Raw genomic sequence first — 288,358 nt, 5'->3', positions numbered from 1 at the left:
TCACTTGGAATCTATTCAGTCTTAGCTGTCAGATTGAATTACCACTTACATGGCTCTCCACTTGATTATTACAACTCCAGGTCCCTTCCTGAGGTTTCTTTGCTTCTCTGTTTCCCTGATTGCTTCTAGTTAAATAGTTGAGTAGACTTTCTCCTGGGCGCTGGTCCAGCACAATGCAGTGAAAAGGTCGTAAGACTTATTCCCTGCTCTACTACTTTCAAACCATGTGGTCTTGTGCAAATTATTAAACTTCTCTGAACCTCCGTTTACTTATCTCTCCAAGAGACTGTAATAATAACACAAGAATGATGTTTTCTGAAGTTTAAATGAAACAGAGTACAATAATATTTAGCATGCCACATCAGTAGATGCTCAATAGACATTAAATTTGTTCATTCATCTGTTTAATAAATTAGAATCTATTAGGGTTGGAAGAAATCTCTCATCTAATTCTATCTCATTAAAGGTGGGGGAACCAGACTCTGGAGAATGGTAATGATCTGACCAAGGTTACATAGACAGCAGTCTTTGAAACTCTTTGGGCTCCATACTCTCCGATGAACTCCAGGTCATACTCCTTTCTTCCAGCTTGTTTCTGAAGAATCTCTGACTCCCTGTATTACCACCACTTTATTGGGCTTCCTGTGAAAAGGTAGGAAAAGGAGGGCTGTATTAGCTTTCTTTCACTGCACAACAAATTACCACAAACATAGTGGGTTAAAACAATGCAGATCTGTTATCTTACAATTTCTCCAGGTGAGAGCTCCCACCATGGCTTAGTGAAGTCCTTTGTTCAGAGTTTCACAAGGCTACCATCAAGATGTTGGCCAGGCTGTGTTCTCATCTGGAGGCTCAAGTAGGGAAGGATTCACTTGTAAGCTCACTTGGATTGCTAGCAGAATTCATCTCCTTATTTTTATAGGACTGTGGTGCCCATGCTGTCAGCTGGGGGCCACTTTCAGGAACTAGAGGTCACTCATGGTTGCTGCCATCTGGTCCTCTCACAACATAGTATCTTATTTCTTTAAAGCCATCAGGAAAGAGTCTCTGGATCCCATCCATCACTTTGCTATATTCCATTGCTTAGAAGCAAGTCCAGGTCCTGCTCATGTCTGAGGGGAGGGTATTACACAGGGCAAGATACCAGGGGATGTAGATCATGGGGCCATCTTAGGGGGCCATGCAAATACAATGGTGGGTTTCATTATGAGGGTGTCATAGAGGATAATCTAGTTGGCCCTCAGCATTCTCTAATCACAGCCAACACATGGTACAGTGCTTTCAGCTGCATCCAAGGTGTCCTCAGGAGACCCTGTCAGGCCATAGTGACACCATAGGGTAGGGTGTGCCCGTGCCACTGGGAGGAGAAAATGTGTGTGTGTGTGTGTGTGTGTGTGTGTGTGTGTGTGTGTGTGTGTGTCAGAGGAGAGCCTTCCTGAGAGCACATCAAGAGACTTTGCCTGCCATTCTGGCATTTTCTGAAGTGGCTTTTTCCTGAATTGTTGGTACACTCTGTGACATGAGTCACACTGTCTCTTTATTAAAAATCCATCTTCTCCAGCTGAGGCAAGGCAAATATTTACCCAAATCTAACTCTGGTCTTAGCCATGGCGAATGTCTGCACCTTCTCCATGGAACTGTCCAAACCCACTTGGCATGGCTAAAGGAAGGAGGATACTCTTTTTTCCTCAATCCTTCTGGGGACTGAAAACCTAGAGGATGCCTTCTCTGTCCCTGGGCCCCTGCCTGGAGTGAATCCCACCCAGCACTACCTGACAAGTCATCTTGGAAGTCAGTTTTCACCATGCTATTGTTCTTCCTGCCTGAATCTGTACACCTCATCTTTTTCCTTTAAGATCTACCAAGCTTTGTAACTCCTTCATTCACTACTTCTTTCTCTTAAATCCTGTAATTTCCCACTTGCCACTCAACACTCAGGACATATTACACCTGAATGATACTAGTCAGCATGTCTGCTAGTGTGGTTTTACCATCCCCCTCCCATCGCACCCAAAGCTCCCTCCTTATACTACATGTCTCAGAAGTATGGCAGTCTTCTAAACCCCACCTTAAACCTCACTGCCTCCCTGACCATCCTGTGATCACTAATCGGCAGCAAATTTGACCTCTAGAAGCACTTGCTAACTAACCCAGTGCCTATTTTAGACAGTTTATTGCATTTTGTGTTACAATTATTTCATGAATGTGTGTCTTGTTTGTCTGGTGAGATTACAAATCTCTTGAAGGCAAGATTAACATTTTCCCACTTTTTCTTTTTCTCTCTTTTCTTTTCCTGCTGTTTAGCGTTTAGGGTATGGAGCTAGAAGGACCTTCATTTAAATAACTCCAGCACTTTCTACCTGTGTGAAACCTCTGTGGTATTCATTCTTCTCATATTTAAACGAGGATGATAGCTACCTCATTTGGTTTTTTCAAGAAATCACTGTAATAGCACATGTGAAGAAATTAGTATAGGTATGTGTGCCTGGCACATACTAAGTATTGAGCTAATGAAAGTTATGATAGAGTACTTAATTGCACATTAGTGACCATTTCTGTTCAATCCAGCAGGGAGTATTTGAGCAACTTCTATGAGCCCAGCACTGTGCTTAGGTGATGGAGGGATGTCAGAAAGCCAAACACCCATGCTCTTATATACTGTAGAGGGTCTTATGGCTTCTAGGAGTTTGTGGACTGACCCAAAGCCCTACAAGAAACCAAAGTGGATTGTAATTATTTTTAAAAATTGACGATAAGAAAAACAAAAACAAAACAAAAATTGACGATAATTCCCTCATAATGGTGTCATTTTTTAAAGGCTTTTTCAAGGCGTAGTGTATACTTATTAGCATCAGCCATGAGAGTGGCAAAGGGCTCCGAGGAGTGGTTTCTGCTTCTTCCTGCTCCATGCAGTTCCTGTTAACCCAGTGGAAATGGAAGCTACCCCTGAAGAACAGGTGACCACATAGCACTGGTTTGATGAGTTGTTGAGATGAAAAACCAGTGTTATCCATTCTGCCTGTGAGTGGAGCTGGGGAGGCGATCCCCTTCAAAAGCCCCCAGGAGCCCCCAGATCTCAGGATTGGTCACTGAGGCTGGTAGTGGAGGGTCTCATAACTCTCTCCTGAGTTGAGTATCTCCTTTCAAGCGGTGGATGCCCCATTTGGAGGGGATCAGTCATCCTGATAAGATTCTGCTGCATTAAAAGTTAAAAATGGAACTTGGGGAAATGATCTTAAAGCTGAAGCGTCAGTGTTTATCTGGGTTATTTTGTTTGAATATGAGCTTTTAGAGGAATTCGAGGCTTTCTCCGCTCCCTTTTGTGGGTGGCTCAATAAAATAGGAAACTTTCCACATTAATTCCTGTCAGAGTAAAATTGCAAGTAGTAGAATTTGTTGGTTTTCCCTTTTACAGAATGCAGACTGCCTTGATTATTGAAATAAAATACCGCATTATGAATGTCCCAAAGGAATACGAAGTTTCTTGTCTGAGAGGCACCCACTAAATTAGTTGTGGGGGAGGGGAGAGAGAATGCTTCAGAGGAAGAGGAAGGCATTCCATCAGGGGCCTGACGCTCTAAGTGTCCCATGATGGATATACTGGCATTTCTCCATGGCCTTCCGTGATGTTCTGTTTCACTGCCCTTGTCTTGGCTGACTACTAGGTCTGTTGATGTCAGTTTGAGCCATAAACTACCTGTTAAACTGTATTCCCTGCAGACCTGCTAAGTTCAGGTCATGTCCCCTAGGGGGCTTGGAGGTGGAGAGAGAGCTCTGGGCCCCTTGAGTCCTGTCAACGCTGTGGCCACAAGTGAAGAAGAGCATGAGGAATCTCTATCTCAGAAGACTCCGACCCTGTGGCCTTGACGGGGAGGATGATTTCCATTTTAGCTGCTCTCCCCACCGATCCTTGACTCATCCTTGGGGAATTTTGAACCAATGTTCAACCAACCACTGCTTCTGATGACTTTCCCTCACCTTTGACTTCCTCAAGAAGTCTCCTGTGAATGTTTTGTGGAAAAATATAGGACAAGAAAATGGCTCCTTAGCTCAGTGCAGGATTTATCAATAGTAGCAACCTCTGTCTAGCACGCTCTTACTGTGTGTCTGGCACTATGCTAAGCATTTTTCACACACTGATTTGCCCAGAAACCCTACTAGGGAAGTGCCCTTATTATTGGTGGTTACTGTTGAAGAAGGAGGGTCCAGCGATGTTAAATTAGATACTTCAGGGCAGAGTCAGACAATGAGAGCTGGAATGTCCTGATTTCAGAACCTAAACTCTCAAGACCCATGATAGATCACTCTACAAGTTTAAAGAAAAAGTTTCCCCAAATTTATATTTTTATTTCATCGTCTCTTCACCTCTTCATTCTGCATGAAATTTCTACTCCTTTGTGTTCTCTTTGCTGCTTGCTGCCCTCCATCCTTCTTTCAAACCAAAGAGCAGCTGATATTAAGTTAGTTTATTCTCAAATATAACTGTGTCTTGGCACCCGAGGTGCTGAAAGTCTATGAATACTTATAACTATCACTTACTGCTGCCAATCATGTGGGCTTATTTCTGGTAAAGCACAGGAAGGCTTGCTGGTGGGCAGTACGTTCAGCAGGTTTGGGTGTTAAGAAGTGGTGTTTTGCAAAAACTGTGTAGCTCAGATTACCACACCTTAACCTAGCGATCCATCTTTGCATCACAAAACATAGGACAACACGTGGATCCTACTGCATTTAACTCTGAAACATGTGGCAGCATCAATGAAGTCCTTGCACCAAAAATGTCTGAAAAGGTGTTTATCTACCTTCCAGCATATGGAAACAGAGGGGTTAGGAACAAAGGAATATGACTCAAGGAGCTTAGACAAATTCAGAAGAGGGGCATTCCACAGGCCACCTGCTCCCCTCTTCTACTACCTGCTTCAATAACATGAAAATAAAACTGCAGAGGTGGGAAATGTGGAGGAGGCCCGCAAGAGTCAGAGAACAAAAAGAAATGTATCGACCAAATGCAATTTGTTGATCAGATCCTGCTTTGAATAAATGAGTCATAAAACATATTTGGGGGACAATGCGGGAAATTTGAATATAGTACAAGGACTGTCTGGTCTCCAGGTACTAGGGTTGATTTTGGTAGATGCCATAGGGGGTGGCAGTTATATAGGGAAATATCCTTAGTTTTTAGAGAGGCTGCTAAGATCTTCAGGAGGAAACTGTCATGAAACTTACTTTAAAGACTACATCAAAAAATAATAAAACAAATGTGGCAAAATGTTAATAATTGTTCATTCTTGGTAATGGGTATATGGTGTTCATTATACTATGTTAAGGTGACTGATAAATCTAATGAAATGGAAAATTACCACCTTGATTTAGCGGTGTAAAAGCAATGTAGTGATTTATAAGACCTATTTATGGAAAAAAAAGGCCTATTTACAGGATAATTGCCACGTATACAATGGCTATTAGGCCTATTGTGAATATGTCAGATTCATTTTGGTGAGTCTTTTTGATTCCCAAACCACTATGTTCAAGTGTACTGGGTTGGCTGTTGTAAGTGGAATAGAAAGAACCTTCTTGAGCGGCTTGGCTGGTGTGCTCCAGCTTTAGAAGCACATAGAAGGAAGCTTGTCGGAGACTCTGAAGACCCCAGAGCCAGAGGGATCATGGGCTTCCACTGGGCAGATGTGGGAGGCTGTCCAGCCCATGAAACACCCAGGGTCAGCCCTTTCAGTGCAAGGAGTGGCAGCCCTGAAACTGGGAGGGCAGAGGCTGTCCTCCTGCCCCTCTTTCATCCACTCCTCTGGCCCCTCACCTTCTGTTTTTGCTTGTGGCTATTACCTACATCCAGGCTGGAACCTTCTCTTGCTCCTCTTACCCTTACCCAGTGTCTGTTGCTTAGCACGTTTCCAGCTAAATTTTTCCAACTCAGCACCACTTTCCTGACATCTTCCATCACTTCACCTGTCTTTTCTTTTTAAAAAAAATTATTTTTTATTTTTATTTATAATTTTATAAATATATTTATAATTTATTACATACAGTGTAATACCCAGTGCTCATCACATCATATGCCCTCCTTAATGCCCATCACTCAATTACCCTTCCTGCCCACCATCCTTCCCTTCTGCAACCCTTTGTTGTTTCCCAGAGTTAGGAGTCTCTCATGGTTTGTCTCCCTCTCTAATTTTTCCCCACTCAGTCCATCCCCCATTATGGTCCCTTTCACTATTTCTTATACTCCACATATGAGTGAAACCATATGAGTGATAATTGTCTTTCTCCAATTGACATATTTCATTCAGCATAATATCCTCCAGTTCCATCCATGTTGATGTAAATGGTAGGTATCCATCCCTTCTGATGGCTGAGAAATATTCCATTGTGTATGTGATATATATATGTATGTGTGTGTGTGTGTGTGAGTGTGTATAATATCACATCTTCTTTATCCATTCATCTGTCGAAGGACATCTCTGCTCCTTCCACAGTTTGGCTATTGTGGACGTTGCTGCTATGAACATTGCAAAGGAAATAGTCAACAAAACTAAAAGACAACCTACAGAATGGGAGAAGATATTTGCAAATGACATATCAGATAAAGGGCTAGTATCCAAGATCAATAAAGAATTACCAAACTCAACACCCCCAAAACAAACAATCCAGTCAAGAAATGGGCAGAAGATATGAAGAGATATTTCTCCAAAGAAGACTTACACATGGCCAAAAAGCACATGAAGAAGTGCTTCATCTATCCTTTCTTGAAGCTTTTCTTGTTGAACTTTTATGACTCCTTCCGGTTTTACTCTGCTTAAGGATTGTATCATAACTTTGTTTTTCACAGTCTCGTCTGCCTCTCTGTAAGAGGCCTGGTGATGCAGAGTCCTCCTAAACATGTACACATACCTTTAGTGAATGTCAAATTTGAATTTTTCATGTGCTAAGCGGCACTTAGGAAAATACTTAGAATTATTCATCAAAATCAGACTATATGCTTAGTGTTTGGAGCGTGGTGCTGAGTTTCATTTTTGTTGGCTGTCAGAGTATTTTCCTCCCAGTGGTAAGAGCAGCTCGAGCTCACCTTCCCCTATTGCTGAATTCTCTAGTTGCTTCCCTTATGTTGCATCCTGGTTTGTTTGGGGTAATTTAGGTTTTGAGCATTCTTCTCTTGTTAGTCTATAATGCCTTTTCTAAATTGAAATTCTTCCTTCAGGGAGCCAAGAGCTCTGATGCTTCTAAATTTACATCTGGGTAACAGATTTGCTACAGAGTTGGAATACTGGAGAACAAATTCAGTGTTTCAGAAATTTTACAAAGAGTTACATTCCTCAAGGTCTCATCCAGTGAGTTTCGTCATCAGGGACAGATGGTCCACTTTAAGGATGATCAGGAAGTTTCAGAAACATGACATAATGTTTATCTCTCTTAACATTTTTCTTTTTGGTTTGGCTTCTGAGAAACTCTCTGTGCCCCCGTCTCATTCTTTTTCTCTCTTTGGCAGATTCTGGTAGAGATAACGTCCAGAAAAGCTTTTGCATTGTCTTTTGTAAAGACAATATATTTGCTTCCGATATTATATTGGATATACTCTTCCATCTTTAGATCATAAAAACTCTGTTTTTATCTCTTATAAAAAATAATATGCTTTATTTAGGAATAAGCAGATAAGCCATAAGCTCTTTGGGAGAGACTTACAGGGAAAGAACCCTTTTTAATCATTTTGACCCTAAGTTGTGATCAAAATCATTCTTTATACCTGTTCTGCATCTGACATTTAGACACAGCTCTAGCAGCAGTCTCATGAGCTTGCTCCTAGGATGGCATTTCATAGGATGGGTCTGATGACATGATGTATGTTCAGTGTTTAAAAAAAAATCTGAAATGCAAATCAATTTTCAACCATCTTCATAAGAGTAGGAAAATGCTTAAACCCAACCGTGTCAGTTCCTTTCAGAAAGTAGTATTTATTTAGAGGCAGTAATCCATGTTAGAATTCTTTAAATTGTTGTGTATGCTGAATATTCTTTATTTAAAAGTAGCACACGTGTTTTTTTTTTCCTCCTGTCCTGAAATGTAAATATATTATGCCTACAATTTGTTTGAAGCATCTGTGCCCACTACAATTTACACACACTGTCACTCCTCCCTTGCATTCTATAGATCCTTTAATGTAGTTCAAAGTCCTCAAAGCTTGGGGGGTGGGGTAGGGAAAGAGTGTGAACTCCTCGGAGTACAGAATGACTCATATTCTCTGTGTCATGAGTCACTCCCGTGCAGAGCTGGAGTTGTTAGCTACTACATGGCCTGTGGCTCTTTGTTTGTTCTGGAGGCAGATGGAGAGCAGGCTTCTACAGAAGAGGGAGAGCTGTGACCCAGGAATGATGGAGCATTCCCTCTAACAGAGATAGCCAGAGCCAGGTCACCTTTTCTCCTTGGGTTTTACAGCTCTGTGTATTTGGTTCCCTAAAATAAGGCCCTGCCAACATTGGTCCCTTAAGGAACTAAGCCAAAGAGAAGTTGATTTGCAAAACAAAAAAGAAAAAATTAAGCAACAATTCTATGTAGAGGGTGTAAGAAGGAAGCAAAACAAAAAAGGTGGAAGCAATGCTAGCATTCTTATTTAATGAGAATTAATGATTGTGATTGCTATACGATTTATTATTAATTATATACAAAATGGTAGAAAGTGGTTGCCTTAAAAAGAATCTTTAATAAAAATAATATATTAATAATTCTGCGTTTTTCATGTATTAATCAATAGTACTTGATTTCCTCAAAGAATGGAACTTGACTTGTCTTATTGAAGTAATATGTTCATCTCTGGCTTCTCAGTTGTAAATAAAATCATGAAATACTGAATGCAGGGGCCTTGTCTCTAGCCCTATATTTTTATTTATTTATTTTTAGAATGCAGCTTTCAACTAGCATCTTCTTAAAATTTTTTGATTAATATATATGTTATTATTAATTCAGAGGTAGAATTTAGTGACTCCTCAGTTGCACATAACACCCAGCACTCATTATTTCACGTGCCCTCTTTAATGCCCATCACCCTTTCCCCCGCCTCCCTCCCCTCAAGCAATCCTCAGTTTGTTCCCTAGAGTTAAAAGTCTCTCATGGTTTGTCTCCCTCTCTGCTTTCATCTTATTTCATTTTTCCTTGAAAAATAATTCCCATCCCAGCTGTGTATTGGAAGGTGTTTGTAAATAGCAGGAAAACTCAAACATCTCAGGTCTCAGTTCTTCAAAACCTGTAGTTGAACAAGCCAGACACATCTCCCTACACACCACCCATGAACAAATAGCCTTGGGGTTTCTCAGCCTGGGTCATGCGTGCCCCGGCATCCAACATCACTCTGTACCCTCCACTCTCCTGTGAGCATCTTCTCCCAGCCTGACCTCCACATCAGCTTCATATCCTCCATCTTGGAACCAAAATTTGAAGGGACACTCCCCAGGGAATTGAAACATATTTACCTCCCCTAGGGGGAAATCTGGGTTATATCTCTTGGCTGAAACATACAGCTTTGGAAAATTTAGTTTTGCTTCTGTCACAAAATTTTCTAGTTGACCTTAAGAAAAATCAGAGTTGTTCCTTGAGGAAAAATGAGAAGGTGATAAATCTTGGTTTTGGTCCTAGTTTCCCAAGAATTACCAACTATCTCCTCTTAATACCAATAACTCTTCACTTCCCACATACCACCTGGTCCAGATTTATGGTATTAAGTAACCCTGCAATACCATGGTAGTTGATGATGGTTTTAAAAAATTAATATTGTGCCTCCCAGGTACATTTTTTATTGGTTTTTCTGAAAACTAAAAACAAACAAACAAACAAACAAAAAAACCACCTTAGTTCTCAAAGGAATAATTGTCTAGTTGTAAAATTGTGTCAATGTAGTGAACATTGGGGGAGACATTTGAATTTTCTCATAGAAGCAGCCATTTACATGTAACCACTCCCAACAGCAGCCCAATTTGTTTCTGATTATACCATGTAGCCCTTAGCGGACCTGAACCATGCCACTCCAGGTAACACAAAAAAGTTTCTGAAGCCTCTTCCTTCTCCATGCAATGAATGCTACCCAGGAAAGAGGTCTAAGATGCAAAACTACACATGATGTTCAGCAAGTTAGGGAATAGGAACTCGCAGAGTTGACATATTGGCTTCTTGTTTACTGGTCCCCAGTGCTATTTGACTAAAGCAGATGAAGTTAATAACACTTATATTCAAATAAAATGTACTTGCTTTTCTTCAACTCTTGAGTACTGTTTTATTGATAGGTAAGGTTTGGCTTTATCTCAGAGATTTCCTTATAATTTTATAATGCATCTATTTCCTTGGATTCATTATGTCTATAATTGTTACTACATAACTGCCTTTATATTTTTGCTTTGTGCCTTTACTGTGTATTTATAAAGTATAGTGGAAATGATTGTGCTCGGACTTATCTTAGGGCAGTTAAATGACAGTTATGGAGAAAAAGTTTAAATGATTATTAATGTGAAGTGGTGTAGCACAGGAAGAGGGAAAATGAGCTCCACACGAGCCTCAGGCAGCATAGCTTTAGCACAAACAGTGGAAGCGACCAGTGTCTGTCAGGACCGTACCTTTCAGTGAGGGAGGGGCTCAAACCAGGGCCTGACGCGGCCTTCTCTTCTGCCTCGAGGACTATCATCATGTTACACCAGGAATTATGCATAAAACCATGATGCTTCCCTCTCTACATGTTAAGTGATACTTGTTATGATTATCCTTGGTGTTGCCACCACACGATGGGCTGAGGAAGAGGAGGGAATCAGGAAGGACCGCAGCCGAAGACAAGGGACAGGCTTGGAGGGAAAGAAAATTAGAAGCTGAGGAGTGGGAGGAATCTGGAATAGATCTGCAGAGTTTACGTAATGAGTGTGGTACTCCTTGGGGGCATTTTCATATGTTTGGACTTTCTAACCTCACAGGCATATGATAGAATACAGTTCACCCACCAGCTTGAAGTATGGCTCTGTAACTTGCTTTGGCAAAAAAATAAGAGGCAGATGATATGTCTTTCATGTCTCGGTGGAAGAGACAATGCATGCTTCCCCTCATTCTTTTTGTTCTAGCAGCCTTTGAGAAAACGGCTGTTCCATCAGCCTGAATCCCCTGATGACTACAGTGAGCAGAGCTCCCAGCAGAACTGAGATGGACATGTAGAATGTTTGAGAAATCAACTTTGTTGCTTTAAGCACCTGAGATTTGGAGGATGTTTGTTAGTACCACATAGCCTAGCCTGACCAATTCTGAAGCAGTAGGCAGAAGCTGAGAAAAGGCCAGAAGCAAACATAATAAGAAAGTAAAAGAGTTAAAGATGAAGAAAAAGAGAAAAGGAAAAGAGATCATGGAAGATATGGAGCAAAGGAGGGAGCAAAAAAAAAAAAAAAAGGTATGTAAGAGAGAAGGGAAGGAGCAGAAGATGGCAAAAAGAGAAAGGGAAAAGTGGCAAAGAGTGAGGGACCAAGATGATGGAAGACATGGCTGCTCAGCATATCTGGGCTGATAACCCGCCATGTGTATAGAGGTCTCGATATTACTGTGTATTTTGCTAAGTGGTTGCTAGCTAGTATCTTTGTAGTTTTTGCCTCTAATCTGTATATTTAAGACTGACTGGCATTATTTTTATATGGAAACCAACTAAAATGTATGGTCATGAGATGGTGTTTGAGACCAGACAGTGTAGCTACATTATCAAATAACAGTTTGTTGAAGGAAGAAGCCTGACAAAAACATCTGATTCCAGGTTCTTCAACCATTTTCTTAAGCCTTGGGGCTTCCCAAGGTAAGGCTTCCGTGTGGCTCAGGAGTTACTTGGACAAACAATTGATCTACCTTGGTTTCCCCCAGAGCAGTTGAACTTTTATCTGATGTGTATAGCAGGCTTCCAGGTAAGATTTTATTTGAGGAAAGGATTTCTCATTTTAAAAGGGAAAAAAAGTTTTCTAACTATAGATCCAGTCCACCATGAACAAGATACCAAAACACTTCTCTAAGGGTGCCTGAGTGGCTCAGTTGGTTAGGCGTCCAACCTCTTGATTTTTTGGCTCACGTCATGCTCTCAGGGTTGTGAGCTAGAGGCCTGTGTCAGGCTCTGTGCTGGGTGTGGAGCCTGCTTTAAGATTCTCTCTCTCCCTCTTCCTCTGCCCCTCCCTGCTTTCTCTCTCTCTCTCTCTCTCTCTCTCTCTCTAAAACAAAACAAAACAAACCACAAAAAACACTTCTCTGTTATTCCCTCCAAGCATGATGTATAAAATTAACTCTTCATTCAGAATGAAATGACATTTGCAGTTTTAAAATATGACTTATTTAAAATATGACTTTAAAATAAGGGAAGTTTGCTATCAGCCGGGGATCTTCCTTGATCGGGAGCCTTCAGAATGGTCAGTGGGGAATGAAAGATCTGTAGTGGAGCTTTCCTGGAGGGATGTCCCTTTAGGTTGCAGGAATGACTTGAACAGGAAAATTGCCTGGAGCTCTCACTTTACAGAAAGCCTTTTCCCTGTTCAAAGTCCAAAGCTGTCTTCTAGCATTTTCATTAGAATGCACGGCTGATTTCCCCTCCTTCTCAAAGCCAGGGGGCAGCTGCCAGGGACACCTGGGATGGGTCTGTTCTCCGGGGACCATGACCAGTCTCCCAACAATAATAATGGTTATTGGCTCCTGAGGATGATGTGGGGAAGACTAAAATGCAGCCTTACAGGTTACTTCTGGTGTGGATCAATCTTTTTCTCAGTAAAAGCCACACTGGCCATCTCAAGGTGGGAAAGGCAACCCTTGGGTCTGCAGGCCTGGGGAGGCTCCTGCTGTACTGTGGACCACAACAGACCCCTATTTGTTTTGGATAATTCGGTAGGTACAAGGTAAGAGCAGCAGCATCCAGAGAGGAGTGTTGTACACCAGGTTTTATTGGAAAGGAAACGTAATGGCAGTTATCCAAACAGGAGCAGAGACAAGAAGCATCTGGAATTTGAAAAGTTAAATGAACTACTGCGATGGGCTCTCCTGTTCCTTTGGTTGCTTGTGAAGCAGGCAAGTTGCACAAAGCATGAGAAACTCCTAACAGTGCTCCAGCGCTGAATGCACTGTCCGTTCACTTTATATTATCCCAGACTTAGATAGATACTTGGGGGAATGTTTTTCATCTGTGGATTGGTGAGATTTCTAAATTCAGAATGTATGGAGGTAATTTGAGCTGTGTTTATATAATACATGCTCATTTTGGCATTTGTCCCTAACTCTGTTTCTATAATCATGCCTCCCCACCCGGCACTGTAACTTTGGCTGAGTGTAAAGCAATAGCCCACCAGTGGCTAGGAATGGTCCTACATGGATGATCTAGAATGATTTTTTTCCTAAACTAAATAAAGAAATGCTCATATTTACCTGATTCCTCAGCTTGCAAATGAAGTAGTCCATTTCTCACGTTGGTTATAGTTTAGGAAATATTTGGCACTATAATAACGTCATGGAGCCAATGAAAACCAGAGCTTTCTCTGCCTTTAATACCTGGAGAGGAAAGAAACAGCATTAAAACCAGCGTCCATTTAGGTACCCAAGGAAAGAAGGCAGAGGTTGCTTTGTCTCACGTCCAGGGCATGAGAGTGAGGAAAGCAAACAGGCTCCAGATATAAGGGGCAGTAAATAATCAAAGACATATAATGCAAGGAGTAGGAGGGGAGAGGGATGAGAAATGCCAAGGACTCCCCGGCTCTGGGCAATGACAGAAGGAGCTAGAAAAGAAGAAGAAATAACCACAGAATCAGGCATGGGTCAGGGCTCCATTCAGCCTAGCCTTCCAGTGTGCAAGCTTGGCTGTGGGAAGAAATGAAGTCAATGCTTGAGGATAGATGGTTGAGAAACAAGAAAGCTGAACGACTGGGCATGGGTCAAAAAATAACAACACGACTCAGTCCCGGAAAACATACTCATTCACTGACAGTGTTCATTTGAGACTTCCGTGAAGACTTTTTTTTTTTTTTTTTAAGTTGGAGCCTTGTTATATCATTAGCAAATGCTCTGAGTAGAAGGGTAGCTCTGTGTTTCTAGCTTAGGCAGTTGTGCCTGTGGAGCCTGAGGAGAAAAACCTGTATTAGTGTCCTATTCTTTCAATTCAGTGAGTCCCAAGAACCATTAACATAATCGATGGACACATGTCATTATACATTTGTCAAAACCTATAGAATGTGCAAGAATGAGCCCAAGGTAAACTATGACCTTCGGTGATGGTGATGTGTCCTTGTAAGTTCATCAGTTGTGGCATACGTCCCACTCGTGGGGGATGTGGAGAGTGAGGGAAGCTATGCGCGTGTGGGGGCAGGGGGTAGATGGGAGATCTCTGTACCTCCAGCTCAATTTTGCTGTAGACCTAAAATAGCCCTAAAAGTAAAGTCTATTTTAAAAAGAAAAAAAAAATCCATGATCATATAGATGAAAAAGTGAAGAGGCAGCATCAAATAAGATATGGATCAGGACTACTTAATTATTTACTATCATCCATGGAAAATTTCAAGATTTTATATGCCTTATACCTGATATTTTCAGAGTTAGTGAATGTTCTGCAAAGGATGTAATGGAATCCAAAGAGATGTTTGGGGGTAATAATGACTAGTCTTACTCTGACACCAAACAAAATAATAAATAAATAAAAATAAAACAAAATTTAAAAGGAGAAATGGGGTAATTAGGTCCATGAGTATAAATCCGTATGCACTTATATGCACTAGCACACATATACTTTTACACATACACACGTGTGCGCGTGTGAAATTTCACCATTCAAAACATATTTAAAATGCCTAAAGAGGAGCAAAGACTCACACCCAGCTTTGAACTTGGGAACTTGCCACACAATATGTTTGCTATGTGTGTGGATTTGATGAAACGTGCCTGTGCTCAAGCCAAAATACACTGTCATTGCGGCTGTGTGTCTTAGAGATGCAGGGCTTTGCCAGTGAACTGTGTGGGTGTAAAATGGGAGAGAAAGTGATAGGGCAAGATTCAGCTCTGGCAGGCATTAAAGAATGTAATATTATGCTTCCTAAGGTACCTTCTCATTAGTGATTCAATGAGGACATGTTCAAGCTTCAGATGGATGTTTAATGCCTTGTCTTAAGTTAAGTGAAATGTTCCTGGAGATAAATCCATCTGCTTTCTCATGTGCCCTGGTTGCTTAGTAAATATTTAATGTCAGCTCTGCATCTTCCTCAGGTTCACTAAGTCATCCTCTGCTTTCTCAGGGAGCAGTCCTGGCAATTTCTCAGACAGTAGACCCTATTCCTTGATCTATCCCTTCCAAAGAAGCCACCTTGACATAACTCTGAGCTGACTGGGGGCAGATGTCACCCACAGTAACCACAATAGCAAATTCTTAGTGGGCTGCCTGATTTTCACTACTCCCAGCATCTTCTCCAGGTAATTCTTATGATTACTTCCATTTTATCAAAGAGAGTGAAGTTTAGAGAGAGTTGCCCAAAGACAAATGGCTAGGAACTGGTGAATAGAGGCTGGGACCTGGATGCATCTAACTGCAAGCACACATGTTTATATAGTGGACATCTTACTCTTCTATCCCTGAGGGGCACCATTTTTATCCTAGAGTCATTTATCTCTTGGGTTCCCACACTTAAAAGATGCTTCTTAAGGAGATAGAAGCCTTTCCCTCCGGTCTCAACAAGTGAGTTGTCCTACCAGAAGTGAAGTAGGTGCTCCACCATGTCATACACCAGCCCACAGAGAACAAGGTCTCCTGAGAGTCTGGGCCAATAATTTAGAGCATGTTTTCCAATTGTACATTGGCACTGCATGGTTGCCTGCAGTGCCAAGAGTGTTTTTTTTTTGTCTGAGAAATTATTGCCAATCTTGTAACCGAAAGTGGAAAAGTTTTTCAGTCCTCAGTAATCAGCCATCCTACACTCACCACTGGTAGGTCCGTAAGGCACAGAATGAAAGGAATCAGCATGGCTTTTTCCTTGCCCAGCACACGTTTTTGTTAAGTGATCAGTCCAGAAATGCCATTTGTTCTTCAGAGTTATTCATGCTGAGATGCCTTCTTACCTCTTGGAGCTGAAAAACTGAATTTAACAAGATGAATGGTGTGAACCTTGAGGCTGCATGGAACAGGAGCAAGATTAGTTATTTCTCAATTGCCAAATAAATTCTAACCAATTTATAGACCAACAGGTAATGGCTCAAATCCACAGGATCTCTTCAGGTTGCCCTGGTACTTGGAAACTTTTCCAAGAGGAAATATGTATGTATTTTACAAAGGCCAAAAAGAAGGAGTATCAAGAAGTCAAAGTTACCAAGTTTGTAGCAATTGGCCAAGCTCTGAATAGCATCAGGCAAATACTTAGCAAATATGCACGGTAACTCCATCCTTACTTAATGTGCTTCTACTCCTGCCCCCAGGGGCAGTGCTGACCTGCATACTATTAACTGGAGCACTGGAAAGGCCACCTTGGCTGTGGGGCCTCCCAGAGTCTTGAGAGGTACTTCTGGGTGGGCCCATGATATGAGGAATGTTTCTGCACCAAATACACTTCAGTTGGATTTTCATGTAAAAAAGACAGAAAAATAGAAGTACCATACAACCTAGTAATTCCACTTCTTGGTATTTTATTTATCTGAAGAAAAGGAAAACACTAATACAAAAAGACTTATGTACCCCTATGTGTATTGTAGCATTATTTACAGTAGCCAAGATATGGTGCAACCCAAGTGTCCGTCCACGGATGAATGGATAACAAAAGATGTATATGTTTTGCACACACACACACACACGCACACACAGAGGAATATTACTAATCCATAGAAAAGGAGTGAAATCTTGTCGTTTGTGATATCGTGGATGAAACTAGAGGGTATTATGCTAAGTGAAGTAAGTCAGACTAAGACAAATACCATGATTTCACATATATGTGAAAACTAAAAAGCAAAACAAGCAGAACAACAATGACAACAAAAGAAACAGACTCATAAATACAAAGAACAAATTAGTGGTTGGCAGAGGGGAGGAAAATAGGGGCAAAGGGAGGAACCAGTGGAAGAGATTAAAAGTACAAACTTCCAGTTGTAAAATAAGTCATGAGGGTGAGAAGTACAGGATAGGAAATATAGTCAGTAATACTGTAATAATGTTGAATGGTGACAAAGGGTAACCAAACTTTCCATGGTGAGCATAATATATATAATTGTCACATCCCTATGTCATACACCTGAAACTAATAGAATATTACATGTCAACTATACTTTAATTAAAAATAAAAAAATTAAAAGGCAGATTGAGCCCCTCCCTCAAACCACTAAAAGGAGTGTAAAGGGTTTAACAAAGGTATACACTCTCAACAAAAAGGAGACCACAGAAACCTAATTTTGCATATTATGAAACAGATGGATGAATGGCCACTGACTTGGCAGATCCTGGGAAGCTGGAACCTAAGCCAGCAGCAGGTAGAGACAAGAAGCAACCTGATTGTTGCTTCAGAAAACCAGGAGTGGTGGTGCCAGGTGCTTTTCAAAGTAGGGGTGAAGAGAGAGTTGGAGGTAGGAGAGTGGGTTGAAAGTCTTGAGAGGCAGTTAAATGCTATGTTCCCTCTCCCCTTCCCATTCTGCATAACACCATGAGCATGTTCCCTTCCCCCAACCCAGGCAGAAACTAAAAGTGTGTTTTTGGAGGGGTGAGCCAGAGAGTTCTGGCATGGGGAAAACTCAGACACAGCTCGGGGCAGGCAGAGTGTGCTCCACTGAGCACTAGTTCTGTTAACAATCAGCTTGGGCTGGGGAAGGGGGGCATAGTTTGTAGTCGCTGCCAATTCAGAGGGATAAATACTCCCACCAAAGCTAATTTTAAGCTAACAACATAAAGTCTCTGATCATGGAGTTGGAAAGAGATGCACATAATTAGCTTTTTTGAACTGGGCATGCTGGCTCCAAGACCACCAAAAATGCTGCATATAGAGGTATTAAATGCAATTTTACACACCGAAATGCGAGATAACCCCCACTGTCATTTTCTTTTTTAATGTCCAGATTCAGACTTACTGGATAATACCTTATAGGGAGTAGATTGGATATTTTTTCTTTTTCCTTGGAGAATATGACTGGTTGGTAAAAGATAATGGGATCTGGAAATGCTTATAGTCATGAGTGCCCTCATGAAATGGCCAATCAGGTTGCTTTATAATGAAGTCCATCTGATAACAAGCCCTCCCTACAAAGAGCTTTCAATGGCACTTTATCAACCTACTCATATATATGCAGACATCCAATGATGACCACTTATTTTAGGAAATATGCACACTTTGAAAGTCAGAGGTGAGAAAAAGAGAGAGCAAAAAGGAATTTGGGATAAAAAGAGAAAACAATGTCATAGAAAAACACTTCAAGAAGACTGGGATGGATTATTACGTTCATGAAACAAGAAAAGGAAGACTTTGTAAAGGAGCATTCAGAAAGCAGAAAGGAATCCTAAATTTTTTTTAAAAAAAGCATAACAGGAAAGCACGAAAATCCCAAGAAATAAGTTGAAAGATAAAGTTCAGGAAACTTTCTAGAAAGGAGAAAAGGCAAATAAATGAACAATGACAGGAAAATATTTTTAAATAGATTATTAACCCAGGAGACCCAAAATCAAATGATAGGAGTTCCATAAAGAAAGAAAGGGGAAGCAAGGAGAGGAAAGGTATCCAAGAAATGTTACAAATAAAGTGTCTACAATGGAACTCCATGAGTTTCCATAGTAAAGGGACTACCAAATATGAGCAAAAGGGACAGAAAAGGCCCAAGTCCATGCATATCAATGTTAAATTTCAGAACACTAGAGGCAAAAGTTCCATGAAGCTTTCAGAAAGTAAAAACATATGATCAAGATTCAGAATAGCATTGAACTTCTCAATACCATGCTGGAAAGTAGAGAAATGGTCAATACATGCCTTCAAAATGTGGAGGGGGATATGATTTGCAATATAGTACTCTGTTTTCAGGCACATCATCAACTGAAAGGATAAAGACATGGTCCTATATTCAAAGCTTTCAAATATTCCTTCTTTTAAAAAAAATTAGAGGGCAGCCTGGGTGGCTTAGTGGTTTAGCACCGCCTTCAGCTCAGGGCCTGATCCTGGAGACTTGGGATCAAGTCCCACATCGGGTTCCCTGCATGGAACCTGCTTCTCCCTCTGCCTGTGTCTCTGTCTCTGTCTCTCTCTGTGTCTCTCATGATAAATAAATAAAATCTTTAAAATTAAAAATTAAAAATTTTAAAAATTAAAAAATTAAAAAAAAATCAAAAACCAGAATTTTCTTCCTTTGGACCTTTTTATAGGGAGCAACTGGAGGAGGAAATATTTTTATTTTTGTATTTTATTTTATTTTTTCTTAGGGAGAGAGAGCATTGAGTGGAGGTGGGGAATGGGGGAAGGGCAGAGGAAGAAGGAGAGAGAGCATCTTAAGCAGATTCCATGCCCAGTGTGGAGCCTGACATGGTGCCTGATCTCACACCCCCAAGATCATGACCTGAGCTGAAACCAAGAGTCAGACTCTTAACCAACTAAGCCACCCAGGTGCCCATGAAAGAAGACAAATTTTTAAAACAAGGGAGTATATAAATTTTAAAGACATTGAATCCACGAAACAATCAAACCCAGAGTAGTCAAGGGAATCCCCAAGGGCAATGGCGAGAGATCTTGGAGGGACATCTAAGCAGTAAATCCAGAGAACACAAATGCCTAGCAAGAAAGGAAGCCCAGGGCTTTGAAAGTGTGTCTCAAAACAGAAGAATCAATAGCATACTGAATGCGCGTCTGTTAAGAGGATGTTTACATATATAGTAAAGCATTTGGGGATTAATTAGTAATAGGCACATAGAAAACTAAGCAAACTCTTCCACAAAAAAAAAAAAAAAAAAAAAGGGAAAACAAAAACAAGCACACACTGACACCAGGGACTCAAAAATGAGTGTAAGAAAGGAAATGTAACAGTAGTTCACTACATGGCTCAGCTGGAAATAGCATTCTCTAGCCTCATAGCAACATAACAGGCCATATATTGATCTAAACCGACATTGTAATATAATTGTATAGAAGAATATGGGGAGGGAAGTGTGTGTGTGTGTGTGTGTGTGTGTGTGTGTGTGTGTGTGTGTCTGCAGGGAGAAGGGCTAAAAAATGAAATTCTGTTCTGTGGAGAACTAAAATCAGTAACTGGAATGTTATGAGCACATTATTTATATAAATGTAAGTATAATCAAGACATAATCAATAGCAGTCATCAAATAGAAGTAGTTAATAGTTAAAGTAGTTGGGAGACAGGTAAGAAGGGGCTACGGGGATTTTTTTAATGACACTTGCAGAAAAAAATTTCATTTTAATGTCATGAACACATGCAATTTTGATTAAACAATACACATAAAACAAGAAAGAAATAACTGCATTTAGAGAAAATGGAAAACTTTTAATAAGGCTAGAACTATCTGTGAACACTTGAATATTCTTTAAATGATTGGAACAAAGGATAGTGTACCCTGCTGGCAGAAACAAGCAATAAGTGTCACAGTCAACCCAGAGGTCTGGTGCCCATTCACAAAGGGGCAGCAACAAAGTGGCCAACAATTTAACCATATCCACCTTATCATGAGATTTTCCAATATTTGCAAAACTTGCTAATATGCTTATTTCCAGATAAAATATGCCTATACATTTCTCCCTATGCTACCATTACCCTTTGACATACTCCTTTTTTATTTAAATTCAACTAATTAACATATAGTGTATTATTAGCTTCAGCAGTAGAGTTCAGTGATATACCTAGTGCTCATTACATCATGTGCCCTCCTTAACGCCCATCACCCTGTTACCTCACCACCCCCCACCTCCCTTCCAGCAACCCTCAGTATTTTTCCTGTGGTTAAATGTCTCTTATGGTTTGTCTCCCTCTCTGATTACATCTTGTTTTATTTTTCCTTCCCTTCTCTTATGCTCCTCTATTTTGTTTCTTAAATTCCACATGTGAATGAAATCATATAATTGTCTTTCTCTGATTGCCTTATTTCGCTAAACATATTTACTTCTGTATAGAAGGAACTTAACCAAACTCTAATGACCACATTCTAAGTCTGTCTTGTTCATTAGATGTTGACTCTGTAAATTCAGTTTCACGTAGTAAATATTTCTAGAGGACAACTACTCTGTGCCAGACTGTGCAATGTGTTTAGGAACCAAAGCCCAGCTGGCCAGTGGGCCTGCCACCCTCCCTCCTGCCCCTCCTTCCCTTCCTTCCTTCCCCTCCTTCCTTCTTTTCCTTTCCTTCCTTCCTTCCTTCCTCCTTCCTTCCTTCCTTCCTTCCTCCCTCCCTCCCTCCCTCCCTTCCTTCCTTCCTTCCTTCCTTCCTTCCTTCCTTCCTTCCTTCCCTATTTGCATCTAATATGTATAGAAGCTGGAGAAACTTGGTAAGTAAAGCAGGCAAAATTTCTTCCTCTTGGAACCCATAGTCATAAAAGTGAACAAGATGTGTACAAAAATTCCACTGGAGTTGGATCAATCTTCTAATTCGCATAAGAATCTTGGATAAGGCTTTTAGTGTTCACAAGAGGATGTTAACCCTGTTTTTCACCCGGTTGAGTTTTGAAGCGTATGGATTCACATCAGCAGTACAGAGAGGGAGTGATTAAATCTGTCTAGAAGCAGCAGGGAAGGCAACATAGGAGAGAAGCACATCATGTTCTGTTGCTATCCCTAATGCCTAGCAGAGTCCTTGGCACAAGGTTGATAGACTTAAATGTTTCTTGAATGAATAAATGGTGGAAATATGGATGGATGGATGGATGGATGGATGGATGGATGGACGGATGGATGGATGGGTGGATGGATGAATGGATGAATAGATGGATGAGCTAGTTTATCTGAAATTCATCTTGGCTTACTAAGAAGTTGATTCTAAGAGTAGAGGGACCATACATTGAAGATTGTCAATAATTTGCATTGATCCCAAAAAAGAAATCTTTGGATGGATCTGTAAAGTCAGAACATGAATATTCCAGTGTCTTCACCTTCCATAAGTACAATTTTGAGTTGGGCCTAGACTCCCAAGGGCCACACATTTTTAGAAGTGTTCATTTTGGAGCTCTTTGTTTCCTTGGCTTAGATTTCAGGGAACCACCAGACTGGTTACACACATAGACTTTGGGAAATTTTTTTAGGTATTTTTATTTGAGTTAGAAATACATTTTCCATGCACACATGCCAGGTTGTTCTCATTACTGAGGTTAATATATATTATATATATCACATGTATAAATATATTATATATATTTATAATGTATAAATTATATATATTATAATATTATAAATTTTATATAATATATTATATATAATATGTAATATAAATTACATAAAATAATGTATTTTGTGATTTTATATATATCATAATGTAAAAATAGTTAATACATATTAATTACTTTTTTAAATACAGGTTTTAGGGGTGCCTGGGTGGCAGAGTCGGTCAAGTATCTACCTTCAGCATAGTTCATGATCTTGGAGTCCTGGTGCAATGGGCTCCCTGCTCAGCAAGGGGTCTGCTTCTCCCTCTCTCTCTGCCCCTTCCCCCATTCATGCTCCCTCTCTCAAATAAATAAAATCTATAAATAAATACAGATTTAAAATAACTTTTCTATTCCAAAATAAGATTCTGTTCTACTCATTCTCACCCTTGTCTAAATCCAAAGTCATTATATGTATTGGGAAGGAAGTTATTTTCTTCTGTTTAAAAGACAGTAATAGCTGTTAGGAGACAGACCTCTATTATAATGTTAACTCTGCAGTGAAAGAGCCTTCTGGAATCAAACAATTGTCTCTCAAGGCAGCTGAGTGATTTCAGTTGAGTTGTAAGGAAATTCCAGACTGCATTTAGCTCACCTTGCTGAGCTGGATGCTCCCCTGCTCATTGCAAAAGACAAGAAGAAACTCCCCTAATAAATCCCAGATTGCTTTCATTAAAAAGAATCATTGCTTCAAGGAAGGAATAAATGTAGGGCCACCAAAACAGGATGACTTCTGCTTACTAGAAATAAAGAGCAGACATTTCTTTGTCTCTATCTAATTGCATTTAGTTTGCACTTAACTCTTTGAAAACAGTGTGGAAAAATGAGGTGGCTATACCTTCAGTAGCTTGGTTGTGAGGTGTGAAAACACACACACACATACACATATACCCACAGAAAGAGTTAGACAGGTGAGCCCATAAATATGCTTAAAAGGTATATGACCAACTATAAAGGCATCTTTTGAAAATTAAAAATATTGGATCCACTAATTCTCTTTTAGATCTCAGCACTAAACTCTCTTGGCTTTGTAGGTGAGTAACTCAAGTCAGTGTTTGGACTATTGTATTTAGGGAACACAATTTATGAGGCTATCACAAACCATTTAAGCCAGTTCTCAGTCCCCACTTATTCTCTGAGCGTGGATATACTTTCTTCCTTGCTCTCAGGGCATCAGATGGGTGTTGCTAAGACGTGAAGCCCTGGCTGGCCAATGTCCATCTGCTTGCAGTGTTCACACTCCTGCCACACCTGGGTGGCTGCCTCTCTGCTTCATTAGAACCAAGCTAACCATATTTATTGGCATTGGCTTTTAATTCTCAAAGATAGACACCTTAGAATAAAAATCAGGAATCTCAGCTTCCCAAACTTGCTCTTATAGTAACAGCCAGAGGTTGGCCTGCTGAAGAGGGGTTTATTTTATTTCACCCAACAATTGTTTACTTTTTAAAGCGAAAAGAGGCAAGGCAGTTCACACTTCATTTTTCCATGGAGATGGAGAATGTCATGCAGAGTCATGTTGTGATATTGAAGATGGGATTTTTGGCGTTTGGGTGGAAGATGTCTGTTGGTGCCTGCTACGCAAATTGCAGTCAGTGGTCAACAGCATGAGCATCACCTGGCAGATATTGGAAATTAGGAATCTCAGGCTCTCCATCTTCTCTTTTAACAAAATGCCAAGTGATTCATATGCATGATGAAATATGAGAAACACTGGGTAGGATGTTGTCTTTCACTGATACCAATGCGGATTAATTCCAGTGGCATTTGGCATTGAAAGGAAAATTAATCGAATTGGACATCAAATTCTGGTTTTAAGAATTCAGTATCTTCTTTTGCCCATGCACCTCTAGAGGCTTTCAAGTATTTGGCTTGATTCTCATTGCTTGTTTGCTTGTTCATTAAAATCATTATCTCTCTCCTTTTGCAGCTAAATTGTACCTCATGATAGTTGGTAAAGGTAGCCTTTAAATGGGTTTCATGCAAGTGTTTGGACTTTAAGGTCTGAAATTTCCAGAACATGTTGGAACTTTCAGTTATTCTAAGAACTTTTACTACTTTTATTGGATTCTAATAGTTTGGGGGAAAACTTGTATTACTATGAGCTTTCATTATAATTAATATAACTCTAATATTTTTGTGAATGAACAAGTTAAGCATTACTTTGAAAATATCTAAAATACGCATGTATAATGGAATAGCATACTCTAGATGACTGTGAATTCTGTAGTTAAACCAATAATAAACCTTCCTGATAGAACTGGGGACTTAAGAGCAGTTGAAAAGCTTGCCAGGGCTTCAGCTACCCCAAGCTTTGAAATTTACTTGGAATTGGTAGACACACTTACATGGTGTTTGGGATCCATTTGTAAATACAATGAGTGATTTTTTTAAGAAAGACAAAATCCCTATATTTTAACACAGAAACATAGGGTTTGAGGAGTACAGTCAGCTGAGATCTACATCAAACCAACCCTAAGAATGAAAAGTCTAAGGCAGGGGGGCAGGAAATGGATTGGTCACTAGACTCTAACCTTGGATAAGTGAAAACATTCAATTTGTAAGCAGTGACTCAGACATGAATTCTTGCAGAGGGGGTGCCCATGTGGAAGGATGAGTCTATTTTCTATATAACACCTGTTACTTTTAATACACACATCCACACACATAGATTTCTTTGTGTTATGACTGCAGTTCCTGCTTCCTGTGACTTAGGGAAATTATGAAACTATGAAGCATAGGTTCTAAAACTCTGGAAAAGAGGCATCTTGTGCTCCTCACTGTTTTTTCATGGTCCTCAGGAGGAAGTCAGGATAGTTACTAAGGAAGGAGAAGGACATTGGTCAATTCAGTCTCTCCCCACTGACTCACACTGGTTGGAGTCAATTTACTTGTCTTTGCATTTTGCTCCCAAGAGTGCAAACCTGTGCAAAATTGTATTTCTTAGTCATTTACTTTTAAGATCTAACATAAAACAAGTTTATTCTTAATATCTAGCTGAGATCTAGGTGACTAGAGAAGACTATAGATTGAGTGGGGGAGATTGGAAAAAAATGGCAAGAAACAAAGGTCTTAAGAAGCTTGGGCCTCCTAAATGGGGGATTTGGACACTTGGAGGAAGGAGAAGGGACACCACAGAAGATCATTTCCATGCCAGCCTGAGCATAGGTCCACCTTCAGCCACAGATTGATCAGGTTTGTGAACTAGCACCACTACCCCCACACAATGACAACAAAATCACAACAAAAAGAATGTGCTCTGTACTTCTGGATCAAAGGAGGGGAACAGAGCAATAAACAGAAAGAGTTATCTCATGAGGAGTGCAAGTGCCATTGTATAGCTTTTAGGAGCTGGCCCTACCTCCCATATTCCCCTCTGGGTTATAATATCTGTGCCCTGAGACCTGAGGACTAATGGAGATTTGATACCATTTTTTTAATTTATTTAAATCCATAAATTATAAAACCCAATCTGGTGGCTAACAGAGCCGTGTCTCTCCCAGGGTAGTCTTGCCATGAGGGAGCTTGACCGGAACCTAGAACACATCTGCTGGTGTCAGATGAGGGCTGGGGGATAGATGGTGGGGGGAAGCTGGTCAAGGCACAGGAAATATACAGGAGGGGACTGCCCTGCACAGCTCTACGAGGTGCCAGGCCAAACAGGCGTCCCCTCTCTACGCTGCATGTTTCTAACTCAGGATTCCAAATCAGGAAGTTCCTCCTCCTCCTCCTCCTCCTCCTCCTCTTCCTTCTTCTTCTTCTTCTTCTTCTTCTTCTTCTTCTTCTTCTTCTTCTTCTTCTTCTTCTTCTTCTTCTTCTTCTTCTTCTTTTCTTCTTCTTTTTCTTAAAGACTATTTGAGAGAGAGAGATAGTGAGAGAGATCACAAGCAGTGGGGATAGGGAGAAGTGGTCCCCACTGAGCAGGGAGCTTGATGCGGGTCTTGATTCCAGTACCCTGGGATCATGACCTGAGCTGAAGGCAGACACTTAACCGACTGAGCCTCCAAGGCACCCCTCAAATCAGGCAGTCCTAAGCACCTCTCAGAACTTTGCCAACCTGAGCAGTTGGAAAGAGGGCTCCAGCTGTAAGAGGAGCCCAGTTTGCCTAAACATTGCCTGAGTGACTGGTATGGCCAACTTTAGACAAAAGCTCCCACATTCCTTGGTTTCCACGGGCAGAAGCTGGGATTATCTCCTCCCTCTGCACACACTTGCATACTCTCAGCAATTGTGGTCCTATCCTCGGGCCTGAGTGCTCAGTTTGCTTCCTGCATCCTCCCCAAGTCATTCCTATTTGCTCAACTGGTCAATAACTTGCAGACAATTTCTTTTACACCAAAGGGAAAATGCTTTGTGTTGTGTTGTCAGATACGTGGGGACACTGAAGTGTGGGATCCAGTGCTGCATGGTCTGGTCCATGACCAGGTTTCAGGTGGCACTTTATTTGGTCTGGTGCCACTGCCAACAACAAATTCCTGTTTGCTAATGTTGCTGCCCTTGCCTGGAATGCCTACCACCACTACCACACTAATAGACACACACATACACACACACACACACCTTGCATTTCTTCCTTTTTGGCAATTCCTGTTCATCAGTCAGGACCCAGATCAGTTTTTACCCTCTTTGTTAAGGAAGTAACTATTGAGACCCCAAACTCCTCTAAATATACCTTTATTTGGAAACTGAGTCATTGTGGATGTAGTTAAGTAAGATGGGGTTATTTTGGAGCAGAGTGGACCCCTAATCCAATGTGACTGTTGTCCATATAAGAGGACAGAAATGCAAACAGACACGGCAAGGAGAATCCTTATGAAGTCAGAGACATGCAGAGGAAGGCAGCCTTGTGACCAAGGAGGCAGAAATTGGAGTGACGCATCTACACCCCAGGGAATGCCAAAGACTGCTGGTAACACCAGATGCCAAGAGAAAGACATGGAACATACTCTCTCATGTCTCATGGAGCCTTCAGAGACAGCATGACCCTATCAGTGCCTTGATCTTGGGCTTCTAGCCTCCAGAACTGCTGGAGAATACATTGCTGTTGTTCTAAGCCACCCAGTTTGTTGTGCTGGTTATGACAACCCTAAGAAACTCATACAGTGACCATTCCCCAAAATCCCAAGCACAGTTTGTTAATACTCTCTCAATGTGGACATACTTTATTAAGACACTATCCCATTGGGATCATTAGGATTTACATGCATCTCTGTACAACTAATTAACTTATGATTTCGTTAAGTGTTGCTACCTTGCCATATTAACTGGTATCTCCTAGCACAGTGCCTGGCATACAGACATACTTAATAATATAAAATGAGTCAATGAATGAGCAATTGAGAAGGTTCATGCAAAGGGAAAAACAAAATGAAATACTTAATGATGAGTTTGGATGAAGTAGCAGCCATAGCACAAAGGGAGGAGTAGAAATAGCACTCTGCAAAATATTCTTACTGTGCTATAGCCTAGCAGAAACTTTTTCAAAGTATTGCATTGATCTCTATGTTCTTCTTTTAGAGGGATCCAAATTTAGACAGATTTTTACAATTAAAAAGCAAGTGATTAATTTTCCCAGTTCCTAATAATGCCAACAGGAAGAATGGCTCTAAGTTATAAGGAACCCCAGTTCTGATTTTGCACTGATGTGATCCTATCAATGACCAGGTCTCCCTGACCCCATAAAGGTCTGGTGGAGGCCTCCTGGGGGTATAATAGATAGTTCTCCTTACTTCCGACACTTAGAAAAAGAAAACAAGCTCTATTTCCAAAACAAACTGTAAGGAGCAATGCAAAAACATAGCCTGAGGGAAATGAAGGTTTTTAAAATAATCCCCTTAAAGGGGGAAATGTCACCTTAATTTAATTGGGGCTTTGCTATTACATTTCTTCTCAATCTGTGACACAGTTAAAGTCTATTATCTAAAGCACTGACCCAAGATGAGCTACTTTTTCTAAAAAAAAAAAAAAAAAAAAAATTTCCTGACATCATTTCCCAGTGTCTTTTGTGAGTCCTTCGGTTCTGAATTAATTATTCAGAGGAAAAGATAGTAAATCAGGATTTCAGTTGGAAGACTTGGGGCATGAGTTTGAAAGGCATATTCAACATTATGATACAGATTTATTCTTAGAAAAAATTGTTTAAATGTTTTGATAATACAAACTATGGAATGTAAAGAGTGAAAAATCCTCAACAGTATGGACAAAGACATCTGAAGTATGAGCAAATCACCTGCAGTAGGTTTACTCCCCAAGGATGCAATTTATCAGTTTTGAACTTGAATACCATGTATATATTTATGCTTATTGAAAAAGAGGCATGTGCTTTAAAAAAGTTACCACCATGCCTAATACTCTCATTTTCTCTTCGTAAAAATCACACTATCCATGACATATATATCTGCCTTTGGATATCAGGAGCCTTGAAATCTGTTCCCGTACTTGAGAGCTGTAACCTTTTACTTTGGATAGACTTCCTCCATCATTGAAATTGTGGGTGACCCCTGTATGATTACTGTTTATCAATGTTTTAAAACAAGTAACTAGAAACCCTTTCTAATCACAAGGGATAATTGCTATGTAAACACAGAGTAACATTTTGTTAGAGACCTAAGAGGAGAGGAGAAAAAATTGCATGAGTCTCTTTGGAATATGAAAATGGTATTTCATGTTCATTGAAGATAATATTAGGTGCAGACATGGTGATTTTTAACTTAGGAGATGTATTGTTCAGAACATTTTCTCCCAAATTAAATCAATTATCAGGGAGCACATGAATCAGATGAATTCCAAAAGTCTTTTTAGAGTCTTTCGGCATATTCATGTTCTTACAAAAAGGAATGGCTTTCACCATCTTAGATTCAAGCCTGGATGAGACAGGTAGATAAGGCATGAAACATCTTTCCTCTTTTGGATTAACCTGACTGCAGCATGCAGGAGTGGGAGAGCCCCCAACAACTTGAAGGATGGACCAGCCTGAAGGTCTCTTGTACCCCAGTTCTCCTCATTTACTTCCTCATTTGGTTCTGCTGCCTGTTACAAAATTAAGACAACGCCTTGTATATTACCCAACATAGAGTAAGTGACCAATGTTTCTTAAATTAATGAGTAAATGAATATTAACATAGTAGGCAGATACCTGCCTATATTAAGAATAATAATTAATAGAACAAAGCAGCAAGGAATCATTCAATTTTAAATCTCAGGAATTGCAGCCAATATCTAAAAATAACAAAATAAATCAAACAGACCATATATAGGAGCGTACCTTTTGTTTAAAGAGGTAACTAAATCGAATCTCTGCCAGAATGGCCCCTCCATTGTAGCATTCACCTACATGCTCCATGATGGTGTTATTGTCGTCCAAACATGGGACGATCAATTAATCATTTAAAAAAATATATGTCTGAAAAATAGGAACCAGAAAGTAGAAATTCTTATAGGAGAGTCTAGAAGGTAAAGAGGATAAAGCATTAAAAACAAACAAAAATTATAGGAAATTGTTTATAAATCTATATTTCATTTTTTACAAAAAATAAAATTAATCTCAAATTGGACTCCCATATTATATTTTATATTTTTATAAACTAGTTTATTTGGCATATTTAAAACAGGTTATGGCTGAATTTTATTTGAATCATAAAGCTGGGTTGGGTATTCAAGTAAAGGACTTCATTCTATATGGATCATAGACATGGTCTTAGAAGTCATGCATTTCCCATCCTTCCAGGGTTCTTTGTGTCCCAATGAGTAGAGATCATTTTGAAAACAGAAAATGAGGTCTGTGGAATGAGTGCATTCTACTATGTCTCAAAAAGTATCTATATTATTTGTCACTTAACCTATATATTTATCAAGTTTTAAATTGATGAATTTCGTGCCATATTAACACACACTGTGGCAAGGGGAAAAAGAGGAAGCTTTACAATTTTTGCTGGTGTATGCTTTAAAAAAAATTGGTCTAGAAGTTTAAAAAGATCACCTTTGAAACACACTGAACACAACTAGTTACCAAATTAACTTCTATTTACCTTGTGGCTTCTCAGAACTGTCAACAATACAGTTGTGAAGCAGTGAAGAAAGAACAGATACCACGTAGACAAAAGAGATGAGAAATATACAAATACTGCACACCCCATCCCTACCTCCTTTTCCTACTTTGTTTTTTCCCTGTAGAACTTTGTGTCTACTAACATTGCATATATAATATTAAATGTTTATTGTCCTGTCCCCTGCTGGAAAGTAAGCTTTGTGAGGATGTGGATTTCTTTGTATGTTTTATTTTCTGGTGCATCCTTAGTGCTCACGCAGTTCTGGCACATACTAAGCACATAGTAAGTATTAATTAATAAAAACCTTCTGATATCCTGCAAACACGTAACAGCTCAGAGCCCAATTTTCTATCAGTATTTAGTTAGAACAGTACAGCGTTTTCTCAAGGACGATTAGGTTATGCTTTACAGAAACAATAAACTGAATAACATTTCTATAGCACTTAAGCAATTTACAAAGTGCTTTCTCATGCATTGTCTCATTTGGTTTCCCAGCAGCCTCTTAGGGAGCTTTTTCTATTCTCACCTTGTCACAAAGGAGGTTATTGAATCTCAGGTTAAAGGATTTGTCCCAAAACATCAGAGACAGAAAGTGCTAGAGCCCAGAGGGGAAGCTGTGCCCTTTGAGGGCAAAGATTATCTACCTTTCCCTCGGCCGGATGTCTTCTCATTTCTGGATTCCTCTCAAACTTATGCAGGCTGCACTCAAACTTCCCTCTATGCAGCATTCGTGTAAATGGCCATTTCAGTGACCAATGACTTTTTATCATAAATGTATTAGGGTCAGATTGTTTAATGCTTCATAACTTCAAGTAACTCTTACTTGACAACCATGTTCCTATAGTTCTTACTGGACACGACTTTACCAAATCAAATAGAGGACGTAATTATCCCAGGTGGTTTCATTTTCTTTCATTCATGTCTCATAATGGTTGATCAAAAACAAAACGTATTACAAAGTGTCAGACTTTCTGCTATACACTAAGAACAGTGATGAACAAGAAAGCCTTCTTAAAAATGATGCTTTCGGGGATTCCTGGGTGGCTCAGCGGTTTGGCACCTGCCTTCAGCCCAGGGTGTGATCCTGGAGTCTCGGGATCGAGTCCCACATCAGGTTCCCTGCATGGAGCCTGCTTCTCCCTCTGCCTATGTCTCCACCTCTCTCTCTCTCTCTCTCTCTCTCTGTGTGTGTGTGTGCGTGTATGTGTGTGTCTCTCATGAATAAGTAAATAAAATCTTTAATAAAAATTTAAAAAATAAATAAAAAATAAAAACGATAGTTTCCATGAAAAAAAACAAACAAACAACCCTCTCAGTATAACGAGGAATAGAGAGAAGTCTCCTCAACTTGAGAAGGAATATCTACAAAAAAACCTGCAGCTAATATCCTACTTAATGATGAGAAACTAGAAGCTTCCCCACTAAAATAAGGTACAAGGCAAAGATGTCTCACCCTCCTTTCCCACGTTGTGCAGGAAGTTCTAGCTAATACAATAATAACAGGAAATAAAAGGTATGCTGATTGGGAAGGGAGAAATAGAACTACCTCTGTTCACAGATGACATGATTATTTCTGTAGAAAATATGAAAGAATCAGCCAAAAAAACTCCAGGAACTAATAAGGGAGAAATAGAACTACCTCTGTTCACAGATGACATGATTATCTCTGTAGAAAATATGAAAGAATCAGCCAAAAAAACTCCAGGAACTAATAGCAACGTTGCAGGACACACAGTTAATATACAAAAATTAATCACTTTCTTATATACCAGCAATGAACAAGCAAGTTTGAAGTTAAAAACAACATCATTTACATTAACATCCCCCCAAATAAAATACTTTGGTATAAATCTAATAAAATATTTTCAAGATCTATGTGAAAAATCAAAATTCTGATGAATGAAAGGAAAAAATGAAAATAAAAATGGTATTGTCAAGATGCCACTTCTTCTCTACTTGGTCTGTTGATTCAAAGCAATCCCATGTAAATGTCAGCAAGTTATGTTTGAGTATCAACAAACTGACTCTAAAGTGTATATGGAGATGCAAAAGACCCAGAGCAGCCAATACAATATTGAGGGAAGAACAAAGTTGGAGGACTGACCCTATGACTTTAAGATTTACTATAAAGCTATGGTAATCAAGACAGCATGTTATGAGCAAAAGAGCAAATAAATACTTGAATGGAACAGCATAGAGAGCCCAGAAACAGATCTCCATGAATATAGTCAACTGATCTTTGACAAAGAAATGAAAGCAGTACAATGGAGAAAAGAGAGTTTTCAACAAATGGTGCTGAAATAACTAGATATGCACATAGAAAAAAAAAAGAATCTAGGCACAGACTTTCACAAAATTTAACCTTTCACAAAAATTAACTCTAAGTGGATCATAGACCTAAATGGAAAAATGCAAAACTATAAAACTCCCAAATAATAACATAGTAGAACACCATATGGCCTTGGGAATGGTAATGCCTTTTTTAGATACAACACCAAAGATACAATGCAAGAAAGAAATAATTTATAAGACTTCATCAAAATTAAAAACTTCTGCTCTAAGAAAGACAATGTCAAGAGAATTAGAAAATAAAAAAGAAAGAAAGAGAATTAGAATATAAGCCACAGACTGGGAGAAAGTATTTTAAAAATACATATCTGATAAAATACATACTATCATCCAAAATATACCCAAAAAACCCCACTTAAACTGAAAAATAAAACAACCCAATTAAAAAATGGACCAAAGACCTTACCAGACATAGAGATGGAAAATCAATATACAAAAATATGCTTCACATGATATGTCATCAGGGAAATGTAGTTTAAAACAACAATGAGATACTAGTGTACACTTATTAGAATGTCCACAATCCAGAACACTGACAACACCAAATGCTAATGAGGATATGGAGCAACAGGAACTCTCATATATCAGTTCTGGGAATGCAAAATGGTACAGCCACTTTGGAAGACAGTTGGCGCTTTCTTACAAAATGAAACCAACTCCTACCATGTGATCCAGCAGTCATGCTCCTTGGTATTTCCCCAGAGGAGCTGAAAACTCACATCCATGCAAAAACTGCACAGAGATATTTACAGCCACTTAATTCATAATAGCCAAAACTTGTAAGCAACCAGATATCCTTCAACGGGTGAATGAATACATAAACAATGGCCTATTCAGACAATGGAATATCGTTCACCTCTAAAAAGAAATGAGCTATAAAGTCACAAAAGATATGAAGTAACCTTCAATGCATCTTATTAAGGAAGCCAGTTTGAAAGAACTACATTTTGTATGATTCCAATTATATGACATTCTGGAAAGGTAACACCTACAGGAACGGTAAAGATCAGTAATTGCCAAGGGTTAATGGAGAGAGGAAAGGATAAATAGACTGAGTGCAGAGACCTTTTTAGGGCAGCAAAATTACTCTGGATGATACTATAATGCTGGATACATGTTATTATCCAAACCTATAGAATGTACAACACTAACAGTAAACCATAATGTAAACTATGGGAATAATAATGGGTTGATATAAGTTCATCAATTAAAACAAACATTCATCCCTAGTAGAGTATACTGATAATGGGAAAGGCTATAAATGTGTGTGGGTAGGAAGTTTATGGAAAACTTCTGTGCCTGCTCTTCGGTTTTGCTGTAGGCCTAAAACTGCTATAAAAAAAAATAAAGTCTTAATAAATACATGCATATGCACACGCACCCATACACACACACACACACACACACACACACACACTATGATGGTTTCATTTCTACCTAATCTTTGGGCATTCACCCAAATGTCCTCAGCCAGAGCTAAATTAGGTTAGAAATTTTGCAAAACCAAGATTTCTCTGCTTTCATTGTTTTCTGGTAAAACTCAAACTGGATGAAGCCAAACATATTACTGTAGTTTCAAAGCTTTTTGTGTCCCTAAATGGCATCATGAATGCAAAATAACCATGTATTGTCTTTTGCATTTAAAATTTCTCCATCTTTCCTGGTGTTTATGGCTCAAATGTGAAAAGATCAAGTTAGAAAGTTTAGTAACAGGACCAACAGTCTTCCTTTATACCGTTCCTACAGCCTGCCCTCCCATTTATGACTGGGATCACCCTTCCCAAACCTCGTCTGGTGCATGTGCATAACAGGAGCTCCTCTATTTTACTGGGCTGCTGACAGGATGGTGTTCTGGGAGGTTGTTTCCCTAAAATGCTGCCATATTGTTTGATGTGGCCTTTCAGCATGGAACTCATGTAGTGCATTCAATGATTCAATGATTTACAACTTAGATCACAATGAGATGGCTTCCATTTAGTACATTTTGGAAAAGAAATGCAATTGCTAATAAAGAAGCTTCTGGTCATATTTACTCACATTGCTACCACATCCTCATGACACCTACCTATATCATTAGAACTCCAAAGCTGAAGTTCTCACCATTTTAATAGTGGCTGTTTTGGTCATTCTGACACTACACATCATAGGGTTATCGTGACTCCTTTCATTTGGGACACTATTCTGTAGTAGGACATCAATTTCTTATTTGCCCAGGTTCATCCTAAATTCTAAATGCTGAGACAATTAAGAGTTACATATAGGTTTGTGATGTAATTTAAATGTGTGTGTGTGTCTGTGTGTGTGTGTGTGTGAGCATGTATGTGTGAATGCTACTAGTGATTATCACTCCCATTTATTGGTACCAACAATGAATCAGCCATTATGGTTGGTGCTTTACATGTGCTATCTCATTTAAAATTCCCAGTAATAATTATGGGACATAATTATCCCCAGAAGAAGTAAGTTGGCCCCGAGGTTGCAAGTGGAAGTGCTAGAATCCAAATGTTGATTTGTCTGATCTCAAGCCCTACATAGGATGGCCTCTCTACTCCAACACCAGGATTTTTTCCAGAGTTCAACCATGTCCACTTAATTATAATAATAGTTAATACATAGCACTTAGCACTCATTGTGAACCAGGCATTATTAGTGCTTGTATTTTATGTCATTTAATACTCATAAATAAGGTAAATGCCATTATTGTAATTGAGGAAATTGAAATATAGGGTGATTAAGGATCTTGCCAAAAGTCACACAGCTTATAAGTTATAGAATTGGAATTTGCAATCAGAAAACCTATTGCCAGAGGCTTACTGATAACCATTACGTTATATTGGCTTTTCAGTATAACAAATACCTTTGAAGATAGTTCTGCAAAAGCATTAGAACTGTAAAATTTTTCTTTGAAACTACCTAAATGTAATGTGTACACATAGTACACTACACACGCACGCACACACATACACACACACACACAGATGTTTGCATACTTCACACTCCTTTCTTGAAGTCTTCACCATATGACTCATTGAAGGTTTGAAACTGACTAAGTTGGATGTATCCCATCTGTCTACAGAGAATACGTCTAGAATTCTCCCCTCTTTCCCACGAGACGAGTCTACACAGATTCCTGTGTGCACCAAACCAAACAGGATTAAAAGGGGAATCAACCTGTGTGCAATTCATTTTTAGCCTGCCACCTCATTTTCATTGGTCCATTCCAGGATGAGAGCAGAGATCCAAGGATCCAAGGCACAATGCACTCAGGGTACTGCCGAATAACCATCCTGCTGTTGTTCCAATGTCCTCTTCCACCTACCCCTGGGCACATTTCTCTCCTCTGTTTTGTTCTCCACATAAAATGCTAGAGATCTATTTAGGGCAGAGCTCTGATTTGGATGTCAAATAAAACTGATTGATTTTATGATTCTGTAAAGGTTACCTCAAAAGGTGAAATGGTTTCTGCTGCAGAAGAGCACCCATAAATCCAAGCTATTTGTGACAAGTCTTGTCCCACAGTAGGAAGATGGATTCTTGGATCTGCATCTAATCTAGACATGATAGCAAATTTTCCACTGGAGTTGGCTTGGGGGCTCATGCTTTTTAGATATTAGAGAAGCTTGCATAGATGAAGACAGCATGATTAAGGTGAGAATTCATTGTTAATTATTTCTAGAGTAGTACCATGAGATTGAAAAGTGAAATCACCATGGTATTTCGTTGGCAAAATAAAATGATCACACCTGTTAGTTGGCTTACTGCCATCAGTTAGCCCTAGAACATGATGCCTCCAGGTGATTGAGAAAGCCAGTGCATGGCCAGAAGGCTTCCAACTCTCTCAGCCCTTCCAAAGCTCCAGGAGGGCAAGAAGTTTTCTTGTTTGATGTCATACAGTGGGTGCTCAAAAAAAAATTAAGTCAAATGAATACACAAATTTCATGAAATCTCTGATACATCTTGAATTTCTGGGTATCCTCAAAAGTCTTCAGGATACTTGGCACAAAAGATGGAAGATGGGAGCAATGGACAATGGTGACTATGGTAGAAAAGCAGGGGAGAAAAAGGATGGTTGGATGGTGTGTGTGTGTGTGTGTGTGTGTGTGTGTGTATACTTGTCTATAGACATAAATGGATGAGCTGTGGTGCATACTAATCTAAAGCAAGAAGATCCACTGAGCATATTTACTTACCATTCCCATCATCCTCAAATAACTACTGAAAGTACAACAGTAGGGAAGACTGGAAGTTACTTAAAAACAGGGGGTGAGGAAAGAGAGTGAAATTACTGCTTATGTGCCAAGCATGACGATAGACTCTTCATGGGATTGTCTTCTGTGATGCGCAGAATTAGCTACAGGGCAGAGAGTGTGGATTTGCTCTGCAGGAATGAGGCTGAATGACTTCGTGCATGGATGACTGGCAGCATAATGACTCCAGCCTGGTCTTTTGGCTGTAGTTGCTATACTTTATTCTTCTCAATTCTTGCTTTTACCCACCCAGTTCAGGCCCACATTGCTACTTGCCAGTCTGCCCTGGTCTCTCTTTACTCCTTATGACCAAAGCCAGACCATATCAATATCCAAATCAGACCTTATCTCTCTCCTTTAATTGCCTGAAGTGGCACCAAAGGACCCCTGGATCCAGCCCTTGCACCACATAGTTAAAGGCAAGACTTCCTTCCCCCCAACCTCCCAACTTGTCCTCCCTGCTTTATGGTTCACCACGTACAGCAGGATATTTCTCACCACCACACCCTGGCCATTCTGTCACCCATTTCTGGAATTTGGATCCCTTCTACCTTTGCCTGGCTGACTCAGAATCATCCAAGTCTTAGCTGAGACCTCAGTGCCTCCAGGAATCTTGCCTGATTCCCAGGTTGACCTAGGGACCCTCCACTGTGTTTCCACTTTCTAAATTCCTGTGTCATAAGAATTTACCCATTATGTTAAAATAGTCTTATTATGTCATATATCTCATTGGTTGTAAAATCCTTAAAAGCAAGGGTCACGTGCTACACATTTTTTGTGCACACAGGGCTTTGTATGCAGTGCTTGTGATAAAGTAATTTTTAATTGCTTTCCTATATTCTGTATAAAATAACAGAAAAGGGAAATTTCTTTTAATAGAGTGGAAATTTCATCAGAAGTTGCTTCTGGAAAGATACAACTTTCCAGAAGTGGATAAGTGAGGCAGGGGGAGGATATGAGAGAAGACAGGCTTACAAGAGGAAACAGGAGAGCGTTCAGAAAGGAATGGTTTCAAAGCCCAACTCTGCAGCCACATATTTATTGCTGTCACTGACTATATCCAGCCAATGACTGAACATTTCAGGGATATGAGCCTGCCAGAGGCTTCTTCCAACAGGCAGGCTTTGCTCAGGGACAGCCTGGCCAAGATGTTCCCACAATTGCACTATGATCTGGAGCTCTTCTTATCCACTCCTTCTGTTCTGCTCTTCTCCCATGGGCACCACACCTGCATTGTGGTCTGATGGCTCTTCATGCCTACCCCATGCCTTCCTCCTTCATCCTTCTTGGGTACTTCCCCCAGTACAGTTCTTGCATATCTAACGCTGCCCTGAGGTCTCCTCTCTGAGGATCTGACTGACAAAGGGGTGTTAAGAGTTGTCTTAGAAAACAGGTGCCAATATGGGGTTTGGAGACTCGTTCATTTACCACCTGGCTGACAAGAAGAACCCATTCTGATTGGAATGTGAAGCATACATAGTCCCTGGCATGAGGTGGTAGCCCCTCGGCTGAAGATTTCACTGATGGTGACCTGGAAAAATGTTTCAGTAGAAGTGAATGCACTTTGCTATTGCCATGATTCAAGACAATCACATATTTGAAAGCTAAGAGGGAAACAATGGCCACAACCACAGCAGAGTTGGCTAATAATAATTACTAATTTGTGTTGGCACCACATGGTTAAAGGCTAAGTATGAGCGTTACAGAGACTCTGGTAGCTTACAAAGGGACCCTTGTCTTGTTGCAGTTGAAGAGTGGACACAACTGGGGAGCAAACTCAGGATCTGATAGAGTTGCAAACCTTCAGAGATGCTTATATGCAAGCCAAACCAAGTTGTTTATGCTAAAATCAGAGGTATGGTCAGGAAAACCTGGAACCTTAAAACATGGGATTGGGATATCTGAATGGATGACCCCAAAGATTTTGGCTCTGCAGTTGTCCCTGAACACACAGAACCTTCTGAACCCTCCCATTCTTAGTAAAAGCTATTACTTCTGCAATGCTGAGGATGCTGCAGAGGCTTTTTCCCTGCCAGGCAATGGATGCTTCTCTCCTTTCCTGCTTGCCAGGTGGGTAACTAGAGTTAAATCCCAGCATAACCTGGCTGAGAATATACTGGGTTAATAAGGGACATAAGGTATTATTCACCAAGGAGCTGAAAGAATGAGCTACTCTGTACTGGGAGGAGCTAGGGGAGTATGCCTGGGATTAGAATTTGAGGGTAACTGATCAAAGAGGCTAGAATAAATCTGGCTAAGCAAAACTAAATTGATTTGGGGGGTACTTTCTTGCAACACAGGAATAAATACTCTGCCCAGGATCCCAGGAGTTGGGGTAAACTCACTATTAGGTAAGCCTGAACATGTGTGGTCTGCACTGAGTAAAGTGGAAACGCTTGGGTTTCCCTGGCAGATGGTAGAGAAAGGTATAGAAGGCAGGAGTGTTGGCCTGCTGGAGTAGATAAATTATGAGGCCCCAAATCCCTCTTGAGGTTTATTCTCCTCTAGAGGACTCAGTAGATGCAGCTGTCACCCAGACCATCAGGAATGTACTTTCAAGAGGGTAAATGGCATCATTAAGAAGAGCAGCTTATGATGCATAATAGTTTGCCAATGCTGAGGGGAAAATTTCAGAGGATTCAAGACTTACCTCAAAATGTTTCTCTCAGAGACTTTGGTCCCTCAAGTCCTAGACACCTTAGTAGCCTTCTGATACCTCACAGCAGATGTTTGATGTATATTGTCATATCTTTTTCAGTTATACTAGGTAGAAGGCTAGTCTGCAATGATCTGCTTAGCCTTTATAGAAGTGATTTCCCTCCAAACAGCATTCTTTAGTACCTAAATATGAACACGAGTCAGTAAAGAATGAATATAAAGCAAAAGTCAATAGATAATGAATATGAATCAGTAGTCAGGGCTCCACAGACAATTGAGAAAATTCATTAACTTGAGAGGCAGAGACAAACAATAAAGGAAAAACAAATGGAGAAATGCATATGAAGCAGGGAGCAACAGAATAAAAGCATGGTTATCCTTACCAGAGAAATACAAGAAGCTACCACAGCCATGAAGGAACAATAGAACATCATCAAAATGGAACACCTGAAAAATGAGTAGAGGCTTCTGAAGTTTAGAAATCATTATAGTACAAATCAGTAACTCTGTAGAAGTTTACAGGTTAAACAGAACAAAGGGGCAAAAAAGAAAAGGCAAGTAGAAGAGAAACTAAGAACATAGAGGATCAGCTGATTGGATCCAATATTTCAGAAATAGAGAAAAAGGAGGGAAGAAAATTATCAAAGAAATAACAATAATATTTTTCCAAAATTAAAAGAAATACCTTTTTAGGAAATACCTGAAGACAAATGACTGAAAATACACACAAGACTCATTATCATTAAATTTAAGAATACTAAGGATAAAAAGATAATCTCAAAAACAACCATAAAGTTAAAATGTGTTACATGTGAAGGATCAAGAGTTACTATGGCACCAGAATTCTCAATGACAATATTACAAGCTGGAAGAAACTAGAACAAGGTCTCAAATTCTGGAGGTCAATGATTTTCTACCTAGAATTCTCCAAGATAAACTATTAATTAAGTATGAGTATAGATTCTTTACATTTTTAGACATTTGATATTTCAAAAATTTACCACGTATGTTTGTGTTCTTGGAAAGCTACTGGAGCAGTGGCACTATGAAAATGGTGAAGGAAATCAAAAAGGAAAAAAAAATACATAGAATATAGGCAACAGAGGCTTGAATATACTAACAGTCTGCAGGAATTAATCCACAGGGTTTTGGTAAAGAAAATGAAATGCCAGGATGAGAGCCCTTGGGCATGAGGAAAGAACAGCAAGCAGGATTGGAGCAGGTATGGGGTGGCAGTAAGGAAGGCTTCAATGCCACTAACATCTACAAAACCAGAATTGATTTATCTATGTGTTTGACTATCCTGAGAGGAATATACAATTCTTTTGGAGAGGCTGGGTAAGAATTCATGATTAGCACAGAGAAATATAATGAAAAAAACAAATTGAACAAGAAAGAAGAAACAATAATGGTGTGCTTTGTGGCTCAACGTGAATAATAATTAACATAGTAAATGCTAGATATTTATTTAAATAAAAATTATTATATAACCTTTCTGGGAAAACAGAGGTAAAGAAATGTATATGTGAGTACATGAAGTTTCTCTGAGGTCTTCCATCTTATCTTTCATGAGGAGTCCATGGAAATGTCCAAAAAGAACATTACTTAGCATACAATGGCAAATATCGGAGCAAACAGCTAACAACATTGAGTGTATTTCCCGGGAGTAAGTCTTGGAGGTGGAAGATTGAGACAGGGGAATTATGTTTATTTTTAATGGCATTAAAATAAATAAATTTGTTTTTATTTAGATTTAATAAATCTAGTCATTAGATTTTTAAAAATTTGTACATGTATTTATTTATAAAATGAAAGATCTAGTCATTTCCAGGGTGCCTGGCTGGCTCAGTCAGAGGAGCATGCTACTCTTGATCTCAGGGTCATGAGTTCCAGCCCCATGTTGGGTGTAGAAATTATTTTAATTAACTTTAAAAAACCTACTCACTTCTACAATAAGAAAAAGCAATGACTAATTCACAAACATGTAAGCATTCACCAGTCTCTCCTATCTTAAGACAAAGAACACCACAAACCTTCCTTGACATTTTGACTTCTCCAACCTGCTGCTCTATTTTCTTCTCTTCACACGCCAGCTTCTTCATGGTGATTGTCCTCACTGTCCCTACATTTACTTATCCAGCCATCATGCTTGCGGACCTCTGTACTGGTCAATCCCATGACTTCTCTTTCCTTATTTAACAGTGTCAACAGCATTCTCCTGGGGCTTCCTTACAACAATATCTCCTACTTTCTGTGCTTCTTTGGTCACTCCCTATCTCCTCACTCCCTCCAAAGCTTCTGCTTTCCTATTTGATAAGCAAATGTGCTCAGGAGATATGCACATGTGCTGTATGGACCTGTAACTCAATTCCCAGGTCATTTTCCAGGTTCTCTCTGGACCCTGTTCCAGGGCCGACCCTTCAGCAGAATACTTTCTCTCTGCCTCTTGGACTTAAATTCCAGACATGCTTGACTCCTCACCTGCTCTCATCTAACATGAGGTCACCAGGTTCCCTTGAACTGTAGCCTGAATCTCTGGACCTTTTGCTCATTCTTCTGCCCAGCTCCAACTCCTGAGACTGTTGTCTGAGCCAGAGATTCTCATTTCTATTTGTCCAAGCAAACAAACAGCATGGCCCTAAGAAGGAAGGAACACATGTTAGAGCAATAGAAAAGAATCCAGAGAAGAACTTAAAGTTAGAGAACAGAGCTAGAGATGAGGCTGGAGCAGGGTGCTAGAGCTACATGGGGCAAGGCCTTTTATTCAGCTTGAGGATTTGTGTTCTATTTAAGAGTAGTGCGATAGTTTGGAGCATGAAATAGTTTTGATCATATTTCCATAAAAGATAAGTTTGGATGAAGTGCAGAGAATGTGTAAGATGTAGATGAGAGAAAAACAGTAATAGTGCATATGAATGGTAACAGTAGTTGGATTAGGGTGATAGTGGGGATGGAGAGATGTCATTGAAACAGAGAGGGATTTAGGAGGTAAAATCAACAAGTCTCTGTAATGACTGGTTAGGGGTGAAGAGAGAAAGGCATCTCCCATGTGAGCCCTGCATTTCTGACTTGAACCTTGAGTAGCTCATGGTGGCAATCAAAGATAAAGAGGATGCTGGATAATGACCAAGTTCTGTGGAGAAGATCATAAGTTTTTGAGCTTGACATGTGTTTGAGACAGCTAAGTGATGATTTTTAAGAAGCTGGTTGAATATACAGTTCTGGAGCACAGAAGAATTATCTGAGTTGACAGATAAAAATGGTGTAGTCACAGGTGTACCAACTTCCTATCACTGCAGTAACAAATTGCCACAATCTCTTAGTGGCTTTAAACAGCACAGATCTATTATCTTCTATTTCTAGAGGTCAGAAGTCCAAAATGGCGATCAGAAGTTCAAAATGGATATCTTTTAGCTAAAATCAAGGTGTTGACTCTCAGGATGAACCTGTTCCCTTGCCTTCTCAGCCTCTAGAGGTCACCTACATTCTGCATTCCTTGGGTTATAGCTCCTTCCTCCATCTTTTTAAGGTCAGCAATGGGCTTCAAATCTGTCTATCTCTCCCACTGCCTACTCTTTCTCTCTCTGACTTCTGCTACCATTTTGTCACTTTTCTCTTTATGACTTTCACCTTCTGGTTTCCCTCTCATAAGGACCCTCATGGTTTCATTGAGTGTATCTGGATAATCTAGGATAATCTCCTAACCTCAAGATTCTTACATTAATCATGTCTGGAAAAAAATTTCTTTTGTCATGTAAGGTGACATATTCGTTCTTGAATAGGACATGAATATCTCTGGGGGGTATTCTTCTTTTTGTCACAAAGATACAACCCTGTAAATGTTTATTGAATCGGTGATTTTTTTAAAAAATGAAGTCTTTTAAAGGATACATTTTCTCCTTGACTACGACAGACTCAAACTCAGAAAGATAAAGAAGTACAACAAATGAGCTAAATGGAACTTACAATACTGCTGAAATCCAAGCTGTTTGGATTTTTGGGAACCCAAAAAGTTGCATATGTTTTTAATCCTAAAGAAATTGCTCCTTTTGAACATGTATAGGAAAAATAAATGATACTGAATCCTGGCATCTTGAGAAATTTTCCAGCTTTTCTATGGAGGCATTCTAACCTAGAGTTTGGTGAGTTGTAGTATATGGCATATCAAGTTTTGTTATGACACCATGTGATAAGGGGGCTGCTTTTCCTGGTCTGCTCACTTTAAAGTACTAGCATCTTGACTTTCTTTGCCATTGTCGCAGTACACAGAGTACATAGCCACCATGAAAGTGACCTCTTTCATGATTATATCCAGTGAGGTACTCATGTAAGTGTTGTTTCCTGCCCCTGTAACTCTGAGATGTACTGTTTGAGACAAATAAGTAACAACTTCCTCTTAGTCTGGTTATTTCATCATGCCCCTGGACAAACGAGAAAAAGAAGGGCTAGCATTTAAGCTGGTAACTTTGACCCTGACTGTCAAGGGACAATAGGTGGAAGGAAAATGTGTGGATGAAACCCAAGGAATCCCATGCATGCTGCCTTTCAATACCATGTCCATTGAATGACTCATGCAAAAGACTCCAGCCAAAGGGAAGAAGAAGGGGAGCTGGAAGAAGGAACTCATGAATGCTCAGTTCACACTCAGTGGCAAGTTACAGAAGTAACAATGGCAGCCATTAAATCATTTTTTCTTCCTTGCTGTGCTATGCAGATCAAATCTTTTACCTGAGTCCCCTTCCCTTTCCTCTTCCTGAGCTTCACTATCATATACAGTACTTATTAGTGACATATATGCCACTTAGCTCGTAGGTGGAATGAGGATGATAAAACACAATGGAACCAGGGGAAGAGTGGGTGTCACTTAGATAATCTAAACTTAGAGATGGATAGAGTAGCTGGCAAGACTTTGGGTTCTCTTCCTTTCAGTGCACTTTTGCTATGTCAGGAGAGCTAACTTAGTTAGCTAGTTTGGGCATTTTTAAAACTGTCAAGATGAGAATAAAGATATGGTAGATTTTAGGCAACCGAGTGGACCATATTAAGAGTACATCAGCTTTTTTTTTTTTTTTTTTTTTTTTTGCCCAGAACCATCACCTTTCCAAGGGTACGCTGAATTCCTCCTTCTGTGGAATTATTCCCTTCCATTGTCTATTTCATCTTGGCAAGGAAATGGAGTTAATCTTGGGAAGGGGGTGCATGCTGGCAGCCAACAATAAAACAGAACTAAAAAGGACAAATGTCTATAGCAAGTTTCACCAACTATAGATATGTCTACTATGTCTACTATCATATTTGGAGAATAATTAAACTCAAGGTATTTATAGTGTTAGTAAGAGTGTCAGATTTCACCACTATAGGATATATATGTTGCTGTGTATATGAAGCTTACCAGTTACTATATGAATGCAGGGGTATCAAGATCAAGCATTACAGAGGAGGAGCCTCTCATAAACTGTAATGTAATTTCGACAAGGATTTGAGGAACATTTCATCTAACTCTGGCTGCAGGATGTGTTTCTAATTTGGTTTTCTCTTTTGCTTTGATTGTTCAGTACCAGTGATCTCTCTGTGTGTCTCTGTTTGTCCCAACTATTCCTTCCTTCTATTATGATGGAAATTGTAGCGAATCCTCTCTCTCAGAGTAATTACTCAAAATTCAGCAGCTATATATCTTGAACCCCATCTGCCTCTATTCTTAGGTGTGGGAGAAATTTTTTCTCTTATTAGTAATTTCTGATCCTTGCCTGGATGGATGGTGCTCACCTGCCTTCTGAAATTATTGAGATGGAAAATTTATTGTCTACCTCCTATACCATTACCAATTATTTTTTTCAGTTGATGAGTTGTTTTCATAAAAGTGCTTCTAGGCAAGGAAGCTGGTTGCTTGGCTTGCATAGGAATCAGACAGTTGGATATGAAACCAAATCCCCGGTCTGTCTTCCCCATTATGCTTTGGTCTGATCACTCTGAGAGGGTGAAACTAAGGCCTCCTAAATGGAGCAGGAGTTTTGAGAGATGAGTATAAAATATTATAGCTTAAGTGCTCCTTTGAGACCTTCTGATCTAAACCACACATGTTAAAATGAGGAAACTGAGGCCCATTCAATGGAAGTTAAGGAGAGAAGACTGTTCTCACATCCATTCCCTTACCAGCCACTGCTTCTCTTTCCTGCAGGTTATGGAGAATATCATCTTAGGAAAATTTCAAGTGTACATTCAGTATATATATAGCTCTTGTAACACAGCTCTGCTCAATTCTTTGGTAAGATGTGAGAATCCCTCTCTTCTCTTTAAAACAATGACTTCTGTTTCCTGGACTGGACTGTTTCCTGGCTTCCATGATGTTATGCTCTCATCTTTCTCTCCCTAACCAGTGATCTCTAACTGTTGTCCTGTGGACTCCAACACTATCCTGCACCATCTTACCTACATTCTTACTGCTACCCCACCATCAATAGCCAATGACCATCTCATTCCCAAATCCTATGACTCCTCCATTTCCATTATTTTACCTCCTTTACATTGGCATTAATGACTTACTTGCCTATCTCCTCTTAGTCAGACATGCATGAGTTCTTTGGTATGATACTTTTAAAAAATAGTTTTAGATTATTTTTTAAGTTATAGAATGTTTGAGAGAGAAAATGACCAAAATACGATTATATTCCCACATTTCTAATGATACAACAGTTATTCAATTGATATATTTCCTTCTGGCCTACTTTCCTACTTTGCATAAATAATCTCAATTTTTTTAATGTTTCTATGTGTTTTTAATGCTTTTAATTGTTGCATAGTATTCAGTAGAGTGTTCATACCTTAACTTACAATGACATTTGGTATCCATAATAAAGAACAAAATTCATATCCATGATAGACTGAATTACTTATTCTAAGAAAATTTCCAAAATGGGAGCAAAGTACAAAGTATGTGACCCACAGTTCACATGCAGTATTGTTCACTGAATACATAATCATTTTATAGAAGAAAGATTTCTTGAATCTGGAATGCCTCTGAATGGGAATCAGGTTTTTCTGGACTCTCTCTACATCCTTATAGTAAGCTGAATACTCATTCTCCCAAAGATGTCTGTGTCCTGATCCCTGGAAACCATGAATATGCTATCTTACATGGCAGAAGGGACTTTGCAAATGTGAGTATGTGTAGGATCTTGAGATTAGAGGATTAATTTGACTTATCCATGTGGAGCTCAGTGTCATCACAAGGGTCCTTCTAAGAGGGAGGTAAGAGAGTGAAAGACAGTAATGGCCATGAAAGTAGAGGTTGGGGTGATATACTTTCAAGATGGAAGAAGCCATTGGCCAAGAATGTAAGCAGCCTCCAGAAGCTGGAAAAGGCAAGGAAATGGATTCTTGCCTAGAACCTCCAGAAGAAATGCAGGTTTTCTAACACCTTGATTTTAATGTGTAGAACCCATTTTGGACTTCCAACCTACAGAACTGTAAGATAATAAATTTGTGGTGGTTTTTTTAAGCCACTAAGTATATAGTAATTTGTGACATCAGCCACAGGAACAAAACACAATCCTCTTCCACACTCTGGGCCCAAACTCCAGAAGCTCCATACAAAACATTGCTCTCGTGACTCAGGGTGCTCTTCAGAATTCTACCTCCCACCTGTAATTTCATTGCTCCTCCTCATTTTGCTGCTTTTCCCAGATGCCTTGCCCCCCCCCCCGCCCCGCCCACCCCATACCCACCCTCTTTGAATTTTGATGAATGAACCAGGCTGACTTACCTAATCCTCTTTCTTGAAAACTCCACTTTTGTGTTTTCAATGTCTGGCTTTACCTGGAATCTTGGGCCAGAAACAGCATCTAGTGCAGCATTTGTCCAAAAAGGGAGAGTAGATAAGGGTTTCCAGATCCCTAAGAACATGGGCAGTTTATCACTATCCCCAAACTTCCCTGAGCTCCAGATGCATGTGTCTGGTGACTTACTGGGCATGCTACTTGGATGTGCCCAGAGATACTTAAACTCCATGTTTCTAAAACTGAACTCACAATCTCCCCAAATCCTTCTTCTTTCCTTGCATTCTCAATCCTGGCTATTGGTAATACCCAGTCATCTCCTCCTCAAACCTGTCTTATTTTAGATTCCTATATATTCCTGTAAAGTATATGCCATTCCCATGCTCAGGTATGGACAACTGCTCGCTTGTTTACTTTCGGATATTTATAGTTTATATATCCAGCAAGAACTGTGGTTAAAGGATAGATCTTATTTTAGTATAACTTAGCTATCATCAGCAATTAATAAAAATTACATGTAATTTTCATATATAAATAAATATAACAGTAAAAATAGTTTGTCAATTAATAAAACAGCCCAGAGTGACAATCTAACCATATGCAATGCATGAGTTCTTAAATATACAATGCAATTCTCCCTGCTAACTAGAAAACTTCCCTGGACTTTACCTGTCTAATCACAGACTCTTTTCCCTCCTACTGTGAATGCTTTACAATTCTTCTGGAGGTTACTGTAAATCCTTCTTTTAATATCAGTCTCATATAACAGAAAGAGGTTATTCCTCTATCCAGGTTACCTTGATGAGAGTAGTAAAAATGATCACTATAAATCATGATATAGGCATTAACATTTTGATCATATGCAGCAAAAGAAGGGGTCGCATTCCACACTTGTTACCTCCAGCTCTCAAAAAGTATTACTGGATTGAGATGATGTATTGAAATTGGATCCCAGGGGCTCACCTGGTGATCCCTGAATGACTTTGTTTTATGGAGATCCACTGACTTCCACTGCCTTATTTTGACCCTCAATTAGAGTAGTAAGAAGTCTGTCTCCAAAGGGTTCCCTGTCTTGGGCACTTTGTCCTACTGGGGATGAGATTCTTAAAGATCTTACCTGATTTTTACTAAAAGATGACTCCTTAGAACTTCATATGGGCAATATGGAAATGAACAAGCCATGTACTTTGCTGGAGAATAGACTAGAGACTAAGTAATTTTTATTTTTCCAAATGGGATCCAGCCTTATTGTTTTTCTGTCTGTAAAAAATATATATTCTCATGACAAAGAAATGAAGGTAAGTATAAACTAAGATATAAAATAAATACAATCTTAAATCTACCACTTAGATTTCATCACTGTTTACATTTGGTTCATATTCTTCCAAGATTTTGCCTAAGTAGCAAATAATTCAAAAGCTTTTGTCTGTGCCAGAGGAGAAAAAATGAAACAGAGAAGCTAAAAGGTTCAAAAATAGGAGAAGCAATCTTCTATTTGTGCTGTGGCAGCAAACATAAGGAGTCAGAGCCCAGAGCCACACATAATATTCCCTAATGTAATTAGGAAGCCAAACCTATCTGTTTCCTTCTGCCATTGGGAACCCTCAAACTTTGCAGTATGTAGCTAAAAAGAAAAAAATGAAAATGAAACTGACACAATATCTTTCCTTAAATGCACTGAGGACTGAGATATTAGCCCCTAACCCGTGGAGAATTGATGTAGCCCTTGATTTACTAGAAAAATCTGCTGGGGAATATTGTGTTTCTCATCACCATCCCCGACAGATTCATGCTTGGAGTAAGGCTGCTTTCGACTGCAGAGGGAATATTTTCCCTAAATTCACCCACAGCATAATTGTCCTTAAAATGAAGCTACAAAAGGTGAGAGGGTCCTTAGGAGGCACTTGAGCTGATAGATGGCTCCGTTGCAGCCATTATCAAAAAGACAAGGTAATTCCATCAGCTCTCCAGAGCTTGGCCTCCTTCTCTGCAAAACGGGGCTAGAAATCCCAGTTCAAGTCCCCTCCCAGGATGCTTCCCTTGATCACAAGTGGACACGAGGGCTGGATGACTATAGTCATGCACAAATATCAAGGATTATCATCCCTCCTGGGGCCATAATCATACCTGTCATCTCAGAGCAGTAGATGTTTGTGGGAGACACACACTTGCCTCTCCTCCCGAGTTTCTGTTTGGATAACATAACTCACATCTGCCCCGTACATATTGAAATACACAAGGCCTTTTCCTTCACCTGACCTGCTGCTTCTTCTAGCTTTCTCAATCAATTGGCTGAGGCAATCAAGCATCTGTATGCAGCTGACGCACATATAATTTACCTGAAATACTGAGCCTTGTAAAAACCAAGACAAAAGAAGAAGGAAAGTAAAGATAATACAATTCTCTGAAGCCTTATTTTTCACTAAACCCACCCTGATTTCCTTTGGGCCATAGGCCAGGGCTCCCACAAGCATGCATTCTAATTTCCCTATTGTGATATCCAAAGTTCTCCATTACTCAACTCCTGTTCATCTCTCCTGGATCATCATTCACTGTACCACCCCCAGTTCCCTTCCCCCAACCCAGGTCTCACTCTCACCAATTTCTTCACTCTCTGTCAGCACTACCTAAAACTCCTTGAAGAGCTCTGCCCTCTCAGGCCTCCACACCATCATCTACACATGCTCATCTCCCACTCTGGGACTCTCCTGTTCCCATCTTACTGATACCACCTTATCCTTTTTTTTTAAATTATGTATTTAGGGGATCCCTGGGTGGCGCAGCGGTTTAGCGCCTGCCTTTGGCCCAGGGCGCGATCCTGGAGACCCGGGATCGAATCCCACATCGGGCTCCCGGTGCATGGAGCCTGCTTCTCCCTCTGCCTATGTCTCTGCCTCTCTCTCTCTCTCTCTGTGACTATCATAAATAAATAAAAAAAAAAAATTAAAAAAAAAAATAAAGTTTAGGAATTGGAAAAAAAAAATAAAAGTTTAAAAAAAAAAAAAAAAAAAAAAAAAAAATTATGTATTTAGGGGATCCCTGGGTGGCGCAGCGGTTTAGCGCCTGCCTTTGGCCCAGGGCGCGATCCTGGAGACCCGGGATCGAATCCCACATCAGGCTCCCGGTGCATGGAGCCTGCTTCTCCCTCTGCCTGTGTCTCTGCCTCTCTCTCTCTCTGTGACTATCATAAATAAATAAAAATTAAAAAAAAATAAATTATGTATTTATTCATAAGAGACATACACAGAGGGAGAAGTGGCTCTTTGCGGAGAGCCTGATGCAGAACTTGATCCAGGGCCCTGGGATCACGACCTGAGCCAAAGGCAGACACTCAACCACTGAGCCACCCAGGTTCCCACCACCTTATTATTTAAACAGCTCATACACCCTCTTGACGTAGGAGGCATATCCTATCACTCCAAACTGGGGAATGTGCTCCACAGTGCAATAGTTACCTCATCAGAACACCCATCCACTGAATTCTAAGGGGTCAGTTCAGTTGCCTGGGTCCCTCAGGGTTGGAGTAAGGGACTGTACCTTCCATCTTTGTTCTACAGGGACTTGTCACGTGCTAGTAAATGCCTATTGCAAAAAAAGAAGGAAGGAAGGGAGGAAGGATGGAAGGAAAGAAGGAAGGAAGGAAGGAAGGAAGGAAGGAAGGAAAGAAGTTTAAGATGGAAGCAGTACATTTTGCTTTTTTAAGGTGAAACTAAATGTTTTGATAGGAGAAGAACCAAGATAGTTGTAGTTTCTGTGGGGAAGGAAATATACACATGTGTTTCTGTGTACATATATGCCTATGTATATATATCTGCATATATATGTATGCTTATATGTATATATTGGATCTGTATACGTAAAGATTCTAGTTTTCCTGGATCATCTATCAGCATATCTGCACGACCCACAGTGCACAAAAATGAAATTAATATGATCACAACTATGGGACAGATAAGGACTTTTAAGTGCTCAGAAAATGGCTATTGATGTTTACTTCTGAAACCACATGCATAGCATGTGCAGCTGGTGACACTGCCCGGGCCACCTGCTACCTAGTGCTTATTCAGTAATGCCTGGTTACAAAGATGAGGGAGGAAAATACCAGATAGCCCAACCTCATATATATTTTACCACTTAGTCTGTGTTTGGGCAAAGGCGTTCAAACCATGTATGTCTGTGACGGAGTGTGAGATGGCATGGGGCTCTGGCCACCTGCCACAGCAGATCCCTTGCTTAGTTTCCATGTGCTGTGTTAGCATGACAGAAAGCAAATCCAACTGGCCACAGTAGGTGACAGGAGCTGAGGCTCAGCCCTTCCTGAAACCAACCCATGGCCTCGCTGTTGCTGACCATATTCTGAATAAATTTTCCAGTCCCTCCAGTTCCCTTGTCCTGTGTAAATAAATTTTAAAAAGAAGCAATCATCAACGCAGATAGAAAAATGCTTTATGAAAACCAGAATAATTCCTTTTCCTTTGGATGGCACTCCACAGTTTGTTCAGTGTTTCACATGTATCATTTTGTTTGCTCTCCACAACAATAGAAGAGGGAAGACAGAATGTGTTTTTTTTTTCCACAAAAACAAATGAACAAAATGAGAAGAGAGAGTTAAAGTTGATTTCCCAAAATGACTCAAGATATGCCTGGAAAAGTGATGTTTATCTTGCATGAGATATTTATTCCAAAGCAGAAGTACAATACAGTGGAAAAGCAATGGGCTTAGAGATAGAAGATATTTAAGCTTGTCCACATACATTGACAGAACCTGGTCAAGTCACTGGCTTTCTCTGGGCCTGCTATTCTCATCACTAAAAAAGAAACATCTTCTCTTGGCACGTCCAAGGAAATGGTGTATATGTAAGAACATTGTCAGTTATAGAAGTGCTAGCCTCCTCCAGGGGCTGACTACCATCGTGACAAATGGTTGTCACCCCTGTGATTGTCTGCAGAGGCCAGTATGACAGAGTTTGAAACCAGAGGCTGAATTTGTGGTATCACAAGAATACATCAACTCCTAACACCCTTATGCACAGGAGAACATGTTACACATTCATAAATCACGAACTGGTTTAATGTCTTATTGTAACTTATCATCTGTTGGCTAAAAAAAGCTCCTGTTGCTTTGATTTCAGGTGATAACACAAAGTTTTAATAAGAGGTGGGCACTTTCATTAAAAATTGTCAAAATGAAATGGACTGTTTCTCCATTTACTTGGAAAGTAGTGCCTGTAACAAAGGCTTACCATTGTGTATAAAACAATGGAATGAGTAGCTCTGATAAAATAATTGTCATCTGAACCAGAGGTATGAGCATTTTCAATTTACGTGAAGATTGTGTTCCAAAGTCTCCCTTTTAAGTTGCTTGGTTGAGATTTATAACTCAAGTTACACAGTAAAACATGTTATCCATGTCAGGCCAGACCAACCAATGCCTACATAATCACAGTGTGGGCAGAACAGAGAGTAATAATTCTGCTGTGTTTGGAATTAAAAGGAATTTTGTGGACCAGCATGGTTATCCATTCACAATGGGAAAGTGTCCTCGTGAACGGCAACTCAAGGGGCTATGAGTACGCATTCCCGTTTTCACAAGAGATGGGGAAGACACACACCCCACCACAAAATAACAGGAGTCTCCTGGGGAAGGAGACTCCCTCTGTAGTTGTGCTGGCACGTGGTACAGGATGAGATGGGGTCTCTCACCCTGCTTCTGCCATGGCATCTCAAAAGAAAAAAAAAATGCTCCACGGATGCTTTGGGGCTTAGTACAGGACATTCTTATTTATAGGACATTCATAATTTAGGTGTTTATAGGTCAAGGAGTGACTATGATGCATTTCCTAATTTTTATTCCCTGTTGTAGACATATAAGACAGGCAGTCTTTAACCGTAAGGTCTAAAAAACAGCAATAACCTGGCCCCACGATGGTCAGCCTTGTTACTATGGCAGCTTGGTTGGCCTTTTCAAGTTTAACATTCAACTCCTCAAAAGGTAGAAAGCAATATATGAGACTAACATCTTCAGAAATTGAGGCAGACATGAGATTGAAGTATATTTATTCAGGGAAAAAAAAGGAGCAAAAAAACCTTCTTTGTTCATGCTTTCACAAAAATGAACCAGTTATTCAATTTAGCTTCTATCTGACCTTGCTGCCATCTTTCCAATGTTATTTTGCTGCTAGGATGAGTAGGACCCTGGACTGGACCCAAACTGTCACTGGAAAGATAAGACCAGACCTGATCCATCTGGCAGGTATGAAGTGCAAACACTCAGAGGCAGAAGTGAGGCTGAATAATTTGGAATCGAAGGCTGGGCTAATCCTACAGCTTAAGAAAATCATTAATACTTCAGGGTGTAGGCCATTGGGAAAGCAAAGAAAACTGAGCCCCTCAGTATAGACAAAGGGGCCCGTGAGTTGTTGAATCTAAACAGTCCAGGTGAGCTGCCCTATTTACTCTCAATGGTTTGACAATCAGGAAACCGGGATCCTGAGAAGAGGCCAGGAAGGGCTTTTATTCACTAGAGGTTAGAATTACTCAACCTGCAGAGATTCTGATTCGATCGATTTATGGCAGGCCCAGGAATCTGTGGGCCACACTTTGAAAAACAGTGTACTAAGGGATAGTTTTAGATTTCACCCCCAAACAAGTAGGTCAGCTGTGACACCAACAAGGGAGTAAGTTAAGATCAAGGGCAACTGGAGTCAAAGTGGATACAGATGCCCGGTATCAATCAGCAGCTTCCCATGCAGGTTGAAACACACCAAGGAAATCAGCAGATGAAGAATTAAAACTAGAACCATTCTGAACTTTGGTCTCAAAACAAATAAATCCAGAGAGACATGGTGAGCATTTTGATGTGATAACTCTGCCCCAAGCTGCCCCTATCCCCACTACTCCCAAGTCTGGAGAGCCTGGACATGATTTTAGCTGGGTGATACATAGAAAACAGGAATTCTTTTGAGAGAACCTTGAAGGTAGCAAGGACCTGGTGTGGAGAGCTGGTCCAGGTGTAGATCATCAAAAAGTCAGAAGTTGATAAAGTAACAGCAGCGCCACCGTCCAGAGGATGGGCACATTCCTCTAAATACGATCTTCCTAGACAAGCCAGCCCTGGGGAAAGATTCACTCAATCAGCTGAATTTGGTTCTTCCCAGATGATACTCACACCTTGAGGGTCCTTAGGATGGTTGAAGGCAAGATGTGACCATAATGGAAAGGCAGGACACTGAAAGTTATGAGTGATGGATGTTGAGCTGATGGGGACACACATTGATTGGCTTGTCCTGGGATTAAATGGGAAGAATGGGAAGGAAGTAGAGCATAGGGGTTAAGAGACAGCTCCCACAGCCAAACTGAGTTTGGATCTTGGCAGTATTGCCTCTTGGCTTGAGAAACTAGGGGAAAAATTCTTGAATCTCAACTATTTCATTAGTAAAATGCAGATGATTAGTTTGTACCTCTTGGGTTCCTGTGGGGATTCAAAGAGACCATCGAGGCAATGTGGCTAGAAGTTACTGAATAGGCACTCCCTATGGTGGATGTTGCTGCATTAGGAAGTTCTTCAACTTCTCAAGCCTTTCTCAATTCATCCACCTTCTGTTTCAAGCACTCCCTGACCACTGACACATTCCCTATAGCCTATACTATACACGCTGTCATCTGCCCTGTGGTTTAACACCCCAACCCAACCTTGTTTTAAAGTGAAGCTGCTTGAAAGATTCATCTCTACTAAGTCATTTCCTCACCAACCATCCACCTATGCCTCTACCCCCTGCCACCCCTTCAGCTGTTCTTGCCAAGCCTCTGACCATCTAATTGTCAAATCTGTGGGCCTTCTCAGGAAGTTGCCACCCCTGGTCCTGGCCCACTCCCTTCTTCTTGGGCTTCTCTCCCTTCCTGTCATCCATCCTACCAGGCTCTCCATGAGCAAATTGTACCTTCTCAATGCCATGAAGCCATCTCTCCCCTGCACCACTCTTTCAGTACCCTTGCCAGGCATTCTGCGTTTCTCACCAGGGTCTGTTTCTGTTGTGGTCATTTCTCCAGTGTGTATTGGTAGCCTTCTTACCCTTAGAATATAGAATGTTCCTGTGTCTGGAAGTCTTCCTGCCTCCTACACCCCACAAAGCTTAATAGATCCATCAAACTACAAGCAAGCATCAAACTACAAGCAAGATTTTATTTTTAAAGTATAAATTTATTGTGTTTCCTGTCCTACGCCCACCCGCAGTTATCCACATTTCAGTAAATGGCTTCATGGACATGGTTCCAGGCCATAAAGTTAAGAATCATCTGTGATTAAATGCTTTCTCCATATCCCACAGCAATGTTGACAGAAGACAGAACAGTGCTACCTCCAAAGTATATCCTCATCTTGCCATCTCTCCTGCCACTATCGAAGCCTCCATCACTTCCTTTCTGGACAACTGCCATGTTCTTGGTCTTCCTGTTTCCCTTCTTGCCTATCTGCAATCCATTCTCTACCTAGTAGCCAGGATTGTGTCATGTCAGCTCACTGCTCACTGTCTTAAAACACCTCTTTTTAGCATTTTTAATGGATGGCATAACCTCTTGCCTTGGACTTCACAGCCTCCCCTGGTCTGACTCCTAATGACTTCTCCAGCAGCATCTTGGGTCCTTCTCCTCCCTTTTGCTATGCTCCAGCCTCACTGGTCTTTTAGTTTTTGGAGCAAGTTTAGCTCCTTGCCCGCCTCCAGGCATAATGTTATCTGGAGCATCCTTCCAGAACATTCTGCCTGAAACATTCTTTACCCTGCTCTGTGTATGACTGAGTCTTTCTTAGTTTTCAGGTCTTCCTTTCAGTGACACCTCCTTAAAGAGGCCTTCTATGAATATCTCACCCAAAGTGCATTCCCCTGATCCATCATCTCAGCAGCAGCTCTTTATTTATTTTATAGCATTAATTATAATTCATACTTATTTTACTCATTAAAACTGGTTTTATTTCCGTATGCACCAACCCCCTTTAGAATCTAAGTTTCCTGATGATAGAGACCTTTCCCACTTGGTTCACCTTTATATCCTTAGTGCTTGACACTGTACCTAACCCATGGGTAGGCTCCTGAAATACTTATCCAATGACTAGGTGAATTGAACTGATTAAATTCAGTGGTCTCCAGAGATTACGTAGCATAGATCAAAGCTCTCAGCACACAAGGTCTTGTCTACTCATCCAGGCCCTTCTGCTAACATCTTTGAGCTTGGTGCTGTGGCCACAGCAATCTGTCAGCAGCCTCTAAATGGAATATTCTCTCTCAGGATAGTACTTCTTCCTGAATTATTTTGCCTATGTCCTTGTCCTCCTTGAGAGCTCTAGCATCATCTCCTCTATGATTTCAACCATGCCCCTCCCCAAAGATGCAAGCTGATATTCTCATATCCCTCATAGATCTGCTCTATGGCATGAGTACCTATTTGGAGATATTGGTCTCTTCCCAATCCTGCTCTCTTTTGGACTATGTGTATCTCAAGGACATGTTCGTCACTAGATTACCAGAATCTAACTCCTTACATAGCACCTAATTGGTGCTCAGAAAATTTTGTCTAATAAATATGCCTCTCTGGAAGCTTCTTAGAATAACTTTATTATCCTATTCATGTGTTAGTGTTACCAAAGTCAATACGTTGGTAATTTTAACCTAGAAATTGAGCATGGCATATAGGGTGAATTAGCATGATGTAAGCCATGGTACTAAAATTATATATAATAGCATCATTATACATGGTATCACATAATTAGATGTGATAAGTGACTTTAAAAGGTTCTAGGTGCATTTTCACTAATGGTTGATTTTTTGTAATCTTGGGCATTTTTAATATTGCCAATTGACATGTTACTTGGTGATAATCCATTTTCGTTGTGAGAGCCTCATATTCTACAGCATGGTGTTTTTCTCTCTAAGGGTACAGCAAATGTTGCTTTACACATTCATTACACTGGACAGCATCAGTCAAAGGTAACTGGAGGATAATCTCCAAGGGTTTCCATAGCCTCAGCAAGAAAAATGTGTAAGTTGCTACTTTTGTCTCAGCCTAGAGAACATGAATTTTCAAATAATTTGAACTTTAATCTTGCCTTTGCTGTGTCCTATATTAATTCCATAAAACAATAACAAATATAAACCACCTTTGTGCCTGGCAAGGTTGACTGTCTGCTCCTCCAGCATGCTCCGCGGGCATGATAAAACCTCAAAGATGGAAAAGTGACTGTCTAGAGAGGGAGGTGGATCCAGTTGATATGGGAAGTGAACGGCTTTGTATAGAACCTATAATTAGTGAATGGTTTTTACACAGAAATATCAAGATTGCACTGCATGTGAAGCACCATAGGCAGTGTTCTGGGGATTATAAGACTGAAAAGTTCCTACCCTTTAATTTTTTGTTGCCATTTAAAAATTGCTTAGCTCTCATGTTATTTAGGGAAGCAGAATCCGATTTAAATGGTTCAGAAGACTTTAAAGAAGGTGCTATCTACCAAGGTAAAGGCAGGGTAAAGGGGACCAAGGTGGGATAGGAGGCAAAAGTGGGAAATCATTCTATCCCCTTGCTGGAGGCCTGGCCTGAGGCCCAGCCAGCACTGGAACTATGGTGGGTCACAGTCACTTCCAGAAGTGAGCTTCAACACAAGGAAGGAAAATACCTCCTTCTAGGTGTCTGAGTGACTCTGTTCGTAGAGAATCAACTCCAGGGCACAGGAAGGTAGACTTGAAGGAGAGGCAAAAGGAGAATATCCACCTAAATTCCATAGTTCTAATTACTAGGATCCCCTTGCACACTGTTTTTTGAACCTTCCCCATTTCCAACCTATTCTTTGCCACCATCTGGTTCAGAGAACCAGCAGCCTAGAAACATGCAATTTAAATCGAATGTCTCTCTAATGTCCCTTTTGTGATCTTTGTTATTCAGATTGTTTACATAGACCAAGGGTCACCAATTACTTTGCCCCTCAGGCTAGATTGTGGAATGCCAGGAAATTGCTTTCAATGATACTGCAAATTAAAAAGCAGAGTCACCGAACCTCAAAAGACATGGATTCTCCAGCCTGCCACTTGACTGGGGGGATCAGATAGCTCCCATATTCACTCTCCTACCTGTAAACTCTGCGAAAGGCTTTTTTCTAACTGCAGTAACAACACTCTATTTCCCATGTAGGTAGATTGTCTTGATACCATACTTCTACTTTTATTAAAAAATTTACTGTTCTTGAGAGCACATCCTACCTTCTACCCTACATTTCTACTAAATCACAACGAACTGCAGAGTGAATTCATAATCTCAATTCATATTTTTGTAAGTGAAATTAGCTGTTACACATCCGTGGTTAAAAAAATGATTTCTGCTATTCCTAGTTATTGAGTTCCTACATTTATCCCATTAGTGTGTCAAACTCAGTTTCTGTTTATTCATTTTCCTGGAATAGTATTGATAATCCCTCGAAAGTTTTCTGCTGCAATCTGTTTTCTTTTCTTTTTTTAAGATTTTATTTATTTATTTGATGTAGAGAGTGAGAGAGCACAAGCCAGGGGAACAGCAGAGGGAGAGGGAGAAGCAGGCTCCATGCTGAGCAGGGAGCCTGACATGGGGCTAGATCCAGGACCCTGAGATCATGACCTGAGCAGAAGGCAGACACCCAACCGACTGAGCCACCCAGGTACCTCATGCAATCTGTTTTCTTTTCATTTGCCACTGAGATAGTTTTTCTTTGGTTCAAGCATTTTTGATTAGCCATTTTTTTCCAATCAGTTGTACTCATCCTCTAGACTCTCTTTCTTTTGCTTTTAGCTCTCTTGATAAAAGTCTTATGAACAAAATATTTGTGTTCTTTGGTCTACAAATGCACCATTACTTTATTTGAAGTATTTATAATTCCCCTAATTTTGATTTCACTAATGTAATGTTTCCTTAGAGAATAATATTAATGGGTATTTGGATTATATTAGGATCCAATTAAACTAGTTAAGGTTATTAACTCCTTAAACATTTGCCTTTTGCCCTTAGTTTTTGTGGATTTTTCCCCTCACTGTGGTTATGCTTTGAGTGCCTAGTTCTATGCTGGATGCAAAGGTTAAGCCAGCACAGATCCTGCTGACAGGAGGATTTTATTATAAATAAGAATACCCCAAACTGTATCACCTGCCCAGACCCCTGCACAAACCTCAGACTCACATTCAGCTGCCTTCTATTGAGTGTCACTCTATTGAGTGTCCAGTGGATATCCAGACTGAGCATGTGACCAAAATTTGACTTCCTACCACTAATCTGCTTCTCCCTCAGTTCTCCCATTCTCACTAAATGGCAACTTTGTCCTTCCAAGGACTCAGGCCAAAATCCTTGGAGCTATCCTGGGCTTCTCTTTTTCTATCACATCCCACAACAATCCTTCAGAAAGACCCATTGGTTCTGCCTCCAAATTCTCCATTCCCTTCCAGGGTACCACTGTTTCTTGCCTAATACAATAATCAATAGGCTTCTAATTGGCCTCACTGCTCCCACCATAGCATCCCATTGTCTGCTCTTAATGCATGAGTTAGTGGGTGCCACTCCTCCGCTCAAAATCCTCCGTGGCTTCGTGTGTGACTCAGAGTAAAAGCAAAATGTTACAAATTGCTTTTTTTTTTTTTGAAGATTTTATTTATTTATGAGAGACACACACACACACACACACACACACAGAGGCAGAGACAGAAGCAGGCTTCCCGCAAGGAACCTGATGTGGGACTCGATCCAGGATCCCGGGATCAGGGCCCGAGCTGAAGGCAGACGCTCAACCCGCTAAGCCATCCAGGCATCCCACAAATTGCTTTTATAAGGTCCAAAATGATTTGCCATTGCTACTTCTCTGTTCTGTCGGCTTCCACTTTCCTTCTTCCCATCTATGCTGGTCATACTGATCTCTTTGTTGTTTATAGAATGTGCCAAGCCTTCTTCTACTTCAGTATATATACAGTATATATACAGTTTAAAATTCATTAAATTAAAAATAAAAATGCCATACTTCCACCTATGGGTATTTACCCAAAGGAAATAAAAACACTAATTCAAGAAGATATATGCACCCCAATGTTTATTGCAGCATTATTTATAATAACCAAGGTATGGAAGCAATTAAAGTATCCACATTGATAGATGAATGGATAAAGATGTGGTGTTTTGTGTGTATATGTGTGTGTGTGTGTGTGTGTGTGTGTGTATACTGGAATAGTATTCAGCCATAAAAAAGAATGAGGGGATCCCTGGGTGGCGCAGCGGTTTGGCGCCTGCCTTTGGCCCAGGGCGCGATCCTGGAGACCCGGGATCGAGGTGCATGGAGGCTCCTGGTGCATGGAGCCTGCTTCTCCCTCTGCCTGTGTCTCTGCCTCTCTCTCTCTCTCTGTATGACTATCATAAATAAATAAAAATTAAAAAAAAAAAAAGAATGAGACCTTGCCATTTGCAACAACATAGGTAAACCTATAAGGGATTACACTAAGTAAAACAAGTCAGATAGAGATGAATACCTTATTATTTCACTTATATTTGGCATCTAAAAAGCAAAACAGATGAATAAACAAAACAAAACAGAGATACTTGGATACAGAGAACAAATGGTGCTGTCAGGGGTGCGGTGGGGGTGATGAAATAGGTGGAGGGAATTAGAGGTACAAAATTTCAGGTGTAAAGTAAGTTACAGGATGTAAAGTACAGCATAGGAACTACAGAAAAGAAAAGAAAAATCACCAATGAATGAATGAATAAGCATGTGCACTAGTGACTGTTGTTGAATGTATGATTGCTATACAAGCCATCTGAGACAAGGGCCGTGCGTGTGGACATGAAGATTACTTCTGGCTAAAAGACCAAGGGCAGGTCACACCTGAGGAACCTCTGATCCACTTTTTGATAGAATGGAAGGCTGACAGCACGGTTGTCGAAAGCTCAGGCTTTCCATCAGACATACCTGGATTCAAATACTGACCATGCCCTTTACAAGTTATGTGACCTTTGGCAAGTCACTTCATCTTTCTGCCTCTCCATTTTCTTACCTGGAGATGTGCTACTAATGCCTGTTTGCTAGAGTTCATGTGAAGACTGAAAGGGTCTGTATATGTCACATCTCGCCGGAGCCTGGCATGAAAGGGACATGTCAGTGCATGGTTGAAGACGTCTTGCTAGACAATTTCTCTGGGTGCAGAGATCAGAGAGAGCATAGCCTGTGGCCTATGCCAAGCGGAATGTCTGATCTTTCTGGACATGGGGGACACACACAAGGAACATGGGAGAAAGAAGAAGAGGAGATGGTTGTGACCAGACCACTGAAGACTTGGATGGCAGCCACAAGGTGTCAGCTTTTTGCAAAGGCATGAGGGAGTCATGAAGGGCATTGCACAGGAGCATGTCTGGAATGGCATGATCAGGATCATTTGATTCTAGTTGGCATGGAGGAAGGATATCTGTGTGCAAGTTACTAGTGCAGCATGGAATCTGGAATAAGACAAACCTGGACTCCAGCCCCAGCTCTGCAACATGCCAGCAAGTTACTTAATCTCTCCAAGACCCAGTCGGCTCATCTGTTCCTGGAGACAGTAGTGGTGCCTACATCACAGAATTCATATGAAGATTAAATAGTTATTATTAATACATACAAAAACCATAGATTGTTCTGATATGTGGAAAGCCCTCTGTTATCTCTTTTCTGAGCTTCACTAAGGTAGTGACATTGGGTGAGAAATAAGAGGACAAATTCTGAAGATGTTTTGCAGATGGATGTAGAAGTACCCAGGTCTTTCTACCACTATGAGTTGAAAACCATTCTCGTTGCTCTCAGGTGCCACCAGTCAGTCAGCCAACATTCTTTAAAATTTTTTTAATTTAAATTCAATTTAACTTCCATATTAAATGTATTATTAGTTTCAGAGGTAGAATTTAGTGAATCATCAGTTGCAACCAGACAACAAAAAGAAATAAAAGACGTCTAAGTCGGCAAAGAAGTCAAAGTTTCACTCTTTGCAGATGACATAATATTCTATGTAAAAGACCCAAAAGACTTCAGCAAAAAAATTGCTAGGAATTCAGCAATGTCACCAGATATAAAAATCAATGCACGGAAGTCAGTTACATTTCTATACACTAACAATGAGGAAGAAGAAAATCAGGGAACTGATCCCATTTACAATTGCACCGAAAACCATATATACCTAGAAATAAACCTAACAAAAGATGTAAAGGATCTATATGCTGAAAGCTATAGAACACTTATGAAAAAACTTGAGGAAGACAGAAATAGAAATGGGCTAACATTCCATGCTCATGGGTTAGAAAAACAAATATTGTTAAAATGTGTATGCTACCCAAAGCAATCTACACACTCTACACAATCCCTATCAAAATACTATCAACATTTTTTACAGAGCTGAAACAAGCAATCCTAAAATTTGTATGGAACCAGAAAAGATCCCGAATAGCCAAAGGAATGTTGAAAAAGAAAACCAAAGCTGGAGGCATTACAATTCTAGACTTCAAGCTGTATCAGCCACCAGCATCCTTAATTGCAAGTAAGAGAATCTGCTCTTATTGGATTAAATGTTTAATCCTGCCTATCTAGCTCAGAAAATTTTCAGAACGACCAAAGAATCAGGCCCAGAGACTGTTTAACAGGAACCCTGTACAAAACATCCTGCAAAGACCCTACTGCTGCTACTGGGAACGGACACCACAGTTCACACCTCGGAACTGGGCAAGAGAAGCCAGAATCTCTACCCTTGCTGTCCAAAAGCATCTAACTGCCACCTTTGCCAGAATGTGAATTTTAAACGGTGCCTACTCTGTCCCATAAGTTCCCTCCAAGTGGAAGTCTTGCCTGGCTACTGCTGGTGGTAGTAACATGTATCAGACACCTGCACCAGAGTAGCAAGAAAGGCCAGGAAAGTAGTGTATTTAAAAGAGGCTCAGAGGCCACAACTATGACAAATATCAATTTTTACTGTTAATAGAAATTAGAAACAAGAAGAAAGAGGTTAGAGGTGAAGAGATACTGAGAAGCTGACTTCGGAGTTGAGATTCCAGTGGAGTAATTCAATGGAATACATTTAGTGGATATTTGAATGTGGATTTGGAGTTTAGAATAGCATTATGGGGATGGTCATACAGAGGTGGAAATTGCTGGAGCAAAGCAATTGTGTGAAACCACTTGCTGAACTTTTCATTTATCTTTGATTTTAGAACATTTCTCCTTGATTCTGTTTCTTTAATTTAGAGAATTTAGTTATAGTTGGTAAAGTAAAAAATATGCAATGAAGCCAAAAAAATATATGATGTTGGATTTCTTTAAGCTTTAAATTTATCTTCCTATAAGTCAAATAATTATTTAATTCAAAATTTAAATAATTCATTTAAAATAATGAATTATTTTATTAAGTAACAATTATTTAATTTTTGAATTAGAATTATTCGGTGATTAACATGTCATCTAAAATTATCTAATTTTTAGAATTAATTTCTTTTTATTAAATTAACTGGATAATAATTAAATAATGATTAGAATTACTTAATTTTCAGAATTATTTAATTTTGACCCTGCAAGCTTGAAAGAATATTGATTAGTAAATATCTTGGTAAATCAATAAAGATTAGATACAATTTTATTCACAATATTCATATTGTTTACCAATTTGGGGGTTTCCATGAATTTTGGAGGATTTTTTTTTCCTTCAAGTACTGAATGAATTTTAGTCTCCAAATAGTTTTCCTACCACATAAGGTTGTTGTATCAGCCAATATTGGATCAAGAAGCTGAATTTCTATGTGTGATAAAACATAAGGGATCCATTATAGGGGTTAGACCTATATGCAGATGTGCGAGCTGGTGGCACAGTCTCTGTGGGCTGTGTCTCTGTGTCTATAACTCAAGGTGGAGCCTGAAACGTAGAGCCTTCAATCAGCCAGAAGGATAAATGGGGAAGAAAGCTGGGTGTGGTTGAGAACAAGAACAAACAGCAACTGCAATGAACCGACGCTCCTACATAATTAATTGGAACTTGCAGGACAATTTGGAACCTGCATCTGTCCCTCACCGCCTCCTACCATGATGCTGTGGTGGGGAGAAGCTGGTGTCCTTTAGGACACGGCCCTGCTCCAAGCCTTGGAAAGGCCTGGAGGGCAGATCTTACTGGAACTAGAGGTGCGATGGATTGAATGAGGTGCCACACCAGCCAGCCTAGCAGATCTGACATAGTATCTGGAGCCTGACACTCCTCTTCAGCTTTGGAAGGAAATATGCATGGCTATTGCTTCATTTCCACATTCACATCACGTGTCTCTTGTGGCCACCATTAACCCAGAACCCTTCAAAGAAAGCTATCTGGGAAACAGTTCCAGCTTAGATAAATTGACACAGCATAGTTGTAAGAATTTCTATTCATAATATTTGCATTTTATAAGTTCTCTTGCCCATCTATAGAATGGGCATAAAAGAAAATTAATAGGCATTGGATTATAGCAACAAAAAATCTTTGGGATTACAATTTTCATGATTTTGACTCTAAATAGCTTTAAATAAATTTTGGCCACATCTCAAATGTGCAATTTACTTAATCTCTCTGAAGTTCCTTGTATTTGAGCATCTTAGTGAATATTCTTGCACCTACAGACAGCGGTAAAAGATGAATGAAGTAATTATGGAGTGTCTTAAACTAACTAGACTTACTGAGTTGTATGGTAAGGAAACACACTGCTCTGCCTTCTATGTCTGCAGACAGGTTCCAGATGCTTTAAGGAAGTGAACTAAGTGGCTCCTTACAGAACCTGGCTGCCTGACCGCTTGCCCAGCATCTCATTGTACTATGCTCTTACTTATTTCCTTTTAAACCCTACCTTTGTTTATGAAATTTCATTATTCATTATCCATCTTTGTCCTTTTTCCCTACTTTTGACCTCAGACTCTCTTCTGTTTCTAAGATTATTTCCTCCCTCTTGCTCATTAACCTAATAGACTAGCAACAGAGGGGGAAAAATGTTCTTTGAAAGCCACTTCTTCCTTGAAGCTCTTGAATGATGAGCTTTTAATGATCTATCACTTTCTTCTTGGTAGAACAAGGCTGGGGGTCAGAGTCATCTGCCCATCAGAAGAAAAGCAGGACTTCAAAGACCATCTTATCTTTAGAAACACATCGGCTCTCCTGTCTGATTCTCCTCTGAGTTTGCCATTGTTTCTTTCTTTCTCCATATTACATAACAAAACAATTGTACTTAAAATCATATAATTCACATGCATGACTATGTTTTGGGCTCTGTGAAAAAATAATAGTTTCTTTTCACATATTATTTAAAAACTACTTTTAGACATATGTCTTGCTAGATATGTAGGTAGGCACATAGATTGATGGATGGATAAATGGATTGGTGGATGGATGGATGGTAGGATAGATAAATAATATATTGAGTGTCAGAGAGGAAGGGGCTATTTGAAATCATTTATTTTAACAGTGATCAATTAAGTATTTAATAATTTAACCAATTATTTTAACAATGATCCCACTTTTTCAAGTTAAGGAAGATTTGTCTACTAAGAAATTCTTATTTATGAAATAATATCCTTTTGGGCTCTATATATTTAAAGAAACTATAACCTTCAGAAAGTTCTAGAATTTGAGAGTTCTGAATTACAAACCACTGAAACCTCTCATTTTATATGTAGAAAATTGAGACTCTAAAATGGTAGGTAACAAGCCAAGGAGTCAAAACTTGAACCTAGATTTTCTAAATCCTATTGTTTTCTAGGCTACCACTTAGAGAAATATATGACCTAAGCAACTTGCATGTAAAATAGTCTCATTTGATAAAACATCATTTAAGTGGTAATGCTAGAATACAAATGATGCAATTACAGGGCTCGTAAATCTGCTTTTGCATCTGTACCGAATCATATTACACCTATAAGATTATGGCCTTGTAGTTAAACCACAGCTTGAGACGGGATGTTTTATGTTTTTAATGAATTATTTTAATATTTTTAGATGTGAAAATGGTATTGTGGTTATATTTTTTAATAGTTCTCTTTTAGAAATACATACTGAGATATTTATAGATTGAATGATCTGATATCTTGGATTTGTTTCAAAATAAAATAGTTTTGGGGAAAAAACAGATGAAACAAGACTGGCTGTATTTGGTAATTATTGAAACTGGGTGATGCATACATAGGAGCTTATTACTACACTATTCCCTCATTCCCTCTACTTCTGTTAACATTTGAATTTTTCAGTAACAAAAAGTCAGTTTAAAAAAAAAAAAAAAAAGCACTGCCCTGGAAGGATTAAGGTAACAAACATCATCTCTGTAATCAGAACAGGGGAGATTTCCATTCCAGATCTGCCATTTACTAGCATCATCTTACTCAGTCTATAGAATGGGCATAATGTAGCTTCCTCCTAGGGTCGTAAAACTGAAACAATATCATAATAGAACCCTTAAACAGCTCTTAGCACATTTGTAATCACTCAGATTTCACCTATTATTACGTCATTGCCTCTGTGGCTTCTGTTCCCCCCAACACACCTATTTCAATGGTTAAAAAATAAATTTTAAATAAACAAAACATGTGAATACCATTATCCCAGGATCTGAGATAGAAAGAGGGCTCACTGAAGTGTTCAGATGACATGCAGTAAGGAATACAACAGGTTAGACCACAGGATGCAGAAAGAAATCCTCTTGATTGGAAAGATGAGCCTGTACCAAATCAAAGCAGCTTGATACTCCCCCACTCAGCTAAGAAGTAGGCACCCCTGGGGGCTTTGGCCTGGGGCTGGACCATGTGTTGTCTGTCAGGGCCTGCAGATTTGGTTCACTGCCAAAGGAATTATGTGATTCCCTTCAGCTACTCCTCTCCTTCTCTTCTGTGTTTTGCTTTCTTCCTCAGTCCCTCCTACATCACTGACCTTCTTGTCTTTTCTTTATGGAGAAGTGCCATGGTAGAGGGGTGGGTAGACCAGAAGGATCTTTCCCCAGATGGGAAAGCTATAGGAAAGGATGTCTTTGCCCAGAATTAAGGAACAGCACTTTATTCATAATATAGTCCACTTTTAATAAAAAAATCAAGACCCATTACTTTGAAGAGGGCTTTTGGGGAGGAGGCGGTCATCACTCTCTTGCCGGTGCCCACTGTAAACACTGGTAGTTATATGGAATTAGAAAAAACAAACAAACAAACCCTGCTATTGTTAATTTACATATGCATTGATAAATACAACTCAGATTACTCACCCTATGAATAGGGACCCAAGTCTTTACAATGTTATATGAGTCTGCACACTGTCTGGAGCACCATCCACCACAACTTCCACCCCAGCATGGGAACTGGTCTAGCTTCTGTGCCAACCACTTCCATCACGACCCCAGCAGGACTCCAGATAAGCAAGCCCATGCTTCAAGGTCTTCCTACTTGTTTTGCCTCCACCTCCAAAACAGACCTATCAAGTATCTCCCTGGTATGCTTCCTTAATGTTTGATCAAATACACCCTTCTTGATGTGGCCTCCTTGGTAAACTATAAATACTGTAAATCCCCGCCTGAACCCGCATTTCCTATCCTGTCCATTACATCACTACACTGTACAGCATTTATCATCTTTTACCACACGATGTGATTTACTTATTCACTTGGTTGATTATCAATCTCCTCCACCCCATGCAGGCATGTATTTGTACCCGTTTTCTCCTTTAATAAATCCCCAGTGCCTAGAACCCTACGAGGCAGTATTGAATAAATATCCATTTCATCAAATGACTGGTAATGAATGAATGAATGAACAAGGGAAATAAGCACTGAAATAAATGTAAAACTTGTCATTACAAGGTGTTGTACATTCATTTTGAATTGACAAAGGCCAGTTTCCTCTCCTGCCTACCTAGGGTCTGTCTTCGGAGTTCTAGCTATCCGTCTGAGGATCTGATTTACCTTGGATATTCACAGCAGTGATGGATGTCCCCTTTCTTAGGAGCACTGCCATGTGACCTTCTCATGTAGCCCACAGCATGAGAATATCTCAAGTCAGTAAACAGAGGTTTCATATGAAAGGTACACACAAGGGGTGGAGGCTGCACTGTTTGTTGTAGGGTCCCAGAGCTTGTCTGGGGAGACTTTTTAGATCGGTGCTTCGATTTCATGTCTGGATCCATTATCAGATGTCTTAGGAAAAGGCTTATCTGAAATAATATGACGTCAATTTTAATTTTTTTTAATTTTTATTTATTTATGATAGTCACAGAGAGATAGAGAGAGAGGCAGAGACACAGGCAGAGGGAGAAGCAGGCTCCATGCACCGGGAGCCCGACGTGGGATTCGATCCCGGGTCTCCAGGATCGCGCCCTGGGCCAAAGGCAGGCGCCAAACCGCTGCGCCACCCAGGGATCCCTGACGTCAATTTTAAATATTTTACAAAATATATTCAAAAGTAGACGCTTTTGTTAATATAAGCACACAGAAGCCATTCAAGCTGTTAAGTTACCAGTATGAGGAACTCCTAGCTTTGTTTCCTCAAATACATTTAGTTCATGTACCTTGGAAGCATTTACTTGCATAGACTGTTTAAATTTACTATTTAAGGGTGAAACAAACTATACCTAAGAATGTTGAAAAAAATCTTAAACCATGTAGCAGTTGAATGATGTACCAACTTATTTAGGAAATCTTTTCTTCTGAAGGAGCAGGAAGGGGGTTGCAGCTCCGTCTCCCTTGGCCTGTCTCCCCAGACCTTGAGATGTTGAGTCCTCAAACCAAGACAGTTGTCTATAAAGGATTTGAGTGGTTTCTGCAGAGTGATCTTCTGCATATAAAGTAAGTGACAGAGTACAGTGTTCTTCTTGGATTCTTCCCTTCACCAACATTCTTCCTTAACAATAAGTTGGCATCTTAGAAGTCCTGCATTTTATAACAGAGTATCCTATTAAAAGAGTCTAAATATGACATTTCTTTTGGATTACAATGTATGTCAATTTTCCTCTTGTAAGAAGAAAACTCTCACTCAGAATGAGATTTGTCAGAAGGTGACAGCTGTTTTTTGTTGGACATGGATTTAAGTAAACATTAAAGACAGTGGAGCTTTTACTAAGATGATTTAATAAAGCTCATTAATGTGGTTGATTTACATAGCTGACCTAAATAGAAGACAAAATTCATCTCTGCTGCAGTAATGTGTCATCAAAATATATTGATGTATTGGATGCACTACCAATGTTAAAGTTTAATTTAAATTTAATCAAACTCAAAAAAAAATAAATTTAATCAAACTCATTAAGACAAAAGACAACTTAGACGGAGAAATGTTTAAAAAATAGCAGAAGACAGTTCACATTTATTTTCCTTTGTTTTTAAACCACGTAAAGTGCTAGTCTACCTCATCAGAAAGTATTAACAGCATTTCACTGTTATGGAAAAAAAAACCCAACACTGAGTTATTTTTGAGATTATAGATCAAAGCTATTAGATCAATCAAAGTGAAAGCCAGTGAGTAGTTGGGGCAGGGCTGTAGCTCTCTGTAAACATCCCTTGGTCTCTATCAGCTATATTCGCAGTAATGAATCAGCAAGAAAGCAATTGACCCAGCAGAATTCACCCGTGTGTCTGAATTGTGACTCATACAATTCTGAACCTCGGAGCACAAGGCTCTGAGCGTGTTTTCTGCCTTCTGCTTCCACGCTCAGCCCTCTCACTCCTCCTTTACCACACAGTGACTAAGGTCGTCCTATAGTCCACTTGGTAAGTATGTGATTTTTCACACATGAAGACCTCTCAGCCCTCCCGCAGCTTTATGGGAAAAACAGGGCAGGGGAATTATACCTCCGTTTGGTTCCAGTCGTTCCTGACAATTGAAGATGAGGCCTTGGCTGTGAAGTCTGTGAAATGTGAGAATTCAGCAATGAATAGTAAATAACAGAAGCAATTGGCGCAATTCACATGTTTATTTGAAAATTGTTGGGAATTGTTCGAATTGTTCTGTGAGCACTGACTTCTTTCATTCTCTCAAGGATCCTGTGAGGATGGCCATCCCTGTTGCAGAGGTGAATCCTAGGCACAGGGACCACAGGCATGGTCACGTGCTACTCACTGGGAGAGATGGGACTTGAACTCCGGAATAGGTTAGAACCTGCACTCCCCTACTGCACCACCATGCCTTTCCAATAGTAGCAACATTCATGACAATGTCATATTGTGCAAAATGTAATGAAGTGGAGAGCATGGGATTTGAGGTTAATAATGTGGGTTCCTGTTAAACCTATGTGCTCAACTAGTAGAGTGAACTAGAGTAAGTTATTTAATTTATCTAAGCCTCAGTTTCCCCTTATGTAAGATGGATTTACTAAAACAGGCCCTGTGATAGGGTTCTCTTTGCTCAGTTCCCTTTGTTACCTGCTTGGCTTGTTTTCCTCTACTCACCTGTCTCCCTAGTGCCAGTATCCCTTCTCTTTTCAGCATGCAAATTGCTGCAAAGTTCAACTCATTGTATGGTGAAAACCTGGAAAGTACTCAGGAAAACCCGTAAATGGTCTATGTTGTGCTCTGCACACTATCATTGATGTTAAAAACTAGCTAATTAATGAGGGTGAGATCAGGGAGGAGTCTTAAGTCATATAACAGAGCATCATTTGAAGAACTTGTTTTTCTGCAAATTTGCATTTCCCAAGTGCATCATTGGTATTAGTAGGAGTTACCAAAAATAAATAAGTTTGGGTATAAACAAAATTAAACAGACTTATTTCGTGCAGGACTTCTCAGAGCCTTTAAAATGCTAATAAGCTATATGAATCTCCAAGTAAACAATATAGTATACAGTGTTTCCTAAATGTATCTGTAAGGGAATCCTTTTTGATTTTCTCAGATCATCTTCTAGGACTATTTAGCAGGAAAATATTTGGGAATGTTTTGGATTCCAGTGGCACCAATTAATAAGTGGAAGACTCAGTGCTTGGGATTGTTTTTGCGACTTAGGGAGTAAGGCAATGAGACTAGCACCATGCCTCTGATTCCATTGTAGAGCTGGAACTCGAGCCTTTTGAGGAAGCTGCAGCCTGGCCCAGATTGCACAACAGAACTAGATTGTTCTTAGAACTCAAGAAGTAAAAGCTGATTCATGGATTTATCTTATCGATCTCCTGGGATATGGAAACTCTAGTTACTAGTCCTTAGGCTATTAGGGACAGTGTAGTGAAGTCTTAGTTGTTGATGTATATGGGTCGGGGGCCTGAGAAAGAATTGAGAAAATAATGAGGAGACTTACAAAAGACTAGTAAAGAGTCAGAGGAGAAACACAAAGATTATCTAAAAAGGCAAGTCTGTGACCAGCCCTATTATTATCTACCCACACACACTCTTAGATGTTAACTGGGCAGACATGTATGGTTGAGTAGGTTATATATTGCGCAACTCCAGGGGTACACATAATTCAAGAATGGTGACTCTAGAATATTGACTGTAACCTGAATAGTGGACTAGAGATTTGCCAAACATAACCTCCCTGGTCATACACAGTGGCCCTGGACATTAACCTCAATGATTAAGTAAACTAACTGAAAATGTGTTTTTACAAGGTATCAATTTGGTCTGTCAGTTGGTAAGTGGTTTGTCCATTTAGCAGAGTTCTTAAAGGGGCAAAAAATCAAACAGGCCACCCATGCAGCTAAAAACACACAAGAAGTGAATTCAAAATATTATGAGGATATGATTTGGGTAACTTATGAATTTTTAAATTAAACCTCTGTATTTCCTTTAGAACATTTTGGGCAGTTTTCTATATTTCCATGTTTCCAGGAAAATTTCTTCCCTTCTTATATTCTTCTATGTGAATGCAAGAACCCAACAAAATTTTGCTTGCCAACTCTCTGCCAAAACATGTCAATTGAGTATGAATCTTTGCTCAAATTTTAGGATGAAAGTGTGTCTTGAGTGTTTGTGTCACTGAGGGACCTAAATTTTGCTCAGAATTGGGGTCCATCATCCACCTTGGCCAGTAGATTTTTTAGAAACCTAGGACAAAGTCTTCAACCTTCTGCAGCTCAATGTCTCTGCTTGTGATATGAAGGTAGAGACAGTGACCTCCCAGACTGAATATGAGTATGAAGTGATAAATTATCGTAAAGTGCTTTTCAAAAGAGAGTGTGCAATGAATGCTTAATAATAATCTTTCCAATATTGAAGACATAAAGATAAATTAGGCAGCCTTTTTGTCTCCTCTGAGAACAATGATAGAATCCGTATTTGGGTGTCAGTTAGTCTAATTGGGGCAATAAGTACTTATTAGTTGATTCAGTATGAAAAATGTGTTCTAATTGCTCATTTGGTAAAATTTACATTTTTTGAAAAGTTTGGGAATCTTTTGTTTTGCTATTTTCAGTATTAAAGAGTCCTTTAAAAGGAAGATATTGATTTCTAACCAAAAGGCAATTTCCACATTAGACTTAAATGTGAAATCTTGAGAATAGAGAATTTTTTTAAAGTGTGGTCCAAATTATTATCTCAGCGATGTTATATAACTCAAAGTATATATAAAGCAAAGTTATAAATGCTTAATTATGTTAAAAATAACTTTAAGATTAAAATAGATTAAAAATATCATCTGTGCTTCTTAGTCAGGGATCCAGCAAATTGAGAACTTTTAAAATTACTTCTGGAGCACGACGGTTAATGTGTGATGAAAGCCTATGAAGGAAGTCTTTGTCTTCGTGGCATGGTCTGAGGCTTCCAAAACTGAGAGCCTGATTTTGCCCAAGTTTCATATGTATGTGGATAGTTTTCCATTCATTGACAGCAAATAGTTCCTGTCATATATACAAATGTGTGTTCCCATAAATAAAAATCACTTAAATGACTCCACACAACTGGGAGTTTTCAAATGTTGCTAATTTTGAGGCCAACGCCAATATTTCAACTTCTAAGTGGAGTCTCAGCCCAATTTCTGGTGCAGGAAGGATTCTTGGCGCTGATTCAGTCTGGGGTGTATGAATTTTTGTGTGTGTAGGAGATGGTGGGGGTGAGGGAGTCAGCGATGGTGGAGGGGGCATCTGATGGGGCAAGATGGGGAATGCGGGGTCTGACACTGTGGGAGAATCCTTACTGAAATTTCAAGGAACCACAAACTTCCAGAGAGGTAGAGTCTTTTATGTGTTTAACAAAAGCCAACCATTGTGTTTGTTTCCTTGCTTTCAAAAAAGGGGCGAGAATCTAGATGAATAGTCAGATTTCTCCCAGCCCTAGGATCCATGATTGTACTCACCAATAATCCCTTCAGGACTGGACTGATTTGCAAAATAGAATAATTACATTTGTAAGTGACCAGGCTTGTTGGGGAGGCTGGCAATGCAACAGGTTGGGGGCACAGAGAGGGAGCTTGTGGGCATTAGCTTGGGAGATAGGAGGGTGTGGGCAAAGCAGTGGCAGAAATTGGAGTGAGTTCAAAAAGAACAATTCTCATTTTGTTTTGCTGGAGCAGAGAGACCTGCTGACAGAGTTCAAGATTGTAATGACTCAGTGAATATTTAAATACTGTTATTTCTTCCTTTTTCATTAAGCCTTGTAAATGCAGAAATCTATAAAGCTCCCAGGTTTTTCAGGTTGGAGATGTTAGAGAAAGAAACACGGTGACATGAGACCAAATGATGTAAGGTGATGACATCATCATCAGAATGCTGTTGCTAAGGTGAAGCTGTTTTTCTCTCTAATCCAGATGGAAGGCTCAATAATTGCCCATTTCTGGTAAAGAATATATCCATGACATGATCCCTTTTCTGTAGCAGATAAAACAAAGCCAGATGCTTTCTCTTTGCACAAATTATTTTTAAAATAAAGATTAAAATTTTATTATAAAACACAACACATGTTCTTGGAAGAAAACTCAGAACATTTTATATAAGTTTGAAAATTTTCATTTATCAAGAATATACACTGAGATATAAATGGGTAAAATCAGAGTAAGATCCTTTGATGAATCAACCTGAAAGAAGTAACCGTGTTTTTGAATTTAGAAAGGGAAACATCTAGAAGTGAAAAGAAAGATCTGGCCCCTTAGGATTACTGATAGAGGGAAGGTTGTGGTAAGGAGTGTCCTCGGTGTGCAAAGACAGGAAGACAGAAACCAGACTGATCCAGACTGAAGAGTGGATTGTGCCATTTGTACAGAGAGAATAGGGCATTGCCAAGAAATACTATTAAGAAACAAAGGGTAGAACTTAGTGACGAACTGGCAGCCAGAGTGGTTGAACACAGAAGCCCCTCCCACAAGAGTGTCTTCCAGAGTTGTCCTTGGACTGTGGAGTTTGCATATTCTGCTTGGAACACTCTTTTCCAGAGGGCCCATGACATGCTTCCTTACCTCAGTAAATCTCTCAGGGGATGACTTTCTCAAGGCCGTCTGTCCTGTCTATGCAGTTTATCCCCCCAATTCCTGCTCACGCTGTCTGATTCCCTCTTACCGTGTCCTGCTGTTCCATCTTTTTTTTCCTCCTTAACACTTGACACTTTCTGATGAGTGTGTTACCTGTTCTGTTACATTTAGAGCCAGCACGGTGCTGTGCTAAAGAAGTTACCACTGACTAGCTTTGTGGCCTCAGAAAGGTTGCTTAGATGCTCAGGTAACTCTTCTCATCTGTAAGATTGGGTTAATAACAGCATGTATTTCATAGTGTTGGACTCAACACATAGTAATTGTTACTTAAATGTTTAATAAATAGTCTCTACCCGGCCCCAGCCCCCAAAACTGTCAGAATTCTCAAAAAGCACTTGTCATGAATGGTATTTGGTAGAGAAAAACAATGAGTAACATGTTTTCTCTTGGAAACTGATGTTTCTCTTGGAATACAGGGACTAATATTTGAAAGGGTAGTTATGCCCCTAGGTCACTAAACAGCAAATAGGACCCTCTGCTGGCCACAAATACCTGGGCAAATGAGATTTGACCACGGAAGAAGGCAGTGAAGGTCTGGTCCAGCCAACATATCCTGGAACCACAGTTCTAAAAAATGAATGGAAAACAGCATCGAGTCATGGTAGATGCCTCATGAGTTGTTTACAAAGTTGAGGGGCCTTTATAAAGTAGGAAGACAAAGCAGCAGAAGAAAGATGTTGAGTTGAATGAGGCAAGCATATATGGGTATGGCTCAAAGAACAGGAAACAAAAAAAGATTGATCTGAACTAGTGTTTCCCAAAATGCATCCCTCAGAATATTATACTGGTTAGATGTTTTTCAAATAAAAAGGTCTGTGGTAAAATAAATTCTCAAACGTGGCAAACTAAATATCCCTTTTTCTTTTTTTTGAGATTCAAAAAGCACATTCCCAGAATAAAAGCTCTGCGAACGAAGTCCTTAGGTGAAAGCACATGTTTAATGGCTATTCCAACATTTCCCGAATGTACTTGGCTCTGGATCCTTTTCTTTGGGAACGTTTTGAGATGAGTGTCCATAGATCTTACTTCTAGAATCACTGTGTAATTCTTCAAGCTCCCTGGGGTCATCATGCCTGTGTCTTACTCATCTTTTTAGATCATCCATGTCTCTGTTGGAACCAATATGTAGCAAGTATTTGATAAATCCTAATCAGACAAGTGAAGAAGTGGATCCAGGCAGGGTGGCAATCCTGGGAGGACCCAAATGAGGCAGAGTGGGGACTGTGAGCTCTGGAAAGTTTCATCAATGAATATTATATGGCAGAAATTCAAAACCAGTTGCATTCATTCTTTAAATGCAAGCTGGTAATCAGAGCTGCACTTATTATTTCCCAGAGCTAGTCCATCCTTTCACTCGAGGATGACGGTGTTCTCCTTTAGTCAGTGAGCACACATCCTCCCGCAGTCATAGGAGCTCACTGAGATCACCCTTTTTCCTCAAGCCCACCCACTTCTCAATCTTCTGGAAAAGAGGACATTCCCATTCGATTAAAGACCCTTCTAGGGAGCTGTGCTGCTCATGGAACATTGGTCAACCATAAAATCCCAACTCTGCAATAGCATGCATCGTTGGGTGGCCCTGATGTTGTTCTTGATCAGGGGGTTTGACTCTTCCCTGGTTTTCACACACATGACTCTCATGACCCTGGGAAGCACCTAAGGAGGTGCTTTGATGCTTGGCCTCAAACACAGTTTCTTACTCATCCTGTACCATATTTCATTTCTTGCACATTTTCTTCATTTATTTAACAAACATTTATGATCAGTCCCATGGGTCAGGTTCTATAATAGGCACTTCGAATATACCAATAAACAAAACAGTAAAAGCCTGTACAAGGCGGGGAGGGGGCAGCTTATACTCTAGTGGAGTATAAGTGGGATGGACAACAAACAGTAAACATCAAGTCAGTTATATGTTATGGCAAATGGGAGCAGGTGCTACGGAAAAGGAAGGAAAAGTAGAGCAAGTAGTTCTGCTCCTATCCAGTTGCTGCTGGACCCGTGTCTAGTTTGACCTCTCACTCAGAAGATGGGCAGGAAGTAATGGATGGAAAAATCTTCCAAGTAATCCAACAGGAGGGAGAGCATGCCAGCCACCTATGGCATTTCAGGTTTGGGAGGATTCTCTTCTGTCAGAAATACCACTTTAATACAAGGAGGTGGAGACAGGGCCTAAGAATGCTCATCCTTTAATTTATGTAAAAGATCAAACTCTAGTGAATATGAAGGAAGCATGGCTATTCCCCAACCTGCCTAGGAGAAAAGTAGAGACAGGCAGCAAAAGATACGTGTGGTCTTAATGAAGAGGACTAATCAGGAAAAGATTCACTGTTCCTTCCTCTTTGCACTTATTTCGAGAATTCACCATTTTGAAAGACAGTGGTCACTGGAAAGTTTCTTCTCCATGAATAGCTGACAGCATCAGTATCTTCCTTGTCTCATATTCTCTTGTCTTGACCCCAGAAGCATCTGAAATTCTGGAGAACTGTAAGCCTCAACCATATCTCAAAAGCTTATTTTCAAATGCCCTTAGTTTCAGGGCTGGTGTGTTCAGCAACCTTTGACCCGGCTTTCTTTCTGCAACTTCAAATGCTCCTGGACCTCAGGATAGGAGACCTGATGCAAGTGTGACACCAGAAAAAACAAAACAATGAGACAATTGACATTGGCCAACCTGTGCCTTAGTGCAAGGTTCCTAAACTGTGCTGTGAGTCACCTCGGGAAACTTCAGTGAACTCACACGTGTTCCGTGAGACATTTTCTATTTCCAGGAAAAACACAGCAATGCTCAACATGTGTCAGACAGTGTGCAAATTACTAATTCAAGGTAATTCAGTTTTAGTATGAGTATCATACTATATTCCTTTCAGTGATATCACCTATCTTTGCAAAGTTGGAGTTTCAGCAGTGGGTAATATGAAGAGCAAGTACCACCCAAAAATCAATATGGACTGGGAAATGAAGAGTGGTGGTTCCAGTCTGATTTCAAGCTTTGAGAATTGTATGCAGTACCCAAAGACACACATAATCCATTACTAACTAATTAGGATTATTTAAGAATGAAATAAAAATATTTTTTTCAAAGTATTTATATTAATTTTTCAAACAGCTACAAAGTTGTTAAAACATAAGCATTCAACTAAGTTGTTAGGACCTAATTATTAAATAGAACATTTAGAGGTATTTCTCTTGGCCTAGGAGCATGGTGAAAAAAAACAGAACATCAAAAGTGCTAAAAATCAAGAAAGTATGGAAATCTCTATTTTAGTGATTATTTTTTCACATAATCACTCTTCAGGGAAATATCACTAGAATTCTAGAACCTAGTAGATGATAAAACCAGTACTGGTAATAGTAGTATCTAACATATATTAATAATTAATTATGTGCCCTGTTTTATGTGAAGGTTTTCTCAGATATCATTTTATTTACATGCTTTATACAATTTATTCATTCTATTTTCTTTACCCTGGGAATGTTAGTCCTCATTGTTCCAAGAGGCTTATGCCCCTGGATCTTAAGATAAAATTTAGGAACTAGTTGACCTTCCTTGCGATAAATTTGATTGAAAACACTGAAACTGGGTGATGGGCATTAAGGAGAGCATGTGATGGGATGAGCACTGGGTGTTCTGTGCAGCTGATGAATTATTGAAAACTACATCTGAAACTAATGATGTACTATATGTTGGATAATTGAATTTAAATAAAAACAGTAAGAAGAAACATGCTTTCTACACAGAAACAAAACACTATAACTTTTTCTGACAATTATAAAACCAACTTTTCTATTCCCTGCTACATTTTCAACAACTCGCACATTAAAAAAAAATCAATCAAACAAAAAGCCACTAGTCTTTTCTAAAGTATGCAAATGTTCTCCTGTAGAAATCCATCAACCAAAATTAATTCAGCAGTGCTCCATGCTAGACACCGTGGAGGATACAAAGACTTAAATGCATGGTCTCTGCCCTCAAGGGACTTGGAAGGTTTATTCATAAAATGATAAGAGAAAAAAAACAGTATATACCAAAGGACTAAGTGGACTTGTATAGGTCACTGTAAACAGGATACTGAAAGGTTATACTGAGAGAGAAATGAGCCCTGAGACCAAATTGTCACAGGCCAAGCCCATCTACAGTGGGCCTTCCTGTCTCACTTCTCTCCTGCTGTAAACAAACTTCTCCTCCTTTCTAGCCATCTCTTCTGGCAAGTCAGCACTTCCATCTGTTCTAGGACACCTATCTTTTTCCACTTGAAGCAAGAATCTGTTTCTATGGAAATCACCTCCATTTTAAACATCGTCAGAGATCATTTTCCTCTTGCCTATGAGCTTGCTAACTTTGGTGCATCCAACAAAAGGAGTGATCTCCTAACTGCACTGTACCTTTTAGCTTTTATATCACTTCTCCTTTCCCTTCTCTAGTCTTTTTCTTTAATATGTTTATAGGCTATATCCATTGTCCCTGTGTCTTCACTATCAATTGTTGGGTTTCTTGTTTGTTTGTTGGGCTTTTTTGTTTTTTGGTTTTTTAAGAAAAAGAAAGCAAGAAGGCTGGGAAGAGATAGAAGGAGAGGGCAGAGAGAATCTCACGCTGGCTCCATACCCAGTGCAGAGCCAGACACAGGGCTCAATCTCACCACCCAGAGATCATGACCTGAGCCGAAATCAAGATGAGTTTGCTTAACTGACTGAGCCACCCAAGAGCCTACCCCTTCACTATCAACTTTTTGCTTGAACCCTGCATTTCTCTTTGCCACTTTATTACTAGTGTTATTTTTAAGTTTATCCATTTAACCTTTCAACAATAATTTAGAGTCTGCTATTATATGACCATATGTTCTAGATATTGAGGATAAACCGATGAACAAGACATGGTCACTTCTCTCACAGAGACTAGTGAGGTACATAAATAAGCAGATTATATTTACAATAGACCATGATAGTTGCTATGATGAATACTATGTCAAGGGGCCAAGGAAGTCATGGTGGTCAAGGGAAGGTTTCCTAGAAGAGGTGACATGTACATTGTGTATTGCTGGATGGAGAAATGTGAGATGGGTATGAAAGGAATCAGAGACATTTCATACAGAGGAATCCAGGCTATAAATTAGCAAGAGCATAACACATTCTAAGGATTAAGACTACTTTTAGTAAAACTGGGTATTAAGGGGGAAGTAAATTCAAGAGGAGTGGTGAGAGAGTATACTTGAAATTTAGGCATGGGGTTCATCCTGAAGGTAATGGGAGTCATTGAGTGCCTTTATGTGGATAATGGCATGATAAGATTTGTGTTTCAGTTTGGCTGTGGTATGGCTGTGGTGTGAAAAGTGAGGGCGAGGACTGGAAGAGGATGAGGACTTGAATGAAGGACACAGCAGTGAAGATGGGGAGACACTGATGAATTCAAGAGATAGGAATTTATAGGATGTGGAAATATTTTGATGTTGTAGTGGGACAGAGGTTGGCATCAAAGATGGTGGCTCCATTCACTAAAGTGGGAAACATAAGAGCAGTGTGTTTCAATAGAATAAAAAATAATTTTAGTTAGGGACAAGATGAAAATGAGTTATCTCTTGTCCATTCAAGTGATGAATTGGTCATAGAGATCTAGAGAAAGGGATGGAGTTCTAGATCTTGAATTCATTGACCTGGAGGAGATCATTGACAACTTTTGTTGGACAAATGTTTGTGGGTTTTCATTCCTCTAGCCTCCTTCTTTACTTTGACAGTTCATCATCTTCTTGACACTTGTTCTATTTGGTTTCTCAACCATTCTCCTTTCTATTTAGTATATCATGACTTCGATAAATATTAATTTTCTTTCCAGAGTTTCAGGGCTTCCACTATTGAGTTATAGACTGAAGGAGGAAGAAAAGAGGAAGAAGGGTTGTCGGGGGAGAGGGGGAGGGAGAGGAGAAAAAGAAAAGGAAAGAAAAACCCAGCTTGGATCTGCAATGTGTTGTATTGATCAATTCCTTAATTCAAAACACATTTACCATTGAGCATCTCCTGTCATGTGCCAATCACATACTAGGTTAGATGCTGGAGAAACAATAGTGGCTTTTGATGTTGCCTAGCTGGTTGAGAAGGACAGATCTTAAGTAATTAACCAAATAAATGTGTCCCCTTACCCTATAGAAAGTGCTATACAGTAAACAACATCTATAAAATCTTGCTACTCAAAGAGTAGTCCATGGACCAGAAGCAGCAGCATCACCTGGGAGCTTGTTAGCAAAGCAGAATCTCAGTATCCACCCAAGAACTACTGAGATAGAATTTTAACAAGATCCCTGGGGGATTTGCATCCATATTAAATTTGAGAAGCACTTCTCTGGAGTGCATAGGATGTGAGAGAAAACAACAGGTGGGAACTAAACTCATCATGGGGGTCAAGGAAAGCTTCCCCGAAGAAAAGGCCTCTGATTACGTTAGAGAGGTAGGCCAGAACTGGATAGCACAGGGCCTTGTGGGCCGTGTTGTTGAGAACTTTTATCTGGTTCCTAAGTCCACGCTGCCATAACAAAATGCCATGTAGACTGAGTGGCTTAAACAACAGACATGTACTCTCTCCGGGTTCTGGAAGCTAGAAGTCTGAAATCAGGGTGCAGTGTGGTCAGGTTTTGATGATGACCTGTTTTCAGGCTTGCCGATGACTGCCTTCTTGCCGTGTACTCTCCCTTGGGTGAGAGAAGGAGAAAAGATCTCTCTCACTGATATCTTTTCTTATAAGGGCACTAATTCCATCACGAGGGCTCCACCCTCATGACTTAATTATCTCCCAAAGACCTCATCTCCAAATATGTCCACAATGGGCCTTAGGGCCTTAACACAGGAATTTGGAGAAGACACAGCAACTTCCATAGCAAAGATTTTGAGCAGAGGAATGTAGGATAATCAGACTTCTATTTTCAAATTCTTATTTTCACTGATGTGTAGGAAAGGGCCTGAAGGAGTCAAGAAGATATGCAGGAAGCGAGCTAAAAGTCTGTTTTCATAGTCATGGTGAAAGACACTGATAGCTTGGACCACACTTGCATTGGTGGAAACGGGAGTGAAGTGAAACATTTCTAAATATTTAGGTGCCGAAACTGACAAGCTTGAATGATGGATTTCATGTGGTGTTTGGGGAGAGAGGATCAAGAACGACCATCAGGTTTTTGGCTTGTACAGTTGGATGGATATGATACCAATTCTTGAGACCGGAATCATGAAATCAGCAAGTTTACTCATGGCATGTCGCTAGATACGACAGAAATGTAGAAACAGCAATGAGTAGCCATCATTTAGCACACACTGATCCTGGGCCAGCCACTGTATAGATGTTTTAAGTATATTATCTTAATATACTGTGCAATCCTTGCTTTCTGAGGTGGGGAGATCATCTCATCATTAGGCGTTTAATGGTCTGGCAAAATGAACAGAGCAGTGTGCTTTCAAAAGATATGAACATCAGAGAAGGTGATGTGAAGAGAGAAGGAAGCCCTGACAGAGGAAAGAGGATGCAAGCTAAGGTCTAAAGGTTGAATAAGATTTTGTTAAGTGAAGCTCTTGGGAGTCAGGTCTGGGGATAGACTGCTAGAACCAGGTCTCAGAGAAATAAGCATGACTCCATCAGAAAGTTCACTTAGGAAAACAGTATAGAAGAAGTTGAATAGAAACAGTGGAGCCAGATTATGAAAATCCTTGAAAGTCTGTAATCTGGATTTTATTTTTTTATTTTTATTTTTATTTTTATTTTTATTTTTTTTTTGTAATCTGGATTTTAAAAGAGAAGACCTTGAATATGAAAGAAACATGACTTTACATGACAGGAAAACCTGTCCCGTCACAGGGACATCTTGAACATGGGAAGGCTTGAGTCCCAGAGGCCAACTTCCCAGCATTTGTATTATCCAGGTAATAGGTCGGAGTTCTGAACTAGTCCAGAGGAAAAGTCAGTGAGACCTCGTTTCATTGGCGAAGGTCGGAGAATGAGTCAAAGATGACTAAAATTTCAGGAGTGAAATGAAGGGAATGGTAGTCTTGTAGTCTGAATCAGGGAGACCAGAAAGAGGAGATTCATAACCCTGTGACTGTCCATTTGCATAATGTTATAATATTAGTGTAGTATAGAATAGTATAATATTAAGTATATCGATAGCTAAAAATAATTGTCTGCCTGTTTGACCACAGAGATTATTTAAATTATCAGTAAAAATTATAGTAGTCAAGAGCCTAAAAGTTATATATGATAGATTTACATTGGGATGAAAACTGTTGTAACCATCATTATAAGTATAAAATCCGAGGGGAATAAAGCATGGTAGTCTATTGAAGAAATAGCCTATATGTCATATGATACGTTGTGTTTTTAAACTGCAGTTAGCAAAATCAAAGGAAACCACTACATTCCACTTCAACTCTTACCTCATTGCAAATGCATTGAGCAGTTGCTGATAAACAATAGTGTGTTGGTTCAACCTTTCAGATGAATGGGGCTTTGTTCCTGGTTTGGTATAGTCATGGAGTCATGACACTTCATTTTTTATTTTTTAATTTTTATTTTTATTTTTTTGACACTTCATTTTTTAAATTCAAAACGTGTTTAAGTGTAAGGAAAATGTATGCTTTTTGTGTTTCCCAAATGCCATATGGGTTTTTTCAGAGCATGCAGCAGTACTGTTGACTGGGGAAAAAATAAACAAATAACCCACACTAACCTTTCCATTTCTCTTTTCCTTTTTTATCTCAGGGAACTTTGGCACCTCTAGACAACCTTTGGGGAGTGGCACCTGACGCTTGGTGCCCCTTGGATCCATGTGCCGTGTGCGTTGTGCTGTGAATACCTCCCTGTAGTCACTGCTTCATTAGTGACAGTATGGACCAATGCACAGTATTTATCAAATGGTACCTGAGGTCCCTTAGGATTAGAGGGAAGCACACCTAATCCTCTCAGGGGTGCCTGCCAACAGGACAAAAGGGTAATGTGTGCATTGTTCAGAGTTCCCTAAGTGAAGACCCCAGTGGTGGAAAAACTTAGCTGAAAGCTGTGCGAGCTACAGCAATTAACCACTGCAGTAACAGATGTTCTACAGGGAAACTGTGTGCGAGGGGGTTAAGCATGTTTTGATTTCGAATATGCACTTGGGCTAACACATCCTTCCCCCTAATGGAAATCATCTGGAGGATGCTCTGGAAGGCATTCCTTTCCACGGCCGACGTGGAATTGTTTTTCCTTGAGAAACCAATACATGCTTTGTCAACTGGGAGAATGACTTGGGTTTCCTGTGCAACCTGGCTCTCTCTTGAATCTGCGGAGTTGGTCTTTTCCAAAGTATTTACGGTGCAGCCGCAAGCAAGCTTGGGGCTGGCTGTCTTCAAGGGTGTTTTCTCCAGCTACCCCTCTCTCGGCTCTGCCAATTATGTGCCACTTTGTCTTGGTGCTATGATTGCTTTCTTCTGAGAGGGAAATTCCTCTTTCATCAGTATGGATGCACTGTTTTCACACACTGCAAGCGCCGTGTTGCTGTGTCAGTCATCCTATGAGGACCAGTTTCGGAGGAGCAGGGCTGACGAGCTGGCTGCGGATTGGCCGCCCACCACTGGGAGGGCCCTGTCGGGAGGAAGGGCTGCAGCTTACAGCAACAGAGTTTAGACTGTCTTTGCTTCATCATCTGAAGGCAAAATTTTCCAGATACGGCAGACGGCTCGCAGAGTACAATACACAGGGAATGAGGACTATTTACATGGAAATTTCTTCCTCATGATGCAGCGGAGAAGCCTCGGCCGCCTGATTCTTCCAGATGTTCCCGGGGTTACTGTAAAAGGGAAAAAGAGGGACAGCTAAACAGGGTAAGAGAATCACCCCCCCCCCCCTTTTTGAATGTTTAAAGAGTTTGCTGCAGTATGCTGCATTCCATGTGTGTTGCTTAGGGAAGCCAGGGAAACCGGATTCCACTAATTCAAATGTAATACTTGCAGGGGACTCTGGAGTTTTACGTAACATTCGGATTTGGGAAAAAGAAATGGCAAAGCTTGACTCTATGCCGCCTGTCTGGGGGTGAGGCATAAAACGAGTTTTTATTCGGAGAATAGATCTGTTTATTATTCCAAAGAACCATTTGAATTCTGGGGAGCGTGCTTATTTTCTTGCTATCGAAAATTTTCACACTGCCGTAGTTAACTCCCGAATAAATAAAGTTTACGTGGACCCTGTTCTTTGAGAAGGGGCTTGTAATTAAGAAGAAAAAGAAAACTTCGTGGCCGATAATCATCGGTCGGGTGTTCGGCTGAAAATACGTCTATTTATTAGAAATTAGGGAGCTACCTCGCTCTGTAATGCCACGGCTTTGAGTTTCAAAAGCACATTTTTTAACAAGCTAGCAAGAAGAGGTAGCTTTCTGACAAGTTTTCGATACTGTAGTTCAATGTTTACATTTCTTTTTCTGGCATGTCTGAGCCTTTGTTTCCAGCTTAAAAGTGGAACCATTATATTCAAAAGTAAAGCTGGGTTAATAATGCTTACTGCAATTATCTGATCTTTATGCATTTTTAATGAGAACACACAGCCAGCAGAATAATTTAATGAGGGCAGGCTAGCTTTTAAGGCTGTGTCTTCGCTATGCCGAACCATATCAACTTTCTTGCCGAGAAGCAGCAGGGAGAAATGATGGAGATTTATTTTTAACACACTTGGCCCAAGAGAAGGAAATGATATATTTGTTAAAGAATTCTTTCTGCCCTTTTCCGTTTTAAATTTCTGCCAGGCATGAGGAAACTGTGCTTTTTTGTTAGGCCTCGGAAGCATGTGTTTACAATAAATGTGTAACATTTTTAGAATAGTTAGCAAGCACTGAAGCGAAGAAAAAAAAAATCTGACTTGCCTAACCACTACCACCGCGAATGTTCTTCAGGAAACATCACTGTCCTTTTAAGAGACAAAGGTTAAGTGGGAAGATGTTTGTGGATTTGTTAATACGTGAATCTGGGGGGCTGATAAAGTAAAACAAAAAAAAAAAAAGAGGAGGGCTTGCTTATAATCTGTAAATAAGATGAAGTTTCTCCGGCTATCCTGACTGTTTTGTGAGGGCCAGTTCAAATATTCATTTAAGGAAGGGCAATGCCACGTAGATTCTTCTAGACCTACTGTTTTTACTTTCAAGGAGAAGTGCAGGACACTAGCCCAGAACTTCTGACGTCATCCCCCAACTATTTCTGCTGTGTGTTCTTTTATTCAGGCTTGTGGAGAGGAATATTGCTTTATGTCCTGGCCAGGAACATTCTGACTCTCACTTGGCAAGTCTTGAGTTATGTCTTCATATTTTAGCCTGGCCTTTCTAAACCCTAAAGCAATCTCCAGCATAAATAGGGCATCTTCTCCTACCTGCCTCACGTCGGGCGGGTCTGAGCAGGTTCTCTGCAGGGTTCTGGCTGTGCTGGCAAGAAGCCCTGGGGAGCAGAGCACGGCTTTGCTTCTGGCCCAACTCCCCCTGGCACAGCCCAGTGCGGCCACCTGGGTGGACAGTGCCTGTGGCCTCCTTCCCAGTTCCCCTAGAGCCACTATTTAGGACCAAGGTTAGGCCACCAACTTCGTGGCTGATCGTGGTGGCAGGAACAGCTGCTTTTCCATAAAGAGCACCATGTCCTAGTGCAGATGGGCTGAAGGAAGGAAAGTCCAATACTGCAGGCTGATAATCCATGTCACAGGTGGTAACCTTGGTCATAGAGATCAGGCGAAGGTTAGTTCTTAATACAGGGCCTTTTAAGAGAGAATTTCCATCAGAACAGATTGGAGTTCTGGGGAGTTCCTGGTTCTAGTTGACATTTCCTTTCGTGCTGCCTGTGTAGCCTTAATAAGCCAGCATACACCTCAGTTTTTCTTTCTCTTGATAGAACTGAGTAATACTTGCTACACTTTCTCTCATAATGCTAGCATTTTGAGAGGCCTTGACCTTGTACCAAAAAAAAAAAAAAAAAAGTCGTTTGTCTCTTGCTACAATGAGCTATTTAAAGTACAAAGGGTAAAAACCTCTGTATTAACAAAACTGTTGGCAAATGCCTTAGGGTATTAAGATAGTCGTATTTCCAGAACACTTCACTCTACTTCGTGCTCATGTCAATTTTCTAGGGATATTTATTCTTAGACCAACAAATAAAATTTCCGAGGAAATCAGAGCGTCGGTGCTTGCATTTTCTCCATCGATCTGGTATAGTATACTAGAAGCTGTGCCAACCAGAATATTTCTGACACAGGCCTTGTAGTGCCCAAAGCGTTTCGTGCTATTTTTGCTGTGACTTTGCATTACATTTGTGAAAGTGGAATGAATAAGAGAGAAAATAAGAGGAGGATATGCTTGCAAAATATACCGGTTATGTAGCTTTACTGGTTAACAGCCTGCCTCCTCTCTGCTAGTTGTTTTAATTTGCTGTTGCTATGGTGAAAACAAATCAATATCACATGGCTACCAGCCAGTCCCGCGCTCAGGGAGCGCCATCGAGATTCAAGATCAAGTACTCAAGATTCCGAGCAAGAACCGGGAGACGAGCGTTTAGATTTGAGTTTAAGAGAATTCCTGATGGTAGACTGACTAGGCTCAGTCTTGCAGGCATTCCCGCTCCCTCTCTTCCCGCACTTTCTTACCCATAACAAGAGAAGATGGAGAGGAAGGCATCGTGATCTGTTTACATTTTCCAAAATGACGAAACCTATCCACGCAGAAGTAGGTTGGCAACGTTGCAAGGGGTAAAGGATTCTGAGTAATGAAAGGTGGTAGATCTGTGGGGCATGTTGGTCGTTGAAGACATAGTTTGGGGGCCTTTAACATCTCCAGGTTCAGGGTCAGAGACAATTACTGCTGTCCTGGCAGGCTGAGAAATCTGGCAGCTCCAGGGAGCAGGTGGGCGGTGGGGGCGAGGGCCTCGGCAGGAAGGTGCGGGGTGTAAGCTATCCAGGCCAGCCAGGAGCAAAGTCGGGGAGCCGTAGGTCGAGTCAAGTCAGGCGAGCTCCGGAACCCCAGGGGCAGAGCAGCCAGGGTAAAGGGCCCTCAGCTCCTTGCACAAAGCAGGCCAGCAGGCCTAGCAAGGAAAGAGAGGAAGGGGCTTTGAAGGGAAGCCAAGGGGTCACGCCCCCAGGCAGCCTCTCTGGACCGGTCAACTGCATCTCAGCTGCATCGGATGGGCAGGGATCTCTGGCCGTGGGGAGCTGGGAACTTGGTATTTCACACTTCGGCTTTCTCTCGGAGGAACAAGGCAGGAAGACTTAGCTGGGCTTTGTAAATTAGTTACAATACTGTGTTTTCCTCCTGTCTCTTTTTTTTCTTTCTGTTCTTCCTTTCTTTTCTTTTCTTCTTTTTCTTTTCCTTAGGTCAGTTTTTTCTTATGTTTTGTTTTTTAATGTGCACAAACTGTTAGTTGCAGCTGTGGTAATATTCATTGTAAGGAGTCCAAGGTGGCATCATGGCTGGGTCTGCATCAGGCCTCCAACTGCTCTGCATTGTTTAGCTCGGGCTAGTCCCGCCTCTTGCTGAGAGTGAAAACAGGTGTGAAAGGTAAAGCCCTAGGCTTTCTTTTGTGAACCTGAGCCACAGGCCCGTGGACAAACTTTCAGTAGGCCTGCACCCCTCGACATGGCAGGAACGCCTGCTCATAAAAGTGGACCTACTGACTTACCTTAGGGCTCTGACAAAGAATGCATTGTCTAGGAGATGCTGGGTCAGGATATTCTATCAATCAGTCAACAAGTGTTTATTAAACACCTCTTGGGTTCTCTGGCTTTTGCTATTTGGTTAGAACGAGTCAATGACCTAATACCCGACTTAGTGTATGTGCAAAATAAGGAGGCAGAAAGAAATGATGCAAAGTTGTACGTTGTAAAGACTTTTATAGTAAATTTATTGGCTAACATTAATTTCGCATGAAGTATCAGGCATTCATTGTAGGTTTCAGACCGCTCTTGGTGTTTAGGGGGAGAATGAGGGAAGGATTTTGAGTTTTAAATGTCTCTATGTACTTTCTTCACCTCTGTTATGCTTCTCAGCATAAATGCTGTTTAAATAACATACAGAAATGTAAGAGGAACAACAGACAAATGGGAATGCTCTGAAAAATCCCAAATATGAGACTGCTGAGAGCAATCGCCCAGTCTCAGCCAGCCGAGATTCAGCCCCGAAGTGATTGGGGAACATGGATGCGTCATCTAAAAAGCCTTAAACACCAGTCACCAAAAGGAAATACTAGACCCTCTCCCACACTCCTGAGCCTCGGGTAACTGGGGAGCCCCTGATGCAATTATCTTGCCATTCCCAATCCCAGCAAGGAAACCTGATTCTCGACCCTGGAGGTTTAAACGTCCCCCTACGTAACTCTCCCCCACCCCCAAAATCAGTTACTTAAAAATATATATATACATAAATATATATGTATATATATTTCTCCCTTTAAACATAAACTTTTTGCTTTGTTTTTTAAAACATTTTATTCACTTATTTGAGAGAGAGAGAGAGAGAGAGAGAGAGAGAATGAGAGAACAAGCACACAAACCAGGGGGAGCGGCAGAGGGAGAAGGAGAAACAGACTCCTCAATGAGCAGGGAGCACGATGCAGGGCTCGATCCTAGGACCCCGGATTCATGACTTGAGCCGAAGGCAGACACTGAGCCATCCAGGCTCCCTCCCCCCCACCCCTTGTAAAATTCTAACATCTCTGTGTATTTTCTGAGTGTAAACAAGCTGCAAGGTTAGGGACCCAGTTTGTGGAGCGCTGAGAGGGCAGACCAGGATGTAAATGAGCCTAAGGAAGTCTTTTTAGTTATGAGTCTTGGCAGGCAGATGGGCAGTTCTAAGGTTTATGAGCATCTTTGTGAGCTGGCTGCTGTGAGAGCTTTGGGGGTGGTGAGCCCCCCTCAGAGGACAGAGAGAGGAGCCAGGAAACACCCAGCGTGGCAGGTCCTAGGTCTAAAGTATTTGCAATCCACAATCACTGGGGAACAAGATACTTACAAACAAGATAAGAATAGGTCAGCACACAAATGTCTTCAGAAGGATAATTAACATATGTATAGTTTCTTACACTTGACAAAGGGCTTTCACAGACATTATCTCAATTAACAGTTCAAAAAGAGGGTTTAAAAACCAGGAGCCTAAATTCAGAGCACTAGCTAAAGCTCCTGAAGAGAGGAGTTATACCCTGGATTAAAAACAAAACAAAACAAAACAAACAAACAAACAAACAAACACAAAAAAACCACACAAAAAATAAAAATAAACCCCCCCAAAACAAAAAAACTTTTATTCATTTTTATTTTTACTTATTTAGTTAAAGATTTTATTTATCTATTCATGAGACACAGAGAGAGAGGCAGAGACATAGGCCGATTTAGGACCCCTGGATCACGACCTGTGCCAAAGGCAGATGCTCAACCACTGAGCCATCCAGGTGCCCTATTCATTTTTATTTTGTCTGTGGTTAGATGACTTGAATTTTGAAGAGCAGGAAAAACTTCTAAGTGTCCCTGTTACATGTATGCATGTCACTGTCTCCTGTCCCCACAACCCCTTATAACTAGTACTGTAGGCAGTTTAGTTGCCAGGCAGAGCAAGAAGAGAGGTTGATTGGCTTTGCTTTCTCAGCTTGACTGCTCAGAAGGCATCAGGGGACAAAAGCTATACTGGCTTCCTGCTTCAACCTAGCGACGCAGTAGTAGCAAGGTGAGTTTGGTTATGGATGGCAAGGAGGTGTTTCTAGAACATAAAGTTTATTAATGGTTGCAAATGGCCTGTAGACCTGGGAAAAACCAAAGTCAAGAATGAAACCAAAATTCAAAGTACTGCATTTGCCCATGAGAGCATCTCATTGAGTCTTCCTATGCCTGTAGGAGGTCAATTATTTTTAGAAATCTCAGATATACCTGATATAGTTTACATTATAATGCAAAAATGTCGAGTGTAATAATAATAGTAATGTCTTACGTTAAATCATTCAATATAAATCATTTCCGTTTTTATCATCTCTTTAATAGTCATGAAATCCCCCTTTTGTCCCCATTTTATGAGTTAAACAAAAACTGAACTTGAGTGAGGTTAAGCAGTGTGTTAAAAAAAATTTTCAGTAGCCAAAAAGTAGAAAAGCTAGTCCTCAAAACTATAGGAATCTGTGCACATGACATTCAATGAGATAAAGCAATCTTTAAATGAAATCACCCTGTAGTCTGAGTTGAAGTTTTCTTGTAATGGATGTTGCATAGTGGATAGAGCCCAACCCAAGCAATTTGGGAAAGACACTAATGTTTTTAATTAAGATATTGAATTATTTTAAAAATCTATAAAATTTCTGGCATCCTAGATGTAAGCTTCAATTAATCAACTAAATAGTATTGGTGAAGCGTATATTCTATCAATGATTTACTGCTTGTAAATTTAAATGCTCTGGTAGTTCAGGAAAATAGAACTCTGTTTAGGCTGGGGTAGTAGATAACTTTATAGAGGAAGAGATGCTTCCTGTAGCTCTGAAAGGATATATTTTGTCCAATCAGTGGTTCTAAAGTGGAATGTCTATACCCCAAGCCTAGGTAGGGCAAGATTATTCACTAGGTGAGGAATAGCTGAACTTGCGTCTTATACATTATTTAGCTCATCCTTTTAAAATGTCAATTTTCATATGTGTTTGTATGTATATAGCAAATTAGTAATTGTTATGCAAGTATAACATTTATAAGTAAGTAACAACCTTACAACCGTTGTTCCTGCTCAAAAGTATTTTTCTGATATGGGGATATGTTCAAAAAAGTTGGGAGAGGACAGTAGTCAAAATCAGAGAGGGGAAGGTCATCTCCAGAGGGAGGAACAGCATGAGGTGATGTAGAGGCCATTGTGGAAACTTGTCCTTGGAGGACAAAGATGAAATATTGGGGAGCAGTGGGATATAGGTTTACTGGGGAAATCAGAATATGGAAGGTCTGAAGAGCTATAAGGAAGGGTTTAATTTTGTTACCGATAACATCACATCTAATGCTTTAAAAGTGCACAATTATGACTTGTAAGATAGGGCTAGAGGTTTGAAATTTTGTAACAAGCGATGCCACTGGCAAAAAACAAAAAAGCAAAATCTTTGGTAATATTCTAAGTTTGATGTGGGAAAGAGTTGAATTGGAAGAGCAGTGAGAGGATGGAGGGAGAAAGGGCAAATCCAAAAGGTGTCCTGAAGGGAAAGTAAGAGAAGATACTGAGAGCTTAGAAAACCCAAAAGGACCCTGGAGTTTCTAAAGGAGAAATATCGATGGAACCCTAAGAGAAAATTGGGGTAGATAGAAAAAGGGACCAACCAATAGGAATGCAGTGGAGAAATGGAAGGAGGTGATGAATTTTGGGTTCTGGTCATGGTGCTTTAGCTAATGGTGGGTCATCCAAATGGGCTATCCTGTAGACATTTGACAATGTAGGAATGGACAACAGCTTAGATGCAAGGTTTCAGATGTAAATCGAGGCATACCTGTGTTGAAATCATAATTGAGACCATGGATGCTCGCAACCTCCAGGACAAAGGGACCGTAACTGGAGACAGGCAGATGATCAAGGATGAGCCCTGGGGTAGGACTACCAGAGGCCTAGAAGAGAATAGGAGCTGGCAAAGAATCAAAAATATAAATACCCACAAAGGAGCAAAATTGTTAACCAAAAAATGAATACCAAGTCTCAACACCATGCCGCAGCCTGTGGTTCCATGGGATGACAGTGTAGCCTCCCACAATGCATTATCCTACTGTACATGGTTTACCCTCTCTGGCAGGAGTGCTCAAGCCATGGCCCTTTTGAAGGCAAATATTGGTTCACTATCGTGGTGAGAGTCACAGAATGTTGGGTGGAGGGGGCTGCCTGGGTAGTTCAGTCAATTAAGCATCAGACTCTTAGTTTCGGCTCAGGTCATGATCTCAGGGTCGTGGGACCAAGCCCGCACCCCCCCCCCTGCCCCCCGCTCTGCATTCAGTGCAGTCTGCTTGTCCCTTTTCCTCTGTTCCTCCCCCAACCCCCAATCTCTCTCTCTCTCTCTCTCTCTCTCAAATAAACAAACCTTTTTAAAAAAGGAATATTGGATGGATAAGGAAATCTTTGTAGCTGTATTTATATACAATTGACTTTTTAAAAAGTAGATTTTCAGTGATAACCACAATTTATTGTGTTTTAACACTTCAAACCAGCAGTTATCAAGACTTCAGCATCTGTATCTTGAAATACACATTTTGGGGTGGTGTTACTGGTTAGAATGGGAATTCCAGAGTGGTTGGAGATTTCCCTGGACACCAGTCATCCTAGTCTCACAGCCCCAGAGGTCCATTTATTCTTGAATCTTGCAGGTCTCTACTGAACCAGCCATAAGGACTGCTCAAGAAAATGAGAAAGCCCTCAAAGTGGGCAAATGGTGGTTGTCCTCACACCAGCTACCTACAGCGTGTAAACCACAGAGCCCTTCTCAAATTTCCAGGTGCATAGGGAATCACCTGGGATCTTATTAAAAGTTAGATTCCGATTCTGTAGGTGGGGAGGGGGGCCTGAGATTGTGTATTTCTAACAAGCTCCCTGATGATGAACACCCTGTTCATCCACAAGGCTCTAGAACACGATGGTAGCTTTGCTGGCATAAATGTGGATGGCAGCAGACCACTGGGTCTGGCACAGTTTTAAAGGGGGGCTCCATAGGTCTGGAGGCCAGGACCTACGTCCTTGACACACTAAGACTTTCCAGGCTGCCCAGGCTCAGAATGGGGTGAAATTGAACTGACTTATCCCATGAGCCTTGCCCCAAAGCCTCTGTGGTCCAGGACGAAGGGCGGGGACTTGAGTGGTTTCCTGCGCGTCTGTGGCCACGGGGGCGGCTGGTCCTTGGATGTCTCCCATGCTCATGCTCGCGATGGCGGCCTTCTCTCTGGACAGAGACTCTGTTTCCCTGAGAGGATTGCTCACCGTCTCCAGGGACGGCTAGCGAGTTTATTTACATGTTTGTTCTGGAAATGCTTTTCTCCTATGAAATCTATGTGTTCAAAAGCAACCTTAGACTCTTTTTCCTCTGGACAGTGGCCAGGACAGGGGCCTGGGAGTCTCGCGTGGGCCCCTCCAGTCCTCATGCCCTCAGTGCGTCAGTTCAGGGAACACTGACAAGCTCCTCATTTCCCTCGATGGTGCAGATAATGCCGTTCCCCCCTCATTTTCTTCAAAGAGTTGCAAAGAGTAGAGAGGAAAGGGAATATGCAGTTAAAATCGCATCTGTTTAAAAATCCTAGTTTTGGGCAGCCTGAGTGGCTCAGTGGTTCAGCGCCTGCCTTCGGCCCAGGGCGTGATCCTGAAGCCCCGGGATCGAGTCCCACGTCGGGCTCCCTGCGTGGAGCCTGCTTCTCCCTCTGCCTGTGTCTGCCTCTCTCTGTCTGTGTGTCTCTCATGAATAAATAAATAAAATCTTAAAAAATAAATAAATAAAAAATAAAAATCCTAGTTTTCACGTTTTGTGATACCAATGAAGATAATTTTAGAGGCGATAGCCGTCTAAGGTGGTAAGTTAAGGGAAATGTCCAACGGACTGTGGACAGTTTTATATGTCACTACAAGTTTTCCTCCTTGTTTTGTGTCCATCTGTGTTCCTTCCTCGAGCGTTTCATTTTCCTGTGTGTCCCACATGTGGCCTTTCTCCTGGGCCAGAAGTTTAGCTAAACTGATTGAGAGGAAGTCCTCCCTGTCCAGATGCCCGTTCACTTCACACACAGATGGCCAGTGTTTTTATGCATTTTTAATTTACCAATAACCTTTTAGGAATGAAAGGAAACAAGTGTCTATTGAGTTTATTGAGCGCCTACTATATGCCAAGCTCTCTGCCAAGAGCTTTATGTTCAGGGACTCAGTTAAGGCTCTTTCTGAAGAACAGAAAGTCCTGGGAGGCCGAGGTACTTGCGGAGGTCACACATGAACACGTGGCAGAGCCAGGGGTGAGACCCCACTCAGTGATCTCCAAACACCCAGGCCTTTTCCCATGGTGCTTCCTTAGGGGTTTGGAGAGAAAAGAAACTTCTCTTGCCTTTGCACATACTGCTGGCCAAACTCACTCAACAAACAAGCAGTTCCTGGTGTACTGTGCAGGCATGAGTTCAGTTCCAGCCAGGAGCCCCTCCTCGCAAAGGGACTTGGTAAATCACTGGGGATGGCTAGAGCTTTCTCTCCGTTACTCATTGTCATTAGTCGGCCTTCTTTTGACTCTTGCATCTCCTGTGTGTGTGTGTGTGTGTGCGCGCATGCGTGTGTGTAAGAAGCTTAAAGACCTAAAGATGTCAACTTATAGATACCTTAAATAGATAATACCATATGTAAAAGCCCATTATCGGCTGGAAGGCCTGTACTAACGTGAGAGGCGCTGTTCTGTAGCTCTGTATGCTCTGTGAGGATTCTTAGGAATCCCCCCTCCCATCCACTGCCTTCCCTCGGTGTGTCACCCGTCCTCCGCCGAGGCCTGCAGTGACTGTCACCGGCACCCCTGCGGACCGTCCCCATGTGCCCTGGCACATCCTGCTCCCGAGCTGGCCCACGGGCTCTCCTCTCTGCTGAGGCCCCTGGCATCTCTGGTAAAGGGCCTGCATAGATGCCCACTGTTTCTGGGGTTCCCTTCACACCTGGCTCTTAGAGGTAGAAAGGTCTGTTTATTTGCCCTTTTAGAAAGCCCCTCGCTCCAAGCCCAAAGTATCAGCTTCCTGGCTGCCACCACAAAGACCAGCCCCTCAGGAAACAAAACAAACCCTATCTCTAGTTTCCCTAGCTTTCCTTTAAAGTTGCTGTTGCAATGAGGCTGCAATTAAAAGTCAGGATCAAAGGGACTCACTGCCTCTGGGGCTGGGGACCCATCGAGAGCTTGGGTCTCCTTAACTCCTTACTCCCCATGACCTGATGCTCACCTGCCCTTTGGTTCCTCTGGTGTTTGGGTGTCGGGACAGACAGGGGGCTTGGGGAGACGGTTCAGAGCCCGCGGAGGGCCCCCCTCCACACACACACGCATGTACACACACACACACGAGAGTCTAATAGCCCCTCCTCCAGAGATCCACCCAACTGACAAAATCTATAAACATAAAATGCAAATCAGAGGGAATCCCAAATTGGGAGGAATTGGATGGATCATCTAGCATAATTCATATCGATCCTCTACCACAGCTCCAACAAGTAGGTTCTCAGTGCAGCTTTGCCTCTCTGTTGACTAGACCATCACTAGCTCAGAATGCTTACAGACCAGAACATTTTTTTAAAGATTTTATTTATTTATTCATGAGAGGCACAGAGAGAGAGAGGCAGAGACACAGGCAGAGGGAGAAGCAGGCTCCCTGCAAGGAGCCCGATGCGGGACTCGATCCCAGGACCCCAGGATCACCACCTGAGCCAAAGGCAGATTCTTAACCACTGAGAAACCCAGATGTCCCCAGATCATAACATTTTATTATAAAATTCATCCTTGTCCTGAAATGAAATGTGAACGTCCAGTGACTTTCACTCCCAGCCCTCATTTGGGCTTTTGGAGTGACCCAAATGCCTGCCTCTTCACAAATTCACCGACCACTATCAGGCATCCTCTGATAGGAGCAGTTGACAACTCCCTTAGGCTATAATACTTTTATTTATGCAACTTAAGACACTCTGAGTTTCTCTTGTGGACCATATCACTATCTTACTTGAACTTTGAACCAAGTAATAGAGGTTCAACAGAACTTCCTCACCAAGTGATAGAGGAAGGGGTGGGGTACTTCGTGTCCCTAAGCTCTGTACAGGCCTGAGCACAACGGAGAAGAGCTGCTGGGTGGAGGCAAAGTGAGGAAGGACGGATGTCTTCCTCGGGGATGGGGAATGCTTTCAAAGTGTCTTCAGTCCCAACAATAGGCCGCAGATGCCTTTGGAAACACCTGGCAAGATGCTGGACATTGACTTGCAAAACCCATAGGATGATTGATAGGTAGATAGATTTAGATGGACATCTATGTATACAGATAGGTAGAGATAGAGTTTAATAACTCATATACTACATAGATACAGATTTAGATTAATATGTGTAGATAGAGATTAATATTTATAGATACAAAGATAGCTAGAGATTTAAATTAATATATTATGTAGTTAGATTAATATATACATAAGCTAGATAGTTATATACACAGATATACACTTTAATGTATATCCTTGCAGCAACAGATACAGTCTAGTATATATGCAGATACAGATAGATAATCCACCCCCTTTGAATACCACACTAAAGCAGTTTTCAGAGATCAAGTACGGGTTGTGGGTGTTCTTTGTTGTTTCTGTTTTTTCAGCTCAACAAAACTGTGATCATTGTAGCCGGGGCTCCCAGTCCTCCTGGGTTCCTCTGTGGCTCTCAGCACAGTCCTCGACAGCTTGGAGACCCACTCCGCCATCAGTAGATGCCAAGGTCACTAGAGGAACGAATTAATCCTGGCTCCCATCAGCAGTGGCTGCACTAACCTGCCCTCCTTCCTCCGACAGGGAGCAACCAGGAAGGATTTTCTCCCTGGGTTCCGCAGGGGCGGGGGGTTGGGGTGGGCCCACTCAGGGCCACCCTGAGCAAACAAAGGAAGGGCTGGCCAACGACTTCCCGACTAGCTGGCCAGGTTTCCGTCTAGAGAAAGCCCTGTTCAGAGGCTCTCAGACTTGAGTTAAGAAAGCCTCCCCCCCCTTTTTTTTTTAATAATAAATTTATTTTTTATTGGTGTTCAATTTGCCAACATACAGAATAACACCCAGTGCTCCTGGTTTTGCTTAGGAGAATTCTCAGGTTGAAATTTAACCGAAAGCTCCCCAAGCCCTGTCTCTGCCTTTTTTTTCCCCTCCTTTTTACTACTAGTTTTATTAATGTCCCTAAACCCAGCCAGCACTCTCCTCCAAGCTGAAAATTTGCCTTCTTAATTAAAACTACAAATTTTCTAGCTGACCACGAGGGAGCATACATTTTTCCCCCCTCCGGGTAAAATTTATGTCTCAGAACCAAGACCAATGCTAAATAATTGATCAGAAAAAATAATTGAGAGGAGTGACTATTTTTGGAAACATTGACAGCCAATAACCCAAGATGGGAAGTTGGAGAATGTCGCTGTTTAAAGCATCGTGGAGACCAGAGTTAATATCCGCCTCCTTTGCCAGATACATGTTGGGTCTTGAGTTGATGGTTCTGCGCCTGTGGATTTTTACTTGATAGTCTGGTCTTTTCCTTCCAAGCCCGAACAATTGGTGCAGAGAGCCGAGGAAGCACCCACGTGGGAGCACGGAGTCCCCGTCTTGGATCGGCCAGGGCAGTTCTGTTTCAGCCCTATGGCCCTCCGTGGCTCGCCCGCGGACCCCCAACCCCCAAAGCTGCCAAAGCAGGGGGGCCCTCGGCATGGGGATGGGCTTCCCTGTACAGTTTGGCAGAACCCAGCAAATTCTGGAGTTAGGTTTGTGACACTCTCCATCTTGCTCACTGGCTAAAAACAGAAAAACACACACACACACACACACACACACACACACAACAAAATCAAAACCATATGTTCCACACAATATCAGGCTTCTAGAGAACACTGTGCCATTAAATAATCACCATCAACCTATGCACATACTTGAAGGCTACGGGAATAGGAGCCAAGCAGCCCCCGCCTCGGCTGAGGCAGGTAGAGAGGGACGATTCTGTTCCCTTCCTTTCTCAAAATGACATGTCGTTGGAGCTCTTTCAGCTTTAATGGGGGACGCAGAAAGAGACTGCATTTACTGACTTATTTCCCTTCTTTCCATCTTCCTTCTTCCCCTCACATTTTCAGGATTGAAAATTAGAAACACTTTTCTCCTACACACAAAATTACTCTCTCTCTCTCTCACACACACACACATACACACACTTTTTTTTTTTTTTTTTCCTTCCTGCTTTGAAATGGCAGTTGCTGCCAGAAAAGGCTTCTCAAAGAACACATTGCTGTCCTGGCCAGAACAGTCAAAGGGTTCATTTAAAATGTAGCCAGCTAGTGAGAGGTAGTAGCTAGTTCAAGAGAGGGGTCACCCTTTGGGGGCTCAAGAGAGGGGCTTCCAGGGTCCTGTTCAGCCTGGGTGTGGGTCACGCAGATGTGTTCACTCTGTGAAAATATAGTCAGCTGGACACTTCCTTTCTGTTCCTAATACAATTTAAAAGGTAGCTGGCTACCTGGCACCATCTCTCGTAAGATAAAGGGAAAGCTAGTCAGAAGGGGCCCCCGTATACTTTCACCTTACAGCCTCCTCTCCTTACCTGCCTCTCCTCTCGTACTTTCTGGGCTCCAGCTGGGAGCAGTGGGGCTCCATTCCCACTAATGACAAGGTCTGTGAAGCACCAGAGCATCCTGCCCTCAGGGCCAGTGGGGAGTTAATGCTTCAAATTCAGACTTGAAAAGGAGATCATCACTGTTAAATAAGAAGGATAATAATAATGCCACTTTGGTCATAGTGTGCAAAGCATGTCCTTTTCTGTGTGCTGACATTTTATGTTTTACAAACCCCTCCAAGTTTTGCTTTAAGTGTTTTGGGGTTATTTTTTTTATCCTGTTGAACAAACAAGACTTGAGGTGGGGGAAGGAATCCCACAGGGCCTGCAGATGACGGTACCCTTTGCCCTTTCTTGCTGTGTCACCCTGGATTCGTGGGAGTCCATATAAGTCAAGGGAATGCAGGTCTCAAAAAGTAAGTAAGGGTGACTAAGGATGGCAGGAATGTGAAGCTTGCAGGTCATCAACAGGGATTTGAATCCTGGGTTCCCCTCCTTATGATGAACAAAAGTTGCCAAGTCATGTGGAACTTTGATCTGGTTGGCACAAGTCCAGGTGATGGTGCCATGTGTTAGGATTTTGATAAAGATTCGGGGCAACAAGATACCGGAAGTGCCGCGCACACAGTGAAAGCCCCGTGTCATTGGGAAGGGGCCGATGTCTGTTCATCTTCACCTGTTTTGCTGGGGCAAATGCATTCTACTTAGTGAAGTTTCCTTCCTGCAGCAGAAAACTTTGCAGGAAAAAATAAAGAGTACTGTGTGAAAAGTTGAAAGAGTCTATCTTAAATTTTCCTCATTTCTCTTCCTCTCGTGGAATTTATGCTCTGGTAGGACAGATAAGATGTAAATAAATGGCCACGATGAAGGTAATCCATGCCACAGGGTCAATAGATTCCTGCTGTCCAGGTGAGGCAGGGAAATCTTCCTGGAGGAGACAGCCTCTGACATGCCCTATAGAGGAAAGCAAGACCACACAGTGCCTATACTTAGAAAGTACCCATGCAGGTTTCCCTGGAGCATAGGGCACAGCTAAAATGCCTGGCATGGTTGTGTCTTGATTATGGAGGACCCTGAATGCCAAACTTTGAATTTTGAACTTCATTCCAAGTGCAACAAAGAGCCACCAAATGTTTGTGAACAGGTGTGTGGGGCAGTCAGGCACTGCTTGGGGAGATAATTCTTTTGGGGGGCGGGGAGGGGAGATAATTCTGTGAGCATAGTTTATTATTTTTTTTTAGATTTTATTTATTTATTCATGAGAGACATAGAGAGAGGCAGAGACACAGGCAGAGGGAGAAGCAGTTTCCCTTTGGGGAGCCCGATGGGGGACTCGATCCCAGGACCCCAGGATCACGACCTGAGCCAAAGGCAGTTGCTCAACCATTGAGCACCCAGGCGTCTTGTGAGCACAGTATAGAGCTGAGAACTGAGGGCACCCAGGGAGTCATGAAGAACAGAGTTGGGATAGTGGTGACCAGGATCTGGCAGGAGGCCATGCGCTGGTTCCCAAGGACAGGGCAGGGCTCGGGGAAGCCAAGGAAAAGGGAGGGAGTGCGGGAGAACCTGGAGACCATGGATTTAGGTGACAGAAACATTTACAACACCAAGGATAGATGCACACAGGAGGATGAAGGGGAAGATAGGTGATTGATTCTGATCATTGGAAGTTTGCAGTTGGAATGTTCTCACGGAAGTATAGCTCTAGGCTTTCCGTAGAGTACAGAGCGAGATGTACATTTGGGACTCATCCACAAAGGAGTGGGATTTGAAATCATAAAGGAGTTTGAGGTAGCTAAGGAAGCAAGTGTGATATAGAAAATGGTTGCTGGCACAGCCTTGGGGAATGCTTACATTTAAGGGGATTTCCTAGACACATTCCCAGTGGCATGGAAGCCCAGAGGGAAGAGCCTTGCAGAGACAGCAGGTGTTCCTTGGGACAGGTGTGCAGGCCTTGAGGCATCTTTCAATGCCTTAGGATCTGTGAGAAACGATCGTGCTATTCACCGTGTCCTAGAAAAAACATGGGTCGGTGATGTAATACAGATGCATACTCGGTTTTCCTCAAGCAGGTGATAATGGGAACCAAGTGAAGATGAGGACTGAGCCTGGTACCCTGACCTTTGGGAGACACCTGGAGAGTGGTGGCTGGGAGGTCGAAAGGCAAGGTGCCAGGAGAGAGGAAGCAAAAACATTCAGAGGGTGTGGAATATTTAGAGCAATCAAAGGGGTGATGGAGGGATGTGGAGAGGAATCGAGGCCAAGATGAGACTGTGTGGAATTGAGGAAGGGTTAGCTAGGCTGGCAGAGGGCACCTGGTGCAGCTTTGAGCCTGAAGAGGCTCCCGGGGATGGGATGAAACCACCGGGTTTTTGAAGATTTGTAGGAACAGGTGTGATTCTGCTATAACAGGAAAGGTGAAAATCATCCGATAAATTGGAAGGAAAGTGTAAGTTGAGGGCTAAATGCTTCTCCAGGGAGACTCCCAGAAGCCTTTGCCTTGAAATGAATCCTGCTCTATTCCAAATAACTGTAATAGGGAGGCCAACATACTGCATCACGCCCCAAATATTAATTAGAGATAGGCTTTACATCATCGCAGGCTTCCCCGTAATACAGCATCCGCTGCTTCTTTCTAAAGTGCTGTACCAGTGCTAGTTGCTGGTTAGTTGTCATTTTCCTTAGCTTTTGCCCTCATTTCACTGGAGCCAGCAAAAGGATAATCACAGGCCTAGCACTCTTCCTCTAAATAATAATCTGCCATGCGCTGGCATATAGATGCCACAGTAAGACTTCTTTGTCATAGCAATCCCCCAGCACTTTAAACTTGAACCTGGCAGGTAGTAGATGCTCAGTAAATGTTCCTGGAATGCAATGAAATGATGGGAGTGTCTTATTGCTGAGACAGGCATTTGTATAGATGGTTATTAGTGACGAGTCATACTTGCAGGAGCTCACAGTCCATCATCCACCCAAAGGCACCCAGAAGTTTCTATTTCAGATGAAGAGAGAATGCGTTCTTCCCCCCAGAGATTGTACACATGTCTGTGTAGCTGTACTGTAGTGTGGAAGAGAGGGAGCTAAGCCCTCGCCCCTACTGCCAGGGTTCTTTTTTGCACTTGGACGTGAGAGCAGAAGTTGGCTGCTGAAGGCAATGGGCAGTCAGAGACTAGAATAAAATGCATAAAGTAGGGAGTGATCTGGAGAACCCAACTTTTACAGTAAGCTTTAGTTGTTTAATTGCCGCAGGACAGATACTTCTGGCTGTGTTCAGCTGCACGGCGTGTACAGCACATCTCACAGAATGGAGTGACCTATTTATTTACCCTTGAGGGCCTCTTGAAAACTAAGTAAAAGACAAGTATGCCCACAGTCAAGGCCAGAATGAGCTCTTACAGCCACTGGGACAAGGTCATATTGCTCTGCTACATTCTCTGCCCCACCCAACTCCAGCCCCTGGAGAAGAAAGAAGTTGTGTTTTCCTTCCCAACCCATTTCAAAGCCCTTCACCAGTTACTCCAAATGTTGGTTTCGTTGGCTGCACAAACTCTCGGGAAGCTTCTTAGAAAAGCAGGCGACAGATTCTTAGGCCACGGCCCCTGAGATTCTCACTTGGGATGTGTGGGGCAGGGCCCAGGAACCTACATTTACTGCAGAAACAGAGTGATTTGAATATAAATGATTAACAGGCCTCTGGGAACAGGGGGCAAGAGACAATTTAAAGCCTGCATTCAAATTCTGGCTGCACCACGGACTAGATGGGCCATCTCAGGCAAACTTTAACACGTATTTGCATCCCAGGTTTTAAAAAAAAATGTATTTAATAATACCCAGTTCTCTAGGTGAGATTACATGAGATCATCTATGCCAAGAACTTTCTAGCCTGCACAAAATAAAAACTCAGTGTGTATTATCAGGATATAGATTTCTTTGGGTAAACATGAAGCTACTGTGAAATAAACCCCAAGTAATGCTGTGGACCCTCTGAACGACTCCACAAGGAGTAGAGACTCCACCATGCCCATCTCTGCAGTTCCTTAAAAGCCTTGTTATCATTCAAAAAGGCATCACCCGTTTTACCACAAAATGCAAGAAGGATATTCTACAAAATAATTTTATGCCAGACTTTTGGGAGCACTTATGTTTGGTAGGGGTGACAGTGACCAGAGGAATGCAGAATTCCCCCAGACCAGAGGAATGCAGTTGCTTTTGAAAACAAGAGGACCGGGCCACGCTTGGAAAGCTTCGTACAGTGCATGTGTGAAAATGGAGCACTTGACCCAGCTCCATGACAGTCCATGCCTTGAGCTGTTTTGGCACAGATAAAATTGATTCTGTCCCCACTCGGGCCGTTTTTAGGTCATTCAAGCAGATGGTAACTGGCTCACATTGGGACCAAACTCCTGAACTTAAACTTTTGGAAATGAATGAATAAAGGAACGAATTTCCTGTGGGGCCAAGAAATGCTCCTGACATCTGCCAGTCTGTCCCGACCTTCTGGTCCCTGGGGAAAGGTTGGCCCTTTGTGGCTTAGAGAACAAATAAGCGAGGATTGCTCCAAGGTGTTTCCTGCGACCGTGCACTCCTTCCTTCCTGGATGTAGTGACCCAGTTGCCTGTGTTGGGAGACTCGATATGGCACGTCCCTTTCTTCCCTCCGAGAACCCATCGACAGCAGAGATATTTTCACAAGTTAGGTGGCTACTGGTGCTCCAGGTCGTAAGGATTTGGGTCACACATAAACACAGAGGAAAGAAGTGTGGAGTCCGTTTATGTGATCAGCACACAGGGAGAAATAAGGACAGAAAAGTGAAAAAGAAATACAAAAATAGAGGAGGGAGTACAAAGAGAAATTTATGATACTTTGAGATAGAAACATCTCCGTTTCAGCTTTCAGTTGAGAAAGATTTCTAAATGTTTCCAAATCAAAGTATATCTGCAAATCTGCAAATCCATTGTGAATCATTTTCAAAATGCTCATTCCCTCCATTCAGATAGCACTGATTAAAATCCAACTGTGTGCCTAGTACGCTGATGCTCCGTAAAGCAAGCAAAACAAAGTTGATTGGTAGCCAGCAGTCGCAGCGAGGAGTTAGGACACACGTGTGCGTGCACACAGGTGCGCACTCTGAAGGCCAGTGGGGACCCCGCTGAGACGAACCCTGTTTGGATTGGGGGCCCCAGACACTTAATGCTCAGTCGAAAGCGCGCGAGAGAGGCCGTGGGAGTGCAACCAGTTGGGCCTGACTCCCATTGGAGTGAGTCTTGAATTGAGAAGGATGCCTGGATTTAGATAACTGCCAAGGAGAGCGGAAGACATCCCGTATCAAAGGAAACTGTTCAAACAAAAGCCAATAGGAGGAAATGAGCTCGTATTGTGTGCACACATGGGGTTCCACGGAAAGGAAATTGCCTGATTCAGGACACTTCCGATGCCTCCTGAAGCTAGCTACAAGAAAAGGCTGGGCCTGTGTTCCCACAACCTGGAGAAAGTGTCTTCCTCAACCCAGGGCTGGCTGCAGTGAAAAGGGTAGGATTTTTGCAGAACTACCTACATTCTTAGACTTTCAGAAACTTCAATTATAAGATGAGTCCTTAGGATCCCAAAAGGTGGTTCCTTGTGCTTTATGGTATTTGGATCTAGGTAAATGTGGGGAGCAAGGCACTTGGCTCAAATGTTCTGGTCTCTTTATGGGTAAAGCTCACTCATTCTTCAGGCTCCATCAGCCAGCTGAGGCACAGCCTGTGCCCATCTGGCAGAGTCACGTCTCTTCAGGGGGCCCTTTCTTGGCTTCCTGGGGTGGGCCAGGCCAACTGGAGTGAGGCTTCTTAATGGGCTCAGAGTGATTTTACATGCAGGCTGCTCAGCTAGACAACAGTGGCATCGACAGTCTTGCTACCTGCCATCTTCTGTCCAAAATACAATTCTGACCATGGGCTTTTGGTTCTCTAGGGTGCAGCCTGGTGCTGCCTGGTGCCCTAGGGGGAACACAGAAACAGGCATGACATTCCCAGTCAAAAGGACCTTAGGGTCTAGAAGAGGAGCATTCATTTCAGTAAACATCAGGAGAAATAGGAATTTCCCTGGCTCCGTGAGCCCCTGTCTGGGGTGGGGGAAGGGCACCTGTGAGTGGTTAAAAAAGCATGGAATGAGCAGGACTTGTGGGTTGTTTTCTTCCCTTTTGTGTGGCCTGATTGACAGTTTGAGTACAGTTAAGCTTGGATCTGTGGGGATGCTACTATAAGTGGCATGTATCATGGAGTCCTTTCCACTGACGTCATCCTCTGAAAGTGGTGCCTGCAGAAGGCAAAATGTGGGACCAGATAGGGCTCCATGCTGGTTGTGGGGCCCAGCAATGTGCTTCGGTGCCATCGTGCTCTCTCTCCCTCTGCCTCTGCCTGGACCCCCAGAGCTATGACATGCCTCAGGCGTCCGTCCTCCCCCCCCACCCCAGGTGACTGTCTGCAGCAGTGGCCGGTGGCCAGTGTGCCCAGTGGATGTAGGAGACAAAGTTGATCTGGAAACTGTGCTCCTCATATCAAGTTCCACTGTGGTTTAGGTAGATAGCTTTTCAGTTCACTCAGGAGGATGAAAAATTAGGGTCTTTAAATCATGTTCTAGCCAGACACAACAGCAACAAGGTCAACTCCAAGGACAAGAGGACTAGACAGAGGGGGGCGCAGGGGCTAGGAGGGTGACAGTGGTTCGCCAGAGCAGTGGAGATGCACCAAAGGGCAGCCAGCAAAGAAAGGCGAGAAGAGTGTCACAATCGCCTTTTAATTAGCACGTTCCTTCTAATTAGGGGCTTCTGAAGCTTATCAAGCCTCATCTATAAACTAAAACTAATAGGCAGTTAGGGGTTTTTTTGTTTCCTTTTTTTGTTTTTTTGGGGTTTTTTTTCTTTTTTCCTTCCTACCCTTCAAGGGAAAAACACATGAATTAAGATTTAATTTGCCAGCAAACAGCATAATGTGAATGCACAGACACAAAACTATTTTATTCAGCATGGATAAGGCTGGATATTTAGGGAGATTTTTATCCTCCAGCATAGATCTTGTTTTGTTAACATTCATCAGAAGCAGCAAGAAAAAAAGAGGGTAGAGTAAAAACTTCGCCGAAGATTCCTTCTTGTTCTCCTTACATCTCTGTCTCCCACAGCATCAAAAGGGCAGGAGAGGGAGCCACACCCTTCTCTTGGCCACGGCGTGGACAGTATTTTGCCCTCCCCGCTGGCTAAAAATGACGAAATAAAAACACAATTCATCTCACATGACATGGGATAATGGTGGTTTCAGAATTCCTCATAGTTTAAAGGCTGATTTACAGGATTAGGTCATAGAAATGCCTGTAAAATTCCAATGTGATTATTTAGTTATGTTCGGTTTGTTGCAAATATTTCACTACGCCCCGAGAAAAACCCCACTTGTGAAGATCTTTGTCATGAATTTAAGTTTGCTTGCCTGACTTTTTTTAGCTGTCCTGAATAAACGTGGGCTATAATTTTGAAAGCAACAAATTGAGGGAAACCCAAGGGGAAAGGAGGCCAGTGCCTAATAACGCTGCTGAATAAATCATGATCAGGAAAGCTAAGAAAAATCTGGAAACTAATAGAAATAAGTCAACTTATATTCAGGATGGTCCCACAAACCATTGAAGTTCGCCGAGAACTATGAAACTTTGGCTTTTTCATGTATTAACGGCCCTTTTGTGCCATTGTTTTACAATGTAGACCAGCTGATAATGTGCCTTGTTCCTCATTGACTTTGCAATCTCATTCTTTGCCACAAATATAATGGCCTGTTTGTTTTGCCGCTGATGCACACTGGCCAAAGAATCAGACATTTGTTTCATAGTGCTTGTTTTGAAGAAATCAGTTCTGGGTACATCTTTACACTGCCCATAAAAACAGAGGCTTATCTGGGTGAAAGATACCCCAGGTCTGCACTGGGGTGGGCATCCGTGTTTCCACCACTACAGAAAATGAAAATGAAATATAATAAAACTTCATTTCAATCTAATTACTAAAGAGCCTGAATTATAGACTATTCATGAAGATGTACACTTTTATTAATTATAACAACATACGGCAATTTGAACTGGCCGAGAGTATTTCTCATAATGGCTCTTAAGAAGTTCTTATTAATGAGGAAATAAGAATGATTTATAAGTAGTATTACAGGTATTTATATCTAAATGAATGGTAATGAAATGCCTAAGAAGGTTGGTCTCATAAGTAGGGTAAATAATCCCATTAGAACGATGTGAAGACTCTTAATTTATTCAGCAAGCACACCCCCTCCGTCCCCTTTTTTTCATAAGCAATTCAAAGGTGACCTTTAGCCTAGTCTGGGGGTGGCTTCAACTCACAAGGGAACTCTGATCAGTCGGTGGTGGCCGCCTGCCTGGAAACTTGTTTTGAGAAATTTTCCAGTGCCAAGTCTAGATTCATAGGCAGAAAGTACCGGGATTGATTAGTCATGCCTGCTGTGGACCGGCAAGGTGGGAATAGGAGTAATGAGTGCCCTCCCATTTGCTACCCCTGGCTGGGCAGTTCAGAAGTGCTGCACCGTTGGTGTTGTCACTGAGTCATCTCCAGAACAGCCTGCAAACTGATGGTAACTTTTCGGTGATGCTGGTAACAGTTGGTAGGTAGCTCCAAAATCCAGCAGCTGAAGCTTCTTTCTACCAGAATGGTAACCACTGAACTCCCTTAATTCATTTAAAACCCTGGGTAAGAAAAGTACACTGAATTTACTAAATGTAGCTATGGGAATGCATTTTTAATTTTTCCTAAGTTTGAAGTGCAGAATTATTTTTACAACCCTTCTTTCTACTGCATGTGATATTTGGGGAATGGAGTGCAGGATGCTGTTATGTGGGAATGAGCCCTTGGGAAATAGTATTTTGATATTTTGTTTTAATTTCATGTGTCTTTATTACATTTTTCACAAAGAAAGTGAACAGGGGCTTATTTCCCTTCACTAAAACAAATCTGAAACTCAGGGCCAGGGCTGCAGAGCTTCACAGTTTTCTTTTATTTCTAAGTTAAATAACAAATAACAAACAGGACAGAGGAAGGGAACTAACTCTTTTAAAGCACCTGTTATGTTTTAGGCACCTTGACAATTGCTTTCAAAATGTTACAAAACTTTTTTTCTTCTAAGTTAATGCTCCCAATTTCCCTGACAGATATGGAATATTGTCTCATTTTATAGATAAGAAGAATGAGGTTTAGGAAGGTTAGACCATTAGGTCAATATGAAGCTTAAATTGGAACCAGTTGCTAACACAGGCTGGAATTTCTGTGTGGAGTTCAGAATTTAAACATAAGCTACTTGTGCCAACTTTTTTTTTTAATTTGTGCCAACTTTTGAACAGGACTTTTCAGGGATATTTTATGTATTGACTAATTATTCTAGAACTTTAGCATTTTAGAAGTCCTCAATAAATTTTGGCTACTGCTATTTCCCTCTCTCCCTCTCCCTCTTTCTCTCTCTCTCTTGTGTGCACATATATACCTTTAGGGGTATGTGTGTCTACATAGTGTGAATGCCTATTGAACTTCAAATGTTTATTGCAAACCACCTTACCTTTTTTTTTTTTTTAAGTGAATGCCTACTTCTTATGTTAGAAAACGAAACCTCGAAAGGGTAAATTTTTATAGGAGGATAAAGACTGTAAAGTATACAATAAAATCAGCAGTGTGTGTAAGAAACCAGAATATCATCCTGACATTTTCTACAGTATGTAAATTGCAGTTCTAATCCAGAGGAAGTCTGCTTTTGGTTAAGCACTGTGAATAAACTCCTGTTTCTAAAATTCTCCATCTCTCTTTTGGTGGGAGGGGGCAGTAGGGGGTTGGCGGTAGAGAGAAACTTCTTTTTTTTTTTTTTTCCTGTTTTCTTTTTTTCTCTGAGAAGGCTTTTTATTAATTTCTTTTGCTGAATTTTTGACCCTGTAAAGAAAAAGAGAACTATTGTACCAAACCACACAACAGGGCAGGCTCCCCCAGAAGGGATTTTTTCCTTCCTGCTGAAGGACATAGATACCAGCTTTATGAGCTGGTTACAGCCAGCTTTGTCTCAAAGCCAGTAGATTTTCTTAATATACTTATTGCTGTTCTGTAAATAGCACAGGGGCAATCATGAATCTGAACCACTTACAGGGTCAAAATGAGACCGATACTGGTAATCTTGGGGAGAAAGTGTTGAGTAGACACAATAATGGCACCAGTAATTAGAATTCTCTCTTACTGTGCGCACCAGTAGTCTCCACCACCAATCCCGTTGTCTACCTCTGAAATTTATTGAGATACTGCATGCTAGAAACATTTTTTTCACTGTATAGAAATCTCTGTAAATGCCATGTGATAATATTAATGATAGTAATTGTATTAAAATGTTTAATTAAGACATGAAGAGAGCTCTAAGACTGCCCACCGTGTTTCTTTAAAAAGAGAATTCATTAAAAACTGCAGTATGCTTTGTTTGTTTCTTTATGTTCAAGAATATTTGGAGGAACAGGCATCTTAATCCTGGGTATATATGACTTTCATAAAAGCTGTCAGAGAACAGGCTGAGTTTTTTTTTTCTTCTTTAAAATGGTATGCTACCCTGAATTTTAAAATTCTGAATTGCCTTTTGATTCCCTTTGAAAGAGGGACAAGAGAAGAGATATTTCCTAAGGTCTAGCTAGGATTGCTTTTCATTCTAGGAGAACGTTACTATAGTCCTTCTCAGAGCTCTTAGGGAAGGCATCATTTCTCTCCTATTTCTCTTGCTTATTGACTGAACTTAATGATACAGTCTGGGACACTAATGTGTAGATTAAATGTAAAGTGTTAAAAAGAATAAATGTAAAGTGTTGCGGCGATTGAGGCTGTGGTATTGTTTATATGAAAAATGCTCAACATCACTTGTCATCAGGGAAATACAAATTAAAACCACAATGAGATAGCACTTTACACCAGTGAGAATGGCTAAAATTGACAATACAGGAAACAAATGTTGGCAAGGATGTGGAAAAAGGGGAACCCTCTTGCACTGTTGGTGGGAATGCAAGCTGGTGCAGCCACTCTGGAAAGCAGTATGGAGGTTCCTTAAGTTAAAAATACAGCTACTCTACAACCCAGAAATTGCACTACTGGGTATTTACCCCACAGATACAGATGTAGTGAAATGAAGTGGGGACACCTGCACCCCAATGTTCATAGCAGCAATGTCCACGATAGCCAAACTGTGAAAGAAGTTGAAATGTCCTTTGAGAGATGAATGATAAAGAAGATGTGGTATATATATATATATAATATATGTGTGTGTGTGTGTGTGTGTATGTATGTATGTATGTATGTATGTATGTATATACGGGAATATCACTCAGTCATTAGAAAGGATGAATACCTACTATTTATATCGATGTGAGTAGAACTAAAGGGTATTATGCTAAGTGAAATAAGTTAATTGGAGAAAGACAATTATTATATGGTTTCACTCACATGTGGAATGTAGGAAATAGTACAGAGAATCATAAGGGAAGGGAGGGAAAACTGAATGGGAAGAAAATCAGAGGAAGACAAACCATGAGAGACTCTTAACATGGTTTGGGGAAACAAACTAAGGTTTGCTGGAAGGAGGGGGGTGGGAGGAATGAGGTAGCTGGGTGGTGGGCATTAAGGAGGGCATGTGATGTAATAATGAGCACCGGCTGTTACACACAACTAATGAATTATTGAAAACTACATCTGAAACTGATGATGTACTGTATGTTGGCTAATTGAATTTAAATTAAAAAAGAAAACTGTTTAGAACTCTAGATGTTTTTAGTTCATTCATTAGACAGCTAAAAAACAAAAAGAATGATTGGAAGATTAACAATGTTACCTAGTCTATATTTTAGTCACATCTTGATTGGGTGGTTATTATTTGTACCTTAAACAGTTTATAAGCTGTTAATATTTGAATCTGTAGACCAATTGCTCTACCTGTGATTTTTACCCCAAAACACTGTTGTACTCAATCTTGAAAACATTTAGTCTGCCTCAAAGCCAATAGGGCAAATCCTTCATTATATTTTTTAAACCTAAAATAATTTGTCATCAGACAATCTCATTCTAGTTCAATGTTTTTATGTTGCACTAGAAACAATGTTTCTTGGCAGATATTCCTTCCCATATTTATTAGTAGTCCTGGATTTAACATGTAATTATTTACTCATTGCATAACAATTTACTTTTCATAATATTTCATAGACATGTTTGAGGCTCTTGTACATGGTTGAATAGCTTAGTTGATTAAAGCAAGAGACAATGATTATGGGTTGCTGATACCATGGACTCACGCTTCATCCCAAACCTTAGCCAACCCTTCTAAAAATATGTGCTCTGAGTCCCCAAAGGGATCAAGCCATAGCATAATATCTTTAACCATGTAAAATACAAAAAGGAAACTCCATGCTCACTATTGCTGCTAAGAATAGTAAAACCCAGATAATGCTTTTTTCCCCTTAGAATTTCCCCTTTTATTCTGAAATCCTATATAATAAAAGGAGGTGAAGAGAAGGTGGAGCCTTATCCTAAATGTAATGTTAAAACTGTCTCATTTGGTGCCTTAGTGGTTAATTTTACATTAATTATGTTTTATTATTAGAAGTAATAATAAGGAGTTATAATTTAACATTTTCATGCCAAGTTCTATGAGAAGTGTTATGCAAATTTTACTATATTAGGAAGCTACAATTTGCAAGCCATTGTCACTCTGTTCATTCTTTTATTTAATCTCTTTTCTTAAAAGTTGGCCAGCCCCCTACCACAACCTACTCACTGTGAGTTTGGATTATTCAAATTAACATCAAGTTGTTTAAATATTAAACTGTATTTTACTTGTGACTTATTTTTCAGTCACACTTATTATTATAATTTCTGCCAAGCAACTTGGACAACCGACTATGATACGCAATATGCTTATTGTATCAACTAAGTGGGCAAAGTTCACATCAGTGAAAATGTGTCCAAACTCAGCAAAATAATTTGACTTCCCTAGTTCACTACTTTTCTTGCATTTTAGGATGTTCAGTCTGGAAAGTATATTCACATTCTATACGTGAGCATCCCTAGATCTTCATGACATTTGACCTATTGTTGAGTTTTAAATGAGGAAATGACATGGTTGCAAGCATAAAAGCCCAGGGGGGCATTTTTAGAATTTTATGAATATTTTTTGTTTTATTTTATTTTGTTTTATTTTATTTTCTGATGATAAAATATTTGTTTCCTGAAGAAAAGATACAAAATGTTTAATATTATATGGTAAGCATTTAGATCTGACATTCTACATTGTTCGAATTTAAAAGCTGCCTAGTATCTAATAACATGAATGTACAATAATTTACTTTAGCACTTCCTGTCAGTTAACATTTACATTGGTTCTGATTTTTTATTTTCATAAATTATGCTGTTATTAATATACTGATACATAAATATTTAATCCCATGCTTGATCTTTTTCCTGTAGGATATATCCCTTAAAGTGGGATTCCTAGAAACTATGTATTTTTTACCCCTTGAATATTAAAGAATACTTTTCATTTTCAGGTAGGAAATAAATGGCAGAGTATGTTATCTGGAATAATAATAATCTCCGTCAACATTCTATAGACATCTTTCTATTAGCTTTTAATACTTTATATTGCAAAAGAGAAGCTAATACATTTTTTTAAAGATTTTATCTATTCATGTGTGTGTGTGAGAGAGAGGGAGAGCGGAGGGGAGGGGCAGAGGGAGAGAATCTCAAGCTGAGTGCAGAGCCTGATGCAGGGCTCCATACCAGGACCCCAAGATCATGACCTGAGCCAAGATTATCAGGAGTTGGTTGCTCAACTGACTGAGCCACCCGGGTGCCCCTCTATAGACATTTTCCTTGGCTTTTAATTTTTGTACTGCAAGAAAGAAGCCAATCAATTTGTTTGTAGTTAACTCTTTTTTGGGGCAGAGGGGCTAAATCATTTTAGAAATTTTCCCTTGTCTTAGTGATTACTGGAATATTCTAGGTTCTCAGAGTTTTTCATTGGCTTTCCTACGGCTTGGAAGTCTCTTCTTTTTTGACTCCCTTTGAACCTCCCCCAATTTTCTACTCTGTGTCTTTTAATTCTGCTATTTCGTTTGTTCCTTTATTTTTCTCTCTCTAGAGACATGAATTATTCTTAGTTTCAATTTTGTTTTCTGACCTCTGTATCTGTGAGCAGCTCTTGGGTCATTTAAGCCTCTTTTTCCTTTTTCTCTATGTTGAATAAATATGTCTCAAGTGTATTCTCCACCTCACTGACTCCATTTTGTACACTGACAGTGCTCTCTATTGCGTTAAATTAAGGTTTTAATTCTGCTACTAAAGCGGTGGTTTCCTCACATTCTTTTCTGATGCCATCCAGCCACCATCTTTACCCATTGCTCTTTCAGTCCATTTTCAGTTTGGTCTGTTGTTTCCTCTTACTATCTTAACCTTCTTGTTTCAAGGTTTATGAAGAAAGAATGGGCTTTCCTGAATTTTATTGAAAATGCAAAGCAAGATGCTACCTTAACATTTCTTCATTTTCTTTTATGATAAACTTTGAGCTCTCCATCTTGACCTTCTATTTCTTTTTTCATTTGCAGACTCTTTACACTGGTGTCATATTGGATCTTTATTGCATATCTAAGCGTTTGTTATTGGAAAGAGACCTGTCCAGGCTTGCTTCCTTTTATTCAGGACAGGGCACAGAAATCTTTTTATAGCTCCCCACTTGCCACCTGACCATCAATAGAATTATTTTCCTAGATAGTAGGCAGAGGATTCCTTGGTGTAAGTTTGATTGAGTTCAGTGGTATGGTAGCTTCAATACAGCGAGAAGGGAATTCCAGCCAAGGGGTACCCAGCATGGGTACTTTCTTGCCATAGGGATTACTCCTCTCCACCCAACGTTTCCTCTGCTTAGCCTTCATGCCAAGCATTCAACTCAGCCAAGCCTCCTTGCTGTTGCTCTTCCCACTGCTCAAGGGAGACAAACCACTGACCTGCTGGCTTTCAGGTTAATGTAGCTACTTGGCAAAATGTTGGATTTTCCACTACAACTGGTAGCAGTAGAGACTTCAAAATATGTAACTGATACGATTTCTCTATTTCTAACACTCTTCCAGTTTTCTTTTCCCATATTTTTATCAACCTTTAGCTAGTTCATAGCAAATCCCCCTGCACTGGGGACTCGGGCAGGGGAGTTAGGTAGTTCCTTCTGCTCAGTTGATATTGTACCAAGAAGTCAGAAGTTTTTAGTTAAAATGTATCGAAGCCACTAAAAATGGATTGACCTTTTTGTTGTTTGCATCCTTTTTTATTCTCAGAGACACTTATATGCCTGTTACCAAAGATTCACTGGTATATTCTTTTGCCCTTTTGTGAGTTATCTTTTTAATCAAATCAACACTGCAATTTATTTTGGCAAATAGTACAAGTTGAGTTAATAAATTCAATTAATTTATTCTCCATCCCCCCCCCCAATTTTCCTAAATAATGCTTACTGAATAAGACATCCTTTCTCTATGTGTAGTACTTATTATCTTGGATCCTGAGTTCTTGGGTACACTGACATTCCTTTCAAGATGAGTTTGGTTAATTGCATTGATTTGTCTGTGTATTCTTCAGCAGGAACAAACTTTTGTTTTTGACTGATACAACATATATCTACTAAGGTCTGATCCAATATATTATGATTCTTTTTATGAAATTTATGTTCGGTCTTCATCTATTTCTTCTTCTAGAAAAAATCTCAAAATCATTAAATTCATTCCTATACTCATAACAACTTCTTCCAACAAGAACAAAAAAATCTTTCAAGGCTTTGTTATAACTGTGTTGAATCTATAAATTCATCTGGTGAGAACTAATACTTTTAAATGATAGGAATGTCAATCCAGAAATATCTCTCAGTTTGTTTAAATGACACTTTGTATCTCCAGGTAAAGTTCCTTAATTTTTTATACAAAACATTTTCAGTTAACGTTATTCCCAGTTGTTTTGTGTTTTATGTAGCTATTATGAATGATATATTTTCTATTATATATCCTATGTGATTATTGCTACAAAGCAAGAAACCTATTGGTTTCATTTACTTTATTTAGTTATCTCATTTCTGGCAACTTAACAGAACTCACTTTTTCCTTGTGAAATTTAAATTTAATTCTCTTGAGTTTTCTGGGTATATAATCATATCAAATCGAGATAATGACAACATTTTCTCCTTTTTCTCAACAATTATACCATATATTTCTGTTACCTATTGATGTATTGGCCACACTATTTCTGACTTTTAAAAAATTTTGAATAGCTGATCTTTTGAAAATTCTCAAAAAGAAATGGCTAGTGATAGAGGTTTCTCTATATTTTACATCCTGCTATGAATGTAAGGTTCCCCAGGGAATTTTAAACTAATTATAGCAACCAGCAGTAGATGTTTCATCTTGCTAACTGAAATCCAAGGCACTTAAGTATCTCATAAATATTAGTTTTATGATATTAAAAAATGCAGAGTAGTACATTTAGACTGATGGCACATAAGTTTCTTGCTTCATAGAAAATATAACTGATATATATATTTAAAATAAAGAGAACCAACTTTTTTTTTGCTCTGTGTCAGCCATCCATCCATCCATCCATTTACCTATTCAACAAATAACTTATTAAACCCTATGCTTAAAGCAAAAGAATGAAGAAGTCTAGTCCCAACCCTACAGAATCTAAGGATGCATAGTTCTGCTCACATAACTGCACCCAAAAATGTTCATGGCTTGATTAAATGATATCAAGTGAGTACTTACATACTTATTAAGTTCTTATTACACTAATTATATACTTATGAGCTAAAACTTGATCCTCTGAAAAACAAACACTTGTGACATGTGAGTAAAACCAAATATTGCTTGTAGTTCCTGTTTGTTCATTACTAGAGGGCTTCCCCTTCTGCCTGTCCAGGTCTCTCTTTTTTTTTTTTTTTGGTTGAGGAAAGTCTGCCAGCTATACAGGCGAATGTGGGAGAAGTAAACATGTTTTAAAGTTTACTGGTTTTCACATTCATAAAAAATATCATTCAGTAATCTTCCCTTTGTAAAATGGTGATGCACACAAATTTTTTTATAGTAACGTCATGCTTATTTTTAATACTTATTACAGAAGTCATCATGTAGTGTTCTTCAGAAGCTTAACATTCTCAAAAATGTGCTAGATTTTTCTTAGGGGTTTTCTAATAAAAATTTTTCAAGCATCTAAAATTTTGACTGATAAGTGTTGCTGCATAAGAAGCATTTTAACTACTTAGATGAAAATATTATAACACTGAATCATCTCCAGATTTGTTAGTATTTATGATTTCTCTTTGAAAAATAAACTATGATCCACACCAAAAATAAAATAAAACATATTAGTTCTAATTTTCAAAGCATGATGGAAGATTTTGCTACATTATGATGAAAAGGAAGGCACTTAGCAATATTCCAGGAGTGGCTCATGAAAATTTTGGTTGTAAAAGTTTAAATTAAGACACAAACCAGTGTTATCAATGTACTCTAATGCATTTACTCTAACTTATCTTTGAAATGCCCTCTGCAAAGTATTTGCCTCTATTTTGAAAATATATTTTTCAGTCTAACCATTTGATTTGAACTTGCCTTTTTGACTTCTTTTGACCCTAAATCTAGTCCTCTCCTTTAGTATTTAGTCCTTATACTTGTAGGGATATAAGATGATCTACAATTCCAAATACATATTATCCTCAGTCATGGTGTAGACTCCTAAGAAAAGTAGTTAATTTGATGGATTTCCTAAAGCAAGATTGATTGTGCCAAGTGAGAGCAAACACCATTGAAACCAAATGGATGTGACTTTTTGGTGGCAATAACAGCCCAGGTGCCCTTGGTTGACTCTAATATTGTAGTAAATAAGTTAGTATGTTAGATTTCATAGCCCCAAAGTTGTGACACTAAATCCAGAGTATGCTCCCATGGTCATTTTAGGCATGTGAATAATCTGGAGAAGTACTGTTTTCTCCTCCAAGGATGGTTAGTGATTCAGATGAAATCTTTAGTTTTAACTTTGTGTTTCTGCTGCTGGGTAACAAAGCAAACCCCACTGGATCACAAATATCTCCCTAAAGATCTTTGTCACTGCTAGGCAAGAAACATGACTCCTAGCATGTCCGAGCAGAGGTGGCCCTGGAGACCCTGTTGTTCAGTATTTTCTCAAGTATTTCCACTGAGGCCTCTTTAAAGCAGAGGAGAGAGGTGTTAGTCTCCTGAGTCTTAGAATGACTTACAGAAGAAGGCTTCTTATTTATCTGAAGACTCTAAATAGTACCTTCTACTCCATTATATATGTCTGCACTAATACAAAAAAATTCAAAATTACCTACCCTTGAAGTTATTTGACTTTCTCTTTTATCTCAACCCCCTTTTTTTTTAAAGTAAAACTGATGCTTCTATAAGCTACACACTATGTTTGCCTTTGACTATGTACCCACTCACACCCAAGTCTGACAACCACTGCTTGGTTCAGTGTCTCTTTCTCATGGTTGGGTAAGCTGAATCCTGGAGAGGGACTGTGACTCATCCCAAATCTCCTGCCCTCCCCCTCCCTCCCCACCATGACCCTGCAAAAACTAACTCCACTCTTCTAACTGCCAGCCCTACCCGCTTGTTGACAATTAGGCAATTAAGCTATTCCCCAGAGTAGTCAAGTGTATTTCAGAGAGCCTTTATTTCTTACACTTTTCCACTTTGGAAAAATAAGTGCCTTCTAGAAACTGCCTGCAGCCTAGTGAGCTAAATATATTTTCAGTGGGGGATGAGGTGAGTGAGCTAGTTACCTATGAAGGCTCTGTAATCTATCTGCCCATGGACTTGTGTATTCAAGCGCTGCATCCTTTTCCTAACTCTTGATAACCAAATGCTTCTCCCTCTGAAGGAAACCATCGGAAAAGCCTAAAGTATTGGCCTAAGTCACAGAGGAGTGAACAGGACCTCCATCTTCAGTGGTTCTCTGAAAATAGTGCGACTACCATTTGAGAAGCTGGATGACTCTCAGAACGCCTGTTAGCAGAGCTAACGGGGAGTTAGTGAAAGCAGCTAGAGCTATGAAGAAGTCGTAGTCAGGCTTAATAAATATTTTCTGCTGCTGAGTCATTCTTACAGGAAAAAGTAGTGCAGACAGGATCATCTCTGCCAAGTGCTGCAGAGGTTATCAGCGTGGCCTCAGCCAAAATTTCCACCATCAATGTTGCAATCTTCCTGCCCTGGCTTGATGAAGAACCCAGAGATGAGATGCCTTCTGACTGGGGCTCTGCTTCAAGTCCTCCAGATACCTTCACAGACGGTATAACTCTTGGGTCTTGGCAACAACCGAGTATAGATGAGGCAATGGAAGTTTCAAGTTCAGTGGTTAGCTCAAGGGCAAACTACATCTCTTGACTCTTAGCAGTTGTGGATTTAAGTGAGCCACACATTTCTCATTTAGATACACACTTTTGTTAAATCCTAAGAAAGTCATGTTGATTATATCTCAGTAAACAAAACATCATTTACATCTGCACATAGAGTTCTCTTGTCATTGTAAAAATTATTTCTCATTTCACCCCCAGTTAAAAAGAGACTTCGTTAGCAAAATATTGCTTTAAATGTAAAAGCACTGCTGAGTGGGCAAGTTGCTTTTTCATATGTACCATTAATGACTAAAAATTGGGGGAGTTAGTGGAATATACAGGGTATAAGTAGGTAGCCATGTGATCATCTGCATACCAGAAAAGGCGTTGTTCAAGACTCTTTTTTCCTCTTATTTTATCTTGTCAGATTTGGTTTGACTCAAACTATTGGTTCTCTTAGAGAAGGAGGTCAGACCAGTTTGAGGAATAAGCAGCCTTAGAAGAGCAATTGAAGTATGCACATGGGAACGCAGGTGATAAAATCATTTTGGAAAATAATGAACAAGTAACTTGAGAGCTTGTCGTGAGGGTGGTATCACAGGTTATGCCAGGTTATTAATTTTCCAACTCAGCAGTATGCCTCTTAAAAAACACTTAAAGGAAAATGGATACGTTTTTGAAAGAAATGCAGTTGGTAGAGGAGATTAAGGAACTGAGTGAAGTCCACAGGTCATTAGACCTGGGAAAGCAAAAGTATGTACATTTAAATAAGAATTGTGTATTGGAAAAATATGCAGAACATGTGATTGAGAGAGCAGTGTTTAGTACATTAAAATAGATGTCTGAAGATTTCGTGGTTCATCTACGTAATACCAAAGCACCCCCTCTCTGTTTGTTTCCCTTGCACTGGACGCTTGTGGAAATGGCCATGTCACAAGAGAGCAGAGCCCCAGGTGTAGGCTGTAATCATCAGATTTTGCACTTTACAACTCCTTTCATGGGATTTAGGGAGAGCACTGGCTGCTCAGTTTCCCCTTCCATAAAATGGGAAGCACGTTTGCCCCCTCAGAAGTTACTCGTGACCAAGAGCAATGCAGCCCGTGACTTATTTTTCCTTTCCCCCAGTTTCTCTGTTGCACAAATCAGAGTGGTGGCCCGCTGTTGCCATGGTGACACAGCACAGGGTGCCGTTGCTTAGAAATAACGTCAACTAGTGGCAGTGGGGAGGCAGAGCTGGAGTGGTGATCAGCCTGGGTGGGAGGAGTGCCCTGTCTGCTGTGGGGAGGAGGGGCTGTGGAGGAAGGAACAGGCCGGTGAGCTGGGTTTGACAGATCGTGTGGTGCTACCTGCCTCCAGCGATTAGCATCGTGTTACCTAATGATGCCCACCTGGGTTACATCAGAGTGTGTTACGATGTTAGAATATGCACTTTGTTGCCAGGTTTGTCCTTTTTTAAAAAAATTTATTACTCAGAGCTCCGGGTTTTAACTGCCTTAAATATTTGTTGTTGATTTTGATTCTAGCAGTTAGTTCAATTTCCTGAAAGGTAAGAGGGATCGTTGACTCAGACTCATTTCTGCAGCCTGCTTTATACTTGAGACTTGAGTCATTCCTTGTCCACAGCGATTTTAAAAACTATGGCAGGAAATTGATTTTTTTTTTAACTTCTAGGGTGAGTGAAATGACATTAAAATAAAAAAAAAAAACTTGTTTTAATATAATAGATTGACCTCTCCCTCATCCTGGTTTTCTAGGTTCTGCTTAAGTCAAATGGTGCTTTGTAAAGAAATTTTCATTTTGTTAAATATTCATGAAATAACATCACCTTGGCATGTGTGACCCTCATGGTATCTTTTTCATAGTGTTCAAACAAGCTAGTAGCATTCTGTACCCTTCTGGGGTCTTCTAAATCTTTGGAATGTCCAATCCAGATACTCCATATCTGGTTCCATGCCAGAATAACCATGTTCTGCAAAGTTATCGGGTGGGGTTGGATGTGAAAAGAGGTTGCGGAATGAGGCTCTTCCCATCAGAACCTCTCTGGGATGTTCAACTGCTGGATTACACATCTCAGAAATAAGGGGACCTGGCTATGGCCAGTGTCTCAGGGGATGAGGACAGAAGAAGATTTGCTCTCTCTGGTCTGCCTTCGGAGGTATGTTAAACCCCCAGAGTACACTGGGATGAGAATCCATGTGGCTCAAATATTGGGCCTTCACTCGCTACAGAATACTGGGGCCAGGGATGGTACCACTTGGAGCCCAGTCTTATGAAGGAACGTATTCACACCCACTTTCAGCAGACCTTCCCCCCAGCAATCTCCAGGAGCCAGTATTGCTCCCATTCAGAAAGTGCGAGACCCTTCTGTAGGTCTGAGACTGTAGCAGCTCCCACCACCACACCCATGAAGACCGGGCTGGGGGTATTATTGAGTTTTTAGTGCACACTAGCAGTCAATGTGCTGTTCTAGTAGAAGAGAAAATGTAAAAAAGTATTTTTTTAATTTACTTTTTTAGTTTATTTATTTAATAATTTATTTTTTTTAGTAAAAAAGTATTAAACCTCTAGAGTGCAAGGTTCTAGATTTGTGTCCTTTTTGCAGGCTGTAGCTTAAGTATTCAACACCTGCTCTATCCTAGTGCTCAGTGCAAAACCCTGTCACTTCTCCACCCTACCTGGGTGCCCCCTTGGATCTGGACTCTGGAGCAGGAACACAATGGGCTCTCCAAATGCCACCTTCCCATACAGATGCTCCTGTAAGATCTCACAGCTCAAGCAGCCTGCTAACAAATCTAGGCCAAACCCGGCAGAGCTGATAAGATTTCCACAAGAGTTCCTAAAAATACATCTCTCCTTAAGTCAGCCTTGCCAATCACTGTACAATCACAGAACTTTAAGGGCAGAAGTGGCCTTAAAATTTATTGCACCCCTTCCAGTTTAAAGCTAAGAAACTGGAGTCCCAGAAAGCTGACATAAAAACAACAATGAGAAATATTTCCAATCACAACATGAGGATGGAACAAAACAAACCCTAAAGACAGACGTAAACTATGGACTGTGTAGTATATTCATTCACTTATTTGTCCATTCATCCACACACTCATTCAGCAAATATTTACTGAGCGCTTACTATGTCTTACAGTTTTCGTGTTGCACTAGCTGTCAGGGATACACACAGACCTGCCCTCACCAAAGTCGTTCTGGTTGGGGGTGACATTGAAAAGATAAGTAAGTACCTATGTGAGAATCTAACAATGATAAGGACTTTGGAGGGAAATAAAGCAAGGTGAGCGGGAGTATAGAGATAGGACTGAAACTATATTACATCAGGGAAGTGTCCCCATAGGCTGACATCTGAGCCATCTGACTATGTGGGAGAGGCACATTCTCAGCAGAGGGAGCAGCGAGGTCAGAGCCCTGAGGCACGCCAACATTTAGCTGCTCAAGGACTCACCAGAGGCAAGGAAGGGTGACTTAGGGGGAGTGAACAAGGAGGCAGGAGATCAGGGAAAGTGGGCTGCTCAGAAAGATCAGTTTGGGTTCTTGGCTCTTGACTTCCATACTCAAGAGGTGGGGAGCCATTGGGAATATCTGAGCAGAGAAATGACATGCTCTGATCACATTTTCAGAGGATCTTCTAGAATAATTTGTTGAGATGGGACCGTATTGGAGCATGGTGAGAAGCAGAGGAGACTGGTTAGGAACCTGTCACATTAACCCAGATTCTGGTAGTTTAGAGGAAGGTGGCAGCCATGTGGGTGGTGAGAAGGGGCTAGATTTGGGATCTGTTAGAAAGGTAGAGCCAGAGGAACTTCCTAATGGGTCAGATGGGGGCAGAGAGAGAGAGAGAGGAAGGGGAGGGAAGAGGCGACAGAGACAGCGAAAGGGCACAACTCTGGGGCGTTGTCACCGTCTGGTGGGCTGAGAGCCATAAACCGGGGGAGAGAATGGTGAAACAGAGCCATGGGGATTTTGCAACCTGAACCGCCTGCGTGCTAGCCTGTTCCTCAGCACCTCCACATTCACCAGCCACAGGTATGCTGGCCTCCACCTCCTCCGGTCAGCACGGGCCACCCGGCATAGACGCTTTGATCTCTCTTGTCTCTATTACCTTTTACCTCAAAAACACACTGGCAGGAGGTTCTCAAGAAATGTTTGTTTTAAGCCCATACCTGGGTCTTATCTCACCACTAAAGATGTCCCAGGAATCTGTCAGTCGGCTCTGCACGCAGGCTTGCTCCAGCACCTGCCTTTTCCTGCCCATTGAGATGTGTGCACGTCTCACGGCGCCTTCTGTGTGGCTGCTCAGGCTAATCTCAGGGAAGCCACTGGCTCTTCTCCCATTTCCAGAGCGCCCATGAACTAACTGATCCAGTGCCCCTTGGTTGGAGGATACCCCCCATGCCCACTTCTGACGTCACCCACCCCCACCCCCAAGATGCTTGACACACCTAGAGGCTTCAGGATATGATATGCACTCCCGGATAGCAGATACAGTTTCCATGAGGAGAGAACAGCCTGTCCCCGAGGTCCTCAACTCCAGTCACCTCCACGGGTATTCTTGCTAGAACTCAGGCCTTGTCGTTGCTTTAAATTGCCCCATCTCCAAAGCCTTGACTTTTGAAATTGACAGCACCCCTTCTCTGCCCCGGCTCTCAAATGCCAAAGGCAGAGCGGGAAAGTGACAAAACCATACTTTAATTTTCAGAACAGGCTCACGCTATCGCACCGAGGTCGTGTCTCCTGGGCCACTTGACATTCTTTGGCTTGATGTCGTGTCCTCTGCTGCCGCCTGTGAGGGCCATCTAAAGCTTCAGGAGCTCTCTGGAAGGCTCCAGCCCCACATCTGCCTGTCTGGGCAGGTAGAGCGTCTCCTACCAGACCCAGAGGGCAGGAGCCATCAGACAAAAGCTGCCCCATTTCATTTTCCTGCTCTCCAGCTGAAAACCAGGCTGTCTCCTTCACGCCTCACCGTCTCTCAGCCCTGCGTCCGAGAAGTGAGTGTCTTCTTTCTCGAGGGGCTTCCACTGGAGCTGGTGGCCTCATCCCTCCTGGTCCCCTGGGTCAATTCCAGCTGTCTGGCCCACGTCTCTGTTGTGGTTCCCCCCTTCCACTCAGGAAAGAAAGACAAGGCTGGAAGTGAGATGGGAAACGGAGGCTCTCTCTCGCTCTCTGGGCACTTCACTTAGTGCAGCCTTCTAATTCTGTGAGCAAAGTCCGGGTTCACACAGGGTCACCTCCCCAGGAGCACACAGGCAACCAGTGCCCTTCGGACTGCAAAGCAAAGAGAGTTCAAAACTTTCCCTGTTGCTACATGGGGTTCTTGCAGCACCAAATACTCCAAAGAGCTCCAGACACCGAGTGTCCATTTCCCAGCTGTCCCTTCCGCTCCCCTCTTGCAGGTGTGAGCTAGGGAAACTGCCACCTGCAAGGTCAGCAGTGACATCCCCATTCTGACATCGAGCCACCACTAGCTGTCCACGTGTCCATGGCCTCCTCGTGGCAGTGACCCTCCTGGCTACTCCCTCCATCTAAGAGCTCTGAAATTCTCTCCCACACCCTTGAGCTGCAATATTCAGAGGATCTTTTGTCTCTCGTTATTCTTCTTTCTATAGTCTTGCTTGCTCCTCTTCCTTTTGCCACCTCTAAGTAACTGAACGGACTGTCCTTGACTCTGTTCAAGCCTTTCTCATGTCTCCCCTGAATAATATACACAGATGTAGATGCACATAAATTGATCTCTCTCCCTCCCTCTCCCTCTCTCTCTCCCTCTCTTTCTCTCAACCTTAATGGCCCTATTTTCTTCTTCTTTTTTTTTAATGGCCCTATTTTCAATTGGCTTCCACTTCCTGATGTCCTTCCTCCTGGGCAGAGCATCAGTGTCTACACGGGATCCAAATTTTGAAGCCCTCTTTGACTAATTTCTTCCCTGCTCTGTTCATTCCCAAAGATCATCCATTTCTAATTAATTTACCCCAGCCACACCCTCTTCCTTTTCCTTCTCACTACTGCAATATAATTTGCAGCCTCGATTATACCTAATCTCTGGACCATTGTCATGATCGCTAACCAAAGCTATCCACCTGTGAGACCTTCTCATTTGAATGCATCCTGGGTGAATCTACTGGGGAGAGCCTCCTTCAGCCAGGGTCTTGTCTAGATCCCACCCATGCTTCCCAGTATATACCATACCAATAATCCTGATGTTTTATACCTGAGTCTACTTAGTCTTATACAGGCAACAACCCTATGGCACTGTTCTCAGTGGGGGCAGTACCACCCTGTAAATTGAAGGAAACATTTCTTTGGAAATTTAAGGGAACATTTTCCCCCATTGTTCAGATGACTAAGGGGCATCTCTGAAATGTAATGGGCAGGAGTACAGGATTTTGGAATCTTGCAATGTCTGTGACTCCCTCCGAGGGAAGAACCAACCCCAAGGCTCATGACTCTCGACTGTCCTGCTTGACATTCACATAGATAAAAATCCTGTTTATAGTGATCTGGGTCAAGATCTAAACTGTGCTTTTTGCACAAAGTTTTTTTTTTTTTAATTTAATCTTTGATTTTTTTAGACAGTCCTAACATAACAATTTTTAAAGAATGCAACAATTGTATAAGTTGAGGCAAGGTTGTTCTTTAATGTCTTAGGAACTGTAACAGGAATTGTTTGACATTTTGAAAAGCCACATCACTTGTCGTACCCCTGTCAGTCTGCATTTGTACCTGTCACACTCAAAATCATGCTACAGGCCTCCAGGAGTGAGCATCTGACTGCCTCATCCTATCTTCTAACATACGTGTACCTGAGTGCTGAAATTTCAAAATACACATTGTTTATCTTATTAAACGTGACTTCCTTTGACATCTTACGTATATTTCAATGTGGCAATAGATTGAGTTTTACAAATCATGTTCTTGTTGGATATATGATTTATTATTTTCATTTGGTGATCGCAAAAGTTATGTTACAACACTTTTGTCCAAAAAGGGACAACACTTTTGTCCAAAAGGGAGTTACTGGAGGATTGGCAATTGTAGGTGTATAGGAGGATAACATAGCCATTTGGCTGGTGATTCTGGAGAGAAAAAAAGGAAAAAGGTCAGCTGAAAAGCAGGCCTGTCCACGAGGGGCTGTGGTCAGGGAAGGAAATGGAAGTTCTGACAAAGACTTCTCTGGGAATTCAGGGGCTAGATTGCAGCCTGCAGCTCAATAATCATTTTTTCTGACTGCAGCCATGGAGTCCTGGACATCCAGGAAACCGGTAAGTGCGGTCAGTCTTAAATGGTATCTAATACAATTGCTTTTATTCTAATAAGAGCATCTCCTAACTGAATTATAAATGTTTAGATAGAAAACACAGACACAGTGAAAAAAAAACATAATTTGAATACAAATATGTGTTGAATATATTATATCTGGCTGTCGTTTCAGGAGTATATTTAGAAATTTCTCGACTTCTAATTAAAGATGGGATTTCTTTCTCTGCCCATTCCTGGAAATTGCAGTGAAAATGGACTGGAAATTTTCATGTGTTAAAATGAGACCTGGATTTTAGGAGTCTTTCACTTGCATTTTAAGATACAAAAGAAAATTTTATCACTGTTGTCATGAACATTGGCTTATCAGACTTGCCATCGTGACCTTGGGTGGCCAGTTTTGTTTTTCTCAAGGAAATGTATGTGAAAGTGCCTTCCAAAGAACAAAGTACCATGTAAAATGAAGGCGTCATTGTTAGCCTTGGTTCTTTCTCTGCTTAGAATGAATGTGTGTTTGGAATGAGTCTTAGAAGAGCATCCATCAAAAGTCTGTCTAACTAATATTCTGGGAAGGACCTCCTAGAATTTCATAGAAAGGATTTTTCTACTTTTGTTAGACTCCATTTAATTTATAGAAATTTAGAACTTTTAGTGAGTGGAAGTTATTTCCACCTGTCACTTGCACACGTGCGTGTGTATGTGTGTGTGGTTGTGTGTGAGGTTGTGCATATGTATGGTTGTGTGTGTATGTAGTTGTGTGTGTGTATGTGTGGTCGTATGTGCATGGTGTATGTGGTTGTATGTGTGTGGTTGTGTGTATGTGTGGTTGTGTGTATGTGTGGTTGTATGTGCATGGTGTGTGTGTGGTTGTGTGTGGTTATGTGGTTATTGTGTGTGGTTGTGTGTATGTGTGGCTGTATGTGTGTGGTGTGTGTGTGGTTGTGTGTGATTGTAGGTGTGTAGTATGTGTGTGGTTGTGTGTATGTGTGGTTGTATGTGTGTGGTTGTGTGTGTGTATGTGTGGTGTTGTGTGTGCATGTGGTTGTGTGTGTGGTTGTGTGTACCTGCACATAGATGTTAGGCATATAGATGCCATAGCTGACGTTGATAAGGAATAGACACTGTAAAGGGAGTTATATACCATTATATAGAATATACCATTTAATCTATACTGGTTGTGGTACATGTATTTATGGCTTCGGTGTTTTCGACCCCTTGATTCCAAACAGAAACCGAGCTCAGAGAGCTGAGGTGACATCACACAACTCATCAGGGTAGAGGAGCAACTAGAACCCCACATAGAAAAATCGATTCTTACCCCTAACGGGAATCTCCAAATGCCCTTTCATTTATATTTTCGGTAAATTAAAAAGAAACCAGTTTCAAGGTTTCATAAAGAAACATTGTCTTAAGGATGGTCACCTCTGCTGCTCCCTTCACTCCTTTTTTTCAAAGGGTCAATGAAGTCCCTTTCTACTTCTGCCCTGGGGCCTCTTTGGTTTCTGTATTTTTATTGGTCTGTTGGGCTTCTGGTGGGAAGGCCCAGTGAGGGGCCTCTTCTGGGCGGTGTGATTGCAGGCAGGATTACACCGTCTCTGTCTCCGGGAGGTCAGGAGGCTCAGCCCAGCGCTGGGCCGCAGCCTCTCTGGTCCCTCACGCGCCCCCGGGGGTCTGCATCTGATGGGTACGGGTGTGGCCAGTCATTGATCAGGGGACAGAGCACGCTGAGAGCTATTTTAAATCAAGCTCCAGAAATAGAAGTGGGGATGCTCAAACGTCAAGCCACTCACAGGAAGGAGAAATCGTTCTTTAAATACATATTTGGAGAATTTAAAAAATTAAGAGGAGGAAACCCAAAGATTCTGAAAATTAGAAACTATAAAACTCAAGGAGACAGTTTCTTTATTATAACTAGATTTACGGAAAATAAAATTAAAGGCATCCCATAAATTACTTAAGGGATAATGAGTCCTTGACTGTCTGACTCAGAAATCGGTTTGTTTAGCAGGGACCCTTTGATGAGCTCACTAAGAGGCCCATGTCTGGCAGACAGCTAAATGCCATAGGTGACCGAACGTGAACTGTTTTCCTTAAGGCAGTCTTAAATTTTGATCAGTCTCAGCCTCAAGATCAGGCATGATTGATGTTTTCCCCTTCAAAAATGTACAAACTAGCTACAAAGCGTCAGCAAGGCGAGGACACCTGGGGTCCAAGGCCCGGGCTTGTCTGGGAGCTGAGGGGTCTGGAATGAAGGGAGGTCGCCTGGTTTAGGGAGCACAGGCCATGCTTTCCAGACTGGCCTGCTGCACCATGGAGCAGCTGCAAAAGAACGTGAGCAGCACATTCTTTTTATACAGTCAAAAACCACAGCTTTCTGAAAATCTAACACCTAGAGGAGTTTTAAATGTATTTTGAAAAATGAAGTGTCATGTAAGTAAAGACCCTAAAAATAGCTTGAGATTATTTTGTAGAGTTGAGCAGCAAGTCCTTTGGTATTTCAGGAAATACTACAGAACTTGGTTTCTTTATCCTTGGACTTCAATCTTGCTTTTCCTTTGAAGATGGGTCCCGCAGTGAACCTCGATATTCGTTATATCGGGGCGCTACAAAGCAGCCGCTCTGTAAAGAGCTCCAGCAGAATGCGATTGAGGCCTGAGATGTCGCTCACCTGGGGCCACCAGCCCTCTGAGATGGTCTTCCCTCAGTCAAGGGTCCTCAAAACAATCCCCGACTCACCCCGACCAAAGGCCTGCTTCACCCTGAACAAAACCTACAGGCTGGGAGTTCATTTATTCTTGGAATTTTCATAGAATCGTGTCTGGGACAGACCTCTCAGGTGTTTTTTGCTCAGTTTGAGTTGTGTTTTGATCGAGCAGAAACACAGCCACTGAGAGAAGCCTCCAGCCAGCCCTCCTGCAAAATTATTTCTGCGGGAATGAGTAACCCCAAGGCCCTGTGATCCACTCAGGGCTGACATCCTTGTTTCCTCAACGCAAATGGGGGTGGGCAGCAAGGAATGCTTACTACGGCAGTTCTCCAACTGCAGCGAGCCTCAGTCACCCTGGGAGGGCTTGTTAAAGCAGCTCGGTGGGCCCCACCCCTGGATATTCGAGCCAGGACCTCTGGGCGAGGCCTGAGAATCTGCATCCTAATAAGCTCTCAGGGGCCTCTGCTGCCCTGGTCCAAGTAGAACACTTTGAAAATCCCTGGGTTTTGAAGATCAAATAATTTACCCCTCGGGCACATCCTCCCTCTCACCCCTGACCTTCTTGGCAGAAACAGGGTAAGTCAGCCCCTGGCCCCTGCCTGAGTTTCCCCCCCAGGACAATACTGAAATTCGCTATTCAGAGCCTTAACCCTTTAGTTTAGACTTTGGTCCGCATTACAATGAAGATGAGTTCCTTGGAGTTGGAGGAGGATCAGGAGTCCATTTGGCAAACATTTGTTGAGCATATTCTTCGCACCAGGCCCTGAACTCAGCTCCGAGGATTTGAAACTGGTGGGGAGGGATCCCTGGGTGGCGCAGCGGTTTGGCGCCTGCCTTTGGCCCAGGGCGCGATCCTGGAGACCCGGGATCGAATCCCACATCGGGCTCCTGGTGCATGGAGCCTGCTTCTCCCTCCGCCTGTGTCTCTGCCTCTGTCTCTCTCTCTCTGTGACTATCATAAAAAATTAAAAAAAAAAAAATTTAAAAATTTGAAACTGGTGGGGAAAGTCTATCACGCACGCAGGGCAAAGCCTGGCGGAGCTTACACTGGGGGCAGGCGGTTCTGGAGAAGTCAGTATTCGGCTCTTGAGAATTGGGGAGTCATACTTCCAAAGGGGCACCAGGCCAGGCGCTGCTGAAAAGTGGGCTAGAGAGAGGTCATCAGAGGGGGCGGGGGGGGGGGGGTGTCGGCGGGAGCAGGATTTCAGGATGCAGGGCAGGGAAGGCTGGCCAGCTCAGGGCTCAGGACCCCGAGAGAACCCCAGGCTGCCCGATGCCCGAAGAGGACGAGGAAGGGAGCACCAGCGAAGAAACAGGGCCAGACAGACAGCTGGGAGGGAACACTTCTGAGTTCTGCCCGGGCTGTGAGCCGGAAGGGGCTGATCCGGATCGCATCGCCTGGCACGTTGGAAATACAACTGAAGCAGAAGTCAGAACGAACTGAGAAAAATGGAAGCATGAGCAGAGCATTGGGAGAAACGGAAACAGAAGGAACCGGAAAATAATGTAAGCAGAGATGCTGCCTCCCGGTGCAGCCCAGAAACTGGGGAGGGTAACAGGTGCCTTGCATATACGCAGGACCAATGGCAGCATATTGGGGCCTTTTTGAGAAGGAGAAAAAGGTGCCCTCTCCACGCGGACACATTTTCCCAGGGTCGCCTCTGGGCGGATGAACTAGAAGGTGCTGCTGGTCGTCCCCAGGCGCCCTGGGTGCCGGGGAGTGGCCTGGGCCACCGCGTTTCCAACAAGCCGCAGACCAAGTCGGCTCCCTGGGGATGCTTCCCGCCTGTTTGGGGTGACTGCCTGGGCCTGACAGTGCTGGACTCACCTGGGAGGTAGTAGCAGCTGATGGAAGAAAGCGGGGGTCAGGCTCTTGGAAGAACACTGGGGGATTTGCATTTGGGGAAACTCCTCTGTGGGTTCCCTTCGGGTGCCAGATAAGTCAGAGAACGGCGGGGATGCTCCGGATAAGTGGCCCCGCGAAGCCCGTTCCGTCGGTTCCTTTGATCTGGAAGGCACCGTCCTGCTTTCAGCGTCTGTGGCTTGGCGAGAGGCGCAGGGCTAGCCATGATGCAGGATTTTAGCAGAGAGGACGCTTGGAAGTGCATTCCTTCAATTAGTATTTATAGAGTAGCTCCTCCTTTCGTCGCCCTGGGTTGGGACAGCACTTCACTGCTTACGGAGTATTTTTTGTTTCCTCTGTGACCTGTCCTTCATGCAGCAACTGTGTAATGTAGGTGGGAACTATTATCAACATTTTACAGATGAAGAAATTAAATCTCAGAGAAATTGACTTACCCAAGGTCACATGTAGGGAAACTTTATAAAACAAAGGCTAGATGCTGGCTCATAGGACAGGGAACTTTCCGCCATTGCAGAATGTTCTATGTTGGCTGAGAGAGAAAAAAATTCCAAGCTCCCAAGACATTGCAGTCAGTAGCAATATGATGAGAGCTATGTAAACTCTGAATTTTGGAGGGGCTAAAAAGAAGCAAGTGAATTTAATTTTAATGGTAATATTTAATACAATTTGTTAAAACACTATCAACGCACCATGTAGTAAATATGAAACAATATTAATGAAGTACTTTCACATTATTTTTTGTATGAAGTATTTGAAATCAGTGTGTACTTTACACATAAAGAACCACCCACTTAAGGAGCTGAATTCATTGGAAATTCTTATTCTGTATTTAGGTTTCATAAAATTTATGACTTAGACGTGGATTTATGTACCCAAGCCACTCCAAGCACACTTGAAAGTTTTCCAACAACTAAACTGAGGGTCAATGTTTAAGTTAAATTTACATCAACTAAGAATAAATAAAATTTAAAATTTAGTTCCTCAGTGGCACTAGCCACATTTCAAATGCTCAGAAGCCACATGTAGCTGTGGCTTCCATACTGGAGAGCAAAGCCTTAACATGTAACCTTTCCTCCTGGGAATCTACAGTCTGGTAGATCCAATATGTATTTTGGTCCATGTGTTAGCAGAGTTTAGTCTCGTCCTTTGATAACCATGACAAAAATTGGTTTCCTCCATCCTTTCCCATCATTGGCCATCTCCTTTGGTGGTCTTCCTTAACCTCCTTCAAATCTGCTCTCTCATCCGTGTTCCACCAACTGCCTGCTGGTACCCATTCCAGGAGATGGAGGTTGTGATGGCCCAAGGGAGACAGTGTCTTTGATCACAGTAGCTCTGTAACTTTTAGGATCGAAACATAGAACAAGCTGGAAGAAAGAGGGGACTCATGAAAAGATAGCAATATATTTAGGTACAACGTGATGTACTTCCATTTCCTTCTGGAACATTGTTGACTTGCATAGGAATCTTGCCAATGGGAAGCATGGCTCCTCTGCTTTTAAAAGCAAGTTGATCTCCCTAGAATCTGACCCTCCAAATTCTGGTTGGATTTTCATTAGTAACTAGAGATGGCAGTCTGTTCCTCCCAGGAAAATAATGACTGCTTACCCAAAACTATAAGCAAATTCCTACTCCATTCACTGGACTGGGTTGAGAGCATTATTCCTGTGTGGTTTTTAGGAATACTTGAATAATTACTCACTTGCCATCTATGCATAAATACATAAATGTTTGCCTGTTTCTTTTCCTGCGCATGAAGCCATCCATGGCCAAGGTTGCACTGCCTTTGGGGATGAGCTTCTCCTTCATCTTTGTTGTCCTGTAATCCCATCAGACTTGGTCCTTCGGACTCAGGGACTCTATGTAATATTGTGTAAATATAAACTAGATGTGGCCAACCCATCATTTTAAACCTCATTATTAGTGCCTTGGCTCCACTGAATACACAGACCGGAATGTTTTCTTGTCCCTTGCTTCCCTCATCCTTTGTTCTCCACGGGGGTTAGAGATGGGGGTTGAGGTAATGAGGATGCAGGTCCAGGCTGGTCTGCGAAACCTGACCCAGAGTAAATTTGGTTATTAAACTCATCTTCTTGAACTGCCTAGTTAAGCGGGTTGATGTTAGCTGCTGGGAACACAATGCTGCCAAACAGACAAGCAGGAGCCTGCCTGTCCCCTCAAATATTTTACAATCGGAGTTAGGTACGTGTCATAGCTCTTGAGGTTGCCAATTTTCTTACATGCACATCCAATTATTACTCATTCAAACACTTCTACTAAAAAGTAAAAGAAGTACTGGGATGGAGCAGCATTTCCTACTAGTCCCAAGAGGTGTCTTGCTAAATAAATGTTCCATGATCGGATAAGCTTGAGAGATGCCATTGTTTCTCTTCCCCTATTAGAGACTCACTCAAGAGCAGAGAAAAACAAAACACAAAAAACCAAAACCCCTATGGCAAGAAGCCTGTTCAGCCCGGTTTACCTGGAGTTAACGAAACTTAATTATCATGAGATCTACTTTTTCAGGGACATTTGTGAGCCGCGCAAAAATTATTACTGTTTGAACTTATTTGTACATGCTGATTTAAAATAATCAACTTCCAGTTTCCTTGAAGTTCTTATTTAAAATTTTCTTAGAAGGACACCAAGGCTAGGCATGTGGGGAAGGTAGTTTGTAGCACATAAGATCTATGAAACTGATCTGCGTCTAATACTCAGTCCTTTACTCATCCTGAACCCAACAATGTTGTTACTATTTTAAGGATTCCATAATCCTTGAAAATATTAAACACAACCAAATATGATGATTTTAGAAATCTGAACTTACTGATTATATTTTTGTTGTAGATATGTGATTTAACTCCAGCATTCTGCAGAACAGGGCAGATGGTGACTCTGTTACAACCCAAACTGAACTAAACTAAAACTAACTTGTGTTCATCCCTTGAGTCAGTGAGATGGTCATCAGTTACACAGGTCGGTAAATATTTTTTGAGGACCTAATAGCCATGAACTAAGGCACCAATGACATAGAAATGACAAATACAAATAGTCCTTGCCCTCTGAGGGCTTACAGTAGAGGGGAATTCTAACATGAAGCAAGTAGTAGGAGTAGAGAGCAAGCTTAAGAGACCTAAAATTAAATATTAGGAACCTTCAACCTATCCATTTCTATGTTCCAATGTCTGCAAACTGGAAAGGATGTAAAGAACAGGGAGCTCATGATTCATCCAAAATGCCAATACCCTTATCATATAGGAGAGACATATCCTGAATGATTGTTGATAGCATCTCCAACAATATAATCAATGGCCTAACTGTGAAATTAATCAGAAGCCACGATTGTAATATGCTGTTTGGGCGATGAGGCGCATTAGATGGGATTGTTTCGGAATGCCTAATTATTGTGTCTGCCACACTCATGTGTTTGAGTCATTCCTAACTTTTGGACTGCTGCCTAGATTATTTCTGCAGTACGGTTGCAGTTGTGTGTTCTCTCTCTCTTTCTCTCTCTAATGCATAACTTCCCTCACTAGCCTCTAAGCTCAAAGCTCTACACTGCACTTTTGCAAATTCTAGGTAAGAGCTAAAACAGTTTGTCAAAGTGTTGATTCCACCGAGTTTGGGTGTAAGTTGATGTCTTCTTTGTGTTCTGCAGGTTCATGATTTAAAAGTGCCTGTGTGGAGTCACTTTTGCTGGGAACTGCAGCAAAAGCCCGAGCTCTCGTGGTGTTCAGATCGTTCTTCCGTCAAATCCACATTACCCTGATCTTGCAGTGGATGAAGATACCTCAGATTGTCTGACTTTGCCAACTGCTCGATTTCAGAATCTAGAAAGGTGGGAGGAAAGAGAGATCTGGCCAAGATCTGGGCGTCTAGGTGACTTATTTTCCAGCACCGTCAATAGCTGTGAACGTCAGAACTGAATATTCTCCCAAGGAGTGCCATGATATTGAAGTCACTTTATTAAAAACAGTGGTGTCTGCAGATCGGTCAAGAGACTCGGACATTTACAGCCAGAGATGACACTGAGCATGCTTCTGCCGCGGCCCGCAGTCTCCAAGTGGGGCATATTGATTGATGAGTGACTGCCTGCCGATAGATTCTCTCCTCACTGCTTCCTGGATTGGACTTCACTAAGCAATTTATCACTTACCTTCCGACGCACATGTGGGGGTTTTCACAACAGTAGTTTCAGAATCACTGGGACCTGGATTGATTTCATCATTTGACGGAAACGAACAGAATCCCCGTCGTCCCTTGAGCACCATGGCCTTGAACGTGGCCCCCGTCAGAGACACAAAGTGGCTGACGTTAGAGGTCTGCAGGCAGTTCCAGAGGGGCACCTGCTCCCGCTCCGACGAGGAGTGCAAATTTGCTCACCCCCCCAAGAGCTGCCAGGTGGAGAACGGAAGAGTCATTGCCTGCTTCGATTCCCTCAAGGTAAGGGGATGCGTTTCACGTGTCCCATCCTTGGCACACTGGACTTTCCAAGGGAATGTTCTCTGTGGTACTTTCATGGGGGTTCGACGGTTATTTTTAGGCTCTATTTTCTTGTTTGTGGTGACTGGTGGGAGATTTTCACCCACGTTTTTTAGTATCGGGCATACATAAATTTTTCACAGATCCATGTTTAAATTAAAAATACATGATGGTGTATTTTGGGTCTGGCATGACATTCATGTACCCAAGAGTTTTAAATCAAAGTCTGGCTTGTGACAACTGAAGATAAATATTTTATTAACGTTTGATCTTCTGGAGGTTATATAAAGGTGAAGAAATTGAATGTGTCACTTTTATGTGCCAGTTACTCTGATTCTCCTCTCGAAGAATTTTCTACTCTTGTGGCTTTCTTTCTTGACCAAGGGCTTCCTAAAATACTTCTAAATAGGTTTTTCATTCTCTCTGACAATTCGTCATGGCTAAGAGAAATTATTGAGTACACACTCAATACTCCTGAGAACCCACTATGTGTTAGTTAACCCATCACAGAAGGAATGAATGTAATTCAAGATGGCATCTTTCAGCTCACTATCTGGGAGGGAAAATATAGCACGTCAGCAAATAACTAATATAGTAGATAGAAAGGGACACAAGCTTTAAGGGAGAAATAGACTTCTGTGGGGATACATAGAAGAGAGAGGTGGCTTCCAGCTAACTATTTCAAGAAATTTTTTAGACGGTTGAAGCAACCCAAGTTGTACACCAATGCTGGCAAGGTTTGGACTTGCAGAAATAGGGGAATTATAATGAAATATCTAATTGAAAGGAAGTACAAGTGACTCAGCCCATAATTCTTTGAGGTTTATTTTGCCCTAAAATATGAATTCGGTGAATCCCAGATTGTCTAAGACAGTCCGAGCATCATCATGTATTGTTTCAAATGGAGGTAAGATACATGGCTTAAAGAGAACTTAACGTTTATATCTCTGCAAAACTTCATATAAATAAGCTTACCAAAGAGTTAAAAAAAAAAAGAAAGTTGATCCATGCTCCTGGGAAGTTGTACTGCTGGGAGTTTACAAAATAGTGACATTAGCCTGCTCTTAGATATTGAAGGGTTGGGTATGTTTTGGGGGATGATTTCTAGCTTAAAGTAAAAAGTTATGTCTTATGATATTTGCAAGTCAAAACTGAAATTTAAGAATTCATATATTTAAGTATATCTTAAAGGGAAAATTTGTCTAGACAGGAAAAGCAGAAGGATACATTTGTAGTCTAAGAGAAGTCTTTTAAGGGTTAAAACTTGAAAAATTAGCTGTTATTTATCTTAATAACTACCCTATTTTATCCTTTTTTTATCAAAAGCTTATTAGATCAGACTTTAAAAGTATGAATTATTTTGTCTACACAGAAATAGATGGGTAAATCATAATTATATAAAGTAAAACAGTATAAGCATATTTTTATATTAGTATTTATTTTGCTTTTAGTCAAACAAGTAAACTGAGTATGTATTTGCTTCTGTGGATGTCACCAATGGAAGGATTCACTATAAAAAGCAGTGTAGATTAAAAACTAGATCAAAAGAACTTCAAGATATGGAAACAGGTCAGAGACAAGAAATTCATTTTCCAGGTCATCCCACTTCCTTCCATTTATTTATTTATTTATTTATTTATTTATTTATTTATTTATTTATAAAGATTTATTTATTTATTCATGATAAACACACACACAGAGAGAGAGAGAGAGAGAGAGAGGCAGAGACACAGGAGGAGGGAGAAGCAGGCTCCATGCCGGGAGCCCGACATGGGTCTCGATCCCGGGACTCGATCCCGGGACTCCAGGATCACACCCTGGGCCAAAGGCAGGCGCTAAACCACTGAGCCACCCAGGGATCTCCCCCACTGAGCCATCCAGGGATCCCCCTTCCTTCCTTTTATTAATCCAAGCCTTCTCTGGTTGCATATTTAGCATGAAAACAGCACTTTAGGAGATTTCTTAGAAATTTTAATTCTTCAAACTAGTTAAGGAGATATGAGGGACATATGCCCAATGTATCAAGGCTAAGTATTTCTTGAACATCAAGAGGACAGCTGCCAGACCCTTATAATTTATTACCTCACTGTGAATTCACCAGGACCACAATTGTTTGAGGATTCCAACCCACAGGGAAAGGATCAAGAAAGGTTATGTTCAGTATAAAAACATGAACCGAGCCATGAGAATGTTGAGCTTTAAAGATCATTTTCAGAAGTGTCTAGTAGAATCATTTTCAAGTGTTGAAGCATAGTTGCATATTCTCCTAAGTTATCAGTTCCCTTTTAAAGTTGTAAAATTTCAGATTATCGAATTTGAGTGTGATGCTATTTATTTTTAAAGTTGTGAAACTGTAGACAATGTGAAAGGAGCCCACAGGCACAAGAGTAAGACCCAAGTATACATGCCTGCTCCACCACTTCCTCGCTTTGGGTGGGTCACCTATCACTTCGTAGCTTTATTGTTTGTCGGTAAAATGAGGCTATTCACCACTGAAATTGGCTCAGGAATGCACAGTACCCAGCACCATGCTGGCATATTCACCTTGCAAGGTGGATATAAGAATTACGAGTTCTTTTTTTTTTTTTTTTTTTTTTTTTTAGAATTATGAGTTCTTACAATAAGGACAGGCAAATAAAAAAGGCACCCCAAAGTGGGAGCTGAAAAGAAAAATTATGATGACAATAATACTTAAGCTGTTTAATCTTACTTCATGTAATATATATATTTTTAAGATTTCATTTATTTGTTCATCAGAGACACAGAAACATAGGCAGAGGGAGAAGGACTCGATCCCAGGGATCCCAGGACACCGGGATCATGACCTGAGCCAAAGGCAGATGCTCAACCACTGAGCCACCCAGATGCCCCTCATTTAATATGTTAAATAAAACCATGTTGCTCAGTGGAACCAGCCTAAAACCGAAGTGCAAGGGCTTTGATGTCAGGCCAGGGCTTGAATGAATTCTGGCTGGCTGCAGGCAAGCTATATCATTTGAGATAAATTATTTTATCTCCTTGATTTCAGTTTCCTCTTGTTTAAAATTGAAGTAATAATTCCATCTTCATAAGGTTACTGCAAAGACCAACTGGCCTAGGATATGCTGGAAGCCTAGCATAGGATGGGACATGGTAGGGACTGGTCATGTTAGTTATTTTCCCTTTATAATAAAGTATCACAGCCTAGACATTGGTTTCGATGACTGGCTTTATAGGCAAGACGTGTCCAACCCATAAAACATCCAACTGTTCATGTATCCAAACTCTTAAGAACCTACTTACTGTGTGAGCAAATTACTCAGCATTGCAAATTAGTCATGAGATTACAAGAAATTAAGTGTGAGGCAGACATTATTTTTGTTATTATTTGTTACAAAATTTTCTCAAACATTATGGAGTATTTTTATTCATGAAAACAAGTAAGAGGAAACTATGTTGGCATATCAATATAGCAACCAGTCTACTGTGAGCCTGAGCTATTCCTTTTGTTTGTTTTTCGTGATGAGTTATTTGCATCCATGAGTAAACATCCATAAACACATACTAAACAAATTTGTACGAGGTTAGAAAAGAGATTTGCTGAGGTCTTTGGAAAGAGAATTGTACATATTTAAATACTTTTATTAAAAATGTTCCAGAAAATAGAGCAGAGTTCTTAGAATGACAACCGTACTTTATTCACAACTGTTAACCTTGTTGCAGTTTAAGTGAAACCACCAGGCATGCAGGGCATTTGTGATATTTTTTTAACAGTAGAGTTGCTTAAATTTTTTCCAGAAGGCCAGAACATTCCGGAACATTGTGTTTTACAAGCTAGGTTCACTTGACAAAATGCAAATTGCTTTGTGAGCAATGAACTTCCCTGTAGCCTTGACCAACCCCATCTCTGTGCCTTTATAATCCATAAAACAGTCTCCCTTCATGGTTGAGATGTTTGAGGTTTTTCTTTTCATGTTCTTTTCCCTGTAACCTGAGAGGAACTAATCTGGATTGTTTTGTAAATTGAAACATTGAATACATGCATTTGCTTTAGGTCTTATCAAGACTAGAGGTTTCACCACTTGATGAGGTATTTAATATATTTGCTTAAACATTTTAATTCAAACTGGACTTAAAAATGAAACAATTTTTAAAAATTAAATTAAAATCCTGTTGCTAATTTTGGCAAAAGAAACCAAAGCATTCCTAGAGTATTTGGAGAAGTTGTTTAGACTTTACATAATAAAAATTCGTTCAAAGATAGTGTGATTCTTTTCACACCTGAATGAGATGATGTCACTCCCCCATTCAAGACCTCCCAGTGGCTTCCATCTCATTTGAGTAAAGACTAATCCTCAGGAAAGCTGTTTAGGCCCTAAGAGATCTGCTTCTCAGCCCAATCACCAGACGTCAGTCCTATTCCTGTCCCTGCATCCAATCCACTGCAGCCACCCTGCCTCTTTGCTGTTCCCTGGATGGGCCAACTAGGCTTCTACCTTAGGATGTTTGAACTTGCTCTTTGCTCTGCCTGGAATATTCTTGCCTAGGTTGTATGGGCAGCCTGTACCTCATTCCCTTCAGGTTTTCAATCAAAAAATGCCAAAGGTGAAGCCTGTTTGCCAACCTTATTTCAAATAGTTTTTTCCCCATTGCTGTGACTCCATTTCCTCATCATCTGGCTTACTCTTTGCCTTAACGGTATCGCCTCCTGATAAACCCTATGCATACTTCGTTTTTGCTCGTTATCTGTCCCCCTGCATTCTGCTGGAATGTAAGCTCTATGCAGATAATAATTACATCTTTTTTGATCACTGTCGTATTCCCCAGAGCCTAGAAAAATGTCTCATACACATTAGATACTCAATAAGCATTTGTTGAATGGTAGAGCATGTTCATCAGGAAAGTATTCAAATCTCTCAGATAGGGCTGCTGCATATGGCTGTACAGTAGGGTTGCATTTCTCAACATAGTCTATGTAGCCAGCATCCACTGGAGTTGTGCAGTGCACAGCCTGTGCAGCCATGTGCTATGATCCCATTCTCAATATCCCAGTAGATTTCAAAATCAGGAATTGGAGGACACCAATGACTCTAGAAGTATAATACAGCATTAGAAAGTTGACAAATTATTTCACTTTCTCTGGAGCTACACAGGATGCAGAAACTACTTTTTATTATTCTCTAAGTTTCAAAAATGTAAAAAAGTAGATTCTGTTCACTTATTTACAGGATGCTGGCTATAAGTTGGCTGATGGCAAATAAAATTTTAATCATCATATATATATGGGTGAAAATTTCAAAATAAAAAATGGTAGATAGGTGACCATTTTGGACAGTCCTTAAAAACATACTAAAAAATGTATGTTATTGGCCTTGACCTTAACTTTATGTTCTTGAATTGCTTTCAAATAGAGGCTAATTCTTTGCAGAACTTGCTTGAGTATTTTTTAAGTTATATGCTCAATTCTGGCTTGATTTGAAAAATATAATCTCAGATAATTATTTCCTTATCAATAGAAATCTCTGTAGTCAGATAGAGACTACTATCTGCCAAGCACTTGTCATGCATTATCAGTTCCTTCTGACAACTCTATAAGGTAAATGCCATTCAGCCAACCATTATGGCTGTGGATACAGGTTCAAAACTGTGAGTGACTCGCATGTAACTTATAATGGTGGGAAAAGGATCTAATTGAGGCAGCCAAAGCTGCCACCACCCCATCCCTCCCCCTAACTCCTCTTACAAAATAAATCATTGGTCTAATAAATTCTAAACCTCTTAATATCTCAATAATATTCATGTTTAACAAGTTTAACACATTGAAGTGTCAAAATCATTCTAAATTGGAAGCCCCCAGGAATAGACCAATTTAGGTACTAAGAGATTAAATATTTGAAAAGGAGAGAAAGCCAGGCACATGTATTGATTTTTGTTTGTATTTGTGAACAAACAGTATATCATCACTTACTAGGTCTCAGTAACAAAAGTGGCACTGGTCAAAGGTCTTGGTGTCTGTGTGCGCCCATGTGATTGTGCAACATATGATTTTGGATGTTCTGATAAAGTGCAGGACATGTTTTACTTTAAGGATTCTTGGACCTGCCAATTCTACTTCCTGCATATAAGAGGTCATTTTCATGCCATCTGACTTCTGCCCTCCCTGGCAAATCAACCACCTGCCCCTTGGTGACATTATTCAGACCTCCATATAACAGTTTATCCCTCTGTGTGTCCCCATAAGCCTCCTAAAGGTTGGATTGAGTCTTATTCATCTCTGTGTCCAAGCACCTAGCATGGCATCTGGCACATAGCAGAAAGGCAATAATAACCATTCAAAGAGTGCACAAATTAACGAAAGAGTCCCCCGAATGTTTCAAAAGGGACTTACTGATGATCATCAGTGAACCTCACACCCCAAATGTCTCTGTGTGGTGATTCATCCTTTTTTAAAAATTCTCTGTTTTGTTCTGCAAGCCTGAGCAGCCCCTTCTTTGGAGTTCTCTCCTGCTCTTTTCCACCATGGTACACTCCTCGTTCTTCTATCACTGCAACCTTCCTTCCAGTTTCTCCTCTAATGCCACCTCTTCCTCTCCTGCTCCCCTATGTGAATACTCACTCCCCTATGTGAAGACTCAGTGTTGCCCCTTTTGTAGGTCAGGTCGGTGGTCAGTTCTGAAAGGGTCAGCATTCAGTTCCTACCTCTGTGCCTATCAATCCCCATTCTGGGTGTGTGTCCTTTCCTTGCCAACCTCTCTGGCTCCAGATGCCCACCCAACACCCCATATGCATGGTTCATACTTGCCTGTAGTTCAACATATCTAAATCCAAACTCTTCATTTTGTCCTCACCCCAAGTCATCACCCCACTCCATCCTTATGCCTTGTACTCCAGGCACAAAACCTTAGCTTGATACTGACCACCCTGCTCAGGACTCTTAATCTTTCTTTTTCCTTCTTCTTCTCGTTGTGGGGAAGTATAACATCCTTAAGAATTAATAAAAACTATGAAATGTTTACCCAATATGGACAATTGCAACAATCTTAAGATCTCAAGGGTTTCATGTTAGCCTCTAGAAACTATCTATAGACTGAAAGTCAAAAAACTCTCACCTACAGAGAAGTCCCACACATTAAGTGGGCACAAGATGACCAAGGATCGTTAAAGATATCTTTGGGTTATTTCTCAGATTTGCCTAGAGCCAAGATTAACATCCAGATCCTTCCTGATGCTCGAGATATTTCTACACTAAAGAAGAATTTACTCCTAGCTTCCAGGACAAGAGGACAGCCATTGCTCTGGTGTAAGTGCAGGTGCAATCAGTTTCAGTGCCTTTGGTGAGCCAAGGAATGGGGATTCTCAAGCAATGTGGCATCTGCCTCAGTGTCCTATTTAGGGATAGCACGTATGTGACATTTTTGAGTGGCACCACCTTCCTGGGGACACAGCTTCTACCATCGAGAAATCTATATTCTAACCTGTCTAAAATTAAGAGCCAGACAAAATAATCTCTGTATTGGTTTCCTAGGATTGTCATAACACATTACCAAAGACAGGGCAGCTTAAAACAACAGAAATTTATCATCTGTCAGTTCTGGGGGTTGCGAGTCCGATCAAGTGTTGGCAGGACCACGCTCCCTCTGAAGCTGGTGTGAGAGAGCGCTTCCTTCCCTCTTCTAGCTGCCGGTAACTCAGTGTATTCTCTGGCTTGTGGCAACATACCTCAGATCTCTACCTCCACTTTCGTAGATGTCTGTCTTCCCATGTGTCTCTCTTCTCATGGTCCTCCCTCTGCGTCTGTGTGTAAATATCCCCTTCTTACAGGGACACCAGTTATACTAGTGATATCTGCGATGTCCCTACCTCAAAATCAAGTCACCTTCTGGGGCATGGGGGTTAATCCTTCAATTCATCTTTTGGGTGGAGGAGGGGACATAGTTCAACCATAAGAATAATATCGAAATCTAGAAGACATCAGAAGTCAAATTCTGTTGTCTAATTCATGAGCCCAGACTGGTTTCAAAATCTGCCTCTACACCCTGCCCTGCATAGCCACTTGCCATCATCAGAGTTGGCAAGAGTCTTTGGTATGGAGTAGAAGAAAGAGAGGTGATCAGTTGACATTCCATGATTACAATAACCTGTGTTTAAAACATGAAAATAGATTAAAAAAATCTACAGAGAAAAATGACAAAATTTATTTTCTCCAAAAACCAAATGGAATAAAGTATCACTTTTAACCTTAATTATATTCCTTAATAATTCTATTTGTTTATTATTCCATTTGCCTTGGGCAGTGATGCTAACTTGTTAGTCTGTGTAGCAGTTTCTTATGAAACCATTTTTCACAAAGGCTTAAGGAGAAAGAAACATTTACCATGATTTGCTTAATAGACTATTCTTTTTCCTGAAAATGGAAATAGCATTTTGTCAGGACCCTTCTTCCTTTTGTTCAGACTCGTGTTTTTCTCTTAGGATGTTTTTCATACAACGGCGAAGTATGAAGCAAAGACTAAGTAAAAGCATTGGCCTGGGAGTGTGTATCTGAGCCCTGGCTTTCCTGCACCTACTCTTACATCATTTCACCTCTCTGAGTGGGCTCCAGGTGCCCCGTGGAGAAATATTCATTCATACATCCACTCCTTTGTTCATTCATTCATTCATTCATTCATTCCCTCTTTCACTAAACAAGCAAAATCTGAAGGACTCAGCAGGAAATATGAGTGAGGCACTCTATCTGCACTCACTGTTGGGGAAACTCGGGGACCAGTGCAGGCTACAGAGGAATGATAGAAGAGCACATGACCCCACTGCCACTCAGCCACACACAGCTGCTGTCTGGCTTCTGAGAATCCTGGGGATATTTTTTAAAGATGTGTTTATTAATTTGAGAGAGAGGGAGAGAGAGAGAGAGAGAGCATGAGCAGAGGGTAGGGGAGCAGCAGAGGGAGAGGGAGAGGGAGAAGGAGATTCCTTGCTGAGCAGTGACTCTGATGTGGGGCTTGATCCAGGGCCTTGGATTCATGACCCAAGCCGAAGGCAGACGCTTAACCCACTGAGCTACCCAGGTGCCCTGAATCCTGGGGATTTTTAGAAAAGAACCAGAGATCCATATTTTGGTGTGAAGTTTTCCAATTTCTAAATATTGACAACCAATTAAAATATTTTCAAACAAAACACACTTCCAGGCTGGATTCTGTCTATAGGCTGCGACGCTTAACCTCTGTTCAAAACCAATAAACAAATATTGATTGTGGGACAGGTGCTGCTGAGCGCCGGGAACAGAGCAGTGCATACCCCTCCATCAGTAGCCATCACTGAGGACAGATCACATTCATCAACAGCTCTGAGTCATCCTTGGAAGACGTTATGCACATCATGTTGATGAATCACTGTCCGGTATCCCCCTACCTCACTGGCCACTCCTGCTCTGTCTGCCTTCCTGATTCCTCCTCCTTCTGACTTCTGACTGCTGACATCATTCCAGCCTTGGTCTTTGAATATCCCTGTGTTTCCTCACATCCACAGTGACCACCTTAGCCTTGTAACTCACCAGGTGTGATCTTGCCTCAGAGCCTTGGTACTTTCTCGCCCATATTCCAGAGAACAGGTTTCCCTAGATGACCTCATACAATCTAATGACTGTATACATTTTTCCTTTGCTGAACATTTCTTAATTTCTATCTCTGGCCCTGATCTCTCCCCCTAAGCTCATGTATTAAATCGCCTTCCACTTGTGTCATTTTTACCTTGATATTTAAGTGACATCTCATATTCAGTGCATTTACTAATAAGTTTTTGGCTTCCCTTTCAACCTACTGTTCCCAGTGTCCCTATTTTCAGATGGTGCTGTTTATTCACTTGATCAAATATAACATCTTGAAACTCAGCTTCAGTCTTCTCTTACCATTACCACCCTATCCAGTCTATCAATAAGCCCTGCTTTCTCCGCCTTCAGAAGATTTCCTAAACCCGAGCACTTTCCAGCACTCCTGTCGTGACCGCCCTGGCCCAAACCACCAGCCTATATAATGGTGCCTGCATTTTCACTCCCTCCTTGAGCAGAGTGACCTAGCAGTCATGTTGCTCTTGGTGTCCATCTCATTTCTGAAATCACAGCCCCACAGGCACTCTGTGATTGGGCCCCATTAGTTGACCACACCTTCCTACCACCACCACTGCTCTGCTATCACACTGGCCTTTTTGTTTCCTGGGGCCTTTGCATGGGCTGCTCTCTCTACTTGGAATGTTTTTCTCCCACGTAGTAGCTGCAAGCCTCAGCGCTTGACTTTCATCTGGACTTCGCTAAAATGGCAAACATCTATCCACAAAAGCAATCTCAGAAATGATCCTTAAGGAATGACCTATCTGTGTGTCTTCTCTGTGTCTCCACCATGACAAGATGAGGCTGTAGGGCAGGGACCTCCCTATTCTATCCCTGTACCCAGCACTCATGGGGGGCTCCATCAAATTTGCGACATATATCCGTAAGTCTTATACTTTTAAATACCACTGTTCTGACAAAATTCAAATCACCTTTCTGGCTACTTACTGCTTAATATTTTTCCGTCAATCTACAGAAAGATAAAACCTCAAAGGTAAAGGCTTTGTACAAATAAGCTCTTTGCTTTACAGCCCAAAAGGTGTTTCTGGGTCATGTTCATGTTTCCGGCTGCCTTGATAGGTCACATGGAGACTTGCTCATAAGTGACAGCTAAGAGCTATTAAAATTCATGGATTGGCTTGTTGGGCCACTGTGAGCAACTCAGTTCCCAAAAGCCTGGTTATAGACTTATGCTGGTATTGGACAAGATTTCCACTACTCTGCTATAAAATAGGGACACTGAAATACTTTTGTTTTAGTTTTGTTTCATTTTTATTGTGGTAAGAACATACAACAGGAGATCACCCTCTTAACAAATTTTTAAAGGCATGACACAATGTTGTTATCTACAGACAAGTTGTTGTACTGCACCATTCTAGAATTTATTCATCTTGAACAACTGAAACTGTATAAAAATACGTTTTTTTCATAAAGGGAAATTCTTTCAATTCAAAATCTATTTTTTTATTCAGAGATTGTCTCTTCTTCTTTTTTTTACTATCATAATATTCCTTTTGTGTCTAAAGAGGTTTTCTTAACAGATGAGTTTTATTGTTCTTTTTTCCTTAATGTCCTTACTCAGCAAAAGAAAAAGTGGGCAACTCTGTGCCAGTTTCCCATACTTCTTAGGAATTATTACTACTCCATAAAATTCAAAGATAGGGACCTACTCATCCATACTCTCTGGCCTGAAATCCCCACCATCAGACTCACTGGTTTGAGTCATGCACACAAGAAAGGCTTTGGCATTAGTAAGTCACTGGTAAGTCCACATGTTACCGGAAAGGAACCCAGAAGTTCCTCAGGCCTTTTTGGAGGACAGATTGATCCATTGAATAAGCAAATTTTCATTGGTGGGATGGAGGGGTGGGGGTTGCTCAAGCCTCATGGAGACTTTGAAACCTAGAACAGACCCAGAACATGTCTGTTTCAGTGTGCGGGAGCAAGTCCCCAAGGAGCCAGAGGCAGTAGACATCCAGTGCGAGGCTCTACACCAGAAAAGGGGACTCATTTCTGGGGCTGGGGAGACCAGGGCTCTTCTTGGGGGGTTTCCCCAATGACAGGCTGCACCTGTTTTATAATTTCCTCATGAACTGACCTGCTAATACTAAGTAGTATATTCTTTCCACTTGGTTTATTTCAATTTCCTTTGGCTCAAAGATTACAGTCTAGTTTGTATTACTCTTTCTCAGCACCATCATGATCAAGAAGAATAAAATTGACGGAGGACAAATCTTATCCACCCCCAGCACCGACCTTTGGGATTCAGGGAGTGAATGTTAACATATTTGTTTGTGACCAACCTTACCTGGCCATCCTGCCTGACCCACCAGCATTTTGGGGATATGTCTAATGAGAGTATTTTCTTATGACCGAGCTGGTGGTAACGGTATGGGTAATGAATGGTAAGCCCCTTCAAAGGTGAGATATTGCCAAGAGAAGGAGGAAGGGAAAGTGACTCAAAGGTTTTGACCCAGTTAAAGGAAAACAAAATGACTATTTCACCTTGAGACATGTTTATGTGTCACTTAGTCTACTGTCATTTAAGTGACATTTTGTATTGTTAAAAAATTATCGCTTTTAGTTTTCGACTGAATAAGTGATATGGATACTAAGGTACATTCGTGACCATCTTAATATAAAAGCATGCTTGTTGCAAAGTAGGATACATTATATATTGGTTTTTAAAAAAAATACCTGTCTGGTCCACATCTCAAATCTCATTCAAAAGAACATTTCAAGTGCTCCCAGCCCTCAGTAAAATCATTAATAATGACACCAAAGATATTATTTCCACACCTGCCATAAAACGAAGCACTGACCCAGATGCTCAGGATGTAAAATTAATCATCAGCAGCTTCATTTGAGAAATTTAATTCACATCGCTTCTCTTCTGCTCCCGTCGGGTGCTTGGTTGTTAACAGGAATGGTGATCGCGGGAAAATATGGGGATAGCAGAATTCTTAATGAAGAATCCTGGCAGATCCAGATGTTCTGCATGGTATGTAAAGCTGCAGAGAACAAAGTTCATTTCCTAGAGAATTCAAATATCTTTGTCCATTGATTTATTCTAAAGCTGTCATTGGGCCCCCACTAAGTGCTGAGCACTATGTTTGGTGCCTAAACAAGACACAAGTCCCCCCTGGAACTCACAGTCGAGTAGAGGAAACAAGAGACAAGTCAACAAACTAATCAAATAATCACAACTTATCAAGACTGCTGTTCATTCAGGAAATACTGAGTGCCCACAGAGTGACAGGCATTGGGCCAGACACTGGCAATATAGCTTGTTATAAGAGCAGCACAGTTTCTTGACCTCATGGGGTTTTTGTTCTAGTGAGAGTGACAGAAAGCAAATCACTAAAAACAGTACCTTCTACCCCCACTCCCCCAAATATTTAGTTACGTTCAAGCCATGAGAAATGCTAAGCTGGAAATAAACTGGAATAGAAACCGGTATGATCGGGGAAGAATGTAAACAGAAAAGGTGGCCTGGGATGCTTTCTTCAAGGAGCCGCTTTCTTCAAGGAGCCGCTTTCTGAACAGAGACCTGAGGGACGAGGAGGAGGCAACCATGTGGAGAGAGAGGAGCCCTGAAGCCTGGAGATAAAAGTACTTGCCTCTTTCTGAAGACAGGACACAGGGTGACTAGAGCTTGATCAGTCCATTGGGAGAGGGTACCCCCAAGACAGTGAGTAAGAGAAATCCTGTAGGAGTCTGAGTCCTCTGCTCAGGACTAGGATTGACACAAGAGGATGACATGTTCCCATTTGCCTGTTGAGATGGCCGCTCTGCCTAGAGAAGGAGTTGCAGGAGGAGGCTGGTCCTCAAGATCATTTGAGAGTCTTTCCATCATCCAGATTGAATTACTTTTAAAATTCCAGGCGTCTTTGAAATTTTTTTTAAAAAAGCCTGTGTGACCATCCAAGGACCCCTTCATGCTTATTTTGGAACTTTTATCAGGGGTCTGCAGTGTCCTCACTGTAGACTCTGTCAGATGGAAGAATTGCACCGGAAGAGAGAGGATTCAGTTAGTTAGACCTCCTGGCCATGTTGATAAAACATAGTTTTATGGATCACTGCCTGGTGTCTCCAAAGACCAAGCTCAATTCGAGCGAGAGACCAACATTCTCCATGAACTCTATCACTTCTATCTGGTAGCAGGCCACAATGCAGAAGAAACTTCTTTTAAAAGAAAATCTTCTTTAATTTCCTTAATCTTAAACTTTTCTAGCTGGCCTCCTGTGCCTCTGTCTCCCTTTTGTCTCTTAACTTCTTCCACTGCCCCCCAAATCCCTCACCCACCAATCCGTGGCTGTCCAATATTGCGCCATATTCCTCGAGAGACATGGACCTGTAAGACATAGTTCGGGCTCTCATGGGTTTTATAAAATAACCAAGGAGACAAATAGCCATACAGAATTAACAACCAAATACTATTTGGCACTAATTTTTTGAAAGTGACTGTTTTAGGAAAGAGACATATGGCCTGCAAGAGGCGACCAAAACATGTTATGAAGAAGAGCTTTCCGGGCTAGGTAGAGATCAGCTCAAAGGAATGACTGACCTTCATTTTGGATACCCTATATCTGTGGCTTCCATACATTTTTCCTCGGGGACTTCTGGAGGCATCTAGTCAGTAAGTCTGAGTATAGATACCAGGAATCTGTATTTTTAGAAGCTCACCAGTGATTCATATGCATGGCCAAATTTAGAAAATATTACTCTAGATGATGTCATCACACCCGGAAGCCATTTGTTCTCACACTGCATAGACCTAGTAAGCATCCCTGAAAGTATTACTTAAAGTCTTAAAGTTTCCGTTTGTCTTCCAAGGTTCCAATAAGGCACAAAAATATGGTGTCTCCAGGTAGCATTTTCCAAGTCAGGATAAAAAAGATCAGGCCTCTGTCCCATACCCTTTGACTTCTTATTCCTATGCCAGTTTTAACTGAAATATCCAACAGCACAACAGCCTACAAGTGATTAACCATAACTGCAAACTATAAAACAATAGCAAGCCATACCAGTTATTGCCATGGGCACCACTGGGAGGGGAGAGGAACCAGGATGTGAAGCCATAGGGATGAATAAGCAAATAAACTGGGGATGTTTACTCTGAAGAAAGGAAGATTCAGATAAAACATGATAGCCCTCTCCAAATATTCACAGTTGGAATGATGAAAAAGAGGTAAGCTAGCTCCATGGAAAGAATGAAGACAGATGTTTGTTCAAGATGAGTAAGAAATATATGAACATGCCTGGAGGGTGAGTTCCCATCTCAAGAACCGTTCAAATAATGCAAGCTTGGGATTTGTATTGTCTCCTTTAAAAAGTTCCACGCCAGGAGTTTAAGAGGCTGGCTCATGCAGAACTAATTACTAAAATGGCCAATCCAAGCTTAGCAAGAGAAATTTTCCCTGATGTCAGTGGTGGAATATTTAGTTGCCTGGCAACCAGTAAATATCTATGACACAATGGAAAATCATTGGTTTGTGTCTGGGTTGATTGTATAGTTCCTAATACCACACTTGGTTCATTTCATTGATGATAAGTATTCCTGTTATAGTTTATTACATCAAAATGGTGCTGAGCTACAACTTTACACAGTTCTAATCTTTACCAAACACTAGCCAGCTGCCTAGCCTAGCCCAAATGCACACAGGAGAAATAGATGTTTGGCCCATACAGTAGGCAACAGGATAGGAGGGAGAGAACAGAATAATTTGGAGATCTGTAAAACTATTAAGTGGGATTAATCTAGTGAGGTCCTTAGAGTGATGGTACAACTTTAATCATGAACTCTCCAACTTCAGGATTCTGTGGGTTTCTACTAAGGGACTTAGACCAGCATTTAAGGTATAGAATAAAGTTTAAGTATAGAGCAACGTATATATAAGAGACTTTAATCATAACTTTCCAGTCACAGTCCCTAGAAACTGACAAAATATATGGGGAGAGTTCCAAGGTTTGATCTCACTTATAAAGGGCTGCTTTACATTATAAGACCCAAAGAGCTGCTATTTGTCAAACTTCCACATTAAACATCTGCCAAGATATCTTATTAGGTAGCTTTTCTTAGTGTTAATGACTGGGTACATAAAATAAACCATGCAACCCTGTCAATGTCAGGTTCTATCTACACTAAATAATGGGGACATTCATTTCCCCTTGTCAAAAGTTCATGAATAACAGAAGTAAAACCAGCCAATCGTCAACGTAGTAATGAGTGTAAGTTTATTGTACATGCAACCAAAAAGACAGTTTGCAAATCGGGAGAACTCAGACCAAGACAGGGAGTGAGGCTCTGGGGTGCCTTGCTGTAAAGCAGCTTACGTCATAAGCAAGTGGTTTATTATTCACAGTGACTGGTTATAGTACTAGCATTTTCTTAAATCATAGAGAACTTGTCCATGGTTACCTCCCATCAACACTGGGAGACAGTTCACGTTTTGCTTTTGAGGTTCGGAGACATAAGCAAGAAATGATCCAGGTCAAGTTAACCTTGCAAAATAAGATAAATTAAACTTCGTTTGTATGACTAGCCAGATTTTTGTCTTCTCAGGAAATTTTCAAGGCTGGTCTCTGGTTGCTTTTTGATTTGAACACCCTCTTTTGTTTGACTTCTCAAACCCAAATCATAATTTTAAAAAGTGATTGATTTTGATTAATTTCTCTTTCTCCCCAAAAGATTTAGAATTGCTTTAGGTAACTTTTTATGAGCCAGTCCAGGACATTTGTACAACAATATAATTAATAGCACTTTTAATGAAAATGATGGTATATTAATTGGTAATTTTTGGATGAGTGTTCTTCCTAATTACTTATTAACCTTTAAATCAGATATACACAAGGGGATAGAGCAAGATTCACATTTTTGAGTATCTGAAATCTTTTTCAAGGTGGTTTTTTTTATAAAAGGAATCCAGAAGAACTGTTTTTTTCCCCAGAGGAAACTCAAAATTATATCAGGAACTAAATGTGGTGTGATGCTTAACACATTAATATGCTATAGAAGTTTTCGGTATACCTATTCTTGGCACTCTAGTGAATCATCAGTAATAGAAGTATGGTTTAATAAGATAGTAAAGATGATGCCATCAATTTTCCTTTATCATTTAAATTTGCAGGTAGTTGCAAACGGTGCTGAAAAGAGAAAAAAGACTATTTTTAGTTGAGATGTTCTATTTGAGTATTTCACTCTAAATATTAGAAAATGAAGAAGCCTAGACCCACAGAAGATCTCTAGATCTTTGGCCCCAAATATCAAGTCTGACTCCATGTGACTAAAAAAGCCTTGATAGATAAAGCATGACATGAACCTGGCTTATTGCCATTTAATCAATAGGTCCATTTAAATGGCGGAACATAGACTGAAGAAACAAGTGGACTTCAGAAGGCAAGAGTCCAACCTTACCTCCTCTGATGGGAGAGGTTATCCCACCGTGGAGGTCTTCTCTGTGGCCCTGCCTCTTTCCAAATTTCTCTTAGGCTTTTCTGCCTAACATCCCTGTTGAATAAGACTCACTATTTGAAGGTCTATGTTGCTTTTCACTCTTTGTGGAGATTCATTTTCTACCTGGGCTTTACCTCTAGGCCTTTGACTTATTAACTTTTCTACTTTGTCTCTGCCTAATTCATTCATCAAACAAATTTACTGAAGCTTGATATATCTCAGGTACTGTCTTTGGCATGGAGAATATAGCAGTGAAGATGTCATCCTGATTTCAAGTTGGTGATAGTTTGATGGGTGAGGGTGGGATGAAGTCAGAAATGAGTATCAGGTAACTGTCACATGGTATGATAAGTACTAGGAAGAGTATCTGTGTGCCCAGGAGCATGGAAAGTTCCAGGGTATATGCTCTGGAAGTATCTGGGAGCTAGCCAATTCAGACTGGGGGTTGAAGGAGAACAGGGAAACTTCTCATCAGACTTGACTAGGAAAAAAGAGGTGGTGGTAGTGGGTAAGAGGGTGGAACACACCATCTCTGAGTCTTTCTTCTCTGATTCTGTGAGGCCACTTGTATTCTTAGTCATCCCATCTCTGCCCTTTTGCCTGGTTTCATTAGTATCCACCTTCCATGTCTTCCTATTGGATGGTTATTTGAGTAAAGAGCAGACCCTGTGAGGACCATTCCTTGCACCATTATGGAACAATGAAGAATAAGCTCTGCTTAAAGGCCCTGCTGCAGGTCAAAGAAGGAGTCTGACTATTCATTCTCCTACAGGGATTCCCAGAGGTCTGTATGGAGTTGCAGGTGAAGTTATGACTATGGCTCTACTCACCATTCCAAAGAAGAAATAACTGCCTAAAACAAGAATTAAGACAAAATGTTAACTTGTAAAAAAGAGCAGCAATAAATACATACACACATTCAAGAATTTTTAAAAAATGGATAAACAAAATGTTCCTTGAAAGGAGAAGAGACAGGGACGCCTGGGTGGCTCAGCAGTTGAGCGTCTGTTTGCCTTTGGCTCAGGCTGTGATCCCGGGGTCCTGGGATGGAGTCCCACATTGGGCTCCCCACAGGGACCCTGCTTCTCCCTCTGTCTAGGTCTCTGCTTCTCTGTGTGTGTGTCTCATGAATAAATAAATAAAATCTTAAAAAAAAAAAAGGAAAAGAGACAAATGAGAGAAAAATCATTATCATCATCATCATCATCATCATCATCATCATCATGGCTGCCATTTCTTGAGCATATCTACACATTGTCAACTGTACCAGCTATTGTCTGGGTGTTACATGTAATTTTAAAAACGGTCCTGGAAGGCAGGATTCTTTTTTTTTTAAGATTTTTTAAAAAAAATTATTAGTGAGAGCCACAGAGAGAGAGAGAGGCAGAGACACAGGCAGAGGGAGAAGCAGGCTCCATGCAGGGACCCTGATGCGGGACTCAGTCCCAGGACTCCAGGATCACGCCCTGGGCCAAAGGCTGGGGCTAAACTGCTGAGCCACCCAGGGATCCCCATGGAAGGCAGGATTCTTAAAACAAGTCCTGGAAGGGTCTTTGGCACAAAGTATGAGCTCGGTAACTATTTCCTGAATCAATGAAGACATCAGTGCTTCTAATTGCTTGGTGTCTGCCTCTCCTTCTCTCCCACCCCGAGAACATAAATTCCTTGAGGGCAAGAACCTCATTTTGCTGGCATCTGGGTGGCTCAGTGGTTAAGCGTCCACCTTTGGCTCAGGTCGTGATCCTGAGGTCCTGGGATCGAGTTCCGCCTGTGTCTTTGCCTCTCCCTCTGCCTGTGTCTCTGCCTCTCTATCTCTGTCTCTCATGAATAAATAAATAAAATCTTTTTTAAAAACCCTCATTTTGCTTTCTTCCATATGCCAAGCACCTAGAATGGAGGCTGGCACATGGCAGGTGCTCAATAAATATGCCACCTCTAAAAGACAAGAAAACTGGGACTTAGCACAATTCAGTATTTTATGCAAAATCACACATAAACTGGAACCATTTAGGACTTGACCTCACATCAACCCATGTTCTTCTTTCGTTTACGTCACACCAGTCAAGTTGCTTCTGTACAATCATTCTCTAATTATCTCAGGCCTGCTTGAATTTCAGAGATACTTTTCCATCTGTCATTCACCAATATGGTTTTATTTTAAGGACTTAGCACAATAGCATATATTGGTAAATATTTAGGTCATACCTGTTAATTTCAATTATCAACTTTCCTAAAAAGTAATTTTGGGGGGGAACAGAAATGGAAAAGCTTTATTCCTACTGCTGGTGCTGGGAAAACCATAGAGGAATACACAGGCCAGAAGGGGTTGTCTGGGGGCACCCGGGTGGCTCAGTTGATCAAGTGTCTGCCTTTGGCTCAGGTCATGATCCCAGGGTCCTGGGATGGAGCCCCTCATTGGGCTCAGGGGGTCGGCTTTTCCCTCTCCCTCTGTCTCTCCCTCCCTCTCTCTCTCTCTCTCTCTCTCAAGTAAATAAATAAAAATATTTACAATAAAAAATAAAATAAAAAGAAGGGGTTGCAGCTGTGGTGGGCTTCAACTCCTGGGACAACACAACTTAGTCTCCTCAACAGAATTTATTTACATTATTAACGTGTAAAGACAAACTCACTGATGCATTATGACTCATCCTCATAATGAAGGTCATTATGGTAACCAGGCATGTGTGGGCAGACTGTAATCTCAAGTACAAGAGTGTAATGAAGTGCCTAACTTGTCACAAACCTGGTTGGTTTGGGAGAAAGGCAGCAATCTGTTGTGATCATCAGAATAGTCCAAGTGACTCAGTTTCATGAAGTGTGATCATCAAGGCATTGGGTAGTTTATCGCATGAAATTGCAGCTCTAGATTTTTCTGGTTCTTTCTCTAATATTCTTTTCTCTCTATTTTTCCCCAGTAGCTGGACAAAATTAAAGATTCCTAATATCAACAGTGTTATAGAGAATGATACACTCTCATATACTATGGAAATATAAATTGGCTTATACTTGTTGGAGGACAATTTGGAAATACAAATTATATTCTTAAATGTTGATAATATTCAAGTCAACATTCCATTTCTAGATATTTATACTAAAGAAATACCTAATTATGTGAATAAAAAAAGCATGTACTAGAGTGTTCATGTCAGTAGTATTAATAACAGTGAAAAGTAAAAAAAAAAACAATCAAAAACTAATTAGGAAGGTCATCCAGGGAGGGCTAAATAAACTATGCGCCACTGCTACTATGAAATGCATGTGACACATAAAAAAGTATTGTGGAACCACTCTTTCTGTCTGTCATCTATATAAAATACACACATCTGCCTTGGAAAAATCTCCAAAATATATTGTTCAGTAGGAAAAAAAAAGGCTAGTTGCTGTATTTTATACATTAGTATCTGTATTTAAAATGTATTCCAAAAGATATTTCTATAGGTACAATATATGCCTATACAATATTTAGGGATATACTGTATGCATTATATATGTATTGAATATCATATTGTATGTTATAGCACGTGTTATATAATAGATAATATTTACATGTGATACATGTTACATAATTGTATATATTACGTAATGTATAATATTTTATATATTTTATATGTGCTACAATTGGGTTGCAACAGCTAAGCTATAAGCAGACACCCGATAATCATATGGCTTTTAACCACATGATACAGACCAATGAACAAAAGGTTTATGTCACTTTCATACAGGATGTGGTAGGAGCGCCACAGTCAATCAGGGTTGGGGCTCCTCCCGTATCATGGCTCTGTAATTCTTTAAACCTTAGAGTCTTCAAGTCTGCATACTCAAAGCTGGCTCACTGCTATATCCAAGTTCCAACCAGCCTTAAAATAAAGGAGAAAATATGGAAGAAGTCCACTTACTATCTCAAGGGCCACAAATTGGAGATAGCACACATTCTTTCCACTCCCAATCTTTTGGTGAAAACTTAGCCAAACTTCCACCCCTAACAGCAAAGGGGCGGGGGTGGTTGGCAATGCAGGCCCTTGCTAGATGACCACATATCCAACCACAGATTATTAAGGTGGAAGTGAAAGGGGATGATTTTGGTGGACAGCTAGCTGTCTCCTCCGCTATATAGAGAGTATAACACAAATAGAAAACAGGGGGAACATGAAGTTTTGCTCTCCAGTGAGGATGGGGCAGCATATCAAAGGAAATCTTTGCTTTATCAGTATTCTTGGAATTGTTTAACAAGAGTAGGAGAGATTATGACTGCTGACAGCTGGCAGGGAGGTCAGTTACCTCATCTCTCCAACTCTGAGTGGGTGGTAGCTCAATGCAGCCCACTTGACCTCTCTACTGACCTCTCATAACTCATGCAATATTGCCTTTCTCTTCATCTTACTCTTCGTTTCCGATATCTTTACTCCACTATCCATCCACGGTAGCCACCACTGAAATGCTCAACACCTACTGGATTGTAATTTTATTAAAAAGAAAGGTTGTCCCTGGCTTTTCTCTGTGCCCTGAGATTTGCCCGTTCATTCTGTAACTTGCACAAATATACTGAGCATTAATGACAATGCTAACTACAGTAGGAGATTGAAGTAATGAGAGAGAATTTGGGTTGACGCTAACTTTCCCTTTCAGAAGGTCTGTCTCACTGGCCAAACAATACACCAGTGTCTAAATAGATGAGTTACAGTGGCAGTGGATATGCCCAAGTTAGTGGAACACCCATTAAAGAAGGAGGACTTCATAATGGTGAATGGGGACTGGAGAAGGAAGTTTAAGTAAAGACCTCTCAGTGAGATGAGACTGGAATAGGGTCCCCAGGCATATGGGGTGGCATAAAACTATTGATGTATTTGACAGACGGAGTGATCCTTTGTTGTTCGCCTACTATACACTATATACTGTGCCAGGCAATTTTGCATTCATCATTCCACTTATCCTCACAACAGATCATTAAGGTAGGTAGCCTAATTTTATAGATAAGGAAACAAAGGCAAAGAGATCTTATATTAGTAATTCAGGGTCTCAGAGATAGTAAGTGGAATAGCTGCAATTTGTGTCCAGACCTATCTATTTTCTGGATAGATCTAGATTTGTCTGGTTTCTAATTACCTCACCATGTCTGAGAAATCTTTCAGGCAGGAAAAGCAGGGGCGATGTAATGGGATGGATCTGAGTCTGGTCTGCTGAGATACTGGAGGAGAGCTGGTTCAGTAGCAGGATGTCATTCTATATGCTCTGAGGCTGAGGTCATCCTGGTGCCTGAGCGCTGAGGTACAAGAAGATTGAGTTACTTGTAGGAAATGCTGTATCATGCTTCGCTTGGCACTGAGTTATCCCCCAGCCCTGGGACAAAGAAGCTCTACGAGTCAGTCTACCTCCACTGGCCCAACTTAACAATTTAACCAGTTGAGGAAAGGGGTTTAGTTTGCAGAAATCCCCCCCTCTCCCTAGCCTATAAGCAAATGGTGATGAGAGCCCTGCATTGTTCCAGATTACTTATGGTCACTAGAGGCAAGAGCAGGCAAGGTCTTCATGTCCCTGACCTACATGGGCTCGAGAGTAAACTCTGCTACTTCTGTCACATTTCTTCTGGTTGGACCCTTCCTCAGTTCATCATGAGGTGACAGTATTGCAGTATTTTCTCAGAGACTGTGCCCTTTGAAACGGCTCTGGATTTCTGCAGCAATTGTTTGGCACATCCTCAGCCCTGGAGATTGCTTAGCTGTCTCTCACTGGTACTGTGGATGTCTTCATTTGCCTCTCCCTCAGGAAGCCCCTCTCATCTGGAAGCCTCAGCAAAAGTTCTCTTCCTACACTAGGTCCCCTTCTTTCATTCTCTGACCCATGCCACAGACAAGTCCCAAATCCTATTATTTGAAGAGCTTTCCTCTAGAAGGGCCTCATTATTCCAATCAGTCAAATGGCAGAAGCAAATCCCAATCAATTAGAAAGATACGGCAGGAGGATCCTGCATTATGGAGAACCTGAATGCTAAATGATGTAGTTCATAATTTCTCCTATTATGGCTGGGGGTGAGATCTGGTGGGGAAAGCCCCAGAGTTCCTTAAGCAGAATGAAAGGATAAAATTGAAGTTTATAACCTGTAGTCTGGTAACAGCATGTAGGATTAATTGCAAGTGAAAAAGAGACTGTGTCTCACCACGATTCTAGAATATTAATATATGCCCGGCACTATGCCAGGGTTCTAAAAAGCATTGTTTCACTTAATCCTTACCATCAACCCTGTGAGCTTTTGCCCATTTTGTGGGTGCAGCAACTGAACCTTATAGAGAATTTCATGTTTCCACTGGCTGATAGGTAGCAGAGCCCAGTCTGATGCCAAGGATTTCAATCCAAATACAGCGGGCACAGATATGTCAGTAGAGTGAAGATGGAGAAACTCCCAGGAGGCTGGTATGGAGTCCATACTTTATGAGGCTCCAAAGTCTGATGGCTCCAGGAATAGTACTGAAAGGAAGGGAGAGGGCATTCACAGGAAAGGCTTGCAGATTGACAGCAAAAAGGAAGTCAAAGACAAGAGAGAGAGACACGTAGTGAGCACCCAGGCATATGTCAGTGGTCATATCACCAATCTCCACAATAAATTTTTTAAAAACTATTTATTTATTTGAGAGACAGAGAGAATGAGCTGGGGAGAGAATCTCAAGCAGATTCCGAGCTGAGTGTGGAGCCTGACTCGGGGCTGGATCTCACAACCCTGGAATCATGACCTGAGCTGAAACCAAGAGTCAGAAGCTTAACCGACTGAGCCACCCCGGCACCCCTCTCCACAATAACTTGTGGAAAAGATCATATTTTACCCATTTTGTGGTTGAGGAGATGGGTTTAGAGATTTGAGGTGCTTCTACAGCTCCTGAGTAGCAATGCAGGGAGTCAAACCGTGCCTCGAGTGCTTCCCAATCTGGTGTCTTCGGTGTCTCATTGCACTGCTTCAAACATGGCTTTGAGCATGAGTCCGAGGCATGGGGAAGAATCACAGTGCCATTCCTAGAAGTGGGGAAATCATCAGGAGAAAAACAGGTGAGTAGGCATGGGCAAGAGAAGTTTTCCGGGGGAGAGGTGGCAGGTGTATATTTAGGTAGAAATTTCTTAAATATCTGGGGACTGGAGCTGTAATGCTGGTTTGAATGGCAGAAGTCAAGAGGCTAATGCCAGCCCCTCAGGGAAAAACAAGTAGTCAGAAGAAGAGGGCACTGGGGGCTGGGCAGTAGGGTTGCCCACATGTAGCAGGCGGGAGAAACGGCAGGTGACAGCACAAGAGATGGAGAAGTGCCGGCCCCAGAGGGGAAAATAAGAGGGTGCCCGTGATCAGAGCTGTGCACATGGAGAACATGTAGGGGAGGTTCTGAATCCAAGCGTGTCTCCTCCGCCAGGTGGCTGTCAATTCATTCCAGTCTGCCCAGCCTGCCACCGTGATATTTTGAATCATGTCAAATTCATAAAGAATATATTACATTCTGCTAAATGCTGTAACCACAAAGGACAATGAAGTATTTACTCTCTTGGGCACCCACTGTTTTGGGTGGTAAGTGCCCTGTTTTCACAGCAACTCCCTCTAGCTGGTTATTGTTTTCCGATAAAGTATTTGCTGAACATTTGCCTTACATAAACAAATAGAAAAATAATAATAGTGTATATTCCCTCTGAACGTTATAGGAAAGTGTAGGCTTCCATTTAATGAGGTTTGGAAACAACATAGCAATTTTGATGTCCTGTCAAGCTTGTTAAATTGTGATTCTACCAGGATTTTATGTTGAGCCAGAACCAGCACATCCCAGGGTATAAATTAGGCATAATTGGATATGCACCGATTCTTTCGGGTCACTGGGATAAATTTAATGCTATAATTGAATAAATGATACTGTTGTGGCCTGAAAAGCTCTCTCCCAAAACTTCTAGCTCACTCTCTGGCAGTAACTGGGGAAGTTGAGTCTATTCTATGATTTTGTAAGTGTTTTTACAAATCTAACCCCACATCTGAAAAATGGCTCCAACCTAGACCTAGTAGTTTATATTTTCAATGGAGAGGGCAAGAATTTGCATTTTTTAAACGTTCTCTGATTAATTCTGTTGGAAAGTCATATTTAGAAAACACAGTTCTATGCTATTCAGAGAAGAAAGCTGTGTCACGTATTATATCTACCTAAACCTTGTAGGGATTGGCCTAATTGGGCTAAGTAGAGTGGTGTTTACTTAATCGCTTATACGAACTACAAGTTAAAGACATATTAAAATTTTTGTGTACTTTTTTGCCTAGGTCAAACATATAAAAATGGATTTGTTTACTTTTAATTTTAATTTAATGATATCTACTATTGTCCTCTGGTATGTCATCCAGATTCTTTAATGCACCCGACCTGGACCAGCAGTGTAATGATCTGATAAATGAAGGATTTTATGGTATATCAAATATAAGAACTCTGAAGATCTGGCTTTATTTTTTTTTAAGAGTTTTATTTGTTTATTCATTCATGAGAGACACAGGGAGAGAGAGAGAGGCAGAGACACAGGCAGAGGGAAAAGCAGGCTCCATGCAGGGAACCCGACGTGGGACTCGATCCCAGGTCTCCAGGATCAGGCCCTGGGCTGAAGGCGGCGCTAAACCACTGAGCCACACTGAGCCACGCGGGCTGCCCAAGATCTGGCTTTAGATTCAATATCTATACAATTGATAGGCTAGCTGACCGTAAGGAGGTGATTTGAAAAGAGATGATAACACTGCTAATATCTAGGCTGCTTGTTAGCTCATAGAATTTTCATAAGCATCAAATGATGTGACAAAAATGACAGTGCTTTGAAAACTATTAAATGCTTACAAAGAAGTGCATTGCCACATAGAATTAAAATAATAGGTTACCTACAGGACAGTGTCCAAGGGAAGGAAAAGTGAAAGGGAGGGATTCTAACTCTGCTCAATGTAAAGAAACTCTGTTTGACTTTTCTGCCTTCTACCTGATTTATATATTGGTTTTCTGCTAAGGCTTCTTTAGAAATCTGCTGCTGGGGATCCCTGGGTGGCGCAGCGGTTTGGCGCCTGCCTTTGGCCCAGGGCGCGATCCTGGAGACCCGGGATCGAATCCCACATCGGGCTCCCGGTGCATGGAGCCTGCTTCTTCCTCCGCCTGTGTCTCTGCCTCTCTCTCTCTCTCTCTGTGACTATCATAAATAAATAAAAAAATTAAAAAAAAAAAAAAAAAGAAATCTGCTGCTGAAAAAAAAAAGAAAAAGAAAGAAAGAAAGAAAGAAAGAAAGAAAGAAAGAAAGAAAGAAAGAAAGAAAAACAATTGAAAATCTTCTGTGTTCTATTGGGCTTTTTGCCCATATTCATCTTCTTTTAACTACCAGCCCACCCTTAAGCAAGTAACTGCTCATTATCACCTTTACAGAAATTCTAAAAAGGTAAAATTCCAGTGAGTTTCCTTCCTTGACTTCTTATCAGGAATTCTGGTTAAATTCTTGGGTGGAATTTAAAACTAATGGTTAAAGTGTGTTTTTAGGTGAATGACTATTATTCTCTAATTTTCTTTCTATCCCTATGCATAATTAAGAAATTACTATAATAAGAGAATTCCTTTGTAGCTAATTACAATCTATTACATTAGTTGGAAATAAGAGTGAAATCTTAGATTTACATATGTTATCAGGCAAAATGAGCAAATCGGAAAACCGATCAGTCCCCAGTGCTCATTTAATACTGGGTTGATATGGCTTTAGCTTAACTGTTTAAAAGCCTAAATCATTACTTCAGAATTTGAAATCATAGATCTGCAGGCTATCTATAGTTTTTGTCAGATTCTCATAGCAGGTTTCTCAGGAAGAGTTCAAGACATTTGACAGTAAGTTGCTCAATCAGTCATTGACATTTCTAAGAGGAACAAGGCAGAGGAAGAGGTGGAGAAGGCACAAGAAAGGAATGGAAGGAATGCATTCACTCCCACGTGCCTGGGTGCAGGCCTGCGCATGTGTGTGCCCTCCTGCATGTACGTGTGCGCACACACTGCTTAAGGGAAAACACAGCAGAACAGAATTCCAGTGGGGCTCTTTCTGCCTCAAGCATGGGGGCTTGCTGGCTGAGCAACTTCCACCACTAGTCTGCACATAGTCCATTTGTCTCTTTACACAGAGGAAGGGGGAATAATAGAGACCATTTCTATAACCACTTCTCAACCTTTGTCTGCTGCATTGCAACCTGATTGTTGTTCCCAGTGCTCCACCAAAATTCACCTTGAACAGATCACCAATAGCTATTTAAATACCATATTCAGTGATCACTTTTGTGACTTTTAATTTTAGTTGACCTCTCAGCAGTATTTGACAATGCTGGGCACTTTCACTTTCTCACCGGATATCACTTTGTCCAAGCCATACCTTTTATTTCCTCTCCTTTCCTCCAAGACCTGTATTTGTAAAGCCTTTAATCACCATCTGAGGCCAAACTGGTGATGGCCTCCTCTTGCCACCACTGTAACTTAAATGATACATATTGCAGGATATTGCAGTGATTTGTGCACATTACTGGTAGTCTGGCCTTGGGCTACCAGTGTGAATGCCTGGAACATAAATGGGAAGTTCACCCTTTGGTGATCCTCATTTAACTTTTGCTCCCTCTGAGCAAGGAACAAAGTAGCAAATGCTTTTAGAAAAGCCTGAAGGGATTCCCAACGCCAAGTAAGGGAGGGAGAAAAATAGGTGTCCTACTTATTAGCTCATTTTCCATGTGGAAAAAATATGCATGGTAAGTAGAAAGCCTTTGGCCATTGGTCTCCTGGGGCTCGGTAGAGACTGATACTGGTTGCCAAGCAACAGGAACAAGGCTCAAGGACTTTCTCTTCTAGCTGAGAAGCATATTTGGATGGGTTCTCAAACAAGATGTCTGGAATTTATAGGGAGGCTCAACCTTGGTTAGGTCACTCAATGTTCATGAGTCCACCAGCATGCCTAGCCCTTTTGAATCTTGATTCTTGTCAATGTAGCAACTTACTCAGTATCGTATTGTGCATGTGCCTGTTATCTCCCCAGTTAAACTGAAAATTCTTTTGAAGATAGAAAGGACGCCTAAATCTTATGGATCCTATCTCCCAGTGTTCAACATATAGTATATCTTCGATAAAACCATATTAATTGATTGTTGGATTATTTGAGCTACTGTTCTAGTTTGTTGTCAAAGATCTTCCTTTTATTTTTCTTAGTGGACCTAAATTTATTGACAGTTGTGGAGCAGACTTTTACCTTTCAACTTTTAACATCCATTGATTTTTCCATTGTGTGTGCCAAAGCCTTAAATTGATTCCAGTTGTTTAAAAGAGATGTATATTTTTCTTCTACACACTTTAAGGGAAAAAAAAAAAAGACTAAATGTGTTTTTCCTAGACTAAACCAAAATCAGATATTTTTTCCAGAAATGTATGAATAAACAACAAAGTGGTTACTTTAGAAGCTGATATGCCATTATTTTGGATTTCAGAGAGGTCAGGTAATTTCATATTTCATGTGACTCCAGGTGAAAGAAAAAAATATTTAGTCAGCAACAGGAAAAGGAAGAGTAAACCCAAAAGCTCTCTTGTTCAGATTTGTGATATAAAAACTGAACAATTTAATGTAGAAGCAATATGGCAAATTATATTAGGGAATATGTTGCTTTTAAGATAAAAGAATATTCATGACATTTTTTGCTGTTTAAAGACAAAATAGTTCTTTCATGATCATAGAATCATAAAATCTTGAATCTGGGAAAGACTTTAGTGAATTAAATTATTTTTCACCAATGCCAAGGTGGTGACTCCTTTAGGGAAAGGATTGTATTTTTTGCTTCTTCCTCAAATGGCCACAGTGCTGAGTCAAGAGATGTGCGCTCAATTCCCTTAAATAACAGTCAATGATGTGGATCATTGCTACAGATTCACAGCCATAGGGGGTAAAACGAAGATCTCAACTTCACTTTCTCTTTGGTAACAGCCCATTTTGACCCATAGAGCTATTACAATAATAGGGATTTTGTCTTTGGAATTTTCCCTGTGTCACTCATCAAAATGTCATACAAAGAGCTACGCTGGTGCTTTTGTTGCCTGACAAGCATTGGCCAGCTGCCATAATGCCTGCAGGCCTCAGTTGATAGAGAACTGCGCATTGACCTGCCCATTCAAAAATTGTTGTGAGGGCCTTACCTTTATATCACCACAGTACAGTCACTTACAATGATTCCAGATCAATACTCCTCACAGAGTTCTCTAGGAAGTCCTACCAGATGTCACTTAAGGGTAATTAACACATCTCTCTCAATTATGCATGCTGGTAGAAGAATTTCAAACATTTGGCTGGATAACTAATTCATCCCCTCCATTAGAGAAAGGTCATTCCTCTGGCCATCTGGATATTTACTTTTCTTTAGAAATGAACTTCATGGAATTTTCTGTCAGGAGGAGAAAATGATGAGGACAAAGGGAATTTCTTAGTAAAAATATCTGTCTCCCACTCACCATGCCCACAAACCACCAATCTCAAGTGATACCTCCATTCCTTATTTATTCCACTATTAACGTGTATCACACTTCATGGATGTACTGTTAGGACAAGAGTTGCCTCCCATGACCCTTATGTGTTCTTATTGATCTCTAGAGCAGACTATCTCATTTACCTCTTATGTGTTCATAAAAGGCACCTGCCACAATGTTGGGGGAAGTTAGCAAAGAAAAGGTGCTAGGAGGGCTGAGATGGTGGGTAAGTCCTGACTCTGGAAGAAACACAGAGTGGTCATCATCTAGTGATCGAATCCTTATCTGTCAGCCAGGTACACAATACAAAGCCCTGTGGGAGGAGAAGACATGCCTGAGTGGGACTAGGGAGGTGCGTAGTGGAGGAGAGGGTGCCTGAGTTGGGGGTTGACCTCAGGAAGAGGGCATTCTCCACAGAAGGAGCCTCACAAGTGTGGGCATGGAGGCAGAATGTTTGGAATTTGAGAGAACTATAGGTAGACTGCAGTGTAGAGGAATACAGGGTGTGTAGGGAGATAAAATAATAATGATATGTTGAAACAGGGTTATGGGAGAGCCTGAACACCAAAGTGAGGAATTTGGACTTAAGTCGGTAAGACAGGACACTGAAAGATTTTGAGCAGGGGGATGAAAACTTAGAAAAATGACCTTTGTGACTGTTAGATGTTGAAATGCATCCCCCCCCCACCACCACCAAATTCTTTTAATGAAGTCCTAACCCTCAGTATCTCATAATATGGTCTTATTTGGAAATAGGTCCTTACAGAGTGATAGAAGTTAAAACAAGCTCATTAGAGTGGGCCCTGGTCCAGTGTGATGAATGTTCTTGTTAAAAGAGGAAATTTGGGGATGCCTGGGTGGCACAGTAGGTTCAACATTCAACTCCTGATCTCAGCCCAGGTTTTGATCTCATGGCCATGAGTTCAAGTTCTGCATTGGGCTCCATGCTGGGAGTGAAGCCCAGTTTAAAAAAAAGGGGGGGGGGTGAGGATTTGGACACAGAGATATGAATACAGAGAAGACAATGCAAAGAGACACAGAAAGAAGATGCCAAGAGGGGCCTGGAACATACCCTTCCCCGGAGGGTGGGCCTGCCAACACCTTGATCTTGGACTTTGGTTTCAGCCTCCAGGACCAAAACACAACACATATCTGTTGCTCAAGTTGCTCAGGCTCTGGTGCTGTGTTATGGCAGTCCCGGCAGACTCACGCAGCATCAGTATGTGAGAGATGGGCTACAGAACGCGTGCTCTACTAGCATGCTCTAGGAATGCAAGAAGGTGACCTCTTGGGATGGGGGTAATGGGAAATCAGATGAGGAGACAGAGAGAGGTGCTTCCTATTGGGCTCCTAGCAGAAATGTCAAGTGTCCGGTACAGCTCCTGGGGCAATTTTTTTTTTAAGATTTTATTTATTTGAGAATGAGAGAAAGAGAGCACAAGCAGGGTGAGAGGCAGAAGGGGAAGGAAAAGCAGACTCCCTGCTGAGCAGGGAGCTGAATGCAGGGCTGGATCATGACCTGAGCTGAAGGCAGATGTTTGACTGAGCCACCCAGGCAGCCTCTCCTGGTGCTTCGTTGAGGGTTTGGATTGGGCATGAAAAGGCCAGGGTCCTAGCTGGTCTTAGCTCTGATTCTGACTAGTGATCCAGGCAAGTCTTGTCCTAGGACTTGCCTGGTGTGCCCATCATAGACAGAGAGGACTGCACCACATCATGGCAGATTCCACATCTGAGAACATTTGGATTTTACAATGCTAATTACATGAAGTTTTGTGTTAGATACAATAAATACACATTTGTATGTGTGCTTACGTGAGTGTGAATGAGCTTTATAATCCAACCTGTTTCTAAAAGGAATTTGAGGGAACTTTGAGAATTCAATATCGTTTTTAAAAGGGATAACAAAATAGAAAATCAATCTGAAGGAAATGAGAAACATATTACAGTCACCTGAGGTGAACTCCCTGCAGTATTGGATTTGAACTTTAACTCTGAGTTTCCTGGCAGTGAAGGCAAAAAGAAAAACATGTGCTCATTGTCTGATAAAAATCAGTGTAATATGATTAGTTCTTGAGAAAAACATTCAGATAGGCTGAGTGCTCAGATAAGATTACATTTAAGGATACACTGATTCAAGATACATTAAACGCCACACAAAAATCCATACTTTTTAATCCAATGATTCCACTTACACTGAGGAAATAAAAATGGCAGGGGGAGGAGCCGTGTGGGAGAAAACGCTTGTCACGAAACTATTTATGAACGTGTAAAACTGCAAAGAACCAGAGTGGGAGAAATAGTTAATTGTGATGCACCCATACAGGGAGTTTAGTGTACGCATCATAAACAAGACTCCCCAGCTGTTGAGAGGAACAAGTTGATGATAGCCTCCATGAGAATAATCAAGAGATACAATTATTTCTTCACCAAGATTATAACAACATAAAGATATGGAAAACATCAAAGGGAGTCCTCAAAATAGTAATAACTCTGAAGGGTGAACACCCCCCCCCCCATATATACCAAATTTTTAATAATGTTTACAATTAAATTTAAGAGAACAAGCCAACTTGCATATTTAAATTTTACTCGTAGGCTCTGCTTTATGGGATCTCATTTTTTTAGCTAAAAGAAAAGGAAAACATTTCAGAAATGCAAAAACAGCAAACTGAAACTGTATTATTTGGGAAAAAGCTGTTAATTCCTTGAAACAGCTTTTGGTTTTCAGAAACGATTTTTATAAACATGCGTGGATGTTGATGGTCATGCAGAAGCCCTCCTTGTTTGCTTCTGAGGTCCTTGCAGCAGGTGGCATGAAGCACACGATAAAGTACTAGTAAGGGGCTAGGGATGGCTTGGATCCACGGTGGCCTCCCAGACCTCCCCATCTTGATTAAATCTCTTCCTTTGACCCAGCCACCAGTATTCCTCCTCCTACTTTGACCTGCCCCATTGCTCACTGCTGATACGAATTCTCTGCGCCACTCTCCATCTTGTTATTTCTTTGAAGAAAGGAAAAGAGCGTGGACCCCTGGTATTTATTTGAATGAAACCAACTAATTACGACCAAGAACTAGCTCTTAACATTGAGTTGAAACATTGAAAATGTTTTCATTTTCAAATTCCCATGGCATGTGAGAACAGTCTAGAAATGAGCCAGCCCCTGCAATCACTTGAGAAAATTGGCTAGAAGAAAAGTATAGGTGCATGTGTCATAAACTGGTCTGGCCACTGGCAAAGCACTCCCAAACACACAAAAAAACCAATGTAATAAAAACCACATTAACAGGATGGGGTGGGGGAGACTACATTATTTCAACTGATGTAGAAAAAGCACTTGATAAAATCCAGCACCCTCTCATGATAAAAAGAGGGAAGTTCCTCTTCTGCTAGTAGCATGTCTTCCTCCTCATTTTACAATTCTAGGTATTTCTCCTAATTTCACTTATTTTTTTATGATATTGACTATTTTCTTTTACCTGAGCAAAGGGATTAAGAAATTACTTCACGCTGGAGGTGTCTGTATGTCTCAGTTGGTTAAGTGTTTGCCTTCCACGCAGATCATGATCTCAGGGTCCTGGGATTGAGCCCCACATCAGGCTCCCTGCCCAGCGGGGAGTCTGCTCTTCCCTCGGCCCCTCCCCTGCTTGTGCTCATGTGCACGCAGGCTCTTTCTCTCAAATAAATAAAATATTTTAAAAAATTATTTCACACTGAAGTTTCAATAATTTCAAGGTTATTTTCATAGTAAAAGGCCTAGGCCAAAAAAAGTAGGAACTATCCCCTCAAAATGAGTCTTTCACGGTGAGGTTCAGACCCAGGAGAGTGGGATGCTTTTCTTTCCATGGTCTTACTCCTAGTCTACTCCAGCAACAGCTATTGAGTTTAGAATTGAAATGTCAATAGCCTGCAACTTACATTCATTTATTATTTATCACTTAACTACTTACAGGTTTTTGAAGAATGAAAATTCCTTTTGGAACATTGAACATTTTTCTCGGAGCCTCTATGCTACCAATTATGTTTTTATTATCTGTATGTTGAGAACACACCTTATTTATAAAGGTTACTGTGAATTCAGTTAACTGTCATGTGTTTGAATCTGCATTTTATTCCTGACGGCAGCATTTTATAACCTGGGAGGCTGTTAATACATGTATTTGCAAGACACTCTTTATTCACTGCCAAGCAGTGTTTTGTGGCACAGGTCTCCATGTTCCCCTGACAAAGACTCCCCTTCACCAGAGTAGCAATGCTCTACCAAGGGAAACAGATCATTTCAGAGCAAAGTGAGTTCCAGAAAACCCTTAGAAGGAATTGCACGTGGGACACCTGGGTGGCTCAGTGGTTGAATGCCTGCCTTTGGCTCAGGTTGTGATCCCGGGGTCCTGGGATCGAGTCTTGCATTGGGCTCACCACAGGGAGCCTGCTTCTCCTTCTGCCTCTCTCTCTGTGTCTCTCATGGATAAATAAATAAAATTTTTAAAAACGCTTTAAAAAAATAAAAAGTAAAAAAAAAAAAACAAAGGAATTGCACACATGTATGTTAAATAGAAGCAAATGGCCCTGTCTCAGGGCCACGAGCTTAAAGATGGAGACTCCTGGTGCTGTGTCCTGAGTTCTAAAGCTGTAATGTCTCGGCACCCTGACATTTGTCAGGCTACAGGTAGGTCCAGTGTATTCCCTTTAAATCCTGAAAATTGAAACTGAGTCATCAATATGATTATCCTGAGGCAAATTTTCAGTGGTTTTCTCTGTTTTCCTCTTCTCCACACACCCAGCTGTATGCCTGCCCTCCCTCCATACACCGTCGGGCCCCTTCACAGGGGGAGAAACCCATGTTCTGAATAGTCAATATTCCCTTTGTGGGCTACTCATCAAATTAAAAAAAAAAAAAAGATCTTATTAAACAGAAGGGTAAAACTGGAGGCAATGAGATTTGAGGATGATTTTTTTGTTGTTGTAAGCTGTAAATCAGGTTGGCACAGTTTGACCAGGACTTTTCTGAGTGGTCAGAAAGACCTTTTCTCCTCTTGCTGTTTATTTTTTGAATATTTTATTTATTTATTCATGAGAGATGCACAGAGAGAGAGGCAGAGACACGGGCAGAGGAAGAAGCAGGCTCTCGATCCCAGGACCCTGGGATCGAGACCTGAGCCAAAGGCAGATGCTCAACCACTGAGCCACCAGGGATCCCCTCCTCTTGCTGTTCTTCTAGAGGAGCATCTGCAGCCTGTTGCTTGAACAGCCTTTGCTGGATAGCCTTATCCCCCTGCCCCCCGCCCCCACCTGGTGTGGATGGCCTGATCCATCCCCAGCTGTTTGGATTTTGAGGTTGAGGTGGAGGCTGCGGAGAGCCAGCTGTCTCCTTTCAAGGAGGAGAACAGGACAGGTCTGGGGGCTGGCATGCTGGGGATATGGTGGCCCCCATTCCTGGGCCTCTAGTATTTAAGCCCATCATGATGCCCCAGCCTCAAGCCTGCTGCTTGATCACAAGAGCAGTGCTGCTAAATGGGGATATGTATGAGATCAGCAATATTTAGTGATTGGGAGTCTGACATAATGCACTTTCTCATAATTTATTAAAGTTGCTAATACATTTGAAAAATCTGCGAAGAACATGGAAACCTCTGGGTAATATCGTCCAGTGCATTAACCCTCCATTGATTTTGCATCTCAATCAGAGTGAAAGCCAAAGTCCTTCTGACGACCCATAAGGTTCTGCACCCTCGGGTCACCTCCCTCCCCTCAACTCTCCAGTCTCAGCTACTCTTCTTGCCCTTGCTCTGCTCCAGCCACGCTGTCCTGGTTGCTATTCTAGAAGACTCTAGGTACACTCCTGTCTCAGGATCTTTGCAGTTCCTGCGATCTCTTACCAGACTTGTTCCTCTGCCTGGAAAGTTCTCCTTGAGACCTTTGTCAGACACCCCAACAAAAATTGCAAAATTATCCACCCACTCATTTCTGCCCCTTGCATATATATTTTTTTTCCCTAGCATTTATCACCACTATACTCACTCTGCATTTTACTCACTGACTTTGTTTAGTGTCTTTCCTGCCCCTTTCAAATGGAAGCTCCTTGAGGGTAGGGACTCTTGCCTGTTTTGCTCATTACTCTTTCTCTGGTGCTGAGAGCAGTGCCTGCCACAGAGGAAGTATTAAATACATATGCATTGAGTGAATGACTGACATGGTAGTGAATTCTGTCTGGGGACTTGATGATTAGAAGCATCTGCCATGACATCTCTTTTCCACTGAGAAAATCAGCAGGTTAGACACTGAAGTCAACAATCCTAGGGTTGGGGGCTTCCCAGTGAGGGGGAGGAGGCCAGATGACAAGGTGCAAGGAGCTTTCCCCTTGGCTCTCAAGAGGCTTGTTGGAATCCTAACTCTATCACCTATAGGCTTTGTGACCCTGACAAGCTGTTCAATGTAGGTGAGTTGCTTCTCTCTCTTCACTCAATATGTGAAAGAAAGCCCACAATACAGAACTCCAGAGTTGTTGTGAGGGTCAGGGTAAAACATCTGGCGTATAGCAAGCCTCTGTGAAAATGAAAGCTCTTTCATATATGTTAATCGTTTGTATTAATTTGTAGCTGTTTGCATTATTGGTAAAAGTAGAAATTCACATGCCTGTTGGCATTTTAATTTTAGGGAACACACTGAGTCTATTTTAAAACTCCTTGCAATAGTATTTTTGTCCTTATAGAGAAAAAAATAAGCCTACTACCTACACTTCTATTAGATTCCAGTGTGGATTGGTATTATTTAAGGATCTTTAAATGGGAAGAAGTGGCCTCTGAAGCAGTAGAAATCATCTTCTGTCTGTTCCTACTGCCCTCCCTACCACAAGATCTCATCCCACAAGGTTTATAAGGGTCTGGCCTGACAAAATCTGTGTCTTCCGAATATTCATTTGTTAAGCAAACACTGATGGTGTACATGTCTCTACCAGGCACTGTGCTCTCCATTACTGACTTTTCTGAGGCACGTGGGAGAGCTTCCCCTCAGGAGCAGCTTGCAAGAAAGCCCTGAGACTGAATCCTAATGATAAGAACAGGTGTTGAGTATAAGGCACTATCCGAGAAGTGCAGGGAAGGTGAAGACACTTTCTCAAGGGTGGTTGGAGAATAGTTCACATGGAAGAAGGTCAGTTCACCTGGGCCTTGGAAGGGACGTGGAATTTGGATCATTTGAAATAGGGAAAAAGAGGAATGGAAACAACTTGAACATAATCATAGAGAAGGCAGGAAGTCATTGGGCCTTGGGTTTCCCAGCTTTGACTGGAGTTGGGTCAAGGCTGCATGGTTCTAGTGGAGGTGAGCCTGGAAAGGAAGCTCTCTGCCTGACAACATGGTTGTCACAACTTGCTCACAGAGAAGGACATGTGGACATGATTTAGGAAGGAATGGAGTTTCTGCAGGGTCCTGAGAGGGAGGAGTAATGCACCCAGGGCTATATATAACTGAGGAGGTTTATTCACGGCCATCAATACCTTTCACATGCCCAGACCTACCAAAACGTGCATCACCAGATCACACCTTTCTCCTGAATTGAGATTCCAGTATACAGTTGCTTGCTGGAAAGCCCTACTTTGCTAGGCTATGGGCATCTCAAACTTAATGTGTCCAAAACACAACTCCTGCCATTTCCCCAAACCTGCTTGAACAATGCCTTCTGTATCTCAGTTGCTATCAGTTCTATCCTTCCAGTGGCTCAGACCCAGACCCTTACTGTCCTTTTGCTGATCTCTTTTATGATCCATACCCAGTACATTGGAAAATCCTGTTGGGTCTTCCTTCCACATATACCAGGACCTACCATTTCTTGCCTCCACTGTCACCAGCCTGGTCTAAGCATCATAGTTCCTCCCCAGGATGACTGCTGAGCAGAGCGGGTCTCCTTGGGACTACTCTGGCCCACCTGTCTATTCCCAAAAATGTCAGGTCATGTCACTCTGCTGCTCAAAATCTCCATTCCTTCAAAGTAAGAAAGGCTTTCCAATGGCCTAGAAGGCTCTCCATGACCAAACTTCTGTTACTTCTCCAACCTCCTTTCTAGCTCTTCCACGGCTCAAAGTACCAGGTGCATGGGCTCCTGGTATACCTCCTGGTTCACTGGTCTTAGACATGCCAAACATGCCTCCTCCTTAGGGCTTGTGTACCATTTGTCCTCTCCATCTAGAACATGCTTCTCCCAGACAAAGGCCATACCCAGCTCTCCACTCCCTTTGAGTTTTCACTCCAAAATTATCTTCTCAGTAAGGCTGGCCCTGCCTACTCAGTTTTAAAGGGAGGCCCACCCCCCTACAGCACTCTCATCCCACTTACCTCACCTTTCTTTCCCTCAGAAAGAAAGGCACATTCTACTCTATAACTTACTTATTTGTAATACTCATTTGTTCTTGCCTGTCTGTCCTAACTAGAAGCTAAGTTCCATGAAGACAGGGGTATTTGTGAGTTTGGGATGAAGGCCAGAGTGCTGCTGGAGGGGAGGTGGATGAGGGTCTGTTGTCAGTGTCAGGCCACATCCAAGGGCTTGCATTGGCCTGAAAGTAGCATGGGAATGAAAAGCTAGCAGTGATGCAGGAGACCTAATGGCCATATATCCAGGGCCAGATAACCCCATTAAGGGCTTTGTGGTGGATGAGGCACCAATCACAAGGGTAAAGTGGTCCTGTAAAATTCAGTGTTCCAGAGCTATGGACTGCCATCGATCACAGAATCAACCAGGTGAAACTGAGTAGATAAAAATGAACAAAATACTGATCCTGTAAAAACAGCTTAAAACCTCCCAGTGGTCCCCACGAAGTATCAGACTCTGCATCCTGGACAGATAGAAGTTTCATGCTGGAGTCATCCAAAGGAGGTGGAGAGCTCCCCTCCTTACGCTTCCTGGGGAAACTGCCCTCTGCTGGGGTTATAGGCTTTTTCAATAAGCAAAGCAGAGATACATGTCTAACACATGCATGCATAATTCTTTTTTTTTTTTAAGATTGTATTTATTTATTCATGAGAGATACAGAGAGAGAGGCAGAGACACAGGCAGAGGGAGAAGCAGGCTCCATGCAGGGAGCCCGACGTGGGTCTCAATCCCCGGTCTCCAGGATCACACCCTGGGCTGAAGGCAGCACTAAACCGCTGAGCCACCCGGGCTGCCTTGCATGCATAATTCTTAAGCTATAGTTTGATATATGTATAATCTAATTATCTCCCTGAAATCCAAGGGCCTCACCTCCTGATTTCAAAAGCTTGCAATCTCCTCATCAGAGGGTAGCCTCTGGGACTGTTAGTGGTCATCCTGCTGCTCTCATACACGGAGATGTGCTGAGAGTGGCCTAATTTGGTTGTCCCCTTCAATTATTAGTTTGATGTATTATAATTCAACCATATTTATAAAATGTACTCTATCACTTTAATTGGATTTGTGAGAACATAATGATTTATGAAACGTTACGTAGATCCTTTTGGCTAATACTAGACTTAACTACTACTTATTACTATGGTTTCTTCCCTTTCTCTATTCATGTGTATATGCATTGCAAATCTACATATCTAGAGTTACTCAAAGATAGGAACAATTTATTTTTCATCTTTGTATTCACTTGGGCCTAGCATCATACCATGCATATAGTAGAAATCAATAATTTATATTCTTTTTTAAAAAATATTTTATTTATTTATGTTTGAGAGAGAGAGAGAGAGAGAGAAAGCATGAGTGGGGAGAGAGGCAGACGGGGAGGGAAAAGCGACTCCCTGCTGATCCCCAATGTGGGCCTTGATCCCAGGACCCTAGAATCATGACTTGACCCAAAGGATCCCCAGTAATTTATATTCTTAGAGCATGGCAGTTTGGGAGTCAGCCTAAGTATGTTCAAATCTTACTAAGCTGTGTGACCTTGGGCAAATGACTTAACCTTTCTGAGCCTTGGTTTCCACATTTGCAAAAGGCGGATATAAATAAGACTACTGCAGAGGCTTATTATGAATACCAAAAAGTTCATTCATTAAAGCACTTGCCATGCTGGGCATATCATAAGCATTCAATAAACATATATTTATTATGATTATATGAACAAGTGAAAGAAGCACAGTGATGAAGAGCACTGGCTCAGGAGTCACACTGCCTGGGATGAACTCTGGGTTCTCTTACTACTTGTTTGACCTAGGACAAGATCATCAGTCTCCCCAGGTGTCAGTTCTCCTAATTAGCTATCACAAGGAGGTATTACTGGTACCTCCCTGTCTCATAGGTCTGCCTGTGACAATGCATGAGACACTTAGCACAGTGCCTGGCTAATATAATAAGTAGTCAATAATAATAATAATAAACCTACATTTGATGTTACCAAGTATTATTAAATAAGTAATTATCTTTTTATAAAAGCACGAGGTTCACTAAATAATGGGTGGATTCAGTTTATACATAAATTTGACCAGCAGTTTCTGGACTCTCAGAAGCTTAAGTACCCAACCAATAGCATGGGGAACATTTGGGGTTCCCTGATAGAAAATACATCTTCCATAAACAGGTTATGGGGAGGTCCTAAGAGGGAAAGGAAGAAATGTCATATTTCAGTGTTTGGCTAAATCTGACCAGAAGGGACCCCAGACTCTGAAGATAGTTCTGCCCTCTAGACCAAGGAGATGCTGTCCCTGAGCCCAAGAGTTCTGTCTCAAAGACTCTACCCTCCTAGGTACACTTTGGAGAAACATTCAGCAGCAAGAAGTCTGAGAAAACTTAGCAGGGCATCTGTCCCCTAAGGGTGGGTGACAGTGAGGGCAAACCCAGAAAGATGATCCTTGGTGGGTGTGTGGATGAGGAACAGTTGTCCCTAGTAGGCCACAGACCCCAGCCTGGGGGCAGAGTTTTCCGGATGCAGAGGCCAAGCAGAGCTCCCATCAGGGAAGAATCCTGAATGAAGACAAGTTCTTAGACCTTGAAATTGGAGGTGAAGAGAGAAGCTTCATGATACCCTAGAATATAAGAACTGGGACATCCAGTGGATGAATAAGGTCAAGAAGAAGGCAGAAAGTTGTAGCTTGGATCAGGATCGCCATGTAGCCATCAATACTGGGGATACTGAGTCACTAGCAGCCTGGGGAAAGACCTGATCTCAGTACAGGATTTTTCTTAGGAGCCCAGGAATGAATGAACAGGTAAGGGGCGGGCAGCCTGGGTGGCTCAGCGGTTTAGCGACACCTCCAGGCCAGGGCCTGATCCTGGAGACCCGGAATCAAGTCCCATGTTGGGCTCCCTGCATGGAGCCTGCTTCTCCCTCTGCCTGTGTCTCTGCCTCTCTTTCTCTTTCTCTCTGTGTGTCCCTCATGAATAAATAAATAAAAATCTTATTTAAAATAAACAGGTAAGGGGCGCAGGAGGGTGGAATAACAGCAAACCTGAGCTGAACATAGCAGGCCCCTTCTCTTACCCTCTTCTCTACCACTTTTCCTCAGCGCATCAAAGTGCCTCGCTTCATGAGGGAGACCACAGAAATGCATATCGACCTTTGTCAAAGCAACTTCAAAACGTTGGCCAAATTTACACATTTTCTTTGACTTCCCTCCTGCTTCACTGAATGATTCTCCCTTCCCCCATCCCATGCAATTTTAATATCAAGGACAATTTTTATCAAGTCTTTCTCTGTAATCAGGATATAAAAATTATCCCAACATTTTTCTTTGAAAATGGATCTTCAGAGACTCAGTAGGCCTTTATGCATTACTAATGAGTTCTTTAGTGAAACATTTTGTCTTTTACTAAAATAAATCTCTCCTATTAAATCTTCCATATGAAAAATCTGATAGCATTTAAGCTGGCTAGTTTCATTTGTAGAAAAATCATTGTGCTTGTGAAGGATTTAGGGGTTGTTCCAGTTTGGTTTTGATCAGGAAAGGGGATCTTCTTGCCTGATCTCATGAAAAAAGTTAGAATACACATTCGCAGAACAAAATCTCTGTGTTAGGAGATAGCAGGGTCTTTTGCTGGCAAAGCCTCCAGTCTCACAGAATGCAACATTATCTTGCATTTCTTATGGGTCACTGAATTAGTTTCCTCAGGCTGCTATAACAAGAACCACAAACTGGGTGGCTTTAGAACAACAGAAATTTATTCTGTCACAGTTTTGGAGGCTAGAAGTCTGAAATTAAGGAACACCTGCACCGCCATACTCCCTCTGAAGACCTAGAGAACCATTTTTTTCAAGGCCTCTCTCCCAGATCCTGGTCACTTCAGACGTTCCTTGGCATAGAGATAGCCAACTTCTCCCTGTGTCTGTTCACATTATCTTCCTCCTGTATAAGTTTCTCTCTGTATCCGAATTTCTCCTTTTTATAAGGACACCAGTCTTACTGGGATAAGACACACTCTAATGACCTCATCTGAACTTCAATGGCTCTGTAAAGACCCCATCTCCAAATAAAATCACATTCTAGGTACAGGGGCTTATCCTTCTGGGACGATAACATTGACCTTCCACTTCACCTCCCCAATATCCATTATCACACAAGGTTGCTAATCCTGTTCTAAACACATCTTTCGTATGTTAGGCCAAAAAAAAAAAAAATGTTAACCAAAGCTCTTCCACTGACTGCCAGTGGCAGTGGAGAGGGGGGACACATTTTTGTAACTTGGGACCAGAATTTAGTCCTGGCTGACTCTGACCTGGCCTTGGAAAGTAGCTTCAAATCCCTCTAAGCTTCATTTTCCTTACCTTTAAATTAGGGTGCCATATTACAGGAATGTTGTGAAGCTGTAATAAGATACTGTGTCTCAATAATGCTTTTCAAAGGTGTGATACAAATGTTCTTTTGGATTTCAAGTTTCTTAATAGTGGCTCTGCAGAAAGCAGCCTTGGCGGCCAGGCTCTGCCATTACTACCTGTGTGACCCTGCGAGGTTAGTTACCCCATGTACCTCCCATATTCCATATTCCATAAAATGAGAATATTAACAGTGCCTCTGTTAAGATCTTGCATGGAAGATCAGAGTATAATCTACGAAAAGCACTCTGAGACTGCCTGGTACATGATACGTGCACCGTTACATAAGCCTTAGCTATTTTTGTTAAGGGTCGAACCACTTCTTAGTACCTTGTGCATAATTCCATCCCAGTTTCTGGCATAGAGCAGATGCTCCAAAAATGTTTGTTGAGTGAATAAAGGAACAGAAGCATGTGCTCTGCCCTAAGGAGACAGAGGGATGAGCTTCCACACTTCTGCTATGTGGCTGTTCAGCTTCTCCTCCAGCAAGCAGTGGTACAGGCGGCTATGCCTACACCTTCCCAGGCAGTTTTTTCCTGAACAAAGTGCAGCTTGCTTCTGGGAGTCTAGTTTGCTGGCCAATCCCGTGCCACCAAGTCATGCAAACCAGCCTGAGAGAAGTGTTCTCTTCTTGTGTTGCTAAAAATGATGCACTCTTGAAAGGACACTCTGTCTTGCCATCTTCTTACAGAGCTTCTTCACTCAGTCTTCCTCTTTTCCCTGGTATCTTTCCTAATCTTCCTCCCCTTGCTGCCCACCCCTTCCCCATGCTTCCATGCATTCCTCACGCACCCTTCTCTCACCTCCTTCTGGAACAGCCTTCCCAGATCCAACACCAGCAGCTAGGGCACTCTGGCTTTGTCACAAGTATATTTATAATCAGGTGTGATGTGTAAAATATGTTAAAATAAATACCTCCCAGGTGGGCAGTGAGCAGTCAGATTGCACCAGAGCTAGGTCAGGGAGGCCCCCTGCTGTGGGAGATTTAACGCTTTGATTCCCAGGAGTGTATGTGTTTGGGGGTGTGTATAGGATTCCGGGGTGTGGCTGGAGCGACCAGAGAAGTGAGGAAAACACCTGACGCTTGTGACAGCAGCTGTTTTCTAACTGGGATAGTACTTCTTGTCTTTTGATAAATGGCACAGCTGTACAGGACTGTCTCCCCTAAACATCAGCCATTAAGGTTCATGGCCTATCTGAGTCCCAATTCCAGGAACAACTTGGGGGGGGGGAGGGTAGGTGATTCACTGCTTGGTTTACAGATCAGACTGTAAAAGACTACACAATAACAGAAGATGTATAATAACATTTTATGTCTTCAGATAGATGTCACAGTAGCCAGCTTCTGGAATTGCTAAACATCAATGAAAATAAAAATGGCAGCCAGTATTTACTGAGCATTTACTTTGTTCAGGTGCTGTGTGAAGGCCTTTATGAGGAATTTAACTGCCACAGGAGTTTGGATTGTTTTCATTTTCCAAATTGCCAACTCTTCCTCCCTACTCATCCCCCATTCCACATACAACCAACTAGATAATCAGTTGGAGATTTTGGCTTAACTGTGGAATGTACCTTCCTTTAAAGTCATCCCTGACTCCTAAACTAGTTGGAGCTCCCTACAGTGTATCTACACGGCACCCTGAATTCCACCTCTCATGGCATTGGTCACTCTTGTTTTAGTTGCCCATTTATTATCACAGGGTTTGGGGAGCACCTGAGTGGCTCAGTCGGTTAAGCATCCAACTCTTGATTTAAGCTCAGGGTCGTGAGATCCATGCCCATCTCGGAGCCTACTTAAGATTCTCTCTGTCCCTCACCCTCTGCCCTTCCCCCTGTTTGCTCTCTCTCTCTCTCTCTCTCTCTCAAAAAAAAAAAATATATATATATAATCACAGGGCATGGCACTTCAAAGTGGCTCAATAAGATTTGTCAACCAGAAGAAAGGACAATTATTTGATAATATGCATGGAGAGCCTTCTGTGTAAGTGTCTCTGTACTGTGAACTTTGAGGAGAAGTATAATAAATAGACTAGAAACATGTTCCCTTCCCCACAGGAAAATTCTTACTGCTGTGATATTAATATTTCATAGAGCTTCTGTTTCACCCATGGCCATGGCAATACACACATCTATGAATGTGATGTTAGGAAATCTAGACACTCTGAAGTCAAAGAGCTGCTAAACTGGTTTTGTGTTATGTTGGTATTTTCTCACAATCCACACTCACCATGTACCCCTGCGACAAAAGACATTCACCTTCCAGCAGATAAAATAATTTTCAAATGAAGCATCTGATGCCCAGAAATTAGTTTCTTTAAATCTCTTGTGAATGCAGGGGCAATTTTTGGTCTCACTGATTCTCTCCATTGGCACATTTTCAGTTAACATCTCAACTGGAAAGACCAGTGAAAAAAGGGTGTGGCTCCTGAATTAGAACTGACAAACAGCTCTTTCCAATCACAAGACAAAAATGGTAGGAGAAACTAAAACTGGAGAGGCAACCAAAATCCATTTAAAAATAAAGATTTAAACATGCTTTGAAATGGCAAACTACAAACAACCCTCTTTGTCTTTCTTCCTTGTTTATCAATTTTTATGCTTTGCCTACTTAAAATGGTTACAAAATTATGCCTTTTTAAAAAGATTTTATTTTATTCATGAGAGACACACAGAGAGGCAGTCTCCCTGAGGGGAGCCCGATGAGGGACTCAATCCCAGGACCCCGGAAGCACGAAAGAAGATGCTTAACCACTGAGCCACCCAGGCATTCCACAAAATTAGCTCTTAATGGCACTCACCAGCAGTGCTTTAAGGAATAAGGCAGTTGTCACAAGGAAGGAACAAACAAAACAAAAAAAGCAACCTACTGAATGGGAGAAGACGTTTGCAAATGATCTATCCAATAAGGGGTTACTATCCAAAACATATAAAGAACTTATACAATTTAGCACCAAAAATAATAACAATAATGATCCAATTTAAGAAATGGGCAGAGGACCTGAATAGATATTTTTTCAACAGAAGACCTACAGATGGCCAACAGACACATGAAAAGATACTCAAGATCAATCATCATCAGGGAAGTGCAAATTAAAACCACGATGAGACATCACCTCACACCTGTCAGAATGGCTAAAATCAAAAGCACAAGAAACAACAGGTATTGGTTAGGATGTGGAGAAAAGGAATCCTCTTACACCGTTGGTGGGAATGCAAATTGGTGCCGCCACTGTGGAAAACAGTATAGAGGTTCCTAAAAAAACTAAAAATAGAATTACCATATGATCCAATAATTCTACTACTGGGTTTTTATCCAAAGCAAACAAAAACACAAATTAAAAAAGATATATGCACCTCTATGTTTGCTGCAGCATTATTTACAGTAGCCAAGATGTGGAAACAACTGAAGTGTCCATTGATAGATGAATGGCTAAAGATGTGGTATAGATATACAATGGAATATTCCTCAGCCATAAAAAAGAATGAAATCTTGCCTATCCCTGGTCCGATCTAGGCATGGACCTAGAGGGTATAATAAGTAAAATAAGTCAGTCAGAGAAAGACAGATAGAATACAATTTCACTGATATGTGGAATTCAGGAAACATAACAAAGAGAGAAAGAAAAAAGGAGACAAACAAAAAAACAGATTCTTAAATACAGAGAACAAATGAGGTTGCCAGTGCCAGATGAAGGGGATGAAGAGTACACTTAACATGATGAGCACTGCGTATATATAGAATTGTTGAATCACTGTGTTGTACACTTGAAACCAATATAACACTGTATGTTAATTATCCTTCAATTTAAAAATTAAAAACCAAAAATTAAAAAAAAAGAAAAGAAACAAGGAATGGGGCAGGTGCATTGGCATTTTGGTCCTGAGTCCCAAATCTATTCACAAAGCACTGGTGATGGCTCTAAGTTTCCCCCAGCCCTCTGTGGATAACAGATGGAGACCCAGAAGCATTTGAAGCACTCTCTAAGGAAGGTAAAAACATTATCCATGGGGGAGGGCTCTGGACATCACCCTATACTCCAGGTGTAGCCGCAGAATGACACATAATGCCGGTTCCGGGGTTTTCTGGAAAGAAAAAGCAAACTAAACTACAGTTCCCACTATCACTTGAGCCAGTCATTCTCATCCACTCAGTGTGATTGAGACTTCCTCCTCTCCCACCTCCCCGAACTCATAGCTGTGCAGTCGTTGGCGGTGGGTAAAATTGGAGGTGTTGGTAACTGCCTATCAGCATTTGTGATTTTTTTCCTAGTTTCCCCATCTGGCCACTTCTCCAGTCTTCCTAAGATCTTCCCACACGTTTCCTCCATACCATGGGAGTGAGGGATAAAGGAACACTCTCCAGAAAAGAGAAAATCAGATCGTAAATATGCCCTTTTTAATCTGCCTTTAATAAGTACAGTATTTTTATGCTTTTTACCCAAAGAGTATTACATACATAGACTATAAAAGATAAGCTATAATATAAATTGAGCTAAATTACTAATAAAGAGAAAGTGCTTATTTTAAATTCATACATCGTATTGATGATCCGGGCAACTGCTCATTTTGATGGAAGTTCTGGTTATCATTTGCTTGTAGCGATTCCCCGAATTCAGTTTCCTCTAATTCCAAAGTCCTTCTGTGGTTGTATTTTATTTGCTCTATTATGTAGTTGGAACTAATAATACAAGGAGCTCATGTGGTTCAATTAGTTTATTTAAATTCAAAAGAAGCTTAAAAGCCTAATCTGTCACTTGCCTTAGAGTACAGCTATATTAGCTGCATAGTTAATGTTATAAATTAGGCCCTGATGTGAATAACCATTTTATTCCCTTTTACTTGCCCATATCCTTCCGGAAATGTGCTGCAGGAGGAAGAGAAGGCTCAGGCCAAATGTTAAACGCAGGCTTTTGCCACCTGACTTAGACCCATTAAAATGATAGACCAGTACAAATCTGCTCACCTGGTCAAATCAAGGCTTTTATTCCTTACCCCCCACCCAACTTTGAAAAAACTTGAGAGTTCCTGAAACCATAGGCTGTGACTCTCCCAGCCAGTTCAGTCCCTTAGAAATGTCTGCTGGATGACTTGGATGTCACGAGGACCAAAATGCTGGTCTGTTTGGTTGAATTTCTCACTTTCAAGCTGTGTACGCTGTAGGTACTTAATAAATCCTCCTAGACTTAATCAATTTTGACTTAATTCACCATTCTGCCGGCATGCCTCATGCCTGGTCTGTCACGTAGACTTCTCAACTATTCTCCCAACATGCCGAGGCTGTTGCCAAGTAAGTCCCAAGTGTCTCTCTTTACTTGTAACTATTGGTATGTGGAGCTTTCCCCTTTTACTAGATTAGGAACATTCAAGAGGAAAAGGATGTGGAATAGATGATGTGTAGCACATTACTATGTTTTCCGAGCAACTTTTGCTGCCTCTTGAGCTGTCACAACCACAGAGGGAGCTGAGATAGGGGAATATGATTGCCCCCATTTGACAGATGAGAAAATTGAGACAAGGACCATTATAATGATTTGTAAAAGTTCGTATAAGTATTTAGGGATGAAGCCACAACTAGAATTCCAGGATTTTCCCATTGTGTAATGCCTGTTTGCTTTAAATTCTGGATGAGTCATGCCATGTTAATCAGCCCTGGCAAGTTTCGGCAGGAGAAATATCAAAGAGAAAGAGATCTGAGGCTCTTCTGAAGAGAGGAATGGCCAGTGTTGGTGCTGATCATGAGATCAAGAGTAACAGAGGGTTAAAGAGCTTCCTACCTCCTGGAAGCACAGGGATAGACACTGAACTAGGATTAGAGAGGTAGTTTTTAATACCACTTATTTTTCTCTGTCATGTAGCAAAGACATTGGTTAGTAGTAGTAATGATGAGGATGCTAAGAGTAAAAATACCAAAATCTTACAGAAGGCTTACAGTGTGCCAGAAACTGTTCCAACACTTCATGTGCATGAGCTCTTCATCTTTACCAGGAGTCTAGAGGTAGGAACTATTGTGGTTCCCATGTTCCAGATGTGGCAACCAGACGCCACCAAGCCCCATGGCAAGAACAGCAAAGCTGGAATTGGAGCCAAAGTCCTAGTTCAAACTGCTTCTCCAAGAGAGGTTCCAAGACAGAACAGGTCTCAGGAATGTATGTCTGGGACGAGAATCGATCCTCACATCAGGATTTTGTTAAGCTGGTCTCACACACATGGAATGCAGAGGAATCTGAGAGCCTCTTCCATGGCCAACTTTGGGGTGCAAGGCAGATTCCTGGACTCAAGCATTCCCTGCAGGCCACGTTCAGAGCACATATATCTGCTCTCCATCACCAGAGTCGGCACCTGCCCTGCCGCAGCTTGGCCTGCTAGCTCCAAAACACTATCACATCCTAAGAGCAGTGGGTGGCCAAGACCCAACTGGTAGAGGCAGAGTTCAGGAGGTCAGACAGTCACCCTGAACCTCAACCAGAAATATTCTTCTCCAGAAGGACCTTTGTAGAGTCTGTTGATCAATGAGTCAGCCCCCACCAAGACACAATTCAAATTATCCCGAAGTGATACATACAGCAGGGGCCTATTAACTGTTTGAGTTGTACATCCTATAAAATCCATAGCTTTTCCCATGGAAAACAAATGGGATGTATTCCTTTAGCTATTCCTGTGGGCAAGAACTCCTATTGCTAATCCCTTTAACAATCCCCTAATTAATCTGTTTTCTTTTCAGCTTCCATATTTTAATTGACTTTTTCAATTAGGAGCATACTAGAAAAAGATTCTAAAAATTGCTTGTTTTAAAATAAGCATTTAGAAAATCTCATTTTCCAATTATGCTTTCTTCCCCTCACACCGACCTGATTCTGAAATCTTTTCTTAGCCAGGACTGGCTGCGTTTATCCGATCCCACGCCATGTAATGCAAGGCCGTGTAATTCTGATAGCTCCAATCTGTTGTTCGGCCAACTACAGATTACAGTGTAGCATCTTTCCACATTCTGGTGAGAATCAGCATGGGTGCTCTGTATTCAAATCTTCCATGGTCACTTTAATAAACTTGATTCGGGACTCCTGGGTGGCTCAGTGGTTAAGCATCTGCTTTTGGCTCAGGTCCTGGGATCGAGTCCTGCATTGGGCTCCCTGCTCATCGGGAAGCCTGCTTTTCCCTTGCCTCTGTGTCTCTCGTGAATAAATAAATAAAATCTTAAAAAATAATAATAAAATAAACTTAATTCGGCTCACTTCTAACCATCTTCCCTAATCTAAATATTCCTGAGATAGAGATTATTTTTGAAGGTAGAATAAACTGCAGAAATTCTATTAGACTCCATAAGAATTATGCATTTGTTTTTAAATAAGTAGTCTCCACATAATGCAAGCTATCATAAAAGTAGAGAAAGTAATAAATAGAAGTAGCATAAAGCCTAGTAATCAGGGTGCAGTTTTGCATGTAACTAGTGTAAGACTAGGCTCTGCTCCTGCTGAAAAATGCTATGGCAATAGGTTCAATCCCCTTGGCTTCAGTCTGCTACCTGTTTCCTGTCTTCTCACACCTGCTCCGACCCACAACCCCTTCCATCCTCCAGCCTTGGGAAACTTGATAAGCTTGTCCCCAGATGGTACAATCACCTAGCACATTCTCCTCTCACATTCTCTTCCTCTCATTCTCACTTTGTATTCTCTCCCCTGCACACACACACACACACACACACACACACACACTTGGGCACCAATCGCTCTCTGCCTTGCCACGTTCCTTCTTATCCTTTAGGTCCCAGTTTAAATGTCACTTCTTCAGCTCCCATCCCTGACCAACCGGTTTCAATTTTGACCATCTTCCACCACTCTCTCTCAGCATTCTACTCAGAACACATATCACAATTTATAATTATACATTTGTTTACTTCTTTTTTTAGATTTAAATTCATTTCGTTAACATGTAATGTATTATTGGTTTCAGAGGTAGAGTTCAGTGATTCATCAGTTTGTATAACACCCAGTGCTCATTATATCACATGCCCTCCTTCATGCCCATCACCCAGTTATCCCATCCTCCACCTTCCCTCCCCTCCAGTGACCCTCAGTTTGTTTCCTATGATTAAGAGTCTCTTACGGTTTGTCTCCCACTCTGATTTCAGTCTCGTTTTATTTTTTCTTCTCTTATACATTTATCTGTGTCATTATTTGGTTAACACACATCTTTAGCACTAGACTGCAGGCTTTCAGGAAGGTAGGCAGCATGTCTTCTGTTTGCTTGGCTTTGTCTAAATAGCTCTTGTCACAATGCCTGGCACACACCTAGTGAGAGCTCAGTAAATGTTGAATGAGTGAATGAATGAGTACTAGCCTGGAAGTACACCGAGAACAATGGGGAATGTGATCCAGACGACTGGTTGTTTCTATACCACCACAGGGGCGGGCAGAGCACCTGAATGTCTCAGGAGCTTTGATCTCCACACTGGCTGTTCAGATGGGCCCATCTGCCTGCCTTTGCCTGGGCTCCAGTGTTTGATTTCCATAAGACTCTCCACATGGACTTCCCCAATGGCGCCCTCCCATCTCTATCCCACAGAAACTTCCCCAGACACAGGGTTTAACCAAGAACTAAGAGAGGGAGAGTTGAAATAAAACAAAATCAATCCTAGAGGCCACAGGAAGACTTTTCTGAGACATTTTTATCTTTATTTCTTGGACTAAAATCGGGAGACACTACTTTTGATGCTGCTGTTGTGTTTTACAATGATATACAAAGATGCTTTACATTTGTGCATGCTGCCCTCTCCCATTCGGTTATGACAACTTGCTATGATAATCAGCAGTTTTGTGCAATGATGCATATCCTGACAAATCTTACGCCTTAACAAAACTTCCTTACAAATTGTTTACTGTGTCAAATAGCTTGTTATATTTTGACAGTTGCTTTTCCTTTAGGATTTTAGAATCCTGTAGGATCCTTTACTAAAATTCGGCCTAGATTTTCCCAGTTCTTGAATTAGTATTCAAGACACATCCATGGTGCAACACACTTCACAATATTAATACTAGATTGAACTACAGTGCAGGGCTGTGCACTTATTTTTTATTTTTATTTTTTTTTAAGATTTTATTTATTTGAGAGAGAGAAGGCAAGGCAGCAAGAGCATGAGTGGGGAGGGGCAAAGAGAGAGGAAGAAGCAGGCTCCCTACAGGGAGCCTGATGTGGGCCTCAATCCCAGGACCCCAGGATCATGACCTGAGCCACCCAGGCGCCCCAGGGCTTTTTCTTTAAATGTGAGTACTTGCAGAAATACCCCAGAGAACTGAAAATAATTTTAAATATACAATACTTGAATAAGTATAATTAAGTAGCTTTCATCATGTTTTGAAGCAAAACTGTTTTATGGAAGAACCAAGAAGACAGAATACAACTAAATTTGTGATCTGCACTTCCTGTAAACAAAATCATATACAAATATTTTCTCCTTCTTTGGTAATATTAACAACATTGCTCAATGCTGACTATATACCAGGCATATGTACCTCTAAAGCTTATGCATACATTAATTCATTGAATACTACAACAGCCCTTAGAGGAAAACACAATTGTTTTTATTGTACAGATTTAAAAAAAAAAAAAACCTGATGCACAAGAAATGCAAGTAGTTTGCTCACAGTTACACAGATAGGAAAGAGCAGAACTAAATTATGTGCTCGGGAGTCTGCCTCCAGAACCTGTGAACTTAAACATTTCTCTGTCCTCCTACAAAAGGATAGATGCAGGCAAATAATCTTTTTCCATTTCCAAACTCTCATATGTATTTTACTATATTTTAAACTGTATTATGCATCCTTATTATTATGTAATATAGGTGCACCCATTTTATTTTATCAAGGATGACACTAGATTTTTATCTTTTCTAGATTTTAGCTATTGCTAATTAATAGCTTCATGTAGTGATGTCACTGAGTCAGGTAGACATGAATTTAGAATTCAGCTCTTCCACCTACCAATTATATGACCTCGGAAAAATTCCTTAATATTTCTGAGCCCATTTGCTATTTTATAAGATAGGGACCATGATAGCTGTTGTAAGGGGAAAATGAGATAACCATGTATAGATTGTCTCCAACATGGGTGATCAATAATATGCCTTAGTCTGAGTGTGTAAGTAAGAACACTGGGAAATTGCATTAATTCCCATGAAAAAGAAGGTTCCATCAATAAATTAGTAATTCAGTGCTGTAAATCATGTTCTCTTGGCTGAAAATAGTTTATACAGTTCCTTAAGTGTCCCTCTTGTATCAAGAGATCATAGCATTTACAAGAAAACCATATTTTTCTAGCCTAATCGAAATTTGTACATGTAGCTACAAAGGATTACATTAGAAGACTAGTGAATCAAAGGGACAGTTATATGAATGAGCAAAATTGAAGAGCCAAACTGGTAGAAATGTGGACATTTCACAAATTCGATCACCATTTTATGGTATTCTCCTTTCCCAAATGCCCTCATTAGGACCAGTCATATGTTTGTGCACACAGGCCTATAAGGTATCTTGTTTCCTTGAGCCTTTCTGGGTGTCAGCCTCCAGATGAAGTGACTGTGCCTTGAGTGTGGATTGACGTTGTCAGAGAGAAGTCTGGGGTGCATATCTTCTGTACAAGAAATATCATTCTGTTTAATCCTCTCCTACCCCTGCTGATGGGCAGTAGCTATGTGTTGTATCCCATGAACCACCTCCCATCCTGGATGATAAGAGTGTATTTGGGCACTTGGCATACAGGCAGCACTCTAGAGACTGATCACACACCTGTGTTGTGGGAGCTAGCCCAGTGCAAATCCTTCCTGGAGATTCAATTTTTGCAAAGTCAGCAATTGTCAAGGGGGGACATCACAAAACAAAGAGCAAAGGAAAGTCAGGATAAAAACTATCCCCCCAAAATTGTGGAGAAAAGTAGATGGAGAGAGAAAAAGACGGATTCCTGGGCCTCTTTGATTTAGATTATTTTTCACTGTAGATCCAGTTTACCTGTGTCTTTATGAGAGACCTTGCAATAGTTGACCTGGGATGGCTGTTTCACACATAGGAAGCTGCATTGATGCATTCACAATATGAGCTTGAGACTAAGGAGACATACTGCCATATAACTATTGTTACAGAATTTTATTAGCAGAAATGGTACCAATTCCTTCTGATGTCCTCGGTACCTGCCCATGTCCTACCTATGGAGGGCGGCACAATCTCTAATGCTAATAGCAGAGCCTCAGGACAGCATCAGTTTATGAGCCCATACCACCAGAACTAAGCCTGCCACTGACATCTGCCCTTCTCCACGGTGGTGGGGGAAGGTTCACACGGGATAGGGAGCCTACACTGCCAAAAGTGCAGCTGAAATTAGCAGGAAACGGAGTGAGAACTCCAGATGTTTAGAATTAGGATGACTATAAACAAATTTGTTTCCCCAGATCCACCAAGCTTGGCATTTAAAATTATTTTTATATCTGGTAAACAAACCCATATTCTCTTTTCTTGGTTGCAAATAGACTAATTCTTTAGGGAATGATAATACTCACACTGGTTAGCACAGTTTGCTCTTCTTTCTCCAGAAACTGCATAATTCACACATCAACATGTTTCTCTCGATTGGTAATTCTGAAAACTTGGGAATTGAGTATGAAAGCTACATTTGCAATTACTCTTCAAGGCTGGTTTTATGCACACCTGTCACCTAATTTTTTTTTTTTTTTTTGCTGTGCCAACTTTAACGTCAACATGTTACATTAGCCATAAACACTCTTAACTGTGTCATATTGTGGCATTAAATTTGATACTACTGTCATAGGAGTGGGGCAGGGACATGGGGTAACAGCTTTTGGGTACCAAACTAATTAGCTGCAGGTAATTATCTGAGTATATGCCTGGAATTTTTCACTAATGCTTCTATTACTAAGAAATACCCACTCCTATGTGACCATTGCCTCTTCTTCAGTGATTTGAATTAGGGATATCTTCAGCCAATCCAGAACATGGATCTCAAGAAGTTCTTATTACTCTCCCCACTAGCACAAATTAGCACAAATTTGGCACCTAATTATTTATATTCGGTCATCACTCCAGCACTCACAAACCCTCATAGGGCAACTTCAAGAACTGCTTTTGGTAAGTCCCAATAAATATGCTCCTCTGGTTGCCTTCTATACTGCCGAGGAGAGGGGTCTCCCTTTACTCCTAGCACTCACATTTCTTTAGAGTCTGTTGTCAGAGTTGGAATCCATCAGAAAAAAACAACAGCAAAAGAATCTCAGGACACTTATCCACTGAACAGGTTTGAGCAAGGGTGATAATCATCTGATGCCTGATTCATTCTGTGTATGTCCCAAGTCTGTTGTATGTTCCAACGTGAGCACCTGTGTGCACGTGCACAGGCACACTCACATGCAGGGGATCCTAGCCTTTGTATACATGAAGCAGTTGTGAAATGGTTGATAATAGATGAAAGCTACTCTTAACAGCCCTAAAAATCAAAACATTCATTTTGCAGGGCCGTTGTTCAAGAGAGAACTGCAAGTATCTTCATCCTCCAACACATTTAAAAACTCAACTAGAAATTAATGGGAGGAACAATTTGATCCAGCAAAAAACTGCTGCAGCGATGCTTGCCCAGCAGATGCAATTTATGTTTCCAGGAACCCCACTTCATCCAGTGGTGAGTACATCACATCTAATGATGGGCTTGATGATTCAAGTGTTGGTACAGGCAGTGCCACTTTGACCTAAAATGGCCTCCCTCGACTCTTGTCTCTGGTCACAATGAAAGCAAATAGCATTGTAAGCTAAATGGATGCTGAAAATTGGGTTTTTGAAATTATTTAAATGGATAAAATGTGTTGGGGGAAACAGTAGGCAAAGAATTTTCTAAGCGGTGTCTGGGAAATCTGTGTCCCTCCAACTCTTGCTCACCAGTAAACTCCACACTGGGACCATCTCAGAATGGAAAGTGTTCTCCATTTTCGTCTAGAGCATGAAGTGATGATCTATGTAAAGGAGAGATTTCGATGCCGAATATGTTGTTGGCAACCTAGCAGATTGACTATTTCGTTCAATGGCATCGTTTTAAGGATGAGCAAAGGGAGAAACCGGAGAAGTTAAATGACTTACTCAATGTCATGTAGCTCATAAGCAGTGGGGTAGGCACTGGGACTCAGACATTCTGAGTGAGAAGCTTTCTGCAGTCTACTCCTCCAAAAACCCCGCAGGCACCCCCGGAGAAGGCTGCCTTAGCCACCAGGCCAGCAAAGGGTGTTTCAGCTGTGACCAGGACCACAAGATCAAATGCTCAAGGGAGTTCCATCTTTGAATATATATTGTGTAATATTTTCTCTTTGATTTCAGTGTTTGAAAGTACTTCCTTAAAGGTCTGGAAATTGTTTTAGGAATGAGGCCCTGGGGGAAAGGAGTGCATTTGGCTTCAGTGGATTTTCATTTACATTTGTGAATTATTTGTTAAAAACAAGCTAATTAAAAAAAAAAAAAAACACAAAGCCAGTAAAGTGAGCGAAATTTGCTTTTATAAAGAAGTACATACACAAAAGACTGTTGTTTAAAAATTAGTCTTTATTGTGTGAAAAGTCTATGTTATTGAAAAGTGCTGAATTAAAAAGGATAGCTACCCTAGAGATGTACTTTCTTGAGTGTGTGATGAGATGGAGAGGGTGGGAACGGTCCTGGAAGACCGAGTGAATCAGGGAAGATTGTTAGCAGCTCTGCTTGTCTCCACGTTTCTGCTCAGGAATGGTGACACAAAGTAGCCAGGACCCAGCTCTGCCCAGGGAGGGGGAAAAAATGCCAGGTGCTGGGGACTTCAACATAAATGAAATACAGTCTTTTGGAATTAGACAGTCATGAGACAGGCAAAACAAGATTAAGGCACAGGGAATTATGGTTTTAAATGAGGCAGGAAATACTGCTTGGAGAAGGTCCCAAATAAGTATATCTCAAAGAGTGAGTATATCTCAAAGGATGAGTATATCCCAAAGGATGTGAATCAGGCTGAGCCTCGATATAAGGACAGCATAGACAGAGTTATGAGTACACTTAACATCAAATATAGGCATTTAAGTGGATCTGTTTAGAACCGGATACATGTATAATTTATGGCTCTCTATTGATGTACACATATAAATTATTTTATTAAATTACCTAAAGCTAAAATAATTTAGTTATCCATATTAAATGTGTCTGTAGAAATGAATTTAGAACCACCAAGGTCAACATAGTAGCACTGCATTCTGTGTCTATGTCATTCATTTTAATCATTCATTTTTTATTTATTTAGAATTTATAAAGATTGACCTTGGCACCTAATAATGGCAAATGTTAATAAGAAAATTCCATTCCCGTTGTTAAATAAGTTGAATTTCTTTTTGAAAGTTATGTTTATGTATTGTCTCAAATATTAATTAGAAGTTAATAACCATGATTTGCCTATGGAAAAAGGAATATTGCATTTAAATATTTCAATAAAAGTTTTTAAGTACTAAGAAGTCCCCGAATAAAAAGTGTGATAAACTTAAAAATCACGAACTCTACAAACAAATAACTTCAGTCTCAGGAATGAATTGGTGGCCTAATATAGTATAACAGGCCAAATAATGGCCCTGAAAGGTACAGGGAACATGTAAATGTCACCTTATGAGAAATCCAGGTCTTTGCGGATACGATGAAATGGGGCATCCTGAGATGGGGCAATCCTCCTGGATTAAATGCAAGCACAAGCAGCCTTATGAGAGAGAAGCAGAGGGAGAGTTGACACATATGGAAGAGAGGAATGGCAGTGTACTCACAAATGCAGAGATAGGTGGTGAGGCCACGAACTAGAGAATGCCAGCAGCCACCAGAAGACAGAAGAGACAATGAATAGATTCTTCCCTGGAGCCTCCAGAGGGAACAACAAATGCCAGTACCTTGACTGGGGCCCAGTGAAACTGACTTCAGACTTTTGGCCTTCAGAGCAATGAAAGAGTAAGTTTGTGTTGTTTTAAGTTGCCAAATCTGAGAATTTGTCAGACCAGCCACAAGAAACTAATATGTGCAGGAATTATGTAAGACAAATAGACTGATAAGCACAAGTAGCAAGTATCACTCCATTTTTAGGTTCCCTTCTAAGCTAATCTTCTCTAGAAACTATGGATATTTTTTCCACTCCCTCCTAGCTTCCTTCTACCCTGAAGCTAGTCCCTTGATGATCTCACCAGTGACCACAATATTGCTAAAGCACTAGTGTCTTTTGCTTTTGATGTGTTTGTATGAACTCTTAGCCATATCCAATCCATATAATCAACCTCTCCTTTGTGGAATGCTCCTTCCTCTCTAATCTGTCTTCCTCCTTGGGAAAGGGCTGGAGACGTTGCCCATTGTGTTCCTCTACTATATGTAGAGCTTCCCAGCATGGGACATTTCTAGTATTGACCCTCTCCTTCATGATCTCATCCATTCCCATGGCTTTAAATCACCTGTAAGCTGAGAACTCCCAAATCTATATTTCCAGTACTTTCTTCTGAGCCCTAAGTTCGAATATCTAACTTCCGACTGGACTCATCTTTAAATTTCTCACAGGAACTTGATGTGTTCAAGCCCGAATGGTCCCATTTCAGTAAATGCAACCAGTAGTTTCAAAACCAAAATTAAACAGATTCTCTCACATCCAGTTCATCAGCGTGTCATATCTGCTTTCAAGTCTGTTTCTTTCTCTACCTCCCCAAGCCCTCATCTGAGCCTCCATCAGTCTTCTATTCAAAATACCTTAGAAGCATTTCCTTTCTAATCTATCAATTTCCACTCTTGCCTTATCCCAGTGTATTCTGCATACAGCAACCAGAGGAATATTTGTAACACATGAATGCATCATATTGCTCTCTTACTTAAAACCCATTAGTACTCACCCATTTCATTAGAGACAAAGCCTAAACATGTAACCATGACTATGATCTAGAATGTTGTCTGTGGTCTGGTCCCCATCAGCTCACCAAATCATCATGGGCCACTCTTTCTGTATTCCCTGAAACCATACAGAACTTTCAGTTCTGTGAACACACAAAGCTCTTGCTTGCCTCATGGCCTTGGCCCTTGCTGGAAGTATCCTGCTGCTCTTTACATGTTAGCTTCCTCTTATCCAGAAGGACTCCAAATCCATCCCCTGTGACCCACCACCAATCTCCATCACTACCAGTGAGGCCTTTTCATTTCTGCTTATCCATAAAAATACATAAAAATAAATTGTAATTTTATTTGTTCTTTCCATTTGGGTTTAAGTTCAATAAATGTGCACACAGAGTCCTGGTATACTGTCTGGACCAATAAATACTTACTGAGTGAATAAAAACTCAAATTCACTATATTTTAAAAGTCTCCTTCCGTTTTTCCTCCTGGAAGTTTTTCTTTTCCTAATTCCTAACAGGATATAACAGTAATTCTTCTTTTCTTTCCTTCCTTGCCCACTGCATGCTTCCTCTCTCAACACACAACCTTCATGGGTATACTCAAGATAAAGAAATCGGTGGTTAGAACTAATAAATGAGTTTAGTAATATTGCAGAATACAAAAATCAAGACACAGAAATCTGTCATCTTTCTATACACTAATAATGAACTATGAGAAAGAAAAATAAGAAAAAAATCCCATTTATAACTGCATCAAAAAGAATAAAATACCTAGGAATAAATTTAACCAAGGAGGTAAAATATCTATACACTGAAAATTATAGGATATTGATGAAAAAATTGAAGAAGACAGAAATAAGTGGAAAGATATTCCATGCTCATGGATTGGAAGAATAAATATTGTAAAAACAGCCATGCTACCCAACATGATCTGCAGATTCAAAGAATCCCTATCAAAATTCCTCTGGAATTTTTCACAGAACTAGAATAAATAATCCTAAAATTTGTGTAGAACCACAAAAGACCCTGAATAGCCAATGAAATCTTGAGAAAGAACAAAGCTGAAGGCATCATGCTGTCTGATTTCAAACTATAGTACAAAGTTTGTAGTAATCAAAACTGTACAGTATTGGCATAAAAACAGACACATAGATCAATATAACAGAACAGAGAGTCCAGAAACAAACTCATTCATATATAGTCAATTAATTTACAATAAAAGAGCCAAGAATATCCCATGGGAAATGTCTCTTCAATAAATAGTACAGGGAAAACTGGACAACTACAGGCAAAAGAAGGAAACTGGACCATTCTCTTTGCCATGGACAAAAATTAACTCAAAATGATTAAAGACTTGAGTGGAAGATCTGAACCCATTAAATTCCTTTCCTAAAAGAGAACATAGGTGGTGACATCAATCCTGGCGACGATTCTTGGGATTTGATAACAAAAGCAAAGGCGACAAAAGCAAAAATCAACAAGTGGGATTGCTTCAAACAAGCTTCTGCTCAGCAAAAGAAACCATTGGCAAAATGAAAAGGCAACCTATGGAATAGGAGAAAATATTTGCAAATCATATATCTGATAAGGGGTTAACATCTGAAATACATTAAGAACTCGTACAACAGAATAGCAAAAAATGGGGAGAAGATCTGAATAGACATTTTTCCAAAGAGGACATATAGATGGCCAACAGTAATGAGAAAAGCTGCTCAACAGCACTCATCTTCAGGAAAATGAAAATAAAGATCACTAGAAGATATCACTTCACATGGGGGCACCTGGGTGGCTCAATTGAGTTAAACATCGGGTCTTGGTTTTAGCTCAGGTCATGATGTCAGGGCCATGATGTCAGGGTCTTGAGATTGAGCACAATATTGGACTGTGTGGTCAGTAGGGAGTCTGCTTAACAATCCTCTCCCTTTGCCCCTCCCCCCACTCATGCACGTGAGTATGCGCTCATACACACACACACACACGCACACACTCTCTCTCTTAAATAAATAAATCTTGAAAAAATATATCACCTCACATCTGTTAGAATGGTGTTATCAAAAAGACAAAAGATGGGCATCCCCCATGGCTCAGCGGTTTAGCACTGCCTTCAGCCCAGGGCCTGATCCTGGAGACCCGGGATCGAGTCCCGCATAGGGCTCCCTGCATGGAGCCTGCTTCTCCTTCTGTCTGTGTCTCTGCCTCTCTCCCTCTCATGAATAAATAAACAGAATCTTAAAAAAAAAAAAAAAGACAAGAGATAACAAGCGTGACCAGGATATGGAGAAAAGGAAATCCATTGCATTGGGAATGTACATTGGTACAGCCACTGTGGAAAACAATGTGGAGGTTTCTCAAAAAATTAAAAATAGAACTACCATATGACCCATCACTTCCACTTCTTGATATTTATCCAAAGAAAATGAAACACTAACTTGAAAAGATACCTGCACCCCTTTGCGGCATTATTTACAACAGCCAAGATGTGGAAACTACCCAAGTGTCTGTCTATAGAGGAATGGTTAAAGAAGATGTGGTATACATACAATGAAATATTTTCAGCCATTAAAAAGAGTGAAATCTTGCCATTTTCACCAATGTGAATGGACCACAGAGGCATCATATTATGTTAAGTGAAGTAAATCAGACAAAAAAATATAGTATATGATCTCACTTATATAGAGAATCTAAAAAACAAAAACCAAGCTCATAGATACAGATAGAAAGATTGGTCGTTGCCAGAGGGGGAGGGAGTTGGCAAAACGAATAAAGGGGTCCTAAGATACAATCTTCCAGTTATTCAAAAAAAAAAAGTAATTCATAGGATGGTAATACTCAGCATGGGTACTACAGTTAAGAATATAGTATTGCAGAGTTGAAAGTTGCTAAGACAGTAAATCTTAATGTTCTTATCATTAGAAGGCTAATTCTGTACTTGCAGGTGGTGATAGATGTTAGCGACTTACTGTGGTTGGTGATCATTTCACAATATTTACAAATACTGATCATTACATCGTACATCTGAAACTAATATAACGTTGCATGACAGTTGGGCATCAACTTGAAAAAAAGAGAGAGAATGAAGTGTGTGTGTGTTTGTTGGGGGGGGAGGGGGTAGCCTTGAGTTGGATAGAGATTTAAGAGCCTAATCAACCCAGTCCTCAGGGACAAGGTCTTGCATTGAGCATTCTGCCTTCCAGAGATGCTTCTGGAAGTAAAGAGAGGGGGCTTAAGGGATGCCATGTTTTAAGCCTTTCAGTTTGAGTGCCAAATACCTACCCTTTGAAGTCAAAGCTTTCTAAATGTATGAACTCTCATGCTCCTGGTTTAAAAAGTCAACAGACTAAATTTTAGGACCATAAAATACCTCAGGCCACTTAATCATTACTGATCAGCACTGATCCTTCCTTGCTGCTACAAAATATCAAAGAACGCCTACTGCATCTGCGTACATGCGTGTGTGTATGTGTGTGTTTATGAGGAAGAGAGAGACAGACAGAGACAGAGACAGAGACAGAGACAGAGAGGTCTAGGTCTTTGGACCTAGATTTACGGGTATCACGCACGGAGAAAGAACCCTGACGTATGAGAAGCTGAAGAGAGAAACACAGGAACGTGTAACCAAGTACAGAGATTAGAAATAGCAAGGCCAGCATTTCAGAAGCTGTTTTCATCCAGGAAACGCTGTGGCTCTGGTCCTCTGGCCTCCCGGGCTGCAGCTAGTTCTGAGAGATGACAAGGACCCAGTGGATCCCATCGCAGACAGCCTGGCAGGAGCCCTGGTGCAGAAACCATGCGGCCGACTCTCCTCCTGCTGAGCCAGGACCGGAATCACTCAGAGGGCTGCTCTTTTTTCATAGTTGCGGCTGAGAACTGAATTCAGACACAAGGACATGGTGTCGGTCTGGACTCCATCTGGGGAGTTTAACTTGAATCCGGGATCTGAGACCTACTTTTCAAGGGGCAGCTGCACTCAGCGCTCCACACCACTGTTGGGAGCAGCCTTGCACCTGCCATCTGGGGAAGGCCCTGGCTGATGGTGGGACACAGCATCCCGCCAGCGCTCTGGCTTCACACTCAAAGACATCAGGGCAGCTGGAGGTTTTGTCTCTCTTCTGTTTTAAGAAATTACCAACAATATCTAGGGAGTACAGAGGAATGGAAATAGCCCCAGACTGGGAGTCAGGAGTCCTGGGTGCTTTGCCCTGACTCTGTCTCAGCAGCACTGACCTTGCATAATCCATTTGGTCTCTACTCTAAATTGCTTTCTCCTGTAAGTTCTCACAGCCACCCTTGCCCTTCACGGATATTGAGAAGGTTACAGAAGACAATGCATATGAGAATGGTTTGAACACAGTGAACCCTTCGGAGGCGTAAGGTATTACTGTCAACAGTAATAACAATAGAGCGCCCATCTCTGAAGATGACCGTAACTGTGCTGTTAACTTATCACCTTCAGTAAAAAACATCTGTATTAAAAAAAAAGAGAGAAAGTATCTAATTGAATCTATCTTCATAAGACCCATAAACTTTTAACTTCAGCTACACATGAAAGTATGCATTTTCCCAGCTCGTATTTCAAAAAGGAGAAGCTAAAAAGGAAAGGAAAGCATTTACTATCGTTTAATAAAAGTTTATATTTCTAGTATTACATTACTAAGCTGATTATATTCCTGTTATAGAATCAGTGGGCCATTTGGAGGAAAAACTTGACTAATGCTCACTTTTATGCTACCAATGATAGGTGCTATTTGCTGAGTTCTGACCATGGGAAGTGGGGTAGAAGTAACACCTGGTTTGGCCCAACTCTTTCAGCCAGAGAGGTTAACTTATCACTGCCTAGGATAAAAGTTAGCCAGCAGAGCTCTGGATTTGAATTCAGATGGCTCTCAGTCTAAAATCTGTGATCTTATTTTTAAATAACACTCTCTCCGAGCCGTGTTAGGGTTATCGTTAGTAAAACAAACTGCAACATTCATTTTAGATCATTAAATTAGATGAACAAGTAACTTTCATTTTGGAAAGCACAATCTTCCTAATTGTAATAGATTTGTTGTTATGTAAAAAGGTTTCAGGAAATGAGTTTTGAGGTTCTGACATCCCATTGATGGTCAAGGTACAAGCTGTATTTATGTCACCACACTGACCCTGGCTTCAAATGATCCACAGGAGGGAGGGTTGGGAATATCCTGCTACAGGAAGTCAAAACTGGGGGTGTGGGGGAGGGTTCTTTTCTCTCAATGTTTACTTTGATAATTGGTCTCTGGGTTAAATTACACATTTAGTACAAAGAAGCTTTAATACTTATTTTCACTCTTCATCTATGACAGTGGTCCCCAAACTGGGCCACACATCAAATCATGTAGTAAATTTTTTTCAATGCAAATTTCAAGGCCCCTATTTAGACCTGTTGAGTCTGGCCATATCTCTATTTAAGAAATTCCCCACAGGCATTTCTGATATAGCTAGGTTTTTGAATCACTACTGTGTGATTTATGACCTTTTGGGGTTGATTTTTTTTTTAATTTGACATTATATAGTCATACCATTTAAATCACTTGGCTTTTGTTCAATAGCACTAACTCATGAAAGCTATAGTTCCTGAAAACTACACCTTTCTGTAATTATGGCTCAAATGGGTTGAAAATGGAAAACATACACGTATAAAATTTTGGAGAAGAAAAATCCTAATTTTCATCTATTTCCCATGTTGAGACCTCATGTTTCAACTCTGTCCCAAAGTGAATTTTATGTCTGAGCCATAAAGATCTAAGATCCTCTCGTGGGAGGGCTACAGCAGCACTCGCAGACCATTAGAATCACCTCTTGCAGCCCCCAGCGATTTTGGTAAAGACTTCCAGACTCCCTGAGCACTCCCAGCACAGACTATCAATATTTCACTGTTTTCTAACATGAGCGTTCATAAGAGATGTTTTTCCATTATTGCTGTCAACAAAAAATTTGTTTAATAAACATAGATTGTTATTTATCCCATATGTTCAACAACTCATTCAGAGCCATAAACAGAAAACAAGAATGTTACTCACAATGTATAAATAGAGCAGTAGTGTGATATGACCAATAGCATGGTTCGGTATTAGAAAATTGCATTGACGTGTGATGGCAAATATCTGCAACCTGCCCTAAAAAATAAAGAAATTAAAAATCTCCTAATAACTTAAAAAATAGACCAACCAACAAAAACTGTTTGGATACAGTTCAGTGTAAAATTTATTCTAAGAAAAATCTTTAGCATCTTAAATTTATTTATTTATTTATTTTTGCATCTTAAATGTTTAACGTTGGTCCTAGAAAAGTGAGGCAGAGTTTATTATTCTCTTATATTCTTTCCTTTCTGAGAGGTGTATTTTTAGGTGAGGTTTTTAAAAATAATCATCCCATCAAGCCCCTTGTATATTTCTTCTTATCCACGGACAAGGAGTGTAGCAATAGAGAAGTTTAAGTAAGGTACAGTATGCCGTTATCACTGCCGCATTGATTTTGACCTAGGAAACCAAAGCAACTTTTAATGACCAGTTGAAAAATTGGACAATTGAAAAGTTTATGCTCTTCCATCTAACCTCTTAGGAAGGGGTTGGATCTAGAAATGGTTGTGCTGGACATGAAATAGCAGGTCTCTATGAACATTGCCTATGAACATGGGCACATGCATGCCAATGACAGACTATGAGAATGGAACATGCTGGGGAGTCTGAGCAAATATAGGCCCAAATAATCCCTGCTTTCTGAGAACATAAAAACTCGATCAACTGGAAAATCAGGCGCTTTTCAAGATTTTTCTTTATTCATCTCCTTTTGAGATCCACGGAGGAGAGATCCAAGATGATGAGTCAGTATTCCATAGGTTTTACTCTCTTACTAACATTCAGTGTTTGGAATGATGAGCAATTACATTGACAATTATTATCTTCTTTTCTTGAGAACACCTTCATCGAAATAAAAGTCTCACCTGCTTGCTGTAATCAGGTTTCTATGACATTCTCACATGGTTTTAGGTATGGGTTTAGGAAGAGATGATCTATATGGATTTCATTTTTATTAAGCAAAACAAAACGGAAATTTAATGAACTTTCACAGATAGTGATTTATGCAACTGACACAAAGAATCTTATCAATAATGAGTGAGTTTTGCTCAAATGACACTTGCTGGTGATTTTTTAAAGTTTCATTCTAAAGAAATCTTTGTCCTGTGTTGTTTTCCCTTAACAGCCCACTTTTCCTGTAGGTCCCGCCATAGGGACAAATACGGCGATTAGCTTTGCTCCTTACTTAGCACCTGTCACCCCTGGAGTTGGGTTAGTCCCAACGGAAATTCTACCCACCACACCTGTTCTTGTTCCCGGAAGTCCACCCGTCACTGTCCCGGGCTCAACTGCAACTCAGAAACTTCTCAGGACTGACAAACTGGAGGTACTTCAATTATATTTGTGGTTTGAGATGCATTTGCGGTAGAAGTGTAATTATTTGTAAGTGAGCACTTGTAAGATATTAATTCAGTCTTGCAAAACAGCCATGCACACACACGCACACACACATACACTTCATCTAAAAGCCATGCATTTGTAATTCTATGGTTTCAATTTAAGGCAAAGTATAAAGGAAATTAGTCTGTAGGAAAAAAATTAGCTTAGTACAAACAAAATTCACCCGCGGGGAATGTATGTTCAGGGGCAAAATATTTAACAACCAGTAGAACTACGAATCAGTCATGGCTCCTGGAGTCCTTCCACTGTGCTCGGCGTTAACCTTTGATGGATCTTGGAAAGGTCTGAGAATGAACAAGTGATAAGCCCAGCAGTCAGGGCAATGGGGGACACTTTGGGACAGGGGTAGGAGTTAAGTAGAACTGACTATTGACCACTTGGTATGATCATATTTCAATATTTTAAGAACTAGAATGGTTATGTTGGTATGTTCCAGAATATCAGCCCTGATAGTATTGTTGACAAACAGGGGAACTGGAAGCTGGGCAAATTATTTATCAGTGAACATATTTTATTTAACTTAAGTTCAAATGTTCTATAAAAGTCAAGAAAACACACTCATATATTTACAGAACATAATTCATAAGTCATGAGTCAAGCCAACCCTGACGGGGTAACATTTCTCTTTAATCAGAATTAAAGGATTTATCTTAACTACTATATCCTGTGATATTTAATAGAGCATTTTATACAGGTGTGTAAAGATTCTGATAGCTTTTTCAATGATCTCCTTTAATTCCATTACCCATTAAAGTTGTTAGGTGATGTATGTATGGTCAGGATGTACACTGTGCTTTATGTTGGATCACTGGAGAATATCCTTTCAATGTGCATTTGTTTAAATATTTACCCAATAAAAAATTTATAAAAATGTTTACCTGATAAATATTGAAGGCAATAAAATGTTGCTACCTAATATCAGCTTCAATCTGGAGTATATGGATCCCAAAATGAAACGACTATAGAATCTAACAGTTATAGCCTAACAGCCTGCCCATGTGAATGTAGAACAGACCTTTTCTGGTCCGGGGAAAGTGTTTGGGGCTCCACCTGCTGGACCCATGGAGCTTTAGTGTTCAGTTTTTGAGTGTCTGGTTTAGAAAACAAATTAAATCAAGCTGAGTTGGGAACAAATCGTCCTCCCCAACAGGACTAGTAGATATTGAAAAATAATTTACAGAGACTTCAACAGGGCAGCTTCCAGCTCATTTCAAACCAGGAATGAAGTCGGCAGCACACAGAGACCCTTGGTAAATGCTTGATGGCTGGTCTGCACCTCTGATGTAGTCTCAGACCAGAGGATTCCATTTAGAGAGGAAGGCTTACTCAGAATTGATGGGAACGTCTGAGTAATTTTTATTTTGTACATTTTACAAACTAAAGATGGAATACTGGCTTATATCCAAAAACAGGAGGAAACGACAAGCAATTTTGTGACTTATCTGTTTATCCTTCAAACCCTCTTGGCCACTGGTCAGTGAAACTATTTTGCAAGCTCCTTTGACTTTCACAAGGCTTGACTGTCACTTCAGTGACCGTTCATGGAACATCACTGATGGTTGGGATGCCCGGCACCACTTAAATATATTGACTTTGAAATTAGAGCTTCAAAGGAAAATAACTTACAATTTTACTAGTAATTCTGCCCTGCTAATGATATAAGTATTATATCTATATATTATTCATGTCATCTTATGTTATTGATATTCAGGGCAGAATTAAGAATACTCTTTAAATTTTCTTTATATAGTAAACTTTTGATCCACCAGAATTCTTAGAGGATGGAGCATTCTAGTTACTCCAGGCTTAAGGATAACTAAGGACTAAAAAAGCAACGGCAACACATCGGCACTTCAAACTCCATTTCCACTTCCCTCCACTTATTTCTCTCTATCTCTTCCCATATTTCTCTCCTTTTTATCTTTCTGTCTGTGCTGTCATAAGTAATAATATAGTGACCTGAAATGCAAGTTTCAATGCCTTAGATGTAGTAGTTCTGACTTAACATACTAAGCATAAGTTATCTTTGTGGAGTGAGGGGTCCTAGGGGAAAACAGGAGTGTTCAGATTCACCCCACCCGCTTCCCATCCTCCAACGAGGAGGAACAAGTTTATTTCCCCCAATTCTTTCTGGAGTTGTACAGCTACGCCCTGGAGGCCTGATCTGTGATGATACCATCCCTCCGTGCAAAACAAACAAACAAACAAAAACAAAAAACAAAACTTACGGCATCCCAGAGTTGTCAGGGGAGGAGACAATCTGGATTTGCATTTAGATGTCCAAATTATGTACTTGTATATAGGTTCATATGCACATAGATCGCGTCCTCGTTGTTGTATCTGAAGCAGATACAGGGATATGCACACCAGCCACAGATAAAGGGAGGCTTTGCTGATTTTCATGTCAGCTCCACTGCAGACTTTGACTTAGTCTTCTCAACACAGACTCTCACTCCAGAAAAGAGGGCGCAGCAGAGCTCACATCAGCTTGCCAGGGATTCTGGTTGAGTTCTGGACAATATCACATCTTTATGGAAACGGCCCCAAAGCCACCGCGACAAGAAGGGAAAAGCGCTTATCCCTCTCTGGTTTTGCATTAGCCTACAGGGCTGCGCCTGCGGAGGCCTTCTCGTGCATCGTCCGCTCTTCTTCTCCCGTGTCCTAGGTATGCAGGGAGTTCCAGCGAGGGAACTGCGCCCGGGGGGAGACCGACTGCCGCTTTGCACACCCCGCGGACAGCACCATGATCGACACGAACGACAACACCGTAACCGTTTGTATGGATTACATAAAGGGGCGTTGCATGAGGGAGAAATGCAAATATTTTCACCCTCCTGCACACTTGCAGGCCAAAATCAAAGCTGCGCAGCACCAAGCCAACCAAGCGGCGGTGGCCGCCCAGGCAGCCGCGGCCGCGGCCACAGTCATGGTAAGTGGGGCGCGCCCGCCGCGCACCTTCCTCCGCCCGGGCCCGGGGAGCCGCGGGCGCCCCGCGGGATCCAGACGCTGCCCCACAGTCGGGACCTAGGGAAGGCTGCACTCCTGCTGCTCCGCTGCCTAAGTTCTGTTGTCGTTCGCCCCGTTTTGTTTGGTTCGGTTTGGTTCCCCCCCCTCCTTCCCTTCTGCAGCACAACAGGTAAATCCCTGAGGCGCAGGGACACCCCCCCCCCGCCCCTCGCCCCTGCGGGGAGCCCGGCGCGGGCCGCTCCTCCTCCCCCTCCTCCGCCTCCTCCTCCGAGCTGTCCACCGGGAGCCCGGCGCACCCGCGCCCAGGCGGGGGCAATAAATGCAGCCGAGCCCTGCTGCTGAGACCCCGGGCAGGGCGCCTCGGGGCGCAGCGCCCAAGCTCAGAGGCTGGCAACAGGCAGCCGGCCGGGGACCCGTTCCTCCCCACCCCTGCTCCTCCCACCCTCCTTCCAGCTTTCTCCCTCTAAATGAACTTGTGTGCACAACATCAAGCCGTGAAACGGATGAAAGCGGAGCTGTCCTGCCCGGTGCTTTAAACCGGGGAGGGGGGGCTGTAACCCAGCCCGAAGCCCCTGAGTCACTGCAGTGTCCCTTAGAGACCACCTGCCGCCGCCTCCCCCTACTCCTCTTCCTGCTCTTGCTCCTCCTCCCCCTCCTCTCCTCCTCCATCCTCCTGCTGCTCCTCCTCCTCTTGCTCCTCTCCCTCCTCTTCTGCCTTATCCCTGGGGAGCCTGTTTACAGCTCCAGACTCTCAGGCCCCCACCCCAGACCTTGGCGATCAGAATTCTTTTTTTTTTTTTTTAAATGTATGATAGTCACAGAGAGAGAGAGAGAGAGGCAGAGACACAGGCAGAGGGAGAAGCAGGCTCCATGCACCGGGAGCCCCATGTGGGACTGGATCCCGGGTCTCCAGGATCGCGCCCTGGGCCAAAGGCAGGCGCTAAACCGCTGCGCCACCCAGGGATCCCCAGAATTCTGATTTTAAAATATCCTCAGGTGTTATGTATGCACATTAACAGTCCACAAGCACCTGCCTACAACCCTGGTTTCTCAAACTTGGCTGTATTTTGGAATTACCTGAAGGGTCTCAAAAGGTTCCAAAGTCAGCCCCCTTCCTCCAAAATTTCTTATTTAATTGGTCTGGGTGTGGCCGGGGCAGTGGCCTTTTTTGGAAGCTCTCCTGGGATTCCCACGTGCAGCACAGTTTGAGAACCATCACACTAGGTCGTAGAAATTGCTAATTAATTTGTTTTAACATGAGATCTCTGGCTTATCAGAAACCTGTTATAATATATAGAAGACACTGTGCATTCATCCATTCATTCGTTTACTGATTCATTCAAAACATGTAATGCATGCCATGCATCAGGCACACTTGCTAGATGGCATACAGAAATTAAGCAGGTTTTCTTGCCCTAACTGGTGTGTTGATCGTTAGGTATGGAGCACACATTTTTTCCATTGCACTGGCATGGAAACCCAGGTACCCAGGTACCCATCATACCTGGGTACCAAGGATATCCCCCAACGCTAGTCAGGATTCTGGCTACAAGAGACAAAAACCCAACGGAAATGGTTTATATTAAAAATTTGGACTTCGTGTGGTGCCCTCCAAAGGGAAAAGAAGTCCAAAAGATGGTAGGGGTGTCCGGATTCAGAAACTGAAAAACCAGTAGGGCTCTGTTGTTTTTCTCTTTTCTGCTTCTCTTGGCATATCAGCTCTATCTTCTAAGACTAGGTTCTCCAATGCAACATTGACCATGAATCTGAACATCTTTGGATACACATTCTTATGTCTTTTGACAAGAGAGAAAACAGCATCTTCTACATTGGTTCTAATTCTACAAGAAACAAGCAAACTAAATAATTAAAGGTCATTCTGGTGGCTCTCCTCATGGTTAGAATAATAGCACGCTATGATTGGCTCAGCCTAGGTCACAATAGCCATCTCTGGCCATGGGGGTATGAGATGAGGTCCTGGGAGTATGAAAAAAATTAGCCCCTACACCTCAAATACCTGATGACACAACAAACCACTGGTACTAATCGTGACCTGCGACCTGAGCCCTGAATTTATCTGAGCTTTGATTGGATCTGCCTGTTTATGAGAAGTGCCAACTCTAACATCCATGATCAATATGTACCTCAGTCATCGAGGAACAATGCACATGGTATATGTCCATGGTGGGTGACCTGGGTTGATAGGGATAAGAGAAAAAATGGCCACTGACACAAACACCTCATTCCTTAAGAGGAATTTTAAAATCAAGACTGTGGGGGCACTTAGTGGCTCAGATGGTTCAGCATCTGCCTTTGGCTCAGGTCATGATCCAGGAGTCCTGGGACCCAGCCCCTCATTGGGCTCCCTGCTCAGCAGGAGTCTGCTTCTCCCTCTCACTCTGTGCACACACTCACTCTATCTCCCTCTCTCTCAAATAAGTAAATGAAATCTTTAAAAACAATAAAAATAAATCAAGACTGTACTCCTCTGTATGCCCTGCCACGTGCCCTTCTGCTCATTTTCACATCATACCCATCAAGATGCGTAGAGGTTATTACAGTGGATGTCAGTATATTTAGTTACCATAGTTCCCTGGATTGTTATACTGTGCCCAAATTTGGAGTTCTGATATTTCAGGGAATCTTGCAACATCGTCAAAGACAACCCAAAGGAATACAGTTTCAGAACAAAAGCCAGCTTCTTTCTGACAATGACATGAAAATTATTGAATCTGTCATGTCTTTTTAGTTGAAGTGAGAGGCTTATTTGAACCAGCCTAGATGCAGTTGGATAAAGTCAAAGTATTCTTACTCTAGTGGCAAGATTACTCAGTACACTGAACAAAAAAAAAACCTCTTATTTTATTTCCTTATTTAAAAGAACAAATGGGAGTGATGGTTGCAGTCAGAAGATATCAGTATTCCATTCACCTGGGTTCCATATCCCAACACAAAGAATTTCTGTAGTGCAATTTGTATTATTGTCCAGGGATTTCCTCTTCTTTTGACTAATTGGACCCTGAAAATGCACTTAAAGCTTTGATTCCAGAAAAGGAGACATTTATTTCTTTTAGAGCCTGATTCTTTTACAATACATCTTAAAATGTGAGCATCATCCTCACCAGATTTTTTTTAATGTGAAAATAAGCCAGACAGAGCTTCTCTTTGGTAATTTTCACACAAAGGGTATCTGATCTTCAAGCGAGCAATCTTTCTTTACACACTACAAAATGGGGCTACACAGGAGATTCCTGTTTTGTAAAAGGAAACAGGACCAGCTGCCATCAGCTTGATAAGTTTCAGTTGTCCAAGAAAAAACATAAAGGAACTTTGAATTCCATCCTATTTGTCCACGTCCCTTTATTCCAGATTAAAATGGCAGCTCTGATTATTGTTGTCCGGTTTTTCTGACTTCTCAGATTTTTGGTCCTTGCCCGTAATGCCTGGCATGGGCACTTGGTTTGCACGCCTTGACTTGCAGTTGGATTGTTCTTTGATCCAGAGAAAAGAAAACCTGGCCGGATGTACACAAACCTGCAGGTGGGCCCAGAGAGTGCAGAGGATCCAAAATGTTGGTGAGGCCAGCAAGAATGGATGCCAAGTGTCGAACATAGAGTAAACGCTCAAATAAAGAGAACCTCTTTCTCTGCTTAGATGCCTAAGGAAACTCCCAAGACCCACCAGGCCCCGTAATCTCTAAGGTCTAGTCTGGGCCTGAAGACCTTTCAATGTAACTAAACATATGTCGGCAATTGTATCCTCTAAAACAAAATATCTGTATACTACAAGCTCATATTATAATATGATTATTAATCCACACAGATTTTTTAAAAAATACATTCTACACATGTGCCTCAAAGCATGAGGCGTGCAAGATACTTATAGGTATGCTCAACCCTCCAAAACCTTAGTGTTTCCTTGAAAAGACATGACAGCTGCATCTAGTAAAGATAACCCACAGCATGCAGTGGGGAAAAAAGGAGATGCTCTTGCCGTCCAGCATATTTGAGAGCTCTCAGTTTCTTCAGTTCCTAGATTATTCTAATTTCTATGGATGCTGAGTTTCATCAGTCTAAGATCAGAAAAAAAAAAAAAAGAATATTAACCTTCCAGGTGATGATGATCCTAGGGAGAAATATTTAATATTTCCTTTTCTACTTGGAGAGTTCATTAAATGTTGCTTTGTTAAATTGAAATTTTGTTCATAAGGACCAGCCTTTGGAGACATAATCACTCTTCCAGTTAGCGCAGCAGACAAAATCAACCCAACAGTAGATTTGCTCTGGAACTCCCAAAGACTGGAAGGGTGACAAGAACTGAGTCCAGAAGGTTGAGGCCAAAATGATTCTGGGTTTGTGTTCTCCGTGTACTCTGGGAGAACAGGCTACGCAGTCTTATGTAGTTGGCACAGATATTTAAACTTAAAGAAATGCATTAATTTTGCAATCTAAAAACTCTACGGCAACCAAAGATTTTAAAGTAACGTGGTGTCATGGAAGTTACATAATGGGGGCCTTCTATCTATCTGAAGGAAGAATATTCAGCACAAAGATACTTTCTTGTTGTGGAACTCTCTGGGTTTTAAAAATGTTGGAGTTCTACTTTCAGAACACTGATTTTGTATTATTTGATGGCCTCTATCAAGACTGCCTTCCAAAACATTGCTCTCCTGGTCATTCTAAATCTCTTCTCTGCCTTTAATCCTTTCCCTACCTACTTTATTTCTACCCACCCCCCCATCTTTACTTGACCACCTGTCATCTCTATACCTTTGATCCTGAATCATCAAATGATGATGAAAAACCCTTTATTTGCAAAGGAAAATATCTTAATTTTTTCCCATTTTGAGAGTTTAGTACTTAGCCCATTTTATTTCAAATGCCGAAGTTCTATCAGAACTTTAGAATATCACATTTTGTGTTGATTATACAAACCTTGGGGATTTACCTATTGTGCTACACATAGAAAAGGGGTATTTCATTTTTTATTTGCATTGGAGTTATTCCTTTGTTTTGTTTTGTTTTTTTTTTTTTTTCACAGAATTCCATCATAGAAATTTTCCATCTTTTAGAGCAATTATTAAGGATTAGGAAAATTTTCTCATTGCGGCCTAAATCAATCAATATTTGTTATTATTTCAGCTGTTTAAATGAGACTATCTGCCCCAAAGTATGGTTATAAGTTAAAAATATTATTTTACATCTAATATTTCAAGCAGTCCTTTGCTATTTTTTATTTTTTAGCTGTTTGCTATTTTTAGCTGTTTTACTCATTCTAGGAGAGAATTCCACTTCTCATTAACTGGGTTGGTCATTGATTATAACGAAAAGTACACACAGAATTATTAAAAATATAAATTACTCTGATAGCTGAGAATACTAAATACCTTTTTAAAGGGTATTTTCTTAGCATAACCCGGTAAGTTGTTTGAGATAAATTGAATTATAATTTCAAATGTAGTGGAAGACATAGAATGGATGATAAGTTAGTCTTTAGAAACAGAACAATGGACTGAGTGTGGGAAATTTGAGAATCTTACTATTCAAATTCAAAACTTCTTAAGTTTGGAACCTGATCCCGCATTACCAGTTTCACACTAGCAGACTGAAGAGAAGAATTGAGACAATTATCCACATGATTCAGACAAAAAATTAAGATCCAAACCCAAACAGTTTTGCTTCAGTAATCTTGTGTTTGAATATTTTTTTTGCCTGAATTTTTTGTCTCAGTTTGCCACTTCATTTTGTTAGGCTAGATCTTTACTAAAAAATTACTTTTTATAAAAGTCAAAGATTATATATATATGTATATATATAATTGTTTTTTTGCCTTGGATCTTATACTTAGTGCATTCGTTATTTTACATTCGAAAACTAACTTATCAGAAGTTCTTCAGCCCTACGGCCCTTGAAAGTTCTGCATTTTTTTTCTGAAGCAATATAAAAAATGCTGATGGTGTGTATGCAAGCTGCTGTTTTAATTAACTTTCCTGAATTTCAAACATCTATATTTTACTCTCTTATATGCTTTTAACTAAGGTATAGTAGATGCATTTTTGCTTCGATACTAATTTAAGGTGTAATATTCATTTCTTTAGAGAACATTTTTGTTGTTGTGCATGCCTAGTGTTTTGTACGTTGTATATTGCATTCAGAATATTTTTTTCCTTCTCACCTATCCACAATGCAATGCCGTTCCCATGATGCACCTCTGCTTGCTGTTTACCTGTATGTTAATTCGCTTGAATCCCATTGGCCCACTGCCATCATGTGCTCGCTGCCTGTTATTAAAAGACTCAGTCGACTGCCAAAGCAATGAAGCGACCTCTCGAAGCATCTGTAGACCTGGTACTTTGACCTTTCACCTTTCGCTTTGCATGTAGCTTTTCAGAGAACCATCTGAGATTTGTATTACTTGTAAAATTGGTTGCAAACAATCATTATTATTAATGAATGGAGAAAATCCGATAAGGTGTTTAGCCATCTCATTTTCATACGTAATATGTGAAATAAATTAATCCTAACAAATTTTAATACCTTTTCCAAAAAAGTGAAGCAAATTTAAACTTCTTGCCTCGGAAAGTGCTCATTATAATTCTTATTAACCTTTAAATCCAAGAAATTGCCGTTTAGTTAATGAAGAGAATAGGTATTAATAATAACACAAACGCTTCTTTCCCCCGTTAGAATAATTTAACTCATTTTAAAAGCTGGAGCCTATTTTTTTTTTTATTTTTAATTATTTATTTATTTTTGGTGTTGCTTGATAGTTTTTCTTTTCCTTAGTTGAGATGCTACCGTTTTGGGTTACAGAAATCATGCTTTCGCTCTCAATAACAAATTCTCACTCATTCGACATTGCCCGCTCTTTAAATTAAGGTGCATGGCAGAGGCATCTCCTTAGCTGTCATTTTGAAACAGAATGTTGTAGTTGACGATCTCTGTGGACACCGGAGGTGTGGTTACTTTGAGTTATACATGTCTTCTCCAATTCTTTATTATAGGCCTTTCCTCCTGGTGCTCTTCATCCTTTACCAAAGAGACAAGCACTTGAAAAAAGCAACGGTGCCAGCACGGTCTTCAATCCCAGCGTCTTGCACTACCAGCAGGCTCTAACCAGCGCACAGCTACAGCAGCACGCGGCGTTTATTCCAACAGGTATGTGCCCTGACAGTTCCAAGTCCTGTGTCCGTGTGCCCTTCGGTCATGTGCTTTCTTCTCATTCCTCTCAGCTGTTCGGTGGCATCTAGTTTGCTTGTAAAGGTACAGTCCAGACAAGCCTGAGACTCATCATTGTCCTAGCTATCGAGATGTAGTTACTTTGCTTGGAATGATAGCTAAATGACTGCTAGGATTCTAAAGCCAAATATTTTATAGTTAAGTGATAGCCGGAACCCATGAGAAGCAGAGAGATCTCAGTTAGGCCTTTCGGTTTCTTGTAGTTACACATGCCGTGTAAGACTGTTTATGTCAATGAGACCTTTTTATGTGTGACAATTGAAATTTGTCATTAACCCTGAATGACCTAAAAAATAGCAATTCCAGTAAATACTAACCTTTTTTTTTCTGTTCCTATTCAGAGCACTAAAAACAAAACAAAACAAAACAAACGAAGGCTATTCAAGTAAAGCAATCCTCCACTCATATTTTACATTCATTCTATCTCTTTTGCCATCCTTCTCAACTTCACCAAGTGCACAAATAGATAGAGCTCTTATCCTGATTTCTAAGCCAATGCCTGATAATAGTAGCTGCTAAGGTCCATTAATGGTATCATTCCACTAAGAGATGAATTCTGTTAGTCACAGAATCTTGAAGCGTAAAGGATTCTTCGTGATCTCCTCATCCAGGCAATTGTTTTACAGATGACAAAACTGAGGCCCCCTAAATGGGAGGTGACTTCCCAAGGTGGCACAGCTAATGACACAAAAAACCACTACCTAGTTTCCCCGTGACCAGCCCAACATACCATGACACGACACCACCCAGCTTCCACATGTGGAGTCACAGGGTTCTCCCTTAGAGCTTGGCAGACATAAAACACCAGATAAAAATGAAGAAACAGAAGTGTGATCCATAGCAACCATCCCCCTTTTTTCACCCACCTCCCTGACCACAGACCTACAAACACCATATAGGAACATAGAATCACCTTAAATGGATCACGGTTTTGACTTTTTGGTCTGCATTAGAAGCAGGGATAATATCCTCAAAATAAATAAGATTTCCTAGGGTTAAAAAAAAAAAAAAAAAAGAACCAGAGAGTGACTTAGGCTTTCATGAGGAGATTGTCCATTCAGGGCTTAGTTTTGAGGTCAAAGTTTTCATCCCATGAGAGTGACTTGAAGGCTTATATAGATATACAACAATTTTGTCAAAAAGAGCTTGTTGGTCCTAATCTACGTGATTGGACTTTTCAGGCTTCTTATTTATTTAAATCCTGTAGCATATTAGGCATTAATGTAGGAGGGAGAAGAAGAAATATTTCTACGGTATTCTTTGTATAAAAGCTACACTTTGAAAAAAACTATCAACCTGTTGACAATATTAATTATAGTAAAAATATAAATTATGTTAGCAAAATGGTTCTTAGTGTTCAGTTTTCATATTTCACTTCTGCTCTTCTCTTAAGAAGACTTACAGACTTATAGAGTAAGTCTTTACATGAGTATTTATTGGGGCTTCCCTGCTATTATATTACAACTTCAGTTAGTGACATTTCAGTTTAGATGTAGCCCAGCAGTACTTGTACTCGTAATCCACTAGATATAACATCTTTGTAAAATTTGTAAAATAATTACTCGTGGGTAAACTTACCTCGAGGTCTTCTATGATTTCTTTAAATATTTTATAGACCTCATCGCTAGATAGTTTAGGAGAAAAAATTAGGGAGGAATGTACCAAGGGGTAAAACATAAAATGACAAGTCTGTTTCTGGGACTGGGTAATAATTTCACTACAATTTCCTGGGAATGCTTTGAAACCCTGGAACTAAGTCATGTGAAAGTCTGAAGGCCTCTAACTTGTATTTAACACTTCAGTCCAATAATGAGTGCTCTGTTAAATCACTGAAAGAATTCTCATTTAAAAATATTTCACCTGGAAACCATTTAGAGACTTCCAAAGCAAGAATGGATAACATCCCTTATACAATGACCGATTATTTGTTGATGAATCCATTGTATCGAGGACAGATAGGCTGTACTGGCTGCGGTGGTTGTGCACTTCTGCCCCCTGCTGGATTCTTTAAAAACTGTCCAAGTGTGTCCAGCAACCCTCAATTGTGTGGACTTTGGGAGCCCAAAAGTGGGTCCTAGCCCACTTAATTCTGTGAATTACAGGCGTTTCCATCTGTAACATGATATCAATATCATAGTGAAAAACTATGTGGCTCTCATGCTCTGAAATGGTATTTTAACTTCTAAGAAGTTTTCACATGTTTTCCTTAAATGATGAAAGAAAATAATTCAATCAAAAGAAAGTTAGCATAATCTTTCCCCCACTTAAATGCATAGCAGAAATCTCAGTGTTTATTTTGGCTCTAGTTTTTATTTCAGGCTTTCTTTCTCATAAACCACATTTTCAACTCAATTTTAAAATGGTAATGATAATCATTGTTAATCACTGTTGTCTTAAATCTCTGCAAGTTAAGTGATGATGTTCAAAAATAATTTTTGTGACTTGGTAGATGGTGGGCCCATTATTTTAAAATGGACAGATTTTGATTTTTCTATAAATACCTTATATCAATTATCATATATATGAAACACAAAGCATCTTATGTTCTCCTGGAGGTTACCCTTCACTGAAAGGCCATTCATAGTGAAATTTTGGGTGTTGTTTTTTTTTTAAATACCTCATTTTTATTTCTTTTTTTTCCCCATTGAGGTACAGTTGTCCCATAACATATTAGTTGCAGGTGTACGATATAAGGGATCAATATTTGTAGGCACTGTGACTTGACCATCACAGTAAGTCTACCTACCATCTGTTACCCACAGTGAAGTTTTTGATAGCTTATGAAAACTCCTCCATTGACACAATGTGAATTTGTATTTTAGGAATTCTGTCTCCAGGCTGTGGAGATAGTAACATAAAACATTGTGCAAAAAGGGGGATTCTTCTCCAAAACCATGCTAATATAATTATCACCTTGTTGATGCCCTAGCACATTTGTAGTGGGTGAGACTTTTTCTTTTCTCTCTCTCTCTCTCTTTTTTTTTTGATAGGGATTATTTTAATCTAGGAGTTATACTATTTCTTTGATACTTTAGGCAAGCAGAAACCACATACACTTACAAAACTAGCAGGGTAATAATTCTTGGTATCTCTCTGACAGGTTTATTGTGAGTTACACTGTAAGTGTTCTTATAGGCATTGTCTCTTTAGTCTTCAAGATTGGTCTGCCAGTGGCAGGCATAATTATTTGCATTTTGCAGGTGGAAAAACTGAGGCTGTGTGTCTGTGCTACAAAGTGGAATATGTAACTCATGAAATTATCCAGAGTATCCTGACTCATAGATTCTAGAGTTGAAAAATTTATGCAACTGAAGCAGGGAACGGTTGAGAAATCTTTGTTGATAGGAGCCTTAGTGAAATGCTTCAGCCGATCAGAACAAAATGACCCACCAACTCCCTCTTTCATTTATTTCATTATATTGGATGTGCAGAATAAGTAGAACAGGAAAAGCACTGGCATAAATACTGCTTAATGATCAGAAACCACAAGGTTACATAAGGTTATCTATCACACTTTTGGTGAAAGATTTGTCAGCATTTAGTGGAAACTGTACCTCTTAATTTATTTGCCCCCCACCTCTTTATTTATTAAGCAAAATTTATTTGCCCCTCACTCCTTAATTTGGCACACAGTTCTTGAACATATAGTTAAGTTCTGGGTTCCAGATCCAGTAATGAGAATGAATACAAAGGAGTTCAGAACTAGGGAAAAACCAATACGGTGCTGAGTGAGCGTTAAGGGCCCCCTGGGGCCTGAGCAAAGCCATTTGAGAGTGCAGAAAGAGGCAGTGTACTAGGGCCCTGGGCATGTGCCGTGGGTGTTGGGGACAAGGATACTGGGAAAGAAGGGACTGGCCAAGGAGAAGAAACTGGCTTAGGACTTTCAAAGGAAGCGTATATCAGTGGAGGAAGAGCATCCCAGGCAGGGGGAGACAGCCTAGGTGGGGGAGAGCGTATTTGTTCATTTTAGCTGCAGTGGAAAGTACGTAAGGGATAGGAAGAGGGTGCAGAGGCAGAAAAGATGAGGTGCGGAATCTGGCACTGACTAAGAGAGTCACACACAGCAAAAGCTATGCATTTCCAATATTCATATCACTTTTAGACCACAGAGAAAGAGAGGCTCATCAAGTTAATTTGGTGGAGCATTTCAGCTACTTCCTGAACTGAAGCTAAAGTGACATCGTTCAATCTCAGCTCAGTGTGGTCACAGGAGCTGGTGGTGGTGGTTCACAATCTGGTGACATTTGCAGCCATGACACAGGAGAGCCCTCCAAGAAACCGCCCCCCACAACATTGGAATGCAAAAGAATAGAAGAATTTGGATAAGGATAACTTTGAATCCAGCCATAGTTCGCTTTAAAATGAAGTCACTTACGCAGTGGGTACTTTAATAAACTTTAGGAACCAGTTGCTCCCAATACACTCACTAATGGCTGAGAAAATTCATTCAACCAATTGACCATCTGCTATGTGTCCCTTAGACCTAGACAGACATGAACCTCCTCGAGTTTACAGGAAAGGAGGAGAGATGGATGGTCAATAAATGCCCTTATAAATATATAACTTAAATGCTTTATTAGTCCTACGAATGAAAAAGTAGAGTTCGGTAAGCTTGGAAATAGAAAACTGATTTAAATGGCAGGTAGGTAAAAGAATAATTAAACAGTTTTCTAAAGAAGTGATATGTACCTTGAGACCTAGAAAATGCAAAGAGTGGGGTGAAGATTATTCCAGGCAGTGGGGACAGCTTTGGGGAAGCCCAAAAGTAGGACAAAAGTGTGATGTGTTCAGTTCAAAGAAATGAGAGGCTAATCTGCCTGGATCATGGTGCCAGTTTCCAGAGAGAGGTGGACCGAGCTGGGGAGATAGTTAGAGAATGGACCATAGGGGGCCTTTATCCTAAAAGCAATGAAAAGGCAGTGAATCATTCCAGCAGAGCAGTGAACAGACCTGTATTTAGGAAGGTGAAGAGTGGAGTGGATTAAGCAAGGGACAGGAAACAAGCAGGAAGACGAGTTAGGACATCATGACATGGTCCAGCCTAGAGATAATGGTGACCAGGACTGGAGGAGTGGCAGTATAGATGCCAGACAGGCAAATACAAGATGCATTTTAGAAAGAGAATTGCTTTGGCTTATTGGTGAGCTGGAGCAAAGAATTTCAAGAGGGAAGGTAGATGCATAAATTTGGAAGCCTTGAGCTTATAGGTGCTATTTAAATCCTGGATTGAATGATATGCCTGGAAAAAGCATAGAGTAGATGAAAAGGAACCAGAACTGAGTCTTGAAAAACTGCAGCATTTAGAGATATAGAGTATGTGTGTGTCTATGCATGGCGGGGGTGGGGGAAGGGGCAGGGAGTATCTGAAATCCAAGGGAAAAGGTTGGTTTATTACGGAGGTAGTGGCCAAGTGCTAAATGTTACCAAGACTCGTGTTAGATGAAGATGGAAGGGTTCTTACTGATTGCAGAAATAGGGAGTTCTTGAGGGCATAAGCAGTTGGAGTAGAGACCTGAATATGGAAGTCCAACTGGAGAGGATTGGAAGAGTAAGTGGAATAAAGGAAGTGAAAATTTACGAGCAGGTTGCTTTCCAGAAGTTTGTTTATGAAGATTGGAAAGATAGGGAGAAAGAGGTGTCATCAACAGGATCTTGAGGTGTGTGTCTGTGTGTGTGTGTGTGTGTGTGTGTGTGTGTGTGTGTGAAGTTGGATATATTAACATGTATTTGCTGGAGAATCCAGTAGTAACCCAGTTTAAATAGCCTCTGTTCCCGACTAGTCAGTGTTAGCCTGGCCAAAACATAGATTAGGCAGAAAGCATCTCTCAAGTATGAACAGGTCAGCGGAGAGACCAAAGGCTTACACGTCTCAGAGTCTTCACCTGGCATCTCAGAAGGCAGTTCTAAAACTCTAAGCGAGTACACCCATTTGTTAAAGAGAATTTTCATTCATTCATTAAAAATGAAGGCTCTGTCACCTACATGACACCCAATCTTTAGGCATATAATCCTTATATTACCTTGATTTTTATTCTAAGGAATGTAACCAGAAGTAGATAATTCGTTTTTTCCAGTACTCTACAACAAACATGTCTTCACGGTCAGAGATTTTGGATTCAAGTACATTAATAAGGCCACCGGTAGGGAAGGCAGCTATTCCGCTGGAAGGATGGAAATCTTTCCTTCCTCCCTCCCTCCGCCTCTTCCCTCCCTCCACTTGGACACCAACCAGAGATTTCCTAGGAGTTTTGCCAAAGATCTCCCTCAGGTATCACCTAATCACGGCCATGACAAAATCACTAGCCCTGGTCCTAACTCAGCTCCAGTTCTGCATTGTTTTGCCTCTACGCTCATTAGGCTTTATTGCTAGGCACCGCTCCTTTATCAGGATGAATCTCGAAGCAGAAAACAGATCCCATATACAGCCAGGTCATTCTGTCACAAGAACATCAGGCTTCCTATGCTGTAGGGCTTCCAGGTCATAATTTAAAATTCACCTGACCTGAGAGCCTTTTGATCTGGAGGATAGGGAATCTTAGTTACTGTTTTCATTTTCACATTATTTTTGACACCAAACAAGCAAAGAAGCAAACTTTTAAAGCAGTAAGGTCAGCCTAATCTAGTGAATACAAAACTTGACCTGGATTTAGGAATATAATTCTATTTCTAGCCTTACCTTTGACTTACACTATGATGACCTTGGAGTAGTTACTATGCCTCAGATTTTTCATCTGTAAAATACCCACTTCCTACCTTGGAGGATTACCTTGATAATGTCTGTAAAATACTTTGAGGTCTTAGAGGAAGGACACTCTCAGTACTGTCACATGTCATTCTTATAAGAATGTCGATGGATATGAATAAAAAGTGTGAAAAGAATCTAAGGAGTGAGCTTTGAATAATATTGGCTTACAATCAGTCAGATATATTTGTGTCAGTACTAAAAATGTGAATAACTCTAAAAGACTGTGTTAACTAACCCTACTTATTTCTGGTTGTGCTTCAATCTCACTTTGAATGTTAACTCTAAACCGCTAACCTGTTTCTTTCCCTTTATTCACTTTTTCCACCTACCATTGCATGACATGCAGGGTCAGTTTTGTGCATGACACCCGCTACCAGTATTGGTAGGTTTCAACCTTTTTTATTTGTCTTTTATATTATGTACAGTACCTTCACTTGCTTGAAATTTATTTCAGAGATGGTAGAAATGCTTTAGGAAATGGTAGATCTGAAGGCTTATTTGGCTTTAGATTTAATGTATAGGTTTTTAAAATGTACTTGTATATTTAAGAAAATGATCGTTTTAATGTAACCAGAACAATCACTGTGCTAGAACAACCACTACAAAACATAAAACCACAAGTACTGCTTTTTAATTATCTGTATTTTGTTTCTCTTTATAGTTTATTTGTTTTAGCATAAGAAAAAAAAAAGGCTTACTTTTATCAGAAAGGCAGGCTAATTTCATCAATGTTTTAAAGTTTCATAGTGGTGTGCCTTTATCTCCTCTTTGCTGTGTGTTAGAGTTATCAGAGTTTCCCAGAAGTATTTATTTTTAAAAATTATACATGGATGTATTTTGAAAACAAATGTCTGAACTACCTTGCTTTATTATCCTTTTTAATTTTAAGTGTTGATTTATCTGTGATAATTATTTGTACCTTAGCACTCCCTTAGATGTTAAATTCTAATACTGTATAGTTATTCCTATGGATCCAGAGCCTTGGTTACAAAAGTCTGTCTTTAGGACGCATGGATGAGTTCCATTTAGAATAAAGAGAAATAAACATTGGCAAAATTTGCCTATTTCACAGTAACTATGTTAGAATTTACATCAAGGCCACGATTTTTGCACTACCATGTATTAATCCAAAATAAACCACCACATCCCACAATTTCAGCTAGAGAAAGCAGCCCCAAATTGACAAAAGTCTTCAGTTTAACCATGATTAATTCCAAAGAATCCTACCCCAAATGAGTCTTTGATGTTTTATAATGACAAAACCAACTATCATATATTCTTATGTCATTGGATGTTAACATTTTGCATCTGTAGAGGAAACCATTAGTACCTATGACCATAGATTCCAAATTGGGAATGATAAATTGTTAGAAATAAAATGTTGATAAATACATCAACCAAAGTAATCTGCTTTGGCCTTTCTGGGAATCACTGATTATGTTTTAAAACTTCCTTTAATTGTACTTGTAATAAGCTATTTTCCCTTTTTTATTTCTCTCCCATGCTTCCTTGCTTTGCATTGTGATTGCATGCCATCTGCTGGTTTAACCCATGATGGCTTGCTGCTCTGATATTCACCATGCCAAAATACCACTTCTATTACCATAATGCTACACCCTCCTGTTCATTGCTCCCATGGTTCCCCTCCTGAAAGTACCCATGATGCACAGCGCTACGTCAGCCACTGTCTCTGCAGCAACAACTCCTGCAACAAGTGTCCCCTTCGCAGCAACAGCCACAGCCAATCAGGTTTGCTCCTTTTAAAGCTTTCTTTCACAAATCCCAAACTCTAAATGAGTGCTGATATTTAAAAAAAAAATTCTCAGTGAGAATTTTTTTTTCATGTTTATCCATCAAATTTTATTTTTTTAATTAGTTTATAGCAAGCATTTATGGACAGGTTGCACTTATTTAGAGTTAACATTTACTGCAAATAATGATGTAGCTATGTTTTGTGTTGCACTGTTTGTTTTCGTACCTAATATTGTGTAATTAACCTGACAGGCTTAAATTCCTTTTAGTACAGCATTACGTATCCAGTGGTTTGTGAATTGCCACAGGAAAAAAATTGTAAAAGCTTGCCCATGGGTGCTTGAAAACTGGCTATGTTTCGATTCAGGTCATTCAGACCCTATCACCTGTTGGGGAGGAAAAGAAAAAAAATTCTGCTCTTAGAAAAGTCTCCCCTTTTGGCTTTCGTGTCCAATTTGAGGTCTGAATGATCCTTCTCAACATCTCGCCTTGGTCGCTTGTGCTCCCAAACTCACTGGTTCCCACTTCACAATTTGTCTAGAAACTGGCGTAAGAGCCAGAGCGTACTGGAAGAAGAACGCTGGGCGCTGAGTTCACAAAGGCTGGATATAACTGAGTAGGGATGTTTAACTCTGTTGGTTTAATGCATGTGCCAGTAAGACCGTGGATGTTCTATTTCTCAGTGAGAACCAGTTGGCCATCTCCCACCCTGTAATCACAGGCTGACTGTAACCCTAACCCCCAGCCAACCAACTTGCAAACATGTGCTCCTGGCATAGGAGATGCGCATGAGGATGGGTGAGCACAAACCCTTGACCTCGCCTAGAAAGACATGTTATTGTGCATGCCCTCCCTTCATACAAGAGCAATGATTTTGGCTTTGTTTTTAGCTTAATTTTTTTAAATCAACTGTACTGATAAAAGACAAAAAGAGATAGAGGAGTAAGCTGGAGGGAACATCCAAACTAATGGGAGAAATTGCATCAGGGCATAAATGGCAGACTCCAGACTGCATTCTACAGGTGGGAAGGGCTGACTCACACTCTCTTTCTACGTTCAAGTGAATAAGTAATTCCAGTGCCGAAGGTTTCATCACTGAAGAGACAAGTGTGAGTGCACTTGAATGAAGGAATAAAAGTCAAATCCCATGATAGTTCTCACTGTGTCCTCTGAATTGTAACGAAGCAGGAAAGGAATGGGGGGAGATGAGCCCACAGGTGCTCTTAGAGGCAGGTACACACTACTCCTAATTCTTTAGTTCTTCACTTACCACCTCAAAAATGCCAGCTTACCTTTAAGGAAAGCCAACTCAGCTTCCAAACAGATATGGCAAAGAATAGCAAGTAAGTTTCTTAGCTGGGAAGAGTCAAAAGAAATGATGGGATGGAAGAGGGGGAGACAGTTTGCATCCTTCCGTTACTAGGTTCAAAGCACTCAGTTCCTTTGCTTGTTTGTTATGACAAAGCCAGATATCTGGAAATTTATGTCTAAGTCCTGCTGCCTTGAACCACATTTTTTTGTGATTTTTGACAATTTTTGTGACAAAGCCCTTTCATAAGAAAACAAGGTTGAAGTATAATATAGCAGTATTCATTATGATGGAAATATACTATATAGCAAGTTAAGCACTTTTCTTATTTATTTTAGAGAGAGAAAGTGCATGCATGACCAGGTGCACAGAGGGGAGGGGCAGAAGGGGAGAGAGACATTTTAGCAGAATCTGAGCTGAGTGCCAGGCCCAATGCTGGGCTCGATCTCATGATCCTGAGATCAGGACTGGAGCTGAAACCAAGAGTTGAATGCTTAACTGTGTCACTCAGGCACCTCGCAAGTTAAGTACTTCTAATACTGAGAGATCTTTCCTACGAATGGAAAGGAAGTCAAGATAAACTATTTGGTGTTTGAGGTAAATTCCATTATTATGATAAATACTTGATCATGTATTATAAATAATTATTTCCAGACTGGTGATTTTTTTTTTTTTTGGCTCCCTTTGGTGGAAAAATCTTTGAGTGATTGCATGCAAACATGGAGGTTTGTGTGTGTGTAGGGCAGGCAGGGTTAGGAGGCATAGGACATGCAGAGGTCAAATATATCATTTTACAGCAGACTGTGATTGGTAAAGGAACTAACAGGTTTAACTTCAATTAAATTTAAAGATATATCATTAAAAGTATTTGACAGTAGCCTCGAGAATCCCAGACCCTGCATTTTGCTGTTTATTGGATGTAACAGTTGCAGGTTTGCACTTCATTGATGAAGAACAGAAATCCGTTAGCAGCTCTTGGTGAAGATCTGCTTACACAAGAAAACCACGGAAGAAGAAATAGTCATAAATATACATTTTTCAGACATAATATTTTTTACATATTTTCAACAAGTTTTAAAGAGTGAAGCAGCTACATAAGAACTTGGAAATCCTTCCAGGGCCGCCGAAGTCAGCGATTGCTGATGACTGTGACATAACAAGTTATCCTCTTCTTAATTTATCCCTTTAAACTTAGATGGAATTCTACCTACATGAATGAGGTATCATTTAAACATAGTAAGTTTCAGTTTCCTCCTTTGTGAAAGGAAGCCTAGCATGAGATCACCTCTGAAGGCCCATCCAGCCCCAAGATCCAGCAGACCTGTGGTTCCTCAGCTGCTCTGCTGGGCCCCTAGTCTGGGATGATAGAAAAGTAGACACAAGTAGACTTGGCAAGTGGTGCTAGGGCTTTCGGAGCTCAGGGCGTGCTAAGCATCCCACCTCCTTTTTCCTTTATGGAGTGATATGTCTTTAACACAAAATGTACTGAAGTTTTGACAGCCTTTCAGTTCATTTGATCAATTTAGACTGTCAGTTCAAATAATTCAAACCTCATGGGTATTTGCGATTAGATCCAAGTCATTCATAGAAGACCGAAGATAGACCAGAACATCCCATGACAGAGCCTCCGGTCCAGGGCACCTTTACATGTTAGCCTGTAGTGAGCAAAGATAAACAAGCAACAAATTTAAAAATTCTGTCCTCAGAGCTTCATCAAGGAACTGGCAGTGAAAGTTTTAACTGAACTTAGACTTGTAGTTTAAAATTCAGTGAAGAAAAAATCCAAATACTTTGGGGAAATATAAAACAATTTTTTGGTTGCTTGGTTCTTGGCATAGATACATAAACAAAAATACAATAAACACATTTCCTAGTAGCTGCTTCCTGTTTTAACTAAGCTCTTTGGGCCTTAACATACAAATTATATTTAATAATCTTATTACTACCTAATAGTATTATTTACAAAGTACTTATTATGTACAAGATACTGTTCTAAATGGTTTCTGTCTCATATAAGGTATTACATATTACATTATATACCATACCCTATATTTTATATTATATGAGAGAGGGTACATATGTATAGATATATTCCCTTGATCCTTGCTACAGTCTTATGAGTACAGCTTTGGTCATTCCTATTTTATAGATGTTAAAACTAAGACAAAGGTTAACTACCTTAGCCAGAGTTAAACAGCTAATAAATGATGTTGCTGGAAGTGAATCTCAGACAGTTTGACTCCAAACGCCTTGCTCTTAACCACTGTGCTACACCACTTTTCTCATAATTATAATTACAGAAAGTCACTTCATTCCCCAAATACAACAATCTTTCATGTGGGACCCAATAGCAACACACTGTGAAAGAGTCACTTGTAATGCAGCTCAAACTAAGGTCACTCCTGAGCCAGGGAGATGAACTGAAATGGGGCTTGGCTCCAAGTCAGCGATGTAAGAACCAGCTTATGTCTAGAAACCACCCAGCTGATCTATGTTAATTGTAATATATAACCATATATGAATATTCTGTGTAAGAGAATAGCCAGTGAGTAAACCAAGAATTATGAGCAGTACCTATATAAGGTAAGAAGTAAAGCAGGTTCCTAGTGAAGCAGGTTCATATGTCACTAGGTTCATGTGTTTGTTTTGTGTGAATCCCTTCCCTAGACTGTACTTTTACTTCTGCCATCATCTAACAAATGGCTCGCTAACAAGGAAAATAGAAATGAAAATAAGAATACCATATACATCAGTCACTTTTGGCCTAACAGATAGTCGGAATGTATAAATCTATAGATGCCTATACTGGGACAAATTTAATCTCAGTGGATACATTAAAAGCCATACAGGTATACAGCTTAGTATATGGATTACCTAGGTTTTTTTTTTTTTTTTCATATTGTAAGAAATTTCATTTAACAAAACAAGAGTACAGATTGAAATTCCTATAACTGGTAGTCTGGGCTGTCATGGCTTTATTATTTTTGATTTCAAAACTACATTTTCTTTTAAGAGGGGGGAAATAATTTTCAAATAAATACATTTTAAGCTTTAGTTTCTTCATTTATATACAGAGTTTACTTACTTTACCTAATATCCTTGAAGGCCCAACTAAAATATAGTTTATGTAGACTCTTGCGGCTAGAAGTGCTTTGTCTAGCCTCTGAGTTCTACGAGCCCTCTACCTGTGTGCTCATATGTGCACAGGCAGGCAGGGAAGTGTGAGATCAGGATGAGGAGCTAACAGTCTGGTTGGTCAGAGCCTCGCTGTGCCAGGGTGGCTACAGCTGGGTTTGAGTCTTAAAGCCAAGGCAGAGGCTCTTGACTGATTTGGCCGATAAAGGTCTTCAAGAAAGGACAGAACTCTGGGGAGAATGAGCAGACGGCTCTGAGGCAGGGGAGTCTGTGGAGACTGTTGAGAGGTTTCACAAGAGCCCAAACTGAGATGGTGGCCATTGGCAAGTGGTCCTACGTCATCTTGCCTTTGCTCTTTACATGGGGAGAGTTACTTTTAACCCAACAGATATCAAAACTCATCCCATTTATTGGCAGAAGGAGAAGTTTGGGCTGACATGAAGGGTTAGCCACAGGAAGTTGCCTCTGTAGGATCTGAATTAAGTGCCTTCACAGACAGCAGTAGAGCACATTCATTGGTCACATGTCTCCATGTGGAGACATACCTCTACCTCTACCTCTACCTCATAGACATACCTCTAACATGTGGCTTCCCACTTCCTACCTAAGTGAGACTTCAGAACCACAAAAACTCAAATACCTCCTAAGCCTTTGCTCAAAAGAAAGAGTTCCTCCAGGGATGTCTGGGTGGCTCAGATATTGAGTGTCTGCATTTGGCTCAGGGCGTGCTCCCGGAGTCCTGGGATCGGGTCCCACATTGAGCTCCCTGCATGGAGCCTGCTTCTCCCTCTGCATATGTCTCTACCTCTCCCTCTCTTTGTGTCTCTCATGAATAAATAAATAAAATCTTAAAAAAAAAAAAAGACAGAGTCCCTCCAAGTGTGGAGTGAATACACATTGCTCATGTTTCTGCGGTGAGGGCTATGGGGGTAGGGGGGATGGTTATCAATCTAATTTGTTCTGGGAAATGAGCCTGTGCTAGGAAGAAAAATTCTTACCCTTGGATATTAGGAAACTTTTTATGGAGTGCCCACCCCACCAGGACCTTCAAAGCTGGTGAAAACAAGTTACATTTCTGGCAATATGTTTAAAAAAAAATCACATCTACAAAAAGTGACAATTCAGGTTTAAAATTATGACCTCAAGGTCTTGTCACATCTTCTGAACACCGCCCCCAAAGATTAAAACCTTTCAACAGAAAGTTGACCTGAGGAAGGGTTTATTGAAAATTAGTTAATAATATACACACATAACCTTTATTTATTAGAATATTTGCTACATCAGAAAATCCCATTTTCCACACCTGCCTGATATAAATGTACTGTATATGATGATCAATGGTAACGGTATCACATCAAAAAAAAATAATTACATGCAACCGGATTCAGAACATTATGCTTTCTCTGGCCTGCTACAGATTACTTGAGAGGGAAGAAAAAAAGCTTAAAAGCATTAGATTTTACTTCCTTCTGAAGTTTGAAGTGAACACAACTTCAAAGCTATTTGTATAAAGATTTTTGGATATGTAAGTTAGCCTGTACTAACTGAGAAATCTAGAAAGGTAAGGTCATGTTTTACTTTAAACTCTCATCTCAAAGAGTTTCATAAAATATCTATTATGCAAAGCCATCTGTCAGGACTATATTCGGATAAATGTAGGAGGCATTAAACATTCCCCACTATTCACCACTTGACCCATTTGAAGCTTGTTTTTTTCATAAGAAAAATCTTGGTTCTGCAAAGCCTTGGTGCAGGGGGCGTAGGGGGGGAGGAGGCTTCTGTGAGATTCCTCTGTTGAACACAGTGTAGTAACTGGCTTCCACGTACAGATGCTCACACTCCTCCTTTCTCCCGGTTGCTGGTTCCCGGGAACAGATTACAGAAAGCATCTGCGGCCCAACTATGTTGTGCTTCAGAAAGGCCCAGACAGCAAATGTCAAAATCCAGCCCTTTGTGACTAGTACTCAGGTGGGGACATCTATCTCAGCAGTAGACTTCAGACTACCGGAGTTGCTTAGCCACCTTAAACTTTTCGCTGATGTTCTAACTATAGAAGGGGGTTCCATTTCAGTAATGGATCAGGTTGCTACAAGTGAGGCAGAATTGTCACATCAAATATTTTGTGGAGAATGGCAGCAATAAAGAGTGGTGTGTGTGTTTATGTGTGTGTGTGCGCGCCTGTCCTTGTGCAGGGTAGAGATTGGAGTCTGCTGTATCTCTTCAAGTAAAAAAAAGAACAACAAAAAAACCCCACAAATTTTTGAAACTGTGGTACTTGCATTCAGTTAACACCATTGGTTAAAGCTGCTGGGCAATCTGAATGTAAATGTCATGCGCAATGTGGCTAGGGCATCGGGAGCCAGACTTACTAATGAGTGTGGTCAAAACATTTTTAGAGGAGAGGTGGGTCTTGGATCTCTGAGAGTCATACAGAGGCATATTGGTTGTTTCTCTGCAAGAAATCAGAAAATAAGAAGACAGTAGACCTTTCAGTGTTCTGCCTCAGAAGCAGCTGCTTTGCATGAGTTTTAATTAATAAACGTATCTGCAGATTCTCAGAGGAAAGGCTAAGTTATGTAAGCATTGTAATCTGGTACATTTTCATTTTTCATGAATAATTTACACCTCATGGTGAGAAACTTGGGTAGAATTCTTTTGTATCTAGCACCTAAAGACATAATATCAGCTCCAATTTTGTGCAGGCGAAGAGAAAATGTCAAGGGTCCTTACTTGGAACTTGACTGCCTGGTGAATTGTCCTACTTATTATCCCTCAAACTCCATTATCCTCTTTTGCGTTTTGATGGAATTTGGGGTGAGTCTTTTGAGACCGAGAAGTTCTATTCCCAGGGGTTTTTTGGCTTTTGTTGATGGTAATAAAACCACGTTCAACTTTGCTAACTTGGGGTTTTCTTTCGTCTCTTGAGCAGAGTGAATGTACAGTTCGTCCTGCATGCCTGTTTGTTTCAGCTGTAGATCTGTAAGGAAAGAGAGCCGAGTGACAAGGAATTCAGATCCACATTCAAGGGCTGAAAGACGAATGGGGTCTCAGTCTTCATAAAAGTCGTTAGGAACAGAGTAAAGTTCTGATGTTTAGGCGTTTATCTCCACTAGTCCTGCCATGCCGCCCGCCCTCCTGTACTTCCACCTGCGTGTTTGGGGAGTTGCCAGCCTTCCTGTGTGGGCAGATGGAGGCAGAGATCCTCACCGCTTCCTGATGAGGGGTGGGGGCAGCCAGCTAACTGACTGTTCCTCCACTTACTGGATGTGATGCCACTGTGTGTCACAGACCGTTGGCGTTCAGTCTGGCCGCTCAGCTCTGCTGGCATTGCCTCCAGGCCACATCTCTTGAAGCGTCGGCTCCAAGGTCAGACCCAGCGGAGCCTGCTGTCATTCTGGAGGCCGCCAGAGTGGAGAGGGGCTAGCTACCTGGAGCTCCCTGCCTGGGCACAGAAACGCGGAGCCATCGGGCAACGTCACAAAGCGAAATAGTCAAATACTCAAACGTTACCATGTGGGAAGTAAGCTTCATGGCAGGACTTTTTCCCTAAAGGGGCTGAGGAGGTGGGTCTTCAGGGATGTGTGGAAATTGGACAAGGAAGAACCGGTGGGAAACGTAAGGGCTGGAGATGGTGTGGGGTAAGGAGAAAAGGGAACCGACGCTTACGAGTGTACCACCGTCACGCTTTACGTGCGTTCTCGTATTTTTTTTAAGACCTTATTTATTTATTCCTGAGAGACACAGAGAGAGAGAGGCAGAGACACAGGCAGAGGGAGAAACAGGCTCCCTGTGGGAAGCCCAGTGTGGGGCTAGATCCCTGGCCCGGGGATCCAGGATCATGACCTAAGTGGAAAGCAGACGGTCAACCACTGAGCCACCCAGGTACCATGCATTCTCATATTTAAGTCTATTGGGTGGGTCCTCTTCTCCCTCTTTCACATGTGACAAAAATTGAGGCTCAGATTGGCCACAGCTGTGGTCAGTACTAGAGCTGCATTTGACCTCAAGTCCGCCTGACCCTGAAGTCTGTGCCTTCTCGTTGCTACACCTGCTTCCCCGATAGCCTATGTGGTAATGTTGGAGTTTCAGAATCAGTTCTGGGCTTTATCCCACAGTGGAGACAGAGAGGACAGCTATTATTTTGTCAGATCTAAAGGAGGGGGGTGGACACTAGCTCACAGGGCAGAAACTACTAGCCATAGGCCACCCTGCGGGCAGGGGGAGTGAGGGAAGGGTGCGTTTGGGCAGGACTAGAAAACTCAGTTGTATAGGCAAGGAGAGATTTGTTACTGAGGGCCTGGGACGGCGTGATAAGCACAGGACAGTGATGTGTTAAACGAGAGACTTGGAAACATTCATCTATGGCAAGGGAGCAGGTGGAAACTAGCTGGGACAGGCCAAGGTCAGGTTCACAGGGAAGGAAGCTACTGTATCACTGAAGAGATGAAACTGGGTTAGAGAGAAAACAAAATATGGAGAGGGACAGATAAGAATCAGGAAAATTCAGGCCTCTCGAAGGGTCTTCTCCAGCTCCTCTAGTACCTGGATTTCACCAGTTCCTCACCCCTGCCACATCAGCCTTCCGTAAGACATCTCTCCAATGACTCACATAGAATGGTTCTTGTTGACATGTCTTCCCTTTTATTTGTGCTATGAAGGACCAATTTGTTGACTGATATTTTCTGACATTGGCAAAACTGTAGCTATTCTAGCGTTTAGAATCTGTCATGCCTCAGCATCAGGTCTAATATGCCGGCGCTTTTGGTCTGTTTTACTTTCAGCGATCAGATTATATTATTCTTATCATCATTCCCTTCACTCGGGAGTTTCCAGAGATCCTCAGAGCTTATGTCAATGAGCTTCCTGTAATCAAACACAGATCCTCTTCATTGTTCACCACAGTGCACTTCTGGTAGCAGCAGCATCAAGCTGGTCATTGTAAATGTCACCCATTTTCCCCACAGTCATGGTTACATCAGGCACTGCAGGTCTGACCCAAGACCGGCATCAACTCCTCCTAGTCCCGAAAAGCAGTAAGTCATAGCAAATTTACTGCAATCTTGCCGTACCACCACAGTAATATAAAAAAGGAAATTGTGATGCAAGTTACAAATTGGAAGAGGAGCCCAGGTCGGCAGGGAAGCTTCTCCAAATATTAAGAGAGCCAAGACTAGAACCCAATTATTTGTGTCCTTCCTAGGGTACTGCTTCTTCTTTCAGCATACAGTCTTCCTGACTCTTCCTGAGAATGTGCTTTAAATGAACATTCAAAGGGCCACAAAGTAGAGAACCCATAGACAGCACAGAGACAACAGCGCTCCTTTATGGAGCACTTTCTAAGAGCCAGATGTTGTGCTAAGAAGCCTTTCATAAGAATTATTAAAACCCAATATGGCCCTGTAAGGGACTGTACTTATCCCCAGTACGAAAATGAGGAAATTAGTTTCGAGAAGCCAAGAAGCTTGTCCAAGATCATCAGCCAAGTGGCAGAACCAGATTCAGAACTTCCCCAAGGCCCTAACCTTCCATGACACAATGAGAAGGCCCTAGAAATGGTTAAGTGACTCCCTCACGGTCACATAAGGGTTAGACACTTGTCTCCTACCACCACACTTAGTCCTCTGTCAAACCACAACGCAGCAGGAGTGTGTTAACTATACATTTGTTTTTGAATAATCAATAGCTTTGCTGCCTTCTTAGAATTTAGAAAGTTTTTTGAGGAATCTAAAAGATAGCCAGGGGTGTTAAACTTGATTCTTTCTTTTTCTCCAAATATTTTTTTCAGTAATAATTTCATAGCTCTTCCACCAGTCATTCTTTCAGTATTTGTCATTGTTACACCAAAATATTTGAAAGGGCCAGAGAACTGTTTTAGTCGTGAGAATTCAGGAGAAAAGGAATTGTCTGAATCAATTTCTATTCTTCGCCTTTTCTTTTTTTTTTTTTTCTTCGCCTTTTCTTTGCTCTTCTCTGATCCCTGGAACAGGAAGGATGCCCTTGGACAAGGAGGGGAGTCAGAAAGGGGAAATCTAAGGAGTGTGTCAAGAATGAGAAGAAAACCCCATTATACTTCTTTGCCTTGGAAAAAGGTGTTTAAGGGTTGTTGTTGTTTAACAGAAGCTCATAACATAAGTCCCCTGGCTCTGTCCATGGTGTATACAGGACCTGGAAGAGGGGAGGTGAAGGTCTCAAGACAGAAGTGTAGATAGATGTGTCTTAAACAAGACTGGTGTGCACAAATGTCCATAAATCATTGGGCAACCCTGTCGGGACCCCTCTCACTTCTGAGAGAGAAAACTCTCATTTTCTCTGTATCTTTACTTAATAAACTTCTGTCCCTTACTCAAAAAAAAAAAATCATGGTTTGCTCTAAGCATGGTGATCTACAAATTATTAGTAAGTGCTGTGTATATATCTTCTCAAAATATTCATGTTTTGTGGCTTAGCATAGGAAGTTAAAATAGGTGAAATATTACCAAATAAAACAATGGTCTTACGTGCTTCTTACCACCAGCTACTCAGTAAATACATTATCTAATCCTCTCAACTAATGAGTTAGGGACAATGTTTGGTTCCCACTGGAGAGATGAGGGATACTGCGAATAAGAGGTGTTGAATCACTTACCCATGGTAACACATGCATAAGAATGGGCCTAAGAAGCTGGGCTTGGATGTGATCTAACTTTAAAACATGGGAGATCCTGCCTCTCATAGGATGTTAACTTTCTATGGCAGTGGACACTGACCATCAGACACTGATGGCTGTTGATGCTTTGTAATAAAAGGTTTTAGCTTGAAAAATGACTAATATGAGTGACAGTTAAGACTTTCATGAATAAATAAAGAAATTCAGCCTGTATTTATTTAGTTGTCAGTGACTGGTCAGGATATGCAAATAAAGAAAGGAAAGTCAGTGTGTTTGACATTTTTAACATCTTAATCTCATCCAAATCAGGTTTATTACCAACATAGATGGAGTGCCATAGGGATCGCATAAATTTAAGTGCACAGTATTATTATTTGAGTGCCCATTTAAATAGAAGCTGAAACCAAATTTTATGTTTTCCCTTCTCCTTTAGGGGAAGGGAGCCAGCATTCAGCAAAAACCACTCATATATCAGACACTGGCTATACATGATTTAATTTACTACTCAACAGAATTCCGTGAAGTGTTTTATCCATTTTTCCAGACAAGAACAAATCTTAAAGAATAATTTGTTTAAGATTCAAGTAGGTAGGAAGTAGCTGGACAGTTTTAGAATTCAGGTTTGCCTGCCTCCAAATCCTGTTCTCTTGTGTCTCCACCATAGTTGAATGAGATTGAGTTTATGGTAAAAGTAGGATCTGGATGAGCCTGTTTATCTGGTTCCCTTAAAAACTTCTAACTATTGAGTTTCACTATTAGTTTTTTTTCACTATTAGTTTTTAAAGTTTTAACCATTTAAGAAGAAAGTTTTCATAGAAGTAAATCTTTTTGAAATCCAAGTTCAATATCACAAATAGCCTGAAAATATCACTGCTTGATAAAACCACAAGGAAATCCAAATTTCAGGCCAGTAAACAAGAGCTAGAATGCAAATGGACAAGGACACCATTTCACCCTTCCCAGGATGGCAAATAACTTTTAGCTGGGAAGAGTCTACCAAGAGGAATCTTCTCAGCTGGGATTTTCATTTTTTGCTTTTTCAAACAAGGGGAATTGAGAAAGAGAGATACTGTTTTTCTCCACGGTCTCTGCAGAACCTTACCTTCATTACAGTCTCAGGTTAATTGAGCATCACTACTTGGAAATGAGTGTTGGGACAGCCTCGAGGAGGAACTCAAAGGAGCCACTGGGAGGGTGTTTGGTTGTAAGCAGGCCAGGGAGCTGAATTAGAAAGCAAGCCTGGGAAGTTGCTGATGACTCAGGTGTGACACAGAAAGCCAGGGATCCCATTTTGAAGCCAAACATAAGAAAGAGAGAGGGAAGAAGGAAGACGGAAATAAGCATTGGGATAAAGGGAGAATAGAGAGTTACTATTTAATGGGGACAGAGCTCCGTTTTGGAATGCTGGAGAGGTCTAGAAATGGATGGTGGTGATGGTTGCTCACCAGTGAGTGTACTTACTCTGCTGAACTACACTCTTAATAATGGTTAAAATGGCAAATATTAAGCTATGCCTATTTTCACCACAATTTTTAAAATTAGACCAAGGATCTGAATAGACATTTCTCCAAAGAAGCAGGGATTAGGATTGGGAAGATGATCTGATTGTACTTTCATTAAATCCATAGCACAAAATTAGTCTTTTTACATTAAAAATTCTTTCCTGCTGCTGTGTTTTCCTTTATGAGTTCTGTTTTCATAAAGTAGGTAACTGAGCACAAATATAAATTCCTCCTCAACGAGCCATCCTTTTTGGAAGCTGGATCTATTCTGAGATATGCCAGGCTGTAACAAAAACCCACTTTCAACTCAGTGGCAATGCACCTTCATACCTTTTCTCAACAAACATTGATTAAGAGCCTACTATGTGTAGTGTAAAATTCAGAATTCTGGGAATACAGAACTGAACAAAACAGTCCCTGTTCTCATGAGTCTAACCTAATAAGGGAGACAGGCAGTAAACCAACATGCAAAAATTTCCAGTCAAAGCAATTATTACATAAAAAGGATCATCTGAAAAAGTAGAAATGCCAAAAGGATGGTCTGTACCACTGAGTTTTTAACAGAAGACAACAATTGAGAAATAAAAGAGAATGTAGGAGCTTTCTTTATGTATTTTCATTTTTTTTTGGTCTCCATTTTGCCATCTATTATACCATGATACTTTGGCTCCTCCTGGGAGTTATTAGGGAAGACAGATGGTAACCTGGTTTAGCTCTCTACCACATTGCAGAGGTGCTGATGTGGCGCAGACAAAGTGAGAAACTAAGACTCACAGGGTCATGAAACTTGGTGGCAGAGACACCTCCTGAAATTCTACTCCAGGGTTCTTTGATTTTTCCTTTGCACCATGATTTTAAACACAATTAAATAGTTTGTTAATCAACCTCTCTCTCTTTCTCTTTCTCTCTATGACATGGATGTGCAAGCATACAGGCAAAGAACTAAAATAGAAAAAAAAAATCCACTAATTTTGCTGGAAATTCTATTAGATGGCAGTGTCATCCCACCAATTCCAGAAATGTGCAAGATGATTACAAGACACCAAGACACACTTCATGTCCTGCACATGACATTCATCTTACCATTCCTATTACTGAATCTTAGCATTTGATTGCTTTTCTGCCTTTAGCGTCCTAAAAGCCAGTTGCTAACAGGCTGAATTATACATTCTGCTCCACTGTTAAAATGAATACCATGGCCAAAATGTGCTCAGGATTCTAAATCTAACATAATGGCGGTGGATACAAAAGCAGGATATTGAGCAGGACTAAGGACGTTATGTTGAATCCAACAGGATCTTGTTTCTGTGATTTTTCTTGGCCCAAATCTTCCATTTATTACTGGGAGCAAAACCCCATATTGAAAAGAGCAGGTATAAATGAATGCCCTTGAAATCTCTTTTCCTTTGCTGCATAAACTGTTTTTTCAAGGTATAAAAAAAAGCTTTCTTAGATTCCACCTTCACATCCAGAGGTCACCTTCAGTGAAATAGCCTCAGATGTGGGCAGCCTCTTTAATCCCAGGTAGCCTCCCATGCCACACCTCAGTGAAAATATTCTAAATATGGTATTTCTAGATAAATGTTTTATAATTTTTCCTCAGTGTTTTAGAATATTTTCTTATATAGTGTGGCCCAAATGTTATCTATGGTTTCTTGATGTAGTAGGGGAATTTAGCTTTCTTTAATATGCAGACACAGTCCCTAATTTTTTTTAAAGATTATTTATTTATTCATGACAGACAGAGAGAGAGACAGAGAGAGAGAGAGAGAGAGAGAGAGAGAGAGGCAGAGACACAGGCAGAGGGAGAAGCAGGCTCCATGCCGGGAGCCCGACATGGGACTCGATCCCCGGACTCCAGGATAGTGCCCCGGGCCAAAGGCAGGCGCTAAACCGCTGAGCCACCCAGGGATCCCCCACAGTCCCTAATTTTAATAATGTTCAGAACTCCCTTTGTTATTTGGTTGGAAACTCAAATAATGTTCTTATAGAGACAGTGATGAACTTGATAGTAAGGTCTCCGAAGTTAACTTATGACATTGCTCAAGGATAATATGGTACTAACACCACAGGCCAAATACCGTGTGTGTGGATGTTTCTCTATCTCAGATTCAAGAGAGATGTCAAAAGCACATGCCTAACTCAAAGCCCCAGACAGCTGTGTGATAGAAAAGTCCTTCACCATCTCCACCTGCTGGGAGTAGAGGAACCATCACCCACGGTGAATCCTGTGACTGGGATGTTTCCTGGGGAAGGTTGGGAGCGGAGGGATGTGATGTCTGGTGTGGAGTCAGGAATGTCAGCTGGTGAATAGGAAGAGAAAAATCTGGGACTTGTCCCTGCCTGACTACCAGGTGTATTCATCCACCCTCCTGCCCATTTTCCGTGGATACCACGGCTTGACCTGCCTCCTTCTTTTTTCCTGGCTGTGGTGTGGCCCTCCAGTCTAGTAGTTGGTTTCATTTTCATTTTGTTTTGACCTCCCCTGGCATTTGCAGAGCAAACACGGCCCCAGAGCTCCTCTCTTCCTAAACAAGCACACAACACTCCTGAATATGTTTTTGTTTTAAATACTTCTATAGCATTGGGAGAAGCATGGGAAACGAAAAGTCTCTCCTATGTCCTTTCGTTCTTCTTCTTTTATATCCTACAGGAGAAAGTCACCCGTGAATGACATATGGATTTTTATATGATCAAAGGACTAGATTCCAGTCTCACTGTAAAAACAAAACAAAACACCAGAAATGATCCTCAGAATTCCCCCCAGGGAATTGGATTTGTTGAGGCTGGATGTGGAATAGAAAAGGGGATCATGATCAAAGCTTCACCCCATACTCACAAGAGTCTAGATTTTTCCACACGTGACATGGATTCATGTGAGCAGTGCAGTCTCATTCACATCATGAATTTCCACATACCTATTTTGTCCAGATAATATAAATTGTCAGTGTAGACCCTGGTCAATAATCTTCAGTGAGGCCAGCATTATTGCCTTTGTGCAAAAAATTCAACTATTAATATTCTAAATGATAGTTTTTTCAAAATTTGGAAAGTATATCTGAAAAATATTATAAGATGGAAAATATTAGAAATGAGTCCTCAGCAAAATGATAGGCCATTGAACACGAAGGAATTAGAACTTTGAATGTAAATGTAACGTTTGAGTTAATGACAGAGAGCAAAACAAGAATCCTAACTATACTACTCTTTAAGCTCTGCTGAATTCTGTAGGCATTCCAGCCAGTGCAGGTTGTTCTTCTCAAGAGTGAAACCCATTGTCAAGTGTGAGAATTTTCTCCCCAGTATGTATCCTTTCTATCTACATAAAAACCCATTTTGAAAACAAGTCAAATGTGGCATGAAACACTGCCTTCTCTCAGAACAATAGTCCCCCCAGATAACAAATAGGACTGTTTTCCAAAGTGTCTTTTCATAAACTGCTCATCTTTGAATTGTTTATGCAGTTCAAGTTGATGCATAGTCTTGAAATCAGCCAAAGTGCTTAAAGGTTGTTCATTTACTAACACATATCGTTAGAATTGCTCCCATAATGTTACGTTCACCAAAACCAAAGACATTTGCTTTTGACTTCGGTAACCATACTATTTTTAAGTACAGAATTGCTTTATAGCCAAAGCTGTACAAATTTCCCTACACCTTTGTTCAGTTTACTTCAACTAAAATACTTCACAAGTTTGGCCTCTCAGACAAAATCAAGGAACTAGTGACTGCCATGGGGAAGATGTGTGGAGTACTAGGGAAAAGATGGAAAGAATATCAAACAGTGGAGAGATTGGGGGGGCAGTAGATAGCAGTGAAGAGAAACATGATAGAATAAAAAGAAAAACTGTAAATGAAAGGATATTAGGATGAGGAGCAACAGGCAAGCCTCCTTTACTTGGCCATAGTTTTAGGAAATTCCATTCTGTTTTCAATTTTAAAATTAATAGTCTGTTTACGGAGATCATGAAACACCCTTTTAAAAATTACCTTCCAAGGAAACAGGGCCTTGTAACCACAGGAGAAGACTTCTAGGGAATCGACTGAGTCTAGAAGCTTTCTTCAGGTGGCATTTTTGTTTATCTGCCATGTTTCTGTCTTCGTGAGTGATTCTTCCCCCAGCCTGGAATATTTTTCCTTTTACCTGTATATAACAACGGAGTAGGGGAAGGGAGAAATGTGTTTGTTTTCCTTAGATAGTCCCGAATCCTTAATTGCCTGGAAAGACCGCAGAGAAAAACATTGCCTGGAGGGTTCTTCTCCTGCCTCCATTGCTGTATCTCGCTCGTGAGTGGTCTGTTGGTCTGCTGATGCCGGCATCGTGGTGTTGTGTCTTTAGTAAATATCGATTCAGCCCTCTGTGCTCCCAACAGTTAATAAATTCTCCTATATGCCCAGCGCTAGCCTAGACATCAGGGATATAAGGATGAATGAAACATTGCCTCATTCTTAGAAAACTCAGTTTTGCTGGAGACCCAGTTAATGCAGCTGCCTTGCTTGGACATGTCCGCATGAGATCCCTTGCTGGTGCCATTCAGATCCACTGAGATTCCTTTGGATTTCAGCAAAACCACACAAATATTTTCTAAGGCATATTTTATCCACATCTTCAAACTCCACACTATAAAGACACTATTGGATGGCTATTCACAGGAGGATTTAACATTATTCCTCTCTTCTAATTGTTTTGTGGTTTGGATCCATAGGAACAGTTGGGTCTTTTCACTGAAATAATTTTCCTATCAATTAAGCCAAGCAGGAAGTGCTCTTACTGACTTTAATATTAAGCTAACATTTGAAAAGGCAGCTCACGTGATGCCCCTGAGTCTTTGGAATGAACACATTTATGTAAAAAGTGTGAATATTTCTAGAAGTCATCTGGAAGCTCACGATTTCCATAATTATTCATATGTTCAGTTCCTGGATATCCACCACAAGGTAGAAAACTCAGAAAGTGGTAATACTTGGTGCCTGTGAAGCCCTGGAGAATCCTACGTTGACTAGTGTTCTTTAGCACCCTCTCACATGAGGGCTAGTTAGTCCAGTGGTTGAACTGGTGATACTGACCCCCTCAAGTTCAGTGTTTCAGCCTCTGCACAGAGTATTTTGCTTTTAACCAAGTGCATACCTCACTGGTCAGCTCTTTTTCAAGTGTCCACCAAGGGCAAGGGCCCCTGCCCCTCACCTGATGCCAGCACACACAAGCCCCCCAGCTTCCGCAGAGACGTTTATTGACGCCCAGTGGCCATGCCGCGGCCACTGACACAATCAGAAAAGGCGTAAACATGCACGAATGTCCCCTGGAAGGTGGGTCCCCACTGGGGAGGGAGGCCCTCCCATCTGGGCCCCATCCAGGGGATAGTTAGTTAAATGAGTGGCCAGGAGCATCTGCCGCCACTCAGAGAGGCAGAGACCCCATAGTGGTCCCCCCATTCAAAAGGACAGCTGTACAGGGCTAGGTTGGTTGGTTTTTAACGGAGATTCTGTATTAAAGGAGTGGCTCTTAAAAAAAAAAAAAAAAAAAAAAAAGCCAGAAGCCAGAATCTATCATCGTCTGGAAAGAGACAAGGCAATGTGGATATTTCCTATCTGGTAAATCAGTAAAGAGGAGGATAGTATTTTTTTTTCTTAGAGGATGCCTGTTGGTCAAGTACCCTGTTCTTTTGGGTGAAAGTCAAATGTCTGAAAGTTGCAGAATTAGCTCCCCATTAGACCTGTCTCCCGATCCAGCCCAGCAGCAATGACTGCTGGCTCCCTCAGTGTTGCCTACAGCCTTGGTCGCTGCCTGGCTCAGGAAGCTAACAGTCCAAGTTTAGTGGATATCTCTTCCCAGCAAGTAAGGCTCCAAGGGGATGCAGCCCAAAAATATATTTGAATCACACAAAGTTGATTGTGTAATGTAAATTAGGTGCTGAAATCCCAGCCTGCTTCAGAAAGTGGAAAGGTCAAGCAATGTAGAGCTGGGTTTTTGCATGTAACAATTGGCTGGAGTTGGCTAGCTGCTCCTGCATTCCTGCTAGGTGTGGGCCTTCCATCTCCCATCCTCCCTACCTGACCCACTCACTTATGTGCATTTCCTGCCAGGCCCCCCCACCCAAGTCAGTAGGTTTACTATACAGGAACCCAGTCTTCTTTTTAATAAACCTGACTGCCATTGCTCTACAAGTCAGTGGCAGGCACTTCACCAAGGATGCAGAGATTATTAAATGACTGCCCAACACACATTTTATGGGAAAACCACCCATTTGATGTTCTTTGGGGCCATTCACGCTTTATCTTCAGTAAATAAATATCAGACTACTTATGTCTTGGGTTTGTATGGGAACAATTTAAGGATATGGATTAAGTAGAATCATTAGATTCTGAAATCCACCACCTGAAGGAAATGCGGATTAATAAGTAGACCCCCCCTACAGCTGACTGATATTTTTGCATCACAGATACTCTTGTTCCAACCAGAGGGTCCACTGAAGATCCACCTGTACATTCATGCTTTGAGATCAAGTATGTCTTTGTTTTAAAAATAGAATCGCCAATTTTGTGGGCACCATCAGCTAGTCTCATTTTTGTGTACTGATAGTGGGAAAAGGAATTAAAAATAATACTTCCCAAAATTTAGCATTTTGATTTACCAAACAAGATTTTGACTAAAATCTTATTTTACTAATTTATCCCCCTTCTTCATCATGGTTCTCCTTATATGAGAAAATACTTAAATTTGAGAGACGAATCTATCAGAGAGATGAACAGAAGTACATCCTGTTCAATATTTGATTTCTGTCCTGTCATATAGAGTGCCAAGGTCCTCAGAAGCTGAAGCAGTGGGCCTTGACTGGGGAGGGCTTTCTGCTGCTGTGAGCAGACATGGGTGTAGCATCTGTCTGACGGAGGCCCCCTGATAGGATGTGGTTGGCCACCCAGGCAAGGACTCCCTCGGGAGGGGCCTAGCAGCCCTATGGTCCCTCAGCAATTTCTACCCTGCTGGCTCCTGCAGACAGTTGCTGCTGCCTCCTGCCTGGTGTTCCACCCCACGCTGTTTGCTCTAGACCCCACCCCATGGACTCCCCTTTCCCTGGTTCCCAGGCTCCAATAACGGTTCTTCTGAAGCTCTGATCTCCACTGGCATCATAAGAGATGGCCTTTGGAATCACTGCTCCCCCTGGTCAACGCAGACTCTCACTACACCCTGGAGAGGACTGCCATGCCAGCAGGCAGTGAGCCCACATCTCCAACTCATGCTGGCTCACACGAGCACTTCATATATCATGAAAAACATTTGTGCTGCCTTTTCCGTGTCCACAGAAATATGGTTGGCAATACTGACCTAGCTCTTCTTTGGGCTCTGGCAAACAGGGCTCAGAGCCCCCTGGAAAATTAAGGGGCATGTATTCGAATTAAAAGAGAACATCAGTGATGCTTCAGGGAGGGGGTTACTGGAGAGCCCAATGCGGTAGCCATCTCTCTGACTTGTACATGCTCTGGCCAGACTCCAGGAGAATTTTTTATTGCCCCTTCCAAGAAAACACGGGCTGTAGTGCCTGGAGCTGGAGGAAGGAACTCTGGGTCCCAGTCTCAGTTTGGACAAGTGTAGAGGGCAGGAAAGGATGCCACTGAGAGCCAGTCTGGTGAGGCCGCTTTGGTGAACTGTGATGTAATCAACTGTTCTTTAAAATGGATGGACTCAGGATGAGGACTTGTTGATATCGGGTTCGTTGATATCAGCCCATGTTCCAGGGCCATGTAAGAAGAGAGACTAGGGAGCTGAGGGGCAGAGGCACAAGGAGAGAATCTTTTTTTTTTTTTTAATTTTTTTTTAAGATTTTGTTTATTTGACAGAACCAGAGAGCTCGAGCAGTGGGGAGGGGCAAAGGGAGAGGGAGAAACAGGCTCTCCTCTGAGCAGGGAGCCCGATGTGGGGCTCAATCCCAGGACCCTGGAATCATGGCCTGAGCCAAAGGCAGATACTTAACCGACTGAGCCACCCAGGTGCCCCCAAGCCTGCTCTTTTAAGAATGCACGTTTTATCCCTATATTGAAATACTCAGCCACCCTCTGAAGGCTTTGATCCTGCTGGCCATTAAAGTTACAATGGAGATTGAAGAAATTTTGATGTATAGAACATATTTTATATCTACATACAGAATTGGTATGGAAGAAAAAAAGGAACTGGTATGGAAGAAAATCTCTGAGGAGAGGCAACAGGGAAGCACACAAAATGTACCTTTTCATCCGATTTTAAATTATGTTTCTTTGGTGCGAGTTAAAAATATAATCTGACTAAAGAAAGACCATATTTGAAACTAGACAGAAGAGCCCTCTTTCCCTCAAAATGGCTTCTGTATCCGCCCCCCCACACACACACACTTGGCTCTTCTTTTGTCTCGAGGGGTATCTTCCAGCTGGAAACTGCCTTGTCTCCCCACCTCCCTCAGCCTCCTGGGCCCTAGGGTCTGCGCTGTCACAAGTCTTCTGACATCCGAAACAGCAATCAAGTGGGCAGCAGGTGATTTCAGAGGCACTCAGTTGGTAACTGCTCATCTGGACTCCTGTCTGTATTTCCAGACTGTACTTCCCCCCTAGAGAACACTTAATTCAGATTGTGCCTGCGAGCTATATTTCTCAGGGAAAAAAAATTAATAATCAAATTATATTTTCCAGAAAAATGCTACCACCTAAAAAATGAAACACTCAAAGCTTTTTTACCTTCTAAAATCAAATCTCTTGGACCTCTTGAAGCTTGCAGCTGCTAGGAGAGTGATTCATTTATATATATATATATATACATACCACATAGGATAGTCCACAAGGTAGCCAAAGACCTAGACCAGGGTAGAGCCAGAGTATCCTGGCCTAGATGCCAGGCAGCAGTAACAGCTGTCAGCTTGATAGTATAGTGACCGTTTATATTTAGTCTTTGTCCATATAATGGATCTGACAGGGGCAGAGGGGAAGGGCAAGCTGGGAGAGTCCAGGTAATGATCTGAGTTAACTTCAAGGTTAATTTACAATTCACTTACACCAGGTGTTGTACCTGTCTCCCTGTCAGGTAGGAGTCCAAAGCCTCACTGTAACTAATTTCTATAATAGCCTGTTGCTAAGCTTTCTGTAGAATACTTCTCTTTCCAGGTGGTTAAGAATAGCATTCTATATGGCAATTTAGTGTCACTTAATAAGCAGGGATGTGAATATATTCTGAAATATATATTATTTATATATTGATTTAAGAAATTGCAAGATTTTGTGCCATAAATATTTTAAAGAGAGTCTGGATAACGTAAAAGGAAAGAAGAAAGAGAAGAGGACACAATTTGATGTCTTGGGGCACATTCTTAATTTGGAAAACTTACTGATAGCATTGAAGCAAAGGGATGAAATAGAATAATTCTTATTCAGCAATCAAATATCTAAACCCAAAAGTGAAGTTATAATATAACTATCTGAAGAATTTGATGGTGGCAATTTGCAGTGGCTATTCAAAGATACTGGAATAATATTTACATATCAAACCATTACACCTCATTTTTATTTGTCTATCAGTATGCGAGACAAGGAATGATATTTTTCCCAAAAATATCTGTTGGGAGTTTTGAGTTTCTGTTTAGTATAAATATTTAATATAAATGAGTTCTTCCTCTACCTTTATCAATTCCATACAAATCCATACATTCTGATAAATTAAAGGATACTCCTATTTATTTCATGGGAGGATTATTTGGATTGGCACTATTTGGGTATATTCTAAAACTGTCTTATGTAAACTGCAGGAGCACCCACTTAAAGGGAAAAAGATCCATATGTGTGAATGCTAACATATCAGGATAAGAAATTATACATAGAAATGAGGCTTTTATTAGAAATTGGATCCTAGTATGCAGGAATATTAACTTGATCATAAAGAACTTTCACTGTTTTTTTTTCCTAAACAAAGACTCTCGACAGTTTAATCAATAAATATTTCATTACTTGCACAAAGTTTGGTTGAAGCATTGCACAAAGAATAAATACTTTTGTTGGAACATGCCAAAAGCTTGACTTTTTAAAAGCTTGACATTTAGAGGCTTGGGTCACATAGGGCAAACTCCCTGTCTTTTGTAAAGGTATGGAGTTGGAAATGAACTTAGAAATCAGGCTCCTGGGAGCACAGTTTGCATTTGATACTTTAGCTTTGCCTGTGCTTCTGGATTTATTTAGAATATTTTAACTGCTTTATTAGAATGTTGCCCCATTCCCCCTTTAATTTGGGACACTCAGACATTCCCTGAATTTGAAACTGGTGGTTATTATATTTTGGGAACAAAATTACTTTCGATGGGAACACATCTCTGAATTTTATATGCAAGTTAACAAATAAATAATACTCGATTTATTATACATTTAAAAATATTTATATTTAAGCTTTTCCCACAACTTTCCATGTCCAAATGAATTCTCTGATTAGACTCCTTGGTCACCTTAGCAAATATTAATTGGATGATAATGTGAACGTATCAGAAAAAGACATGAAGCAAAAACTAAAAAAGGATCAGGGCCTAAGCACCACTGCATGCCCGCATATACGCTGTCAGTTTTACAGAAAATACAAATAGTCGTGCATTCAAATCACCATTCTTTACAGCAGCCACATAGCAGGAGTGCTTACATGTAAAATTTTTCAGCATGAAGGGTGGGGATTGCTCAAAATTACAATTGCCCTCAAAAGATCGAAATATATCAAAATGAGAAATTGAAGAAAATTCCTATTTTTAAAGAGTAAAACTTAAACTCGTTATTTTCCCACACAGGAGGATGTCTAAAGCACACTTGTCTTTTTTTCCAACAGATAATTCTGAAATAATCAGCAGAAACGGAATGGAATGCCAAGAATCTGCATTGAGAATAACTAAACATTGTTACTGTACATACTATCCTGTTTCCTCCTCAATAGAATTGCCACAAACTGCATGCTAAATAAAGATTTAGTTCTTCTGGACAGACCACAACTGTAAGAAGCTAGTGCTGCTATATCATATATGAGTATTAAATATGGTATGCTTAGTATATTCCAACCTAAGATAGTTAACTACCTGAGACCAGCTGTGACGTTTAAAGACATAAAGGATAAAGTTTACTTTTCAAGGGTTTCTAAACATAGTTTCTGTCCTAGGAATATTGTCTTATCTCCATAACTATAGCTGATGCAGAAAGTCCAACCAATGTACTCATTTCGATTGAGAATATTTCCAAGTTAGCAATAAACAATTAGCATTAGTCAGGAAATCCATTCCGAGGGCAGGTTTGATTCTAACGCCAATTTACTGTCATGTCATTTACCCAATGGATCAAAGAGTATGTTTCGCTTCTTCACAACATGAATGCTGCAGCAGAGGTGAGAAGTGAAGTAAAACTCACGCCTGTCCTACAGGTCTAGAATTTGAATGGAAACTCAAGCACAAGTACGGGGGACACATCAAAGTGTGGTATTTGGTTTGCCTGGAGATGCCGCATTGAATCGTGGGATTCTAGAATAACATTAACTAGATTGAAAAAGAAACTTTGCACGGTATGAGCTTCATACCCCACCAAACAAAGTCTTGAAGGTATTATTTTACAAGTATATTTTTAAAGTTGTTTTATAAGAGAGACTTTGTAGAAGTGCCTAGATTTTGCCAGACTTCATCCAGCTTGACAAGAATGAGAGGCCCATGCCAACAGTCTCATCTAAGGGATTAGTTTTTCCAACTCACCATCCGGTTGCCTGTTACAGAATAACTTCTAAACTAAAAATCTAGTCAAACAACGAAGCTGTAGGTGAGGAGATCTGTATAATATTCTAATTTAAGTAAGTTTGAGTTTAGTCACTGAAAATTTGACTGTGACTTTAATCTAAATTACTATGTAAACAAAAAAGTAGATAGTTTCACTTTTTAAAAAATCCATTACTGTTTTGCATTTCAAAAAGTTGGATTAAAGGGTTGTAACTGACTACAGCATGGAAAAAATAGTTCTTTTAATTCTTTCACCTTAAAGCATATTTTATGTCTCAAAAGTATAAAAAACTTTAATACAAGTACATACATATTATATATACACATACATATATATACTATATATGGATGAAACATATTTTAATGTTGTTTACTTTTTTAAATACTTGGTTGATCTTCAAGGTAATAGCGATACAATTAAATTTTGTTCAGAAAGTTTGTTTTAAAGTTTATTTTAAGCACTATCGTACCAAATATTTCATATTTCACATTTTATATGTTGCACATAGCCTATACAGTACCTACATAGTTTTTAAATTATTGTTTAAAAAACAAAACAGCTGTTATAAATGAATATTATGTGTAATTGTTTAAAACATCCATTTTATTTGTGAACATATTAGTGATTGAAGTATTTTGACTTTTGAGATTGAATGTAAAATATTTTAAATTTTGGCATCACCGCCTGTTCTGAAAACTAGATGCACCAACCATATCATTTTTGTTTGAGAAAAAAAGAAATCTGCCATCTTAATTAATGTTGGTCAAAGTCTAATGACTATCTTACATTGTAGATTTGATAACCCCATCAAAAGAAAATCACATTCTGAGTGTGATTTTTACATAGTGCTTGTATCGTTGCATTTGTTTTAATTTGTGGGAAAGTATTGTATCTAACTTGTATTTCTTTGGTAGTTTCATCTTTATGTATTATTGATATTTGTAATTTTCTCAACTATAACAATGTAGTTATGCTACAACTTGCCTAAAACATTCAAACTTGTTTTCATTTTTTCTTTTCTCTTTCTTTGTTATTTCACTTAAACTCATTGAAAACATATAGTATACATTACTAAAAGGTAAATTACGGGAATCACTGAAATATTTTTGTAGACTAATTGTTGTCACATTGTCTTTCTTTTGTTTCATGATTTTGATTTTTTAAAATTATTAGCACACAGCTATTTTCAGCCCTTTAATAATGGAGCATCAAAAACATCACCTGTATCCCCAAACAAATATAGAAGACTGTATTTTTACTATGATATCATTTTCCAGAATTGTGATTATAATATGCAAAGAGTCATAAATATGCCATTTAACAATAAGGAGGAGGCAAGGCAAATGCATAGATGTACAAATATATGTACAACAGATTTTGCTTTTTATTTATTTATAATGTAATTTTATAGAATAATTCTGGGATTTGAGAGGATCTAAAACTATTTTTCTGTATAAATATTATTTGCCAAAAGTTTGTTTATATTCAGAAGTCTGACTATGATGAATAAATCTTAAATGCTTTGTTTAATTACAAAAATAAAATCACCAATATCCAAGACATGAAGATAGCAATTCAACAAATACTGTAGTTAAGAGATGAACTCGCCACTTGTATGGGAACTACATTTCACTCTTGGTTTTCAGGATATAACAGCACTTCACCGAAATATTCTTTCAGCCATACCACTGGTAACATTTCTACTAAATCTTTCTGTAACACTTAAAGAATTCCCTCATTCATTACCTTACAGTGTAAACAGGAGTCTAATTTGTATCAACTCTATGTTTTGGTTGTAATATTCAGTTCACTCACCCAATGTACAACCAATGAAATAAAAGAAGCATTTAAAAGGATTTCTAGTCTTTCTCCTTTTTGTGTTGAGGCAGGAGGACAGTTAGTCAAATGAAACAGTCTACACAGAAGACATTTGGTGCATTCAAAGGAAAGCAAGCTCCGGTCTTCAAGTGGGAGATTGACAGATGGACAGGTTTTGCTTTTGGTTTTGGCTTTTCAAGAATAAGAAAAGCAACTTAAATGGATCATTTTAGAAGTTCTTCTGAAATTAGAAGTAAAGATAACTCCCACCACCCGAGTCCTCCTGTTCAGGATTCTGCTTGATAATGAAGAGAACATTAGTAACCAAATGGGAATAGAATATCAGCTTTATTAAGACAAGAAAGTGCCCATTAACCCACAGGACAGGCTTCTGGTAAGAGCCTCACTGAACAACATCTGTGGCTACAAGAGGGAAACAGAATGGTGAGTGCTGTTCCCTGCAGACACCCTGGCCAGGTTTGCTGAGGAGACTGTGAGAGCTGAACCTGACACCTGAGGGCAGGTGTTCAGCAGCGACTCCCCCCACCAGGTGTTGTGCACTTTCTCACACTTCTCCTTCCTCAGCCCTTTGGGGACAAGGGTATTTCTCAAGTCAGGTGGTATTAGCTATTGGTTTGGATCTGATCTGTCCTTGACATGCAGAGGTTGGCAGAAATCCCCTCCTCTATAGGTCAAGGCAGGAACAGGGCAGGGCTGGGTGGAGAGACAAGAAGGATTTTTTTTAGGGCAGGTTTAAAGCTTCAGCCTTCTCAGTGGCTATGATACCCCTTACAAGGAAGAGAGATCAGGCAAATGCAAAATAAAGACACTTGTGTTTTTAAATTGTGCCATCGGGATTTCCAAGGGTAAAAAATACTTACACCTATGCAGATGTTTGAAAAACTGGCTGTCTGGACAAGCGATGTTTTTACTGTAATGCAAAAGAAAAGCTGCTGTCACATCAGACACTCATGAGGAAAAAACATTCTCTGTTAGTAGTGAAGCAGGGAACAAGTTATCTTAAGGGAAAAGATTTAAGACAAACTGTACTTAAAATTTTCACATCTGGCTTCATGACGTGTCATTTCCATCAGCAGACTGACTTTTTGTGGCACCACATCAAAATCAAAAGTGAAACTTAAGCCTGAGAGAGTAAAACTAGTTCACCTCTTCAGCATAGAAAATGGTTAAATATAAAATATCAATTATTCTACAATTACCTGCCAATAAGGAAACATTATTTCAATTGGGGGGGCCAGATTAAAAATAATATTTCAAGCCCAGAAATACATTCTTTTATTATTTTTTAAGATTTATTTATTTGAGAGAAAGAGGGAAAAAGACAGTGTGAGAAGGAGGGGGCACAGAGTGAGAGAGAGAAGCAGACTCCCAGCTGAGCAGGGTGTCCAATGAGGAGCTTGATTCCAGGACCCTGAGATCATGACCTGAGCCAAAGGCAGATGCTTAACCGACTGAGCCACTCAGGTACCCCATACTCTTTCATTATTAATCCAGGTTCTTCTGCAATACTTTAAAGATTTTAGGGGCAGCTAGGCAAACCAAAATATAGTTTAATATTCTAATATCTGTGGGAATAAAATACTGGCTTGCTACAGAGTGATTTCTTCCTTCCCCAAAACATCCTAGTTTGTCTGAAATACTAAGCTATTATTGCTGTTGAACTGCTCTATCTTGGCAGAAATGACTGAGTCACTATGACTAAGTATGATTTATGCAAAATGAAACATAATAATGACTTCCCTACATGCTCTTGATGAGGGAGGTGGATGGCAGGAATGGGGATGGGGTATGGAATTGAGAATATTCACCAGAGACCTACTCATGTGCCAAGTCCTAAACTAAATGGTCTATGTAGGTTTTTTACAAGCCCATCCTGTTTCATTGAAGAGACTTACTAATAATAACTGATAAGTAAATTCTAACTACTACAAAGATTCCTGCTCAAGGCATACAGAGATTCTGCTTTAGACATAGCCTTATTCTGGATCAACAATACCTTCCAGGGTCTGCCCAAGGGATGACTAGAGCTACAGCTCAGCCAAAAATCTTAGGCAGGTCATTGCAACTGCATGTGGCCTCACTGTCTCTCTCTCATTCAGCTATTTTGAAAACTGCCCACCTGTTGGAGGTGTCCCTTTAGCTACCATCTGAACCCCACAGAGTAAATGTCATATGTGCCACTTGGCCTGTGTTTTAATTAAACCATTCAGATATCCCCTCCAAATCTGGTGAAAACCATCTAGCTGTTTTCATGATAGGGTGTGACCAGACAGTAACTTCGTTTTGTTCCTATAGAGTTGACATAATCCTTAGCATTACAAAGGAGCTCGTAGACCTGTCAAATAGATAAGAAATAAAGACTCATAAAAATTAAGTAACTATTTCAAGATGACTTAGAGCAGCAGAATTCTGAAACCCCAACTTGTCCTAATTCTACGGTCAGGTTGACATGGGCTTTATTTGTGGCATCCTTCCAGGTCAAAATTTCATAAAAGAATTCAGAGTGAAGCATCCATCCAGACTTAAGGTAAAGCTATAATAAGAACACTTTACTAGGTTATATAAACAAGTTTTCTTCCCTATCACAAGAATGTGACTTACGAAATATTTTGAAGCTCTGCCTGCAAAGTACAATTTTAGATTTATGATGGAACCTAATTCTTTATTAGGATCAAAGGGGACTGGAAGGAATGTTACCTTGTATCATCTCTCCAGTATTATCCATTTTTGTTTTGTTGATTTTTCTTTAATCAAGCTTCCATATGGCTCTCTGGAAATCAAAAATAATGAAAGCCATCATAATTTTCTCAGTAAGAACTTGTCATTGAGTCATGATGAAGCAGTCCCTGAAAAAAATGAATTCCTGCATAAAGATCATACATGGGGGGCACCTAGGTGGCTCAGTCCATTAACTGTCTGTGCCTTCAGCTCAGGTCATAATCCTGGTGTCCTGGTATTGAGCCCCACATCAGACTCCCTGCTCAGTGGGGTCTGCTTCTGTCTCTCCCTTTGCTGCTTTCACTGCTTGTGCTCTCTCTCTCTCTCTCTCTCTCTCTGTCAAATAAATAAATAAATAAAATATTAAAAAGGAAAAACAACAACAACAACAACAAAAATCACACATGAATCATATAGCCCTAAAATCCAACTGTGTCCGGAGAGTCTGCAAAGTTAGATTTTGGTGCTGTTCCTTTCTCTGATAACTTTACTAGGGTTTTTTCCAAGACTTTGGTTTATATAAACAGAGGAAGAAGTTTATCTATCAGTCTTCATGTGTAAACTAAATGAAGGAAGAGGGAAGTCTAACTCTTACTGTGCTAGAGAAGCCCTCCTCCACACAATTATTCCATGCAGGGAAAACAGTCACAGAGTACTCTAACTGCAAGGGGCTCTCAGCTCCTGAGCTGCAACCTCCCATAAGCTCTGCAGCTGGAAAGCCACTCACTTAAATATAAAACTTGGGGTATTAGCCGGGGAGAGAAGTACATTCCAAGTAGCATGACAGCTTAGGAGACCTGCTTCCTATGCTTTAAATATGTCCGAGGGACCTGATCGGACATGTACGGAAATAACAAGCACACTACACATTAAATATGTATTCAGCACTCTCACACACGTTTATATGGAGAGCCCCCTAAACACAGCATTATCCATAAATACAAAGTTGAGGCTTTTTCACTTCTGCAGAAAAGGAAGATCAGGGTCTGCACTTCACAAGAGTCGAGGGATAAAGAGCAGTTTCCGGTCATCCTGCCCAAGTTGGACTCTGCTCTTTACAGCTTCTAAGCTTTGGTGTTTTTCACCAGTAAGCTGAGGCTCACAATAGGATCTGCCTCACAAGTACGTTATAAGGATTAAACAAAAGAATATACACTGACCACCGAACAGAGCCTGACACATGGCAAACCCACCGTGAATATGAGCTACTATTCTTAAAATAATATTAAAATAGGCTCTTGTGTTTCCCTGTAAATATTTATTTCCTCTTTCTAACCAAACGTCTCTTGGCAACTAAGAGGCACCTCTTCAATTTCCTCGATGACAATTAATGTCAAAAGCTGGCAGGCAAATTATAGGGAATTTATAATAACAAATAATGAGCCACATTATTTCCATGGAAGCCTACAATTATTTCAATTCAACAAATGCTCATTGAGCCCTGGCTGAGCATTGCTAGGCTGTTCGGTGGATGAGAACATGAGCAAAGTCCAATCCCTACCCTCAGGAAGCTTTCCATGTGGCAGAAGCATAAAAATAAAGCTGGGAACAACAGAGAAAGAGCAAAGCACACTGTATTGGTTTCCTAGGGCTACCATAACAAAGCACCAGAGGGCATAACAAAGCAAAGAGGGCAGCTTGCCACAGAAACTGATGCTCTCACAGTTCTGGAAGCAGTCTGAAATTGAGGCATTAGCAACACCTCGCTCCCTCTGAGATTCTGAATAGAATCCTTTCATACCTCTTCCTAGCCTCTGCTGGTGGCTGTCAATCGTTGATGTTCCTTGGCCTACAACAGATGCCTCAATCTCTACCTCTGTCATCACAGGGCCTTCTCCCTATGTGTCTATCTTCACACTATCTTCCTATAAGGTCACCAGTCATATGGGTTTGGGGTCCACCCTAATGACCTCATCTTAACTTGATTACATCTTACAAAGATCCGCTTTCCAAATAAGGTCACATTCACAGGTACTATGGGCTGGGATGTCAATATAGCATATCAAGGGACATGATTCTACCCATGACAACTAATACCAGCCTAAACAAAGACTGGTTTCTATAAATCCCACAGTATCAACGAAAGGGTGTCCTGTCTTTTCAGTAAGGACATCCCACCTACATGATGTAACCATAACCAGGCATGACCCCCAGGTCTCTTTCATTTGTTTTGTTTTGTTTTGTTTTTGTCTGTAGAATGAAGTGGTTGGACTACAAGCACTCTAACTTCTAGATGCAACGTTCTGTGATTTAATCAGCAACCTAGCACAGTCTTGATTAGCCTCAATATTTATTTCACTTGGTAATGTTGATTTACAAATCTATTTCATTATTTGGGGTGATTGGGGTGATTGGATTAATTTTTCATTATTTGGGGTAAGTTTGGGGTGATTGGATTAATTTTTCTTAGTCCACGCTGCAGGGACAGGCTGTTCCTTTCTTTCCACATGCATGAGGAATTTCAGTTAGTCACGCATAAGAAGTCTTTGTGACACATGGCTAGGAAGGCCAAGTGTCCATCTGTAATAAGAACAAAGATATTGAGTATTTTCGGTGCCTTTATATTGTGATAACCTCTCCGCATGAATCTTCACAACCTCTATGGTTGATTCTATTATCAGCATCCCAATTTACACGAGAAAACTAAGGACTAGAAAGGTTAGATTAACAACCAAAGTCACAAAGTTTGTAGTAAAATGGGTGTTTAAACTAGACAATCTGACTCTACATCCACAGTGCTTTACTACATCACTACCCCAAAAGTGGTCCTTGAATCCGCCTCAGGAGAACCTGGGCACTTGTAAGAAATGCAGAATCCTAGGCCCCAGCCCAGATCTCCTGAGGCTGAATCTACATTTTAACCACATCCTCAGTGATTCATATGCACATTAAAATCTGAGAAGTGGCACTATGCTAACCAGGGCCAACCTCCCTCTAAAGTTGACTCTAGAAAGTAGACCAATAGAAAACCAGTACCAACACTGACTGTTCTAATGCCCATCTTCAATAACTAGGCTCAAAAGAATTGTGATTAATTGGATGCAAACTATGATCTCTCTGATTTTACTTCTGTCTTTTCTCCATATGGCACCCAGTATTTTCATAAAATAGAAATTATATCACAGCATAAAAATCCAAAAAAATAAATACAGAATTAAATATGAAAACATACAGAAAAACATAAACAACATTCCATTTTTATGAATTAACCATTTGATATACCTCTATAATTTTTACTTAAACTTTTATTATCTCTCTTTTTGATCACATCATCATATGACAATAATTTTGTGATATCATTTCCTATAGAGAGAACAGAAAGATAATTCAATCTTCAAGCATGGTTGGCTACATTTTTTCTTAGTATTAATGTTTTTGTATTGATAATTTAACATACAACTTCATACACAAGCAGATTATTATACACTTATAGATTTGTGCCCTACAAACACAAAAAGTTTAGTAAGTTCTATTTTTCATATTTCTGATCTAAAAAGAAGAAAAATTATTGGACATTTATAATTGTTTATATTTTATATCCTGACAGATAAGCATCAATAAAGACCAAATCTTCTGCTTAGTATTTTATGCATCTGATGTCTAGGATGACTTTTCCATGAGTTATACACATATACAATTTCATATACATCACACATACAAGACTTCAAATCTTTTTTTTCTCTTCCACTACCTACTTACTTCCAGACCTGGGTGCTATAGGATACATTCTTACTGCAATGCAAACCTCTGGCCCTGTACTTTCCTGTTATTATACCAGGTAAGGTGGTACTTATATCAAGGTGGCTACCAACAACATAACTACATACAGAAATAGTTATGGGCCATATAATTACATTTCACAAATAAAAGTATCCCTGCTCAAAGTCCTCAGAGTCAGATCCCAAAAATGACTACAGCCACTCCAAAGCCACTCCACAACAGGGAGTGTGACAGAAGGGAAGTCAATGTGGAAAAAGACAGGGGTCCTCAACAATTGAAAGTTGTCTAGAACCATGACCATATAAATGTACTGCTAGGGTTCCTCCCAGGTCCTTGAAAAGACTCATGCAAATAAGAGGTCCTGAAGTTTAAGCTTCATTAGTTTCATGGTACATCTGCCTCTATCCACTACTTAAAAACCAAAACAAGGGGCACCAGGGTGGCTCAGTCAGCTAAGTGTCTGCCTTCAGCTCAGGTTATGATTTCAGCGTCCTAGGATTGAGCCCCATATTGGGCACCCTGCTCAGCAAGGAGTCTGCTTCTCACTCTCTCTCTGCTCCTCCCTCTGCTTCTTCTCTTTCTCTCTCTCTCAAAAATAAATAAAGTCTTTAAAAACAAAATAAGCTCCAATACTCAATGGTTTTCCATTGCTGTTATGATAAAAAAAAATTGAAGATGACACAACAAATGGATAGAAAGTCTATGCACATGGACTGGAAGAACCAATATTGGTTAAAATGTCCATACTAGTCAAAGCAATCTACAGATTTCAATGCAATCCCTATAAAAATACCAATAACATTTTTCACAGAACTAGAAAGAATAATCCTAAAATTTGTATGGAACCACAAAGGGCCCTGGAAGAGCCAAAGCAATCTGAGAAAGAAGAGCAAATCCCAGATTTCAAGATATACTACAAGGCTATAATAATCAAAACAACATGGTACTGGCACAAAAATAATACATAGGTCAGTAGAACATAATAGAGAATCCAGAAATACAGTCACATTAATGGTCCTACTTACATGGTCAATTAATTAATCTACAACAATGGAAGCAATATATACAATGGGAAAAAGACAGTCTAGTCAACAAAAAGGTGCAAGGAAAACTGGACAGCTACATGCAAAAGGATGAAACTGGATCACTTTCTTAGACTATACATAAAAATAAACTCAAAATGGATTGAAGACCTAAATGTGAGACCTGAAATCATAAAACTCCTAGAAAAAAACATAGGCAGTAATTTCTTTGACATCAATCATAGAAATATTTTTCTAGGTATATCTCCTCAGGCAAGAGAAACAAAAGCAAAATTTAACTACTGGAACTTCACCAAAATAAAAAGCTACTGTACAGCAAAGGAGAACTTCGAGAAAACAAAAGGGCAACCTACTGAATGGGAGAAGATATTTGCAAATGATATATTCAATAAGTGGTTAATATCCAAAATATATAAAGAACTTACTCAATACAATGCCAAATAAATAAATAATCCAATTAAAAATGGGTAGAGGAAAAAAAAATAAAAAATAAAAAAATAAAAATGGGTAGAGGACCTGAGTAGATGTTTTTCCAAAGATGACATACAGATGGCCAACAGATGCATGAAAAGATGCTCAGCATCACTAATCATCAAGGAAATGCAAATGAAAACCACAATGAGATACCATCCTACAACTGTCAGGATGGCAAAGATTGAAAACATGAGACATTAGTGTTAGTGAGGATGTGGAGAAAAAAGAACCCTTGTACACTGTTGATGGGAATGTAAATTGGTGCTACCACTGTGGAGAACAGTATGGAGGTTCCCAAAAAAATTAAAAATAGAAATATCATATGACCCAGTAATTCCACTGCTATTTACCCAAAGAAAAAAACCCACAAATTTGAAAATATATATGCACCAATATGTTTATTGAAGTATTATTATAATAGTTAAGATATGGAAGCAACCCAAATGTCCATCCATAGATGGCTAATGATGATGTGGTATAGATATACAATGGAATATTACTCAGCCATAAAAAAGAATGAAATCTTGCCATTTGCAACAACATAGATGAACCTACAGTGTAAAAATGCCAAGTGAAGTAAATCAGTCAGAGACAGATAAATATCATGATTTCACTCATATATGTAACTTAAGAAACCGAAAAAAATAAAGAAGAAAGACAAACAAAAAACCAGACTCTTAAAAACAGAGAACAAACTGGTGGTTGCCAGAGGGAAAGTTGGGGGCAAGGGGAATATAGGTGAAATAAAGGGGATTAAGAGCAAATTTATCTTGATGAGCACTGGGCATGGACAGAATTGTTAAATCCTTTAGATCATAAATCTGAAACTAATATAACATTATATGTTAATTATGCTTCAATTTTTAAAAGGAGGAAAAAAAGAAAAATAGAAACCAAAATAAAATGAGATCTTATATGCAATGGTTTTCTCCTGCTCTTATGGTAAAATCCAAACTCTTTACCCTGGCCAATAATATCTTCAACCTCATTCAACGTCATACTCTACCATGCTAACCACTGTCCAATCTTTCAGACTTCTTTTCTATTTCTCAAATACACAGAGTTTTTTCTGTTTTCCTGGATTCCTGTTCCTTTTCCTGAAATGTTTGTGTTCTCCCTCAGGTTATGGCAGAATCATTGACCAACTGGAATCTCATTGGCTAATGAGAGATGCCTTGTCCAATGTCTCCTCCTATCCCCAGCAGAGCCTTTGTTCAATTGATTGGGAGAGGAGTATACAGGCCCAACTTTGCCCAACTGGAGGCAACACTGATGGGTCACCTCCCACTCTCACAGGGTGGCCTGAGGCCTTTGTTGAGAATGTGTCATAGCCCAACTTCTCCTTCTGCCCAATCCTGCTTCCTTTTCTCCCACACGGGTTGGAATCTCTACCTTAGAGTCTGTTTTTCAGGGAATTCAAACTTTGATAGAGAGGCTAATCTACCACTGATTAGTTCCATTATTCAAGTATTTGATTTCCTTTTAAATTGATGCAAGAAATATATTTAAAGTCACAATTTTATTCTTTTTGACAAAGAAAATTATTTGCTTATAAAATTGTCTTGCCTGAGAGAGTACTAAAGTAATCATAGGAAAAAAAGGAGATTAGTAAGAAAGAAGTCCAAACTGAAGTATTTTTTATTAAGTAGTCCAAAACGTGGCCAGATTTCACCTACTATAAGGGGGAAATACAGTTTTTATTTTACAAAGACACTAGTGAAAGTCATGTTTAACTTGGTTGAAATTTTTACTCTTAGCCTTAAATTCCTGAGTCATATGTCAATTCTTATTTGAAAAAAAAAACCAAAAAAACAAAAAACAGAGGAGTACCTGGGTGGCTCAGGGGTTGAGCACCTGCCTTCAGCTCAGGTCGTGATCCGGGGTCCTGGGATCGAGTCCCATATCAGGCTCCCCACAGGGAGCCTGCTTCTGCCTCTGCCTGGGTCTCTGCCTCTCTGTGTCTCTCATGAATAAATAAATAAAATCTTTAATAAAAAAAGAAAAGAAACCAGAAAAAGTATGAAATTGGTTCTTATGAAAGCCAAGTATCTTCCTATAAGGTTAAAGTAAAGTGCACTAAGGTTGCATTTGGTAAATATAATCTTGAAGCCAGATTTAGCAATAGAACACAAGAAATATCAAACTCCAGAAGGCAGTCTGCTCAATCCATCAAAGCCATTTCAAAGCTAACTGAAATGATCCTTCTATATCCTTCATGGTGTTTGCAAGCCAAAGCAGGTCACACTTGGGAATTAATGCAGTTGATATGCACTATCGATGATAAAAGCCTCCATTAAGACAGCAAGGAGTAATTAAGGAAACATATGCACATGATCAATACTGAGATTATCCCAACTCCTTGAAGAGTCATCAACATGTTTCGAATAAAACCACATATTTGGTGGTTTTGCTCTGGTAAATATCTTTACAGAGATCAATTAACATATTTAGTGCCAGACTAGCTAAAAACACGGGGACTGTAACTTTCATATATTCCACCCACAGGAACCCCTGAGGGAGACAGGAAACTGAGTCAATCCGGAAACCCTTTGCTGAGCATTGTTCTGGGCTGACATGGACCACACTCCATTCTGTGACATTAAAGGCAGTCTAGCATTGTGGTTAGGAGCATGGCATTGGTAACCAAGCTAGCCATGTTCAAATCCTGACTCTCCACATACTGGATCCTGAAGCAAAAGGAAAAACGTATGCACTTCTCAAGATATCTTCTCACATGCAAAATATATACATTTTCCAGAATATCCTCTCATATTGTGGACCAAGGGGAAAAAGCTGATGGGACTTCAATAATGAAAGAACATGACAATAATAGAGCCCCATCTAGCCCAATCTGACCTTAGGCCAGGGTCTACCCTCATAGACCCACTTCAGGATTGGGGGGATGCGAGACCAGATTGGAAGGGTCGGTTTCTGCTCCACAGTGATGCAGGGTGGCACATGGAACAAACAGCCACAGCCAGGCTTTGTTCACAATTTTGATGTTTTGTTCATCACAGACTTTACTCATTACTTGGATTTTTAAAGATAGTACATTAACAGTATTCTTTATGTTGGTTACTGCGTTTTTTGGTGCCTGAGGCAGGCGGGTGAACACTCCCTCAGCCCTGCTGACAGTAAGCCTAGGCCCCCTCCCTGCCAGACCAGGTCCAGCATTGCTTTTGGTCTCCTGGGCCACCTGGAGAATCCAATTTCCCACATTGGGCAAGAGCCACCAAGCAAAGTCTAGGCTGGGTGCTAGCTCACATGAAAATAGTCCCACTTTTTTTTTTTTTATCAGACTTTAAGTGGTTCCTTACTTTCTTGATAGCTCCTTGGTGCATTCAAAGGGATGTTTTTAATATTATTCAGCTGTCTTCATTGTATCCTACCAGAGACTCATTCCTTGACTTTTTTAAAGTCCTGATCAATACTATGGAATTGATTTTACCATCCATAGTTTGAAAGACACTGTTCCAGGATAACTACTAAGAGTAACCATGGCAAGTATAACTTCCAAAGGAAAAATAAGTTCAGAAAAATAAAACCAACCAATCCAAAAGGTGAGAAATGAGACATAAAAAGAAAGAGAGAAACTGACAAAATATATAGAAATCACAAAATAAGATAGTAGAAATAATTATAAATGTCATTAATGACAATAAATATAAGTAGACTGGACTCTCTAATATATTATTGCCAGACTGGATTATTTTTAAATCTAGGTATATGATGTTTACAACAACATATCAAAAACATAAACACATACAGAAAGTTGGAAAATCAAAGAATGAAAGAGAAGTTAGGAAAAACTAACCAAAAGAAAGCTGCTATAACTGCATTAATATCAGATAAAATAAATTTTAAAGCCAAAAGCAATACTAGAGATTTTAAAAGGCCACTTTCTATGATCAAGTGGTCAATTCACCAGAAAAATCAATGCTATATTGGTATGCATGTAATAACATGAATGCAAAGTATATAAGCAAAAATTGATAGAACTATGAGTGATCCTCATCATAGTAGGAAATTTAATATATCTGCTTGGTAATGAACTGATCAAGCAAGATCAGGTAAGTGAGGAAATATCTGAAATACTTAAAGAACACTATCAAAATGTCAGTTCTAATGAACACAAAACTCAGACATAAAGTAATACCTGTGATTTTCTCGCACATAGGAGATATTAACAGAAACTCATTCTGTGCCAGGTTGTTAATAAATCACAAATATCATGCATCCAATCACATTTTTTTTGATAAAAAGGCAACTATTAGAAATTAAAGATAAAATAATTAGAAAGTCCATTCATTTAGGAATTTAAAAACAGTCTTCTGAATGAAAGCATAATGGAAATTAGAAATTTTGTTCCACTGAATGGAACAAAAATGAGATATATATACACTTTAAAGATGCAAATAAAATGATAAAGGAAAATGTATAGCCTCAGATAGTTACATTAGGAAACAAAGGCCCCAAACTAATAAATCTACTTCTAAATTAAAAAGTCAGGAAAAAAAAAGCAGTTTAAGTCCCAAAAAGGTATAAAGAAGAGAATAATAAATGTAAGAAAATTTCCCTAAAACATAAAGTAAAGGTATAGTATAGAGAATCAAGGAATCAAATATATGCTACCAGAAAAGAATAATTCAACAGACAAACCTTTGAAAAAGTCAGTCAAGCAAACAGAGGAAGAAGGCATCAATAAAGAACATACCGATTGAAATATTTTATAATGACATAACTGAAGACACAGTGCAGATTAACAGGATAGGAAATATATCTTAAGCACAATTTATGCCAGTACCATCCCTGGAAAGCACAAGTTATCAAAACTACTCCAAAAAGAAATAGAAAATAAAAGTACATTCTACAGTTTATTAATCAAATTGAACCAGAGCTTAAAATTAATCATTCATACACATGTGCATATATCACTAGGCCAACATATAGGTCATTTTTACCAAACATTCAATAAACATAAATTCAAATTTTATACAAACTTTTTTAAATGATAGAAAAAAGCAGCATGCCCCAATTCATATTAATACCAAAGTAATGACAAAATCAGGAAAGGACACCAAGAAAAGCTAAAATTATGGGGAATGTCACTCATGAAAATAGATCTATCAGCATATTTTCAGTTTAGTAGAAAAAAAAACATGATTTTTTCCAAAGATGCAGATATATCATTAAATAAGACAACATCTATTTATAATGAAAAATTACTTGACAAATTAGTAATGAAAAGGGAATATCAATATCCTGATAAAAGACATATGTAAAATTACCCAGGGAGTAACAGTTAATGGTAAAACGTTTAAAGATGTCCTTTACTATCAGGAGCAAGGTAACTTGCAAACCATTGTTGCTTTTATTCAGTATTGCATAAGAGGTCTTAGCTAGTACTGCAGCACAAGAAAATTAAAGCCCGTAAAAACTAGGAAAGAAAACAAACAAAGCTCATTATTTACAGATGGTATAATTTCTTCATGCAGTAAACAGCAAAGAATCAACAGATATTTAGATTAATAAATGTGGTTATAGAATTGCTGGGATTAAACTTAATATGCATTAATTGAGATAATCTTATTTGTTGTAACAGATGTATCTCAGCAGCTTAAGAAAATAAATAATGCATTTCTCATCATGTATAGCTAATTCAATGGGAGCAGATGAGAAATAGTGTTCCACTCTGCCCAGTCACTTGCAGACCCAGTTGATCAAAATGTCATCCTGGTGGAGATGTGGCTACCCAAGACTTGCTGGCATCAACGTCCAACAACGCACAAGGAGTGGGGGCTGTAGAGGAGGTTTCATGGGTCAGACCTCAACTGGCTGTACATCACAGTTGCCCACATCCCATTTGTCAACAACCCGTCATATGGCCACATCTGATTGGAAAGACTACCAGGAAGAAAAACGCATGTTGAGGAAGAAAGGGAAACACTTCAGATGAAAAGCAAGGTTGTCTCTGCCACATAATAAAAATTGTATAATTACACCCAACAGAAGTTTAAAAATTAGTCTTTAAACAAGATATCAGAGGCGCCTGGGTGGCTCAGTGTTTGAGGGTCTGCCTTTGTTTGGTTCAGGGCGTGATCCCGGACTCCTGGGATCGAGTCCCACATCAGTCTCCTTGTGGGGAGCCTGCTTCTCACTCTGCCTGTGTCTCTGCCTCTCTCTGTGTCTCTCATGAATAAATAAATAAAAATCTTAAAAATAAACAAGCTATCAGTGACGATAGCAACAAAAGTATAAAGTACCAAGGAATTAATCAAACCAAAGGCGTACAAAACCTTTTTGAGAAAGGTTTCAACTTTTTTTGACAAACCTTAATAAACAGAGGGATATCCCATGTACCACAAATGAGAAAAGAACAGTATCATTAAGATATCACCTCTTCTCACATTCATCTATAGCTTTAATGCAATCAAGTCAAAACACTAACAGAGTTGTTGATGGTACTTGACAAACTAATTCTAAAATGGATATGGGAAAGCAAAAACAAACAAATAAAAAAACTCACCTAAGAATGCCAAAACACCCTCACAGGAGAATATGCAAAGGACTTCCCCAGCCCCCATGAGAATTAATTAAAAAACAATAATAAATAGGACAATGTGGAACTGATACAGTGTTAGATAGTCAGACCAATGGAATAAAATAGAAAGGCCAAAAATAATCTGCCCTTATCAAAAAGATTCACTTATGACAGAATAAAGAGGGACATGGAAAAATCAGTGTGAGCACGGAAACTATGTAATAAATGGTACTTGAACATTTGGTTACCTGATGGTTGAAGAGTTTTTTAAATTGGATCCTATCCCTCACCATACAAGAAAAGATTAGTAGCTGGCATATGTAAAAGGCTCTTACAAATCAATATGAAAAAAAGACCAAAAAACTCAATATAAAAATGGGCAAAAAGCGTGATGAGACATTTCATAGAAGAGGAAATATACATGGCCCAAAAATATGTGAGAAATGTTCCATTGTATCTATAATCAAGGTAATAAAATTTAAAACCACAATGAGATACTATTTCACACCTATCAGATCAGCAAACACTTTAAGTGTGGAACAAAACATACTTTCATACAATTACACTGTTGTTGGGAGTTTAAACTGGTATCATCATTTTAGAAAATGATTTGCCATTATTAACTAGTAGCATATTGCATAGGTAAAGACCGGGGGATAGAAATCTAAGCCCCGGTTTACCTGTGATAACATCAGCCAGTAATAACAGAAACTGTGATAGAATCTACTTATATCAGTAGCTCACACCAATGCCTTGGTTTAATGTCTTCAAATAGGGCAAGAGTTGTAGCACAGTGGTTAAGTGAGTGGCTTTGAAATCATATTGTCTGGGTTTAAACTGGACTCTGGCCACTTACTACTAGTCGTGGGCCTTTGCAGAGTAGTTAGGCTCTTTGTCCCTCAGTTTTACCATCTCTAAATGGGGACAGTAAGCTTGAACATTTAGTAAATGCTATTATGATTACTAATTCTTTTAAAACCACTGAAAATGAGGATGAAAATAGAAGGGACAGGACCTGCTGAGAATACCCAGAGTTTACTTATCTTCTGGGTTCTCTGTCCCCTCGAGACTACCCTGAAGTTGCCATCTCAAGCAAAGGCCAAGGTTGGTATATCTTTATTTTCCAGCTAGAATATAGCATGTTCCAAACAATTTAATGCAAGTCAGAAAAAAACCCACAGATTCCATGTCCCGCTTCCAAGCATAAATGAAGAATATGAAGTCTCTGCTATTTTAAAAGCTAATTGCTAGTAAAATACTTTCAGATTCACATTTCCTGTGAAATAAAATTCTGCCTTTGAAATAAAGGTCTCTGGCAGAGCTATTCAGCAACACCTTTGTTCCAAGCAGGGGTTCTCTTTCTGTACAGAACACACTGTACCCTACTCAGAGAATGACTGATTTAGTTTTTAAAGAGGAGACAATTAAAGCATATAATTTTTAACACACATTTATAAATATCTACCCCATATCTACTGAAGAGATATGGATTCTGTTGGTGAGTTCTTTCATTTTTTAAAATTTTATGGTGAATAAATTAAATAAGATGTGTAAAGATACCCAGTTTGGTGCATGGAATTGAGAACAATAAACAAAAAAATCTCAACCACAAATAATCTATATTTGATGACAGGTTTTTAGACCTTAACATCATTAAATTGCAGCTCCTTTGGAAGAATATTTTTTACAAATATCTTCAAAGATTCCATATGTTTAATTTTTTTCAATGTTTAATTTTGATCCTCTTTCTATATGTATCCTTTTGGTTCTTTTCAAAAAGCTAGGTTAGTTAGAGAATAAGAAAGAATATAAAAGAAAAAACTATGAAGAGCTTTTATATTTCCTAATAATTATTTTTAAAAAGACTCTATTTATTTATTTATAAGAGACAGAGAGAGAGGCAGAGAGCTAGGAAGAGGGAGAAGCAGGCTCCCTGCGGGGAACCCGATGTGGGACTCGATCCCCAGGATCACGACCTGAGCCAAAGGCAGGTGCTCAACCACTGAGCCACCTAGGTGCCCCCACCCTTCCCCCCCCCCCATTTTTTTAATGTTTCCTAATAATTCAGCATCATTCCAAGTTGTCATGAGTCAGACCTGGTACCTGGTATCATCCAAATAATAAAAAGCACTACACAAAGTTGAATAGGATGGCTTTGAACTCATCATTTTGCAGTTTCATGTGTCCGTTTATACAACTGCACAAACTTTCAAATTTTTCTAGATAATTTTGTGTCAAGAAACAGAACATGTTCTCTTCCCTTCCCAGTAAGAAAAACGTGGAAAGAATAGTCCTCATTTGCCATCTCCCTTCCTTCAACTCTGATTTACTCTTTATTTTAGAAAAGCATTATGCATTAGTTGAGACTTAAAAAGGTACATAAAATAAAAGACAAATGCCCATGTTCCTACCTCCCAGCTTAAAAACAAGATAAGTACACCCTAGGGGAAACCCCTATGAATGTGTCTAGATCACATAATTCTCCCTCCTGAATCTGAACTATACCATTCTTGTGCATCTTTTTGTAATTTTATGTATATATCCTCAAACCACATGTAATACTGTTTTGAATTTTTAGCTTCATATAAATGATGTCATACAATATGTATTCTCCTGCAACTTGCTTTACTCCTTCAGCATTATGTATGAGAGTTATCCATGCTCACATACATAGCTTACATTCATTTTTTCACTGCTGTGTAGCATTCTACTGTATGAATAGACTATAACTTATGTCCTGATTTGTAAATACTATAAATACCCATTTACTGTCATGAGTGGACATTAGTTATTTCCAGTATTTTTTTAAGATTTTATTTATTTATTCATGACAGACACAGAGAGAGAGAGGCAGAGACACAGGCAGAGGGAGAAGCAGGCTCCATGCAGGGAGCCCGACGTCCGACACGATCCCAGGTCTCCAGGATCACACCCCGGGCGGCACTAAACCACTGGGCCACCAGGGCTGCCCTGTTTCCAGGTTTTTATGCTAAATCCTCTCCAATCTTTGACACTGTCCGCTTGTATGTTTTACCAGTCTGCTATCCCACTGTGACTTAATTTGTGTTTCTCCAATTACTAGTACCATTAAGCCTCTTTCTTTGAAGTTTCTTTGAGTTTTCTGAAAATTATTCTGCATACCAATCTTTTTTTTAGGGGGAAATTTTTTTTCATTTTTAACATAGTCAAATATATCAAACCTTTTCTTCACAGCTTAATAAATTCTTCCTTACTCTGAGGTCATAAAGATCTCTTCCTAAATTTTCATCTATAATGATTTTGCCTTGCAAATTATGTCACTGAGCATTGATTTTTGTATATGGAATGAAGCAAGACTCCAATTTCATTTTGTTTTTCTCTCGAGAATAATGGAATGCTACACACCATTTACCGACTCATATGTCTTTTCCCCACTGGTCTGCAGTGCCCACTCAGACATCAATTTTCTATATGTACTGGCCTCCTCATCTTTCCTTCCAGGTTAAGTTTCTTTTTAGTTGCTGTGAATCCCTTAGCACTTCCCTCTAGAAGATTCAGTGAGTAATAATCTTCCTTGGAAATGTATGACACTAGTTGGTTTTTCCTGCATAACCTATAAATGGATACACAGCTTCATTCTCCTCTAGTATTGTGAGAATATTTCATTGTCTCTGTTTCTATGAACTCAGAGATCACAAGTGAGAAGTCAACTGCCCCTGTGATTTGTTCCTTTATAGGTAATCTGTTTTACCTCTTGTAGCTTTATATTGTTTCCACTTTATCCTTGAAGTTTTGTAACTTTGGTATAATGTTTCTAGATGTTGTATTTATCTTGCTTGGGGTCCTCCGTGCTTTTTCAAACTTAACTCTAAAATACTTTGGATAATTCTTTTTATTATCCTTTCTCCACCATTGCTCTTTACTTCCTGCTTCTAGAACTTCTATTAGCTGTGTATTGAAGCATCTCATCTGATCCTCCATCTTTCTTCTTTCCTTTTTCATATTTTTCAGCCCTTTTATTTCTGTTTCTGCATTTTGTGTGGTTTCATCAGGTGTATTTTACAATTCACTAATTTTCTTTTCATCTGCATCCACTCAACTGTTTAATCTATCTAAGAATCTTTATTTTACTGACAATATCATTGTTTAAAAATGTTTGCATGCTGGGGCACCTGGGTGGTGTGGTCGGTTAAGTGCCTCTTGGTTTCTGCTCATGATCTCAGGGTCGTGAAATGGAGCCCCCTGTCAGGCTCCAAGCTCAGCATGGAATCTGCTTGAGACTCTCTCCCTCTCCCTTTGCCCCTCCCCTTTCTAAAATAAATAAATAAATCTTTAAAATAAATAATAAAATATTGGGATGCTTCAAATCTACATGCTCTTTTTCCCAAAGAAGTCCAGTTCCTGAAGTAGACCCTGTTCTTTCTTTTACCCCTTTGAACATTCTGAACATTTAATTTAGAGTCTGAGGGATTGCATCATTTGGTGTTAAAGTGTTGTTCCCATGTTGTTGGGTCTCCTTGGTACTATGAACCTTCTGAGCCTGTCTTCAGCATCACTGTCTTCTGGGGAAGTCTCTGTGCTGTTTTCCATTCAGGAATTTCTTTTCCTGTCCAGCATCCATGGCAGATGGAGTAATCCCAACTTCCTTATGAGGCCAGTGGGTGGAGTTGATCAGAACCACAGCAAGACAGTTCTTTCTCTGGGTCCTGGCTCCCCACTAGATAGGGAAATTACAGACACAACTCCCACCCCCAGTCAGCTTTATAAACCCACTGACTAAGGTATGTTTCCTGCCCTGGAAGATGAGTGGATTGTTTGCAGCATCCTTGACATTGTATATTCACAGTCTACATGCTCACCCTTGGGAAATTCACTTACCTCCTTGGGATAAATAGCAATGTTAATGTGTCAACTTCTGTTCACTACTGTAGCTGAGTTCTTTCCCAGTAAGCAGAGAACATCCCCTAGAGTTCTGCCAAGTATTTGGCAAAATGTGAATTTTTACCACCATTTCTGTGTTTGTAAATAGAAAGTGGATATTTCCCAATCCAGCTCATGCAACCACTCCTGAATGCGACTCTTCTTTCTTCTTTCCTCAGCTTTCCCAGTCTCCAGGTTGTCCTTTTGTTTCATGTTCATGGGCTTTCTTTCTCTATTCCTGGTGTTCTCGTTTTCTGCTCACACTACACATCATGGTCTTCAAGCTTCTAACCCTGGCCCTCTTATGTGCATAATCAAACATGTTTACCCTTGGGAAATACATTCAATTCCTCAGCAAAAAGAGTAACATACTAGGGGTGCCTGGATGGTGGAGTAGGTTAAGTGTCTGACTCTCGGATTTTTTTCAGGTGGTGATCTCAGGATCATGAGATAGAGCCGTGCATCAGGCTCCATCAAGATTCTCTCTCTCTCTCTCCCTCTGCCCATCCCTCACTCTCTAAAATAAATAAATAAATATTAAAACAAACTAACAAAAAGAGTAACATACTAATGACCAGCAAATCTGAGCCAGATTTGTCTCCTGAGATCTACTGCATACATTTTCCACCCACTGCTCATATATGCACCTGGGTGCTTCAGTCCCAACACATCCAAAACAAACCCATGGTTGATATCACAGAAAGCTTTACTTATTCTCACACTTCTCATCCTCTTGGTGAGACATGTTCATGTAAGCTCAGGCACTGAAGCCCAAAACCTGGGTAATACTATAAATTTACCCTTGCTCTCAGTGATTACATCCAATCAGCAATAAACCTCTACATATTCTAGCCATTTGGCAACTCATCTGTCCAACCTCTCTGCCCCACTTCCATGATGGTGGCCTGAGTTCTGGCCCTGAGTCACCCCTCTGGATTGCTATAACAGTGGCCCAGAAGATCTTCCAATATGCTTTGGTCTTTTCTGACTTTTGTAAATAATTACTGTCAAGAACTAGATCATGATATTTTCTTATTATTTCTATTATTGTGGAACAAAGAAATCATCAAAACGAACTTGAAAATAGTGTGCTCATTTCTGGACATTTCTGGTCTGATATGACTTCTGGATAGCAGCCCAAGATTCAGCCTTCCTCAACTTTGTACTAAAATATAAATGACACTCAGAAAGAAAAAAAAAAAAAGAATGAAAACAAAGACTGTCAGACATCCTATTGCCAGACTATGGGAGGAAATTCCACTAACAAAATTTATAGGACTGAAATGAACATTAAATTCCATGGATGTCATGGAAACATGCCATGAGTCTTGAAAAAGCACAGGCAGACCTGCAAGGCGCATAGAAAGGCATTGTTCCTCTTCTACTGCCTTCCTTAGGGCTCAAGGGTCCAGTCGGTAGCAACCAGGACCCGGGGCAACCAACTGCTTCTGCAGATAATAGGTGTTGATGCAACCTCAGGATCATTTACCTCCTTTCCAACAGAGCCTCTGTGCCTGCCCCAAGTAAAGTGACACCAAAAACCCTAGAGAATAACCATACAGACCTAAGATGGACACTAAAAACTGGGCTAGCCCCCCTGCTAATCTCTCACTACCTCATCAGAATAGAATTCCACTAAACCATACTACTTTTACATACTAAAACTTACTAAGATTCTAATAATGGTAACCTTTCCTGGATAGACACTATCTACAGAATAGTCTCAACTGTCTTGCATGGCATTCAAGGTCTATTCTAGAGATTCAATGAACATTTATAATCCCTCTCATTTTATCTCCAAACATTAGGAACTCCAGCTACACAGTATTATTATACATTTCTAAATTATTTTCTGTGTTCTCCTATCTTCTTCTCTAGGTTTCCTTTGTTCCTTCTGCCTAGAAGAAACTCTTCCTTTAAAAATAAAAAAGATTTATTTATTTGAGAGAGAGAGAGCAGAGGGAGGGGCAGAGGAAGAGAGAGAAAGAATCCTCAAGCTGACTCTCCACTGAGCACAGAGTCCAACTCCACAGAGGGCTCAATCTCAGGACCCCGAGATCATGACCTGAGCCAAAATCAAGAGCCAGCCATTCAACCCACTGAACCACACCCCAGTGCCCCAATCCTCTTCCTTTTTAAGCCCACTGAAGCCTTCCCTATTATTATAATGACCATCTTCAAGGTCCAAATCCTTCACAAAGTCTTCCAAAATCCTTAAATTGGAATTAATCTTCCCTTCTCCTGTGTTCCTATAACATTTTCTTGGCCTATCTATTTTAATACTTATTTCTATCTACTTTATGGTGTTAGCTACATCTTTGCTTCTCCGTTAGGCTGTGGGTCTTTTTTTTTTTATTAGCCAAAAACATACCATAGTGTCTTGTGTATCAAAGACATGCAACATGTGTTGAATTAATTGTAGACAAGATGGAAAGGCCCTGCAGAAAGCTTCTTACTCATCTCAATTTTTACCACTCAATTTTATATTTATCTTTAAAACAATACCTGGCTTTTGCCACTGAGCCAAGTGGGAAGCTGAAAGGGAACTAAATTATGAATTTCCTTTGCTGTTTTGAAGAGGAAACCCATAGGTGACACCTTCCCTGAAAGGATAAAGGAACTAAACACCACAATGGGGATGGAGAGGGAAGGTCATGAAGCGAAAGGAAGTCTCATATCCTAATCTCCACAAGATGGTCCAGTTGCTGACCTCTCCCATTGCGTTAGAGTAATGCAATATGGCATGGAAGGTCAGCAGATGTTACAATGGTGGAAAAAGCAGGAATGATACAATTATAAATAACCAAGGTGCTCGATGGGTCCATCTCAATTTTCTCCTCTCTCCTTCTTTCAACCAAATGATAGAAAATTGCTGTTGATTTTAAAGCCAGTTATGTATTCATCACACAGTAATGAATCGACCATGTAAAACACCTTTCATAGTCATTTCCAACCTAGCCACTCTTATTGTGAAGTTGCTGTTCATTTTACACGGTCATCCCAGAGCTAAAATACTACAGAGAACTCGTCCCTTTGTGTTGGTCACAAGAATTATGCTTCCTTCATGGTTTTGGAAGGCACAGAAGTTGTGTTTTGCATTCCTCTTCTCACCAAATTCCAGAGCAAAACTGCTCTTGCTTTTCAGCCATTTATTTAACAAACATTAACTGAGTACTTGTTAATGCTCCAAGCACTGTGCTAAGAGCTAGACGATGAGAAATGCAAGCATGGCCCCTGACCTCAGGGTGTTTACTTTCCCTTAGGAGACACAGATACCAAAAAATAACTTGCTAGATAAACATAAATATAACTGCTATGAAAGAAAGTCTTGTGGAAAGTACATGAGACTCTGCAACAAAGGAATTTGGGTTAGAAAGCTTTCCTAAAAAAGACATGCCCCTTGACCTTTGAAGGTTGAATCTGAGTTAAATGGACAGGCTGCAGGGAGGATGGGGAAAGGGAATTTTTGAGGCAGAGGGAAGTCGTGTACACAAAGGCTTTGCTGCCTGAGAAAAGGTGTTTATCAACAATGAGGAAAAACCAGCTTTACTAGCCAATCCTTGTGACCACAGCATCCTCTTCTCTCACTATCTGCAAGCGATTTAGTGACCAAGTTCCTGGGTTTTTTCATACTATTCTATTTAATAAAAGTTAATTATTTAGCAGTTTGAAAACCTTAAAATTGCAGACTGTTTTAAGAAGCAGGGTAATAGGGGTGCCTGGGTGTTTCAGTTGGTTAGGCATCTACCTTCAGCTCAGGTCATGATCCTGGGGTCCTGGGATGGAGCCCTGAGTTGGGCTTCTTGCTCAGCAGGGAGTCTGCTTCTCCCTCCCCCTCTGTGCTCTCTCTTGCTCTCTCTCAAGTAAATAAAATCTTTTAAAAAGAAGAAGAAGAAGAAGGTGAGTGATAAGTGTAAGACATAATATGAGGCAAGGAGAAAAAAAAAAAAGATGTGAACACCTGAGTGTGTCCTGAAATGTTTAAATTCAGTTTCTGTTTTTGTAACTCCTCCTTCTTCCCCTCCTCTTCCCTGAGCTCAGATGGATAGTCACAGGGTGGAAAACTTCCCTTCCTTTATTCTGCACTCTTCCTTCCAAATGAAAGGCAGCCATGCAGAAGCCAACTCAGAAAGGATTTCATCCCTCATTTTCCTTGGCAGTCTGTCACTGGACTTACTAACTAAGCTAATGAGGCATTCTGATACATTTTGCTTGAGGAGACTGTGATGGAAAACAGCATTATAAAAACTATATATATTAGATAACAGGTAGTTGGTAGGTTTTGCACATTTCTTAAAGTTTCCAGTGTGTTTTGCTGATTCAGAATGACTTTTAAACCATTATTTAATTCAATATTTTTACCTACTGGCCAGCATGCTCTGATTTCGGCCCTGGCACAGGCAATACATTAATCTCCGCCGCCACCCCCCCCCCCCCCCCCCCCGATCCTGACATGCAGGATTGGTGCAACAGGTATTAATTCGCCTTTCACTTAAATTGGTTTTCTTCCTACCTTCACTGCATCCAACAATCTTGGGCTCACCATAACTATGTTTTTAGCATAATGTAAAATGGGGTCAAACCTCTCCTTCTTGAGCTGGGTTTAATAAATAAAAATAATAGCTGAGATTGATTACCCATTTAGACAACAAACTACAAAACCTAAGATGGATTGTGTAATTTGCAGCTCTATGACATGTATTAAATTTCCAGACGTAAGATAAATAATTCATGCAAATAACCAACAGAAGACACCCCAGGATGAAATTGTGTGGTTATCCATTTACAGCAGATGAAATAAATGACAAATTTCATTAACTCTTGACTTAGGATGTCCTATAAACACATTTTAACAAACCATTGCCTAACTGAAACTGGTTTACAAACCAAGGAAATTCTGTTATCTGTCTTATCAAGAGGTTTCCTTAATATCTAGACTCCTCAAATAGTAAACCCTGTGAGTACAGGTTTTTTTTTTTTTTAACACTAAAGTCTACCTACCACATTAATTTAAGGAATCAAAGTCCCTCAGATAACTAAAGAAGGGGGGGGGGAGAAACAAGCATGAAGAATATAAGCATGAAATTTTCTTCTTTGGTACCAGGAGAGCAGAACCCAGTGAATAAAATATGGAGTGAGAGTTGAACTTTGTTTAAACCCTGCCGTACTTAAACTGGTAAGCATAATCACTAACCCTTCAGCTTTCATAACTTGCAAGGTAGGAACAAAAAGTCCAGTTTATAGGGTGGTTTCATGGTTTAATTAGATTTGAGGACACCAGGATAATCCTGAGTCCTTTCAGGGATAATATATAAATAAGAGATAATGTGATTGTTTCTCAAGGCCCTTCATGAAGAACTGTGACCACTGGAGAGTGGTTAGGCCACTGAACCATCAAGAACAGGCTCTGCGACCAGGCAATATGGATCTCTGGGCCACAGGGATAGAAAGATGAGTCCTGCTGGGCCCTCAGAAGCTCAGAGAGTGCTGGAGTGCTGGTGCTGAACCCTCGGCATGAGACTCTTTTGTGGTTAGTCAAGTGTACCCTGAGTGTCTACAAAGGCAGGAGACCAGGTTTTTCTGGAATATTCTAAAAATGAAGAGAGTCTCTACAAGAACTTACAAGAATTGTTTATAATAAACTTGTAAGCAACATATCTGATTTTTTTAAATCTTTAGAAGAATCTTTATAATTATCATTCTCATTTTACAGATTAGAAAACAGAAGCCCAGAGAAGAGAATTTAGTGATTTGTCCAATGCAGCAAAGATAGTGAAGAGCAATGAAATTCAAACTCCAGCCTTTATCCCACTCACTATTCTATTTGCTTATGGAGAAGCAAAGAGACTGCATCTGGGGTTCCTTTTAGTTGTTAAACTTGTAAATTTTGTTCTTCTCATAGGTTTAAAAGTTAACTAATCCTTATCAGACATGATGGTTTGAATTTTAGGAATTCTTGGATTCTGGTCTGAATGTGCCACGAGATTGATGCTTCTGGGTGTAAACTCCTCAGTAACCGTATATGTACTTTGGATATAGTGACCTGAGATCACTAGGTCTCTACAGGCATTGTACTGAGCTACAACAATTAAGAGGTCCCTCACTACATATGGCATCAAAACAGTCTTTGAAGATTTTCTGGAAAGATTGGAAAAGAGTGAAAATGTAGATGAAAGCAATGGCTTTGCACTGTCTGGGTAAGAGGGGGCTTGGAAGGGAGTGAACAGATATCTCTGAGACTTTTTCAGCAGGTTCTGCAGCCACAACAATCCCAGGGGCTGCTCTTGAAGCCTAGAGACTGAGTTGCCTTGACCTTGATGTCAGCTCCAACCCAGCCCCTCCTCCATGAAATCTGGCACCTTCAAGACCAAGCAGACTTTTCTTAGGGCTTTTTTTCTTTTTTCCTGCAACTGTTAGTGTTTCTAGGCTGCTGATTTCTATAGAAGAAAGTCTGGGGCATAGGAGGCAGAAAGAAAACCTAAGGAACTCACAGCCAGGTCATTTCTTGGGTCTCAAGGACCCTGGCAGGTTTGCCTTCTCTCCACCTTTCAGATGCTTCTTGAGTTTGATATGTCACATCCAGAGTTTTTGCTGTGCTTGGTGGGAAAGATAGAAGTACTCCACCCCCTTTCTCCTTAACTTCTGTGTGTGTGGTAAAATATATATAGTCTGACATTTGCCAAGTTAATCACTTCTACATGAAAATTCAGGGGCACTAATGATATTCACAATGTTATACAACCATTGCTACTATCCATCTCCAAAATATTTGCATACCCCAAACAGAATCTCTGTACCAATTAAACAATGACTCCAAACCCCTCCTGCCCCCAGCCCCTGGTAACCTCTGGTCTACTTTCTATAGGTATGAGTTTGCCAATTCTAGATTGATTTTTCACATAAGTAGAATCACAACGTTTCTGTCTATTTGTGTCTGGCTTATTTCACGGAGTATAATGTTTTCAAGGTTCATGCACGTTGTAGCACGTGTCAGAATTCCATTCCTTTTCATGACTAATATTCCATCATACGGCTAAACCACATCTGTTATCTGTTGAAGGACACTTGGGTTGTCTCCTCACTTGCCTTTTTTCACAAGGGAGTGCTGAGGGTGGAGGGAAAAGAGGGCAGTGGAAGTATGTGAAAATCTCACTTTGGTTTAAATACCTTACTCCCTTCTCTCATTTCTGTTAGAGGCAGCAGAACACAGGGAGGCTCAACTCTTGGGACACAGGTCCCAGCATCCAGAAACAAACCTCAGCCAGCTTTTCCTCTGGGAAGGCTGTAAATGTACGTGGTTGGCAAAGCAGTGCTCACTCACTTTAATAACCTTCCAATATGGATTTATTCACAATGTAATCTGATACTTTTTAAACGCCAGGAAGGAGAAAAGAAAAAGGAAGAGAATTATTGTGAGTCTGTACACATCCCTGCTGCCCTGGGTCTCATCAGTCCCCGTCAGAGCTCAGGACTGCTCAGGCTGCCCACGGCTGTCACTAAGCCCTGGAGAGCCAGCCAACTAAACCTGTAGGGGGAACAGAAACAGGAAAACCCTGTGTGAATATGAATGTTAGTGTTCAAGGAAACAAGATGCTTCTCCAGAAATTCACATTTTGTCAGAAGACAGTTAAGGTAGAATGAAGGGTACCAAATGAAAAATGTTTAAAGACTGCAGAATTTGGGGAGCCTGGGTGGCTCAGTTGGTTAAGCATCTGCCTTTGGCTCAAGTTGTGATCACAGGGTCCTGGAATTGAGCCCCATATCAGGTCCCTGCTCAATGGGGAGCCTGCCTCCTTCTTCCTGTCTGCTGCTCCCCCTGCTGTGCTTTTTTTTCTCTGACAAATAAATAAAATATTTAAAAATAAATATAGACTGTAGAACTTGAGAGACACCTAGGTGGCTCAGTTGGTGAAGCATTGGACTCTTGGTTTCATATCAGGTCATGATCTCATGGGTTGTGAGATCAAGCCCCGCATCAGGCTCCACATTCAGCAGGGAGTCTGCTTGAAGATTCTCTCCTTCTGCCCCTCCCCCTACTCACACACACTCTTGTGCTCTCTCACTCTCTCAAATAAATAAAATAAATATTTAAAAAGAAAATTTAAAAAAGACTGTAGAACTTGAAAAATGGAGAACAGTGTGACATACTGATAGGAATCCTGACACTACAAGGGTAGGGTAAATATACATCTCTGTCCTAATTACACTCCATGTTCCAAGAGGAGCATGTTGATGTTGGCATACCTTCCTCGGGGACCACCATATTCCTATTCAAAAGTGAATATTCCACAAATACTACCTGACCTTTTGCATATATCCCTAGTAAAGCAAATGATCTCAGTTACTCCCTAAAGTTTAAAATTTGCAGTCTTACTGCCATAAAAGGTTAAAGTTTATGGCTTTTACTCCAGATATTAAATATTTCAGGGTAGAAAGAAGACTGTTTTGTTTTCTTTTGTTTTTCCAAACAACCTATCATATTGTGATGGCCTCTATGATTTTAGATATTGGCTCTGGTTTCTTCATGCCAATTCTGTTCATGGAAAACATTGAACACAGCATTCTGGGAGATCTGAAGATCAGGAGAAGTCAAATCCTCATTTATACTGACATCTGAAGACTGACTGATAGGCCTTTGGTCCCATTCCAAACCATATAGTTGGAAGATGGAATAGGAAATCATTAGATATAGAAACAGAGAAGAAATTCAAGCCCAGAATAGAAAGTAGGAATAGAGATGTAGGCTGTCCACCAGGCAGCCTGATACAAGTTCATGTCCTGGGGAATGGAGGCAGGTTCGGGTTTTAGCATCCATATGGTTCCCATAGTTTTCACCTTAGCCAGAGACCTAAAGGAAGTGCTGAATTCATGAAGTAGGGACCAGAAGTTAACCAAAAATATACTAAATCTAGATCCTTCCCCTTAAAAAGAATTGGACAGTAAACTTAAGTCTCAGTTGAAAAGGCCTGGGAAAAAAGAAAATTCAGAATCTTTACTAAACAATGATACATTTGACCATTGTCTAAGTCATTTTTTTAAATTAGTATTAATTGAGACAGCACAGATAAAGTCAGGTTGCTAATTCTGTTTCTTATGCACGTTGAATGAATCATTATTGTCCACATTGCCTGTCCTAATTAATATCCCAGTACAATTCTCTAAATGTAATCAAAACTGCACACAGATTTCTTCACAAACTGTAGAAATGAATTGCCCCAAAAGAACATTTAGAAGAGAAGCAAGTAGGACTCAAGAAAAATTGGTTTATTGTTAATCAAATGTTTTGCTTCATCAATAAAATGAATAGGAGCAACTTAGCACTGTTTACAGAATTCATTGATCAAAGCCTTTTATTTCATTGTCAGGTTCCTGTGTGGGGAAACATAACTGCAATCCTACTGTAAATCTAAAGCTGTTGGGATTCTTTGGAGTCACAGCATCATGGCCCATCCATGACAGATGGTTCAACAATGATCATGAATGAGATTCTGCTCAGTGGGAACACCACAGTGTTAATGAAGTGCTCATGGATTTATCCTCTCGACTGCCATTATTCACTTACAGACACTTTTCTAGTGTACATGTACCATATAAAACTCTTCTAATGGAAACATCTCTCTCTGTTCCCCACTTTAAATGGACATCTTGACTTCTATTCTCTAATCTCAACTATAGTAGTAGTAATCATGTATATTATTGACTGTAAACTAGGACTTGGGCCATGTGATTTATATACATTACTCATTCATTGTTTGCAAATGAGGAAACAGAGACTAACCTTCCCAAGGTCATTTGGGGAAGGCGAGAGAAGCATTTGGGTGCAGGTATGTTGACTCTGATAATGTATATTATCAGGGATGTGCTTTTATCTAGTGTAACTACTGCCTCTAATAGTAAAAGTCAATATTGGGAATAGAGAACTCCATTGGCAATATTTAGTTTAATTATAAGAAGATGTAGCACACATTTGTGATATAAATATTCAGTAATGATGCTATCATTCTGGAAATGATAGGAAAAAGGACTATTTCCTGATTGTATACATTTTTAAATCTGGCATACAGTGGATACTTCACATATTATAAAACACTTAATCCTCATACTATCACTGAAAAGTAACTATTCTTATTCTCATTTTATAGTTGAAGGCATTCAGGCTTAGGATGGCTAAGTAACTTTTGCAAATTCACAGAGAAAGTAAGTAGCTGAATTCTACTCCAGGTGCTGGATGCTACACCATGCTGCCAGTGTGACTTTATAAATCCATCATTAAGATTGCTTTTCACACTAAGTATTTGTGTACAAAACATCTTTATAATATATTCTTTAACATGCATATTCTCTATCTTGTATTAAGGACCAGAATCAAAATAATCAAAACTTCTCCAAAGAAGTAAAATCTTCAGAGGATCTATCACTGATTATAGACTTTTTTAAAAAAGATTTCTTTGGCGGGGAGCACAAGCTGAGGGGAGAAGCAGAGTGAGAGAGAGAAGCATACTCCCCACTGAACAGGGAGCCTGATGCAGGGCTGGATCCCAGGGACCCTGAGATCATGACCTGTGCCAAAGGCAGAGGCTTAACCAACTGAGCCACCCATGTGCCCCAATTATAGACTGTTAATAGCTGAAAAGGATATTAGGGTTTATAGAGTGCAACCCACTTAATCTTAATGATGAGGAAACTGAGAAGTCCAGGTTTACACAACCTCTGACTAGTGGTGAGACTGTGAACAATTCTCCAAAATGGCAGCTAAAATCTAATTTGTCCAAAAACCATGCCAATTGTGAAGATAAAATAAATAAAACAAATAGCACTATGTGTAGCATAATATTAGCTAGATTATTATTATCATTGTTACCAACATGACTAGATTAACATTGGGGGATTGAGTCAATGGCCCACTAACTTGGCCCATTTTATACCCATACCCATGTGGTCTCTGTGTTCATTGTGCAACAATGACATTCTCCACTTGCTGAATGATTTCTCTGGTCACAATCACCATTTATTCACTTATTGTAGAAGTTTTGCTTGTCTGATTTAGAATGAACACATAATTAAAATGTTTCATAAATTTTAAAAAAATTATGCCAAGAAACTTTGGACTTGGCAATACATAAGTTACTCAGAAAGTGAATAGAGGGGCACCGGGGTGGCTCAGTGGTTGAGTGTCTGCCTTTGGCTCAGGGCGTGATCCCAGGGTCCTGAGATTGAGTACCACATCAGGCTTCCTATGGGGAGCCTGCTTCTCCCTCTGCCTGTGTCTCTGCTTCTCTCAGTCTGTCTCATGAATAAATAAATAAAATCTTTTTTTTTAAGTGAATATAAAGCCTAGAGTAGGGTGACAATAGTATCCAGTTTGCCTGCAGAGGCCCCAATGTATGCTTGGCAACTTAGCTTTATTATCAATAGCATCCCATTTTACCCTCAAAAGTGGCCAAACTTGGATGATGAATTGTATGGTCTAAGCACTTCATTTCCAAAGTGTTTAAAAATTTAAATATAAAGCTATTTTAGACATGATAGCAAATATTTACAAATGTGATATATATATGTGATATATATAGCTATAATCCACAAGCCCTACCTGCCCTTCACTGCAGATAGGACAATAAGGAATTCCCTGTGTTCACAGGAGAAAATCCAACTGTTTTCCAGAGAAGCAAGGTGCTGTCTTCCAGAGGAACTAGATAATTTCATGTTAATTTTTAGTTTCTCCAGAAGATAAGAACATTACCCACGTAACAACAAAAATGGTAAGTTGAAGCAAAACACCTCCTTCTGTATGCCTAGCTGCAGGAAACACTCAAACCCTCCTGGACTATTCATCCTTGGAGGTCCATATACCTGGGTCTGTGCGATAAGCTAGGCCTTCCACTTCATGACTCGGCTATTGCCTGGAGCTCCAACATTGCACGTTGTTGTTAATGCAAATAATAACATACACAAGAGACAATATTTCCATCATTACAGAAAGGACATGTTATGTCCTCCAGTGAATATTGCAGGACCCTCTAACCAACCATGAGGCAGCAACTCCAAAGTCATTGTCATAAACATAGTTAGGTTCTGAATAATGCTTGGGCTATAACATATAATTAATGTGACCAACTGGCAGCAGAATGCTATTCATTTCCAACCTAACAGAGGCTTAAAGGGACATATCCTAATGGAATAATCCTGTCTTTGTCAAGAATATTCTGGTTGTGAGTAATAGAAATCCACTGGTGTTGAAAAATTTAGTGTAAGGTTGACATGAGGTAAGCATCATACACATCAGAAGGCACAAATGGGATTGGATCTCTTCATAAGGTGGAACAGCTCTCAGGCACTAAGTGAGCTACCATCTCTGGAATAAAGTGGGCCATCACTGCTTTTTCTCTATTTCTCTACATAAATCTGCTTCATTCTCTTTCTTCTGTATATTAGCATTCTCTGCTGATTTATTTGTATACAGAGCTCCCCAAAAGGCATCCCCATTGTAGCTTTCTATCACCTCCTAGCTCAAGTACCCAGCCCTCTGGATTCCAATTCTAAATTCCCAGGAGGAAGCAATCTGACTGGCCCATGAGGGAGGCATGATGTATCAGTGAGCTATGGCCAAAGAGAACTTAAACAAATAAATATAAACATGGATCTTAAGGAGCCTGACTTGAGCAAACATTCCCAAAGAAATCTACATATAGGTATAAAATGGTTGTTTGCATTTTTACTCTATTTCTCTAATACCAAGGAAGTCTATTTTCTGTTTTTCCCAAATACATTTGGAAACAAATTGGTCATACATGGGCACAGGGATGCATCATGTTGTGAGTAAAAGGTAATGCAATTTCAGCACACTCAACTGCTTCTGAAACTTCTGTACAGAAGATCAGATCATGTATTTCATGAGAGTCATGCCAAGGAGTGCCAATCAAGGCACCCACTGTGGACTCAGAGCCAGGAGGCTGGTGTTCATTACTCTTTACCCTGTCTGCTGTCATCTGGCTATTCTTGCCTAAGCCTTGTGCCTCCTATCATCTCTATGTTTTCACATCCTGTATACATCAGACCTGAGGCTGGAAAATAAAGAGGGTCTTTTTGATAAAGTGATTAAAACATAATAAATATATCCTTAGGCAGCTTGTCCAATCTTGTCATTCAGACAACCTTGACTTCTAAGCAACATGAAAAGCTCCTGAAATTTTAGGGGGACACAGACAACACTATACCAAAGGCTTAAGTTTTTATAAATTATCCAAATTTTTTAAAACTTGATGGCTCATTTCATTTAAAACTTACTTGTCTTTGTGATTTGTTTTATAATTGTTTGTGTTTGAGACATCTGGGTGGCTCAGTCATTTGAGCATCTGACTCTTGCTATCAGCTCAGGTCATGATTTCAGGGTCTTTGGATCAACTCCTGCATCAGGCTCCCTGCCCCTCCCCCTCACTTGCACACACATTCCCTATCTCTCTCTAAAACAAATAAGTCTTTAAAAAACAGTAATTATTGTGTTTTTACCTAATTTTGATTATCTTATTGGTTATTATTTATTGAAACACAGCTTAATGTTATTCCTTTTAAGAATGAATTTACACACAGTGAGATAGCAAAATGGGAGCTTTTCTGTATTTTCCATTAGATTGTCAAATTCAAAGTTTGTGTTTTAATATAAGATTTAGCTAGAAAACAAATTATTTTAAGATTTGTGTGGAATCAGAAAAGACCCCGAATAGCCAGGGGAATTTTAAAAAAGAAAACCATATCTGGGGGCATCACAATGCCAGATTTCAGGTTGTACTACAAAGCTGTGGTCATCAAGACAGTGTGGTACTGGCACAAAAACAGACACATAGATCAATGGAACAGAATAGAGAACCCAGAAGTGGACCCTGAAATGTATGGTCAACTAATATTTGATAAAGGAGGAAAGACTATCCATTGGAAGAAAGACAGTCTCTTCAATAAATGGTGCTGGGAAAATTGGACATCCACATGCAGAAGAATGAAACTGGACCACTCTCTTTCACCATACACAAAGATAAACTCAAAATGGATGAGAGATCTAAATGTGAGACAAGAGTCCATCAAAATCATAGAAGAGAACACAGGCAACACCCTTTTTGAGCTCGGCCACAGTAACTTCTTGCAAGATACATCCACAAAGGCAAAAGAAACAAAAGCAAAAATGAACTATTGGGACTTCATCAAGATAAGAAGCTTTTGCACAGCAAAGGATACAGTCAACAAAACTAAAAGACAACCTACAGAATGGGAGAAGATATTTGCAAATGACATATCAGATAAAGGGCTAGTTTCCAAAATCTATAAAGAACTTATTAAACTCAACACCAAAGAAGCAAACAATCCAATCATGAAATGGGCAAAAGACATGAAGAGAAATCTCACAGAGGAAGACATGGACATGGCCAACATGCACATGAGAAAATGCTCTGCATCACTTGCCATCAGGGAAATACAAATCAAAACCACAATGAGATACCACCTCACCCCAGTGAGAATGGGGAAAATTAACAAGGCAGGAAACAACAAATGTTGGAGAGGATGCGGAGAAAAGGGAACCCTCTTACACTGTTGGTGGGAATGTGAACTGGTGCAGCCACTCTGGAAAACTGTGTGGAGGTTCCTCAAAGAGTTAAAAATAGACCTGCCCTACGACCCAGCAATTGCACTGCTGGGGATTTACCCCAAAGATTCAGATGCAATGAAACGTCGGGACACCTGCACCCCGATGTTTCTATCAGCAATGGCCGCAATAGCCAAACTGTGGAAGGAGCCTCGGTGTCCATCGAAAGATGAATGGATAAAGAAGATGTGGTTTATGTATACAATGGAATATTACTCAGCAATTAGAAACGACAAATACCCACCATTTGCTTCTACGTGGATGGAACTGGAGGGTATTATGCTGAGTGAAATAAGTCAATCGGAGAAGGACAAACAGTGTATGTTCTCATTCATTTGGGGAATATAAATAATAGTGAAAGGGAATATAAAGGAAGGGAAAAGAAATGTTGGGAAATATCAGGAAGGGAGACAGAACATAAAGACTCCTAACTCGGGGAAACGAACTAAAGGTGGTGGAAGGGGAGGAGGGCGGGTGTTGGAGGGGAATGGGTGACGGGCACTGAGGTGGACACTTGACGGGATGAGCACTGGGTGTTTTTCTGTATGTTGGTAATTGAACACCAATAAAAATTAATTAAAAAAAAAAGATTTAGCTAGAAAATTAACAAAAAATTACTTAAAGGAGGTAACCCAGTTATGGTTCTTGTGAATTAAACCTATGTTACTGTTTTTTGAGGAATTACATTGTTACAATTTTAGTTGGATTCACTCAGTTTTCAAACACCATTGATTTTAAGTACAATGAAAGTAGAAATGACACCTTTTAATAAAGACGATGATACAAAAATTCAATAATTTGGAACTTGATTATAATTTTAATACCATTTCAAAAAAATTTTAATACCATTTCATATTTAATTTAATTCCATCAACATGTATTGGGTACATACTATTGATTAGCCAAAGCACTACAGGGATTAGAAAGATGGGAAGAAAATACACCTTCTCTATCCTTCTCTCCCACTGCCCAAACATCCACGAGTCCACATGATAGATAGAGATAAAATAAACATTACAGAAAACAAACTGTGATAAGTATGAAAAGCAGGGAGTGTCCAAAAAAAACAAAAAACAAAAACAAAAAAACAAGAAAAGTATGGAGTGTCTGGGGAATATGGAAAGAGAGAGAGATTAATTCTAGTTTCAGGGATACAGGAGGAAATGGAATTTAAATTAGATTCCGGATTTGAGGTAAGGAATCTGGTTATTTACTATCCTCAGTAGTGATCTTCAGGATCATCACTTTAAGTATGATTTTTTTTTTTTTTTACTTCAGAAAATACAGAATTAATACATCACATTGATATTCAACACAGGGACATGTCAGAATCATCTAGAAGATTCTGCTAAATATATACATTCTCAATATACAGAAGCCCCAACCCTGAGTCTAACTGGAGAGACTTGGGTGGGGTTTGGGCACACCTCTCCCCTCACACATACACATATACAGAAAGTAAGACAAAGGGTAAAGAAAGAAAGGCCATGGTGAAAGCTTTAACATGTACTTCAGTGTGAAATACAATTTCTATAAATACTTTTTTTGGACAGATAATGCTCAAGTTCCTTGGGAAGATCTCATTTTACTCTTAAAATTAGAAAATTTATCATTACATTTAATTTTTATTTAAGGTTATCCTATATATACTTATGAAATGCACTTCATTCCTTTCTGGAACCCTATAGAGTAAACACACACACACAAAATAGGTTGTTGATAGATATCTGGATGGATAGCTAGTGACCTGAATGACTTAGTAGTCTTTATTTCTGCTTTTGGAGAGCCAGTGTTTGAGGAGTACTATATACGGACCCAATCCCACACAAAGGTAATTCACCGAGCCAGGGTTAAATGTCTTCCTAAGCCTCAGCCCTACCCCCACTCCATTAGTCATAGGTCCAGACAGAAATACCCTAGGTATCAGACAATCTACAGGCCTAACAGACAGCACTGAGCCCCTGGAACTCTGCATTTTCAGTATAAAAACCTTAGCAACATATGCTATTGACTGGTCTTTCTCAATAATTTTACTTGGATTGCTTTCTTCTGAGCACCATAATCATAACCCTAGAACACCATAAGCTGCCCATTTTAGTTCCTTTCACGTTGTCAGTATATAGTGCAGAACTGACATATTCAACTTTACTCTTGGAGCTCATTCTTGTTCATATAATCTAATTATGTTGACAGATTAATATTTTTAGACAATTTACATAGCATCTTTTCCTTGGAAAGTCTGCATGGGAAATAGCCAAAAACCTTCATCAAACAAACAAACTAATAAATACCAGAGACCAGTCCCCAACAGAATGAAGTCAAGTCAACTTACATTATGGAATAGTTTAACTCTGTTCCACTACCTGGCATTCCAAGGAAAACAAAAAGGCTAAGTTATCCCTGAAATGTTTCCCTCAGCTTCTCTCATTCAGATGTAGACTGGAATCAATTTTGCTATCAGGCCATTTGTTTGGAGGTAGTACTTTGATTAAATAAACAAGATTTCTCTTTCCCAAGTAGTGTAGCCATTTCAATGTGGTTAATTACTCGCTAAGTGCTAATATTTCGTGAAGCTGTGTGAGAAGCATTAACTAGGACAATAATAAAAGAGAAAGTACTGTTCTGTCAGAGCAAGAAGCTGAGTTTTAAGGAGACAACTGTGAAGGGTAGGATGGATAACTCTCCTTGACAAAATAACTGGCTGGCCGCTGAGAACAATTGGATGAGCCTTTCGCTGTGACTGCTCTGTCTTCCCCAGCGGGCCCCAAACCACTGTTGAACGTAATAGTGTGAGAAGCAGAAGAAACTGATAGAAACAGATGAGGCAGTACCACACTGTCTTGATGATCACAGCTTTGTAGTACAATTTGAAATCCGGCATTGTGATACCACCGGCATTGGTTTTCTTTTTCAATATTCCCCTGGCTATTCGGGGTCTTTTCTGATTCCACACAAATCTTAAGATGACTTGTTCCAACTCTGTTAAGAAAGTCCATGGTATTTTGATAGGGATTGCACTGAATGTGTAAATTGCCCTGGGTAGCATTGACATTTTCAAAATATTAATTCTTCCAATCCATGAGCATGGAGTCTTTTTCCATCTCTTTGTGTCCTCCTCAATTTCTTTCAGAAGTGTTCCGTAGTTTTTAGGGTATAGATTCTTCTCCTCTTTGGTTAGGTTTATTCCTAGGTATCTTATGCTTTTGGGTGCAAATGTAAATGGGATTGACTCCTTAATTTCTCTTTCTTCAGCCTCATTGTTAGTGCATAGAAATGCCACTGATTTCTGGGCATTGATTTTGTATCCTGCCACATTGCTGAATTGCTGTATGAATTCTAGCAACCTTGGGGAGGAGTTTTTGGGTCTTCTATATATGGTATCATGTCATCTGCAAGAAGGGAGAGTTTGACTTCTTTGCCAATTTGAATGCCTTTTATTTCTTTTTGTTGTCTGATTGCTAAGGCTAGGACTTCTAGTACTATGTTGAATAGCAGTAGTTTATACGGGGAATATAAAAAATAGTGAAAGGGATTAAAGGGGAAAGGAGAGAAAATGAGTGGGAAATATCAGAAAAGGTGACAGAACATGAGAGACTCTTAACTCTGGGAAATGAACAAGGGGTAATGGAAGAGGAGGTGGGTGGGGAATGGGGTGACTGGGTGATGGGCACTGAGGGGGGCACTTGACGGAATGAGCACTGGGTGTTATACTATACACTGACAAGTCGAACTCCAATAAAAAAATATACAAAAAAAAAAAAAACAACCAAATAGATGAGGGATACAGCTCTAAAGTCTGGAAAATTCTTATAATCACTTGAAAATAAGATGCTATTTCAATCTAATTTAAGAATTTAGTAACTGTGAAGGTTGTTATTAGTTGTCTTATACCATGTGAAGAAATTAATCTTAGCATTAAAAAAAAGTTATTGTATAATGCAAAATACAATGGATCCCCACAGCCTGCTCATTCTCACTCTAGGGATATACTCAGGCCATTTAACTTCTTTTCTTCTATTTTATTTTCCTCATTTTCTTTTCCCACCAGGTGAGTTTAGCTGACTGCCCCAACATTTATAGAAAGACAGTACAATTTAACTGCCTTTCTCCCACTTGTATTTTAATTGGAAAAAACAAAACAAAAAAAGCTTTCACATCAAAAGACTAAAGCTCCAGGTGTAGAATTTCAGGCAATCGCCAGTTGATAGAAAAGTTGATTTTCCAGATCATTTCTGGCACTTCTAAAGTCCAAGCCCTTAGACTGCTCCCTACCTTGCCGATTACAGACTAGGAGAGTTTTTAGAGTTTTAGAGCTGGGAGGGGATAAAGCCAGTTTTAGAGAAATATTTATATCTCCTCCTTGATGTTGAGAAACTCCCCATTCTTTTCCCTTGCCTTCATCTTCTCTGTGTAACAGGATTTTTAGAAGCCAAGTTACAGTCCATTCAATCATTCATTTATTTGCGAATGTCTTAGGAGTTCCCACAATGTTTTATACAACGTGCCAAGTGCTGCTAAAACCCAAATAAACCAAACACTGTTCTTATCTTCAGTTAGTAGAGAAGGCAGCGCAACAATGTGCTATTGGTGTTAAGACCGAACTCTGCTCAGGGTTACACCAGGGGTCACAAGAAGTAAGTAGTAAATTCTATCTCCAGTACACGCTACTATATGAACTGGAAAAAAAAAAAAAAAAAAAAGGACACTTCTCCCATTGTATAAAAAGGACATTCTCCCTCTTGTCAATCCAGCAAGAAACTAGCACTTGCCCTAACTTCAAATGGGAAAAGTTATTTTGGAAAATTATGTTCTCATTCAAAATCATTAGGTTATCCACCCAAGTATGATAAGAATTGTGAAATTTACAACCTGCACATAAATCGGGAAAAAAATTTTTAGAGAACAGACCATACGTGGAGATGTATCCTAAATAATGCTGCCCCTACACTTCTGCAAGTCACTTTTTCAAAGCAAAACCTAGTCTTTAACATTACACTTGGTTATATGTTTATTTATCTATCTCCCTATCTGATGAGCAGAAAGCCACCTTTTATTCTTGGCATAGTACCTTGAACATAGTCAGTGGTTTAGAATTATTCTTCGAATGCTGTTAGAAACTAAACAGCATGCTGTGAATTGCATAAGAGTTTGTTTTCCCTAACACAGGTGCCTTCTTAATTCTCTTTTGACTTTTGAAATACTTGATATTCAACCATTTGATATTTGATCTTTTAAGTTTTGGGTAAGAATCATAATTTTTTATCTAAATTCCTTTCAGTCACTCAAGAAATATGTATTAAGCATTTGTTTTGTACTAGGCATAGATCCAGATACTGAGGAATGCAAAGAGCAAAACAGATCAAGATCTTACGTTGTAGTAGGGTATACAGACAATAAGCAAATAAGCAAAATGATTATTTCAGGCAGTGAGGATGAGTATATAAACAAATAAAACAGTAACATAACCTAGTGTTCTAGAAGTAGGCATTAGATTGTGTTTAGGGAAGGTCTTTCTAAAGAGATGACATTTGAAGAGAAACGTGGGATACGACCAGTGAAGTAAAAGTCTGGAGAATCCAAGGCAGAGCCACTCTGAAAATCTGACCCAACCATCCAGATGACACACAGGCTAGTACATTCAAGCCAAAAATCTGAAAGTTATCCTTGATTCCTCTTCTTTCTCATCACCCCTTCAACCAAACCATCATCTAATCTTACCAACATTACCTATAAAACGGCATCTCAAATCTAGTCTCCATGCTTCCCAATTTGGTAGCAACTAGCCACACTGGGCTATTGTTCATTTGAAATGTGTCCAGTCTGGATGCTGTAAGTGTAAAATAGACACCAGATTTCAAAGGCTTTGTATAAAAAAGGTAAAAAATCTTAATAATTTTTGTCTTGATTATACATTGAAATGATAGCATTTTAATATATTGGATTAAGTAAAATATATTTTAAATGTTAATTTTACCTGTTTCTTTTGACTTTTTCTGCTATATATTATATTTTAGTTTGGCATTTGATTTTTAAAAATCCAAGGCTTTTCTTTTTCATTATATGTAGTTTTTAGCTAAAGTCCATAGTTTATTTAGATTACCTTAGTTTTTACCTAGTGTCCTTATTTCATTCCAGAATCCCACTCAGGTTATTACATTATATTTAGTTTTCATGTCTGTTTAGGTTCATCTTGGCTGTGAGAGTTTTTCAGGCTTTTCTTATTTTTGAGAAGCACTGATCAAGTAAATTGTAGGATGCTTCTCTTTAAAAAAATTTTAATTTATTTAGACTAAAAACTAGTTCATTCATATTTCCTACCTCCCAACTCCCCACCTTTGTCACCCATCAATCTGATCTTCACATCTGTGAGCTTGTTTTTAAAAAAGTTTTAATTCCACAAATACAAGGGATCATACAGTATTTTTCTTTCTCTGACTTATTTCACTGAATATAATACCCTCAAAGTCAATCCATGTCATCACAAATGGCAAGATTTAATTCTTTTTAATGGCTAATATTCCAATGTATATACATTACGATTTTTTAAATCCATTCGTCCACTGATGGACATTTAAAGTTGTTTCCATATGTTGACTATTGGCTATTGTAAATAATGCTGCAATGACCATAAGGGTGCAGATCTTTTCAAGTTAGTGTTCTCATTTTTGATGTGAGGTTTAAACCTTTTACTACTCAGAAAGAAGCTCTGGATTTTGGGTTCCCTCCTCATGATGGGACACTGCTACAGGTATGGGGCTTACAGAACAATTACATTGCAGCCTCTCCTACTCCATTCAGTGTGGTTTTCTTCTTATTTGCCCAATGTGTATTGATCACTCAGTCAGCCTTGAGATTTTTTTTAAAAAGAGAATTGTCCCATAAGTAGCTACAGACTCAGTATGTCAGGGGAGTAGGTGAGATCAGGATTTTCCTTTAATTTCTTTTCTAGTATACACATTAAAGTTATAAATTTCCATCAAAGAAGCACTTTGCTGTATCTCACAGTTTTGATAGATAGTATTTTCATTATCACTAGCTTCCAAGCATTTTAAAGCTTCTTCTTAACCCACAAATTATTTAGCATTATAAGTTTTCAAATATCCATATATATGGTTCTTTATCTTTTTGTTGTTTTTATAGTTCTAATGTAATTATGAATTCAAAGTCTGAATGTCTATTCTTTGAACTGTATTGAGATTTTCTTTATGATCCGGCATATGATCAATTTTTGCAAATGTTATGTACTTAGAAAAAAATATGTATGCTCTCATTGTAGGTTATGGAATTCTCTATATGTCTGCTAGTCCAATTTTGTTAATGGGCTATTCAAATCTTCAGTCTCCCTATAGTTTTCATCTGCTTGAGTTATCAGTAATTGAGAGAAAAAGATACACTATGAGAGTGGATTTATCCATCCTTGTCACTTCTGGAAATCTGAGGCTTTCTATGTCTATGAATATTTGTATCTCATTCTCATACCTGAATGTCACACTGGCTGAATATTAAACTTCTGTTTCTAGTTCTTCTCCCTTCAATACTTAAAAAATCTTATTCCTTTGTTCTCCTGGCTTCTACTGCTGCTATGCAGAAATCTGATGTTTAATCTGATGTTAATCTTTCATACTATAAACTTTTAAAACTTTTGGTCTTGGATATCTCAAATTTCATGATGATATGTTTGTAGGTATAGGTTTTCCAGATTGCTTCCTTTGAAGTTCCATGGGCCCTCCATCCTAAAGGAGGATTTTTTTTTTTTTTTTTTTTTTTACTGATCTATCCATTCATTCAAGGGAAATTTCACATTATCATTTCTCTAAGAACTTAGTCATTTTCTTTGGGGAATTCCTATTATCTGTATGTTGCCACTTCTTCTCTTCTCTGTATCTCTAGATTTTTCCTCTTTCTATTTCTTTGAACTTCTCTTCCTCCTGTGAGATGACCTCAATCAAGTCCTCCAATTATCTCGTGTGTTCCTTAATTGTGTCCCTTCTGCCATCTTATTTTCTCTCTCTTGTTCCTTGTGTCAACTACTAGACATTCCCATTGGCAGGATGTCCATCTGGTTCCTTTTGTGTTTCTTTGTTTTCAGATGTCTAACATTATCCCTTATCTTTTTTAGCGTGTGTACTGAGCTAAATTTAAATGCTTGGTCCATTCTAATGTTTATGCTTTTTAAAAATTTCATCTATTTATTCATGAGAGACACACAGAGAGAGGCAGAGACATAGGCAGAAGGAAAAGCAGGGTCCCTGTAGGGAACCTGCTGTGGGATTCGATCCCAGGACCCCGGGATCATGCCCTGAGCCAAAGGGAGATGCTCAACTACTGAGCCACCCAGGTGCCCCAATGTTTATGCTTCTGTTGGAATCAAAAATCTTTCTTTTCTTCTGAAATAGCTGTACTTCTCAAAATATATTATCATGTGCATTCATTTTTTTCTCTGGAAATGCCTATGAGGATGGACATAGGGTGACCCGCTAGAGCTGAGGGGGTTTCAGGGGATATTAAACTAAAACCATGATAGTCCCAGGTAAACCAAATGGTTGATCACCCTTCTAGACCCTATTTTGAGTCACACCAGGTTGCTCAGGGCGACAGTAAATGAGCTCTAGAGCAGAGAACCCAAGTCCAGGAAAATCACTGCCAATACTCTTTAGGTCTAAAGTTCATCTTCTGCTTTCCCCAAGAGGACGGAGGCAACATCAAAAGGAACAGTCCTTAGGTTGAAATTCACGAGCCCAGGGAAGTAAGAGCAGGAGGTATGGGTGGCCAAATGCCCTAAGTTGGTTAGGACCTAAAGAGTTTCTTGGCTCCTTATAAGCAGAGGACTTCTGTGTGGCCCTGATTTTCCTCTTGAGTCCATTTGGACTAGAC

General features: G+C 40.4%; 1 protein-coding gene across 8 annotated transcripts; it reads left to right on the top strand.

Annotated features, from left to right (window-relative positions):
* The first annotated feature begins 84,371 nt into the window (after positions 1-84,371).
* MBNL2 (muscleblind like splicing regulator 2) lies at positions 84,372-245,474 on the top strand. Of its 8 annotated transcripts, XM_041731158.1 has the most exons (10): positions 84,372-84,680; positions 134,045-134,829; positions 189,684-189,848; positions 200,305-200,505; positions 203,245-203,508; positions 209,840-209,893; positions 210,550-210,703; positions 217,876-217,911; positions 219,184-219,278; positions 242,693-245,474. In XM_041731158.1, exons 2-10 carry the CDS (start codon positions 134,656-134,658, stop codon positions 242,705-242,707), a joined length of 1,158 nt encoding a protein of 385 aa, XP_041587092.1. In that variant the 5' UTR covers positions 84,372-84,680; positions 134,045-134,655; the 3' UTR covers positions 242,708-245,474. The 8 variants fall into 8 exon arrangements, with proteins under 8 accessions (XP_041587092.1, XP_041587095.1, XP_041587091.1 ...); XM_041731161.1 differs by lacking the exon at positions 217,876-217,911 and having other exon boundaries at positions 84,376-84,680; XM_041731157.1 differs by lacking the exon at positions 219,184-219,278 and having other exon boundaries at positions 84,376-84,680.
* Positions 245,475-288,358: the final 42,884 nt, after the last annotated feature.

Source organism: Vulpes lagopus, chromosome 16 (assembly GCF_018345385.1).
Source record: "Vulpes lagopus strain Blue_001 chromosome 16, ASM1834538v1, whole genome shotgun sequence".
Taxonomy (NCBI): domain Eukaryota; kingdom Metazoa; phylum Chordata; class Mammalia; order Carnivora; family Canidae; genus Vulpes; species Vulpes lagopus.
The sequence above is the reverse complement of the archived record's forward strand: the minus strand, read 5'-3'. Positions and strand labels throughout refer to the sequence as shown.

Bases quoted from the DNA above. Each gene is read 5' to 3' on its own strand.
- MBNL2 (XM_041731157.1), top strand. From the start codon at position 134,656: ATGGCCTTGAACGTGGCCCCCGTCAGAGACACAAAGTGGCTGACGTTA. The intron at 189,849-200,304 runs GTGAGTACATCA...TTCCCTTAACAG, and splicing joins GAACCCCACTTCATCCAGTG to CCCACTTTTCCTGTAGGTCC. The intron at 209,894-210,549 runs GTACTTTGACCT...TCTTTATTATAG, and splicing joins TCGAAGCATCTGTAGACCTG to GCCTTTCCTCCTGGTGCTCT.